This window comes from Somniosus microcephalus, chromosome 3 (genome assembly GCF_052327205.1).
Source record: "Somniosus microcephalus isolate GS21.2 chromosome 3, FLI_Smic_1.0, whole genome shotgun sequence".
NCBI lineage: Eukaryota > Metazoa > Chordata > Chondrichthyes > Squaliformes > Somniosidae > Somniosus > Somniosus microcephalus.
Genome location: NC_140989.1, coordinates 348,393,576 through 348,642,031, shown reverse-complemented (window position 1 = coordinate 348,642,031; position 248,456 = coordinate 348,393,576). Strand labels below are relative to the sequence as shown.

General features: G+C 44.3%; 4 protein-coding genes across 9 annotated transcripts; 3 read left to right on the top strand and 1 right to left on the bottom strand.

The window, feature by feature from the left end:
* Positions 1-1,172: 1,172 nt before the first annotated feature.
* Positions 1,173-49,549, top strand: ephx4 (epoxide hydrolase 4). The gene is made up of 7 exons (XM_085983347.1): positions 1,173-1,646; positions 7,420-7,505; positions 15,128-15,285; positions 21,578-21,706; positions 27,688-27,791; positions 29,040-29,188; positions 44,396-49,549. Exons 1-7 carry the CDS (start codon positions 1,404-1,406, stop codon positions 44,616-44,618), a joined length of 1,092 nt encoding a protein of 363 aa, XP_085839473.1. The 5' UTR covers positions 1,173-1,403; the 3' UTR covers positions 44,619-49,549.
* Positions 49,550-81,485: 31,936 nt separating this feature from the next.
* btbd8 (BTB domain containing 8) lies at positions 81,486-178,390 on the top strand. 3 transcript variants are annotated; one of them, XM_085983345.1, is made up of 19 exons: positions 81,486-81,864; positions 86,040-86,237; positions 97,293-97,496; positions 110,638-110,948; positions 113,103-113,220; positions 116,732-116,821; positions 119,536-119,616; positions 123,312-123,408; positions 126,822-126,910; positions 127,021-127,123; positions 134,809-134,991; positions 147,404-147,541; positions 148,209-148,338; positions 156,973-157,034; positions 157,347-158,091; positions 158,812-158,890; positions 163,934-164,073; positions 168,612-170,993; positions 174,281-178,390. In XM_085983345.1, the coding sequence occupies exons 2-19, from the start codon at positions 86,101-86,103 to the stop codon at positions 174,307-174,309; spliced, it is 5,118 nt and encodes a 1,705-aa protein (XP_085839471.1). In that variant the 5' UTR covers positions 81,486-81,864; positions 86,040-86,100; the 3' UTR covers positions 174,310-178,390. The 3 variants fall into 3 exon arrangements, with proteins under 3 accessions (XP_085839471.1, XP_085839470.1, XP_085839472.1); XM_085983344.1 differs by lacking the exon at positions 174,281-178,390 and adding an exon at positions 172,869-174,274 and having other exon boundaries at positions 81,488-81,864; XM_085983346.1 differs by lacking the exon at positions 174,281-178,390 and adding an exon at positions 172,869-174,274 and having other exon boundaries at positions 81,488-81,864; positions 168,612-171,080.
* Positions 178,391-181,177: 2,787 nt separating this feature from the next.
* c3h1orf146 (chromosome 3 C1orf146 homolog) lies at positions 181,178-192,465 on the top strand. The gene is made up of 5 exons (XM_085983342.1): positions 181,178-181,318; positions 187,524-187,617; positions 190,590-190,761; positions 191,845-191,923; positions 192,195-192,465. Exons 1-5 carry the CDS (start codon positions 181,277-181,279, stop codon positions 192,312-192,314), a joined length of 507 nt encoding a protein of 168 aa, XP_085839468.1. The 5' UTR covers positions 181,178-181,276; the 3' UTR covers positions 192,315-192,465.
* On the bottom strand, positions 191,919-242,189 carry glmna (glomulin, FKBP associated protein a). Of its 4 annotated transcripts, XM_085983341.1 has the most exons (20): positions 238,519-238,640; positions 232,935-233,003; positions 232,126-232,251; positions 229,339-229,458; positions 226,052-226,160; positions 219,782-220,028; positions 219,577-219,679; positions 218,245-218,435; positions 216,330-216,383; positions 213,923-213,953; positions 213,595-213,684; positions 213,401-213,442; positions 207,051-207,124; positions 204,064-204,148; positions 198,059-198,168; positions 197,037-197,100; positions 195,395-195,521; positions 194,931-195,013; positions 194,658-194,811; positions 191,919-192,299 (listed from the first exon to the last, which is right to left on the bottom strand). In XM_085983341.1, exons 2-19 carry the CDS (start codon positions 232,971-232,973, stop codon positions 194,686-194,688), a joined length of 1,821 nt encoding a protein of 606 aa, XP_085839467.1. In that variant the 5' UTR covers positions 232,974-233,003; positions 238,519-238,640; the 3' UTR covers positions 191,919-192,299; positions 194,658-194,685. The 4 variants fall into 4 exon arrangements, with proteins under 4 accessions (XP_085839467.1, XP_085839466.1, XP_085839465.1 ...); XM_085983340.1 differs by lacking the exons at positions 191,919-192,299; positions 238,519-238,640 and adding an exon at positions 242,095-242,189 and having other exon boundaries at positions 194,436-194,811; XM_085983339.1 differs by lacking the exons at positions 191,919-192,299; positions 238,519-238,640 and adding an exon at positions 238,647-238,735 and having other exon boundaries at positions 194,436-194,811.
* Between the last annotated feature and the right edge of the window lie 6,267 nt (positions 242,190-248,456).

Here is a 248,456-nt window from a genome sequence, read left to right as displayed (position 1 = left end):
CAACCATTTTCCTTTGTGCTAGGTATGACTCCTACCAGTGGAGAGTTTCCCCCTGATTCCCATTGACTTCAATTTTACTGGGGCTCTTTGATACCACACTCGGTCAAATGCTCAGTTAACATTTCAGGTTGGCGGCCTTTCCTCATCTATATGATTTAAGCATCTGAAGGGATATTTTCTGTAAATATTCCCTAATCCCCAAATGTAATTAATGAAAAATTGCAGAATATATCCAACCTCTCATCTCTCCTCCTCTGGTCCCCTCTCATCACTACTTATTCACATGATCTCCAATCCCTTCCTAAACCGGAATTAGCCCTGCGCTTTTTTTTTTGAAGGAACTAATGTGAGCTTGACTGCCTTTGTTGAAGCTTTGTTCCAAACATTAATTATGAACCTGGCTACTTTGGGCAAATGTGACCCTTAAACAAGATGCTTATAACACTGCATTGCTAGATTATTATAGCTTTGTAACAATGTAGCGCAGCTGTTAGCCTACATTGACTGTGGGATGATTTTTATACCGTGTGATGACTTGAAGGATATACTTGCATTGGAGGCAGTTCAGAGAAGGTTCACGAGGTTGACTCCTGGGATGAATGGGTTATCTTATGAGGAAAGGTTGAGCAGGTTGGGCCTATACTGATTGGAGTTTAGAAGAATGAGAGGGGATCTTATTGAAACATGTAAGATTCTGAAAGGGCTTGATAGGCTAGATGCAGGGAGGATGTTTCCCCTCGTGGGTGAATCTAGAACTAGGGGGCATAATTTCAGAATAAGGGGGCACCCTTTTAAATTGGAAATGAGGAATTTCTTCTGAGGGTGGTAAATCTTTGGCATTCTCTCCCCCGGAGAGCTGCGGAGGCTGGGTCATTGACTATGTTTAAGGTGGAGATAGACAGATTTTTGAATGGTAAGGGGGTGAAGGGTTATGGGGAGCGGGCAGCGAAGTGGAGTTGAGGTCCAGATCAGATCAGCAATGATCTTTATTGAATGGCGGAGCAGGCTCGAGGGGCCAAATGACCTACTGATGCTCCTACGTCTTATGTTCTTATGCTGACTTCTATTGCCATCCCTGCACCTGTGCTACTTAACCATGATGTTTCACCCGCGTTTGTGCCAGTGGCCAGATGTTGAACGTATTTTTTGGGGGGCTATTTCCGATTCCAGACATCGCTCCGACCAATGAAGACTGTAACTTTTTTTTAAAAAGCAGTACGTTTTACGTAGGCGTAATCTTTGACGTTGCGATCTCTCGTGGTTTCCATGACTTCAGTTTAAGGGATCTTCCTTGGCACAGGCTCACTGAGGCTGAATCTGCTGGAGTGAATGAGAGCGCCCTGATAACATCGCAGCGATAGCTGGCAGGTCGAGGGGGGAGTCTCTCGTTCCCAGCCGGGACTATGGTGAAACCGCTCTGCGACTTCCTGATGTTTACAACTCGACTGGTTGTGAAAATCAAGAACCTCCTATTCTGGGCTCTCACTTACAGCTTCTGCGGGCTCTGTGCCTGCCTGGTCTTGCTGAAACTTTTGTGGCACATCATCAGGAAGCCAGCAGACAGCTTTCAGTGGACTGTCCGCGAAAACCTGCCCGCCTGCTTAAACGACACGTCCTTGGGAACACACTGTTATGTCCGAATCAAGGTGAGGACTCGGGCGCCGCTGCCGCCGAATGCAGGCGGATTTGGGGGGGTTTGGTCGAGCGGCGGGCTGCTGTTTCCAAATTGTTCTTGTGTATTTATTTTCGTCATCTAACCACCGCCCCCCCCCTCCCCACCCCACTGTTTATTCTTGTATCTCGTCCACCAGCAGGAGGCCTGCATTTTGCTTTATTAGCACCGACTCGGAAGTGGAGACTGAACTATTATACAACGCCTGCACGCTGCAAACCTTCAAATCGTGCTTCAGCAAACATGTTGCTTATTTTTGAGTGCAGTGCTGCGAGATCGGTGGGCCGCCCCGGTCCCCCAACAGTGCGATGTGCACTGCAGTCCTTGCGACACATTAATATCTCTCCCAGTTGCAAGACAGCGATTGGGCAGGCTTGTTTATCATCAGCAGGGCTTGTCGACAAAGTGCTGAAATTGAGGACAGCTCCTCAATAAACTTGGACCTGGGCACCGCTAAAATCAAACAAGCGGGGTTTTTTTTCTTTCGAACGGACTCATTCACTGAATAATGGTTACAGGATAAATATTTTGACGTGTATCATTTTGATTCTCTTCCCCCCCCCCACCCAACTGTCTACAAATGTAAAATAATGATGGCTGTTCACCATTACCTCCGACCCGCAGTCATCGAACTTAAAACTACCGTTTTCAGAAAGTGGAGGCTTTGCCTGCCAAGCACGTTCTCCCACTGCAGGTCACCTCTAGCCGTGCCTTGGCTAACACGCTGCTGGAATAATAATTTCAAAAGTGCCTCAAAGCAAGAAAATCCCAGGTAGCACAACATTATAATAACACTCCCTTTTTTTGACCCAAACACCGAATTCTGAAACCTATTTAGTTTGCTTCCCTGATCTTTAAAGCAGTGTTCGTGGACCCCGCCTAGGAAAATAATCACTTTGAATTTTTTTAATATAAATATTTAGAGTTGCTTCCGCATATAAAATATGACGTTTATAATTAGCAAGGCAGCTCAATGACAATTTGAAATCTAATAATACTGTGGTAGATTTCCTGCACAACATGTATTTCAACGGGAGTTTAACAGGGTGCCGTGTACATCAAAATGTGTTTTTGAAGTTGGATTAATTATGGCCATACCTATTTAAAAAGGTGCAATAATTAGTGCTGCAATGATAACTCATACCTTGGCTGTAACAAAACAGTTGCAAAATATTTTTGTATTTAACTCTTGGGTTTCAGATTATTTGGGGCTTACAATGTCTGATGCTACATCTAACATTCGACATAGTACAAACCTATCGATAATGTAAAGGATGCAGCCACTTCTCTCTGCCATCTCATTTCTTAGTGTTTAAATGTAGAATTCGTAAAACAGGTTGAGAAAACTTCAGTAATTTAATATTGGGGATCTTTTAATACATTTTTGTTATGATGAACATTTCAGCATATTTTGTTTGAATTTGGACTGACAGCTGATTAAACTGCAACATGTTTTGTGCTGCTTAAAGAGACTGGAATGTTCATCTTTTGATGTCATACATGCACAAGATAGGAAAATTGGTGAATAGAGTGGTGTTGAAAAGTCTGTGATAGATTACTGTTATCCTGTCATAAGCTGCTACATTTCCTATATACTTTGCTCAGTGCATGCTTCTTAAGAAGTAGCTGCCAATTTTTTGATATCTAATAGATGACTCCATCTGCCATGCTGTGCTATTATCTTTGCCTTATGTTTCTTCTTCCTGAACTGTGCTAAGTCTCTGTTTCCGATTGCCTTCCCTCTCCCAATAGCGGCTTCAGGTGACCTATCCGCTCTGTCCACTTCAAACCCTCCCTCAGCTATTACGTGCATCAGTGCTGCTGCGCTGTGTCCTCTTTGCCCTACTGTTCCACCAACAAGAAATGCTGTGGAATTTGAGCTACCCTGCCAGTGAAGAGTAAACACCACTTTAGAGTGGCATAGAGGATGTTTGGATAATCCATTTTAAGACTTGAGAGGTAGCAGCATTAATGATGGAGGGGGATGTAATGATCCAGTGGGAGTTAGATTTGAAGCAGATATGGAACAATCAGGGATGAGTCTTAAGAAGAGACATGTCGAAGGAGAGTTGGAGACAAGACATCAAGCAGCTAAGAGAGGGGGCTTTTTTTGAAGTGAGTGGTCTGAGCGCAGGGAGAATTTCAGAGACACAAAGTGAGCAAGGAGTAGCTGGGGAGAAATTGCAGGGATAACAGGTGTAAATTTTAATTTAATTTTAACTGATTTAAATCAGTCCACCATTGGTGGCTGTGCTTTCAGCTACCTTGGCTTTAAGCTTGGGAATTCCCTCCCTAAACCTCTCCACCTCTCTACCTTTTTCTCCTCCTTTAAGATGTTCCTTGACATGAATCAACTGAGCAGCCTGCAGGTGGCGCTGTCCAGGGAGAGTATAAATACTCGGGCACAGGCCCAGCTTGCGCAGGACATTCTTAACAGGAACTAGTGAAGGACACAACTAGACCTCCATGTTGTAAAACAGTTGATTAAAGCTTTGTTTAATGCTTAGACCGAGTGCCTGGTAGTTTTCTTGCGTCATTCCTCAAAACCTATCTCTTTGACCAAGTTTTTGGTCACCTGTCCTAATATTTCCTTCTGTAGTTCAGTGTCAGAAATGTTTTATTGATAACGCTCTTGGGGGGGTGGGGGGAGGGTTTGCTATGTTAAATGCGCTGTATAAATGTAAGTTGTTGTGGTTGTAAATAATGGGTAGGAGGAAGAATGAGGATCTTTGAAACCTGCAGCAGGCACAGAGATACCAGAGACACGGACAATGATCTCTGAGAAAAAGAAAACAGAGCCAGAAATGAAAAGCAAGTGGAAGATGAAAGGGAATATCTGAAATGCATAGACATGAGAATCTGAGAAACTGAACAGAAGGCTGAGGCAGATAAAATAACTTGATGTTGAGGCCCACACCGTTTTCAAGTTAGCTGAGGATTTTTCACAGCTCTTAGTAAAATATAATTATATAGAAGATACTACCCATGCTCTGTAATCTTATTATAGCTTGCCTCCTTCCATACTGCACTGTAGGTGAAAGATGGAGAAAGAAAGTATGTGTGTGGGGGGAGTGTGGGTGTAAGAGATGTGAGGAGTAGAGATGTGGAGGAGGATACTACAATCTGGAGCCAGTAGGGTCACCTGTTCTTTTCCAGTTACCATGGTGCATAATAGTCATTTTAAGTGCAGATTTAACAATGCATGAATGCTTGCTGTCTTATCAAATCGGATCACTTTTGCAAATTTATTCACTGCTATTACTATAATCTATTTTAAACCTTTAATTGTAATAAATTACTTTGGTTTGGTAACTAAGAAGAATTACATATTCTAATCTTGACTCTTAAAATTGCAGTAACGGATGAGATTGTGTAAATTGATAGCTTTTTAATGGTGATTAATTTTAATTTGCAGATGTGTCCAAAAAAATATAAGTCTGACTTGCTAACAAGGTTTTGATGCCAATGAGCTGTCATATTTAATTAGCAACTAGTGTTGAAGGCTAAAATCCTAATAATGCCTTAATGTTATCAGAAGTAGTGTAACTTATCCTGGATTACTGTACGTTCCTGAAAATACATATTCATCTGGTTAACTTGAAGAAAAATCTATTTTGCATATAGCAGAACATGCGAAAACTCACGGATAAAAAGATGCTATTCAGCTCACTAGTCTGACAAATTCAAAAAGGGAGGGGGAATTAATTAATGCAATTTTTAAAAACCTGGGACATGAGGGGTGCCGTGATGGCACTCTGGCATAATGCATGAGAGTACGAACATGCAATGTAATACCTCTGTTCAAAAAAGGAGAAAGGGATAAACTAGGTAACTATAGGCTAATTGGCTTAATGCCAGTGGGTAAGCTTCTGGAGGCCATAATACAGAATAAAATTAATATAGGATAAAATGAACAGGTTTATTAAGAACAGCCAGCACAGGTTTGTAAAAGACAAGTCATATCTGACAAATTTAATTGAGCAAATAATGGAGTGTATTGGTAAAGGAAATGCAGTGGATGCTATCTATGAAGGTGTTTGATAAGGTACCATATAGGAGGCTTACTGATAAAATGGAGGCTCATGATATTAAAGGGAATGTAGCAGCACAGATAGGACAAAAGCAAAATACTGCGGATGCTGGAAATCTGAAATAAAAACAGAAAATGCTGGAAATACTCAACAGATCAGGCAGCATCTGTGGAGAGAGAAACTGAGTTAACGTTTCATGTTAATGGCCTTTCATCAGAACTGGAAAAAGTTAGAAATGTAACCGGTTTTAAGCAAGTGCAGGGGCAGGGAAAGAGTGGGGAGAGGGGTGGAAAGAACAAAAGGGAAGGTCTGTGATAGGGTGGAAGGCAGGAGAGATTAAATAACAAAAGGGATGATGGTGCAAGGCGAAAGGGAATGGTAATGGGACAAGTAAAGAAACAAAAGATGGGTGTAGAGGAGGTGTAAATGGGAATAGCAGAATCATTACCAACAGCTGCTGTCCAAAAAAAAGGGGCAGTGGTTATGATCTGAAATTGTTGCACTCAATCTTGAGTCCAGATGGCTGTAAAGTGCCTAATCGAAAGAGGAGTTGCTGCTCCTTGAGCTTACATTGAGATTCATGGAACAGTGTAGAAGGCTGAGGAGAGAGAGAGGTCAGAGTGGGAGTGGAGTGGAGAATTAAAATGACAGGCGACCGGAAGCTCAGGGTCATGCTTGCAGACTGAATGGAGGTGTTCTGCAAAGCGATCACCCAATCTGCATTTGGTCTCCCCGATGTAGAGGAGTATGAGCAGCAAATACAGTATACTAAATTGAAAGAAGTACAAGTAAATCGCTGTTTCACCTGGAAGGAGTGATTGGGGCCCTGGACAGTGGGAAGGGAGGAAGTAAAAGACCAGGTGCTGCATCTCCTGCGCTTGCATGGGATGGTGTGGAGCATAAACTCCGGCATAGACCAGTTGAGCCCAATGGCCTGTTTCTGTGCTGTAAATTCTATGTAACTGTATGTAAGTCTGGCGATGTGTGAGTCGGTGGGAGGAAAATGACTGAAATCTACTGGATTGTTAAAAAAAACAAACTAGTTAGCTAATGTTACAAAATGTTCACAAAATTAGGAAACACTTCTACACACACAGGGTTTCTGCTGGTTGGGGAATCTAAGACTAGGGGACAGTCTAAAAATTAGAACCAGGCCTTTCAGGAGTGAAGTTAGGTAACACTTCTACACACAAAGGTTGGTAGAAGTTTGGAACTCTGTTCTGCAAATGACAATTGATGCTAGATCTGCCTCCACAACCCTTTCAGGGAAGAGAACCAGCAATCTCTGCTTACATGTGATTCCAGTCCCACATTCTGAGGTTGATTCTTAATGATCAATAATGCCTACATCTCAAGAACAATTTGAAAAATACATGTCCCATAAACTCCACACCAAACCAATCCTGTTTTGTTTTGTTGAACTCTCGAGTTATTTGGTGATCAGTAATTTACCCAAAGCTTTGTCTCATTTTATCCCCACAAATGGGGGATAAAACATAAAGATTACTTATTGCTTCATATGACAGTTTCATTCGGTACTGGCAACATGATCTTTCAATGCAGATGGTGTATTTGGGTAACGATAGTCTTTAGTAGTGCTAGTGGAGGCAGCTCATATGTGTACAAAAACAATTTTTAAAATCTACCATCTGCTCTTTTAAAATGGGTTATATATTGTACTTAATTTTTTTTCTCTCTCTCCCTCTGAATTTCCAGGAGTCAGGATTAAGGTTCCACTATGTTGCTGCTGGAGAAAGGGGCAAACCCCTTATGCTGTTGCTGCATGGATTCCCAGAATTCTGGTAATGATTTTGTTTTTTACTTTCCTGAATCAGGAATTTGTAGCGTTTGAGATGTTGCTATTCTCTCTGTTCTACTCCTTTGTTATGTGTAACAAATTTGATTGTAGAAATAATTTTATACTGTAATGAACTGAAGCTGGTATGATTTTGAGCCAGATCCCACCAGTAGCCACCAAGGCATTGTCATTGAGACATTTACTGCTTTGAATAAGTTTCACAAACCATTAATTTCCATGTTTACAACTTTCCAATAACTGTGTTGTAACAGCTGCTGCATATGTGTTGTGTTTACCTGTAACATATACTGAATTATTGACACCTGTAGCTCCTAAGTATCTGTTACTTTATATATGTATAAATATAATAGTATATGCTTCACTAATTATTTAATATTTGCTCACTGTTACCATGATAGTTGTGATGTGGGTGAAAGGGACTAACCTGGTTGGAGCATTTGGCCTGGAGGTGCATGGCATCATGTAATATCTGCCATGTGTTGTTGAGAGAAAGCGATGGAGAAAATGAAGAGCTGCACTCACTCTTGCTACTCTTGAGAGCTCATTGAAGCTCTTCCTGCACTGGATCCGTGTCCTGGGGCTGGTGCTCCTGGAGCTGACACATCTCAGTCATGTCCCTCCATGCCTGGTGGACTTGGTGCTTTGGGATCCCCCTGGCATTGGCTGGAAAGATAACTTCCCTCCTCTCCCTAACCTCTTCCACCAGGACCTCAAGGGACCACGCCTGTGACTCATTTCTGAGCAATTTCTATTTCTAGCAGTCAAACTGCGAAATCTTGCAGAAGGGCACACAACATTGCTTTAAGAGGTGCATTCCTGCTTTAAATAGACCTCTGGTTGCACTCTGGAACTGGGTGGGTTTCCCAGGCGGGTCAGCGAATTGGGTAGGAAGCCCAATTGTGAGATTATAATGAGGCCCGGGAGTTCAGATACAGTGGGCTTGTTCTCTGGGGCACTCCACTATCCACCAGCCCAGCATTAAAATTGGGAACCCAAACTTGGATATAATGGTGTATGTACAAACCTTGTGTAAAGTGGTCATTCTGTATTTACAGTGAGACTGTTCTATCTACAGGAATTTGTAACACAATGACATTCTGTATTCACAGCTGAAGAACATTTGATAGTGTATAGTATTCTGTCCTCACTGAGAAGCCAGGTGCATATTTGCTGAGCTTCTGAACTAGATACACGACTTTCTCAGATTGGGTCATTTACTGCAATGCCTATGCACCATGCTGTCATGGAAGCAAACTTGATCCCAACCCACTCTATTGCTGATAATCATCATTAGCATTGAAGAATGACGCTGTCTTTGCTGATGACACCATCTTTTGCCCAGTAGCGAAAAGCAAGTGATGACCCAAATCAGGCAGATACGGACAAAATTGGATTGTGCATGGATATAGAGTGTCATCTACTACAATGGAAGAGCAGGCCTAACAGTTTATTCAGAAAGATGGGCTGTGCTGTTGCCCAGCAGCGTCTGGTTTATGGGTTGCAAACTCTCTTCAGTTGTGAATGTTGATGTCCTTGAACTGGATTTTCTGTCCATTGATTCTGATTGGGCAGAAATTCTAACCTTGGCTCAATGGTCAAATCTAATTGAGGCAAACGAAAGTTTCAGCTGGCTGAAAGAGTCTAAATCCTTAGGCCTGACATTTCTTATCACTGTTACCAAGTTCAGTATTTTAAAAAGCCTGTATCTGCCCAGCGATGGAGTATTGAAGCCCTGTTTGGCAGACTGCAGAGAAAACCTACCTCTTGCTCCTGAACTAAGTACAGTGCAAAGACATGCAGTCCAGTGGACAAGTGGAGGATGATTTTACTCATTATCAGAGTCAATTCTCTCCAACATTGAAAAGATATGGCCAAGCTGTCAGTTCGCTGCCTGGAGCAGCGCTGCAAGAATTGTTTGTGCTTAAGTTTGACGCCCATGTGAAACACAAGCGCTTGCTGCAAGTACACCTCAATGTTCTGTATCAGCCCAACTGTTCGGGCAGAAAGCCAGAGACAAAGCTTTGTGCATCTCTTTTCCTGCCTGTAGAGACATTTTCCAGATAGTGTAATTGCCTGGAACGTTGTCTCTTGTGCGCACAGTTGGCCATCAATTGCTGAGCTAGGGTTTCTGGAGCATGCATTAGTGTTTGGAAAATCTGTTGCTCATTGTGTACCTAAGTAGAATTTCTCCAAGTCTTTCCAGCAGCCACAGGAGGGTCCGTCTCATGAGGCAGCTGTCCTTATTACTCTGCCTGTCCCCTAATGTACTAAAACAGCCTTGGGTACAAGACTCTAACACTCAAACATTCTATATTTACAGTGAAAATGCCCTGCATATCAGACTAGATAGCAAGGACATTCTCAATATATTTACAATGGGAATGTCCTATATAGAAGACTGTAATGCAAGGGCATTCTATATTTATAGTCAAATGCCCTACATATGAGACTCTGTAACATACAGACATTCTATGTTCACAGTAAAAGATGAAGCTAATTCAAATTAAGAGCAACTTAAGTTTTCCAGAAATACATATTTGCTCTGTTCCAGTGTCCCTAACCCAGCGGTATCTTGCCGTTTGGCTACAGTCTTTGTTTGTAAAGTCATAGCATCTGAGTTTTCGGTATTCTCAAAAAAAAAATCAATTTTATTATTGTTACCTAAGCTAAAATTTGTATATAATTTGATTTTTAAACGTTCCTTTTCTAGATCTAATATTTTAATTTGCTAAACCAGCTGGAGTTTGTCCCGGTAACTAAATAGAATAGTTAACACAAAATTACAAATTTTCTAGTGTACCATTCCTAAACTTGCAAACATTACAATTTCAACTTAAATGTTTCACATTATTGATTACATTCTCTAAAATGGAATCCAGTATTTCACAATGTCTTGTGTAAGAACCATTTGTAAGTTTTGAAGTAGAATTACTCAATGAAAATTTTTGTATTTTGTGCAATGTAACCAAACTTTCTGATCCCAATTTAACTATCAAACACAGCAATATCATAGAGTTAAATATAAATTAAAACACTGAAACACACCGTTTGGCCCAACCAGTCCATGTTGGTATTTATCCTCCACATGAGCCATAATCCTAATCCCATGTGCCCACCTTGTCTTTTTTATCCTCTTTACTTCAACCACCTATCTAACCTATTATTAAATGTTACATAAGAACATAAGAAATAGGAGCAGGAATTGGCCACTTGGCCCCTCGAGCCTGCTCCACCATTCATTAAGATCATGGCTGATCTTGGGCTCAAAGCCACTTCCCTGCCTGCTCCCCATAACCCTTCACTCCCTTATCTTGCAAGAATCTGTCTATCTCCACCTTTAAATGTATTTAATAACCTAGCCTCCACGGCTCTCTGGGGCAGAGAATTCCACAGATTTACGACCCTCTGAGAGAAGAAATTCCTCCTCATCTCAGTTCTAAAAGGGCGACCCTTTATTCTGAAACTATGTTGACATGGTCTCTGTTTCAGTCACTAACTCTGACAGTGCATTCCACAGCCCCACAACCCTCTGTGGTACAAAACAATTTCTCCTGCTCTCTATCCTAAATCTCTTACATTTAATCTCATATCTATGTCCCCGTGTTCTAGACTCCTCAACCACTGGAAGCAGTCTGATTCTATATACTCTGGCCCATCCCGTCATAATTTTAAACACCTCTATTAAATCACGCCTTAATCTTCTCTCTCCTAATTTTTCAATGTTTTTCTTCATATTTTCTTTTCTTTTACCAGGCAGCATGCTAGTGAATCTGCGCTGTACTCTCTCTTGCCTCAACATCTTTCCTACAGTGTGGAGCCCAAAACTACACACTAGGCTGAATTTTTCTCACCTTGGCGGATCCAGTGCGGGCGTGTTGGTGTCTGGTCGCGGCTCCGCTGCTGGCTCCATCCCACTCTGCAAAATGACTTCCCGTTGACGGGGCTTGTTAAGCCCACCCAGCTGGTTTCCTGGGCCAATTAGAGGAAGCGGGTCTGGTGACCTCATTCATGACCCGTCATCAGCCGGTTTCCTTAAAGGGACCATGACCAACTTACTTTTGACATTTGTGCTGTCAGTGCACTACAGCATTGGAGTGCTGCAAACACTGACAATAACTGCACAGAGGCAGAGGGCTGCACCCAGGCTCTCCCATGACTCCCTCCATATGCTTAGAGAGGGAGTCAGAGCACGCAGGGAGGTCCTCTTCCCTTCCTATGGGCGGAAGAGACCTCCCCAGGAGAACAAGACAGCCTGGTTCCACATTACACAGGAGGTCACAAGCAGGGATGTCATCAGGAGGACCTGGGTGCAGTGCCGCAAACCTTTCAATGATCTCATTAGATCATGAACCATTAGTACAAAGCCACATTCACCTTCATCCTCCTGTGCCTCTCATCACATCCCCATCACTCTTCCTTCCCTACCCTATTCCTGCACATCCTTACTCACACTAACTTATCTTGTACCGCCACCCATCCCTCTTTATCTACATTATCACACCTCCATCTCACTAGCCACCCCTCACACTCACCCTCATACTAGTGCAAATATACCAACTAATATCACACAAGGGTAATCACTTGGGTGTTTTATCCAATGTTCATGTAAAGTTCCTGTTAATGTGCTGTCAAACATTGAAACCTTTATTTTCAACACTTTCCAGTCTTGGACAGATTTGTGTGCACCTTTTAGAGGTGGCTTAGTGAGTTGCAGTGAATGGTGAGACAAAACGGTTCCCCCCGCAATGGTGGCGAGTGTGAAAGGAATGGCTTGGGCACTGTAAGGATGCTTTATGGTGTTGGTGTGGGGTGGTGCCAACCTGGCGCATCATGTGGCAGCCAGGGTGTACAGCGTCAAGTGAAGTAAATCTGGCCATGGTGACACCATCCCTGGCCTCCCGGCCAGCAATGTGCTTGTGCTGATGCCCTGTGTCCTGTGCAGCATCAGGTGATTGCGGAGAAGGTTGGTGGTGGTGTTGTTGGTGCTGCTGGTGTGCCTAGAACTGTTGCTGTTGGGGCTGATCGAGGTCGGATTCTGAGGACCAAGGTGAGACAGTATAAAGGGCACCCATGTTGATGGAATAGATGGCAAGTGAAGTAGAGATGACTGAATCATTCTGTCAATGGTGAGAGAGTTCTTCCAATGAGATAAGAGTGGAAAGTGGAATGCCTGCAGAATCTGTGCTGGAAATGGACTGGTAAAGAGCTTGTGGCTGAGGAAAGTGTTGGTCTGTCAGGTGGGAGCTTTTACTGTACATTTGAAGCTGTCAAGTAATCAGCTGCAGCAGGCCATTCAACTCCCGCCTCAGGTTCACAGACGTGGTCCCTGAGCAGCGTGGACCCCGTGAGCGAGCAGTGAAAGTTAAAAGGAAAGGTTAAAAGCATTATTAAGGGTCTGTCAACAACCCAATAATAGGAGATCTCACATGCACCATTGGGAAAGGTACATTGCGGCGGCTTGACAGCGGAGTCCCGGCCCGCTGTCAAAAAAAAAATCTAATTTCCCTCCCGACTCGGCACCGATCCCGTCCGCTGACCCCCTCGGAAAATTCCGGCCATAGTCTTCCAACTGTGGCCTTACTCAGGTTTTATATAGATTCACCATTACATCTCACCTTTTATATTCTATGCCTCGCCATAAAACTCAAAATTTAATTCCCTTTTTTGACCTTTCTACTTGAGGTGCTGCTTTTAATGCCTTGTGAACCTCAACTCCCAAATGTCTCTGCTTTTCCGCATTACCTAGCCTTCCTCATTTCAGAGTATAATCATAGAATTCCATCTGTCACTTTTTTGCCTATTCCTCTATCTTTTCTGCTGAATCTTTACCAGCTTACATGGTGAGTATTCAAACAACTAAATGTGTGCAGTTAATATATTGGAAACTCGGACAACCCTACTTATCTTTCCACACATTGAAATAAAATCAAGATGATTTTACATCTGTTATAGAAAGGGCATTAAAGTCGTACATGCATAGATTCACCATGATGATGCCAGGGATCAAAAACCGTAGTTATGAAGAGCGAGTTGTGATACTGCTGGTGCAGAGAGGTTAAGAGGAGATTTAATAGAGGTTTTTTAAATTGTGATGTATTTTGATAAGGTGGATAGAGTGAAAAGGGAAGACTCTTTCCTCCGTTTAGGTGACAAGTGTTCATCAATTTGAAATTGTGAGGAGAGAGCTTAGGAGAAGTTTCTTAACACAGAGGGTTGTTCAAGCAGACATGATGGGCTGAGTAGCCACCATTGCTGTCAACTTCTACAGTTCTTCTATGATTCAGGCTGCCTCTTACAGACAGGCTCTTAGAGGCAGAGGTATGGGATCAGCTCAACTGTTCCCTCGGCCACAAGTGGAGCATGTAACAGCGGCATACATGCCAACCATTCGCAACTTCTCAGATAATGAAGCAGTCCATGCCCGCATGCAGCAAGACCTGGACGACATTCAGGCTTGGGTTGATAAGTGACAAGTAACACTCATGCCACACAAGTGCCAGGCAATGACTATCTCCAACAATCGAGAGTCTAACCACCATCCCTTGACATTCAATGACATTACCATCGCCGAATCCCCCCACCATCAACATCCTGGAGGTCACCATTGACCAGAAACTTAACTGGACCAGCCACATGTTGCCACAGTATTTAAGAGCAGGTCAGAGGCTGGGTAATCTGCAGCGAGTGTCTCACCTCCTGACCCCCCAAAGCCTTTCTACCATCTACAAAGCACAAGTCAGGAGTGTGATGGAATACTCTCCACTTACCTGGATGAGTGCAGCATTATTCAATGAATATTATTGGCCTCAAGTATGACATACAAAAAGAAGTAGTTCCAATGAGAGTGAAGTTAAACTGAACTTGCCATGAGTTAAATTGCAGCTATACCCAATATTCCATTTGTTGTATTATGAGGGAAAAACTGAAGCACAAAAAGTGTAATTTTTGCAGTGGGGATATATATGAGTTTGAAGCACTCAGATAGTGCAAAATATATTTTGTAGGGGAGCCTGGGAGCATATTCTCTCTCTCCTGCACCCCCACCACCCACCCTGGCAAATTCAAATTTTTGAGTCTTTTTTGTGCCTTATCAAGCATTATAACGAGTGCTGTAATTCAGCATTTGAAGCCAAAGGTCATTTATTCTGGAATGGTTTCATATATACATGTATTTATACATATGTGTAATTTTTTAATATTAAAATAAATATAGTTGTTACAAGCCACAGTCCTCTCTTGATTTTGGCACCATCAGAAGGGATTATTCAACGACTACAGCACAGCCGGCTTCTATGTACGCAGGTGCCGTAGCTGATGGAGATAACAACATAAAAACTGGAAGCGCACAGAGGAGAAGCAGAGCTGCTGGGCTTCAGCTGACTCGGTCGAATTCAGCTGATTTTGAGCCACAAGTTTGGACAGCACTATCAAGGGCCCCCGAATCACTGACTATTTGTTTAAAAAAACAGGCACACTAGGGAGACCAGGGGTAATGTAGAGATAGGGAAAAAAATAGGATTTGATGCCCTCATTGGGGGCTATAAGTCATTTGAGTGTCAATATTTCTTATTCCAAGTACACCTTGACCAATGTTCTCTGATGCAGGTACTCTTGGCGTTATCAGCTTCAAGAATTTAAGAGCGAATTCCGTGTCATTGCCGTTGATTTACGAGGATATGGAGAATCAGACGCACCCATTGGTCGAGAGAATTACCAGCTGGATTATTTGATCACCGATGTAAAGGACATTGTGGAATCCCTTGGTAGGTCAGTTGGAAGGATGCCTGGTTGGCTTTCAATGACGTATTTTATTCTGAGGCTGTACCACCAGAATGCTGCTTCCTTTATTCCTCTTTCTAATTTCCACAATGATTTTTTTCTCTCTCTGTTATTCTCCCAACAGAATGCAGATACTGCGCTGGTGTTGTAACCAATGGTTACCATTTTACATTGTAGCACTTTGGCTTTGTGCTGTAAGTCATGACTAACTTTGTAAGTGTGTTGGAAACTGAGGAGCAGTGGGCCGATCTGCAAATCTGAGAATTCTATGATGTTCAAATTGTTCTCGTTCTAAGACAGAATTAAATCACAGAGGCAGCAGCCATATTCTCATTTTCTGCTGTAAATAGATAAAACTGTATAATTTTGCAATTATGTTTATAATAACTGGCAAATTTCCACTGATATTTTAGGCAGATTTTTTTTCTCCCACACACATTTTTCTGTTTTCACGAATGACGGGCTAGTTTGCTACGGTTCACTAATTTTAGCTAACCCACATCAGCATGGTGGGTGAGCAGCATTTTACTTCTCATATTTTCAAGCAATCCTAATTCAGTGGCAGAAATGAAAGAAACCCACCAATCACAACACACCTATAAGAATACTGGTTCCACCACTTTGCCAGTACCTGGTAGGGAAATGCTCAACTCTTGCCAGAACAAGGAAGACAAAAAGTCTCCTTCGCAGACGGGGACATCAAGATCCTAACGAGCAGCGTTATGGAAAGATGTGCTAAACTTTTCAGTCTAAAGATTGGCCCACAAATTTACACTGGACCAAGAGAGCAAAGCAGCAAATTGCTAACCAGATCAACTTGGGATCACCCCTCGGAGGACCTGGGATGAGGTTGGCAAGAAGTTCAGTGACTTGTAAAATAGGAGCATGAGTAAGACAAGAATCGTTTTGCCTTTGAGAACATGAAGTATATTTAATACAGACAAATGTAAAATATCACACATAGGGAAGAAAAAATGTGCAATGCACGTATTGCATGAATGTCCCGCCCGCCCCCCCCCCCCAAAGACCCATCCCGACTTTCTCTCCCCGAAATATCTTCCTTTCTTTTCTCACTCAGCCTCTGCACTGAGCGACTCCTCATCCTCTTTATTTAAGGCCACAAAGTTTAATTGCAAGTAAAACTAGCCTGTGGTCAGCCCGAGTTTAATTGCTGTTTGGAGAGAGAAGTTTGCAGATTGGAAGGTGCTTGTAAATTTCTGGCTCCAGGTCAGAAAGAAACAGAATGAAATAGCTACTATAAAATAGTTAACATAAAAGGCAACCCAAAAATCTTCTACCGGCATGTAAACAGTAAGCGGGTAGTAAGAGGCGGGGTGGGGCCTATTAGGGACAAAGAAGGTGATATATGCTTAGAGGCGCAGGGCAAGGCTAGAATACTCAATGAGTACTTTGTATCGGTGTTTACTAAGGAGGTGGATGCTGACAAAATATGGCCATTGGAAAAGGTAGAAGCAATGGAAGGGGTGAAAATTGATGGACAGGATGTACTAGAAAGGCTGGGTATGCTTAGAGTGGATAAGTCACCTGGTCCAGATGGCTTGCATCCAGGCTGCTAAGGGAATTGGGGGAGGAGATAGTGGAAGGGCTTGCCATAATTTTCCAATCTTCCCTAGATGCAGGAGAGGTGCCTGAGGATTTGAAAATGGCAAATGTGACACCATTATTCAAGAAAGGGTGTAAGGACAATCCTAGTAACTACAGGCCAGTCAGTTTAACATCAGTGGTGGGTAAAGTTTTAGAAACAATAATCAAGGAAAAAATTAACGGGCACTTGGAGAGGTTTAAGCTAATTATGGAGAGCCAACACGGATTTGTAAAAGATAGATCGTGTTTGACTAATCTAATTGAATTTTTTGATGAAGTAACAGGGAGGATTGATTAAGGGAATGCAATGGATGTTGTCTACATGGATTTTCAGAAGGCGTTTGATAAAATACCACATAGAAGGCTGGTTAATAAAATTGAGGCTCATGGAATAGGTGGGTCAGTGGCAGCTTGGATAAGGAATTGGCTTAAGGATAGAAATCAGCGAGTTGTGGTAAATGGCTGTTTTTCAGACTGGAGGATGGTAGACAGTGGTGTTCCCCAAGGGTCAGTGCTGAGGTCACTGCTTTTTTTGATATATATAAATGACCTGGATATTGGAATACAGAGTAGAATTTCTAAATTTGCCGATGACACCAAACTTGGGGGGTGTGGCAAACCGTGATGATGATACCAATCGACTGCAACAGGACATAGAAAGGCTAGTAGAATGGGCAGACAAGTGGCAGATGGAATTTAACACAGAGAAGTGTGAGGTGATGCATTTTGGCAGAAGGAACAGGGAGAGGTTATATACACTTAATAGCACAGTTTTAAAGAGTGTGCAGGGACAGAGGGACCTGGGAGTTAATGTGCATAGGTCCCTGAAGGTGGCAGGACATATTGAGAGAGTGGTTAACAAAGCATATGGGATCTTGGGCTTCATAAATAGAGGTATTGAGTACAAAAGTAGAGAAGTTATGCTGAACCATTATAAAGCGCTGGTTAGGCCACAACTGGAGAATTGTGTCCAGTTCTGGTTACCACACTTTAGGAAGGATATGAAGGCCCTTGAGAGGGTGCAGAGGAGATTTACCAGAATGGTTCCGGGGATGGGGGATCTTAGCTACAAGGACAGGTTGGAGAAGCTGGATTTGTGTTCATTAGAGCAAAGGAGGTTGAGGGGTGATTTGATAGAGGTGTACAAGATTATGACGGGTTTGGATAGGCTTGATGGGGAAAGGCTGTTCCCACTAGTTGCTGGTACAAGGACTAGGGGACACAGATTTAAGGTTTTGGGCAAGAGATACAGGGGGGATGTGAGGGAAAACTTTTTTACGCAGCGAGTGGTGAGGACCTGGAACTCACTGCCGAGGGAAGTGGTGGAAGCGGAGACACTCAATGTTTTCAAGGGGAGACTGGATAGGCACTTAAGGGAAATAAAGTTGCAGGGCTACGGGGATAGAGCGGGGGAATGGGACTGACTGGATTGCTCTACAGAGAGCCGGCGTGGACTCGATGGGCCGAATGGCCTCCATCTGTGCCATTATGACTCTATGGGGGCAAAATTGGGTCACGCCCCCTTTGGGGCACTAACTTCACTTCTTTTAGTGCCCCAAAAAAGTTAGTGCCCCCGTGCCCAAAATTCACTGGCAGTGCACCAAGAGGGAGGCGGGGCACTACTGGAAGCGCCCCGCCTCCCTCTTGTGGCGCTGCGAGTGAATATCGCGGCGCTACGTGCAGCAGCGCCATGTGCTGCGGCAGTTCGCGCTGCGGTACTGCAGGCCTTCCTCCCCTTATTAAAGGGGAGGGGCCTAGCGCAGTGCGACCCGGGGCCCAGCTGGGCCACCAGGGATCGGAGTGCCAGCAAAAAGAGCCCGGCACTCGAGAAGTGCCGGGTTCACGGAAGGCAGCCAGCACCCTGTGTGTGGGGGGGGCTGCACAGGAGGCCAGGGACAGCAACAGGGGCAGGTGCTGGCAGGCGGCCAGCAACAAAAATGGCCGTCCGGCACCTCACCTTTACTTTGTGCCGCCCCAGCCGCAGGTTGGCCCCCTTCACCCTGTCGGACATAGCGTCCGGCAGTAAGTCAGGGGACGCTGCCGAAGATCGGGCCGGGGCACGAGCGGGGCGCTGCGCACGGTGATGATGTAATCGCTGGAGGTGCAGCGCTGCAGGGTGCTAACGGTTACCGCCACCACTAACCTCCCACTGAATTTCGCCCTCTTAGGGTGCTAATGGGAGGTGCAAATCAATCGAATTTTCCCCCCTATGCCTTTTTAAAAAAAAACTTAAATACTTTTGCCGCTTGAAGTATGATGTTTGAAATGTGACAGTTGTTCTCAAAACACTAAGTATAATATGTAGATAAATAAGTACCAGCTGTGCTGAGATTTTGAAATTGTGTGCTTCCTTCTTATCGCTAAGTCACAGGTGTGATGTGTGATTTAATAACTGAATTATATTTTCTATCCCACCGGATGCTGTAATGATAATGATGGTAGGATTGCTATTTTGGAAGGATGAGAGTAAATGGATTGACAAACCTTCTTCATCCCAACCTATCATGCGAGCTTGGGAAATGTCCAGTTTTTCTACAGAATTATTTATTTTCATCCAAAAATACATTTTAAATTTTTTAATGAAATTAAAGTGCTAACATTAACTTTGTATGTGTGCGATAGGCCACAGTATGTTCCAGGGAAAATAGGCTTTCTGCGCAGGTTTTGTTGTGCCTAGTCTGGGTGACCTTTCTCTAGCTCCCTCCGTGAGATAATAATTGGCTTAATTGTTGCTTTCAGTTCCCAAGCTTTAATCTATTACCACTGTATTACATTCCTGTTGAAAAATGCAGTGTGCCAGTAATGTTGACAAAATTACCCTTGGCACCAAAATTATGATTTTCTACTCACCATTAAGCAGCTGTTAATAATGTTGAATTTCAAAAAATCCCTAGTGTTTGTTTTCACAAATAATTTTGTGGCTGCAACATATGTCTCATACCTAAACATATTCAAAGAAGTTTTAAGAAATAAATACCATTATAAAGGTTCAATTTTATTCAGAGTCTTTCTTATGAATTTCACAATTAAATCTAATGGCACTGAGAGGGGATCTCATTGAAACTTATAAAATTCTAACGGGACTAGATGCAGGAAGGATGTTCCCGATGGCGGGGGAGTCCAGAACCAGGGGTCACAGTCTAAGGATAAGGGGTAAGCCATTTAGGACTGAGATGAGGAGGAATTTCTTCACCCAGAGAGTGGTGAACCTGTGGAATTCTCTACCACAGAAGGCAGTAGAGGCCAATTCATTAAATATATTCAAGAAGGAGTTGGATACATTTCTTAAGGCTAAAGGGATCAAGGGATATGGGGAGAAAGCAGGGACTGGGTACTGAGTTTGGATGATCAGCCATGATTGCATTGAATGGCGGAGCAGGCTCGAGGGGCCGAATGGCCTACTCCTGCTCCTATCTTCTATGTTTCTATGTTAAGGTGATTGCTGCTGCTTTTGAAAAATATGTATTTTGAAATCCTTATCCTTAAAGCACATTTCACAATAATTCAAAAAAAATCTTTGTGTTTTGATCTTCAATTTAAAAATAACGGCCCAGATTTTGCAGTAAAAATAACGGCGAGGCTATCGGCGGTCACAGTTATTATAGAGTAAATTGCACAGCAACTTCCGTCGACCGCACATGTGCAGTTAAATGCGGAGATCAGGAAGTTGCTGTCCGAGTTACCCAGCTCCTCCAGAGCTGAGAGACTTGGCATTGAAACACATGGATTGCATGAACTTGCTGTACTTACGTGATAGATACCCACTAAACTCGCCAGAAAAAGTTAGGGCTTGTCCATTCCAGTGTAAGTAAATTTTTAACAGCATGATAAGTCTTAATTACTGCCAAACTGCTGGCACTGAAAATTAACTTTTACAAGTATGGCGGCACATTCCTTCAGATTGTAATTATTGTTGGAGATTTTAAATATTTCATTTTTTAAAACTTTTTCTTTCTGTCTCTTTTATCTCTTAATCCCATCTTTTTTTCCCTCAATTGTGTTTTCTGTATATGATTTGGCATTGAATTAAATATTCGAACTTGCACTTCCGGGTTCAGACTACGTGTCTCAGGTGCTGTGCCGAAATGGATTTCTAATCATTGCAAATTCCAGTGCAAAATCCCATAGAAAATCTGTGGACAAATGTAAGTGTAATGAACGGCCAATGCCGTTCATTCGCCGCTGACTGCAAAATCCGAGCCATTGAACCCTGTATGATTGATATTGTATTCTTGTTGCTTCTCCCTGTCGAAAGCTACCTATTCATTGATATATTTTTCTAATTTTAAAGTTAGTCTCAAGATTATCTGCACTAGGATAAGATTAGAGTTCCCAAGAATCTAAAAAGGCAGTCAAGGTATTGGCTGCGGTGACCATGTTCGGATTTTACTTGGCCAGGTGTTTTCAGGGACCAAGACACGATGACACTTCTCCAGCTGAGCTTTCCACAACCACAAAGCCCAACTGGATAGAAAACAAAACTTTCAGACAAGTGCAATATGTGATTTGGGTTTTAGAAAGAGATGTAGAAATGATGGGATATTTTAGAACCAAACAATTATGCATTATACAGTTTTCTATTAAGTTGATTTAGATTTTTCTGATCAACATTGCTTACATTTATTTTCTCGTTTCTATTTATTGATGTGTTGGTTTTCACGTTTTTTGCAGGCTACAAGAAGTGTGTTCTGATTGGCCATGACTGGGGTGGACTGATCGCCTGGTGTTTTGCTATCTATTATCCTGAGATGATAAATAAGATTGTCATTTTGAACTGCCCACATCCTAAGGCTTTTTGTGGTAAGTTCCATTTCGAGCCACTTGATTCTATTTACTTAATGAGAAATGATTGATGTCCAGGAACCCCCCTGATGGGTTAGTGAATTTATTCTGTGAGCAGTTGAGCCTTGCAGTCCAGGAGGCTCCGAGGCTTGATCTCCTATCTATGCTAAGTTGGTTGATCTCTTGGGAGGTTGGTGGTTGGGGCACTACAATGGGTCTCAGCATTCGTCGGTTAGGGATAAGAAAATGGGTATCCAGCAATACCTGATGGAATTGAGGATAAGATCAGACTCAGTTGTGATGTCCCTTGCAATTAAATAGCCTGCTGACACAATTAAGGTTCACACCTGATTAGCAACCATTCAGGCAAAGCATTTGAGGTCCACAAATTCCAATGGAACGATAACCCAGCAAGGAATCAATGCCTTCAGGAGAGGAGTGAGGAGAAAAATTAATGAGAAGAAGAAAAAATAAATAATATATATATTATACGTATATAAAATTGATGCTTTGAGTGGTTTAACCAGCAGTGCTTAAATTTTGATGCCGCTCATAAAAAGGCCCAAAAAAATGTAAAATAATTTTTCTGTGGGCCCACGAGAAACATGAGTGCTCTTCCTAGACCCACAAAAAAAACCCTGGCCCACTGTCAGAGCGTTCATGTGCCCCCCAAACCAACCCCCCCCACCCCCACATCCCAGACTCGACCTGCTGGCCAGCTCTGTGTGAGAGCCCACTGATTTCCTGCCCTCCCCAACCAGCGAGCTACAGCGGGATGTCTGCTTGTTGCACGCAGCTCACCAGCGGCATTTAAATGAGGCCCAAAGCTGAATTTGGCTCAAGCCTCGGGCCCCAAGGGTCGGCACGCTGTTTGACACTAATGCACTGTTGCTCCACCGACTCTGCGCCCATTTTGGCTGCAGGTCCAAATTCTCGTCCAGAATCTTACAATTGGCATTGGTTTAATCAGAAGTGAAGGCTTCCTTCTTCTTTCTCTAGTGAGCTCTTCCTCAGGTTGGGGCATGATCGTTTGAAGCGTCTTCCTTCAGAGGTTTTGGAGCTTGGCTATTATCCAGTTGGATAGTTAGCTCTAATTATGTCCTGTTTGTTTATTATAAAGTTCTGCCATCCTAGACACTCTTATCCGCTTTTTCTTAAGAGCAGATGCATAGATTCTAATTATCACAGTTCATCACAGTTTCAACAATGGGAGTCAGTTCGACTGTGACATTCTCAAGTGATTCATCCCTCCTTTCTTGTCTTTTTCATGATTCCTTTTTAATTGAATTCAATGTTAATTAGTTTCTATTTTAAGATTGTTTCAAAAAAAGCTTTTGTTTCATTAGGGTTACCAGTTTGGTGGATTCATGCAATTCACAACTAGATTTGAGTAATTAACTTATATTTAATAATACAAAATACAACAACATTTATATGTGATAAAATAACATGATGCAGCATACAATTATACATCACAATAGTCAAATGAAAAATACTTGATTTTATAACACTAATGTAAAGTAAATCCAGATCACTATTTCAAGATAAACCTTTCAGTCGGACATGGGCGGATAGGGAATAAGGAAAATAGGGATGGTGGAGTGGAGGTCGAAGATCAGCCACAATCTTATCGAGGGACCATAAGGCCGACTCCTGCTCCTAATTCTTATATTATTATATTAATGGGTTCAAAATGGCAAAAGGCAAATTTAGTAATAATAGCAGGAGATACTTCTGCATGCAAAGAGTGTGTAACACTTAGAATGCGGTTCAATATCGGGCAATGCAGGCAAAAACCTTGTTGTTATTTAGGAAATATTTGGATGCTGTGAAGGGGGCTACAGGTTTTCCTGGATGGTCAGCTCAGATATCTGTAAGAGGGGAAGCAGGTGGGGGCCTCATTAATATTTAAATGTTGGGGTCCTATAACTGCTGATTGTGTAGATGGTGCCCAGTTACGGACCCGCCACTGAAATCTGGCGGCCAGCAGGAGCAAGACCAGAAGACGCTCAAGTAAGTTTTAAAAAAAATTAATAGTGGACTGGCAGGAGCAGGAGTGCCCCCTCCAGACACCACAACAAAAGCTCGGGCCCTGGGCAGCCCTCCCCCCTCCCCAGACGGCAATCCCCTCTGGGCCTACCCTCACCACTGACCTTGGTGCCGGGGACCGCTCCCTCAGGTCCCCAGTGGCTGCCTGCTACCATGCAAAAATTCCACTCCCGCCCACCGTCCACCTAACGATTCCCACCCGGCTTGGGCAGGGGTCTGTCCTGGAATATGCTATTGCGTTCAAGTGGCCCGAGCCTCACGCTGGTGTTGTCATGGGCGCTTCCCGCCCGCCCCGAGCCTCACGCACGCTGCGCTAGCGCACCAAGTTAAAATTGGGGCCAGTATTGTTGTCTGAAACAGTGTCTGGTTTAGGCTTGTGTGTCATCATTGCTGCTGACACATTGGGTTCACCGAGGTGTGTAGATGGTGCCAAGATTATGACGGGTTTGGATAGACTACAGGGGGAAAGGCTGTTCCCACTAGTTGATGGTACAAGGACTAGGGGACACAGATTTAAGGTATTGGGCAAGAGATACAGGGGGGATGTGAGGAAAAACTTTTTTACACAGCGAGTGGTGAGGACCTGGAACTCACTGCCGAAGGAAACGGAGACACTCAATGTTTTCAACGGGAGACTGGATAGGCACTTGAGGGAAATAAACTTGCAGGGCTACGGGGATAGAGCGGGGGAATGGGACTGACTCGATTGCTCTGCAGAGCCGGCACAGACTCGATGGGCTGAATGGCCTCCTTCTGTGCCTCTATGACTAACCTGGAGGCAGTGGTTTGGTATTTTCCCTTCAGCGTTCTATATACTGTACAGCTTGTACAGCCATGTCAACATCTGACGAGCTTTCACTTCAGCGTGCTGGAATTTCATCAGCGTGTTTTCACCAAGTCAGGGGCAGCACAGCAGAAGTGCGAAGGTTATTTTCTTCCTGTAATCAAAAATAAAGGTTGGTTTCCTGAAGAAAATTCACCATTTACCCCACAACTTCACTCCTCTGTGGGGCTCCACTAATCTAATGGCTGCAGCAGGTTCCCCACTTTAAAAGCTATTTATTTCAGCTGCCAACAGCTGGATGTTGCCCGAGTACAGTTTCCATCCTCCACGGCTCGCCTGAAAGGGAGAAACTGTGTCACAGAAAACGAGGGGCAGCGTGGCTCCAGGTTTCTGCATCAGGCAAAATGTAATTTGTCACATTTTCACAGCTACAGAAATAGAATAAAATCTTGCTTTTTGTTTCTTATCAGTAGAGGTTTACTTTCCTGAAACATTTTACTCCTGCTGCCAAAAAAAATGAAAGAGGTTATTTCAAATCTGTTTTTAACAGTCAAGGGCAAATACAATGATACCGTGGCAACATGCTTACGATATACCTATTACAGAAATATCTGAAAAATATTTTTATTGATGTCAAACCTGGTTTATCTGCTCATCTTTGAGATTAACCAGAGGAATAAATGAATTCAAGACCTACCATGAGCCAATCTTTGCACGGTAGAAATCTCTCAAAATGAAGCAACCCCACAGTGAGAAACATATTTGCTTTGCTGCTCTTTGTGCTGTATGGATGGGTATTAATCTGCACCTAATTAAATGTTTCTTTTAATGAAAATTCCCAGTTAAGAGATGCACATTACCAAGACACTAATGCAAGAGCTGCAGAGGTGGAAATGAGAATTAATAATTAGATAGACGTTAGGGGGTTTAATTTCCTTTCGTATACGCTCACAGTGATTTGCTGCCAGTGCTGTTTTAATGCCCCTGTTTATTTTAAATGGGTTGACGATTGTGTTAAAACAGTACAGATAGGAATGTAACACCAATCTATTAATCAGTGCACCGAGGAAATTAACACCCTAGTACAACATGGGTTTCTCCTGATTAGCTGAGTTAAAACTAAATGAACAGTGAATTAATTATTAATGCTTCTAAGTCAAAGTTGGATTATTGATTGGTTCAAAAATGAAGGGAAACCATAGCTAACAATGGTGACAGTTCTATCTGGGCACCCTCAATCAGTGGAGTCCTCCGGGGATCTCTCCTGGGACTTCTGCTGCTTGTAATAATTATTAATGACTCCAGTGAAGGTGTTGTAAGCAGAATGCCTAGTTTTGTTCTGACACAAGAGTTGCATGTGAAAGCAATTTTTTAAATCACGAAGAAAACTGAAGAGCTGGCTATGCAAGTTTGAGAACTTCATTATAAGCTAAGAAAACATCGAGCTAAATGCAACCTCGAGCAGTGATTCCTGATTCAACACAGAGCAGAGGTGACATGAATCAGTCATTCATGAAAGAAAGACTTAGGAAATAATACTGAGTGGCCTACAGGTGGCGTTGTCCAGCGAGAGTATAAATACTCGGGCACAGGCCCAGCTTGCGCAGGACATTCTTAACAGGGACTAGTGAAGGACACAACTAGACCTCCATGTTGTAAAACAGTTGATTAAAGCTTTGTTTAATGCTTAGACCAAGTGCCTAGTAGTTTTTTTTACGTCAAGAGGGATATACACATGGGGCAGGAGGTTAGACGTAGTGGTCTGACCAGGTCCCTCATACAGATTCAGATGACACACGAGACAGATTAACTGCATTTATTCAAGATATCAAATTATATTACTACCTGTCTAAAGTGAAAACAACTTTTGATAATTTTAAAAAAAAATAGGCTCCTTAAAGCATTTTAGCTATTGCTGAGCCACTCTGGCCGGATGCAAACCCTTATTTATTTTCACCATTAACACGGCTTAACCTGCAAAAGAACAGAAAGGTGGTTCCCTTCACAGTGAAACAGGCTCCTGTGTCTGGTTTCACTAAACGTAACATTTTTGTCCGTAATTGCTGTGCAGTTGGTGGGCAATTAGCCCAACTCTGCACCAGCAATGAGTATTTCCCCATCTGTGCGGATCATCTGTCGAGCGCATGTGGAAATCCCGAACTTGCGGTCAATTTCAAAGGCGGTATGACTGCATACTCTCAGAGTACAGTCATACCCGCCGCAAAACCTATCCCTATAAACCTTTAAAGGGGAACTGTATTTGTTCAAAGGGAGATGCCTCTACATATTGTCCATGACTCTTATTTGTTTCTTGTTCTTGTGCTTTTGTTTAAAAACTAACGTAGCCAAGAAGCAGACATTTTGTGGTCTCTGGACTTGACTATGCCAACGCACTCCTGGCTGGCCTCCCATATTCCACCCTACGTAAACTTGAGCTCATCCAAAACTCGGCTGCCCGTGTCCTAACTCGCACCAAGTCCCATTCGCCCATCACCCCTGTGCTCGCTGACCTACATTGGATCCCAGTTAAGCAACGCCTCGATTTCAAAATTCTCATCCTTGTTTTCAAATCCCTCCGTGGCCTCGCCCCTCCCTATCTCTGTAATCTCCTTCAGCCCCACAACCCCCCGAGATATCTGCACTCCTCCAATTCTGTCCTCTTGAGCATCCCTGATTATAATCGCTCAACCATTGGTGGCCGTGCCTTCTGTTGCCTAGGCCGTAAGCTCTGGAATTCCCTGCCTAAACCTCTCCACCTCGCTACCTCTCTTTCCTCCTTTAAGACGCTCCTTAAAACCTACTTCTTTGACCAAGCTTTTGGTCACCTGCCCTAACTTATCCTTATGTGTATTGGTGTCAAATTTGTTGTCTTAAAATACTCCTGTGAAGCGCCTTGAGATGTTTTACTACGTTAAAGGTGCTACATAAATACAAGTTGTTGTTGTTTAGTGATCAGTGTCACGGAGCTCATGCATTAGAACAGAGATATGGGCAGCACTCCCAATTCTTGATGCCATGAGAGCAGATTCACGTTATGCCACTGAAGATGAGATACTACGTAGAATGTACTTTGCGATAAAGAAAATGACACATTTTGTTAAAGCATTCCAAAGAAATTCACTGAAGTTGAATGCAAATTTTTAATCCATTGAAATATTTTTTTCAGATTACATGATGCGACATCCCTCCCAGCTGATAAAGTCAGGTTACTTATTCTTGTTCCAAGTGCCATGGCTTCCTGAATTCGCTCTTACAATAAGTGATTTCAAGGTGAGCAGTGATTCCAATATAACCTTTTTAAAATTATTATTTATTTATTCATGGGATGTGGGCGTCACCAGCAAGGCCAGCATTTATTGCCCATCCCTAATAGTCCTCGAGAAGGCGGTGGTGAACAGCCGCCTTGAGCCGCTGCAGTCCGTCATAGCAGTTTGCTTTTGATACGACAGAGTGTCTTGTGAGTGGCCATTTCAGAGGGCAGTTAAGAGTCAACCGCAGTGCATGTGGAGTCACATGTAGGCCAGACCGGGTAAGGGCAGCAGATTTCCTTCCCTGAAGGACATTAGTGAACCAGATGGGCTTTTACGACAGTCCGATAGTTTCATGGTCACCATTACTGACACTAGCTTTTTGTTCCAGATTTATTTAATGAACTGAATTTAAATTCCCCAACTGCCGTGGTGGGATTTGGTTGAAAGCGCCATTGAGATTTTTAGCATATATTAAATATAATTCCTTTATAATTTTACTTTTTAACCACAAAAATGTTTCCTCTATATAATTTTTTTTATCCAGCAGTAAATGGTGTGACTATGTTACCCTGGATGAGGACACAGCAGAAGCTGTTCACAGTCTTCATTCAGTGCAATTATAGCACTATTTTTAGCTGTCAATAGCAACATATTTATTAAGAATTATAGACGATAGTAAGTTTGTGACTGTCATTTAATCTTGGGGTTCAGACAACCTCCGTTAACTTATCCAGTTTGCTCTTGATGTCACCTGAACTCCCTGAGTACGTTACTTTCTCATTTGGCACTCTCAACTGTCCAAGTACGACCAGTCTAGCTGGGTGCCACGTTAACTAACTGCAGAAGATATATCCGCCATTATTTTGTGTTTGTCGTACAATGGTTTGTATATGTATTGTATGCGTTTCATTGAACCCCTATTGCCACACAGTGCACTGTAGCAGTATAGTACGTTGCTATTCCAACATGTTTTAAGTGCAAATTTGTACCTTCAATTTCCCACACAAGTATTTTCGATGGAAATAAAAATGGGGAGAGATTTAAAGTGGGCTGCTGACTCATGACCTGTTTTACACTAGTGCACAATGTCAAGATCTAGGACTGGGAGAAAGTAAAATACGGTACTGGCCAGGAATTAGACAGAAACAGCACTACTACCACAAAATAATTTATGTATTGCATCTCAGTGTAAGACGTGGGCAGTGCTTTCAGTCTATGAAATAACCACAAGTATGTCAACAACACTTAACCTCATTTTATGTTCTAGGTGTTGAAGTACTTATTCACAAGTCAGAGCACAGGCATTAGGACAGAAGGCTGCAGGATGACTGAGGATGAGATTGAAGCCTATCTGTACATCTTTTCCCAGCCTGGAGCCTTCTCTGGACCACTCAGCCACTTCAGAAATATATTCAGGTACACTGATCGATAGGGGTGAAAAAGGCAGAGCCTGTGCAAAAAATTAAATACAGACATGTCACGACTCAAAGTCCTTTAATGATGTGTCCCATTGCGCTTGTTTGGTTTCATATGTAGATTCAAGTACAATAGCAAAGCTGTGATGAGGATCCAGGCTTGGCACATACTTGCAGGGTTTGTCAGTCAACTCCCAACACTGAGGTCCAGGAAAAGTCTGGAAAGATGCACTCTCCTGTTTCACTCCCCTTTACATATTTATCACTAATTATTTTTAGTCCTAACCTTGCTAAAATTCAATATCAATAACTGTTACTTTTGGGAACAGAAAATAGGCTGCAACACAGACTTGAATCGGGTCAAATTTTTGTCTGATAATCGCTGCCGTGAAGCACCTTGTGACGATTTACTACTTTTAAAGGCGCTATATAAATACAAGTCATCGTCCCAGAGGTTAAAAAGACAGACAGAAAATCCCCACCCTTTTTGGCGAGATGAGGGCATAATGTAGGTGCTTCTCAAATTTCAGTGTCGGATTTTGGGGCGGTACTGATTCCTGCCGTCCCCATTTTGACTCCGGTTCAAGTGCGAGGGAGCCTCGGCCAACTCAGTGCTACTACCACCTCCCTCCACGTCGCTCTGCCACCTCCCTCCACGTCGCTCTGCCACCTCCCTCCACGTCGCTCTGCCACCTCCCTCCACGTCGCTCTGCCACCTCCCTCCACGTCGCTCTGCCACCTCCCTCCACGTCGCTCTGCCACCTCCCTCCACGTCGCTCTGCCACTTCCCTCCACGTCGCTCTGCCACCTCCCTCCACGTCGCTCTGCCACCTCCCTCCACGTCGCTCTGCCACCTCCCTCCACATCGCTCTGCCACCTCCCTCCAGCGGCTTCCTTCTCTGCAAGAAGGACCTGGGTTGCTAAAGTACTGAGCTCGCCTCTGTAATGTCCGCGTATCAATAACACACGGACTGCAGGAGAACAATAATAACAGGTGTTTACTGAACAGAGGGTATGCTGGAACTGAAAGTACAGAAGCTTGCTACGGCTTTATATACAGGTATCACTGCCGGTACTACAGTATAAAAGCAGTTCTCTCTTAAAGGTACATACACAACAATTCCTCCCCTTTTAGATAAACAGTACATTACATTCATTTAACAATTAAATAATAACTAATTACAATTACAATTTTCTCTGTACTATATACATCAACTGAAGTAATCATTTATAAGTTCAGTCTTTGAGGAGGCTTCCTGATCCTGACTGATAGCGCCTTTCTCGAGTATCCTGTTCTTGCGGCGGAGTCGATTCTAGCTCATTGTCATTGGTTGGTTCGTCAGCTTCCAATACCACTGATTCTGAGGTAGACGCAATCTGTACTTCGGGTTCATCACCAGGTGCGCATGCTCGTGGTATGTGTTTGATTTGTTCCTGTGACTCTAGAATCTGGTCAGCATGGCGTCTCACGATGCTCTCTCCAACGTCCACTGTGTACATTAGTGGTCCCTGCTGTGTGCATATCGTTCCTGGCTGCCATTTTTCTGTTCGGTAGTCGCGGGCCAAGACTGGTTGCCCTATCTTGAAGCTCCTGGTTGGCTTCTCGTTGATGTGCTGGAATTGCTTATCCTCAACATCTCGTCTTATGTTTCGTTTGAGCAAATCCAGGCGACATCATAGCCTTCGGTTGAAGAACATTATGACTGGAGCTTGGTTGGTGACTGCATGTGTCGACCTTGTGTTGTAGTGGTATGTCGTCGTTATACATCGCCTTTATTGCTTTTTAAAGGTCTGAACAAACCTTTCAGCCAATCCATTTGTGGCTGGATGATATGGGGCAGATGTGTAATGTTTTACCCCATTATTCCTCAAAAACCTCCGGAAATCCTCGGACACAAACTGTGGTCCATTGTCGGAGCAAATCTGTTCTGGCAAGCCATTCCTGGCGAAGATGGTCCGTAGGACTGCAATAGTTTTCTCCATGGTGGTGGAGGACATTTTGATGACCTCTGGCCATTTCGAATGTGCATCCACGGCGATTAAAAACATTGAGTCCATAAATGGACCAGCAAAATCAATGTGTACCCGTTGCCATGGAGATGAGGGCCACTCCCATGGGTGTAGCGGGGCCTGTGGTGGAGCATTTTGGACCTTCTGGCATCCTGTGCATCTCTTGGTCATATCCTCGATTTCTTTATCGATTCCCGGCCACCACACAAATGCCCTGGCTAGGCTCTTCATTTTTACCCCTCCCAGATGACCCTCATGAAGCTCATTGAGCACTCTATCTCTCAACTTGGGTGGAATTACCACTCGGGATCCACACATCAAGGTCCCCCGGCACACTGACAGCTGTTCTCTCCTTGGCGAGAATGCTGGCAACAGTGAGTCGCCATGTGCTGGCCATCCCTTCACCGTCCAATCATAGACCCGAGAGAGTGTCGGGTCATTTCGGGTTTCCTTCTCTATACTTGAGTTTGTAACAGGTAGACATTCGACTATGGTCGAATGGAATATCTCAACAGGGTCCACTGCAGGTGCTTCCTCCACCATAGGCAACGGTAGGCGCGACAGCCCATCAGCGTTTCCATGCTGTTTCGTACCCTTGTACTCTATGTCGTATTGATGTGCCCCTAGAAAAAGGGACCATCTTTGCAGCCGTTGCACCGTCATCACCGGAACGCCCTTCTTTGGGTTAAAAATGGAGACCAGAGGCTGATGATCAGTCAGTAGGGTGAATTTCTGCCCATGCAGATAGTGATTGAACTTCTTCACCCCCCACACCAGGCTGAGGGCCTCCCTGTCAATCTGGGCGTAGTTACGCTCGGCTGAGGTTAACGAGCGCGACGCAAAGGCTATTAGCCTCTCTGAACCGTCAAGGAATTTGTGTGACCGCACCGCTCCAATGCCGTAGGGAGACTCATCACATGCCAACCGAATCGGTAGTGTTGGATTGTAGTGGGCCAATACTTCTTTTGAAGTGATTAGGCATTTACATTTCTGAAAGGCACGCTTACACTCATCACTCCATTTCCATGTTACTCCAGTTTGCAGCAGGGCATTCAGTGGGTGCAGAATTGTAGATAAATTCAGCAAGAACTTATGGTAGTAGTTCACCAACCCGAGGAACGACCTCAGTTGCGACACATTTTCCGGTGCTGGAGCCTTGACTACTGCCTCAATCTTGTCTGGGGACTTATGTAACCCCTCCTCATCAATCATGTGGCCACAATACGAGATTTGTCTCCTGAAAAACTCGCATTTGTGGTGGTTGACTCATAGCCCATATTCTTGTAATCTAGTGAGCACCCACTCCAGGTTGGCAAGGTGTTCACTGTCATTTTCGCCCGTAACCAGGATGTCGTCCAAATAACACTGGGTCCCCGGGATCCCTTGCAGGACTTGTTCCATCGCCCTCTGCCAAATAGCCGGGGCTGATGCTACCCCAAATACCAGTCGGTTGTACTGGTAAAGACCTTTGTGAGTGTTTATCGTGAGGTATTTCCTAGATGATGCTTCCACCTCCATTTGTAGATACGCTTGGGCCAGAACAATCTTCGTAAAGCGTTTCCCTCCAGATAGTGAGGCGAAAATATCTTCTATCCGTGGAAGTGGATATTGTACTGTGTGCAGGACTGGGTTCACAGTTACCTTGAAGTCCCCACAGATGCGAACCTTCTTCGGCTCCCCAGGCGTGCTGCTCAATGATTTCTTCATTACAGGAACGATGGGTGTGGCCCACTCACTCCAGTCCACCTTGGACAGCACACCCGAACGCTCCAGACTCTCCAGCTCTGCTTCAACGACTGGGCGGATCGTGTACGGTACCGGTCTGGCCTTAAAAAATTTTGGGTTTGCGTTATCTTCGATTTTTATCGTTGCCGTTACTCCTTTTAGAGTCCCAAGTCCTTGTTGGAACACCTCTTTCGCGTCAGTTAGAATTTTTGACAGTCGTCCAGGTGTGACGTCGTCATCCTTTTTGTCAGCCACAGTTAGCGACTGAATGGAATGCCAATCCAATTGTATTTTTCGGATCCATTCACGTCCCAATAATGGTGGTCCTCCATCTTGTAGTATATATAGATACAGTTTCTGTGTTTCCTTGCCGTTGTATTTAACTGGCACCCTTATTTTTCCTCTGGGGTAGACTTTTTGCCCCGTGTATGTCTTTAATACAATGGACGTGTCCTTCAAGGGTATGTGGGAGAATAGCCGCTCATAGTCTCGTCGATTCATGACAGTTAGGGCTGATCCTGTGTCCAATTCCATCTTTACTGGGGACCCTGCTATCATGAGGGTGACCCAAATGGTTCGGTGATCCTCCTTTGCGATCACGTTGTGTAACTTTAGACAACTTAGTCTCCTGCTCCCGGAGTCATTATCACTCTCCTGATCTTCTGAACTACTGTCTGTCATTTTTTTTACTTTCTTGTACTTTTCCTTAGTAGTTCTTTTAGTGTTGGTTTTCTTTCCTGACCTGCAGACTCTTGCTATGTGTCCCATTTTCCCACATTGCCTGCATACTTTGTCCTTAAACCAGCAGTCCTTCTGATCATGGGTTGTTCTGCCGCAGCGATAGCACTTTTCTGCTCCATATGCCATTTCGTTAGCGCTATATTCTTGTGGTTTCTGTTGTATTTCCGCAGCTCCCCGTGCTGCTGCTTCGTAGGATACTGCCACGCTGAAAGCCTGTTCTAGCATCAGGTCCTTTTCCGAAAGTAGTCGTTTCTGGGTTCCTTCACTCTGGAGCCCGCAGACAAACTTATCCCTTAAGGTATCTGCCAGTCCTGCTCCGAACTGGCAGTGCTTCGATAACTTGCGTAGTTCCGTAAGATAGTCAGCATTGCTCTCATCTTTGTGCTGGTTTCTTTTATGGAACTTGAATCTTTCTGCTATCAGCAGCGGTGTAGGGTTTAGATGTTCCTGTAAGATATTGACAATCTCTTCAAAACTTTTCTCCATTGGTTTAGCTGGGGTAATTAAATTCCGCAATAGGCCATACGTTCTCGCGCCCATCAAATTTAATAATACCGACGCCTTCTTTCCATCGGCCACCTCATTTGCCTTGCAGTACACTTCAATTCTTTCCACATACGTGGTCCAGTCTTCTATTTCGTTGTCGAAAGCAGTGATATTGCCACTCTTCGGCATCTTGGGTGGTTTAAAATGGCGCCTCCCGCGCTTTTCCTCCTTCCCCAATGGAATAAAATGGCGCCTCCCGCGCTTTTCCTTCTTCCCCTTGCTGCCAACGCTGCTCCTAGCGTTCTAAAGGGTAATGGCGGCGCCCCGCGGCTTCGGCGCGTCTCTCTTTTCCTTCCCCTCGTTTTATTTTCTCTACGCTGCCCGGTTCTTGAGCACCGACCGCGCCCTGTGCGCTCCACCCTCTCTCTCTTTTCCTCCTGACGACGCTGCACGGCCCCTTTGCAGAGCCGCTCGATCGAGCTCGAGCCCGCCGCAGTCCGGAAGGGTCAGCACACTACCTGCTACCAGCACGATTTGCTGGAACACCTTGACTGGGGAGCCAAGCCCAGCTCTCCACAGCCTCCCCTGCGATTCTCTGAACTCCGATGGATCACTGGGCGGTTGCCCGCGGTCGACGCCCGTTGCTCTGACTTCGACCTCCAAGAAGCTTCTTTTCAGGGATGGATCCCCGTGAGGTGATGCAGTACTGCAGGTGAGTTCGAACCTGCTCGTCGCCAGTGTAGTGTCCGCGTATCAATAACACACGGACTGCAGGAGAACAATAATAACAGGTGTTTACTGAACAGAGGGTGTGCTGGAACTTAAAGTACAGAAGCCTGCTACGGGTTTATATACAGGTGTGGTCGCTGCCGGTACTACAGTATAAAAGCAGTTCTCTTTTAAAGGTACATACACAACAGCCTCTCAGTTCTCTCACTAGTTGCCTGAGAAATTGCTCGGGATCTTCCGCCCGAGGTTGACTCTCTTCCTTCAGGTTTTTGCAAAAAAGTACAGAAATGCCCCTGGTGAGAAATCACGGTGAAGTACAGAGTGTCAAAAGCTGGAGAAGAAACCACCTCTGCCACCGGGAAGCTACTGCCTCTTTAAGGCTTTAAAACCCTACAGCAATTCCCCCCCCCCCGATTCCCAGTGATTTATTCTCATTTTTACTTGAGAGTTGTGCTCCTAGCCCATCCTACAACATTTAAATGAGCGGATCCTGCTAACTCCAGGAGAACCCGCTGCGTACTTCAGTGGCCAGAAGTCCAGCACTGCAGCCGGATCAGCCCCGTGGATTTTCGGATCCAACAGCGTTTAAATCGCCGTGCCACTCAGTCCACTGACTTGTTTCATACATTCCTTATAAATTTCACTAAATAAGAAACAAATCATTTTTTAAAGATGCTATTTTTGGTTCCCTCCATTTGTCAGTCTCTCTCTTCTCCCCCTTTTAAGGCCCGATAGGCACTACTGTTTGTTTCCACATTGAAAGGGCAGAAACCTGCCGATATTGCTGCTCTGTAACTGGGTCCTTGAAGCTACGCGAGAGTACGATATGCTGACTCGCACTCCATCACATCACTGATATCAGGTGGACTTTTTGTCACCTGCTGTCTGCTAACAAGGGCACAGACCCAACCCGTGCTTGTCAGTTTTTTTAATGGCCAACATGTGACTATCCTCCTCAGAGGCAGGAGGGAGGTAAGCCAGAATCTTTTGGGGTCTAGTTGCCTCCAAGGTGACAATAGGAGGTCAGAACCAAGTGAATTATCTGAGCAGATTCAGTAATCTGATACCTGCCCGTGTCATATCCAGCAAACATGAACTCTAGTTACGTGGATTTCTCAGTTAGGAACATGAGTAGGCCATTCACCCCCTCGAACCTGTTCCACCATTTAATTCGATCATGTCTGATCTGTGCCTATTTGTTCCATATCCCTTGATACCTTTACCTAACAAAGATCTATCAATTACAGCCTTGAAATTTTCTATTGACCCAGCAAATACAGCCTTTTGGGGGGTGAGAGTTCCAGATTGTGCACCCTTTGGGTCGGCTCATAAACATGGTGATGGGTTTCCATGTATAAAGAAACCCACAGGACCTCCCAAAGTGCTTTACAGCTTATTGCTTATTGAGGTGTAGTCACTGTTGTAATGTAGGAAGCCCAGAGACAGTGGTGCTGGTGTTTACGGGGAGGTAGCGGGGGTGCATGTCTGCAGCTGGGAAACCCGGAAATGCTGGGAATGCGGAGGTCCTGCTGAATTTAACAGCAGGACCTCATTAGAATGGTTTTATTCCATTTCCTGCCTGACAGCCGGCCAGATTGAGAGGCTGGATGGCTGCCGGCGGGAAAGTCTGCGGTAGAAGGCCGCAGCTAGGGACCATTGGGGCCGGTCTGAGCGTCGGAGAAGATCGGGGCGTGGTGGGGGGGGCTTGGAGTGTGGCAGCAAGGAAGGAAGGCACGATCGTGGGGAGGGTGGCTTATCACGAAGGGGGTCTGAATATCACAGGAGGGTGGCTTATCACGAAGGGGGTCTGAATATCACAGGGGGGTGGTCTGACTATCATGGGGAGGGTGGCTTATCATGAAGGGGGTCTGAATATCACAGGAGGGTGGCTTATCACGAAGGGGGTCTGAATATCACAGGGGGGTGGTCTGACTATCATGGGGAGGGTGGCTTATCATGAAGGGGGTCTGAATATCGCGGGGGGGGTCTGAATATCGCGGGGAGGGAGGCTTATCACGGGGGTGTCTGAATATCACGGGGAAGGAGGCTTATCGCGGGGGGGGGTCTGAAGATCACTTGGGGGTGGTGGGGGTCTGAAGATCGTGGCAGAAGATTTGCTTGAAGAGTCGGGGGAAGCATTCCTGCTCCTCCTGACCCACAAGCAGTGCTGGTAAAGTACATACCTGCTGGATCTGGCAGCTCCCGTCTCCCTTCAGCTGCCGGGTTTTTCGAGGCCTGGGAAACCTGGTCCGCAGCTGCTAAATTCAAATGGCTCCCAAAATCTGCAGAGCAGAGCCTTAGTTAAATATTATAATCATGGACTCGCCTCTCCAGAGCGGGTTACTTGGACGCCCCCCCAAACCCGTAGCGGTTAAACTGGAAGTAGGCACTTTCGCTGCGGGTTGGGGTCGGTTTTCACACATTTACCAATTTTAACCCCCATCTCCCCCCCCCAGACCCTCTTCCTCCGGTCGTGGGGGGGTTAAAATTCCCCCTCTGTGTTTTTGGATTTGGACCATCTCCCTGTTCAATATGAATCAGGTGGTGTCCGTTCTCTCTTTAATGACCATTTCACAATAAATATTATATTTTCCCAATTGCTATAAATGTTTGGATTTGGTAATATTTTTGTCTTAACCGTTGTCACAAAAATTGAAATCTTTGTAAAATTTTCTGCTTTTGAAGTGTCTGTAATCTGAAAAATCAATACTCTGTTTTTTCCTCCAAGGGGGCTATTAATACATTTCCTTCATTCGTGTAGTGCCCTACACTTGTCCTTGTCTCATTTGTCACAGTGTTCAAATCTAGGTCACCACATCATTTAACCCTTTAACATGAATAATTTGAAAGAATCATTTGAAATACAACCTTAGAAATTGAACATCAATAAAGTCTTGGATGGAATCGGCAACAAATCTACAACATGATACGCCCTCTTATTTTGAAAGGATGCATTTAAAATTAGACATTTTTTAAATTGCCCTGAAAAATTCAAAACCTGAAGGAACGAGGCTCCACACTTATAATAGTTACTTTTTTGGTGCCAGAGAGGTTGATGCAGTCATTAATATTTATCATGTCACTAAAACGGTACTTAGGCTTGTAATAACTAGCCCTAAATACCTGTGGGGGTTGGAATATAAAAACAGGGAGGTATTGCTGCAGTTGTACAAGGTATTGGTGAGGCCGCACCTGGAATACTGCATACAGTTTTGGTGTCCATACTTAAGAAAAGACATACTTGCTCTCGAGTCAGTACAAAGAAGGTTCACTCGGTTAATCCTGGGGATGAGGGGGTGGTCATATGAGGAGAGGTTGAGTAGATTGGGACTCTACTCATTGGAGTTCAGAAGAATGAGAGGTGATCTTATTGAAACATATAAGATTGTGAAGGGGCTTGATCGGGTGGATGCGGTGAGGATGTTCCCAATGATGGGTGAAACTAGAACTAGGGGGCATAATCTTAAAATAAGGGGCTGCTCATTCAAAACTGAGATGAGGAGAAACTTCTTCACTCAGAGGGTGGTAGGTTTGTGGAATTTGCTGCCCCAGAAAGCTGTGGAAGCTACATCATTAAATAAATTTAAAACAGAAATAGATAGTTTCCTAGAAGTAAAGGGAATAAAGGGTTACGGGGAGCGGGCAGGAAATTGGACATGAGTCTGGGTTCGGAATGGTCATGGCCCTGTGGGTAGTGGAGCGGGCCCAGGGGCCGTGTAGCCTTGTTCTGCTCCTACTGTGTTCTAATTCTGTTAGATTTCAGGAGATGGTTTTATTCCTGTTCCTGGCTGGGGTGGAGATCGCCTTTACAGAAGGTAAGTACTGTAGAAAATATAGGGACAGAGTGATCTCCTGGAAGAATTTCGATCGCCTAGATGGGTCGGAGAGGAATTTCCCAGATTTTTTTCTCCCAAATTGGCCATTGGGTCTTTATCTGGTTTTTCGCCTCTCCCGGGAGATCACATGGGTTCGGGTGGATGCAGAGTGATAGAAGATTTGAGGTTAGGATCAGATCAGCCATGATCTTATTGAATGGTGGAGCAGGCTCGAGGGGCCGATTGGCCTACTCCTGCTCCTATTTCTTATGTTTTTATGTTCTTATGTTCTTAGTTCGTATCTGCCGCACAAAAACAGCAGCTTCACGCCGTTCAATGCATGTCATTGGTGAGACAGACAGCAAGATGCCATTTTCACGAAGCTAAAGGCGGAGCAGTGCAACTCGGAGAGCAACTTGTGTGTAATCGGATTTAACCACGCATCTGCTCCCCGCCTGAAGTTGCTGTAGCATTTATGCATAAATAACAGCGAGTGACATTAGCCTCACCATTATTTTGACTGCAAAATCTGGTCCGATTAATTTAAAATCTCAATTGGTCCAACTGGGAATTGTGCTGAATGGATGAAAAGGAGGGAAATGTGGCGAACGAGTTAACTTAAGCTGCTGCTGTGCGCCATCAGTTGCCAATGGCACAGGCCTGGTAGCTGGTTATTCACTCACCCTTTATTTGTAAACACTTTGTGGTGTGATAGGGGATGAAATACCTTAAAAGGGGAAAGGGGCCATTTATTTATTTGAAGCTTTAAAAAAAAATGTTCTCAGGATGTGTGCAATGCTGGCAAGGCAATGTTTATTAGCTGCCCCTAATTGGCTTGAGAAAGTGGTGGGCTGCCTTCTTCAACCATTGCAGTCCAGCATAGCAATTGTTGTTACAACTGAGTGGGTTTAAGTGTCAACCATGTTCTGTGAGACTTGAGTCATGTGTAGGCCAATCAAGGTAGGGGTGGCAGGTTCCCTTCCCTGTAGGAAATTAGTAAATCCCTTGGGTTTCTCCGGCAATCTACAGTTTTCATGATCATTTTTGAATTTTTGCCAGTCCGTAAATAATCAGATTTATTGAATTATCGGTGGGATTGGAACTCATGATCTTTGGATTGTTTATGCAGTGCGATAACCACTACACGACTGTGCTCTGTACTATGCCTCTCTTTACAACAATAACATAAGCTTCAACCAATCCCTTTGAGAACAGAGTAGTGTTGGTATACACAAGACCACCAAGCTACTTGCTTAAACATGAATAATTTTCACTCCAGCTGTAACTCTTAATAATGTCAATGTTTTAAAATACATTTATTCCTATTATGGTATGAATATGTTTGTGTTGCAGGGTGAGAGTGAAGGAGCTGCATATATTAGTGCAAGAAAGAATCTAAGTAATACACTGCATAATGATTGCCTTCATATTTTTTTTAAAAAGCTTGAGGAACTAACAAATTCTACATATTTTCAACAAGTTTCTGTTTATGGTTTTTAATAAACTATGCACCCGACATAAGTTATTCTACTTGAATAATGTAGGAGCTAGACTGTTAAGCTCTGGAACTAATAAATTATGAATAGCTGGCACATGCAAAGTAACAATTGCCTTGGCCAAGATGTAGTGATTATATCATTTGTTTAAGCTTTTGCATTTGTTTGGGCTGATGTCAATCTTCTGTCTTTGGTCTTTGATCAAAACCCCTCTGACAAATTCTAATTGCCTAATAATAAACATTTGTGGGTTTCAATTCTCCTCTGTTTCAAGGGCATGTGTTTAGTGGTAAGAAAATATTAATTCTGATGATAAGTGAAATGTAATATTGCCAGTTGAACATATTGAGAAAATAAGTGTGATTTAAGAAATTGCTGTACTGTAACAGCATATGGTAATTAAAAAAAATCAGATGGTATCAAGTTACCAAGGAAGCACTGCAGTCCGCTGGAGATAGAAATATAGAAGATAGGAGCAGGAGTAGGCCATTCGGCCCCTCGAGCCTGCTCCGCCATTCAATGAGATCATGGCTGATCATCCAAATTCAGTACCCTGTCCCTGCCTTCTCCCCATATCCCTTGATCCCTTTAGCCTTAAGAAATATATCTAACTCCTTCTTGAATATATTTAATGAATTGGCCTCAACTGCCTTCTGTGGTAGAGAATTCCACAGGTTTACCATTCTCTGGGTGAAGAAATTCCTCCTCATCTCTGTCCTAAATGGTTTACCCCTTATCTTTAGACTGTGACCCCTGGTTCTGGAATCCCCCGCCATCGGGAACATCCTTCCTGCATCTAGTCTGTCCAGTCCTGTTAGAATTTTATAAGTTTCAATGAGATCCCCTCTCATTTTTCTAAACTCCAGCGAGTATAAGCCCAATCGACCCAATCTTTCCTCATACGTCATTCCTGCCATCCGAGGTATCAGTCTGATGAATCTTTGCTGCACTCCCTCCATGGCAAGAACATCCTTCCTCAGATAAGGCGACCAAAACTGCACACAATACTCAAGGTGTGGTCTCAACTGCACACAATACTCAAGGTGTGGTCTGTGAGTGCATGTTTAGACTCCGCTTGAAATCGCACAGTATCATATTGGAAATGGACACTTTAGAAATTCCTCAGTACACTATTCTAATGAAGCCATTACCCAATTTAAGGTAAACAGGTTAATGCCCTAACATGGTTGTTAATGATATCACACAACACGATTCCAACCCACAAGACATTTAGGAGTGACACTTTGCTGAGACACAGCCAAATGGACAATGTTAGTAGAAGAAAGACTTGCATTTATATAGCGCCTTTTATGATCTCAGGACTTCCTAAAGCGCTTTACAGCCAATGAAGTACTTTTTGAAGAGTAGTCACTGCTGTAATGTAGGAAACGCGGCTGGCTATTTGCGCACAGCAAGGTCCCACAAACAGCAATGAGATAAATGACCAGATTATCTGTTTTAGTGATGTTGGTTGAAGGATAAATATTGGCCAGAACACTGTCTTCATACAAGTGTAGGCTTTGCACCAGTGAATTTTCATTTTTATTTAAATAGAATGACACTAGGGTGAAAGTTAGCTTACAGTAAAGACCAGAAATTTGATTTTATTGCATTCTATCACTCTGTGGTGATGAACTTTTTTCCAATTTGCATAAATGTATGTTTAGCAACCAGTGCATTCTCAGTTTCAGCATCAAGAACTTCAAGTTAGCTGGGTTGATGATGAGTAATGGACTCTGGTGTGATTGCCTTAGGGGGTTAGAGAAGATTTTCTGAGTTTTTCCCTAAATTGGCTGCAGGATTTTTTTTTCCTCTCCTAGGAGATTATGAAGTTAAAGGATGGGTAAATTATGTGTGTGATCGTACCATATCTGAATGGGGCATGCTTGATGGACCTTCTGGCCTTTTCCTGTTCTCTTTCTATGTTCACATGTCTGTTCATAAGTCAGATGCCGTATGGCCAAATGCAGAGTAAAGCTCCCTCAAATCTGCCCCAAATTAACCCAAACCGCAAAAGAACATAGGAATGTACAGAACTGGGGTAACCATTGCGGTCCATCTGGCCAGTGCCAGAACATAGTCCTATCCCAACTACAAAATTAAGCAAAAACATAAATTAAATTTAAAAAAAACTTTGTTCATCTTTGTTATCATGGAGAGATTATTAAGATGCAATTTCTTTTTCATTTGCAGCTTAGTAACCCAATTTTATTGAACTAGACATTGCACCTCAAAGTAATAGCATGCAATAAATTCACATTTCTGGTCTTTATTGTAAGCTAACTTTCACTCTGGTATTATTTCTATTTAAATGAAAATGGAAGATCATTAGTGCTGGCGTCAACATTTTAATTTCCCGCACCAGCTTCTCTAAGTGAGAGGGCCAGTGTATGATGAATTGTGGGCAGTTTTGGTGCTCTGGGACGATGCTCACTGAGAACAGGCTGAAACTGCCTAACTCTCTTCATGGAAGATCCTGGAGGCTGGCAGAGAAAAGGAGACTTTCATTTCATCCCATCTCTCGCAACTGGAAGGCTAGTGTGCTTAGCCCACTGTGTATTCAGGCCCCTTTCAAAAAGATGTGTGATACGAGAATCCCTAATGGTGCAGCGTGTCAATGAACCAATACGGCATGCTGCTGAACTTGGTTCTTTTTTTTATTCGTTCCTGGGATGTGGGCGTCGCTGGCACGGCCAGCATTTATTGCCCATCCCTAGTTGCCCTTGAGAAGGTGGTGGTGAGCCGCCTTCTTGAACCGCTGCAGTCCGTGTGGTGAAGGTACTCCCACAGTGCTAATAGGGAGGGAGTTCCAGGATTTTGACCCAGCGACGATGAAGGAACAGCGATATACTTCCAAGTCAGGATGGTGTGTGACTTGGAGGTGGTGTTCCCATGTGCCTGCTGCCCTTGTCCTTCTAGGTGGCAGAGGTCACGGGTTTGGGAAGTGCTGCCAAAGAAGCCTTGGCGAGTTGCTGCAGTGCATTTTGTAGATGGTACACAGGCAGCCACGGTGGAGGGAGTGAATGTTTAAGTTGGTGGATGGGGTGCCAATCATGTGGGCTGCTTTGTCTTGGATCGTGTTGAGCTTCTTGAGTGTTGTTGGAGCTGCACTCATCCAGGCAAGTGGAGAGTATTCTATCACACTCCTTACTTGTGCCTTGTAGATGGTGGAAAGGCTTTGGGGACACTCACCGCAGAATACCCAGCCTCTGACCTGCTCTTGTATTTATGTGGCTGGTCCAGTTAAGTTTCTGGTCAATGGTGATTCCCCAAGATATTGATGGTGGGGATTCAGCTTTCCGACATCTGCACACATGAACTTCCAGCAAGGGTTGCTGGCAAGCAATCAGGGCTTAGAACCATGACTGATTTCCCCCTCCCTAGCTCTGCCTGTGGAGCAGGAGGGCTTCCACTCCCTCCTCTCCCGTCCCCCCCTCCCCTCCCCCCTCCCCCCAGAGGCGAGTGTACCACCCACTGAGTCACTGGCTTGCATTGTTATTGTCTTCAGCACAATATCACATCTCCTTGGTGATTGAGATGATGAAGCTAATGGAGGTATGAGTAAACAAATTCCAAACAGATGCTGGGCCACCTTAGTTATGCAAGAACAACGTTCCACTTATCATGCTCAATGGCATGCTACAACAACATAACGTTTCACTTAGTGAGATTTTGATATATGTACCCTTAAAAGTGCTCTCATTTCAGACCCATAAAATATACATAGTATAAGGCCTTGAAATGCTGGGTACACAGCTGCCTTTAGTCAGTAGCTCTAGCACGTAAAACCTCTTAAGACGTGTTTATATTTAGCACATCTGTAGATCAGATCATGGAACAATGACATCCATGTACTGGCTCCCATTTTTACATGACTGAAACCAGCTCTCTCATCCTAATGGCAGAATCGTAGATCCACAGCTTTTACATTTACTGCTTCTGTATTTGAGAGTGCGATGTCTCTACACTGGCTAAGACCGCATCTCTAGTCCTGATGGCAGAATCACACACCCACACCGCTCCCCGCAATCTGAATTCGACAAGGAAAATAAACAGGAAAAAATGTAACAGAACAAAAAAGGAACCGGCCCATTCTTCATTCTTGACTTTTAGATAGGTTAAAAATAGAAGGCCAAATTCTTGTGCAGCTCGAGTTTAAACTTTGTAGCTGTTCGCTCTCAAACAATGACCACTTTTGTTTTACAGTAGCCTTCCCCTGAATCAGAATGAGGTGATGTCACCCACCCTGCTACTGTGGGGAGAAAAAGAAGAATTTCTGGAATTCGGAATGGCCGAGCTCACAAAGCCCTATGTCAGGAATCGATTCAGACTGAATATTGTGCCTGAGGCCAGCCACTGGCTACAACAGGACCAACCAGATGTAGTTAATAATTTGATCTGGGCATTTTTAAAGGAGGACGACCAGTAAAACATGTTGTCACTGATGATATGATTTAAGACGAGAAGATTTCCCAACGGTTCCAGTGTCAAAAGTAAATGTTTTTCTGTGTCGCTTAACTAGCCAATTCCCTTTACACGTGCTGTCTAAAATCTTTCAGTGGTGCTGATTGAAAGTCTGCTTGTAAGGTTCGTACTTTGTTGATGCACTATTTATTAGGCTACGTGTAATGCTGAGCACTAACCATTTAAAGCTGAGGTGTCCCTTTTTAAAATGTGCATATACGTTTATATATAGATATATAGATAGATATGTCTATATATAAACATGTATATATTAAGATTCTTAGGTTACAAATGACCACATTTCTGTGTACTTGGACTGACCGAGGGGTTGAAACAAAAAAAGAATTATCTGCCAAAGAAAGTCATTGACAAGACATACAAAACTTGAATTTTTTAAAGTTTTGTTGTTTTCAGTGTGGAGCTGGGGGGGAAAGGTGGGTGGGAGTGGGGGATAAGGGATGTGGCAGCTTTAAATCGAAAGAGATCCGACATCTTTTAAGACAGCATTTTAGCATATATATTCCTGAATCTTTGCACATGAAAACACCAGCCTTAAAACTTGTAAATAAGAAACAGTGATGTCACCATGTAAATGACTGATACATGCTCTTTACTGTTTTCATTTACTTGGTGGTGCCTTTCACTACTTTCTTACTAAGAAAACAAAACAAGAGTGCCATTTCTGAAAATATAAATGGGGATGTTTATATTTTATATTTATAAGTTGTATAGATTGATGCTTTTATTGACAAAGATCATGTACTGAAAATAATGCTGTAACTACAATCTGGTCTCCATATAGAGTGTATATATTCATCCGTAGAACATTGAAAATCGTTTACCTATCTGGCATCATCTTAGAACAACAACGTTGTGATTATGGTTATAGCTGATTTTCTAAGTAGGTACAAATCTGTGCAATGCTCCATCTGGTGGACCAGTTGAGAACAGACCAGCCTCACCTATCTGAGATGGGTGGATCTGAGTGAAAGATAGCCTTGAGATTTGAACCTCTGACATGGTCAGGAGATAAGCGGCAGGAATTTCCTTGGGGGCTCCGCTGATCAAGCGCCATAACCCCATTCCACTGAAGTTAATCCGGCCAATCTGGAGAAATCCGAGTGAATTCCCGACGAAGCATTTTAAGGCTCGAGCTACTGAGCCATCTGACTTGGAGAGGCCCAGAGTTTTTTTTTTGGCGGGGAGAGGAAGGTGGAGAACAACTCATATCTTGAAGGGTTTAAAAACCAGACTGCAGTTACCAGCAATTGAAATACAGTGAAGTTCATGGGTGGACACAGATTCCTGATCTCCTCAATCCCTAGTGAGACATCTACCCATTTAATTAATTGTTTTGTTTTGCTCTTCCAACATTTAGCTCACGGCTCATTAATTTATTTTTGTAAAAACCTGCGTCGCAGCAAATTAACTTTCAAACACTATACTGCTGAGGCCATCAGTTTGAACCCCAGCTTACTGACCTCTAAATGTGCAACCTCCCTCTGTACGAGTTTTTGCCAATTCTCAACTGAGCCATTAGGGAGGATACGTCAACAACTAAAGGATGGGTGGACGGTGGGGGAAAGCTATTGGTATTTCCTCTGCTTTGCTCAGCCTCAAGTAGTTGGCTTGCCCTATGAACCAAGTATGAAGCAGCATCACTTTAAGGAATTGCTCAGAAGTCTGTGACCCATTTGCTTGCCATCCCAGAGTGTTCAGCCAGTGTTCTGGAAAAAAAAAAGTCTTCTACAAAGCAAGGTCCTCTGAGGGCAGTATGTTTTTTGAGACGTGTATAATAGTTCAAAGATCAGAAAAATTAAATAAAATCAAAATGTAAGGGTAAATTCCCTGATACCATGCTCCCAGTGGGGAGCTGTGCCTGAAGGGAGCAGAAGTCGGAGATTGGGCTCCAACCCACATTCCCCTCACTGGGAGCACAGCACCAGTGAATTTACCCTATAATTATTTTGTATTTAGAATGCATTAACATCTTAGATACAAATTATTTTGGTGATATCGCCCAATGGAAGATCCGCTGATGGCCATTTGTGTTTTGCTGCTAGTTTCTAAGGGTGAAAATATTGATTGATTGTACTTTCCATAGATGATGAGTTGTTCTCACAAGATATATTTTCTGCTTTGATGAAATATTTTCATGGACGCCCTTACAGCACAAACTTGAATCACACCTGTATTAGCTGAGTTGGAGTCCTGTGTGCTTTTCAGTGAAAATCATGCTGAAAGCCCATAGGAATACTGCTGATATTCCACACCCTTTGATGTATTTATTTAATGCGTGGTTAATGTTTTAACTGCGAGGAAGAGATTAATTATCTCTCTCATTTAGGTTCTGAGACTAAAGCATCCAACAACCTGGTCAGTGATGCTCCTATGCCTCTTTAGTGAGTCTGTGGAAGTGTGTCCATAGTTAATAAAGCTGTGGCACTTATTAGGTGGTCCAATAAATCCTAAATGCATAACTCAAAAACAAAGTTTAAAAAAATTCAGCTACCTAAACAGAGCATTATAATTAAACTTGGTGAGGACGTACGTACCCAGTGCTGAAGTTATCTAGAGACAGTACTGTTCAGCACAGTGCAAAATTAGCAACAAAGTGAGGAATACAGCACTGGATAAACACTTAAAGAAGGAACATATTACTGGGTATGGGGAAAGAATGGGGAAATAGGATTAGAGTAGGCTTTGCCGCTTCTGCATATGCCAGCCCATCATTTTCCACCCATTTGTTTTCATGGCTGAAAAATGACAGGCGGAAGAGGGCAGAATCAGAAGACCCCGGCTGATAACTTCAGCGTGGAGTTGGCGCAAACACAAGGGGCTAAATGGCCTCCTTCCCTGCTGAAATGTCTGTTTCCATGACACTGTCAGCTTCTATAGCTAACCCAGTGAAGGGATTGGAATCTTTGACTGCACTGCCATTTCCACAGTCACTTCCACAGGACAATGATAGTTTTGAATCGCCATCCATTTATCACATAATCTGACTGCTGTTGCAACACTTGTGTGCATTATGGAAATTTATGTTAATTATTGAGGGAGATTAACAAAAAAGTAGTTCTATTCAATTTTTTTTAAACGATTTTGCCATTTAGCTAAAAATAAAATTCACAAAAAGAGCTGCAAAAATCTTGTATGTGCCAGTGTTTGTAAATGTAAATCAGATGTGAACACGGTGAGTGTGTATGTGCTATATATAGTTAATAAAAGAACACATATGGAGACTGATTCTTATCCCCATTTTTCACAGCACAGTTAATTCCTGTCAACATCTGGGCCACCTCCATCTTTAAAATGTGCAAATCGAGGTCCTATGACATTAAAAAGGACCATGCATTGGTGCGTTCAGCGGCCTAACCAATGGTCCTTGAAGGGACCACTGTGGGTCACTCCGGAAACGCCGCAGGTAAGTACCTGGTGATGATTTCTGTGGAGCCAGGAGGAGCGCCTCGCCTGCTCCTCCCCAACTAAATTCCGCCAGCTCAGCTCCACAGAGGAGCTGCCAGATTTCTCGCCTCCCCCATTGATGAGCTGCCTTTCAGCGATCGCTCCTTCAGCACAGGCAGCTCACTGATTCTGTTTTAATGATCAACTAAATCGATCCGGCCTCCCGCGGACGGTGCGATGGTCTGGTCCACCATCTGCCTAAAATCGTCCCCATTATGCCCCCTCAAGAGACACGAACAATCGATTATATACCGGTGGTTACAGCTATTTAAAAGGGGGAATAAAATGGTCATAAGTCAAAAGACAATTAAAAAAATTTAGTAAATGTCAAAGCTTTATCATTCTTGCGGGCAACATCTTCAAAACTGGTGAGGTAACCTGTTAAATAACAGACAAAGGTGGGACTGCTAAAACAACAACTGGTGTGACTGGTTACAAATCAACCAAGCCTTTCAGCCATTGTCTAGGTAACGGTCCAACAATAACTTAGTTCTATCAGCAAGAGGACGGCATGAGTTTGAGTACATTTTTGCAACAGCCACTTTGCTTAGTGGGGCAATTCCTCCTCCTCCTGACATTCCATACACTGCCGTCAAGCAAATTGGCAAAACTCACTCATTGAGAACTGGTGAGGTTAAAACAATCGCGATATTCCAATGCCTGATTCCTTGGCGATTGAGTTATTGGGCCATTCATTGCTGAGTCTCCCCAGACTTTAAGGTGTTTGGGTTTTTCTGCAGCGTTCACGATGGAATGGATGGCAGTTTATGAAGTCTGGTCGCTGGACTTGGTGCGTATGTTAGATTCAGTGTATAGTATCCCTCATGCAGAAAGCACAGGTTTTGGTTTGCATATGAAATTGAAAGGTGCAAAAGATGAGATTTATTGGCATGAGTCAAGAATACTGGAAGAACCTAATGCACATAGTCCAATGGCACAAAGATAGATGGGAACAAATATATTTTTGTACCACTGTTATTGTTCATTTAAAATGCAGTGTTGCTATTCTGGTTTCACCCTGATCCCTTAGTTGGATGTGTAGCATATTTTATGTATAATAAACACCCACTTAGCTTATATTTTAATGGAATATATTCAAGTAGTGTATGATCATTACCAAAGAAGCTAATTTATTTTTCAAAAAGGCCATAATTGCCCATTATTAGTCAGTTTGATTAAAGCAGATAATTCCTTAATGAGATTAGGTGACATTTGGTGATATTTACTATATTTCTTCAAAAACATGTGGATTCATATATTTTGTAGGTGTATGGTAAATGAGGCCTTCTAAGACAATGTGATTTAATTTGTCCAATTTATCAATGCAGCATAATTTGACCACAGGAAACTCAAAGTAATTTGTATTTATTTTCCATTGTAATGTAAAACATTGTGTCAGTTTAATAAAGTAATGAATGTTATGGAATCTGACCGAGTCTAATTATTGTCATTTCTTTTACTGCTACTGCCACAAAATTACCAGCTTATTTCCCCTCAAAGACCCCGTTCTGTGAGAGATTTGGGTTCTGACAATGTGACGCACTTACTGTCAAACCTGGCCTTTTCTCCCAGCATCTGCCTGCACATGTACACTATATTCTCATTTCCTGTCAGTTCCTGTTAACTGCACGCAGGTTCTTTTGGAATGGGTTGTTTTTCCACAACTTTTGTGATTGTTTTGAGGACCCTCACGCTAAGACCGGTATTGAAACCTTAAAAGAGACAGTGCGGTAGCTTCTCTGATCCCACTCAAGTTCAGCAATCACCGAATCTCGCTCTCGAACAGAGATTTATCCAGCTGTTATTTTTTTTCAGCAGTCAGTATCACCAACTGCTCTCACTTCCACACGTCTGCTACTCCATCAGTGTAAAAGTATTTCTTCTGATTCCACTTGAGACTTTGTAAATTTTGTTCTCATGCCCTATAGTTGTGTGATCACAGTTTAAGTTGAGCATGAATCCATGTCCATTATCCACGACTTTCAGTATTTTGAAGACCTAATCCTGAATTCATCTCTTTTTTTTCCGCCATAAAACCAAATTCAGTTCTGTCATTCTCTGCTCATAACTTGCAGCTTTAACCCTTATGGAGAGAAATCGCACTATGCGATATTAATGAATGCGTTCGTATGAAACTCCTTTGCTAATTTAATAAAGGTGCCAACACTTTATAGTTCAATTGCCTTGGCTAAAATAGCAGGCAAGGCAAGCCATATAAACGTGTTAATATGTTTGTTATCGCACACTACAATTTCACCCCATTAGAGCTATGGCTGCTGGAATGTATTCCCATTTTGGTCTACCCATTTTATAAAGTTTTTAACACACCTACCGCCTACTTCCACCTCCGTAACATTGCCCGTTTCCGCCCTTGCCTTAGCTCATCCGCTGCTGAAACCCTCATCCATGCCTTTGTTACCTCGAGACTTGATTATTCCAATGCACTCCTGGCTGGTCTCCCACATTCCACCCTACGTAAACTTGAGGTCATCCAAAACTTGGCTGCCCATGTCCTAACTTGCACCAAGTCCCGTTCTCCCATCCCCCCTGTGCTCGCTGGCCTACATTGGCTCCCGGTTAAGTAGTGCGTCGATCTCAAAATTCTCATCCTTGTTTTCAAATCCCTCCAAGGCCTCGTCCCTTCCTATCTCTGTAATCTCCTTCAGCACCACAACCTACGCCCCCCGCCCAAGATATCTGTGCTCCTCTAATTCTGCCCGCTTGAGCAGGGTGTGGCTGGCCAGCAAGATGGCCCCTCTAAGAACAGGACAGCGCCAGTCTGTCTGACTTCCATGGTAACTGACATCGCCTGAGCGTCGGTAGCGTTCTGAGGTAGTGCCTCGCTCCCTGACGTTTGCGCCTTAAGAGAGATGTGTAGCGCCTGAATTAGCGCTCAAATCACCTCATGGGGTGATGGAGGCGAATTTTGCAGTTGGAGGTGATAATTAGCGCCGGGCGCTAAACTTTGCGCCAGGCCGATAGCGCCCCAAAATGGGCGACACCTAATTTTCCCCCCTAAGACTCCTAATGCTTATGATTTTATTAATTTCAGATGATAATATGTGGCCTTCAATTCTTGCATGAGTTTACCAATTACTTTTTTGTCACCTTCTTGAACATTTTCTTACAGTGCATTTGTGTGGAAGTGCAATGATTATTCTATATACTTAATAATAATGTAGATATGTGCTGTAATCCATATTTTAAAAAATTTTTACAGGGAGACATCACAGTCAAACCTGAGCCAATTTAAAACCCTCATCCTCGTGTGTAAATCCTTTCATGGCCTCGCCGCTCCCTGTCTCTGGAGCCTTCTCCACCACTGCAGCCTCCACCCTCTCCTGAGCTCTCTGTTCCTCTGACTCTGTTCTCTTGTGCATCCTCCTCCCATCGCCCCACCATTGACGTTCCCTTGCAGTTTCTGCATCTTTGGATATTTCTGAGTCATCTGTTAATTCCCCAAAGTGCTTTTTGCAACAGTGCTGTGTGCTTTGAGATAAACAGCACCTGTATCTTTGACCATCTAGGTCTATTTTTTTTTAAATTCATTCAGGGGATGTGGGCATCGCCGGTAAGGCCAGCATTTATTGCCCATCCCTAATTGCCCTCGAGAAGGTGGTGGTGGGCTTCTTGAATACAACTGAGTGGCTTGTGAGGCCAGTTCAGAGGGCAGTTAAGAGTCAACCAGAATAATTGCAGAAAAAGATATCCTTACTCTTATACTCCAACCCCCTTGCAGTAAAGGCAAACATACAGCACAGAAGGAGGCCATTTGGCCCATTGTGCCTGTACTGGCTCTTTGAAAGAGCTATATTAGTGCCACTCCCCTGCTCTTTCCCCATAGCACTGCACATGTATAATTTTCAAGTATATATCCAATCCCCTTTTGAAAGTTACTATTGAATTCCACCACCCTTTCAGGCAGTGCATTCCATATCATAACAACTCACTGCATAAAATAATTCTCATCTCCCCCTCCACTTGCCCCCCCCCCCAGCCTCCCCCCGGTTCTTTTGCTTTATCTTAAATCTGTGTCCTCTGCTTATCGACCTTCCTGCCAGTGGAAACAGTTTCTCTCCATCTAGTCCATCAAAACCCTTCGTAATTTTGAACACAAAATTGCAGCATAAATAACTCGGAGAATTTTTGCCCAGAGAGGGAGAGAATTGGCTGATGAAACTCAGGATCGAACCAGGGACCTTTAGACCTTCAGTCTAGCACGCTCCCAAACTCAGCAATTTTGGCTTTCTAAGTTTATTGGTTAAAGTCTTTTAGAGACATAGAAACATAGAAGATAGGAGCAGGAGTAGGCCATTCGGCCCCTTGAGCCTGCTCCACCATTCAATGCGATCATGGCTGATCATCCAAATTCAGTACCCAGTCCCTGCCTTCTCCCCATATCCCTTGATCCCTTTAGCTTTAAGAAATATATCCAACTCCTTCTTGAATATATTTAATGGGCAGCACGGTGGCATAGTGGTTAGCACTGTTGCCTCACAGCGCCAGGGACCCGGGTTCGAATCCGGCCTCGGGCGACTGTCTGTGTGGAGTTTGCACATTCTCCCCGTGTTTGCGTGGGTTTACTCCGGGTGCTCCGGTTTCCTCCCACAGTCCAAAGATGTGCAGGTTAGGTTGATTGGCTATGATAAATTGACCCTTAGTGTTAGGGGGATTAAATACGTGGGGTTATGGGGATAGGGTGGGATATGTGTTGGTGTAGGGGTTACGGGGATCGGGTGGGATATGTGTCGGTGCAGGCTCGATGGGCCGAAATGGCCTCTATCTGCACTGTGGGGTTTCTGTGATTCTGTGAATTGGCCTCAACTGCCTTCTGTGGTAGAGAATTCCACAGGTTCACCACTCTCTGGGTGAAGAAATTCCTCCTCATCTCTGTCCTAAATGGCATACCCTTTATCCTTAGACTGTGACCCCTGCTTCTTGACTCCCCGACCATCGGGAACATCCTTCCTGCATCTAGTCTGTCCATTCCTGTCAGGATTTTATAAGTTTCAATGAGATCCCCTCTCATTCTTCTAAACTCCAGCGAGTACAAGCCCAATCGACCCAATCTCTCCTCATACATCATTCCTGCCATCCCAGCTATCAGCCTGGTGAATCTTCGCTGAACTCCTTCCATGGCAAGAACATCCTTCCTCAGATAAGGCGACCAAAACTGCACACAATACTCAATATGTGGTCTCACCAAGGCCCTGTACAACTGCAGCAAGACATCCTTGTTCCTGTACTCGAACCCTCTCGCTACGAAGGCCAAAATACCATTTGCCTTCTTAAACGCCTGCTGCATCTGCATGCTTACCTTCAGTGACTGGTGCACAAGGACACCCAGGTCTCGTTGCACTTCCCCCTTCTCCCAATCTATTGCCATTCAGATAATAATCTGCCTTCCTGTTTTTGCCACCAAAGTGGATAACCTCACATTTATCCACGTTATATTGCATCTGCTATGCTTCTGCCCAATCACCTAACCTGTCCAAATCATCCTGGAGTTTCTCGGCATCCTCCTCACAGCACACACGCCCACCCAGCTTTGTGTCGTCTGCAAATTTGGAGATATTACATCTAGTTCCCTTGTCTAGATCATTAATATATATTGTGAATAGCTGGGGTCCAAGGACTGAGCCCTGCGGTACCCCACTAGTCACTGCCTGCCACTCGGAAAAAGACCCGTTTATTCCAACTCTTTGCTTTCTGTCTGCCAACCAGTTTTCTATCCAAGTCAATACCTTGCCCCCAATCCCATGTGCCTTAACTTTACACACTAATCTCTTATGCGGGACCTTATCGAAAGCCTTCTGAAAGTCCAAATATACCACATCTACTGGTTCTCCCTTATTTATTTTACCAGTTACATCCTCAAAAAATTCCAGTAGATTAGTCAAGCACGATTTAGCCTTTGTAAATCCATGTTGACTTTGTCCGATCCTGTCACTGTTTTCCAAGTGCTCTGCTATTACATCTTTCATAATGGACTCTAGCATTTTCCCCACTACCGATGTCTGTAATTCCCCATTTTCTCCCTACCACCTTTTTTGAATAGTGGGGTAACATTAGCTACCCTCCAATCCATGGGTACTATTCCAGATTCCATCGAATGTTGGAAGATGATCAGCAATGCATCTACTATTTCTAGGGCCACTCAAATTTATCTCAAATTGCTCTGAGGCCAAGCTCAGAAATGCAAGAAAAATACCAGCTGATCTTTATTACCTATTTACTCAGATGGTAAAATAGAGAATATGGTAGATCGTGGTTTGCACAAAATAAGCAGCTGACCACACAATACATAAGCACTTTGGGCACATGAAGAGTTTATTTCTCTGTTCCTGATTTTATATTTAGTGTGCTTCCTAGAAGACCTTTGCCTTCAGGGTTTAAATTAAAAGGCAACTTTTGCGAAGCCTTATGCACCAGCAGGCCCTCGCACACCACCGGTTTTGCAATATGCACTTGGCTTGGCTGCATGCGAGACTCCAGCAGCAGCTGGAGGCCCTCAGTTTTATCTATTTTGGGCAGACTAATGTAGATTAAATGAGAAGCTGTGCAGGAATACACGTGGTGGCAACATGTGAACTGGTGCAAAATCAGAGACAAATAAAAAGCTTCAATGATTAATTAAACAATGGCCCGTAATTTCCGATCCCTAGGGGTGTGTACGAGCTGTGTACGCACCCGTAGGGACCTCGCAAGTGCCAGGTTCAGGCATACGCTGAAACCGGCATTTCCGATCTGTCAAGAATCCTCCGCATAAGAGATTGGCATGCAAAGTTAAAGCACACGGGATTGGGGGTAAGGTACTGACTTGGATAGAGAACTGGTTGGCAGACAGGAAGCAAAGAGTTGGAATAAACAGGTCTTTTTCCAAGTGGCAGGCAGTGACTGGTGGGGTACCACAGCTATTCACAATATATATAAATGATCTAGACGAGGGAACTAGATGTAATTCCTCCAAGTTTGCAGACGACACAAAGCTGGGTGGGCGTGTGTGCTGTGAGGAGGATGCAGAGAAACACCAGTATGATTTGGACAGGTTGGGTGATTGGGCAGATGCATGGCAAATGCAGTATAATGTGGATAAATGTGAGGTTATCCACTTCGGTGGCAAAAACAGGAAGACATTATTATCTGAACATCAATAGATTGGGAAAAGGGGAAGTGCAACGAGACCTGGGTGTCCTTGTGCACCAGTCGCTGAAGGTAAGCATGCAGGTGCAGCAGGCGGTTAAGAAGGCAAATGGTATGTTGGCCTTCATAGCGAGAGGATTCGAGTACAGGAGCAAAGATGTCTTGCTGCAGTTGTACAGGGCCTTGGTGGGACCACACCTTGAGCATTGTGTGCAGTTTTGGTCACCTTATCTGAGGAAGGATGTTCTTGCCATAGAGAGTGCAGTGAAGATTCACCAGACTGATACCTGGGATGGCAGGAATGACATATGAGGAGAGATTGGGTCGATTAGGCTTATATTTGCTAGAGTTTAGAAGAATGAGGGGGGATCTCATTGAAACTTATAAAATTCTAACAGGACTAGACAGACCAGATGCAGGAAGGATGTTCCCGATGGCGGGGGAGTCCAGAACCAGGGGTCACAGTCTAAGGATAAGGGGTAAGCCATTTAGGACTGAGATGAGGAGGAATTTCTTCACCCAGAGAGTGGTGAACCTGTGGAATTCTCTGCCACACAAGGCAGTTGAGGCCAATTCATTAAATATATTCAAGAAGGAGTTAGATATATTTCTTAAGGCTAAAGGGATCAAGGGTTATGGGGAGAAAGCAGGGACAGGGTACTGAATTTGGATGATCAGCCATGATCTCATTAAATGGTGGAACAGGCTCGAGGGGCCGAATGGCCTACTCCTCCTCCTATCTTCTATGTTTCTTGACAGATCGCATGCCTACCCTGGAGAAGGGCCTCTGCGGGTGGAGAGTGCCGCTTTCTGCAGAACCTCTGCCCGCTGAAATCCCTTAAAAACCTTGCACCTGGTGTTTTTTTCAGTGATCCCCATTCATACTTTTGACGGGTCTACCTGTCAAAAGTATGAAGGGGGATTCCCTTCTCCCATTGGCTCGCCTGGCCCATGTGATCCCAGGGATGCTTGCGAACCGCTTGCGCCCCTGGGATACCTGAACCTCTGTGCGCGCGTGCGCAGCAGGAGAGGCCTAGAATCAGAAATGGCCGGACCTCGGGAGCCCTCAGGCAAGGGCGTAGATTTTTTCCCGATCGGAGGCATCCGCACGCAGGAAGCCTCCTATCGGAAATTACGAGCCAATATATTTTAAATTGATCATAGAATCATAGAATGGTTACAGCACAGAAGGAGGCCATTGAGCCCGTCGAGCCCGTGCCGGCTCTCTGCAAGAGCACTTTACCCTGTAGCCCTGCAATTTATTTTTCTTCAGGTACTTATCCAATTCCCTTTTGAAAGCTATGATTGAATCTGCCTCCACCATCCTTTCAGGCAGTGCATTCCAGATCCTAACCACCCGCTGCGTTTTTCCTCATGTCGCCTTTGGTTCTTCTGCCAATCACCTTAAATCTGTGTCCTCTGGTTTTTGACTCTTCCGCCAATGGGAACAGTTTCTCTCTATCAACTCTGTCCAGACTCCTCAGGATTTTGAACGCCTCGATCAAATCTCCTCTCAACCTTCTCTGCTTCAAGGAGAACAACCCCAGCTTCTCTAGTCTATCCACGTAACAGAAGTCCCTCATCCCTGGAACCATTCTTGTAAATCTTTTTTGCACCCTCTCTAAGGCCTTCACATCCTTCCTAAAGTGCGGTGCCCAGAATTGGACACAATACTCCAGTTGAGGTCGGACCAGTGTTTTATAAAAGGTTCATCATAACTTCCTTGCTTTTGTACTCTATGCCTCTATTTATGAAGCCCAGTATCCCGTATTTTTTTTAACCGCTTTCTCAACCTGCCCTGCCACCTTCAACGATTTGTGCACATATACCCCCAGGTCTCTCTGTTCATGCACTCCCTGTAGAATTGTACCCTTTAGTTTATATTGCCTCTCCTCATTCTTCCTACCAAAATGTATCACTTCGCACTTTTCTGCGTTAAATTTCATCTGCCACGTGCCGCCCATTCCACCAGCCTGTCTATGTCCTCTTGAAGTCTATCACTATCCTCCTCACTGTTCACTATACTTCCAAGTTTTGTGTCATCTGCAAATTTTGAAATTGTGCCCTGTGCCCAAGTCAGTAATATATATCAAGAAAAGCAGTGGTCCTGGTACCAACCCCTGGGGAACACCACTGTATACCTCCCTCCAGTCCAAAAAACAACCATTCACCACTACTCTCTGTTTCCTGTCACTTAGCCAATTTCATATCCATAAAGATATTAGAACAAAATGGAACAGATATTGACATTAAATGGTTTATGATAAACAAAGCCACTCCTGACTATTGTAATAACCACCAAGTGAAGCAATAGTTGTTATATTGGCTGGTGATGCCACACACTGAAGATGATTGCCCTCTGGCATCAATTAGCAAGCAACAGAGCAAACTATTTGTGTCACCTGCAATGGCTTTTCAGGCAATCAAATCTACTCTGCCTTCAAGTGATGAACAAAAGATAGTGTTCCCCAAGACAGTATTGACATACACTGTAAATGGATGGTTCGAGTGAATTGCTCGACACTTTTGCTGTTTTTATTTCCACATCTGTCCTTAAACCTCGAGAGGAAACAGCTCCTTTATTCTTACTGTTATATGAGGCCAATTCCTCCCTGATAACTTAACAAAGCCCTGCTGTTATCGTGGTACATCATTGTGGGCAGTAATACAATGAAAACATTTCCACCTTCTAAAGGGAAAAGTGTTTCCTTTGGATTTTGGGGCAGGGAGGGGGGCAGGGGAGGAAATTTTCTCCACTTCTCTTCTGAAGGCACGGGTTCCTACTCAGATGCAGCTCTGTTCACACAGGTAATCCTGTACTAAACCATTGATCTGTAGTCGCTATTTCATAATCACTTTGCGCGAGTGCATTTACATATCCAAAATATAATCACTGGGAATGATGGAGTGCAGCATCGTTTTATTTACACATACTGACTGGAGGCTCCACTTTGCATTATAAATGGTACTGTTCACGGACATAGAAAGTACTCATCTAATGCCGGCTTACAGTATGAACTGTGGCTCCTAATTGGCACGAACAAACGAGGAGCATAACAAGTCCCATTGTTCTCCGCAAACTAATGGGACCCAGCCAAGGCTGAATTAGCTGCACACATCTGTTCTCCTAAAATGTCAGCTTGCCAGCGGCGCCACAGCAGCCAATTATAAAATAGGTTGTTATTTACATATAGGAATTTGGGCAAAGAGGGTCTGGGCGGGAGACGAGGATGTTAGTAACTGTCCTCGACAGTAACAGTCTCATCTAACTCCAGGCATTTTTGAAGTAATCAGAACAATTGCAGCATTGTTATAGTGTTATTTTGGCCCAGAAATGCTACTGCAGTTTCCGCATGTGAAATCAATCAGTTCCATGTGACTGGACAGAATTTCAGATTCGCAAATTAGTGTATCCATGAATGGTAATTTTCCCTTCGGGGAATTCACACTGTTTGTTGCTAATCAAGTTTATGGCTGTCTGGATAAGCTTGGACTGATAAACAGTATTTTCAGAAATTTGACAATGCGAGTTGGAAGCAGAAATTTATATTTATAATTATTTTGTTTTTCTCCACTTTCTTTAGATCCCTGGTGCCACGACAGCATTCCCCGACCAGAGGTGGAAGGCAAAATATTCCTTCAGTTCTGCCAATGGATCTCTGCAACCAGCTGGTAATAGGTGCACAAATGGCTGGTGGCCTAGATACAGTCACCATCTGATTTTCCCCTCTCTGTGGGGAAGCACTGTGCAGCTCCATCAGATGGGGGGGGGGGGAATTTTAACCCCCAAAAACGGGTGATTTGGGGTTCGGGTGGGAGTTTAAAGTGTTAAAAATCTGAATCCCGACCCCAACCTGCCTACTTCCGGTTTTAACGGCGGCAGGACGGGGGACGGGCGGCCAACCCGCTCCCGGGACTCAAGTCCCACTCCAGGGACTTAAGCCCAAAAATCTAGGCTGACACTCCAGTGCAGTATTGAGAGAGTGCTGCACTGTTGGAAGCGCCGTCTTTCGGATGAGACGTTAAACCGAGGCCCCGTCTGTTCTCTCAGGCGGACGTAAAAGATCCCATGGCACTATTTTGAAGAAAAGCAGGGGAGGTATCCCCGGTGTCCTGGCCAATATTTATCCCTCAATCAACATCACTAAAACAGATTATCTCGTCATTATCACATTGCTGGTTGTGGGAGCTTGCTGTGCGCAAATTGGCTGCCACATTTCCTACATTGCAACAGTGATTACACTTCAAAAAGTACTTCATTGGCTGTAAAGCACTTTGGGACGTCTGGTGCTCGTGAAAGGCGCTATAGAAATGTAAGTCTTTTACTTTCTTTTATCCAGGAGGTAAGTGCCTTTCCACTTAGCTGCTGGATTCAGTGCCCTGCCTCGCCAACCCCCCGCGATCAGACAACCCCCTCCCACCGAGGCCTCCAACCCTCCCACCACCACCCCCCCCCCCCCCCCCAGGGGCCTTCAATTCTCCTTCTGGCCTCGATCCCCTTCCTGGCTCAGCCCCAATGATCCTCCAGCTCCTGACGCTACCCCACCCCCCATCCCCCCAATCGATGCTTCTCCGGCTCCCAAGACCCGACCATCCACCCCACCCCGATGCTCCTCAGGTCCCCGAAGCTCCTCCAGCTCCCGACCACCACCCCCCCACCCGACCAATCCCTCCCTCCTCCAAGTGCCACAGGCCTACCCGCCCGCACTTAGCCAGCCTCTCCATCTGGCTGGCTGCAGGCGGGATACAGAGTTTTGAATAGTGAACCCATTCTCCCGGATTTCCCGACCGCTTTCTAGCCCTCCCGCTCCTAACCTGCCTTCAGATTAAATTCCGGCCAAGAACTGTGTTGGGAATTGCAGACTGAACCAGCAGTTTATTGCTCTGTGATATGGCAAGTACACGTTGGTAAAAATTGGTACATTGTGCCAACCTTAGAATTAATTTTTGTTGTTTTTTTTTACATTTGTCTGCATTTACATGCATTTGTCTTCACAAAAGAGCGGGACGATGCAGGCACTGTAGTTAAGGAGGAAGAGTGTGAAATATTAGATGGGATAAACATAATGAGAGAGGAAATATTAAGGGGTTTAGCATCTTTGAAAGTGGATAAATCGCCAGGCCCAGATGAAATGTATCCCAAGCTGTTAAGAGAAGCAAGGGAGGAGATAGTGGAGGCTCGGACCATCATTTTCCAATCCTCGTGGGCTACAGGCGTGGTACCAGATCACTGGAGGACTGCTAACTTTGTACCGTAGTTTAAAAAGAGAGAAAGGGATAAACTGAGTAGTTACGGGCCAGTCAGCCTAACCTCGGTGGTGGGCAAATTATTAGAAAAAATTGAGGGACAGTAATAATCATTATTTAGAAAGGCACAGATTAATCAAGGACAGTCAGCATGGATTTGTTAAGGGAATGTCATGTCTGACTAACTTGATTGAATATTTTGAGGAGGTAACGAGGAGGGTTGATGAGGGTAGCACATTTGGTGTAGTCTACATGGATTTTAGCAAGGCCTTTGACATTGTCCCACATGGCAGGTTGGTCAGAAGAGTAAAAGCCCATGGGATCCAAGAGAAAGTGGCAAGTTGGACCCAAAATTGGTTCAGTGGCAGGAAGCAAAGGGTAATGGTCGAAGGGTGTTTGTGTGACTGGAAGGCTGTTTCCAGTGGGGTTCTGCAGGGCTCAGTTTTAGGTCCCTTGCTTTTTGTGGTATATATCAATGATTTAGACTTGAATATAGGGGGAATGATTAAGAAGTTTGCAGATGATACAAAAGTGGCCGTGTGGTTGATACCGAAGAAGGAAGCTGCAGACTGCAGGAAGATATCAATAAATTGGTCAGGTGGGCAGAAAAGTGGCAAATGGAATTCAATCCAGAGAACTGTGAGGTAATGCATTTGGGGAGGGCTAACAAGGCAAGGGAATACACATTAAATGTGTAGTGTATGTACCTTTAAGAGAGAACTACTTTTACAGCTCCTGTATACTGTAAGTACCGGCAGTGACCACACCTGTACATAAGCCTTGAGCATGCCTCTGTACCCCCAGTCTTGAGACTACCCTACTCCAGTAAACACCTGTTGATTGTTAAGTTACAGCATCCGTGTAGTTATTTGAAAACATCATACTCTCAGAATCACGGATCTAACAGTGGTGACGAGTGTCGATTAGAATCTACCTGCAACTCTGCATTTCCCTTCAAGGATTCACTCCGGGAGGGCGGTGGAAGAAAGTCGAGGCCAGAAGCATGGGCGTCGACCACGAGCAACCGTCCAGTCGTCCGGCAGAGAGTGAACATCGCAGGGGAGGCTGTTGAGAGCCGGGCTTGGTTCCCCAGCCACGACGATCCAGCAACAGACTGACAACAGGTACAGCGCAGACCCTTCCCGGACAATGGCAGCTGGATCCGACCGACGGCAGAGAAAAAGCCGAGCAGCGTCGACGGGGTAAGAGAGAGGGTGAAGCGCACAGGGCGCAGCTGGGGGTTGAAAACCGAGCGGCATCGAGGAAAAACAAAACGGAGATAAAGAGGGTAAAGCAGCAGCCAGGTTCAGGACCGAGCAGCGGAAACGGGGAAGGCGCACAAAAAAAAAAAAACGTGCAGAGCACAGCCAGGGCTCAAGGGCTGAACAGTGTCCGTGGGGAGAAGAAGGGAGAGCGCAGGAGACGCCATTGAGCCGTGGAGAAGAAGGAAGAGCGTGGGAGACGCCATTTTTAGAAGCCGCAGCGGAGAAGAAGGGCGAGCGCGGGAAGAAAGGGAAGCGCAGGAGACACCATTTTGTGCCAGCAGAGAAGAAGGGAGAGCGCGGGAGATGCCATTGTTGACAGTTAAATCACACCCAGGGATGCCGAAGAGTGGCAGTACCTCTACGTTTGACAATGAAGTCGAAGATTGGGTGACATATGTGGAACGTATTGAGGTGTACTGCAGGGCGAATGAAGTGCCAGATGCTAGGAAAGCACTGGTTTTGTTAAATTCCATGGGTGCAAAAACCTATGGCTTACTGCGAAACCTAATAACCCCAGAGAAGCCCGTGAATAAGAATTTCGAAAGCATAGTAGAAATCCTACAGGACCACTTAAACCCCACACCGCTGCTGATAGCAGAAAGATTTAAGTTCCACAAAAGGAACCAGCATAAAGACGAAAGTAATGCTGAGTACTTAACGGAACTGCGCAAGCTATCGAAACACTGCCAGTTTGGAGTGGGACTAGCAGATACGTTAAGGGACAAGTTTGTGTGTGGGCTCCAAAGTGAAGGAACCCAGAAATGGCTTCTATCAGAAAAGGATCTTATGCTGGACAAGGCTTTCAGCATGGCAGTATCACACGAAGCAGCCGCAAGGGGCGCTGCAGAGATACAACGGAGACCACAAGAATATGGCACCAATGAAATGTCATATGGAACAGGGAAGTGTTATCGCTGCGGCAGAACAACACACGACCAGAAGGATTGTTGGTTCAAGGACCAAGTGTGCAGACAGTGTGGAAAAGCAGGACACATAGCAAGAGTCTGCAGGTCAGGGAAGAAAACCAACAGCAAGAAATCTCCACAGTAGAAGTACAAAAAGGTACATAAGGTGATGGACAGTAGTTCAGACGAACAGAAAAGTGATACAGACTCCGGAAGCAAGGAGCTGGGTTGTCTGAAACTACATAAGGTAACCAAAATGGAGGATCACCAGACTATCTGGGTCACACTCAAGATAGACGGAGTCCAAGTGAAAATGGAATTGGACACAGGATCAGCCCTAACAGTCATAAACCAAAGGGACTACAAGCGGCTATTTTCACACATACCCTTGAAAGCTACAGAGGTTGTCTTGAAGACGTACATGGGGCAAAAAGTCTACCCCAAAGGAAAGATAAGGGTGAAAGTGATATACAAAGGCCAGGAAATACCAAAAATGGACCTATATGTATTGCCAGATGGAGGACCACCACTACTAGGACGTGAATGGATCCGGAAGATACAATTAGATTGGCATTCCATACAGGCACTGAAGGTTGAGGCCAAAAAGGATGACGACGTCACACCTGGACGACTGTCAAAAATGCTAACTGACGCAAAAGAAGTATTCCAGGAGGGACTCGGAACACTAAAAGGCATAACAGCAACGATTAAAATAGAGGAAAATGCAAGCCCAAAGTTTCTTAAGGCCAGACCAGTGCCTTATGCGATCAGACCAGCTGTCGAAGCAGAGCTGGAAGGGTTGGAACGTTCAGGAGTACTGTCCAAAGTAGACTGGAGCGAGTGGGCTACACCCATCGTTCCTGTAATGAAGAGGTCATTGAGTAATACGCCTGGGGAACCAAAGAAAGTCCGCATCTGTGGGGATTTTAAGGTGACAGTGAACCCAGTCCTTCACACGGTACAATATCCGCTTCCACGAATTGAGGATATTTTCACCTCGCTATCTGGAGGTAAACGCTTCACCAAAATTGATCTAGCCCAGGCGTACTTGCAAATGGAGGTAGAAGAAGCCTCGAAAAAATACCTCACGATCAACATTCATAAAGGTCTCTACCAATACAACCGGCTGGTGTTCGGGGTAGCATCGGCACCGGCTATTTGGCAAAGGGCGATGGATCAAGTCCTGCAAGGGATTCCAGGGACACAGTGTTATTTGGACGACATCCTGGTCACGGGCGAAAATGACAGTGATCACCTCGCCAACCTGGAGAAGGTGCTCACTAGATTAAAGGAATATGGGCTACGAGCTAATCGCCACAAGTGCGAATTTTTCCAGAAGCAGATCTCGTATTGTGGCCATGTTATCGATGAAGAGGGGTTACATAAGTCCCCTGAAAAGATTGAGGCAGTAGTCAAGGCTCCAGCACCGGAAAATGTGTCACAACTGAGGTCGTTCCTTGGGCTGGTAAACTACTACCATAAGTTCTTGCCAAATTTGTCTACGGTATTACACCCACTGAACACCCTACTGCAAACAGGGGTACCATGGAAGTGGAATGACGAACGTAAACGAGCTTTCCAAAAGTGCAAAGAATTGATCGCATCAAAAGAGGTGTTGGCCCATTTCAACCCAGCACTACCAATTCGTTTGGCATGTGATGCATCACCCTACGGTATTGGAGCGGTGCTGTCGCACAAATTCCCAGACGGGTTGGAGAGGCCAGTAACGTTTGCGTCTCGGTCACTAACCTCAGCCGAGCGCAACTACGCCCAGATTGACAGGGAGGCCCTCAGCCTAGTATGGGGAGTAAAAAAATTCAACCACTATCTGCATGGGCAGAAGATCACCTTGCTGACTGACCACCAACCACTTGTCTCCATCTTTAATCCAAAGAAGGGCGTTCCGGTGATGACTGCACAACGGTTACAAAGATGGTCCCTTTTTCTAGGGGTGAACCAATATGAAATAGAATATAAAGGCACGAAACAGCATGGAAACGCTGATGGGCTATCACGCTTGCCACTGCCTACTGTGGAGGAAGCACCAGCAGTGGACCCTATCGAGATATTTTATTCGTCAATAATTGAACGATTGCCAGTAACTAACACGGATATAGAGAAGGAGACCCGCAATGATCCGACACTGTCTCGGGTATATGATTTGACGGTGAGGGGATGGCCAACACATGGCGACTCACTGTTGCCAACATTCTCATCCAGAAGAGAACAGCTGTCAGTATGCCAGGGGACAGTGATGTGTGGATCCCGAGTGGTGATTCCACCCAAGTTAAGGGAGAGAGTGCTAAATGAGCTTCATGAAGGTCATCTGGGAGGGGTGAAAATGAAAAGCCTTGCTAGGGCTTATGTGTGGTGGCCGGGGATCGATCAACAAATCGAGGACCTAACCAAGAGCTGCTCAGGATGCCAGAAGGTCCAAAATGCACCACCACATGCCCCTCTACACCCATGGGAGTGGCCCTCCTCTCCATGGCAATGGGTGCATATTGATTTTGCTGGTCCATTCATGAACTCAATGTTCTTAATAGCAGTGGATGCTCACTCGAAATGGCCTAAGGTGATAAAAATGTCCTCAACCACTACAGAGAAAACGATTGCAGTCCTACGGACCATATTTGCCAGGAACGGCTTGCCAGAGCAGATTTGCTCTGATAATGGACCACAGTTTGTGTCCGAAGAGTTTTGGAAATTTATGAGAAGGACTGGGGTAAGGCATTACACATCCGCCCCGTATCACCCAGCCACAAATGGATTGGCTGAGAGGTTCGTACAAACCTTTAAAAAGGCGATAAAGGCCATGTGCGACGATGAAATTCCACTACAGCATAAGGTGGACAATTTCCTGTTAGCCTACAGAAATGCGACACATGCAGTTACCAACCAGACCCCGGCCATGATGTTCTTTAACCGAAGGTTGAGATCGTGTCTGGATTTGCTCAGACCAAATGTGCGAAGAAATGTTGAGGATAAACAATTCCAGCACATCAATGAGAAGCCGACAAGGAGCTTCAATGTAGGACAACCCGTCTTGGCCCGTGACTACCGAACAGAGAAATGGCAACCCGGAACAATATGCACAAGGCAGGGGCCATTAATGTACACAGTGGATGTCGGGGAGAACATTGTGAGACGCCACGTCGATCAGATCTTAGCGCCACAGGAACGAGTCAACCCCATGTCTCGAGTACCTGGGGATGAACCTGACATACCGGTAGCATCTACCTCAGAACCAGTAGCAGTGGAAACTGATGAACTAACCGACGAAAAGGGGCCAGAATCGCCTCCGCACCAAGAACAAGAACCTCAGGAAAGGCGCTATCCAGAAAGGATCAGGAAGCCGCCCCAAAGACTGAATCTATAAATGGACTATGATGTAAGAAAAAGGAGACTTACCATCAAGTAACTTTAAAGTAAGCTTTAAGTAACTTATAAACACACTATATACACAAGAGAGGTCTTTACCATGCCTCTGGTAGAAGCCTCTTACAATACTGAACAGACCAGTATTTATACCAGTCCAACAGGAAGTGACATATGACAGGAAGTGAGGTATGTACACAGTTCATAGTTCACAGGAAGTGATGACATAACTTCCCGGAAGTTATCATTTTTATCACATTCTGCCCTCCTGCAGGATTAGGAGGCTGTGGTCTACCTTTTGGTCCACAGCCGCCGAACAAGGAAGAGTCGCACCCGTTTGGATTCCCGTCGTAGAGGGTCGCTGGTCCGCTTACATGCGGTTGGCCATTGGTCAGAGTCTGTGTGGCCTGGATTGCCCTGTGAAGGGTCGGGGAGATCATGGCTTCGAGTACGAGCCCCAATAGGTTCAAAGTCGGACTGCCTCTGTTCAGAGGGAGGTGCAGAGCTGGTCTGTGGCGGATCAGTACTTTCATGCGCGGTACTGGGAGGGTCGCAACCTTGAGCACGGGGTTCTACCGGCACCAAGCTAGTTGGTGTCCGATCAGGATCCTGGAGAGGGGTACCCGATAGGTCCCAAGAGTTTCCTGGTGAAATGCCATCACCCGATGTCCCACTAGGTCCTGGTGGGCAGGGAGCCAGATCCCGTAATGATACGGTAGATTCTCGGCCGTCGGAATATCGTATGTTTGCATAGGTGGGGTTGGCATCGGTTAGTTCGACCTCATCTACAAGAGGGTCATTTTTAGACGTCCGAACGTATCTTCGGAGTAATACAGGTCCAGGAGTAGTTAGCCATGACGGGAGTGATGTCCCATGAGATGAGCGACACTGGAATCCAAAGAACCGCTCATGAGGTGTAGTATTTGTGGCTGTAGAAAGCAGGGACCGTATAGAGTGCAATGCATCCGGAAGCACTGTTTCCCATTGCTGGTCTGGTAGGCCCCGAGATCTTAAAGCGAGACGTACGGAATTCCAGATGATACCGTTATACCTCTCTACCTGCCCATTTCCGATGGGATGGTATGGTGTTGTTTTGCTTGTAGCAATTCCCCGTTCTGAGAGGTAGTCCTTGAGTTCCCTTGACAAAGGATGGACCCCGATCTGAGTGAATATAAGCCGGCATGCCACAGAGAGAAAATACCTGCTCAAGGCAGCAGATTACTGTGGACGCCAGCATATTGGAGCAGGGGAAGGCAAACGGAAAACGTGAATATTCGTCGATCATGGTGAGCAAATATGTGTTCCGAGTTGAAGAGGGCACTGGGCCCTTAAAATCGATGCTAAGTCGTTGCATCGGTTGGGTTGCATGTATGAGTATACCATCTGAGGGGCGGAAGAACTGAGGTTTTAATTCCGCACAAAGCCAGCATTCTGAGCATATTTTCTTTATATCTCCAGTGGAAAAAGGGAGATTCCGTGATCGTACGAAATGTAGCATGCGCGTAACGCCAGGATGACACAAACCATTGTGGACATCCATGAGAGTGGAGGATGACATAGTGGAGCAGAATGCCCGTGTGAGGGTGTCCGGGGCCACATTCTCCTTGCCAGGCCGATAGAGAATGGTATAACCAAAAGAGGCCAGTTCCATCCTCCAAAGTTGTATTTTATTATTCTTAATTTTGGTTCGTTTTCGATTATCGAGCATGAAGGCGACTGATCGTTGGTCCGTGATCAATGTAAAGTGCTGGCGAGCTAGAAAATGGTTCCACTTCCGTACTGCCTCTATGATGGCTGTGGCTTCTTTCTCAACCGGAGGATAATGTAGCTCGGCACCTTGTAAGGTCCTGGACATAAATGCTACAGGACGACTTTCCTGATTCAGAGTAGCCGAGATCGCCACCTCCGAGGCATCACATTCAACCACGAAAGGGAGATTCTCATCAATGGAGTGAAGAGCTGCTTTCTCCAACTGTTTTTTGAGAAGGTTAAAGGCTGCAACAGCCGCTGTTCCCAGTGGAAATGATCTAGCATGCAGCAAGGGTTGGATTTTGTCCGAAAAATGAGGAATCCATTTAGCGTAGTATGCAAACAGACCGAGAGCCCGACGTAAAGAAGCCGGATTCTTAGGTGACGGGAGCTCTTGGAGCGGGCGAAGTCTTTCTGGGTCTGGCTTAATGATACCATTGCCTATGCAATAGCCAAGGATGTTGATGGTCGGTTGCGACTCAACAGATTTGGATTCATTCAGGGTCAAATTACGGCGATGGAGGGCATCCCGAAATTTTTGGAGGTTGGAGTCGTGTTCCTGTTGATCGTGACCTGCAATGGTAATGTTATCAAGATAGGGAAAAGTGTCCCTTAGGTTTTCCTGCTTAACCAGGCCATCCATTGCCCGTTGAAAGACAGCCACTCCATTAGTAACCCCGAATGGGAGGCGACGAAATTGGTACAGCCGTCCATTAGCCTCAAAGGCTGTGTACTGCTTATCTGAGACCTTCAAGGGTAACTGATGATAGGCACTTTTTAAATCGTAAGTTGAGAACACTTTGTATTCGGCCAGTTTATTAACCATATCATCAATGCGTGGCAATGGGTAGGCGTCCAAGTCGGTATATTGATTGATGGTTTGCGAATAATCGATGCATAGTCGCTGTTTGTGAGGTTTTAGAGGGTTCTTGACAATGACGACTTGAGCCCGCCAGGGCGACGAACATGGTTCAATGATATCCTCTGCTAGAAGTCGAGAGATTTCAGCCGCAATAAAAGATTGGTCTTCCTGATTAAAGCGCCGCGATTTCGTTATTATCGGTTGGCATTGAGGCGGAATACTGGCAAATAATGAGGGTTCATCAAGTGAAGCTGCTGATAATGCACAAAATGGTAATTTAGACGGTATATTAGAAATAGTAAGTCCGGGTTTGGATCCACCAAACTCAATGGTGAGTTTCTTATGCTGTTTTTGGAAGTCCAGCCCTAAGAGGAGATCACTACATAAGTCCTTGAGCACCGAAAGTCGGGTGGAGGGATACATACGACCATGAAGTGTCATATCAACAACACAAAAGCCGGAGATTCTGGTATTAAGTGATGACTGGGCCATCGCAATTGCCTGGTCCGATGGGAAGACATGTAGTTTCAATTTCGCAACAATCTGTTCCTTAATGAAACTATCAGTACTTCCTGAGTCAATTAAGGCATCTAAGGTATGCCCTTTAATTGAAATTTTTGTGGCTGCATGAGACAGGTTCTGTGGGCAAGCAGCTGTAATTGGTGTCGTTGCACAGAGAGTGGCTAAAACTCTCGGTGTGCTTCTTCGGGAGAGAGCTCGAGAGGAAGCTTGATAGGTCCTAGCTGGAGCATCTTGATAGGCCCTAATTGGGGTAGTTCGGTAGGCCTTAGCTGGATTGGCCCTCGTAGAGGCCCTTGATAGGCAAACTTTAGCAAAGTGTCCTTTTTTCCCGCAATAACTGCAGATTGCATTGCGAGCAGGGCAGGTTTTCCTAGGGTGAAAAGCATCTCCACAAAAGAAGCATTCCTTCCTAGATTGCCAAGAGGCTGCTAAAGTGGGGTTGTCCTCCTCTTCTTCATCAGAATTATCAGAATTAGATTCCCCCATGATAGGGTTCACCTGAGACCGCTTGAATTGTCTGGTTGCAGCGACAGCAGCAGATCGAGATCTGGGCAGCTGATAGAGGTCTGCATTTCTCTTTGCCAAATCCAGTGAACAAGCTAGGTCAAAAGCTTTTTGTAGCTCAAGTGTTTTACTTTCTAGTAGACGCTGGCGTATAAATGGAGAGGCAATCCCGCAGATGAAAGCATCACGAATCATTTCTTGGCGGTACAGCTCAGCTGAGGCTGCCTGAAAGTTACAATCGACGCTGAGCCTGCGAAGTTCTTGCAGGAATTCGTCAATTGATTCCCCTGGCCCTTGTCGGGCTGTGGCCAGTAGATGTCTAGCATAGACCTCATTTGGGGTCTTCGCATACAGTTTCTTAAGTGCCCGAATCACCTCTTCGTAATTATCCCATTCATCAACATATTCGAACACTTTTGGGGTCACATAATTGACAAGTATCTTCAATTTAGCAGGAGCATCCGCTTTACATTCATCCAGAAAATTCTCAAAAGTACGATACCAATGCTTCCATACCCTGCCAGCTGCTGGTGTATTCGGGTCCAAGTCCAGACGAATAGGTCTAAGGATTTTCTCCATGATGGGTGGTTCCCTGGATCCTTAACTTCCGAGTTTGTCTGAAGGTCTAGTATTTGTCAGTGTAAATATTAAGTTACTTAAATTGATGTAAGAAAAAGGAGACTTACCATCAAGTAACTTTAAAGTAAGCTTTAAGTAACTTATAAACACACTATATACACAAGAGAGGTCTTTACCATGCCTCTGGTAGAAGCCTCTTACAATACTGAACAGACCAGTATTTATACCAGTCCAACAGGAAGTGACATATGACAGGAAGTGAGGTATGTACACAGTTCATAGTTCATAGTTCACAGGAAGTGATGACATAACTTCCCGGAAGTTATCATTTTTATCGCAGACTATTTTTGTTTAATGTGCATGTTAAAGTGTTAATTGTTATTTGAATATTATGGGTACTGCTAATCTAAAAGGGGAGGAATTGTAGTGTATGTACCTTTAAGAGAGAACTACTTTTACAGCTCCTGTATACTGTAGTACCGGCAGTGACCACACCTGTATATAAGCCTTGAGCATGCCTCTGTACCCCCAGTCTTGAGACTACCCTACTCCAGTAAACACCTGTTGATTGTTAAGTTACAGCATCCGTGTAGTTATTTGAAAACATCATACTCTCAGAATCACGGATCTAACAAAATGGTAGGATATCGAGAAGTGTAGAGGAACAGAGGGATGTTGGAGTGCATGTCCACAGATCCCTGAAGGTAGCAGGACAGGTAGATAAGGTGGTTAAGAAGGCATACAGGATACTTTCCTTTATTAGCCAAGGCACAGAATATAAGAGCAGGGAGGTTATGCTTGAACTGTATAAAACACTAGTTAGGCCACAGCTAGAGTACTGCATACAGTTCTGGTCACCACATTACAGGAAGGATGTGATTGCACTAGGGAAGGTACAGAGGAGATTTATGAAGATGTTACCAAGACTGGAGAATTTTAGCTATGAGGAAAGATTGGATAGGCTGGGGTTGTTTTCTTTGGAACAGAGGAGGCTGAGGGGAGATTTAATTGAGGTGTATAAAATTGTGAGGGGCCTAGATAGAGTGGATAGGAAGGACCTATTTCCCTTAGCAGAGGGGTCAATAACCAGGGGGGATAGATTTAAAATAACTGGTGGAAGGACTAGAGAAGAGTTGAGAAGTGTTTTCACCCAGATGGTGGTGGAACTCACTGCTCGATAGGGTGGTAGAGGCAGAAACCCTCATCACATTTAAAAAGTACTTGGATATGCACTTAAAGTGCCGTAACCTACAGGGCTACAGACCAAGAGCTGAAAAGTGGGATTAAGTTGGATAGCTCTTTTTCGGCCGGCACAGACACGATGGGCCGAATGGCCTCCTTCTGTGGCGTAAATTTCTATGAATCTATGATTACTGCTCCTTTTGAATATCTATTGGATGTGTTAATGCATTTCAGATCCAGTACAGATGGCAAGTTAGAAATTAGAAGCAAAGTTATACTGCTGTGCCAAACCACATTCACCACAATGTACCGTGGAAATAATAGTAGATTTCTTTGACTGGAGTCTGTTCTTTTTAAGCAGGCATTATTAGAATGTAAATTGAGCAATAAAAGTTTTGGTTTCTGTTTTTTTGGCATTTCTTTCAGCCAGTACTGCAGGGTTAACAGTAAACGATGAAAAGCAGGCCAATTCAAACAATTTTAGCAGCTGCAAGTCTCCAGGACCTCAAAAAGGAAGTTCAGTGACACCAGCAAGGGGAGCAGCAGCTGGTCCCAGCTGCAAAAATATAAACGGGGAAAGAAAGAATACAAATAATCACCGTACTGGGAATTACTGCAAATGTATACAGATATCAATACTAAACCTGGGTACAAAGATAAAAAGAGACTTGCATTTATATAGTGCCTTTAACGACCACCAGACATCCCAAAGCGCTTTACAGCCAATTAAGTATTTTTTTTGAGGTGTAGTCACTGTTGTAATGTGGGAAACACACCAGCCAATTTGCGATCAGCAAGATCCCACAAACAGCAATGTGATAATGACCAGATAACCTATTTTTTTTTTGTTTATGTTGATTGAGGGATAAATATTGGCCAGGACACCGGGGATAACTCCCCTACTCTTCTTCGAAATAGTGCCATGGGATCTTTCAAGTCCACCTGAGAGAGCAGACGGGGCCTCGGTTTAACGTCTCATCCGAAAGACGGCAACTCTCTGGATTACTCCCGGTGCCACGTGCTAGTGAGTATTATAGAAATATGAGGATAGAGCAGATGAATGCGTGGCTAAAGAGTTGGTGAAGGAGGGAGGGCTTTAGTTTCCTGGATCACTGGGTCTGTTTCTGGGGAAGATGGGACCTGTACAAGTCGGACGGGTTGCACCTGAACGGGACCAACATCCTTGCGGGGAGGTTTGCTAGTGCTGTTGGGGGGGGTTTAAACTAACTTGGCAGGGGGATGGAATACAGAGTGGAGCTATAGTAGGGGGTGATGCACAGCCAAATATAGAGTAAAAAACAAGTCAGTCTGGAAGGCACAGCACAAGGGAGTATGGCAAGGCTGGATGGCATTTATTTTAATGCAAGGAGTCTTGCGAGTAAGGCAGATGAATTGAAGGTGTTGATGAACACATGGGAACATGATATTGTTGCTATCACAGAGACATGGTTGAGGGAGGGGCAAGACTGGCAGCTCAATATTCCGGGGTATAGAATCTTCAGGCGAGACAGAGGGGATTGTAAAAGAGGAGGGGGTGTTGCAATATTAATCAAGGAGTCAATTACTGCAGTAAGGAGGGATGATATCTTAGCAGGTTCCTCTAATGAGGCCATATGGGTAGAACTTAAAAACAAAAAGGGGGCAAGCACTTTGCTGGGAGTGTACTATAGGCCCCCAAACAGTCAGGGGGAGATAGAGGAACAGATATGTAGGCAAATCTCAGAGAAGTATTGAAATAATAGTAGGGGATTTCAACTTCCCCAATATTAACTGGGATAGTCAGAGTGTGAAAGGCTTAGAGGGTGCGGGATTCTTAAAGTGCATCCAGGAGAGCTTTTTGAGCCAGCATGTAGAAAGTCCTACAAGATAGGGGGCGGTACTGGACCTAATTCTAGGGAATGTAGCTGGGCAAGTGGTAGAAGTATCAGTAGGAGAGCATTTTGGTAACAGTGACCATAATTTGGTGAGATTTAAGGTAGTCATGGAAAAGGACAAAGATGGACTGGAAATAAAGGTTCTAAATTGGGGGAAGGACGATTTTAATATGATAAGGCAGGATCTGGCCAAAGTGGACTGGAATCAGCTACTTGTAGGAAAATCCACATCAGAGCAGTGGAAGTCATTCAGAAAGGAAATAGAGAGAGTACAGCGCCAACATGTTCCCATAAAGGTCAAGGGTGGGACCAACAAGCCCAGGGAACCCTGGATGTCAAGGGATATACAAGAATGGATTAGGAAAAAAGGGAGGATTTTGGTAGATACAAAGGACTAAAAACAGTGGCAGCCCTAGAGGAGTATAGAAAGTGCAGGGGGGTACTTAAAAAATAAATTAGGAGAGCGAAGAGGGGGCATGAAAAACACTGGAGGGCAAAATAAAGGAAAATCCCAAGGTGTTTTATAAGTATATTAAGGGCAAGAGGATAAACAGGGAAAGAGTAGGGCCCATTAGGGACCAAAGTGGCAATCTGTGTGTAGAGCCAGAAGATGTAGGTGAGGTTTTAAATGAATATTTTGCATCTGTGTTCACTATGGAGAAGGACGATGTAGGCATAGAAATCAGGCAGGGGGGTTGTGATATACTTGAACAAATTAGCATTGAGAGGGAGGCGGTAATAGCGGTTTTAGCAGGCTTAAAAGTGGATAAATCCCCAGGCCCAGACGAGATGTATCCCAGGCTGCTGTGTGAGACAAGGGAGGAGATTGCAGGGGCTCTGACACAAATTTTCAGAACCTCTCTGGCCACAGGGGAGGTACCAGAGGACTGGAGGACAGCTAACATAGTACCATTATTCAAGAAGGGTAGTAGGATAAACCAGGGAATTACAGGCCAGTGAGCCTAACATCAGTGGTAGGGAAATTATTGGAAAAAATTCTGAGGGACAGAATTAGTCTCCACTTGGAGAGGCAAGGATTAATCAGGAATAGTCAGCATGGCTTTGTCAGGGGGAGATCATGTCTAACCAATTTGATTGAATTTTTCGAGGGGGTGACTAGGTGTGCGGATGAGGGTAGTGCAGTTGATGTAGTCTACATGGACTTCAGTAAGGCTTTTGACAAAGTCCCGCATGGGAGACTGGTCAAGAAGGTAAGAACCCATAGGATCCAAAATTGGCTTAGTAGCAGGAGGCAGAGGGTGATGGTCGAAGGTTGTTTTTGTGACTGGAAGCCTGTGTCCAGTGGTGTACCGCAGGGATCGGTGCTGGGTCCTTTGCTGTTTGTAGTGTACATTAATGATTTAGATATGAATGTAGGAGGTATGATCAGTAAGTTCGCAGATGACACGAAAATTGGTGGAGTGGTAAATAACGAGGAAGGAAGCCTCAGGCTACAGGATGATATAGATGGGTTGGTCAGATGGGCAGAACAGTGGCAAATGGAATTTAACCCTGAAAAGTGTGAGGTGATGCATTTTGGGAGGACTAACAAGGCAAGGGAATACACAATGAATGGTAGGACCCTAGGAAGGACAGGGGACCTTGGTGTGCATGTACATAGATCCCTGAAGGCAGCAGGACAGGTAGATAAGGTGGTTAAGAAGGTATATGGGATGCTTGCCTTCATTAGCCGAGGCATAGAATATAAGAGCAGGGAGGTTATGATGGAGCTGTACAAAACGCTAGTTAGGCCACAGCTGGAATACTGTGTGCAGTTCTGGTCGCCACACTATAGGAAGGATGTGATTGCATTGGAAAGGGTGCAGAGGAGATTCACCAGGATGTTACCTGGGCTGGAGCGTTTCACCTATGAAGAGACTGGACAGGCTGGGGTTGTTTTCCTTAGAGCAGAGAAGTCTGAGGGGGGACCTGATTGAGGTGTACAAAATTATGAGGGGCCTAGATAGGGTAGATAGAAAGGAACTTTTCCCCTTAGTAGAGGGGTCAATAACCAGGGGGCATAGTTTCAAGGTAAGGGGCAGGATGTTCAGAGGGGATTTGAGGAAAAACTTTTTCACCCAGAGGGTGGTTGGAATCTGGAACTCACTGCCTGAAAGGGTGGTAGAGGCAGGAACCCTCACAACATTCAAGAAGCATTTAGATGAGCACTTAAAGTGCCAAGGCTACGGACCAAGTACTGGAAAATGGGATTAGAATAGATAGGGCTTGATGGCTGGCGCGGACACGATGGGCCTCTTTCTGTGCTGTATGACTATGACTGACATTGCAGCATTCCCTCAGTACTGCACTGCGGAGTGTCAGCCTAGATTTTTGTGCTCAAATCTCTGGAGTGGGGCTTGAACCCACAACCTACTGACGTGGAAGTGAGAGTGCTACCCACTGAACCACAGCAGATAATACACTACTAAAGAATAATGAGGAACCAGAGGCACTGAGCTTAAATCTGAAGCGTTGAAGCAAAGAACTGGCAAGAGGCAGGAGCGAGAAACGTCTGTAACATAGAATGAAACCTAGTTTAAAGCTATGTACAGGAAACTCTCGTTTAAATGGCACCTAAATCCGGAATTCTCTGATAACCGGCAAAATGCATACTCCGAAAACAGCACCTCAATAACCGGAAATGTTGCCGAGTCCGAGTCTCCCGCGGTGGCCGAGTTAGTCAGTGGGGGTAGTTCTTCAAACTGCCACTACTCGGCTTCTTGGCACTGTCGGAAGTCTCTTCCGATCCGAGCACCTCAATAACAGGGGTCTGACTCTCCCGCGCTGCCGGTAGTCTCTTCCGATCCGAGTTATGGATTACCCTCAATTGGCAGTACTGTACTTAATCAAGCATCTTCCACCATCCATTTAGCACAACATTCTGTGAGTACCCAATTATACTGCACATTTCTTGATTTTTTTATTTTTGTTTGTTAAAAATAGCCTCAGTAGATATACCTCTCCGTTATCCAGAATTTATCAACCGGCACCATCCGATCCGTCCTGTCGGTGCCGGACACCAGAGAGTTTCCTGTACCTCCTATACCAGAGGAAGTTTGAGGCCACACAAGTTGCTTTAATACAACCTTTAAAACATTTATTCCTAAGCCTGCCCTGGCCACCTCCTCTGACCAGTTTTAGAATGGCAAAAAGTAGCAAAATAAACAACAGTAACTGTTAAAAAAAAAGGTACCATTTCCTCGTGATTTAGTGAGCCAATGTAGTGCTACATCTTACAAAAGTAGATCTTCTGTTCAATTCCTGGTCTGTGCTCAGTTAGCTGATGTCAGCCAGGGCAGAAGTTGGGGGGCTCCTGACCTGTGTGAAGATGAAAAATCAGCTAGTGCTCCAACTCTTGTTAATTATCAAATGACAGCTAGAAGGTGTGCGCGCGTTGGGTGAGAACAAGATTGAGCTCAGTTGCAATGCCCTTCATGGCAAGTAGCTTGCTGACATTCAGGCTGAGGCATCCCCACCCCACCCCGATTAGAATGCAGGGCAAGACTTTTGCTTGCCCCTTGAACTCTGGCTGTATTTTTTCCACTCTGTTGGGTTATTTATGTTCGGGAGGTGGACTCTCGGCTTCAGCCAGGGAGTTGCACCAGTATTGCGTTGAAAAGTTGCTTCAACAAGCCTTGGCTGCCTTCCACAGCAGGATAAATTTGTGTTAATAGAAATATGTTTCTAGTTTGAAATTGACTGAAGGGGCCGATGCATGGTTTCTCTCTGAGAGCACTTGCACAAGTCTCTCTTCAGTTTCTGCCTCCCTCTCAATCTCTGAACACTGGACACCAGGCAGCCCCTATTGTTCAGCGTTCCACGAGTGCAAATTATATCTCTTTACCACAGGCCTGCCACATACAAATTACCCCCGTCCAACAGACCAGCCAGCAGAAAATCACAGGAACACAGTGAAGCACGTCCCCGATATACTTTCTGCCTCCGCCCCCAATTTGTTGAAAAATTGCCTGGGCAGGAGAAGGAAACAAAAAGCCTCGGCCTCACTGTCTAGGTTCATACAAGAAAAATGGCTTGGAGGGTGACTGGTGTCCATGGAACCATAGCCAAACACGAGTCAGCAACCAGGAGAAGAGGGAAAAAACTGGGAAACAAACTAAAAATTATTCAGTGAAACAAAAGCAAAATACCGCGGATGGTTGAAATCTGAAATAGAAAACAGGAAGTGCCGAAATCACTCAACGGTTCTGCTGAAAGGCCATCGACCTGAAACGTTAACTCTGTTTCTCTCTCCTCAGATGCTGCCTGACCTGCTGAGTATTTCCAGCATTTTCTGTTTTTATTTTATAAATGATTCAGTACTGGGATGGTGTGATTTTTTTTAAACTATGTCTTCATAATCCAAAAGCCTTGGTTAAAATTGTGTACCCTGTGCCCTCCTCAGCGTTTCCCCCAGCAGAAAATTTCTGGTAACACACAAAATGCCCTGGTTCCATTTATCATTCTTTGCTTTCTGCTGTTCTTGGTCAATTGGTGTTGTGGGTGAAGCCTCGTATTGTTAACATTGGAATTGTTCATAAAACGTTACAAGTAAAACTTTAATTATAGGGAATTAAGGGAATCAAAGGATATGGGGATAGGGCGTGAAACTGGAGTTGAGGTAGAAGATCAGCCATGATCTTATTGAATGGCGGACCAGGCTGGATGGACCGTATGGCCTACTCCTGCTCCTATTTCTTATACTCCTTTGTTCAAAAGCAAAATACTGCGGATGCTGGACACTTGAAATAAGAGAAAATGTGCAAAATACTCAACAGGTCAGGCAGCATCTGTGGAGAGAGAAAGATTTCAACACTGCTTCTCTCTCCACAGATGCTGCCTGACCTGCTGAGTGTTTCCTGCAATATTCACTTCTTATTTCAATTGCAAGTACACACTGTGACAGCCCACCTGCTGCTGTGTCCCACACAGGTACACACTGTGACAGCCCACCTGCTGTGTCTCACACAGGTACACACTGTGACAGCCCACCTGCTGTGTCCCACACAGGTACACACTGTGACAGCCCACCTGCTGTGTCCCACACAGGTACACACTGTGAACACTCACCTGCTATGTCCCACACAGGTACACACTGTGACAGCCCACCTGCTGTGTCCCACACAGGTACACACTGTGACAGCCCACCTGCTGCTGTGTCCCACACAGGTACACACACTGACAGCCCACCTGCTGTGACCCACACAGGTACACACTGTGACAGCCCACCTGCTGCTGTGTCCCACACAGGTACACACTGTGACAGTCCACCTGCTGTGTCCCACACAGGTACACAGTGACAGCCGACCTGCTGCTGTGTCCCACACAGGTACACACTGTGACAGCCCACCTGCTGTGCCCCACACAGGTACACACTGTGACAGCTCACCTGCTGTGTCCCACACAGGTACACACTGTGACAGCCCACCTGCTGCTGTGTCCCACACAGGTACACACTGTGAACACTCACCTGCTATGTCCCACACAGGTACACACTGTGACAGCCCACCTGCTGTGTCCCACACAGGTACACACTGTGACAGCCCACCTGCTGTGACCCACACAGGTACACACTGTGACAGCCCACCTGCTGCTGTGTCCCACACAGGTACACACTGTGAAAGCCCACCTGCTGCTGTGTCCCACACAGGTACACACTGTGACAGCCCACCTGCTGCTGTGTCCCACACAGGTACACACTGTGACAGCCCACCTGCTGTGTCTCACACAGGTACACACTGTGACAGCCCACCTGCTGTGTCCCACACAGGTACACACTGTGACAGCCCACCTGCTGTGTCCCACACAGGTACACACTGTGACAGCCCACCTGCTGTGACCCACACAGGTAGATAAGGTGGTTAAAAAGGCATATGGGATACTTGCCTTCATTAGCCGAGGCATAGAATATAAGAGCAGGGAGGTTATGATGGAGCTGTACAAAACGCTGGTGAGGCCACAGCTGGAGTACTGTGTGCAGTTCTGGTCGCCTCACTATAGGAAGGATGTGATTGCTTTGGAGAGGGTGCAGAGAAGATTCACCAGGATGTTACCTGGGATGGAGCGCCTCAGCTATGAAGAGAGGCTGGACAGGCTGGAGTTGTTTTCCTTGGAGCAGAGAAGGCTGAGGGGGGGACCTGATTGAGGTGTACAAAATAATGAGGGGCATAGATAGGGTAGATAAAGAGGAACTTTTCCCCTTAGTGGGGGGGTCAATAACAAGGGGGCATAGATTCAGGGTAAGGGGCAGGAGATTTAGAGGGGATTTGAGGAGGAACTTTTTCACCCAGAGGGTGGTTGGAATGTGGAACTCAATGCCTGAAAGGGTGGTGGAGGCAGGAACCCTCACAACATTCAAGAAGCATTTGGATGAGCACTTGAAATGCCATTGCATACAAGGCTATGGACCAAATGCTGGAAAATGGGATTAGACTGGACAGGGATGGATGGGCGGCGCAGACACGATGGGCCGAAGGGCCTCTTTCTGTGCTGTAAAACTCTATGACTCTATGACACTGTGACAGCCCACCTGCTGTGTCTCACACAGGTACACACTGTGACAGCCCACCTGCTGTGTCCCACACAGGTACACACTGTGACAGCCCACCTGCTGTGTCCCACACAGGTACACACTGTGAACACTCACCTGCTATGTCCCACACAGGTACACACTGTGACAGCCCACCTGCTGTGTCCCACACAGGTACACACTGTGACAGCCCACCTGCTGTGTCCCACACAGGTACACACTGTGACAGCCCACCTGCTGCTGTGTCCCACACAGGTACACACTGTGACAGCCCACCTGCTGTGACCCACACAGGTACACACTGTGACAGCCCACCTGCTGCTGTGTCCCACACAGGTACACACTGTGACAGCCCACCTGCTGTGCCCCACACAGGTACACACTGTGACAGCTCACCTGCTGTGTCCCACACAGGTACACACTGTGACAGCCCACCTGCTGCTGTGTCCCACACAGGTATACACTGTGAACGCTCACCTGCTGTGTCCCACACAGCTACACACTGTGACAGCCCACCTGCTGTGTCCCACACAGGTACACACTGTGACAGCCCACCTGCTGTGTCCCACACAGGTACACACTGTGACAGCCCACCTGCTGTGTCTCACACAGGTACACACTGTGACAGCCCACCTGCTGTGTCCCACACAGGTACACACTGTGACAGCCCACCTGCTGTGTCCCACACAGGTACACACTGTGACAGCCCACCTGCTGTGCCCCACACAGGTACACACTGTGACAGCTCACCTGCTGTGCCCCACACAGGTACACACTGTGACAGCCCACCTGCTGCTGTGTCCCACACAGGTATACACTGTGAACGCTCACCTGCTGTGTCCCACACAGGTACACACTGTGACAGCCCACCTGCTGTGTCCCACACAGGTACACACTGTGACAGCCCACCTGCTGTGCCCCACACAGGTACACACTGTGACAACCCACCTGCTGTGCCCCACACAGGTACACACTGTGACAGCTCACCTGCTGTGTCCCACACAGGTACACACTGTAACAGCCCACCTGCTGCTGTGTCCCACACAGGTATACACTGTGAACGCTCACCTGCTGTGTCCCACACAGGTACACACTGTGACAGCCCACCTGCTGCTGTGCCCCACACAGGTACACACTGTGACAGCCCACCTGCTGTGTCCCACACAGGTACACACTGTGACAGCCCACCTGCTGTGTCCCACACAGGTACACACTGTGACAGCCCACCTGCTGTGCCCCACACAGGTACACACTGTGACAACCCACCTGCTGTGCCCCACACAGGTACACACTGTGACAGCTCACCTGCTGTGTCCCACACAGGTACACACTGTAACAGCCCACCTGCTGCTGTGTCCCACACAGGTATACACTGTGAACGCTCACCTGCTGTGTCCCACACAGGTACACACTGTGACAGCCCACCTGCTGCTGTGCCCCACACAGGTACACACTGTGACAGCCCACCTGCTGTGTCCCACACAGCTACAGCCCCAGTTGCAACGTGAGGCAGGAGGACCCAAGTGATTGGCTAGTTGAAGATTGCCGTGCGGTGCGAACCAATGAAAATAGCGGCAGTGAGGCGGATGACGGTCCCGCGTTGTGACGTCACGCAGCCCGGGCGCCGTTCGGGGCGTTTGTTGCAAACGGAGTCTTAGCAACAGGAATAGAACCGGAGAGAAAGGATACAGTGCACCAATCAAAGGGAGCACTGCCGCCCCGTGTCAGGCTGTCTGCAGCCGCTGGGTGGCTCCTCCCCGATTACCCTCCCGGGAAGGGAGCCTTAAATCCACCTTCATGTTGCTTGAATCGGGTGCATTGCCACTATTAGAGATAGAGAGAGCTGATCTGCCTGAGCGTCTTAGACGCCCGCTTGCTTTCTGGCCTCTTCGAGAGCTTTCCGGTGCGGCCGACCTAAAGCCCCTGGTGTGAGTGAATGTGACCGTGGGGCGTTATATGTAGCCGGAGAACTTACATTTTTACTGACGCCCCAAGTGAATTCTACCTGAGGTAATGTGAATTCCAGAATGATGAGCTGCTTTCCACTTGCTCCCCTTTTCACTTCAGATACGTCTTATTTTCTGCCTCTCCCACCCCATAAAAATATCAGTCTCTTTATATAATGCACACTGTGTAATGTTCGGACAGATATTCTAAACAAGTGGGCCACCCCAATGCTATAGAACCTTAGGAGATGGTGATCAGATTATGACTATTTCCGGGGAGGGGTTATTAAGTCACTTTATGCTCGTCAGTGCATTGTCCTTTTTGCGTTAAGATGTATTTATATATTTAATGAGCATTGTTTTGTTGGCAATTTATTCATCGCGTTAAGATTCGTTGATTTATAATTTAGAGGTGGCTATCAGTTATAAAACTAAATGATTGTTTTACTGCCACTCGTGCAGCTGACCTGAGCACTGAATTTATGGGATGTTAAGTCCACCTGGAGCAGAAAAAAATACTTAGTGCAAGCAGAGTGCAGAAAAGTAAATTTTCTTCAGATTTGACTGTTCATCTGTGCTATTTACATCATTTGTGAGTTTAATTCCCCATAGTAGTAGACAGTCGTCAACTCAAAACAGATGGTTAATAAGTATGTTTTTTCTTTTCATATGTTCATTTATTGCCCCATCCCTAATTGCCCTTGAGAAGGTGGGGTGGTGAGTCACCTATCTTGAACTGCTGCAGTCCTTGGTGTTTTCCTAGTGGTTAGATACAACTGAGTGACTTGCTAGGCCATTTCAGAGGGCAGTTAAGAGTCAACCACATTGCTGTTGGTCTGGATTCACATATAGGCCAGACCGGGTAAGGATGGCAGATTTCCCTCCCTAAAGGACATTAGTGAACCGGATGGGTTTTTACAATAGTTTCATGGTCACCATTACAGATACTAGTTTTTTTATTCCAGATTTATTTAATTAACTAAATTTAAATTCCACAGTTGCCTTGGTGGGATTTGAACTCATGTCTCCCGATTATTAGTCCAGCCCTTTGATTACTCGTCCGGCAACATTACCACTGTGCTATTTTAAAGAATGAGAGCAGTTTGTACAGATTTACAGGAACCATCCAATATTGGGTCTGGATGATGATAAAAGCCATTTGAGCTTCATTCTTATGGTTGATGACTTCATTAAAATCTCCTAATTTAATTCCTTGCCACCTAATCTCATCCATCGTCCTATATGTATTTCATAGGATCATTGAGTTTTCTACTAATCACACTCCCACTTTTGTGGTTGTCCAATGCTGTACAGAGAAAGTTGCTGTGTCTGTAAATGTGCTGCTTCATAATAAGATAATATGTTAAAATCCCACAACAGTTCTTCTTCCGTCGGTAGCCTAAAACAGAATAAATACCACAGGATGAGTTGCACTCTGAAAAGGTGTCAGCTGTGGTTCAGTGGTAGCACTTTTGCCTCTGAGTCAGGTGACCATGAGTTCAGGTCCCACTCCAGAGACTTGAGCCCATAAACTAGTACTGAGGCAGCGCTGCAATGTCTGAGGCGCTGACCTCTTTGGATGAGACATTAAACCGAGGCCCTGTCTACTCTGTCAGGTAGACGTAAAAGATCCCATGGCACTATTCAAAGAAGAGCAGGGGAATTTTCACCAGATTCCTGGCTAATATTTTATCCCTCAAAATAAAACAGATTATAGAATCATAACGGCACAGTAGGAGATCATTCGGCCCATCGAGCCTGTGCCGTTTCTCTGCAAGAGCAATTCAGCTAGTCCCACTCCTCTGCCCTTTCCCCGTAGCCCTGCAATTTTTTTCCCCTTCAGCTACTTATCCAATTCCCTTTTGAAAGCCACGATTGAATTTGCCTCCACCACTCTCTCAGGCAGTGCATTCCAGATCATAACCGCTCGCTGTGTAATTTTTTTTTCCTCCTGTCGCCTTTGGTTCTTCTGCCAATCACTTTAAATCTGTGTCCTCTGCTTCTTGACCCTTCCACCAATGGGAACAGTTTCTCTCTATCTACTGTTTAGACCCCTCATGATTTTGAACACTTCTATCAAATCTCCTCTCAATCTTCTCTGCTCCAAGGAGAACAACCCCAGCTTCTCCAGTCTATCCACGAAACTGAAGTCCCTCATCCCTGGAATCATTCTCGTAAATCTTTTCTGCTCCCTCTCTCAGGCCTTTGCATCCTTCCTAAAGTGCGGTGCCCAGAATTGGACACGATACTCCAGTTGTGGCCAAACCATTGTTTTATAAAGGATCATCATAACTTCTTTGCTTTTGTATTCTATTCCTCTATTTATAATGCCCAGGATCCTGTTTTTTTTTAACCGCTTTCTCAACCTGCCCTGCCACCTTCAAAGATTTGTGCACATAAACCCCCAGGTCTCTCTGTTCATGCACCCCCTTTAGAATTGTACCCTTTAGTTTATATTGCCTCTCCTCGTTCTACCTACCAAAATGTATCACTTCGCACTTTTCTGTGTTAAATTTCATCTGCCACGTGTCCGCCCATTTCACCAGCCTGTCTTATGTCTACTTGAAGTCTATCCCTATCCTCCTCGCTGTTCACTATACTTCCAAGTTTTGTGTCATCTGCAAATTTTGAAATTGTGCCCTGTACACTGAAGTCCAAGTCAGTAATATATATCAAGAAAAGCAGTGGTCCTAGTACCGACCCCTGGGGAGCACCACTGTATACCTTCCTCCAGTCTGAAAAACAACCGTTCACCACGACTGTTTCCTGTCACTTAGCCAATTTTGTATCTATCCTGCCACTGTCCCTTTTATTCCATGAGCTTCGGCAAGCCTATTATGTGGCACTTTATCAAACGCCTTTTGGAAGTCCATGTACACCACATCCACCGCATTGCCCTCATCAACCCTCTCTTACCTCATCAAAAAATTCAATCAAGTTAATTAAATACGATTTGCCTTTAACAAATTCATGCTGGCTTCCCTTAATTAAACCACGCTTGTCCAAGCGACTGTTAATTTTGTCCCGGATTATCATTTCTAAATGTTTCCCCACCACCAAGGTTAAGCTGACTGGCCTGTAGTTGCTGGGTTATCCTTGCACCCTTTTTTATGTGGTCGTTTATCCCATTGCTGTTGGCGGGAGCTTGCTGTGCTCAAATTCGCTGCAGTGTTTCCCACATTACAACAGTGACTACACTTAACAAAAGATGTAAATGCAACAGTTAATTGAATTGAAATAACAGCACGGTGGCATAGTGGTTGGCACTGTTGCCTCACAGCGCCAGAGACCCGGGTTCGAATCTGGCCTCGGGCGACTGTCTGTGTGGAGTTTGCACATTCTCCCCGTGTTTGCGTGGGTTTTCTCCGGGTGCTCCGGTTTCCTCCCACAGTCCAAAGATGTGCGGGTTAGGTTGATTGGCTATGATAAATTGACCCTTAGTGTTAGGGGGATTAAATGCGTGGGGTTACAGGGATAGGGTGGGATATGTGTTGTGTAGGGGTTACGGGGATCGGGTGGGATATGTGTCGGTGCAGGCTCGATGGGCCGAAATGGCCTCTATCTGCACTGTGGGGTTTCTGTGATTTCTGTGAACTGCCACATGTAAACTCCTGTGATATTTCAGTAGATTAATGGTCAATCGTAAAAGTATATTGTGGAAGAATGCAAAGTTTAGAAAGTAATTGATGTTTGTAATTAAGTCAAATAGTATTGCTTTTTAATGTGGGTTATAAATAGCACAATCCTGAAATTGAAATACAGCCTTTTAATTTGCTATCCAACATCTGTGATACCTTAGAATCTATACTGATGAATTGCACATCTATTTTAAATCATTACCACTTATAACTGTACATAAATTGACCCTTAGTGTTAGGGGGATTAAATACGTGGGGTTACGGGAATCGGGTGAGATGTGTGTCGGTGCAGGCTCGATGGGCCGAAATGGCCTCTATCTGCACTGTGGGGTTTCTGTGATTCTGTGATTCTGTGATTAATGATTTGGATATAGAGCCAGAGGGATACTAACACAGGACACATTGGGGTAGACATTTAACTCACGGCCACCTGTTTCGAGCCTGGAAAATGAAAATCGGGGGGAACCTGGATTGGAGCTTGCAGGAAGATTGCATCACACTGACACATCCAGGTTTCTTGGCGTGACCGTGCTTGCACTGAGAGCATTGTGGTTTGTGCGACTTAATTGGTCAAGATTTTTTATTTGTATTTTTTTAATAGATGTTTCCTGTGAGATGAATAAGAAGAAATACCAACAAGATTAATATTACGAACCTTTGAAATGGCAACATGGAATGGAGGAATTGTACAGAGAGTACCGAATCTGGAAAACACCAAAGGCTACCAAGACAGAGTCAAAAATGAAAGACAAATATTGAAAGAAACACTGGCTTTGCAGTTAAATCAGGATCTTCTCAGGTATGAGAATTGCTTCCCATAAAGAATGTTTGCTGGAAGGAATATTTGATGTGATAAAAAAAATTCAAAATGTTCTTAGTTTTATACAGGGTCTAGTGTCCTAATGTGTGTGTTTCAGAAACATCCCAAAGTGTTTTATATATAACAATTTACCTTGAAGTCACTTCTTATGTAGGCAAACATATAAGCATGGCAAAATATTTCATGTACATCAGACTGGGCACATGTGAACAGTACAAGGAACCAAACCAGTTCACATTTTGTATTGTAGATCCCTTTCATGTTGGCATCAAATACTAGTGACCAAACTGATTTAATCATCGTCAGTTTACATTCTTGCTGAGTTCTTTCTTGACTTGCACTGTATTAGTAGATTTTTAAATGTTTTGGATGACTGAGAAATGTGAGATTTGTGCACATAAACCCCCAGGTCTCTCTGTTCATACACCCCCTTTAGGATTGCACCCTTTAGTTTATATTTCCTCTCTTCATTCTTTCTATCAAAATGTATCATTTCGCATTTTCCTGCGTTAAATTTCATCTGCCACGTGTCTGCCCATTCCACCAGCCTGTCTATGTTCTCTTGAAGTCTATCACTATCCTCCTCATTGTTCACTATACTTCCAAGTTTTGTGTCACACCTTGATTCCCTTAGTATCCAAAAATCTAATGATCTCAGTCCTGAATATACTCAATGACTGACCAAAGATTCACAACTATCTCGGTGAAGAAATTTTTCCTCATCTCAGTCCTAAATGATCGACTCATTATCCTGTGACCCCTAGTTCTAGACTCACCAGCCAGGGGAAACAGCCTCTCGGCAAAGACTGTTGTGACTGTCCGTCTAATATTTGTGGGCAGGAGGAAGTAATGATAATATGGAAGCAATTGGCTTCCCCTTAACTGGGGTGATATAACTGACGTTCTCCTTTCCAACCTCCCAAGATCCATCCCATAGACAGTTTTTATCTCGTTGAAAATTCAGCTGTTGGCATCCTGTGCTGCGCTCAGTCCTACTCATCTCTTACTCGTGCCCTTTGAGTTCTGACATCTCCCTGCCCCCACTGTGTTAATTTCATGTTCACTTTTCTCAGACTTCTACAGCGCGTCTGCTCTTCCTCTTTGTTTTCCTCTACCTCCCTCCCTCGGTGTCTGCACTTTTTCTTGCCCTGACCTCAAGTTTTTTTTATTTCTGCCACATTAATTACCAGAATTCTAGTCTACAGCCAGTCACAGGCTGCAAAATGGAATAAAGTCATGCATCATGGGGAAATGCAGGCTAGGTATGGAGGCGATTGTTGCTGCCATGCTGCTCCTAAAATGGTGCAGGCCATATTGCGATGCATGTAGAAAACTCGACAAAAACCGGGATACACATAAAATGTGGACTTTTGCTATTTTAAAAGAAGAAACTATTCCCCTGTTGGAGGGGGAACAAAAGAACTGTCGGCCTGAAATACAGACGGGCTGAGCCCCTAAATATATGCTAGTCATGGTGAGTAGTTTGATATGGCACAGATTCACTAACAGTCAGTCCGTCCACCCAGCATCTGTCATGTAGAAGAATGTCTTGGATCACTTTACAACGAAGTGAAGGCAACACTAGAGAGGAGATGGGGAAAATTAAAATGGATACTTAAAACTGGAATCATGGTTGGCTTTTGAAGAGAATTGGAAGAGAGGTGGTAAGATGAAGTGGCTTAGGGGAAGTTGCACCTACTTCACGGGAGTAATGACTGAAAGATCAGCCTCCAGTAAGCGAGTGGTGATCCAGAGCTCGAGGATGACATGAGCTAGGACTTTACACTCGAGCTGTTGTTTATGAAATAATCACTGAGAATTGGGGTACGGCATGGGGTATGGAAACATAGTGGTTATGTTACTGGACTAGTACTCTAGAGGCCTGGACTAATGATCCGGAGATATGAGTTCAAATCCCACCATGGCAGCTGGGGAATTTAAATTCAATTAATTAAATAAATCTGGAATAAAAAGCGAATATCATGAAACTACCAGATTGTTGTAAAAACCCATCTGGTTCACTAATGTCCTTTGTAGGGAAGGAAATCTGCCATCCTTACCCAGTCTGGCCTATATGTTGACTCCAGAGCCACAGCAATGTGCTTGACTCTTAACGACCCTCTGAAATGTCTTAGCCAGCCACTCAGTTGTATTCAAGAAGGCTGTAGTGTATGTACCTTTTAAGAGGAACTATGTTTTTGAAGCCCCTGTATACTGTAGTACCAGTAGTGACCACTCGGGTATATAAGCCTGTGTAGCGTCTTGTGTTGTTAGTTCACCTCCAGACTTTGTTCAGTAAACACTTGTTGAATCAACTCCTGCATTCCGTGTCTCCATTAACACACGGATCTAACAGTGGCGACGAGTTAGAAACGAACTTACCTGCAATTCGGCAGCACCTCAAGGGGATTGATTCCTCGGACGAAGGTCGAAGCCAGAAGCAAGGAAAAAAAAATAATAACTCGAAAACGAGGGCCAGGCTTGGTCTCCAGTCTGTGGTTTCCCCAGCTAAACGGGCTGGTGGCAGGTAGTGCACTGATCCTTCCTGGGCTGCGGCGGGCTAGAGCTCGATCGGGTGGCTCTGCAACGGGGCTGGGCAGCGAGTCGGGAAGCGGAATCAAAGAGAGACAGAGGGGGTGGAGCACTCAGGGCGCGGCCGGTGCTGCAAAGCAGGTCGGCGTTCGGACCGAGCAGAGGGAGGGGAAAGTCCCAGAGGGTCCGCTCCACGACGGGAGCGGTTCTCCAAGTAACGGAGAAACTATTGAAGCGATATATTAAAAAAAATAGAAATACCGCGAAAAGCTGCAGGTCGCAACAAGAACCGCGGAGAACAGCGTTGGCAGCGGCGGGAAAGCGCGGGAGGCGCCATCTTAACTCGGCGGGGAAGAAAGAAAAGCGCGGGAAGCGCCATTTTAGATTTTCAAGATGCCGAAGACTGGCAATATTACTGCTTTCGATAGTGATATAGAAGATTGGACCACATGTGGAAAGAGTGGAGGTATATTGCAAGGCGAATGAAGTAGCGGATGATAAAAAGGCATCGGTACTTCTAAATCTGATGGGCGCAAGGACATACGGGCTGTTACGAAACTTGATCACTCCAGTCAAACCGATGGACAAGAATTTTAATGAGATTGTTGATACCTTACAGGAGCACTTAAACCCAACACCGCTGCTGATAGCGGAACGATTCAAATTCTTCAGGAGGAATCCGCACAAGAATGAATGTAACGCTGATTACCTCACCGAATTACGAAAGCTGTCAAAGCACTGCCAATTCGGGGCAGGACTGGCAGATTCTCTACGAGACAAATTCGTCTGTGGTCTCCTAAGCGAAGGAACACAGAAAAGACTACTTTCTGAGAAAGATTTGACACTGGACAAGGCTTTCAGTGTGGCTGTATCATACGAAGCAGCAGCAAGAGGAGCTGCAGAGATACAGCAAAAGCCACAGGACTTCGGCACCCATGAAATGACACGGGATTTCGAGAGATGTTATCGCTGCGGCAGATCCACCCATGACCAGAAGGACTGCTGGTTCAAGGACAAAGCATGCAGGAAATGCGGAAAGATGGGACGCATTGCACGTGTATGCAGATCTGGAAAAAAAATCCGCTGACAGTATAAAGGTCAATAAGGAAAAGTACAGAAAGGTACAAATGATGACGGACAGTAGCTCCGAAGACCAGAAGAGCGATAGCGACTCCAGAAACAAGAGACTAAGCTGTCTCAAATTACATAATGTAATTGCCAAAGAAGATTACCAGACCATTTGGGTTACCCTCACGATAGCGGGGTCCCCAGTCAAAATGGAGCTAGATACAGGATCAGCTCTGACCGTCATGAGTCGACGGGATTACGAGCGGCTATTTCCGCATATACCTTTGAAAGACGCATCCATTGTCTTGAAGACATATACGGGGCAGAAAGTATACCCCAGAGGGAAAATAAGGGTGCCTGTTGTATACAACGGCAAGGAAATATAGAAGTTGTATTTATACGTTCTGCAAGATGGTGGTCCACCGTTGTTGGGACGTGAATGGATCAGAAAGATACGTTTAGACTGGCACTCCATTCAGGCACTGACGGTGACCTGTAAGAAAAAAAACGATGATGACGTCCTACCTGGACGATTAAAAGAAATCTTGGCTAACGCCAAAAAAGTGTTTCAACAGGAACTAGGAACCCTGAAAGGCGCCACCGCCTCAATAAAAGTGGAAGATGCGGCAATTCCCAAGTTTTTTAAGGCAAGGCCGGTGCCATACGCAATTCGTCCAGCCGTCGAGGCAGAGCTGGAGAATTTGGAAAAAGCAGGCGTGTTATCCAAGGTAGATTGGAGCGAGTGGGCAACACCCATCGTCCCGGTCATGAAGAAAACGTTGAATAATGATAAATCTGAAGAACAGAGAAAAGTTCACATCTGTGGGGACTTCAAGGTGACTGTAAACCCGGTTCTTCACACGGTACAGTATCCTCTTCCGAGGATAGAAGATATTTTCGCCTCACTATCCGGAGGGAAACGTTTCACCAAAATTGACTTAGCACAGGCATATCTACAGATGGAGGTTGAGTAGGCCTCTTAAAAAGTATCTCACGATAAACACACACAAAGGCCTGTACCAGTACAATCGACTGGTTTTCGGAGTGGCATCAGCTCCGGCTATCTGGCAAAGAGCTATGGAGCAAGTCCTGCAAGGGATTCCGGGGACTCAATGCTACCTAGACGACATCCTTGTAACAGGAGAAAACGACAACGAGCACCTTGCCAACTTGGAGCAGGTGCTCACGAGGCTGAGAGAACGGGGCCTACGAGCAAATCGCCCCAATGCGAATTTTTCCAGAAACAAATATCATATTGTGGCCATGTCATTAACGAAGAAGGGTTGCATAAGTCACCTGAAAAAATTGAAGCGGTCGTAAAGGCCCCAGCGCCTGAAAATGTCTCTCAATTAAGGTCGTTCCTGGGATTAGTAAATTACTATCATAAATTTTTACCAAACTTGTCGACGGTTCTGCACCCGCTTAACGCACTGCTACAAACGGGAGTAGTTTGGAAATGGAGCGAAGACTGTAAACGTGCCTTCCATAAATGCAAAGGCTTGATCATGTCCAGGGAAGTGTTAGCTCATTACAACCCATCACTGCCAATCAGACTGGCGTGCGATGCATCCCCTTATGGCGTGGGAGCGGTATTATCGCATAGATTCCCTGATGGCTCGGAGCGGCCGATAGCTTTTGCGCCACGCTCATTGAACTCAGCTGAGCGTAACTATGCCCAGATCGACAGGGAGGCACTCAGCCTGGTGTGGGGGGTGAAGAAATTCAACCATTACCTACACGGACAAAAGTTTACCTTGTTGACTGACCATCAACCCCTCGTCTCCATATTCAACCCAAAAAAGGGCGTTCCCATTATGACAGCGCAAAGGCTACAGAGGTGGTCCCTTTTCCTAGGGGCACACCAATATGACATCGAGTACAAAGGAACAAAACAGCATGGGAATGCTGACGGGTTATCGCGCCTACCGTTGCCAACGGTGGAAGAGGCGCCTACAGTGGACCCAGTGGAGATATTCCACTCGACCATAGAATTTGTCACCGGTAGACATTCCACTACCATTGAAAAGGAAACGCGAAATGACCCGAGACTCTCACGAGTCTACGATTTAACAGTGAAGGGATGGCCAGCACATGGCGAACCACTGTTGCCAGCATTCTCGCAAAGAAGAGAACAGCTGTCAGTGTGCCGAGGAACCTTGATGTGTGGATCCAGAGTGGTGATTCCACCCAAACTCCAGGATATAGTGCTAAAGGAGCTTCACGAGGGGCATCTGGGTGGAGTGAAAATGAAGAACTTAGCCAGAGCGTTTGTGTGGTGGCCAGGTATCGATGGAGACATCGAAGAAATGACCAAGAGCTGTCTAGGATGCCAGAAGGTCCAAAACGCCCCACCACAAGCCCCTCTACATCCATGGGAGTGGCCCTCATCTCCATGGCAAAGGGTACATATCGACTTTGCTGGTCCATTTATGGACTCAATGTTCTTAATCGCGGTGGATGCACACTCCAAGTGGCCGGAGGTAATAAAGATGTCCTCCACCACCACGGAAAAAACCATCACAGTATTAAGGACCATATTCGCCAGGAATGGGCTGCCTGAACAGATCTGTTCTGATAATGGATCGCAATTTGTATCCGAAGAATTCAGGAAGTTCTTAAAAAACAATGGGGTTAAGCACTACACGTCCGCCCCATACCATCCCGCCACCAATGGATTGGCTGAAAGGTTTGTCCAGACCTTCAAGAAGGCCATAAAGGCCATGGGTAATGAAGACCTAAATCTACAACATAAGGTAGATAACTTCTTGTTTGCGTACAGGAATGCAACACATGTGGTTACAAACCAAACCCCCGCCATGATGTTTTTTAATAGAAGACTAAGATGCCGGCTGGATTTGGTCAAGCCAAACGTCAGAAGGGACGTAGAGAACCGGCAATTTCAAAGCATGAATGAAAGGCCAACTAGAACCTTCCAGATAGATCAACCAGTTTTGGCCCGGGACTACCGTACCGAGAAATGGCAGCCTGGAACTATTTGCACACGACTAGGACCGCTGATTTATACTGTGGACATTGGAGAAAGCATAATAAGGTGCCATGCTGACCAGATCATAGAGTCATCCGAAAAAGGACAACCTACACCACAACTCTATACGCCTAGTGATGTAGCAGAGATACCCATAGTATCTACCTCCGATCCGGTGATACTGGAACCAGATAAACCCGACACTAGCATTGAAGCCGAATCGACCTTGCCAAAAGAACCTACTACACCACCGAGGCGTTATCCGGACCGAGTCAGGAAGCCTCCAGAGAGACTGAATTTGTAATTGATTAACTTCAGCAAATGTGTATATTATTGTTCTTGTAAAAATGTTATTTAATGATTACTTAAAATGTTATGTACTATTTATCTAAAAGGGGAGGAATTGTAGTGTATGTACCTTTTAAGAGGAACTATGTTTTTGAAGCCCCTGTATACTGTAGTACCAGTAGTGACCACTCGGGTATATAAGCCTGTGTAGCGTCTTGTGTTGTTAGTTCACCTCCAGACTTTGTTCAATAAACACTTGTTAAATCAACTCCTGCATTCCGTGTCTCCATTAACACACGGATCTAACAAAGGCGGCTCACCACCACCTTTTCAAAGGAAATTAGGGATGGGTAATAAATGCCGGCTTTGCCGGCCACGTCCACACCCCATGAAAGAATTTTTTTTTAAATTGCCATCCCAATGTCTCAGTTGAACTATACAGACGAGAAAGATACACGGAGCTGGATATACTCCTCGTTGATGGTTAAAGAGCAGAAAATCTAGCCAAATTTTATGCTGCATTAGTTAATTTCAGTTGGGGCTGCAGCAGAAGGCTGTAATTGGCTTAAGTGCCCTTTGTTTAAGGAAAGGGAAAATCAGTCAGAATTTCTGCTCCTGATCACTATCCCGTGACCCCTGTTGGAAGAGTTGTGTGTGTGTGTACCAGTCAGTGTGGATGAGGTCTGGCTCTGCTATCATGCCGGTTACAATTAACTAGCATGCTGACACTGTTGAGGCTCGCCCAGGATAACTGGCACCCATGGAACAACACCCCATCAAGGGATTGAGACCCAGGAGAGGAGAAAATTGAAGTGGGAGCAAATGTGTTCTGAAAATGTTAACTGAATGTCAAATAGTTAAAAAAAATTCCAAATAGAAATTTACTGGAATTACTGCCAATTACTTGTACACATTGTGTTAGATTTTATATGCAGAGAACTTTGTGTTAATAAGTAATGGAGACAGGATGAAAAATGTCTAAGGAAAAGGAAATCAATCCAGTGATCTCTAAGTGGCAATTATTTGGAGCAAGTGCACGTGGAACTTTGCTGATAGCAAAGGAAACTTCATGTAATGGTCAAAATGTAGGTAACGTGCCACCTGCAAAAGTAATTTCCTACACTGTTGTGGTTGAGTAAGATGTCTTGGTGTATAATGAATTAAATATTAATCTGTGAATTGTTCACTGAAGCTCTTCTGAGTGACTGATTTTTCTCATTAGAAAATTGGAATAACATTTTAAGTTGACCCCAGTCAAGTCTGACAAGTAGCTGGTTGTTAAATGAAACATCAGATGCCACAGAAGTTTGCCATCTCAGGGATTGAAGGAATTTTTCAAAAATTGAAAGATTGTAATTAAGTTTTGCATTTGTGTCTTGGACCTCGTTGGCTATGTGCACTCGTGTGTTCCCTAACCTGTTTAGGTCTGGTTGTCCATGAGCGAGAATTAAAATTAGGTGAGAGGGAGATCACAAGACTTGTGTTTCCTTGGTGTCCGAGGATAGTCTATTTTGGGGGTGACACTGAATACGGAATGTTGTGGTGAAAATAAATTCACATCTAAACCGTGTAAAAGTAAAAAGATGCAGTTTATTATCAGAGCTCTGGGAGAAGAGTCTCAGACCCCGCGGTCTGTGTGAGCACCTTCTCGTTCTCTCTTGGTTGGTACAGCTTTATATTCTATTTTCATCCAATCACATTGTATTACAATAATCACCTGATCACATTGTATTACAATAATCACGTGATCACATGGATTCTTTTCAGTATTAATAAAGGTTAGTTACATCTTACTATGCCTTTGGTCACAGGTCAAATTCCCATGACCCCTATATTCTGTTGTGTCTACAATTTTTAGCTAAAGCAGCATATTCCTTATCGCTTACACAAACGCACATATTCTGTCTGGTCCCACAACTGCGTCTTATCTTGGTTTTTTGAAGCTTCTCACATCGTTCTTTGTTTAGTTTCGCCTCTTTACGTAAGTCAATTTTTATTATCTTATTCACTTTCACATGACCCCACTCCTTTGTTCTGAGTTTAATTTTGCTGGCATCACTTAATTAGTGGTCACCTCGGCTGTCCGAATTCTGAGTGTTCAATTTAACCCCTTCAATACAATAGCTAATTAATCCTCCCCTGCAATGATTCTGGCAGCTAGGCCCTCGTGACCCTTCTTGGTCTGCAATACTGGGCTGCAGGTCATAGGTTACAGTATCAACAACTCGTTTGTAACTGAGCCCATTCTTTCTGTTCTATTTCTTATCTCTGCCACCTGGATTATGACGTCTGGTTCTACAGGCTGCCAGACCATAGTTGCTAGGCTGAGGTTTCTTTAATAATCTACGCAAGCCATTTTGTTTCTTTATGTTACTACTTTAAGTTTAGCTGATTTTATTAAATCTTTCTCACAGTTCAGCATTAGCTGTGTGTAGCTTGGTGGCTATGCCTTATCTTATTCTTGCAAGGCTCCATTGTATAAAGTCCTTGAGCTGGGCAGACATTTTATCGCCACCTGGCTTCTCCTCAGCTCTTAGTGATTTCGCACATAACCCCTTTCTCTTGCCCTGCATTTTGAACACTGAGAGGGTTTGCTTTTAACCTTTTCACGGAAGGTAGATTTTTTATTGAGGGGGAGTAAGAGAATGGAATAACAGGTGAGAACAATTTGTGTTGGTTTTCTATTTTAGACTTTTGTTTCCCCCCCGCCTCCTTCACTACCAGTTTTAACCTGGTCAAAAATAGGCTGCTTTAAGATGAGTGGCAGTAGGACATCAGTTTTCCCAGAGAAGTACGATAGCAAAATACTGCAGGTGCTGGAAATCCGAAATAACAACAGAAAATGCTGGAAAAACTCAGCAGGCCAGGCAACATCCGTGGAGAGAAATTAGAGTCGACGTTTCGGGTGAACCCTTTATCAAGACTAAAGAGGCACAGGGAATGAAATAGATTAAGAGGCCTGGCTGGGAGAGAACAGAAGAGAAGAGACATTAAGAGGTATTCAAAACCAGACGAGATGGTAATAGGACAGTGGAGACAAAAGACAGCTCAGATTAGGTGTGAAGTGTACTGGCAGAATGGGAGACAGCGGCCATGTGGGAGAGAGAAAAAAAGGAAAGGGGGGGGGGAGGGAAAAAACCAAAACAAAGGGGTGGATAAAAAATATAAGTAAAAATGTAATAGGGGCTGAGGTTATGATCTGAAATTGTTGAACTCGATATTGAGCGGAAGGCTGTAAAGTGCCTAATCGGAAGAGGAGGTGCTGTTCCTCGAGTTTACGTTGAGCTTCCGTGGAACAATACCAGAGGCCAAGGACGGTGAGGTCCGAGTGGGAATGGAGTGGTGAATTAAAATGACAGGCGACCGGAAGCTCGGGGTCACCCTTACCGACTGAATGGAGGTGTTCTGCAAAGCGGTCACCCAATCTGCGTTTGGTCTCCCCAATGTAGAGGAGACCGCATCGTGAGCAGCGAATACAGTATACTAGATTGCGAGAAGTACAAGTAAATCGCTGTTTCACCTGGAAGGGGTGTTTGGGGCCCTGGACAGTGGGAAGGGGGGAGGTATAGGGGCAGGTGTGATAAATGGCAGTTGGAAAGATTACCTGTAATCATCTGGCATTATTCTCTGACTATATAAGCTGTGTCTATATGCATCTCTCCACTTCACCTGACGAAGGAGCAGCGCTCCGAAAGCTTGTGATTTCAGATAAAACTGTTGGACTATAACCTGGTGTTGTGTGACTTCTTACATTTGTCCACCCCAGTCCGACACCGGCATCTCCACACCATCACATCATAGATGATGGTTTAAGACCAGGGTGGGGCAGGAGGGTGGGGGCTGGTTACCAGTAACTATCTGCTCTCTTTAAACCTTTTAGTAACGTATTTTAGTGTAAAAAACTTATGTTCCAAATCAATCTGCTTACACAGGGGTCAGTAGCTTCTTTGGGTATTACCACATTAATCTTTAATAATTTGTGATGCTCAATACTGTACTTCATTGCAAAAGGAATATTACAGCTGCCAGTACCACTTAGTTATTTAATCACGATGAGCCTAAAGAGCTCTGGGAGAAATATAGTCCAATCGGTAAAGGCTGTTGTAATAGAAAACCTTGATTGAATGAAGTGACCTGTTCTACCTCTTCTGTTTTTAAAGGCTTTTGAGAGAAGGAGATCAAGCAGATGTCACGTTCCATGTGGGTGCAGCTGTGTTCAGGGCTCACAAAGCGGTGCTGCTTGCAAGGGTCCCAGAATTTTTCTTGAGAATTTCTGGAAAACCGTTGAAACAAGATGCTGAGAACTATCCGCAAATCATCCATGTAGAGAATTTCAGGCCTTCGCAGTTTAAACACTTCTTGCAGTAAGTGTTTCGAACAGTTGTGTGCTGTGTTGGTATGTGTGGGAGATTTGTTTTAGTGCTAAATTTAATCTAATTGTCAATGCTATTTCAAAGGCTTTCCAAACTATGCTCAAAAATGACAGATTGCAAATTTCTCAGTACTGAACATTTCTCTCTTTTTTCCCCCCCACCCCCCCCATCACAAAGCTGATTCAGACCCTTCCCCTCTAGCCCCACCCAGTGACACTGAATGAGGAGAGATTGGATCGATTGGGCTTGTACTCACGAGTTCAGAAGAATGAGAGGGGATCTCATCGAAACTTATAAAATTCTAACAGGGCTAGACAGACTAGATGCAGGAAGGCTGTTCCCGATGGCGGGGGAGTCCAGAACCAGGGGTCACAGTCTAAGGATAAGGGGTAAGCCATTTAGGACAGAGATGAGGAGGAATTTCTTCACCCAGAGAGTGGTGAACCTGTGGAATTCTCTGCCAAAGAAGGCAGTAGAGGCCAAGTCATAAAATATATTCAAGAAGGAGTTGAATATATTTCTTAAGGCTAAAGGGATCAAGGGCTATGGGGAGAAAGCAGGGACAGGGTACTGAGTTTGGAGGATCAGCCATGATCTCATTAAATGGCGGAGCAGGCTCGAAGGGCCGAATGGCCTACTCCTGCTCCTATCTTCTATGTTTCTATGATTGTCGAAAGAAAGAACTTGCATTTATGCAGCACCTTTCGTGACCTCGGGACATCCCAAAGTGCTTTACAATGAATGAAGTACTTTTGAAATGTAGTTACTGTTGTAATGTCTGGCCTTGCATATGACCATTTGGGCAAGGTGCCTGTGGAATTACGTCAGAGCATGAGGCAAAGCAACGTTCTATCTAATCCAAAACCAATCCCACTGGTGCAAAATGTGGACAATTCTAACGAAGGGTCATCGACCTGAAACGTTAACTCGGTTTCTCTCTCTGCAGATGCTGCCTGACCTGCTGAGCATTTTCTGTGTTTATTTCAAATTTCCAGCATCCGCAGTATCTTCCTTTTGACAATTATGGATAATACTTTAATTATTAAGCTAAAAATGATGGTCTTAGCGCAATAATCATCAGTCTGTCTTGTGTACGGACACTTATTACTTGCAACATTCTAAATTTAATTTTCAGCTTTTATTTATAAACTTGGATTTCTTTGTGGGGTTGAAGTACATCCCAAGTAGATGGAGAATGCGACAATTTAAATGGTTTCTGCTGTCTCTTAATATTCAAGGTAATCCCATCCCTTTTAATCCACTCTACTGATTAACCCAAATGGCTGTTCAAAACTGCACTCACTCTGTGTAGTAGGTTGTGGGTGGTGGTGTTCCCATGCGCCTGCTGCCCTTGTCCTTCTAGGTGGAAGAGGCCGTGGGTTTGGGAGGTGCTGCTGAAGAAGCCTTGGCGAGTTGCTGCAGTGCATCTTGTAGATGGTACACACTGCAGCCACGGTATGCCGGTGGTGGAGGGAGTGAATGTTTAAGGTGGTGGATGGGGTGCCAATCAAGCTGGCTGCTTTGTCTTGGATGGTGTTGAGCTTCTTGAGTGTTGTTGGAGCTGCACTCATCCAGGCAAGTGGAGAGTATTTCATCACACTCCTGACTTGTGCCTTGTAGATGGTGGAAAAGCTTTGGGGAGTCAGGAGGTGAGACACTCGCTGCAGAATACCTAGCCTCTGACCTGCTTTTGTTGCCACAGTATTTATGTGGCTGGTCCAGTTAAGTTTCTGGTTAATGGTGACCCCCCAGGATGTTGATGGTGGGGGATTCGGCGATGGTAATGCCATTGAATGTCAAGGGCCGGTGGTTAGACTCTCGCTTGTTGGAGATAGTCATTGCCTGGCACTCCCGTGGTGCGATTATTACTGCCACTTATCAGCCCAAGGCTGAACGTCGTCCAGGTCTTGTTGCATGTGGGCATAGACTGCTTCATTATCTATGGAGTTGTGAATGGCACTGAACACTCTGCAATCATCAGTGAACATCCCCATTTCTGATCTTATGTTGGAAGGAAGGTCATTGATGAAGCAGCTGAAGATGGTTGGGCCTCGGACACTGCCCTGAGGAAGTCCTGCAGCGATGTCCTGGGGCTGTAACGATTGACCTTCAACCACCACAACCATCTTCCTTTGTGCTAGGTATGACACCAGCCAGTGGAGAGTTTTCCCCCTTATTCCCATTACGTCAATTTCACTGACTCCTTGATGCCGCACTCTGTCAAACGCCGCCTTGATGTCGAGGGCAGTCACTCGCCTCACCTCTGGAATTCAGCTCCTTTGTCCATGTTTGGACCAAGGCTGTAATGAGGTCGGCAGCCAAGTGTTCTTGGCAGAACCCAAACTGGGCATCGGTGAGCAGGTTATTGGTAGGTAAGAGCCGCTTGATAGCACTGTCGATGACACCTTCCATCACTTTGCTGATTGAGAGTAGACTAATTGGCTGGGTTGGATTTGTCATGCTTTTTGTGGACAGGACATACCTGGGCAGCTTTTCACATTGTCGGATAGATGCCAGTGTTGTAGCTGCACTGGAACAGCTTGGCTAGAGGCGCGGCTAGTTCTGGAGCACAAGTCTTCAGCACGATAGCTGGGATGTTGGGGCACATAGACTTTGCGACATCCAGTGCGCTCAGCCGTTTCTTGATATCACGTGGAGTGAATCGAATTGGCTGAAGACTGGCTTCTGTGATGGTGGGGACCTCGGGAGTAGGCTGATATGGGTCATCTACTCGGCACTTCTAGCTGAAGATGGTTGCAAATGCTTCAGCCTTGTTTTTTGTACTCACGTGCTGGGCTCCACCATCATTGAGGATGGGGATATTCATGGAGCCTCCTCCTCCAGTTAGTTGTTTAATGGTCCACCACCATTCACGACTGGATGTGGCAGGACTGCAGAGCTTTGATCTGATCCGTTGATTGTGGGATTGCTTAGCCCTGTCTATAGCATGCTGCTTCTGCTTTTTAGCATGCATGTCGTCCTGTGTTGCAGCTTCCCCAGGTTGGCACCTTTTATATATAGTGGGTTATAGTAGGATGTATTTTAACAGATCATGCAGCTAGAGCACCTCAAGATTATCCCGAGTAAAAGTAGTTCCCCTTTGTGATCAGTTTTCCAAATACTTCTGCTTTAACATGGTTGACTACATCCTGAGGAGCGGGTCTTTGGCTTAGTGCTTTGAATTTCTGCCTCAGTGGTATTGGTACCCTACTCCAGACAGCCCTGGCGAGTGGAGACCAGAGTATGGCCTCTAAATACTGGGTTGACCTCTAGCGGGGAACTCTTTGTAATTGTACTGTAAGAAGTGATCATGGTGAATTGCTGCTTTACATCCTGCAGATAGTACATACTGCAGCCACAGTGAGCCTGTGGTGGAGGTGGTGGCTATCCAATCCAAGGGCAGGGGGCATCTATCCAGCGAGCAGTAAATATTCCATCACGCTCCTAAGTCTTGTAGATGGTGGAGAGGCTACGAAGGGTCAGGAGGTGAGCCACCCATCAGAGTAGCCAACTTCTACCCTGCTATTGTAGCCAAGCTGTTGATGTAGTTGATCCAGTTTCTGGTCAGTAGCGTCAGCCATGGTGGTGCTATTGAAGGTCTGGTTGAAATGTTTGTTACTGGCCATTTGTCAGCCCAGGTCTGAATGTTATCCAGGTCCTGCTGTAGGAGTGATTTTAGGTGGTGTGCTAGATAGTCTCTCGGGTTTACGGTCACTGCTCACTTCCCCCCAAAAGCGGACCTTGCGTCCCCACGAACCAGAGCGCACCCTTTACCGCCCAAAATCTAGTTAAGTAATGGCACGTACCATTTATTGTGATGCGGACTAGGAAATTAGATACCTTGTCTAAATCTGTGGTCACCACACAACCAGCAGTCTTGTATCTTACGACCTCACTCGGCCTATGTTGCAGAGCAATCCTGAGACCAGCACCCTTGTGACCCATTTGGTTGCACTTGAAATATCTCATTTACCCGTCCTTGCCCTTCTGTGTTCTGTTCAGCTGATTTTTGAACGGATCCATCTCATTGCATGTGCATTGAATCGTGGGTGACTAAGCGGGTCATCCGCGGGGTTGTAACAGAGGGCATCCGCTCTGTACACCAGCTACTAAAATATTGCGCATGAGTTCATCTTTGTGGAAGGCAGACTGAAAGACACTCTATCAAAACAGGCACAGCTGCAAGCCAACCATTGGTTTGTTTTACATAAATCACTGAATAGAGCTCTGTTTTTATGGTGAGAACAATCCATTTCCCTTTGCTGCTCAGCAATGGAAAATAATACAGATGCAACTTTTTAACTCCGTAAATGTGGGTTTCCTTCTCTAGTGAAGCTGTTCAAAGCTAAACTGGTTCCGATTTTTTTTAAATTTATTTTTTTATAAAGTGCAGACAACTAATCTGCTGGTGCTTGATAAACTTGCCGTCCATTTTGTGTCGGTGGGGGGGGATTGGCGGAGACAGAGAGAAAGATTTCTCTGTCCCCTGCCCCAAGACCACGCTGTGGATCAAAAGTTGTTACCCTTTTTGATGTTTGAGCACGAGGCTCCTCGATGTCTGGGGATTAGAATGGAGCAATACCTGGATCTTCAGATGTCGCAAGGCAGCCATCTTCTCGCAATGACGTGACGTGCTCGAATGTCCAGAACAAGTTCTCCTCCCTTTTGAATAACCAATTAATACTTTAAATCGCCATAGTAACCAACATAGATTTAGGATGCTGGATTGCTCTGTGGGGGGATGGGGGGTGGCGGCGGGTGAAAGTGGTGAATTCAATATTGCAAAAATATAATTAACACAAAATTCAATTCGGGCAAATTCCAAATTGTATTCCCAGACGGCAGACTATTTCCTTCATCTGTAAGGCCTATCGATCAATTCTTCAATAATAGCTGTGGGGACTGGTGTAGACGGTGTGCTCTTGAAATGTGGAATTGTCCGAGCCTAATTTCTGAATCAGTGAAGAAAAGTTTTTCCTAGAGTGTCTCCTTTTTTTTTAAAAACAAGGAACAAAATAATTTTGTATTTACATCAAATTTAGTGCTTTTATATTTGTATTGTTAATAGTAGAAATCTGAGCCAAATTGGTTGACAACCAGAACCCAGAAACCTGAACCAGAAGCCCCAAGTATCGGCCTTGTCCAGCACAACCTAGGCGAGCAAACAACTACTTGCATTTATATAGCATCTTTAACGTAGTAAAACGTCCCAAGGTGCCTACTCACTGCAGACTATTTCCTTCTGGAGGCTCTATTAATCAGTTCTTCACTAAAAGCTGTGGGGCTTGACAGACAAACAGTAAAAGTAAAGAGGGCTGTGAGTGGAGAGTCTGGGATGTGACCTCCCATTCTGCTTCTGACTGGAGTAAGCAGTTTTAATTCTGCTTTCATTTTGCTGTTCCTTCAAATTGCATGCGGCATTTTAGTTGTTGATGATCGGATACTAATTTTTTTTTTTATTGGATTGAGTATGGGGAGGTGTTATCTGTTTAATCTGAAGACCAGGAATCATAGTTTTGCCATCGGGGGCAAGAAGGGTCGATGGGAAAGTGCCATCTTGTGGTTTTAGCAAATACCAGGCTACCAAGCACCTGATTCAAAGTCCCTTCACTATGGACACAATCTTCTGGTTTTGGGACACACATGTTGACCCAGTGTCAAGAATGCACTAGGAGAGTCCCCTTCAGTGGGCATGGGCATGACCGCTGTGCGGAGCGATTAGCTTACCGACCATGCAGTGAGAGACAGTCCATAGTATCCCCCGATCTGCTATAATGTGCTTCATCTCCAAGTTGCTGTCAGGAACAGGAATGAGGCATGCAATAATGCCCACACAATTCCTGCATACATTTTTCAGCACTGCTACAATAAGATTAGTTTACTGTTTTAATTGCTTTATCTTGAGGTTAAAAAGAGAACTAATTTCTCCTCATGGTGTCTTAGTGGGAACATTTCCCTCCATATACAATGTAAGAAAGCATCTGTGGAGCGAGAGAGAGAAACCGAGTTCACGTTTCAGGTCGATGACTCTTTGTCAGAACTGGAAAAAGTTAGAGATGTAACCGGTTTTAAGCAGATGCAGAGGCAGAGAAAGAAAGACTTGCATTTATATAGCGCCTTTCACGACCACTGGATGTCTCAAAGCACTTTACAGCTAATGAAGTACTTTTTGACGTGTAGTCAATGTGGGAAACGCGGCAGCCAATTTGCGCACAGCAAGCTCCCACAAACAGCAATGTGATAATGACCAGATAATCTGTGTGTGATGTTGATTGAGAGATAAATATTGGCCAGGACACCGGGGATAACTCCCCTGCTCTTCTTCGAAATAGTGCCATGGGATTTTTTACATCCACCTGAGGGAGCAGACGGGACCTCGGTTTAACGCCTCATCTGAAAAACGGCACCTCCGACAGTGCAGCGCCCTCAGCACTGCACTGGAGTGCAGAGAAAGGGAGGAGGGGAGGAAATCATAAAAGGGAAGGTCTGTGATAGGATGGAAGGCAGGAGAGATTAAAAGACAAAAAGGATGATAGTGCAAGGCAAAAGGAGATGGCAATGGGACAAGTAAAGAAACAAATGTTGAGTCTAGAAGAGGTGTAAATGGGAATGGCAGAATCCTCAACAGCTGTCATGTGAAAAAATAGGGGCCGAGGTTATGGTCTGAAATTGTTGAACTCGATGTTGAGTCCGGAAGTCTGTAAAGTGCCCAATCGAAAGATGAGGTGCTGTTCCTCGAGCTTACGTTGAGCTTCGTTGGAACAGTGTAAGAGGCCGAGGACAGAGGTCAGAGTGGGAGTGGAGCGGAGAATTAAAGTGACAGGCGACCGGAAGCTCGGGGTCACCCTTACAGATTGAACGGAGGCGTTCCGCAAAGTGGTCAGCCAATCTGCATTTGGTCTCCCCAATGTAGAGGAGACCGCATCGTGAGCAGCGAATACAGTATACTAAATTGCAAGAAGTACGAATAAATCGCTGTTTCACCTGGAAGAAGTGTTTGAGGCCCTGGACAGTGGGAAGGGAGGAGGTAACAGGGCAGGTGTTGCATCTCCTGCGCATGCACGGGAAGGTGCCATGGGAAGGGGAGGGTGTGTTGGGGGTGATTTAAGGAGTGGGACAGGGTGTCGCGGAGGGCGTGGCCCCTTTGGAATGCTGAGCGGGGAGGGGAAGATGTGTTTAGTGGTGGGATCACGCTGGAGGTGGCGGAAATGGTGGAGGATGATCCGTTGAATGTGGAGGCTAGTGGGGTGAAAGGTGAGGACAAGGGGAACACTATCGTGGTTCTGGGAGGGAGGGGAAGGGGTGAGAGCAGACATGCGGGAAATAGAACGGACATGGTCGAGGGCTCTGTCAACCACGGTAGAGGGGAATTCTCGGTTGAGGAAAAAGGAAGACATGTCAGAAGCACTGGTGTGGAAGTTGGCATCGTCAGAGCAGATGCGATGGAGACTGAGAAACTGGGAGAATGTAATAGAGGCCTTACAGGAAGAAAGGTGTGAGGAAGTGTAGTCTAGGTATCTGTGGGAGTCTGGGCTTATAGTGGATGTTTGTCGATGGCCTATCCCCGGAAATGGAGACAGAGAAGTCGAGGAAGGGATGTGATGGACCATGTGAAGGTGAGGGAAGGATAGAAATTGGAAGCAAAGTGAATGAAATTTTCTAGTTCAAGACGAGAGCAGGAAACTGCACCAATACAGTCATCAATGTATCGGACAAAGGTGAGGGAGGAGACCTGAGTAGGACTGGAACAAAGAATCCCACAAAGGCAGGCATAGCTAGGACCCATGTGGGTTCCCATAGCAACGCCTTTAATTTGGAGAAAGTGAGTGGAGTCAAAGAAGTTGTTCAATGTGAGAACAAGTTCAGGCAGGTGGAGGAGGGTGGTGGTGGTGGATGGGGACTGGTTGGGCTTCTCTGTTCAAGGAAGAAGCGGAGCGCCCTTGGGCTGTTCTGGTGAGGGTGGGGGTGGAGGTGTAGAGGGATTGGATGTCCCTAGTGCAAAGGAGACGATGGAGCCAGGAAACTGGAAACTGTTAAAGTGGCGGAGGGCGTTGGAAGAGTCGTGGATGTAGGTGGGAAGAGACTGGAGAAGGGGAGAAAAAATAGAGTCGAGATAGGAAGAAATCAATTCCGTGGGGCAAGAACAGGCTGAACCGGTGGGGTTGGGGAACTGAGTTTGGCAGCCGTGGAGGGAAGATCTCCAGCGGAGATGAGTTCAGTGACAGTTTTGGAAACTATGGTAGTGGGGTCGTGGTCCAGGGGGAGGTAGGAGGAGGTGTCAGAGAGTTGACGTTCAGCCTCTGCAAAGTAGAGGTCAGTTCAGCAAACAACAACAGCACCACCCTTGTCAGCAGGTTTAATGACAATGTTGGGGTTGGATCTGAGAGAATGGAGTGCTGCAAGTTCAGAGGGAGGTAGGTTGGAGTGAGTGAGGGGAGCAGAGAAATTGAGAGGGCCGATGTCAAGATCTAGAGAGGGTAAGAGGCCAGGGGTCCAGGGCTTTTGTATCCTAACTGAAGACCTGATTATTACTCGGGCAGTACTGCCATCATTAGACCGACACCAGAATAGTGCTCTGTATACCAGAAGCAGCAATAGAATGAGTTAACCCCCACAGATCTGATGATCATTGCTTGAGGTGAATACTTCACATCAGGTAATAAACAGTAACTGGCTCTGCACTCCACAAGAACTGTTCAAATTAGCATGCAATATGTGAGCACCTTTTGTAATGGCCAGGAAAAATTAAACCAGAAATGACAAGTGATGTGGGGTAAGAGCAGAGTAAAATTTCTCCCTGGCATCCTGCGTGTCCATCCAAACACTTCCAGTCGTCCCTTTTCACTCATTGCCAAACCCCCGGGGGGGAAAATGCCAACCCCCCGGGGGGGGGGGGGGAAATGGAGACAAGAACGAAGTTGAATTCATTCGGAAGCCGTGCTGTATCAACATCTGGAGCCACTGTGGAGAGGCACAGCCCAAAGACTTTAACTTCTGAATGTACAATGGCCCAACAAATATAAACATTTTGTTATATGCTCTCCTCAAAGGAAAAGGTAAAACCTTCCTAATTATCCTGCTAAGTTTAAGGAAAAAAATGCTGTGTGGTAAAAGAACTACTTATCTTCAAATTGGCAGAACCAGACTTGTACTGTTCTGAGTAACCTGCGCCTCCCCAAGCACCACTCCACACCTCCCCAAGCACCACTCCACACCTCCCCAAGCACCACTCCGCGCCCCCCCCCCCGCATGAAAGACCACTGAGGTGGATGAGGTGCCATATAATATAAGGGCCGCCTTTCACTCATTCTCTGAAGAACCAGAATTGCAGTGTTCTGCATCAACAACACTCCAAAATCACCATTATAAGACCAGTATTACTAATTTAGATCAATTTATGCAGGAAAGAACTCCCATCAATTAAGTTTCAGACCAGACTGTTAAAACTCATCTTTGTGAAAGCTTGTATTAACCGCAACAAAGAGTACTGTCCTTTCTAAATTGAACAACCGTACACTGAGTTAGTAATGAGCTGAAGGCTGAGGGCAATTAATAAAGTGAGACATAACCAGCCTCGATGAGACCAATTATGGCTCCAATTGCTGGTCATTGTAGTTGGATTGAACTACAGGATTGTTTCACAGAATGTTTAAAGTTAATAGTGGCGTTGCTAACGATTTCTGCTGTGTTGGACTAATTTTTAATTCATAGGGATGGATGAAAATTTGGTATCATTTCAGGTGCGCTTCCTGGTCAGTAACCTTAAAATTATCCTTCTGAGTACTGGGAGATAATGCACGTCAAATTTGTTAATTAAAAAAAAAGCCAAACTTTCAGAGCAAGAACCTCTGATTTACTGAGTAGAGTTTATAACTATTATATTTGACAAACTACGTAGGATGTGTAAAGCCAGGGAAGGTGCAACACAGTCAGTGCGGTCATTTTTTTTTTGAAGTATTAAACAGTTGTCTCAGTTGCAGCATGAGAGTTGCTTTTGATCCGATGCCCTGCAGGTACTGAGAATTTCAGAGACGGGGATTGTTGGAGTCCCCATTGGGAGGGAGGAATTCATTCTCTGTCCTGGGGCGGAGGGAGGAACTACCAGCTTCAGAGGGCAGCGGTGCTGATGGAGGGCTGCACCATCCACACACCTCCCTATATTTAAACACTCGGAAGCAGGTTCATAGAGTTTTCTGAATTCCAGTTTTAAACTATGGGTAATACAGGAAACTCGCTTTTAACCGGCACCTAAATCTCTCTCTCAACCGGCAAAATTCAGGAGTAGGTTCAGGTAAGTTTTACTATATATTAGTGGCTGTGTAACCGGGGTTCCTGCACCTGTGGCCGTGCAACAGGGACTTCTGGATCTGTGGCCGTGTAACCGGGACTCCTGCACAAGTGCCGTGTAACCGGGGCTCCTGCACCTGTGGCAGTGTGCGGGGCTCTCGTGCCTTGGTAAGTATACCTCTCTGTAATCTGGATTTTTTGATCAACCGGCACCACGCCGGTCCCGTCGGTGCCAGATTAAAAAAAAGTTTCTTGTATATGGAGCAGGACAGCTCCCTAACTGCGTCAAACTCTTTGCGTTCTGCAAGCAATTCTGGGGTTAAGTCCCCATTCATAGAAATCCATTAGCCCGTATCAATAAAGTTTTGCTCATTGTGCTTTTTCCCTCACTAAAAAGTCTAATTCCAATCCTCCTTAGATACAGGTGTGGTGCTAGAGGACTGGATAATTGAAATGTTACACCATTGTTCAAAAATGGTGTAAGGATAAACCCAGCAACTACAGGCCAGTCAGTTTAACCTCGATAGTAGGTCGTCTTTAATTGCTGATACAAGAGCCATTCGTTCAGAACTCCCATACGCTGTTCCACCTGAGTTCTAGGAAGAATGATTTTCTGTTTTGCTTTGGGGAAAGTACTTGCAGTGGATTATATTACTTGATGTATTAAATTGCAGATTTTGCACATGGAAAACCAACTTTTATTGTGATTGAACTCCCATCTTTCACATGTCCTGTGGGAAGTCCATAGGAGACAGCTGGTGTTCAGGGAACTTTGCAAGGTGCTGCCCATTGCCACTAACAACTATATAGTGCTAAATAAATCGGAAATGATGCATCCTGCAACTGAAGGTTGGCGACTGCCTTTCGGCAGGTTTATAAATCTGGAGGGAGTTCGGAGATGGGACGTAAATTAGTGGTTAGCGTGCCAGACAGGATCTCTTTAGGATGAGGTACTGAAAAAGCTATAGTGTATGAAATGAGTAACATTTAACTTGTAAACTGGCGTGGGGGGGGGGGGGGCAGGGCAGGGCAGGTACACTGCATGGATCTGGAAGAACTAATTCTAAATACAAGACCCTTTCAGAAACAGATGTTATTTGTGTTGCATGGCAGAGGTTTGCAGGATGTTGTTTTTTAGATCAAAAAATAGAAATGACCAAGTATGGGAAATGTGAGCACTGAACAGACTATTATTAAAGAAGTACTAAAGCTGTATAATTAGAGGATCTCATCTGTTTTTTTAAATCAAGTAGTTGTAAGGAATTTGATTTTAACTGCTTTTTAAAAAAAAATCTCGGTTGATTTAAAAAAAAAAATTTCTGATTTTTTGTAATGGTCTGCTGTGATTATTAGTGAATTGATCCTGACCCTGCATCTGAATGCAGTTCGCTTCTACAGTTAAATGATGGGGTTGCTGAAGAACTCTGGAATTAATGACTGAATTAATCTCTACTAATGTTAATTCAGTTCCCTTAAATTGTTGGGCTTTTTTAAAATTCATTGATGGGATGTGGGCGTCGCTAGCTAGGCCTGCATTTAGTGCCCATCCCTAATTGCCCTTGAGAAGATGGTGGTGAGCCGCCGCCTTGAACCGCTGCAGTCCATATGGTGTAGGTACACCCACAATGCTGTTAGGAAGGGAGTTCCAGGATTTTGGCCCAGCGACAGTGAAGGAACGGCGATACAGGTCCAAGTCAGGATGGTGTGTGGCTTGGAGGGGAACTTGTAGGTGATGTTCCCATGCGTCTGCTGCCCTTGTCCTTCTAAGTGGTAGAGGTCGCGGGTTTGGAAGGTGCTGTTGAAGGAGCTTTGGCGAGTTGCTGCAGTGCATCTTGTAGATGGTACACACTGCAGCCACAGTGCGCCGGTGGTGGAGGGAGTGAATGTTGAAGGTGGTGGATGGAGTGCCAATCAAGCGGCTGCTTTATCCTGAATGGTGTCGAGCTTCTTGTGTTGTTGGAGCTGCACTCATCCAGGCAAGTGGAGAGTATTCCATCACACTCCTGACTTGTGCCTTGTAGATGGTGGAAAGGCTTTGGGGAGTCAGGAGGTGAGACACTCGCCGCAGAATTCCCAGCCTCTGGCCTGCTCTTGTAGCCTCAGTATTTATATGGCTTGACAGCTCCAATAGTTTAGTCCCTTTAATGTCACCAGTGCTTAGTTTTTAAAATGCAGAGACGCGCCTGTGTAGACAGACACATGCGCGCCGATAAACATGCGTGCACACACGCACACACACACACACACACACACACACACGTGTTTCCATTCTAAGTATTTATGAAAGACAAAAACAGAATAGCTGTAAATGCTCACCAGGTCAGTTAGCATCTGTGGGGAAACCCGATTCGGCCAGTTGCCATTTCAGGTCTAAGATTGAGGACTTTTGTTTTAAGCTTTACAGCCTCTGCTGTATTTTGTTTTTTTTTATTTTTTAAAAGACTGTTTCAATGTAAAATTATGACATAAAAGCATGACTCAAAATCATGGCAACAGGAAGTGCATGCATACACAAGATTTTTAATAAATCGATAGATGCATTGAAAGGGTTATCCAGGCAGTTATCTTGTATGTGCTATACCCAGCTCTTTTCATCCTGGCCTGCTCAATGTGCCCTAATAAACTGAGCATATTAAGAACTGTGGAACGTGATTTATATCTCGCCTGTGCTGCTGACGATAATGGTTGGCAGTGTTAATTATCTGGGTATGATTTATATCGCAGAGGTCCTTGTGTATTCTTTGTATTCACAGGAAGGTTATTAGGTGCATGTTATTGTAGCATGCACAGACCTGCTAGACAGTGCTGTTTGTCAAATTGTTTCCTTTTTTTTCTTCTGCAATAGGCAGGTTTATACAGCCGATCGAAAAGTGAGCCATCTCGAAGACGAGCTGCTTCTGAACAAAGAGCACAATGGAGCAAGATTGATGGAAGGCAACAATCTCTCTCCCGATAGTGCTAATTTTCATAATGTGGAGATGTGCAATGGAAAAGGTGTTGCTGGAAACATGCCATCTAATCAGCCTCCTCCTGATAATGGGACCTCGGAAGTAAACGAGGAGATGTTGACCTCCAGCCTGTTGGAAGATGACATGCCTGAGGGAATGTTTGATATGCCTGAGGAAACTGAAGAAAAACATGAAACTGTATCCGGAGGTGGGTGACTACTAAAAGAGAAGTTCTTTTCCATTTGTCTCTTCTATTATGTCTCTTCCCCAACCTGCCAACTCGCTCCTCCTTTTGTGCACTCCTAAAATTCTGTGGGCCTTTAAAGTTTTGCTTTTCATCTTGTCATTACATTATTCAATTCAATTCAATTTTATTTGCCATATGTAACTAGTACAAGTACAAGTACAATGGAATGCTTACTCCCCGTAGGGACACGTCAGCTATTCTTACAGCGCCGTGTTCAGAAAGTCAATTCAATGGCATCCAGTGGCAGTGGGAGCACGATGTCCCTCAGCCGCTCCGTCCTCCTCGTCACCATGGCCTCCTCCTCACTGTTGCCGGCTCCACGTGTGGTGGCCTGCTTCTCCCGCTCACGATCCAACCTCTGGCCGCCATGCCCGGCTCCCCACCTCCCAGTCGGACTGCGAGCTTCCCACCAAGGAGCTGCCGGCCGACGTGCTGTAGCGGGTCGTCGTGGCTGCTGCTGCTGCTCGTTGCGCTGCGCTGCCTCCGCCCGACTCGCCGAACACTTCGCTCCGGTTGCGGGAGCGAGCGGCGAGAGCGGGCCGCCCGAAGCAGGGAGAGCGTGCTTAGCACTGGACCGTCTCGGCCGCCATCTTGACTTTTGTCTGATATTATGTCTGATATAGAAAAGTTAGTTTCTCATTTAAGAACCTACTTCAGACCTTTTTTTAAATTTGGCTATCAGTGGAGTTTTTTTTTAAATCTGCGGATTCCTCCTTTGCGCACTACTGCCAAGATTTCATCCTTGGACCCCCCCCCCCCCCCCGCGACCCCTCTTTCTCCTCTTCATCTACATGCTGTCCCTTGGTAACCTAGTCTATAAAAACAGTCAGCTTCTCTGTGCTTGCTGACTCATGCAAGCTTTTACCTCTGCAGCATTATTCTCAACCGCCCCCGTGTTACTGATTACCGGTTGTGGACGAGCCAGAATTGGCTCCAATTGAACATCAGGATGACTAAAGCTATCTTTTTTAAATTTTTATCTCCTCCATAACCTCTGTTCCCTAGCCACGGACTCCATCCCCCTCCTGGCTGCTAACTTGGGCACACACTCTGCATCCTGCTTGACCCAGAGCTGATCTTCCATCACGAAGACTGCTTACTTCCACCTTTACAATATCGCCTGCTCTGCCTCTACCACCTTTCTGCAGCTCCTCAAACCCTACTGATCCTTTTTGTGATGGTTGTGCCTGGACACTCTTTCTTCAACTTCGGCCTCCTGATCTCCTCCACCTGCCGCAAACCACAACCTGCCGAGACCTCAGCCTCACCTGCACTAAGTATCGCCCGCCCAGCGTCTCCTCCGTCACTGACCCCTGGTTCCTCAATGTACCAAATTTACAATGATCATAATCCTGCCATTGCTTCTCTGCAGCCTACTTCTACAGTCTCCTCCTTTATGCCTGACGATGGCTTTCTGTGCATCCCCTCCCCCTCTGCTCAACCACTGGTGGAAAAGTCTTCAACCATATCAGCTCTACACGCTGGAATACCCTCCCTAAAACTCTTCACTCTTCATCGCTACTTTTGTTTCAACCTTCTAAAAGCCTCCTGAAAACCTAGCTCTTTGACCAAGACTTCAATACCTTTCTTAACTGCACATGCACACACACACACACACACACACTCTGCCAGCATCTGTACCTTTTGTCCTTGGTAAAGTATCTTGGGTCCTGTTTGTTTCTATAGTGAAGATGCTGTATAAATCCAAGTTGTTCTAACTTGGGCATTTTTATTTGTAGGTATGTGCTGCATATGCTGAGAGACTATTTGACTAAATTTTATGCAGTGGTAATAGCAGTTTTCTGCATGGGTTGTACAGTTTACTGTGCGCTTTGCTGCATGGGTTGTACTGTTTACTGTGCGCTTTGCTGCATGGGTTGTACTGTTTACTGTGCGCTTTGCTGCATGGGTTGTATTGTTTACTGTGCGCTTTGCTGCATGGGTTGTACTGTTTACTGTGCGCTTTGCTGCATGGGTTGTACAGTTTACCGTGCGCTTTGCTGCATGGGTTGCGGTAAACAGTTTGTGAAACCAAGCTCTCAAAAAATGACGTTGTCTTTAATGCAAAAATGGAACCAACTTCTCTAACACATTTTCACATTGTCTCTTGAACAGACGATCCTACGCCAGAGCCAGCGTCTATGCTGGGTGCTGATCTGTTATCCCTATATAAGGAAGGATGTTGTCCTGACATAACTCTTCATGTTGAGAATAGAGTTTTTCAAGCACACAGGTATTGTATAATCATGCCAGAATATTCTTACAAATCGGCATGAAGTGAACTGAAGAACTAACCTAGAAACGTTGTATGCATTTCTTACCAATATATTAATGTGGCTGGAGGTAGTCAAACCTAAATGTCAAGATTTTTCCTTTAGCGTTCCAACTGTGTATGTGTACAATTACATCCGCAGAGTTGGTGAGAATGGAATTGGTTGATGCTGAAATATGAGTAATTATCATACGTAGATATTCATACCTCTGTCTCGCAAATTTTGTAAAATATCTACTTTCCAGTACTTTGGAAATGTTATTGTTTTCTGATCATTTTAGTTTCCATAGCAACGTCTTTTCTGCTCGAGCTAGACTGGAGGCTTCCTAGCTGCTCTTCCGATTAGGATTCGGACATTACTTTTCCAGTTAGTGTTCCAATACAGTGCTGCAGCCTTGTATCTACTGGGCTGTTCACTCAATCTTTTGATTTTATTAAAATAGTTCATGCGAAAGTAAGTCATTTGAATTGTGTATTTTCTGCTTATATAAATGAGTTCATTTATGTAACCTCAATTGCGTGAGGTTGATGCACTATTTTTAAGTAACAGTGCTGCAGGGTGGGCAAGGCTGGGAACTTAACATCCAGGGATATACAATATTTAGGAAGGATCGGCAAAAAGGTAGGGGAGGTGGGGTAGCATTGCTGGTAAAGGAGGGGATTAATGCAATGGAAAGGAAGGATATTAACTCGGATGAAACGGAATCTGTATGGGTAGAAATGAGAAATAGCAAGGGGAGGAAAACGTTAGTGGGTGTGATATATAGGCCTCCAAATAGTAATATGGAGGTGAGGGAAGGCATAAAAAGGGAAATTAGAGAAGCGTGCGATAAGAGCACAGCTGTCATCATGGGTGACTTTAATTTACATATTGATTGGACTACCCAAATTAGTAAAAATTCTGAGGAGGAGGAATTCCTGGAATGTTTTCGGGACGGTTATCTGGACCAATATGTCGAGGAGCCGACTCGAGATCAGGCCATTTTAGACTGGGTATTGTGCAATGAGAAGGGACTTATCAGCAATCTTCTTGTACGAGGCCCCTTGGGTCAGAGCGATCATAATATGATCGAGCTCTCAGTCGAGATGGAGAGTGAGGAAATTGAATCAGAGACTAAGGTCCAGAACTTAAATAAAGGGAATTACGAGGGTATGAGACGGGAATTGGGTAAGATTGATTGGGTGGTGTTTCTGGGGGGATTGACAGTGGATAGACAATGGCAAGCATTCAAAGATAGAATGGAAGAATTCCAGAACATGTTTATACCGGTTTGGCATAAAAATAAACCTAAAAAGGTGACTCAACCGTGGATAACGAGGGAAATTAGGGACAGCATAAAATCAAAAAAAAAGGGCATATCAACTGGCAAAAAAAAGCACCAGACCGGAAGATTGGGGGCAGTACAGGATACAGCAAAAGAGGACAAAGGGATTAATCAGGAAGGGGAAAATAGAATACGAAAGTAAACTTGCAGCAAACATAAAGACAGACTGCAAAAGCTTTTATCGGTATATCAGGAGGAAAAGACTGGTAAAATCCCAAGTCGGTCCCTTGCAGTCCGATTCGGGAGAATATATAATGGAGAATAAGGAAATGGCAGACCAATTAAACTCATACTTTGGTTCTGTATTCACAAAGGAGGACACAAATAACCTCCCAGGAATATCGGCAAACATAGGGACTAATGAGAGGGAGGAGCTGACGGAAATTAGTATCTCTAGGGATATGGTGTTGGGTAAGTTGAGGGGACTGAAGGCCGACAAATCCCCGGGGCCTGATAAACTACATCCTAGGGTACTTAAGGAGGTGGCCCTGGAGATAGCAGATGCTCTAAGGATCATCTTCCGGAACTCCATTGACTCGGGAACAGTACCCGTGGATTGGAGGGTAGCTAATGTTACCCCAATATTTAAAAAGGGGGGTAGAGAGAAAGCAGGGAATTATAGACCAGTAAGCCTTACATCGGTTGTGGGCAAAATGCTAGAGTCCATTATTAAGGATAAAATAGCGGAGCACTTGACAAATGGGGAATGGATCGGACAGAGTCAACATGGATTTACAAAGGGTAAATCGTGTTTGACTAATCTGCTGGAATTTTTTGAGGAAGTAACTGGTAAAATAGATGGGGGAGAGCCAGTGGATGTGGTGTACCTTGACTTCCAGAAAGCCTTCGATAAGGTTCCACACAAAAGATTATCATGCAAAATTAAGGCTCATGGGATTGGGGGCAAAGTATTAACGTGGATAGAGAACTGGCTGGCGGATAGAAAACAGAGAGTTGGAATAAACGGCTCGTTTTCGGAGTGGCAGGCAGTGACCAGCGGGGTGCCGCAAGGATCTGTCCTGGGACCCCAGCTGTTCACAATATATATAAATGATCTGGATCAGGGAATTGGATGCAATATTTCCAAATTCGTTGACGACACTAAACTAGGAGGAGGGGTGGGCTCTGATGAGGATGTCAGGAGGCTACAGTGCGATTTGGACAGGTTGGGGGAATGGGCGGATACGTGGCAGATGCACTATAATGTGGATAAATGCGAGGTTATCCACTTTGGGGGTAAAAACAGGAGGGTGGATTATTATCTAAATGGCAATAGATTGGGAGATGGGGAAGTGCAGAGGGACCTGGGTGTTCTTGTGCACCAGTCACTGAAGGAGAGCATGCAGGTGCAACAGGCGATTAAGAAGGCAAATGGTATGTTGGCCTTCATATCAAGGGGGTTCGAGTATAGGAATAGGGATACCTTACTACAGCTGTACAAGGTGCTGGTGAGACCGCATCTGGAGTATTGTGTACAGTTTTGGTCGCCCCATCTGCGGAAGGATGTTCTTGCCATGGAAAGAGTGCAGCGGCGATTCACCAGGCTGATACCTGGAATGGCGGGAATGACCTACGAGGAGAGATTGAATAGTTTGGGCTTGTACTCACTGGAGTTTAGAAGATTGAGAGGGGATCTCATCGAAACATATAAAATTATGGCAGGCCTGGACAGGCTGAATTCAGAGAGAATGTTTCCAATGGCAGGGGAGCACAGAACCAGGGGCCACAGTCTAAAAATAGCGGGCAAATCATTTAAAACAGAGATGAGGAAGAATTTCTTCACTCAAAGAGTGGTGAGCCTGTGGAATTCCCTGCCACAGAGGGCTGTGAAGGCTAATTCAATAAATATTTTCAAGAGAGAATTGGATATATTTCTGAAGGCTAAGGGGATTAAGGGTTACGGAGAAAAGGCGGGGACGGGGTACTGAACTGGTAAGATCAGCTATGATCTCAGACGAAGATCAGCCATGATCTCATTGAATGGCGGAGCAGGCTCGAAGGGCCGAATGGCCTACTCCTGTTCCTATCTCTATGTTTCTATGTTTGTGTAAAAGATTTATTAAGAACTTAAAAAAAAAATTAACCAACTTTAGTAATGTTACAAAGTTTGGATTGTTGTGAAGACTTTCATGTGTTCTGTCTTCCAGGGCCATCCTGTGTGCTCGCTCCAGTTATTTTGCAGCTATGCTAAGTGGGAATTGGGCAGAAAGCTTTCAGAAATCCATCACTCTTGCTGGGTAGGTATGATGACGAGGGGGAGGTGGGACGGCAGTGACTGCACTGAAGGACATTTTAAAGCTTAAACGTACACTATCTCTACTTGGGTCACATTGAAAATATTTAAACCGAACTTTGTCAAATTCATAAGGAAAATATTTGGCTTTTATTTTACTCGCATAAAAAGAAAATGGAAGGAAAGCGGGGCACTGTGTTCGAGTGATGTTCCACTTAGTCTTTGGGGTACAGAAGCCGCAACTACTAGCGACAATTCAAGGGGACTAATGAATGTTTGAAAATGGTTTTGATATTCTCAATGCATAATAAAGTAAAAAGTATTGCAGTTTCCAGTATAAAGATGAATAACATAAAAGTGTGCTGTCCAATATTAGCACACCAATGATTATCACATTCATATGAAATACCTTTTGTCTGCAATTCTAATGGAGGCATTAACCTGTTTTAAGATAATACTGTACAATATGATTTCACCTCTGTTTTTCCAATGTCTTCTCCACATTGGGGAGAGCCAAATGCAGATGGAATGACTGCTTTCCCGAACAACTCTTCCTTCTTAGAGGTGATCCTGACCTCTCTGGCTCATACTTCAACTTGTCCTTCCATTCCCACTCTGACCTCTGACTTTGGCCTTCTACAGTGCTCCAACCAAGCTGAGTGCAAACTTCAGGAATACTATCTCCCCTTCCGCCTGGGTGCTCCGCAGGCCTCTGGATGGACATTGACTTTAGAGCTTGGCTGCCTCTATTGTCCTTGCCTTTCCTCTTATCCACCTCAATCCCTTACGTTTTGGAACGCTGTTTATCCTTCCCTTTTGTCCGTCTAATGTATTTTCACTGCCTTGTTGAGATCATCTTTGTACGTAATGCAGCATTTTCACTTCTTTCCAGCTTTTTAAAACCTTCTCACAGGCTACTAAGCCGATTAACTGCTTCTTTGTGCTAGTAATTCGCATAAAGGCAGAAAAAAACTTGCAATTATACACCATCTTTCACAGCCTCAGGACATCCCAAAGCGCTTGACTGCAAATGAAGTACTTTTGAAGTGTAGTCACTGTTGTAATGTCAGGAAATTTGTTTTGTATCTGCTGTTTTGTCCTAGCCTCTTATTTTGCTCAGACCTATAAAGGGGCTTACCTACCTTAGTGTTCAGTTCTGATGAAGGGGTCTATACCCAAATGTTAACGTATCTTTTCTGTTTTCGGATGGTGCAGGACCTGCTGTGTATGTCCAGTATCTTCTGTTTTATGTTTGGTAGAGTTCACTTTCCCTTTTCCTTCCGTCCATTATTTATTGCCCCTCTCTTTTTCTGCCCACATAACATTTTAAATCTGTCGTTGTGTCACTACTGTTAACTCTGATCTGTAGTTTTGAAGAAACTGGATACTAAGGCAACAGGAAGTTCCTCCTATATGCGCCAAAAGATCTGTGCAAATGTAAAGCCCTTTAAATATCTGCTTGCATTGAGTGCTCAGTGTCTTGTGAATTATTTCATTCTCTTCTGTCGCGTTTCTAGCTGATGTTTACGGATTTAATGGAAGACACCCCAGAAGCGTGAAATGAACAGTGTACAACTATTATTTTGTTAATTGTAACTCAACTCGGCAGTTCAAGCAGCTAAACTGGCAAAGGGCCCAGCAGCCATCAGTGATCACGTGACCGAGGATATATAGCCTTGAAGTGTATTTTTATGTAAATATATTCATTAGGGCATCATTAGCAATGCATCTGCATTTTCCTTTGAGCAAAAATATATCATAGAAGCAGCTTACATTTATTTAAAAGATAGGTTCAGGAATGTGCTTGGATTCCTCAGTCATTTGCCCGTGCAATCTAAATTTCAGCTTCAAAGTGTTGGCTCTTGGGCAGACGCTGACAAGCTGTGCTGTTCAAGCTTTAATCATGGCTAGCAAACTGCATATTAAACGTGCATGCAGATTTAGTCACTGATAATTGATGCTGCTAATTATTTTTCATACATTCATTAATTGGTAGTAAGGGATAAATAAAGGAATATATTAAATATTTTCATAACATTTTATTCAATGGTGACTGATTTGTATTGTAGAATATCTTGATTTCCTCCCCCCCCCCCCCCCCCCCCAAAAAAAAAATTTAGGACATAAATTGGAGTTTTGTGGATATACAATATGTTAGCAAAGGTGGTGTGGCAGTGACACTCTGCCAGGGAATAACTTCCAATAAAGTGAGATCCTCGTCTTAACTCTTGTCATCAGGGCAACCATCCCATAGTGAACATGTAGCTATCCTATCACTGACCTTCCCTTTTGTTCTTTCAGCCCCTTTTCCCAGCCCCTAAACTTGTTTTCCATTTCCTGCTTTTTTTCCGGTTCTGATGAAAGGTCATCGACCTGAAACGTTGACTCTGTTTTTCTCTCCATGGATGCTGCCCTGGCCTGCTGAGTTTTTCCAGCGTTTTCTGCTGTTGTTTCGGATTTCCAGCATCCGCAGTATTTTGCTATCATGTAGCTAATAAAGCAAGGCCTCGAGCCATTCTTGTCTGCACATCTCAAAGGATCAATTAGGAGGTGCATTGGTAGAGCCCAGGGAGCAGATTGCCTCCCCGTCATTTTTTTTGGGAGGTGGGGAATGAGGAAATTTAAAATGTTTTTTTTTTTTAATGTGTATTATGGGTTTGTAAGTCATCTTCACTGTTCCAGTGTTTTCAATAAAGATGGATTGCATTTTAATTACAGTGTGAGCCATGTGGAGGTGGACATCATGATGAACTTTTTATATGGGGCCATTTTAGACTTGCCCAAAGACATTTTTCCATGGTAACTATTTTTCATATTTTCTTATTTAAATATGATCTGGGAAAAAAAAAAAGGTGTTAGTACATCTTATAGTTTTTAGTGATGTATAATTTATTTAGGAGACATGCAAAATATTTGAGGACCTTACTGTGAAACTTTCTTTCTTTTGTTAATCTCACAACAACTTGTGTTTATATAGCGCCTTTAACCTAGTAAAACGTCCCAAGGTGCTGCACAGGAATATTTTAAGACCAAAAATTTGATACTGATCCACATAAGGATAAATTAGGACAGGTGACCAAAAGCTTGGTCAAAGAGGTGGATTTTAAGGAGCGTCTTAAAGGAGGAAAGAGAGGTAGCGAGGCAGAGAGGTTTAGGGAGAGAATTCCAGAGCTTAGGGCCTAGGCAACAGAAGGCACGGCCACCAATGGTTGAGCGATTTATAATCCGGGATGCTCAAGAGGGCAGAATTAGAGGAGCGCAGATATCTAATACAAATATCTCTGTCTAGCTATTTCTCCTATTTTAAAACATTTTTTTTTCCAACATAAAATGTTGGGGTTGGGTTGGAGTAGAGGAAGGAACTTTTGCTGCTCAAAGTAGTGGATCAACATGTGGTGGAGGGAAAAAGAGCCCATAATGGAATCATCATGCAGTGATGCTGGATGGAGTGAGGCTTGATGGACCGGAACGGCCTTTTCTCACTCTGACTTACTTGTGTGCTTGGCCGACCTGTTTTGAATTGGTTGTTATGGAGGTGCTATCAGACTATTGACCTCCTGTTGTTGCTGACCGTCTGGTGCATAACATTCACTGAGTGTTGCTGTTCAGGAGATGAGCAACTAGTTGTCTTCAAAAAGATCCAAGATTCAGATTCTCTGGCCTTGAAGCACATATGCCAAGTAAATTGGTACAAGAAAACATCTTGCAGGCAGCCAGAAATTGGGCATGTTTATTGGCCAGGAATTTTAAACTGACAATTGATTAGTTATCGATGTGGTCTAAAAATAATTCAATTATTTCAAAACCTAGTTTGGCAAATGTTACTGTTTATAAATAAATTGGAGTAATTTTCAGCGTCTCTTCTACCTCGAGTCCATTCAGTGCAAGAAACTGATTCAGAACCGTGGATAATAATCTTCAGCGGTTTGGCTGTGCCACTGGAAACAAATGCAGGGATGATCAAGTCCGAATCACCTCTTGAAGTTAAAGGAGCAGAATGTTTAAATGAGAACCCCTTTGACATTCATTTGGGACTCATTTAGTTTTAGAGCTAGAAATCTGAAACTTGTGAACGGGAGGGCAAAACTGGTGATAGCGGATCAGCTGTCTGTTTGCCCCCTACCCAATTTCCTTTTCCACTGTGGGAGTGACTGATCAGGCTGAATCGGCCATTTTGTGCTACTGCCCCTCAAAACCAATTTGACTCCCTTGGAGTCCGTCCAGATTCCCTTTTCCAGTGGTAATGAAGACAGTACTGGAGGCAAGAAAACTGGCCTCTTGATTCCACGTGTCTTAGTGACTTTACAAAATAGTACATCTACAGGAAACTTTCAATTAACTGGCCCCTAAATAACCGGAACGCTCTATCTACCGGCAAAATTCAGGAGTCGGTTCAGGTAACTTTTTTTTTACTTTTTTTACTCCATTTGTTGCTGTGCAAGGGTGTAGCTGAAGCTGTTACTAAGCTACAGAGACGCTTGCAACTTGCGCCGATTGTTTTGAAGCTGTTGCAACAGGGTTTGTTGCTTTATACGGAGCTCTGAGCTCCGTATCTTTTACTATAGCGTTCGGTTATCCGGAATTGTTGATGAACCGGCACCACGTCGGTCCCGTCCGTGCCGGATATCAGAAAGTTTCCTGTACCAAGTAACTCCTCAATATCCAATCAGAAGTCCTGATCTGATTCTGAAACGAATTCCTTTCTGTGCTGTCACAAGGAGACCAAACTGCTTTTCGGTTCCCAAGTATGGTTATTACCATGTTGGATTCAAATGCAGATCTTTGGTGTACGCCAGTGTGTGTGTGCTTTAATGTATTGGAACCAGCAAATGTTTGATATCCAGTAATTGTCGGTTTCGAAGTTTGCTGTGGAGCTATTGGGATCAACAGTGGTCACTGGAAGCTGCAGAGCTTGTTCATGGATTTCACATCGAATTTCTCACTGTCACATCAGTTTTGTTGTTAAAGTGCTATTTGGCTGGTTCCCAGGAAGAGCATTACAGCGTGTACGTGTCGCTGATCACATTACATTGATGCAGCACCAGAGTATGACTAGAAGCTAATATCAGAGCACTGAAGAGGAAGAGAGAAAAAGGGCTTGGAGCCACAGCCTTGCATGCCGACTTCGAACCAATTCTACTACCGCTACCTGTTGCCTCCAAAATGAAATTTGTTTTTAATATTTCCAATTTGAGTTTGGTGAAATATGCCCATTGTTGTAGCCATCGCTTTAGTTTCCTAATTATTAGCTTTTTAAAAAAAAAAAAAATAACTCAATTGTGAGCCATTTGTATCCAGCAGATATAAGGGCCTCGAGTTCCCGCTTGGCTGCAGTGGGGTTTTTAATCAGCGAAACCAGCAGAGAAGATTGCGGAAATTTAAGCACACATTGCATTCATCACCAATCGAGTTTCCACAATCTGTTGCGCTAGTTTTTAAAAAAAATTGTTAGAAGCCAGCCCCCCCCCCCCCCAACACACACACAACTCGCCAGGCCCCCAGATCGAATGAATCGCCATCGGGAGTTTCCGCTAATTGCGCCCGTTTGCAGGCCTTTGAGGAGGCTCTAAAAATTAAACTGGTTCTTCTGGGCGCCAGGACACTTAACGGGAACGTTTTAAAAGCCTTTGAATATAATTTATTTAATTTACTAAAACTGACTACTGTACCCTAATATAATTAGCAAATGACAAAGTCCTGACTAAGGGTTTCGACCCAAAACGTTGACTCTATTTTCTCTCCACGGATGTTGCCTGGCCTGCTGAGTTTTTCCAGCATTTTCTGTTATTTTGGATTTCCAGCATCTGCAGTATTTTGCTATTATAATTAGCAAATGGTTCTGTATAGTTTAAAAAAAAAATAATAATAATTTTCAGTGATTTTAAAATTGGGTTACTCGCAGGTGGTCGACGAGATACTCTGATTAAAATGCTTATTTTTTGTGATTAAACCCATTTCCAGCTGTATTAATCAAACTGCACCTAGTTACCACTTTTAAATATATTGAGGGATTTTTTTTTTTTAATCCAATTTTTTTTTAAAAATTGCGCTCTAAAACTCTGCCCGATTGCTTGCGCTGGTTCATTGCAGATTTTGTTAAGTGATATATGCAAATGAGTTTGAGTGGAAACTTGAGGGGAGGAAAAAATACTTCTCAAAACTAGTGCAATTTTGGGGGTATTTGCACCCAGATTGCCAATTGTGCCCAAAGCAGAAATTCTACCCCCAGCTATTTAACCACTTCAAAACATACATCCGGTATGACCACTATTTTACTCGGCACAAGGGTATCCTTTGGAAATTAAGATGATTAATGAACAGACATTGTTATAGAGCCATTGGTTACATGTGGGCTGTATACGCCAGTGATTCTAGAGATTGCTATGTGAAGAGAGCGCTTGCGCAGTAATGAAGAATCCCAAACATGGAACATGAAAGGAAGATGATAAATTGAGTAAATCTTAGTGCTAACTCAATGCTTTCTTTTTCTTCAGTTCAGTGCTTTCATTAGCAGATATGTACAACTTGGATGGGCTGAAGGAAGTAGTTCTACATATTCTGAAGAAGGATTATTGCAAGTTTTTTCACAAGGTAACATTCTATTCTGTACAGTAGTGATTGTGCAGAGTTCCAAAAATGCAGTTTATGCTTGAATTGAAGTGTTCGTTAATTCACGTTTGTAAGTAGTTTTCTTATTTCATAGCTTTTCGGGCTTTCCATATTCATGCCGTTAGTTTGGTCAGAGGACATCTTGCCTTATGGAGTAAAAAAATATTGAAAGATTTGGTTTTGCAGAGCTTTGATAACCACGTTTCCTCTTTTGTGCAGCTGTTGTATTCAGGTATGGGTCCGTTGGTGCTCGCTTTTAATAATATGCTATGATTTTGAGATTAGAACTGTTGAGGCAATAGACTGTGACACACAACCTCATTTTTTAAGCTGAAGATTGATGTGTATCTGTGAGCTCAGCTTTGAGCGTTCTAGTTAGTTGTAGATGCTACGTACTGTCTAACTTGACTCCTGTTACGTTCACTCATTTAAAATCTTCACCATGATCAATTTATAAACCCCTCCCCCATACATTGTCGCAGTAAATCCTTCTCCTAAGTGTATACACAAATAAACCAGTCGTTGAAAGGTTTCCTTGGTCTAGGACAGAAGATCGTCTAGAGCCCAAATGCAGGGCCTTATTGTGCCCCTATGGCTAGTCAGCCAGACTGCATTTGAAAGCCCAGAAATGGGACTAAATATTCTACCTGGTCAAGCGTCAACCTCTATATTGATAGCAAAATGCTGCGGATGCTGGAAATCCGAAATAACAACAGAAAATGCTGGAAAAACTCAGCAGGCCAGGCAACATCCGTGGAGAGTGAAATAGAGTCAACGTTTCAGGTCGAAATCCTTTGTCAGGACTGAAAAAACACAGGAAATGAATTCATTTCCTGTGTTTTTTCAGTCCTGACGAAGGGTTTCGACCTGAAACGTTGACTCTATTTCTTTCTCCACGGATGTTGCCTGGCCTGCTGAGTTTTTCCAGCATTTTCTGTTGTTATTTCAAACTCTATATGATGTTTTGCACAGCCGTTGGGCTCCTCCGATTCAAAAACCACTGGGGTTCTCGAGATTTTTTCAGTTCACTTCTTTTTACTTCCCCCTTGTGTTCCTGCTGACATTAACTTGGCACCTTGGATTCCCACCAGTCCTTTAATTTGTGCAGTGCCCCTTTCACCTCCGAGTTGACTGCTGCCGCCCCCTGCCGTTATTGCTTGAAAACTGCAAAGCTTTCGGTCTCCTTAGAACTTGCATAATTGAAAATCCCCTGGGATCCATATTGCTTCCAGCATTAGCAGAACGCATTTAGCAACGCAGGAGTCGGCCATTCAGCTCCTCGAGCCTGCTCCGCCATTCGTGGCGCACTTGACCGTTGGCCTCTTTGGTTGGCACAGTTGTTTTAAATTCTGCTCCAACTATCCAGGCACGTGCCGTGCTTGATGCTGAGCTCGGTGCACGATCCAGTAATTGTATGCATCGACTGAGGGATTTTTTTTTTCTAAACCACAGCCTGTGACCAGATTTAGCCCAAGTGTGGACTCTGGTGGGTGGATTTCCTCTTGTCATTTGAAGCTTTGAAAGTAATTGATTTTTGTGGAGGGTGAGGGGGTGGGATCTGAATGCAGTTTTCTGATCACTGATGTTCCTGATCGTACGTTGGCTGCTGTAGACAAAGGATTAGATTTTGTAGCTACATTAAGCTTCTGTTTAAATTGTTACACTCGGTATTCCCACTGAAGGCTCTGCAAAGACAGACATCAGAAAACGCCATTCTAAATTCTTTACCAAGCACATCATACACTGATCAAATTACACTAACTGACGCTTTTGTACTCCAGTTGACCGGATGTTCCCCAGGGATCTGTTCTGGGGCCTCAACTTTTCACCAAATTTACGAATGACTTGGATGGAGGAATAGAGAGTTGTATTTACAAGTTTGCAGATTACACTAAGTTAGGAGGCGCAGGAAGTTGTGCAGATAGGAACATGAAGTTGCAAAGGGATAGGGACAGATTAAGTGAGTGGGCGAGACTGAGGCAAATGGAGTTCAGTGTGGGGAACTCCGAGTTAATCCACTTTGGATCCAAGAAAGGCAAGTTGGAATCTCTTAATGGGGAGAAACTAGGAACTGTGAAGGAGCAAAGAGATTTGGATCTCTGTGCCCACAAGTCACTAAAAGCTAATGGACAGGTCCAAAAGTAATCAAAATAGCAAATGGAATGCTGGCCTTTATCTCGAGGGGGGTGGGTTACAATGGGTGGGCGGTTATTCTTCAGTTGTATAGAGCCTTGGTCAGACCACCTGGAGTACTACATTCAGTTTTGGACACCGCACCTTAGGAAGGATATATTGACCTTGGAGGGAGGAGGGGGGCAGGTGGATGGGGTGGGCAGCACAGATTCAACAGAATGAAACCGGTGCTTGAAAGTTGAGGACAGGTTGCATAAACTTAGTTTGTATTCCCTTGAGTTTAGATGATTGAGGGGTGATCTGATGGGGGTGTTTGAAATGTTAAAAGGATTCAGTAGGGTAGATACAGAGAAAGTATTTCCTCTGCTGGGGGAATCAAGCACAAAGGGACATCATTAATAGCTAGGCTATTTAGGAGGGAAATCATGAAGCATTTCTCACAAAGGGGAGAAGAAATCTGGACTTCTCTTTTTACCCCCCCCCCCCCACCCAAAGACTGTGGATGCTGGGTCAGTTGGAGCTTTCAAGTCCGAGATAGATAGATTTTTGTTAGATAAGAGTTCCAAGGGATCTGGAGCAAAGGTGGGTAAATGGAGTTGAGGTTCAGATCAGCCATGATCTGATTGAATGGTGGAACAGGCTCGAGGGGCTGATGGTCCACTCCTGTCCCTATGTTTCTTTAGGAGAAGAAGGGGCTTGTTGGTGTTTGTGCACATTTTCAAATTTGATTTTAGATATATGTGTCCCATGTTGTAAAGGCAGATAGTCTGCAAGATCAATTGGCCAGATAGTGTCTAAAAAGTGAATGAAAGTAAAAATGCAAAATAGAAGCCAATTTATAGACTTTTTGCCTTTGGGATTTAATTTGTAGATTTTTCTTTACAGATTCTGCTTCTTCCCAATTGTTAGTCATGATTTGCTAGCAACGGCAGAGGATTGAAGTGAATAGGATATCCACTGTGTTTTCACAGAATGCGTCTCTGCTTGGTATTGCTGAGCAGAGGACAGAGCATCATGTGTTTGAGACCAGGGATTGTCCAAAAAAAATCAAATTCAACCTTAACTTAGTTTGCAGTGGAAATTGCAGCCACATGCTTGTGAATAGAACTGTTTGCTGTCTTTATCGTTTAGAATTTGCTGAACTGTAAATATTGCCAGTGCACTAATTATGGAGAGAGGCATATTTCATATCAAGTGTGTCCAATAAACGCAGTCTCAGTTTGCCTCCTTTCTCATTGCTTTTCTTTTGATTTAATTTATAGCCTGTTATTGGAATGCAGCAGTCTATTCTGGAATGCCTACAAATATCTCACTTGGTTGGAATTGATGGTCTGTACAGTTCCTGTATGAGGTAAGATGATTCATTATTTGGTGTGAGGCTGCAGGTGCATAGTGCAACTTTAAAAAAAAAAAGAAAGAAAAAAAATCTTGTTTATATAGATTTTGGGTTTTTTTTTGCAGATGGATTACCAAATATTTTGTGAAATGTTGGTCTGGGAAGAATTTTGCCTGTCTTCCAGCAGAGCTGCAGAAAGCCTGTTTGGTCTCTCTAGTCCAGACTTTAGTAAGTAACCTCCATCAGCAGCATTTTTTCATCTTCCATTTACAATAATATCGCGGTGTAACTTTAAAGGCTGCATATAATGTATTATGTAGCTATCCCCCCACTCACTGCATTTGGCTGGAGAACGGTACCCTGCTTTTATCGGGAGACTTTGTTGCAGTTCCTAAATAGACTTTGTTTGGTGTAAAATAAACTCTCTTTTAGCTGCAAGTGCTGCCATAGGTCCCGCCCCGCCCCATCTCCAACTCATTGGTTGACGCAGTGGTGTCAATACTCGGTTCAAAGGTCAAAAGACAGTTGGATACGGTAGTGTAGTGGGTTTGTTACTGGACTAGTAATCCAGAGGCCTGGTCTAATAATCCAGAATCCCACCATAGCAGTTTGAACATGTTAGTAAGTGTGACCATGAAGTTGTCGGATTGTCATTTTTAAAAAAATTTAAAAAAATCCAAGGGAGCAAACCTATTCTTGCCTGGTCTTTCCTATATGTGACTCCAATCCCACAGCCAACGTGGTTGACTCTTCACTGCCCTTTGAACTGGCCTAGCAAGCAACTCTGTCATATTTGAGTACAGGAACAAGGATGTCTTGCTGCAGTTGTACAGGGCCTTGGTGAGACCACATCTTGAGTATTGTGTGCAGTTTTGGTCGCCTTATCTGAGGAAGGATGTTCTTGCCATGGAAGGAGTGCAGCGAAGATTCACCAGACTGATACCTGGGATGGCAGGAATGACATATGAGGAGAGATTGGGTCGATTGGGCTTATACTTGCTGGAGTTTAGAAGAATGAGAGGGGATCTCATTGAAACTTATAAAATTCTGACAGGACTGGACACTAGATGCAGGAAGGATGTTCCCGATGGTCGGTGAGTCCAGAACCAGGGGTCACAGTCTAAGGATAAGGGGTAAGCCATTTAGGACAGAAATGAGGAGGAATTTCTTCACCCAAAGAGAGTGGTGAACCTGTGGAATTCTCTACCACAGAAGGTAGTTGAGGCCAATTCATTAAATATATTCAAGAAGGAGTTGGATATATTTCTTAAGGCTAAAAGGATCAAGGGATATGGGGAGGAAACAGGGACAGGGTACTGAATTTGGATGATCAGCCATGATCTCATTAAATGGTGGCGCAGGCTCGAGGGGCCGAATGGCCTACTCCTGCTCCTATCTTCTATGTTTCTATCTAACTGCTATGGGATGGGCAATAAATGTTGGCCTTGCAGCGACGCCCACAACACGAGAAATAAAAAATTTTAAATCTCCAGTGGCGTTGCGTACGTGGAGAACCTCTTGGCCCGGGAAGATCAACCCGTGGAAAATTTTGTGAATGATAAATATTTTAGTTATCAGTTGATTTTTATAAACAAAAATTCTCCTTGTGTACAATTCCTGTGTTAAAATGCTAAAAGCAAAACTAGAGGCCATCGATATAAGATAGTCGCCAAGAAATCGAATAGGGAGTGGTGAGAATGTGGAACTCGCTACCACAGGGAGTGGCTGAAGCGAATAGTATAGATGCATTTAAGGGGAGGCTAGACAAGCATATGAGGGAGAAGGGAATAGAGGGTTATGCTGACAGAGTTAGACGAGGAAAGACGGGAGGAGGCTCGAGTGGAGCACAAATGCTGGCGTGGATTGGTTGGGCCGAATGGCCTGTTTCTGTGCCGTATATCCTATGTAATCCTAAATCCATCTGTGTGCAAAGCACAGAAGGTTTTTGTGCTCATACAATTTGAAATTGGTTAATATTTCTAATTAACTTTTCTTTTCTGTCTAAAGTGTGAAAAGTTGGATTTTAGCAAAGGAGAACTTCATTTTAAAAAAATAAAATAAAAACAAAAAATGTTGGAAACACTGAGCTGGTTAGGCAGTCTCAGTGGAGAGAGAAACAGAGTTAACGTTTTGGGTCAGTGACCTCTCATCGGTACTCTGTTTCTCTCTCCACTGATGCTACTCAGTCTTTCCCAGCATTTTCTGTTTTTGATTTCAGATTTGCAGCATCTGCAGTATTTTGCTTTCATTTTTCTTGAAACCTGTTTTTTTCATTCAGAAATAGTTCTTTAAAATACTTTCAACGTATGCTAACCAAAACCATGAATCGAGTATTTAAATGTGTTTTATCATCGGCAAAACCTTATTTCAGTAATTTTTTTGTTGACCAAGTCTTCATAGAAACATAGAAGATAGGAGCAGGAGGAGGCCATTCGGCCCTTCGAGCCTGCTCCGCCATTCAATGAGATCATGACTGATCATCCAAATTCAGTACCCTGTCCCTGCCTTCTCCCCATATCCCTTGATCCCTTTTAGCCTCAAGAAATATATCCAACTCTTTCTTGAATATATTTAATGAACTGGCCTCCACCGCCCACTGTGGCAGAGAATTCCACAGGTTCACCACTCTCTGGGTGAAGAAATTCCTCCTCATTTCAGTCCTAAATGACTTACCCCTTATCCTTAGACTGTGACCCCTGGTTCTGGACTCACCGACCATCGGGAACATCCTTCCTGCATCTAGTCTGTCCAGGCCTGACAGAATTTTATAGGTTTCGATGAGATCCCCTCTCAATCTTCTAAACTCCAGTGAGTATAAGCCCAATCGACACAATCTCTCCTCATCCGTCATACGCCACTCGGATGCAAAACCTTGCATACGTACACTCTCGGCAACTGAAAAGATTGCTCCTAATATAATTTGAGCTAATTATCAAGTGAGAGGGAATTAGTCCAGTCCAATGCTAATTCTCCTGCCTGAGGCTATAATATATCTGCTCACGATTGCAGTAGAATACGACACTTAACCACCGTTGATTAGAACTACTCAGCAAACAATTGACAGTGAAGGAGACATTTCAAATGACACTGATCCTCGCCTTAAGCAAAATTACACCCCTTGGTAGCCCTTTATAACAATTTTACTCCTCTTAAAGAACTTCTTATCAATGGGAGGTAAAGGAACAAAGTGCCAAAGGAGCAAGTCCAACCCACATGATTGGGGAAATGTCGATTGACTGCATGGGTTCAAATTCTCCTAGAAATGTTATTCTTTTGTGAGGGGGGTGAGGCAGATGGACAGCATGCAATCTTGCACTAGTTTTACAGTGTACATCCCAGTGTAGTGCTCATGCCATCCTAGCAAAAGTGCAAGCACGGTGGCATAGTGGTTAGCACTGTTGCCTCACAGCGCCAGGGACCCGGGTTCAAATCTGGCCTCGGGTGACTGTCTGTGTGGAGTTTGCACATTCTCCCCGTGTTTGCGTGGGTTTCCTCCGGGTGCTCCGGTTTCCTCCCACAGTCCAAAGATGTGCGGGTTAGGTTGATTGGCCATGGTAAAAATTGGCCCTTAGTGTTAGGGGGGATTAAATATGTGGGATTACGGGGTTACGGGGATAGGGCTTGGGTGGGATGGCTGTCGGTGTAGGGACCAGGTGCTAGGGTTTGGATGATCAGCCATGATCTCGTTGAATGGCGGAGCAGGCTCAAAGGGCCGAATGGCCTACTCCTGCTCCTATCTTCTATGTTTCTATGATTGCAGTGCTTGCGAAGCTCTGGAGTGGAGGCATTCGCTGTTTACATGAAGCACTGCTCACTGACTGCCGATTCCGGCCAGGTCAGGTTTCCATTGATTTTAGCAGAGCCAATGGGACAAGTCCTTTTTAACTCTGATGAAATTGAAAAGCAAGATCAGAAATTTGCCACAGCTTTAAGAGTAGTTTGCAAAGTGATGCCAAAAGGAGAGTACCTCCTGAGGTGATTTTTCTTTTGAACCAGTACGAACCTGCAGTGGCATGCCAGCAATGTAGGCGGGAGGGGGCGGGGGAAAGAAACTTCATTATAGAATAGAATCAGAGAAATTTGCGACACAGAAGGAAGCCATTCGGCTCATCATGTCTGTGCCAGCCGAAAAAGAGCTATCCCACCTAAACCCACTTTCCAGCTCTTGGTCTGTAGCCCTGTAGGCCACGGCACTTCCAAGTGCACATCCAAGTCCTTTTAAAATACGACGAGGGTTTCTGCCTCTACCAGTCTTTCAGGCAGTGACTTCCAGACCCCAATTGCACAAGTGTCAACAGCTCCCTCCAGTCCGCTCCTGCAGTGGCCATTTTTCACGCGGGAGCCTCACCACACGAGAGCCAAACCTGTTCCTGTCCTTATCCAACATCCACAAATGTACTTCCTAGCAGGGGATTTCATTTGCACTCGTTTCTCCCCCACCCCGGGGTGGGGGGAAAGCCTGGGATTCAACGTCCAATTCTTCTTGCTTTATCTCCACCTCAGCTGATGGCCAGTAACTCTGCATAGTCCTGCAACAGAACCTGGGAGCGTCCAGGATTGTGTGTCTTCATACTAAACCACGTGGCGCATTTGCCCAATGAACTGTCGGGACACCGGTGTGGTTATTTTGTATTGACTGCCATTATAATTTGTATTGACTGCCAATTATATTTTTGTACTTTTTATGGCCATCGAGTGTGACAATATTATGGCACTACATAAAACATGGCTGTTTTGAATAACATTTTCTCAACCTGTTTCCTTTTTGTATGGAATAGCTGATTGGCTGTGCTCAATGCAAAGTATTTTCCAAGCAATCAATTAACTACTTGGTGCAGCTGAACTTTTGAACTGTTGACATAAAAAAATTAACGCATCAGGAAACTATATATTTAATGGTTTTAGTGATTCGTGTGGGGGTGGTGGGTGGAAGAGGCAATATGCTGTTTTTGTTTTTAGAGAGTCCATTAAATCTACATTTGAAAATACTGTCATTGTAAGTACAATCTCGAGCAGAGTTTGAGCCCGTGATCCTGTGTACAATAAGCTTGTGTCATTTCCACCCACTAGGCTCTCTCTGCTATTGAGAGTGAGATTATTTTGTTGAGCTTTGTTCCGTGTTGTGCTTACTAAAGTTATTCATGGTTGAAATGCAATTTGCTGTGTGGCTGGGATATAAAAAGCTTTTACTTTAGCACACACTGAACTAGCATGCTGTGTATGCTTTTAATACCCTGACTGACTTCCATTTGCCATATCTCCAAACCATGGATAAGGTAGACTTGCTAACAAACACAGTGTAATGGAATCCTTTTAACATTGGAATGGCTCTGAGCATGCGCCACAGGAGGACATCTTAGTTGTTACTATGAGCATTAGTCAGTCTGATGAGAAGCCCCCACCCCCCCCCCCCCAATTTATTTTTGGATCTTGTAAATGGCATCCTATTAAACCGGGGGGGAGGGGGTTGCGGTAACTTGTATAATGTGGCACCCCGCTGTACAGCAAACTGAATTTTATTAGGTACCAACCAAATACAAATTGCTGTGTATTCAATCTACTGTGAATTTAGTTTACCACCAAATGGGATAGCTTGAAACGATTGTGAAAGACCCAGGGCTGGCCAGTGATCACTGCTCTGTGGTCTCCCTGATACGGACCACAGAATTGGTTCAGCGTAGGCTTGTGTCCCAATCAGAAAGCTGGTATGTGAGGCTACAGATGGGATGGGGAGAAAAATAATTATACTAGTAGATTAGACTGGCAAAATGCAGTCAATGGACTCCCAACCATGTTTGGAGGAGGAGACATGGTGGCTCCTGGGAGGTTATCTGCGTGGTTCCTAGAAATGATAGTGCTGGGAACACTGATGGAAACATTTTGCTGAGCTGTTTATTCAGTGGGAGGATGTAGTCACGGTCCATTCAAATCCCAATAAGGTGCTTTGTGCTGCTTGTGGAATTGGAGGGGCGAGGAGAGCAGTCACTGGAGCCAGGTTTATCGGCAAGTGTGTGATTGTTCATTTTATGTATTTGATTTTTCCTTTTTCAAGAATTAAAAAAAAAATGTTGTGTTTGAGAGTCCGTCACGGGGGTTGCATTGAGCAGTATTTATTTTGCGAGAATGTTGGTGGGTAGCATTTTTTTTGGATGAAATATAATTGGGGAGAAAAGGTTTTGTTTGTTGAATCGGGCAATAATAAAAATAAAACCTTCTTAAAACATTTAACGAGTGAGAAAGAAGAAAATTGCCTGCTGATCGTGATGTAGACAGGCTCAGCAGTCACAATATAGATGACAATGGGCTTTATGTACAAGAACTCTTCTCAGGATAGATACAAGTAACTGATTGCTCGCAGACTGTCGGCAAAACACACTTTCAAGGTTTAAAGCTGGTCATCTGTAAACTTGGATGTAATAAGCGAAAGGATTTACTGACTGAGGATTGATAACAATGAAATCAAAGTAAAGGTCAATGGATTTGTTTGCACTGAATGTGCTTGACTCCATTTTATCTCTTTTTTAAAAAAAAAATCCACATCTGTGAAACACGGTTTGACCATTAAACCTCCTACTCATACGAAATCCAATTACAGCTACCATAGCATAACTGTTGTTGGAGGAATTTTGTGAAGATTTATTTCCTGATCTTGTCTAAGCTTATCTTGTTACAGTATTCAGACTGTCTGTAGATTGAGCAACCACTGGCTGTTTGGTCTCTTGGCTGTTTCCTTTTGGGGGAGGGCTGCAGTGGAGGGAGCGAAGGATGGGGCTTCCATGTCGGTCTTTGACGCCCGAGTGAGTTTTAATCAGTTGTACAGAGCAGGTTTTCAGCTCCCTTTCATAGATAATCTTGGGGGGAGGAAAGAAACTCCGTTGCTATTATTGAATGTCATGCAGTTCATAGAATCTTACAGCGCAGGAGGCGGCCATTCGGCCCGTCGTGCCTGTGCCGCATCTTTGAAAGAGCTGTCCAATTTAGTCCCACACACAACAGCTTTCTCCGCATAACCCTGTAAATTACTCCTCTTCAAACACATGTCCAATTGCTTTTTGAAAGTTCCTATGGAATCTGATTCCACCAACCTTTCGGGTGGTGCGTTCCAGATAGTAACAACCCTCTGGGGGGGAAAAAAAATTCACCTCATTTCCCCTCTAGTTTTTTGCCAATTATTTTAAATCTATGACCTTTGTTTACCAACCCATTTGCCAGAGGAAACAGTTTCTCCCTACTTGCTCTATCAAAACCCCTCATAATTTTGCATACCTCTATTAGGTTTTCCCTTAACTTTCTCTGCTCTAAGGAGAACAATCCCAGCTTCTCCAATCTCTCCACATAACTAAACTCCCTCATCCCTGGTTTAATCCTGGTAAACCTCCTCTGTACCCGTTCCATGGCCTTGATATCCTTCCTAAAGTGTGGGGCCCAGAATTGTACACTGTACTCCAGCTGAGGCCTAACCAGTGATTTGTAAAGGTTTAGCATGACTTTTTTTGTTTTTGTATTCAATGCCCCTATTTACAAAGCCAAGTATCCCATACACTTTCTTAACTACCTTATCAACTTGCCCTGCCACCGTCAAGGATTTGTGAATATCCACCCCCAGGTCCCTCTCCTCTTGCACCCCCCCCCTCAAGATAGTACCATTTACATTATATTGCCTCTCTAATCTCTAAATAACATGATTACGTTAAGGATTTTTTTGGACACTGTTTTGAAAGGTTAATACCTATTCATGCGGGCAGTTCAATTATATTTTCAAAAAATGCTGAATTTGAACGCCAAGGATCCATTAAAGACAAAATAAGCAGAAAGATTATGTTAAAGTGCATAGTATGTTTTTCTTTTAAACTTTTGGCCACATTGATCAGCAGTACACACAGGTGATTGGTGCATGTACTTGAACACTTCAGAATGTGGACAATGTGGTCTCGGTGCTGATGGAAAGTGACCGTCTACTGTGGAGCCTTCCTGAAGTGAAATGGACAGAGCCAGCAGTTGCCTTGACAAAAGAACTACAGGATGAATGCATCAAGTTCATTGTGCCACACTTCCTTGAGACGATCAAAAGTGAAGGCCTCCTCCTTCTGTTAAAGGTAAGATCCATTTTTCTTATCCGTTATGCGTCACCAAAATATTTTATGTGAAGGATCTGATCATCCGTAAGACTCGCGTTTTGAAATGAGAGCTTGTTCTTTACTCATTTATAGCTGCATGCTAAGGTCAAGCAGAGATATGTGATTGGCAAAAGAAAAGCACTTGTATTTACATAGCGACTTTCATGACCTCAGGACAGCCCAAAACGCTTTAAAGTCAATGCAGTATTTTTTTGAAGTGTAAAGAAAGACTTGCATTTATATAGCGCCTTTCACGACCACCGGACGTCTTAAAGTGCTTTACAGCCAATGAAGTACTTTTGAAGTGTAGTCACTGTTGTAATGTGGGAAACGCGGCAGCCAATTTGCGCACAGCAAGCTCCCACAAACAGCAATGTGATAATGACCAGATAATCTGCTTTTGTTATGTTAGTTGAGGGAGAAATATTGTCTAGGACACCGGGGATAACTCCCCTGCTCTTCTTTGAAATAGTGCTGTGGGATCTTTTACGTCCACCTGAGAGAGCAGACAGGGCCTCAGTTTAATGTTTCATCCTGACCGCACTCCCTCAGCACTACACTGGAGTGTCGGCCTAGATTTATGTGTGCAAGTCTCTGGAGTGGGACTATGAACCCACAACCTTCTGACTCGGTGGCACACTTGCCTCTGTAGCCACTGTTCTAATGTAGGGGGAATGTGGTAGCCAATTTGTACACGACAAGATTCAGCAATGAGATGAATGATCAGATCATCTGTTTTAGTCATTTTTGTTAAGGGATAAATAGTGGCATTTAGGAGAACTGCCCTGCTGTTCCTCTAATAGTGTCATGGGACATCCACCCGAGAGGACCGACAAGGCCTCTGTTTAAAATCTCATCCAAAAGATGACACCTCCACCTTCGAATCATACATGTTTACTGCACAGAAGGAGGCCATTCGGCCCATGTCTGTGCTGGCCAAAAAAGACCTATCCGGCTTAATCCTACTTTACAGCTCTTGGTCCGTAGCCTTGTAGGTTACGGCACTTCAAGTGCATATCCCAATACTTTTTAAGTGTGATGAGGGGTTTCTGCCTCTACTACCCTTTCAGGCAGTGAGTTCCAGAGCCCCCTCCACCCTTTGGGTGAAAACATTTCTCCTCAACTCCCCTCTTATCCTTCTACCAATTTAAAAAAAAAAAAAAAAAAAAAAAAAAAAATGTATTCATTCATGGGATGTGGGCGTCTCTGGCAAGGCCTGCATTTATTGCCCTTGGTGGTGAGCCGCCGCCTTGACCCGCTGCAGTCTGTGTGGTGAGGGTACTCCCACAGTGCTGTTAGGGAGGGAGTACCAGGATTTTGACCCAGCGATGATGAAGGATTGGCGTTATACTTCCAAGTCAGGATGGTGAGTGACTTGGATGGGGAACTTGGAGGTGGTGGTGTTCCCATGTGCCTGCTGCCCTTACCCTTCTAGGTGGTTTGGGAGGTGCTGTCGAAGAAGCCTTGGTGTGTTGCTGCAGTGCATCTTGTAGATGGTACACGCTGCAGCCACGGTGTGACGGTGGTGGAGGGAGTGAATGTTTAAGGTGGTGGATGGGGTGCCAATCAAGCGGGCTGCTTTGTCTTGGATGGTGTTGAGGTTTTTGAGGTGTTGTTGGAGCTGCACTCATCCAGGCAAGTGGAGAGTATTTCATCACACTCCTGACTTGTGTCTTGTAGATGGTGGAAAGGCTTTGGGGAGTCAGGAGGTGAGAATTCGCTGCAGAATACCCAGCCTCTGACCTGCTCTTATTGCCACAGTATTTATGTGACTGGTCCAGTTAAGTTTCTGGTCAATGGTGACCCCCCAGGAGGATGATGGTGGGGGATTCGGCGATGGTGATGCCGTTGAATGTCAAGGGGCGGTGGTTAGACTCTCTTGTTGGCTGGCATTTGTGTGTTGCGAATTTTACTTGCCACTTATCAGCCCAAGCTCGAATGTTGTCCAGGTCTTGCTGCATGTGGGCATGGACTGCTTCATTATCTGAGGAGTTGCGAATGGAACTGAACACTGTACAATCATCAGCGAACATCCCCACTTCTGACCTCTGGATGAATTACTTTAAATCTATGCCCCCTGGTTATTGACCCCTCTGCTAAGGAAACCGGTCCTTCCTATCCACTCTATCTAGGCCCCTCATAATTTTATACACCTGAATTAAATCCCCCCTCAGCCTCCTCCGTTCCAAAGAAAACAACCCCAGTCTATCAATCTTGCCTCATAGCTAAAATTCTCCAGTCTTGGCAACATCCTCATAAATCTCTTCTGAACCCTCTCTAGTGCAATCACATCTTTCCTGTAATGTGGTGACCAGAACTGCACGCAGTACTCTAGCTGTGGCCTAACGAGTGTTTTATACAGTTTAAGCATAACCTCCCTGCTCTTATATTTTATGTCTCGGATAAGAAAGGAAGTATCCTGTATGCCTTAATTGCCTTATCTACCTGTCCTGCTACCTTCAGGGATCTGTGGACATGCACTCCAAGGTCCTTCTGTTCCTCTACACTTCAGTATCCTACCATTTATTGTGTATTCCCTTGCCTTGTTAGCCCTCCCCAAATGCATTACCTCACACTTCTCCAGATTGAATTTCATTTACCACTTTTCTGCCCACCTGACCAGTCCATTGATATCTTCCTGCAATCTATAGCTTTCTACCTCACTGTCAACCACACGGCCAGTTTTTGTATCATTTGCAAACTTCTTAATCACGCCCCCTACATTGAAGTCTAAATGATTGATGTGTACCACAAAAAGCAAGGGACCTAGTACTGAGCCCTGCGGAAACCCACTGGAAACAGCCTTCCAGTCACGAAAACACCCGTTGACCTTTGCTTCCTGCCACTGAGCCAATTTTGGGTCCAACTTGCCACTTTCCCTTGGATCCCATGGGCGTTTACTCTTCTGACCAGTCTACCAAGTGGGACCTTATCAAAAGCCTTGCTAAAATCCATGTAGACTACATCAAATGCGCTACCCTCATCGACCCTCCTTGTTACCTCCTCAAAAAAATTCACACAAGTTAGTCAGACACCACCTTCCCTTAACAAATCCATGCTGACTGTCCTTGATTAATCTGTGCCTTTCTAAATGACGATTAATACTGTCCCTCAGGATTTTTTCCAATAATTTGACCACCACCGAGGTTAGGCTGACTGGCCTGTAATTACTCAGTCTATCCCTGTCTCCCTTTTTAAACAATGGTACAACGTTAGCAGTCCTCTGGCACCACGCCTGTAGCCAGAGAGGATTGGAAAATGATGGTCAGAGACTCCGCTATTTCCTCCCTTGCTTCTCTTAAACAGTCTGGAATACATTTCACCTGGGCCTGGCAATGTGTCTACTTTCAAAGATGCGAAATCCCTTGATATCTCCCTCTTCAAAATATATTTATCTCATTTAATATTTCATACTCCTCCTTAACTACAATGTCTGCATCGTCCCTCTCTTTTGTGAAGATAGGCGCAAAGTATTCATTAAGAACCATACCCACGTCTTCCGCTTCCACACGCAGGTTACCTTTTTTTTGGCCTCCAAAAATGCCTTCCTCTTAGTTATCCTCTTGCTCTTTATGTATTTATAAAACATCTTTAGGTTTTCCTTGATTTTACTTGCCAGTATTTTTTCATGCCGTCTCTTGGCTTTCCTAATTTCCTTTTTAATTTCCCCCCTACATTTTCTATACTCTAGGGCTTCTGCAATATTGAGCTCTCAGTATCTGACAAAAGCCTCCCTTTTTTGCCGTATCCTACCCTGTATCCTCCTTGACATCCAGGGGGCTCTAGATTTGGGAGTCCCACCCTTTTTCCCTTTTTCTTTGTGGGAACATATTTGCACTGAACCCTCACTATCTCCTCCTTGAATGCCTCTCACTGCTCTGACACTGATTTACCTTCAAGTAGCTGTTTCCTGTCCACTTTTGCTAAATCAAATCTCCGGTTAGTAAAATTGGCCTTTCCCCAATTGAGAACTTTTAGTCCTGGTCCATCTTTGTCCTTTTCCATTACTGTGCTAAATCTAACTGAATTATGATCACTACCACCAAAATGCTCTCCCACTGATACCCCTTCCACCTGCCCAGCTTCATTCCCTAAAACTAAGCCCAGAACTGTCCCCTCTCTTTTTGGGCTTGCTACGTAATGGCTTAAAAAAAAAGTTCTCCTCAATGCATTTTAAGAATTCTGTGCCCTCTATACCTTTTACACTGATTCTAACCCAGTTAATATTAGGGTAGTTGAAATCCCCTACTATTACTGCCCTATTGTTTTTGCACTTAGAAATTTGCCAACATACTTGCTCTTCTATCTCCCTCTGACCATTTGGGGGTCTATAGTACACTCCCAGCAGTGTGATTGCCATTTTTTTGTTCTTCAGTTCAACCCATTTGATGATCCTTCTAACACATCATCCCTCCTCACAGCTGTAATTGTACTTCAACTAATATTGCGAACCTCCCATCTCTTTTATCCCCCCTCCCTATCTCGTCTGAAAACCCTGTAACCAGGAATGTTGAGCTACCATTCCTGCCTTTAAGCCATGTTTCAGTAATAGCTGTGATGTCATCCTTCCACGTGTCCTCTGCCTGATTCACTAGACTCTGCATTGAAGTATATACCATTAAGCACTGCCAATCTCCTTTCTTGTCTATTTTCTAGCCTTTGTTTCCTCTGCCTTCCAAACTTGCTTAGTAATTTTCTGCCTTCCATTTCCAGCTTTGCTTCTCTTCCTTCTGAATCTACTCTCGGGTTCCCATCCCCCTGCTAAGCTAGTTTAAACCTCCTCACCCCCCCCCCCCCCCCAGCGAGGATATTAGTCGCAGCCCTGTTGAGGGGCAACCCATCCGGCTTGTAGAAGTCCCACCTCCCCCAGAACCGGTCCCAATGCTTCAGGAATCTACAGCCCTCCCTACACCATCTCTCCAGCCATGCATTCATCTGCTCTATCCTCCTATTTCTGTACTCACTAACGCGTGGCCAGTGCGGCACTCCCTCAGTGCTGCACTAAAGTGCTAGCCTAGATTATGTGCTCAAGTCTCTGGAAGGTTTCTTGAACCTATAACCTGCTGACTCGGAGGCAAGATTGCTACCCCTAAGCTAAGGTTAACACCAAGAATCGATCTGTATTGTGCCCCAATCCTTTGTGTAACAGAGTGGCAGGATGGAAGTCTTAGCCACTCAACACCAAGGGCTGGATTTTGCCAGCCTTGGGAAGGCGGGTTTGAAGGCGGGACTGCCGGGAAAATGGCAGAAGTTGGGGGTGGGTGCCCAACCCGCCTCTGTGCCATCTTGCCAAGAGGTAGGTAGCCGTCCCGCGCCGGGTCCTGTCTCCTTGGAGGCGGGAAGGGATTACAGCCACTTAACTGCCTGTTAACAGGTAGTTAATGGGCAGAAAATAGGATTATCACCATTTTGCCCACACAAGTACATGCTTCCCGAAGGCTCCGAAACCTGCCAGGGTCACTGAGGCGAGTAGTGGGTCTGCGGGGGTCGGAGGGATCCAAATGTGTGCTGTGGAGGTGAGTGATGGGTGCAAGTGTGGAGAGGTGAGTATCTGAGGTAAGTGCAAAGTGTTAGAAAAAGTGTTTCTTCCTGCAGGCTTCAATCGGTGGGTATGCGGAGCATCTCGCACCTCCACGGTCGAGATGACAGATGGCCATTGCATTCTCCAATGCAGCAACCATCTAATTTCTACAAAAGAAAGAGGTTTGATGAGGTCTTGTATTCAAGAACTCATCAAACTACAGAGAATGTCAGTGTTTGACAGCTTCACAGAGCTGTCAAACGATGACAATTCATCTGTCAAACATTTTTGACAGATGAAACGTCATACGTTGACGTTCTCTGTAACCGGCTTTCCCTTAATTGGCCTGCTAAGCCCGCTGGGCAGGCTTAACAAAGTCAATCAAGGGGAAATAGCGTGGGTTGGCCAGAAGTTGATGGAGGCGGGTCTGAAACTCGACAAGTGGGAGTCCCGCCTCCAAAAGATCCCCATTGGCAAAATCCAGCTCTACCCAATCTCGGCTCTGCCATGCATGGGGAGGTACTAAATGTAGTTAGGTAATTCATTGGAGATAAGGAGGGAAAATCAGAGACCCCAACAACTCCGCCCACACAGTTTTGAACCAGCTGCACAAAGATGTATCAGAAGCCTGGGAACAGTTCACTTGGTGGGGTGCTTTTCAGCGATAGTATGTGGAGAAAGGGAAGGAAAGAAAACAGCTGTAGATAAAAAAGGATAATGAAAGGGGTGTCTTTTGCTTTGATATTTCATGCTGGATCTGTCCAGTCGTTCCAATAGGGCTGAGTTGCAAAACTTGTTTTGTTTTGCTGGAGACGGAGATAGAGTCCCCAGAGGGAAAGGGCCAGAATTGTCTTTATAACCCTAAGAAATTACTGTGAAATCATTTATTGATTCTTCTGGAGATTGTTGCCTGTTTCTCTGCCAGATGTGGTGAGCTTGTTATCACTGAAGTGAAGGAAATTTGGCAGGAATCTTCCATAAAATGCAACTATTGTGAAGCTAGACTTCAGGGTCAATAAACAGTTGGCCTCTCAAACCTTCTATTCAGGACCTATGGAACTACAGGTGGTTGCCATTATGTTGTTGAAACTGGGGTGTGGATAAAATCAAGATCAACTGGAGACTTGACTCTTATCGAGATCAGAGGAGCATGAATTCACTGCTGCTTGCAGGACTTTAACTTGGCATAACTGTCATGTACATGGGAGCCATTTGTGCTTTTAAGATGTGCGGAATGGGAATTCCTAGGGGTGGTGAGGGAGGGGGGGGAATATTCAAATTTCCAGGTTCATGGGGGAGGAGGTTAAAAATTTGACGATTACCCATGAGTTTGTAACTGAGTAGTGCTTAAACTGAATTACTCCATGTGGTCACTATCTTGAAAGGTTTGCACCTTGATTTGCTCTGTTAACTTCAAGGGATGGCAAGCTACAAGCCCAGTAGTAGGGGAAACCTGCATGGTTTAGCAGAAGGGTAGAACGATATATGATCTGTTCCCATGATCTTGAGTGGTGGTGGAATTCCATTTAGCCCAACAAATCACAATGGCTAGCCACCGAATCCATTCCTCTCCCTGGCAGCTATCTGAGGCTGAACCAGACTGCTTGCAACCTTGGTGTCGTATTTGACCCCGAGATGAGCTTCTGACCACATATCCGCGCCATCACTAAGACCGCCTATTTCCATCTCCGTAACATTGCCCGACTCTGCTCCTGGCTCAGCTCATCTGCTGCTGAAACCCTCATCCATGCCTTTGTTACCTCTAGACTTGACTATTCCAACTGGCTGGCCTCTCGTCTCTCACCCTCCATAAACTTAAGGTCATCCCAAACTCTGCTGCCCATATCCTAACTTGCACCTAGTCCTGTTCACCCATCACCCCGATGCTCGCTGAGCTACATTGGCTCCTGGTTAAACAGCACCTCGATTTTAAAATTCTCATCCTTGTTTTCAAATCCTGCTATGGCCTCCCCTCCCTATCTCTGTAACCTCCTACAGCCCTACAACCCTCCGAGATATCTGCACTCCTACAGTTCTGGCCTCTTGAGCATCCCTGATTATAATTGTTCCACCATTGGTGGCAATGCCTTCAGCTGCTTAGGCCCTAAGCTCTGGAATTCCCTCCCTAAACCTCTCCGCCTCTCTACCTCTCTTTCCTCCTAAGATGCTCCTTAAAACTTACCTCTTCGACCCTCTGCCTTAATACCTCCTTATGTGGCTCGGTGGCAAATTTTGTTTTATAACGCTATTGTGAAGCGCCTTGGGACGTTTTACTAAAAGGTGCTATCTAAATACAAGTTGTTGTTATGACATTTGGGCGGGTTTAAACTAAGTTGGCAGGGGGATGGGCACCAGGATGTAGCATTTGAAAGGAGAAACAAAGGATTGGGAGAGATTGATGGCGCTAAAGTAAGAAATAGTAAGGTATTAGGCCGGGTCAGACTAAGAGAGAACACAGGATGGTCTAAGATAGGTTTACAGTGTATGTATGTGAACACACGAAGCGTGGTAAACAAGGTTGGTGAGCTGCAGGCGCAAATAGCCACATGGAAATATGATGTGGCAATAACCTGGCTCAAAAAAGGACAGGATTGGGTATTAAATATTCCTGGATATAAGGTGTTCAGGAAAGATAGGGAAGGAAAGATAGGTGGTGTGGCAGTATTGGTTCAGGAGAATGTTAGTGCTGGAGAGAGAGGATGTCCTGGAGGGGTAGAGGACAGAATCTATATGGCTAGAGTTAAGAAATAGTACAGGTGCCATTACACTACTAGGTGTATTCTATAGGCCACCAACTAGTGGGAAAATTATGGAGGAGCAAATTTACAGAGATGCAAGAACTATAGAGTAGTGATAATGGGGGACTTCAACTATCCTAATATAGACTGCGATAGTAATAGTGTAAAGGGCAGAGAGGGGGAAGAATTTCTGAAGTGTGTTCAGGAGAACTTTCTTCAGTATGTTTCTGGCCCAATGAAAAAGGAGGCATTGCTGGATCTGGTTCTGGGAAATGAGGTAGGGCAAGTGTCAGTAGGTGAACATTTAGGGAACAGTGATCATAGTATCATAAGGTTTAGATTAGCTATGGAAAAGGGCAGGGAGCAATCTAGAGTAAAAATACTTGATTGGAGGAAGGCCAATTTCAGTGGGATGAGAACGGAGCTGGCCCGGGTAAATTGGAATCAAAGATCGGCAGGCAAAACTGTAATGGAACAATGGGCTGCCTTTTAAAGAGGAAATAATTTGGGTACAGTCAAGGTACATTCCCACTAGGGGGAAAGGCAGGGCAACTAAAGTCAGAGCTCCCTGGATGACGAAAGAGATAGAGAGTAAGATGAAGCAGAAAAAGAGCGCGTATGACAGATGTCAGGTCGAGAATACATCTGAGAATCAGGCTAAATATAGAAAATTCAGAGAAGTGAAAAAAGAAAATAAGAGGGGCAAAGAGAGGGTATGAGAATAGAATGGCAGCTAACATAAAAGGTAATCCAAAAGACTTCTATAGGCTTATAAATAGTAAACATGTAGCAGGAGGAGGGGTGGGACCAAAAAGGAGACCTACGCATGGAGGCAGAGGGTATGGCTGAGGTGCTAAATAAGTACTTTGCATCTGTCTTCACCAAGAAAGAAGATGCTGCCACAGACATTGTGAAGGAGGAGGTAGAGGAGATACTGGATGGGATAAACATTGATAGAGGAGGTACTAGAAATGTTGGCTGTACTTAAAGTAGATAAGTCACCAGGACCAGATGGGATGCATCCTAGGACACAGGGAAGTGAAGGAAGAAATTGTGGAGGTACTGGCCATAATTTTCCAATCCTCCTTAGAAATGGGGGTGGTGCCAGAGGACTGGAGAATTGCAAGTGTTACATCAATGTTCAAAAAAGGGTGTAAAGATAAACCCAGCAACTACAGACCAGTCAGTTTAACCTCGGTAGTGGGGAAGCTTTTAGAAACTATAATCAGGGACAAAATTAACAGTCACTTGGACTACTGTGGATTAAGTAAGGAAAGCCAGCAATGATTTGTTAAAGGCAAATTGTGTTTAACCAACTTGATCGAGTTTTTTGATGAGGTAACAGAGCGGGTTGATTAGGGCAATGCAGTTGACGTGGTGTACATGGACTTCCAAAAGGCGTTTGATAAAGTGCCACATAATAGGCTTGCCAGCAAAGTTGAAGCCCATGGAATAAAAGGGACAGTGGCAGCATGGACACACAATTGGCTAAGTGACAGGAAACGGAGAGTAGTAGTGATTGGTTGTTTTTTGGACTGGAGGAAGGTATACAGTGGTGTTCCCCAAGGGTCAGTTCTAGGACCACTGCTTTTCTTGATATATATTAATGACTTGGACTTGGCTGTACAGGGCACAATTTCAAAATTTGCAGATGACACAAAACCTGGAAGTATAGTGATAGACTTCAAGAAGACATAGACAGGCTGGTGGAATGGGCGGACACTTGTCAGATGAAATTTAACACAGGAAAGTGCGAAGTGATACATTTTGGTAGAAAGAATGAGGAGAGGAAATATAAACTAAAGGGTACAATTCTAAAGTGGGTGCATGAACAGAGAGACCTGGGGGTATATGTTCACAAATCATTGAAGGTGTCAGGGAAGGTTGAGAAAGCAGTTAAAAGAAGCTTACAGGATCCTGGGCTTCATGAATAGAGGTATAGAGTACAAAACCGTGACCATTATGATGAACCTGTATAAAACACTGGTTCGGCCTCAACTGGAGTATTGTGTCCACTTTAGGAAGGATGTGAAGGCCTTTAAGAGAGGGTGCAGAAAAGTTTACGATGAGGGACTTCAGTTATGTTGATAGACTGGAGAAGCTGGGGTTGTTCTCCTTAGAGCAGGGAAGATTGAGAGGAGATTTGATAGAAGTGCTCAAAATCATGAGGGGTCTAGACAGAGTAGATAGAGAGAAACTGTTCCCATTGGCAGAAGGGTCGAGAACCAGAGGACACCGATTTAAGGTGATTGGCAGAAGAACCAAAGGCGACATGAGGAAAAAAATGTTTACTCAGCGAGTGGTTAGGATCTAGAATGCACTGCCTGAAAGGGTGATGGAGGCAGATCCAATCACAGAATTGGAGAAGTACCTGAAGGAAAAAAATTTGCAGGGCTACGGGGAAAGGGCGGGGGAGTGGGACTAGCTGAAGTGCTCTTGCAGAGAGCCGGCACGGGCTCGACGGGCCAAATGGCCGCCTTCCGTGTTGTAACCATTCTATGATTCAATGATAAAACAGTGGAATCTTTGCCTCATTTCTGGTCTGCTCCACACAGATCTGAGATGGGCAAAGCTTGTGCTGTATTTCCTTGAAAGCCAGCATTCAATTGCCATTGTGATGGAGATTTCTTTTACTGCCTGCAGACCAGACCAGGGCAGGTTTTGGTAATATAGCCTGTCTTTGCACTTGCTTCCCCTGCCCCCCAAGTCACTTTTCATGTTGGCTGTTATGTTGAACACAGTAGTGATACATATAACAACAGTTTGTTAAAACACAGGAAAAGTGCTTTGATTCATTTACAGCTCTGGTTCCAATTTCAAAAATGTGATCTGCACAAGACGAAATACCTCGCTGGCAGCCAGATCTGATCTCCTTCACTGTGGCATAGTGTGAAATGTTTGCATGTACATGTTTTGGCAGCTAACAGATGGACACCGGACTCCTGCAGACAAACTGCTCGACTTGGGACAGCGACTATTTTTTTTCGCATTTCAAATTGGTGTAAATGTATGAAAATAACAAGCACGCTCAAAGTTGAAAGTGCAAGCAGTTGGGGGGAGGAAAGAATGAGAAAATGAAGCAAAAACACCTTTTAAATCTTCAAAAAGGAGATTGAAAAGGAGAAAGCTATGTTGGTCAAATCATGCTATCGAAACGTTCAATGGCAGAGTATCTGAAGTCCAACATTCTGTAGCACAGCATGGAAGGATGTGCTTTTGCTGCCGAGATTCTTCATGCATGGAGTTGTGTCCCATGGCACGTGGGGGAAGTAATGAGCAAAAACCAAGCACTTCCCCAGAAGAAGTGTAAATCGCACAAATGTGTGTCCGGCTGTTCTCACACGCTCTTGCTGTCAGAGAGCGTCGTGAGCAGAGGTTTGGGGGGCAGGTCATCATCCCTGCCGATTGACAGCACATGGTGCAGGAGTTCGCAGGAAGGGAGGGGAAAAGAAAGATATTGGAAGCATTTTCTGACTTGTGCGCATTCAAGGTTTTCTTTTTGCTTCCACCAGAAGAAACCGGATGCCATTTACATGGCTGATGGATGCTGCTTAAAAAATACATCCTGTCCTGGCTCAAAAGCTTTTTATATATTTAAACTTTATTTGTATTTAAATTAAATGACTTTGGGGAAATAGTTTTTCTAATTTGGAGCTAAATTTAATGCATTCTTTCTGCTTGCATGTGTAAATAGAATATTGTGAAAGTTCTGGACCTAGTTTTAATCTATGGTGTAGAAACACTGGATGATAGATATTTGTACCAGGTGAGAATGTACAGTCGCTGATCTATTTTAAGAGACCTCTGCTTCCTTGGCATAATCCATCTTACCTGTCACATACTCCAGGCTGCAATGCAGCTGCCTTGGGGAACAGGTTACCTTGGCTTCATCAACCCTTTGGGGATGAGTAAAGTGGAAATGGAGCAAATGAGAACATAGGCTCACTATTTCACACATTCTGCATACTTGGAGCGTAGAATTTGATCTCATTTGCTACTTAACCCATGCTTGCGAAGCAAATGAAGCATTTTCATGTGTACAGGAAGGAAGGAGCTAAAGGAGGTCCTACTCCTTTTGGGGTTTTTTTGTTGTTGCAAATTCCGGCTGTAAAATAACTCCTGGATTTTCCAGGCGCAGAGAATGAGCAGGAGACCGTATCTGGTGGAGAGAATTTTTGCCGCGATTGAACAAAATATTACAGTAACAGACGGCTGCTTGCAATTTATAGCCGTGGATCTGCTGAAGAGCCAGGTGGCTTCTAAAGAGGTGGTAAGGATTTATTTAATCATTTAAACATCTCGGAGGGAGTGTGCACCAGGGAAAGGGAGGGAGAGAGAGTTGTGAATAGTTTGTTATCTCTGGAGCAACATAACGATCGGTTAATAAACGAGCAATGCGTTTCCCAGAATTTATTTGCTTCCTGTATACCATATTAATCTGCCCGGAGCCTGTTCTGGTATCTGCCTGGCACAATTCTAAGACACCCTTCCACTTAGTAAAAAAATGCGTCTCCCCGTCAGCCCTTTTAAAGAGCGAGAGGGTTAATTAGCTAGTGTAGGGGCTGCTGTGTAGCCGCTTTTCTGTTGGTGATGAATATGCGACTCAAATGGATCACTTCCCACGTCTCCAGAGGATTTGACCTTGGTGAGTTAACTGCTGCAGCGATCAGAGTCTGTGATAATTCTGCACTGCTGCAAGAGTGGCGGTGCCTCCCCTCCCCACTCACTCAGCCTGTGTGCTTTCACTTTATTTATTTATTTATTTATTGTTTAAAGCCTACACACCAGACGCTTGTCCAGGCAGAGCGAGTGACATCATTGATTAAGCGGAGGGGAGTAAGCAGATTCGGAGTGGAATAATGATATGGTTACCACAGCAACGTGGCTCGCCAGCTCCCTGATTCGTTGCCTTTCCCCCCCCCCCCCCCCCCGCACAGGGTTTTGCGAGTGAGATCCTGGCCCTCGCTGACAAGCTTCGGACATTTCTGGTTCAGTCTTTCTATGCTGTTCGTCACACCGAGGGCTGGAAGCTGATAAAACCTCACCACCAGGAGCAAATACAAGCAGGTTTGTGATCCTGGAAAATGGGGAGTGGGAGGGGGGGGGAGGGTGGTGCTCCTATTGGAGTTTTGTCACCTACAACATTGCATTTGCCAATAATCTGTGCGGTCGTCTTTGTTCTCTCAAGTAAGTGTAATTGTAGGCAGGCTTTCTGCTTTAAAAAAAAATGCTACAACCTTCAACCCAACAGAATTCACAGCCGAAGTACAGCGAATGTACCATCAGTTGACCAATTCGCTAGGATGTAGTTAACATTCTGCTTAATAATCATTTTCATTCTTGACCATGAAATTCAAACAACGATTTACTGTAGCACAGTGTCTCTGGCGTTCTCTAGATCTTCATCTGTCCCTGCTCTTTTTTAATCGTGTTTTTTTTTGTTCTATTCAATTTGACTTGGCAGATAATTCGGAGCAGGTTTGGTTCATTTTGCTCTTTTTTATCAGAAAGGTTAGGAAAACCTTGACGAGGCGGCGCTGGCGTCTTCCATTGTGCGTATGCTGTGATGGTGTCCGCACTTGATTGTGCCCTCTTAAGATTCTTGATTTTATTCTGACGGTTGCTGTTATTAAGTCAGTTAAAGTGCCCCTAAGGATCCGGGTGGTTATTTAACAGTTATTAGACAATGTGTCTTGCCACGATGGATGTAGGATGAGGTTTTAATTGCTTGGTACGGTGAATGTGGGTCTTTGTTGCAAAGTCTGTTAAAACAATCGCGAATTAAACTTGTGGGTGTGAGGCGATGGAGCAGTCTCGCCTGAAGCTCCAATATTTAGAGACTAGCAGATAAAAACATTATTATACAAGAGAGTAAAATTTATATGTTAGATTGAAGTCTTTTTGTATTAAAAGTTGGGGTTAGCAAAACCTATTTATAGCTAGTTATGCTACAAGATTTGTATTGATGCAAAGTGATTATGGCTTCCCATCGATGCAATCTCTACTACAACAACAACTTATTTTTATAGAGTGCCTTTAAAGTAGTAAAACGTCCCAAGGCACTTCACAGGAATGTTGTAAGAGGACAAATTTGACACCGAGCCACATAAGGAGAAATTAGGGCAGGTGACCAAAAGCTTGGTCAAAGAGGTAGGTTTTAAGGAGCGTCTTAAAGGAGGAAAGAGAGGTGGAGAGGTTTAGGCAGGGAATTCCAGAGCATAGGGCTGAGGCAACACAAGGCACGGCCACCAATGGTTGAGTGATTATAACCAGGGATGCTCAAGAGGGCAGAATTAGAGGAGCGCAGATATCGGGGGGGGGGGGGGGGGGGAGGGTGCTGAAGGAGATTAGAGATAGGGGAGGGGTGAGGCCATGGAGGGATTTGAAATCAAGGCGTTGCTTAACCAGGAGCCACTGTAGGTCAGCGAGCACTGGTGTGATGGGTGAACGGGACTTGGTGCGAGTTAGGACACATGCAGCCGAGTTTTGGATCTCCTCAAGTTTACATAGGGTAAAATGTGGGAGGGCCAGCCAGGAGTGCATTGGAATAGTCAAGTCTAGAGGTAACAAAGGCATGGATGAGGGTTTCAGCAGCGGATGAGCTGAAGCAACGGCGGAGTCGGGCGATGTTAGAGGTGGAAATAGGCGGTCTTAGTTCTGCTGCAGATATGTGGTTGGAAGCTTATTTCAGGGTCAAATATGACACCATGGTTGCGAACAGTGTGGTTCAGCCTCAGACTGATGTTGGGGAGAGGGATGGAGTCAGTGGCTAATGAACAGAGTTTGTGGCGGGGACCGAAAACAATGGCTTCAGTCTTCCCAATATTTAATTGGAGAAAATTTCTGCTCATCCAGAACTGGATGTCGGCCAAGTAGTCTGACAATTTAGAGACTGAAAGGGTCGGGCAAAGTGGTGGTGAGGTAGAGCTGGGTGTCGTCGGCGTACATGTGGAAACTGACGCTGTTTTTGGATGATGTCGCCAAGGGGCAACATGTAGATGAGAAATAGGAGGGGCCAAGGATAGATCCTTGGGGGACACCAGAGGTGACGATGCGGGAGCGGGAAGAGAATCCGTTGCAGATGATTCTCTGGCTACGATTAGATAGATAAGAATGGAACCAGGCGAGTGCAGTCCCACCCAGCTGGACGACGGTGGTGAGGCATTGGAGAAGGATGGAGTGGTGAACCGTGTCAAAGGTTGCAGACAAGTCAAGAAGGACTATTTCTCAACAGATACCAGACCAGCAACAGATAATGTTTTCAGTCACCTTGCTCCTATGAATCAATCGCAGTACTCCAAACTAATTCCATTGTTCAAGAGCAGATGAATATTGGTGACCAACGAGAAAGTGGCACAAGTATTCGGAATGGCTACGTGATAACTATTGGCCAATAAGCTGGCTGATAAAGAATAGGTGGCACTTTTGAATTTAATACTGATAAATAGGTGTCTGTGCATAAGTAACCTGTCCTGCTTTGTGTTTATTAAAAAAAAACCACTATTCAATTTATAGGTTTTGAGATCCCTCCGTTGTTTACTTCCTGTAACACTGGGTGCCATTCCTCCTGCAGATAACAATGTCACATGACCTGCTTCCAGGCCTCCACCGATGCTACTCTTTGGGCAAGAGCTGCACAACAGCGGCCCAGTCTGACTCTCCCTCTCCCTCTTTTCCTCCATTTGCTGGCTCCCCACAGTTGAAATCAGGAAATTGGTGGCGCGGAGGAGGAGAAAGAAGAGAGAGTTGGGTATGCGGAAACTCTGTCCCTTTACTCCAACATGCTGAACCACCACCCAAAACTCAACCCATCAGTTCTGGTTTTAAAGCATATTAACTTATAATTCCTGGGAGGAACACATTGTGGAATAATTACTGGGCCTATCTTTAGAAGGAATCCAAAATATCACCATGAAATAAAATTTGACGCTGACCATCTAAGAATGTAAGCATAATACTTGAGGACAATTTACCACTAGAAAATATGTAATTGGCCACTTTTCTGTCAGTATTATGTCTTTAGTGAATAAAGTGGAACAAATGTGCAGCTACTTTTTTGAAGCTAAGAGGATAAGTTTCTAAAAATTCAAAAATAGGATTTCAGCTCATTTAATAAATCTTCTGAATGTTTGATTAATGTATATAACTTCATTTTATGAGAGAGTTCCATTGTCGTAATGCACTTGTCAAGAAACTGAAGGCACTAATGGCCAGGGCGTGCTACAAGGCAGTAAAGCCATCGAGTTCAAATGACATCAAACACCACGAAAGAGAAGCTCGAGTGGTTTTCAGTTATTTGATCCCTAAAAGACATATTACGGGTTTGAACACAATCCCAGGGGTGGTTTAATTTTTAAAACAATATTTTATATTTATATTCCATCTTATCAAGTCAATCCTTCAAAACATTTCACACAATATATTACTTTTGGACTGCAGTAACTATTGTATTTTCTTGCTTTTTTTCCCAATCTTAGCATCCATATCACTTTTTTTTTCTTTTTTTAATTGCGGTCAGGTTTTGTATCTTATAACCGGGAAAGTGGGATGTTTTATAGTGGCCATACCAGAATTATAAGTGATCAACTGACAGAAAGAGAGGGTTTGAGGAAGGAATAATGCAGAGGTACAATAGTCCTATGTGTGTTATAACACAACTGCTACCTGCTTATAATGAATACTGTGATAATTTTCCATTGTTTAGCCCAGGGAGATTTATGAAACAGTAGAGAAGCTGGGATTGTGTTGCCCTTAAAGCAGCGAGGGTTATGGCGCCGTTTAATAGTGGTATTCAAAATTATGAAGAGTTTTGATAGCGTAGATAGGGAGAAACTGTTTCTATTGGCAGGAGGGTCGATAACCAGAGGACACAGATTTACGATAATTGGCAAAAGAACCGGGGGAGAGATGAGGAGAATTTTTTTTCCCCACAGCTAGTTATGATCTGGAATGCACTACCTGAAAGGGTGGCGGAGGCAGATTCAGTAGCAATGTTCAAAGGGGAATTGGACATATACTTGAAAAGGAAAAAGTTGCAGAATCATGGGGAAAGAGCAGAGGCGTGGATAGCACTTTCAAAGAGTGGACTGAATAGCCTCCTTCTGTGCTATAAAACTCTATGAAACACTGGCCCTTACATTGAGGAAGGTTTTGACAGGCTGGAAACTATTCAGAGGTGACCCAACTGTACCTGGCATCTACAGGTTCATTTAGTCTGATTTTCAATAGTCGTAATAATTTAGAGCAAAATTAATCTGATCTTTGTAGTCATATTAATTGAGAGCAAAATGGAAAAAGTATCAAAATAATCTAATAAACAATCACCGACATGGATTTAGATGTGGAAAATTTTGCCTGACTCTCTCTTTTGAGGTGACATCCCAAATTGACTGTGGGGGTTGGTGGGGGGCATATAAGGTAGTGTAGCTTGACTTCCAAAAGGCTTCTGATAAATGTACCACGAGACACACTTTTTTTATACGTCAAATTAAATTGCGAGAGTAGGTCAAGGGGCCACAGGTTCAAAGTAGTAAAAGGCATATTTAGAATTGATGCAGGAAATTCCTCACATGAAGAGTGATTAACACATGGAAAGGGCTCCTGGAAAGAGTATTGGAGGCAACAGCCCTGTAATCACTCAAGAACCAATTCGTTGCTACATTGTGACATTAGGCTCTTTCTGGCTGGATGAACTAAGATACTACAAATGGCCTTCCTCATCTGTAATGATCCTGTGATAAGCTATGGTCTGTAGTTGATTAGTAACTGGCTAAAGGGAAGAAAGCAAAGGAAGAAAGATGGCTAAGTTGCACTGCAGAAAGTATTGACTGGAGTGTCCAAGGGTCCCTACTGTTACTACTACTGTTCCTAGAATACATAAGTGACCTGCAATCACGGTCCCAATACAAAATAGTTTACATTTGTAGATAACACCAAGCTGTGAACGCTGAGGAAGCAGCTAAGATTTTACAAAAAGCTCACCAGGGTTTGCACCTGAGCTGATCAGTGGCAAAGGCCAATTCTGACAACCGCAAGGTACTGTGCTTTGGAAGAAAAACAGATGATGTATGTACTCGATGAGTGGGATGCAACTTGACGAGGGGGAATGTTAAAAGACCTAGGGGGTCTTTGACTCCTTACTCATCATACCTTAACCGTGTGAGGTGGCAATAAACAAAGCAAGACAGATGCTAGGTTATATTGCCAAATCAGTTGAATTCAACGCCTTGGAGGTCATACTAAAACTGTGAGAAGTCACACAACACCCGGTTATAGTCCAACAGCTTTATTTGACATCACAAGCTTTCGGAGCGCTGCTCCTTCGTCCGGTGAAGTGAAGAGATGCATATAGGCACAGCATATATAGTCAGACTATATATGCTGTGCCCATATGCATCTCTTCACTTCACCTGATGAAGGAGCAGCGCTCCAAAAGCTTGTGATTTCAAATAAAGCTGTTGGACTATAACCTGGTGTTGTAACTTCTCACATTTGTCCACCCCGGTCCAACACCGGCGTCTCCACATCATGAATACTAAAACTGTGCAGTGCTCTGGTCAGGTTGCAACTCGAGTGCTTTTTTGCTGCCACCTAAAGGCCGATCTCTGGTGTTAAGAGTTTTAGGGAATTCTGATAGGATAACGACAGTAAACAGGCAAACCGAAACAATACTTTCAGATATATCAGAGTAGCGAGACACTGGTACAGACAGGGCTGTGAGATTAAAGTACTACTTTACACAAAGGGCAGTCAACATGTGGAATAGGTTGCCCAGGAAGAGTGGTTGAAACCAGGAGATTGGTTTAAGGGGCAGATGGCAGAGTTGGTATTCCGGAGAAAATTCGATGAAATGGGCTGAAGGGCCTTCATCCAAACTGATCTTGTGACGAGGAGCAGTGGCTTATAACCTCCCATGAGTGGAAATCAGCGACTCCAGTCACAAAGCAGTAATCTATCTGCATGTTGACTGTGAACATCTCTCAGTTGCACTTTTTAAAGGCATGAGGAAGCAGCCTGTCCCTGAATCGCAGCCTCTTTTGTGACATATGCAGACTATTTCAGGCTATGCTGAAAACCTGGTGAAGCAGAGAATTTGCATGCTGTGTCTGGAAGCTTTTCAGATCAATGTTGGGAATCTAGCAATATCAGGTTCACTGGACAATCATCTGCTTCCTGATGTGAGATACTGTTCTGGCAACCAAGATTTCATTATTAAAAGGGACTCGCTCAGTGCACAAATCCAAGACTCAAACAAATGGTGGGAAAGCAGTTGAAAACAATTATTTCTTACAGTAATAGCTATGTCTGTATTTGTTTCTTTGAAGGATTGCAGGAAAATTATAATGTATGGTATGAATATTGTTGTTAGGCTATGTTTATAAATAAAACAAAATACTGTTAACTGCTTAGTTTTACAGTAGACAACTAACAAAGCCAGTGGACAGAGAAATGCGGGGGCTGTCCTACAATATATGCACCATGATTAGTTTTCCAATCATGGCGTTCAATCCCAATTATATTAAAGGCAGATGACAGCACATTTCCGATCAGTGTTCCAACATGTACTGCAGGAATCCTGTATCCCCATGAAAACTAAACCTAACACCCATAGAAGGGGTTCAGATGGCACAAACCCACTAATTGTCTATCTCATTAAATTGGGTAAATTCTTCATATGGATTCATACTATTTTATCATTTCCCCTTGGGTTCTGCATTAGTTTCTGACTGCTAATAGGTTAATCTACCTACATTATTTAGTGATCTTAGCATCCCAGTTGCTCTGTTGGTCTTTAATGGCTCCATCAACTAGAGTTCTTTGATATCAGATGGGCATCCCAAAAAAGAAAGAAAGACTTGCATTTATTTAGCACCTCTCATGACCACCGGATGTCTCAAAGCACTTTACAGCCAATGAAGTACTTTTGAAGTGGAGTCACTGTTGTAATGTGGGAAATCCCATCCTAATTGTTGCACAAATAACAACTGAAGACTTCACTGGTTCTCTGTAGCATTGCCTGGTCTGATTTACATAATTGTGGTGGGGGAGGAGTTGTCAGGCTGATTGTGTTGATGATTAATGTATTTGTTCAATTAAATAACCTCATTGATAAGTAGAGGGCTACGTGATTTGAATGAACAGTCGGCATTGGGTGGCCCAAGAGCACCACAACTGCAGCTTTGTAGATTGAAGCGTTAAACTCTTGTTAAATTAGACCAATTTCCTATTCCTACAAATGAATAAATAATCGAGCCGTCTTTTGTGTCCACTAGTCCTATCACCATCTCGTCTCGTTTTGAATACCTCTTAATGTCTCTTCACTTCTCTTTTGTTCTCTCCCAGCCTGGCCTTTTAATCTATTTCATTTCCTGTGCTTTTCCAGTCTTGACAAAGGGTTTCGACCTGAAACGTTGACTCTGTTTTCTCTCCACGGATGTTGCCTGGCCTGCTGAGTTTTTCCAGCAGTTTCTGTTATTTTAAATGAATAAATACATTGCCTTGATCCCCACACTCCGTCTAACAGCCTGGAGATCTGTTGTGGCTCCATTCTGAGTGGGACAAAAAGCATCATAGGAATTGCTAGATTGGAAAAAAAGACCCAAGGAACATCTAGGAGGAGTAAGCAGAACAAAAGTGTGGATAAAATATATATATGTATGTATGTAATGATCTGAAATTGTTGAATTCTATGTTGAGTCCAGAAGGAACATCTTGTTCGCCTTCCACCGTCCTGGTAGTCACATGATACAATGATAATGGAGTTGTTGGCTAATCATAGCAATCAATTGCTATCAATCAGTCTACCACAGACCCAGCCAGACATGATGTGAGGAAAACTCCCAGTGGTGGAGAGCTTTGGGGACCAGAGGTCCAAAGTCACCAGTTCCTCCCAAGCAAACTGCACTTACCACCTGTCCTGTCTCAAAATACTCGTATACTGTATCCCAAAATGTTATCTTTGCACTGAGTCTTAATTCTGTTGCCAAATTTGATGGATGGATTGCTATACTCTCTTCTCCCCATCAGTGACTTGGCAATCCAGCCCAGACTGAGACACGCCTGAGGGCATGTGTTAGTGTGCGTAGATTGCCAGAAGTTTGTTGCTCCCTCCACGTCTTTAGGAGGAGATTTCCAGCTGAGTGAACAGTCTAAAGCACGTTCATTTCCCCCTCCCTCCTGGTGGTGCAGACATCATCACACTTGTAAATATTGACAGACTTCCTGTAAATCCAGAGTGAATTTCTTTTCTCTTGAGCAAAAGCAAGCAATTGAAAGAGAGCCCTTTGTGTAATGATTTAACCTTTTACTGCTGCTTTTCAGCCATCTGACAAAGTATTTAAATCCACTTTAGAAGCCTTAAAGTCTGAGTATTCTGTTACCAGTGCCAATTGTTATGCACAGGAGGATAAGATACTGGACCTTTTATTTAAATTCTAGAAAGCTGTAGATTCATACTATTAGACTTGCTTTTGTTCTGATTCTACAAAGTCATTTTATATATAATTTAATAATTTGTATATAGATAGAAACAGCAGTAGATCATTCAGCCCATTGAATCTTCTGCTATGATGTTAGCCAAGCCAAGTTTTGCATAGAAGTGAGTTTTGTTCAGCGACGTCAAGGATGTTGGTGCTGGGAGTAGAACATTTTCATATTTTGGCTTTTGAGTATATGGCTAACTAAAGTGTATCATCGTTTCAGCTGCTCTGGACAAAGGTGATGATCGAAAACTTGGCAAAAGACCAACCTTGACTAGTTCGCAGGTAAGATGATGTCTACGTAATGATGTAATTCATTATCAACAAAGCCTCTGTTATTTTCTTGTATATATTTGGATATGCAATCTCTGAACTGGACCTGACATTAATATACCATCTTATATTTCCAAATTACAAGTATATGCAAGATTAATTTAGAACTGTAGCTGTGATTCCAAAATTGTAAATTCTTAACTTACATAATTAAGTGAATATAATTTTTTCACTACTTTTGAAAAATTAATTTTGTAGTATCACTTTGCAAATACATTCTTGTTCGCGGGGCTGGCTATGCTTTAACTCTGCATCTCCTCGCAGCAAAAAAAACGTCCTCTGAATAATTCTCCTACATCTGATGTGGCGGAGCAAGTCAGCAGAAAGGGGAAGCGGCCGTCAACCAATACAACCCTATCTAAAGGTCCCCTGCCTGCTGTTTCAAAAATGAAGTCTGAAGGATTGGGAGCATCGGTGCATACGGCAAATGGACGACTGTCAGCTAGTGCTTCGAGGAAAGAGGAAGCAAAAGGAAAGGACATTAAAAAAGCAAATGACAAAGCTCCAAAAGGTGGGAAAGCCAATGAAAAAAGCACCTCCACAAAGACCAACACTCCTGCAAAATCTAGACTGGAGGCCAAGACAAAAGGCGAGAGCGTGGTCAGTAAAGCGAAAGGGCGCTCTGACAGTTTGTCTGGTTCTACAGCGGGCAGCAAAGGGGCCAGTGGGCAGGATGGAAAATCAAACGCAGGCGCCCGACCCAAAGTATCTCTCAGTTCTTCCGGTCTGCAAGCCAAGTCAGGAAAACCGGTGAAGAAAACCGTTCAATCTCAGGCAGAATTATCGCCGGCAGAGAAAAATGGGAACAAGTGTAACTCTGACCAGCTGGAGTTTTCAAGCAAGGGCGCTAGTGTGGGCACAAGTGGACGTAGCAGTGGATTACAAGAGGGGGATGCCGTGAGTGAAAGAAACAATCGTGGCAAGAAAATGGCATCTGTCAATAGTCCTGTTGAAAGTGCTGCACAGGAGACTGCAAAGAGCTCCGTTAGCCAGAAGGTTTACACTGCAGGTTTGTTGTTTGTACAGTTAATCGTCATTACTTCCAGCCTCCTATTTCTCTCTTTTTTCCACGATGTGTACTGCCAGGCTTTAGCAAGATGGTGAGAATGTCCCGAGCTGTGAACTGCACCATAGCTGCCACAATGCTGTCTGCATCCAGTGAAAAGTACTTATGCAAGGCATGCTTGGTCCACTGCTTTGCTTTATTTTGATTGTTTCCTCCTCCCACACCGTCTTTCACTTTTAATAGTATGCTCGGTCCATTATCCAGAGCGCTAAATCTCAAATTAAGCCGATTTAAGTGAGTGATGAGGTTTTAACTTCAGTTCCTCAGTAAGGAGTCCAAGGCCACCACCTTTTTTAAAAAAAAAAAAAAAAAAAAAATTAAATCCATTTTCAAGGGCTGAAATAAAAGAGCTATTTAAAGTAATTGCAGCTTTGCAATTTTAAACCTCTGCAACCCCTCGCGATGCAGGTCATCGCCCAACTAGGTTAGCCAGTGAGATTCTCTCTCACTCCCCTCCCCTCCTGTGCGCACATACATGCACACGCTTACTTTCTCCATCTGCCTTCACAAAGATGCATGCTAGTTAACCTGAAGATCAGCACCAGTGTTCTCCATTTCAGTGGCCTGCTCTTCTAGTTTGATGTCTGTTGTTGAAGAGGTGAAAATAAGTTTGGTAACTTGCACGCTTAAATATAACTCTCTTTTTCATTTACTACTTTGCAGTTAGTAGGCCAGCAAGCGTCATGAAAGCAACAAAGACGCCTTCTGCATCAGTGAAAACCAATAGACCTGTTTCTAATAGGTGAGCAATGGCTTTTCATGTGTGGATGTAAATCACTACATAGCATTTCTTTCCTTCCCCTCTCTCTCTCCCTCACTGCATTGACGGGAGTTTTGAAATACGTTCAAAAGTTGCTGCTGTGAGGAATGTTGCATTAGTTAATAGTATTGCAATTTTAGGAATCAAAACACTTGGAGTCATAGACTGTTACATCACAGAAGCAGGCCATCAAATCTGCATTGGTCTACCATACCTGAACGCCATGGTAAAGTCGAAATACACGTATCTCAAATGATTACAGCACACCAGAACTTTAGATGTATAGATTAAAAATGAAAATTATTCAGTGCACGACCTGATCGCTGTAAATTATAAAATACCTTTTATTAAGCCACATTCAGATATGTAAACTGAATCTGATTTGTTGTAGTTATGGCGCCCTCTGCTGGATTGCTGTAATTCATTTGATTAGGATTTAGATAACTTGTGAACAGCGGCTCGGGTTTTTTGCGGCAGAAGGAGCAGTGAGGTTATCGGCGCTCGCCGTTGCTAAAGTGTAAATCGGACGGCAACTTCTGGTGACCGCACGTGCTCCGTTAAATGCGGAAATCAGGAATTTGCTGTCCAAGTTGCCCTGCTCCTCCAGAAGCTTCGCTGTAAAAGTATCTCGCCGAGAGACTCTGCATTGAGACACACGAAAGGTCTGAAGTTGCAGTACTTATGTGATAGTTACCCGCTAAACTTGCCAGAAAAAGTTAGGGCTTGTCCATTCCAGTGTAAGTACATTTTTAACAGCGTGGTAAGTCTTAATTACTGCCAAACAACCTCTGGCACTGAAAATTAACTTTTACAAGTGTGGAGTCTCATTCCTTTAGATTTTAATTATTGTTGGAGATTAAAACAAAATTAAATGGATGTTCCTGATGGCGGGGGAGTCCAGAACCAGGGGTCACAGTCTCAGGATAAGGAGTAAGCTATTTAGGACTGAGATGAGGAATTTCTTCACCCAGAGAGTGGTGAACCTGTGGAATTCTCTACCACAGAAGGCAGTTGAGGCCAATTCATTAAATATATTCAAGAAGGAGTTGGATATATTTCTTAAGGCTAAGGGGATCAAGGGGTATGGGGAGAAAGCCGGGACAGGGTACTGAATTTGGATGATCAGCCATGATCTCATTGAATGGCGGAGCAGGCTCGAGGGGCCGAATGGCCTACTCCTGCTCCTGTCTTCTATGTTTCTATGTTAAATCTAATTTTTTAAAAACTTTTTCTTTGTTTCTCATCTCTCTATCTCTTAATCCCATCTTTATTTTCCTCCTTGTTTTGCTTTCTGTACATGATTTGGCACCGAATTAACTATTCTAACTTGCCCTTCCTGGTTCAGACACTGCGTGCCTCAGTAAGAATTCTTCAATCTGATTGGTTAAGAAGATGCACAGTTGCTTGCCCTGTTCACACAGGTCGAAGATCCCCCGTAGAGGGCGCTGTGCCAAAATGGCTTTCCAATTCATTCACCGCTGACCGCAAAATCTGGATCAATCTCTCATGAATGACCAATTTCATTTTGATAATGGTAGAAATGCTTGCTTTAAAAAATAAAAAAAAAATCTGATTAAATCTCATAAATGACATCTGAGCGAAACTAATTTGGCTAAACTGAATAGGTGGGGACTCCATACTCAACACCGCTGATGTTCTTCGTTTATAGCAGTCCTTTATCAAAATACGCAGTAGTAAATGGTTTTAAATTTGAAATTCTATGGCAGGGAATTTTTACTCGGCAGCAACAATGAATTCCCAACACTTCTCCCACCCTTACAGCACTGAACTGAACATGTGTCTCAGGAATTTGATTATTTTGCAAGGTGACAACTTGCATTAATATAAATGCCTTTAATGTAGAAAAAATTCCCACGGTACTACAGAGATATAGACAAAAATGGACACCGAATCAAAGAAAGAGATGTTAGGACGGGTGACCAAAAGCTTGGTCAAAGAGGTGGGTTTTAAGCAGGGTCTTGAACGAGGAGTGGGAGGTGGTAGAGGCAGAATGATTTAGGGAGGGAATTCCAGAGTCTTGTGCCTAGATGATGGAAGGCATGGACCCCAATTGTGGGGTGAAGGGATTAGGGATATATCAGAGGAACAGAAATGGGGAAGGTGTAGGGCCGGGAGAGATTAGCGAAATAGGTAGGGTTGAGGCCGTGAAAGGATTCAATCACAAATTTGAGAATTTTAAATTGGAGATGCAGAGGGACTTGGGGGTATGTCAGTGAGGACAGGGGTGATGCGTGAGCAGGACTTGGTGCAGTATAGGATACAGGCAGCAGAGTTTTGAATGAGCTAAAGTTTGGGGGATGGGAGACTGAGCAGGAGAACATGAATCTGGAGTTGACAGAGACGTGCATGAGTGTGTCAGCGACAGATGGGCAGTGTTATGGAGGTGGAATTAGGTGATGTTTGTTTGTGTTGGAGAGGATATGGGGTTGAATAAGAGCCAGCCAACATTGCAAACAGTCTGCTTCAGCCTGAGACGATAGCTGGGAAAGGGGTCGGAATCGGTATCAAGGGCACGGAGTTTGTTGCGGAGCCGTAAACTATGGGTTTGGTCTTCCTGTTGTTTAATTGGAGGAAATGGAGGCTCCTTCAGGACTGGATGTTGAATGAGCAGTCTGACAACACATGGGAGGGAGAGTGAGAGAGAAATGTTGCAGAGGGTGTCATCAGCGTACATGGGGAAGTTGGCCTCCAATTCTGTGGATGGTGTTGCCAAGGGATAGGTTGTAGTCAGGAACAGATCCTGTAGAGTAATTGGTATGGGGGCAGGAGGAGAAGCTGTTGCTGGAGATGCTCTGACTACAATTGGGTAGGCAAGAGTAGAACCGAGTGAGCGCAGTCCCATTGCGCTGGACAACAGAGGAGATACGTTGGAGGAAGATGCTGTGGCTGACCTCGTCAAAGGCTGCAGAGAGATAGAGGAGGATGTGGGGGGATAGTGCACCATGGCCACAGTCACAGAGGATGTCATTTGTGACTTTGATTAGAGCTGATTCAGTGCTGTGCGGGGAGAGAACCTGATTGGAGGGATTCAAACATGAAGCTTCATGAACTATAATAATTTGAAGTGTGCCACACACGGGAGATTACATTCAGGACATAAAACACAGTTGGCTAAATTATTTTGTTCAAATATTAGCTGCCACCATTTTAAGAGAAAAAGTCTGCAGGGTTCAGGGAGTGACGAGCAGCATATTATAAATAGTATTGTGGAGTAGCATATTGAAGCTGCAATGCACTGTTCTTTTAGAATAGTGAATGTAGACATGGACACCTGATTTTCCCTCTTTCCTCTCTTTTTCTCCCCGCCCCCCCCCCCCCACCAACAAGGTAAGTTCCTAATCTTAAATGTGGTGCCGGGGAAAGAGCCAAGTGGAGGCTAGGCAGAGCCCCCGGGGGGGCAGGTGGGAGGAAACAATGATGAGTGAGGGGTGGAAAACAGTCTTGGTGTTGCCGCATTCATCTCTTTCCGTGTACCTACCTCTGTGAAGGGGGCCTCTGTTCTCGCAGCAGTTTTCTAGTCTCTGGTTCCTTTTCTACTTCTATTTTCCTGCCTCTGCTATTTAAAATTCTGCCTTCCTGCCACTCCCTGTAGTACCATTGATGACGAGCCCCAGATGTACTTGGCATCACTCTGGATGCCAGAATAGGCACCTCCACTTGTGCAGTAAAGGGTAGTACTTGTACAAGGGAGCGTGCAGAGTTTGGCACAGCAGGCAAGAGCGATGTATAAGATTTCATGGCTGTCTCTGTCGGTGGTGTTGGATGAATCTGTCGTGATTCTCCAAGATGCTCTGCATTACCTGAGTAACTGCCATTTAGAAGTGTTTCCTTTGGCAAATTCATGGTACCTGTTTGGGATTCCAGAAACAATATTGCATTCATTTGGGAGCACTATCCCAGAGAGAGAGAGAGAGAGAGAGAGAGAGAGAGAGGAGACTCTCATAAATGACAGTAGGGTTAGTAGGTCTGCCAGGTACTAATACAAGTAGATGCCGTAGACTAACTTCCTCCTGAAAGGAGTTTTGAATTCTTGTTCATATATAACAAAAATAGGTGCAGCTTCCCCACTGGCTCAAAGGAACTGCACCACATGATGTAGCCTTGACTTAAAATGGACCAAGGGTGGTAGATTCAGTGTGCGGCCAGTGTTGAGTTAGCTGATTTCAACACGTGTTATGGTGATGCCGCACTTGTCCTTTGTTTCCCTGGGTGAGGGAAACAATCAGCCACTGTTTTTTGTTCTGCTCTCTATCCAATTGCCCCTGTGGAAAATGGATGGATGGATGTCCGGTGAAAACTGGATCAGCCTCCGCTGTGATGCTCTGTGCTTGCTCATTATGGCCATTAGTGAGTGTAAGGTAGTAAAAGGCTTCTGCTGCCATGGAATTGTATGCCAGCAGTTGCCTTTTGCAGGTACAAAAAGGAGAGAAAATAGGCACAGAAACAACTATTAGTTGATTTTGAGAGCACGATTCTTAACCATGCTGCAGTGGCTCTAATTTAAAAGAAATCTATAAACGATGAAATTGAAATGTAAATTCTAATATGAATTGTCAGGTTTAACTCACGAGCAAACCTTTGAACTCTTCAGAATTTATTTTTGCAAGATTGCGACAAACTTTTATAATTCACACATTACTGTCATTGATTTGATTGGGTTGCGTATTCCCAGTCCGTATTGTTGGTTTGGCCTCGGGAAAAACATGGTTGTTGACAAAGTATTTACAGCACGGAAACGGGCCATTCAGCCCAACAGGTCCGTGCCAGTTTATATAACCTTTAACTGTTCTTTAAATCTGTTTAGGGCCCAAAGGTAGTCTTAATGATGAATCAAATTGATTTGCAATGGCAAATGCAACATTAGTTGAAGCTTTGCCAAGGTGGGAGGTTATATGCATTTGATTGTGATCGATTGCTGCTTTTATAGCTAATGCTGTTTCACAGACGTAAAACTGAATATGGAATTACTGACTTTTGGTGTGTGTGTGTGTGTCTCTCTGGTAGTGTGCCAAACAAACAGAAGGCACAAAGTCGAGATGAAGGGCTGCCGCAGGCTGATGTGAAGAAAACCTGGAATAGCAGCAGTAACTCATCAGTTCATCCAAGAACAAAGAGTGCATCTGGGGCAGCAGTCAAAGCTAAAGGTACGACTAAAAGCCCATTGTTTTTTTCACTTTTGCATATGATGGACATTATAAAATAAGCAAGCTGCAAGTAGCAATTTCAAAATCTACTTCACAAAATGTTGTTATTTATTGGGGCCTTTTGTGATGACAATGTGATTATTGGCAATATAATCTATTGACTAGTGCCTTCTAATAATGCCTAAGCACAATCTATTCAGCAAAGCCACTTAAAATGTTGATGTGGAGATAGTTTAGCTGAATGTTTGCCAAAATCTCTATCTGTGCTCATGAGGGTTTGTTTACAGGTGCTCATTGATTATACAAGCCCAGTTTGCTGCTTCACTAAACTTAATAGCAGCATGTTGACCTGGTTAAGAACATAAGAATTAGGAGCAGGAGTAGGCCATACTGCCCCTCGAGCCTGCTCCGCCATTCAATAAGATCATGGCTGATCTTGTACCTCAACTCCACTTTCCCGCACTATCCCCATATCCCTTGAAGTCCAAAAATCTATCGATCTCGGTTACACTCAGTGACTTAGCCTCCACAGCCCGCTGGGGTAGAGAACTCCAAAGATTCACAACACACTGAAGAAATTTCTCCTCATCTCAGTCCTAAATGACTGACCCCTTATCACAGAACTCACAGAAACCCCACAGTGCAGATAGAGGCCATTTCGGCCCATCGAGCCTGCACCGACACATATCCCACCCGATCCCCGTAACCCCACGTATTTAATCCCCCTAACACTAAGGGTCAATTTATGATAGCCAATCAACCTAACCCGCACATCTTTGGACTGTGGGAGGAAACCGGAGCACCCGGAGGAAACCCACGCAAACACGGGGAGAATGTGTAAACTCCACACAGACAGTCGCCCGAGGCCGGATTCGAACCCGAGTCTCTGGCGCTGTGAGGTAACAGTGCTAACCACTATGCCACCGTGCTTATCCCAAGACTATGACCCCTAGTTCATTGAACCTTCATTGCATTCCTCTAAGGCAAGTATATCCTTTGGGTAAGGAGACCAAAACTCTGCACAGTACTCCAGGTGTGGCCTCACGAAAGCCCTATACAATTGTAGCAAGACTTCCTTGCTCTTATATTCCAACCCCTTTGCAATAAAGGCTAACCTGCCATTTGCCTTCCTAATTGCCTGCTGTACCTGCATGTTAACTTTCTGTGATTCGTATACAAATCGTGACAACCAAATCCCGACTTGTCCCTGACTCCATATGTTCTGACCTTGGTCATGAGTCTACTATGTGGTACCTTATCGAAGGCCTTTTGAAAATCCAAATAAATTATGTCTACTGCATTACCCTTATCTACCCTTTGTTACTTCTTCAAAAGATTTCAGTAAGGTTGGTCAAGCATGCCCTTCCCTTTTGAAATCCATGCTATTATATTGCAGCACGGTGGCATAGTGGTTAGCACTGTTGCCTCACAGCGCCAGGGACCCGGGTTCGAATCCGGCCTCGGGTGACTGTCTGTGTGGAGTTTGCACATTCTCCCCGTATTTGCGTGGGTTTCCTCCGGGTGCTCCGGTTTCCTCCCGCAGTCCAAAGATGTGCGGGTTAGGTTGATTGGCTGAGATAAATTGACCTAGTGTTAGGGGGATTAAATACGTGGGGTTACGGGGATAGGGTGGGATATGTGTTGGTGTAGGGGTTACGGGGATCGGGTGGGCTATATGTCGGTGCAGGCTCGATGGGCCGAAATGGCCTCTATCTGCACTGTGGGGTTTCTGTGATTCTGTGATATTGCATACCAACATTTACTAGTCTCTGGTACTAAACATTGACTTTATTTGCATATGGTAGCAAACTAATTCATTAGTGTTTTCTCGATTCAAAAAAAGCTCCACATTGATTTTTTAGCTGTGATGAATTCTGCTTGCGCAGTGCTTTCAAACCACATCACCTTTCTCTGATGGAGACCTTTCAATAGATCAATCATGCTGTTTAAGCACAGCCTTTTCCTTAGATGTTTAATCTCATTGGGTGGGGATATGCAAGCCAACATTTGTATAAAAGTACTGTGCAGAGTAATAAATTGCTATGTTACTGATTTAAACACCGTGATGAATCCATTTTTCCGTGTGAACAATTTAGGTTCATCGTTGGGTGTGAAGCTGTACAGACCAGAAGATTCTGGCTCCATTCTCGGGCTCTGCTGAGTCAGCTAATCTCAGTCAGGGTAGCGACAATTGGCCTTTGCATTCAGTGTGAGGGAAGGGAAAATCCAGACGTGGTCGCTGATTTTGATTGCCTGTGACCTATAAAGCTGGAGAGTGCGTGCGTGGGTTGTATGAACGTTGAGTGAAAACAGGAGGAGGTTTGGTTATGATGCTCCCTTTGAGAAGAGTCCGTCAAGGCTCAAATCAAGATTCCTCCCTTGGATGAGGTAACACAGAGCTGCCCGTAGCAATGGATCAGTGGCCCAGCTGGACCCCGTGCCGTGAAAGGGATTTATTTTTTAAAGTCAATAATGCAATTAGAAACAACAAACTGAGGAATTGCAAGCTAAATAGTTTACAATATGTTAGAAATCAGAAGGCTTCTGACCTCTTTGACTTGAATGATTTTATGATTTATACAGCTGATTTTGTTTCAATTAAATTTCTATCCAAAGATTAAGTGCCTTTTATCAAACCAGAAAGAAGGAATTTGGAATAAACACTTCGAATTGGAAGAGTCGGTAGTAATTTTAACTTTCTCACATTTATGAAATATTTCACTGATTCTGTAAAACTTAAAAAAAATAAAAGTAGCAGCATATAAAACATATAAAAAGAAACGAGGGGTCTGGACAGAGTAGATAGAGAAACTGTTCGCATTGGCAGAAGGGTCAAGAACCAGAGGACACAGATTTAAGGTGATGGGCAGAAGAACCAAAGGCGACATGAAAAACGTTTTTTACACAGCGAGTGGTTAGGATCTGGAATGCACTGCCCGAAAGGGTGGTGGAGGCAGATTCAATCATGGTTTTGAAAAGGGAGTTGGAGAAGCACCTGAAGGAAAAAATTTGCAGGGCTACGGGAAAAGGGCGGGGGAATGGGACTAGCTGAAGTGCTCTTGCAGAGAGCCGGCACGGGCTCGACGGGCCAAAATGGCCTCCTTCCATGCTGTAACCATTCTATGATAAGTATCAGAAAGGGTAAATAAGGGTACTGTAGTAGACATAATTTTATTTGGATTTTCAAAAGCCCTTTGATAAGGTACCACATAGTCAACTCATGACTACGGTTAGAACATGCGGAGTCGGGGACAAGTCGCAGAATGGATAGCAAGCTGGCTACAAAACAGAAAACCGAGTAGGGGATAAAGGTGGTAACTCCGACTAGCAAAAGGTGGGACGTGTTGTTCCACAAGGGTCGGTGCTGGGATCACTGTTCACCATTTACATCAACGATTTGGATTGTGGAATCGGAAGTACAATTTCAAAATTTGCAGACGACACCAAATTGGTGGTGTAGTTAATACAGAGGAGGACTGCGATAAAATACAGGAAGACACTAAAACTTGCAGAATGGTCATGTAATTGGCAAATGAACTTCAATATAGATAAGTATGAGATGGTACATTTTGGTAGGAAGAATAAAGAGGCCACTTACTCCATGGAAAGTAAGTGTCCTAATGGGGTAGTGGAGCAGAAGGATATCTAGGGGTACAGATACACACATCCAGGTTAATAAGGCCATTTAAAAAAACAAGCAAACAAAACACTGGTGGTCATTTCTAGAGGGATAGAATTGAAAAGCAGAGAGGATTTGTTAAACTTGTATCGAACCTTTGTTAGACCACACTTGAGTACTGTAAATAGTTCTGGTCTCCATCTTATAAAAAAGGATATAGAGGCACTGGGAAAGGTATCATCCTAGTACAAAAAAGATTTACTATCAGGAAAGATTGAACAGGCTGGGGCTCTTTTGACTGAGGGGTCTTTAAGATTACGATGACCGGATTTAATAGGGTAGACGTAGAGGAGATGATTCCACTTGCAGGGGAGACTAGAACTAGGGGCCATAAATATAAGATTGCCACTAATAATAGGCTATTCAGAAGAAGAATCTTTACCCAGAGAGTGGTTAGAATGTGGAACTTGTTACCACAAGGAGTAGTTGAGGCGAATAGCTTGGATGCATTTAAGGGGAAGCTAGATAAACATATGCGGGAGAAAGGAATAGAAGGATATTTCGATGGGGTGAGATGAAGAAGTTTGGGAGGAGGCTCGTGTGGAGCATTATCACCGGCTTGGGCCGAATGGCCTGTTTCTGTGATGGTAAATACTATGTAATAAAAATTACATAAAAGCCTTCACAGGGTCAAAGTTAATGAATTAAAATTAAAATTGCTAGTGACATTTCAAATCTGAAAGTTTGTTGCAGTTTCCAATTGCACTTAATGCCACTTTATAGCGCACATTAAAGAGAAATATTTTTGTTTAATCTTTATGATGTCCTTTGTAGGTGTAGTAATTCAAATATATTTAAGTCTTTCAGAATTGTACAGTATGAAATACTTATTTGTAATTTTAACCTTTTGTCATTTTAGATCCAAAAGGAGGGACCGTGGGTTTAGAAAAAACAGGTCTTGCTTCAGAACGGAGTGATGCATCAAAGCAGGCTACCAAAGTTCCAGACTGTGAAAAAACAATTGCTGCTAATGAAATGCTTAAAAAAGCTACTAACTCTAAACCAGTGAAAACAGCTGCTTCCACTGCAGGGAAGACAAACTTAAAGAGAATGGCGCAAACTGGCACCACAAGTCCAAGGACACCTATTCATTCAAATAAGGTGGCACTGAAAGAGAAAAGTGCATCTCTGCCCAATGTGAGAAAACCATCAACTAAATTGGTTACAGTCACAAACAAAACTGGTTCTGGCTTGAAAAGATCTGTCTCTAGTTGTCACGACAAGGCAACTCCAAATTCACTACGGCGTGATGTGAAAAGTGCAGCACAGATAAAAAATGAATCTGGTTGTGTTGAAAATGATCAAATGGGAGCAAATAATCTGTCAGAACATACCCAGAATCCAGAAGTACCATCAACTGCTCCACCAAGAGATAGTAAGTTGGTGGAAGGCGAGCAGATTTTAACGTGTGTACTTTCACAACAGATTTTGAACTCGAGTGATTTATCTAACATTGCTGAAAAGGCAAATGATTATACATTAGAACAAATTCACACGACTTCAGTTGCGAACAATGTGGCTGATTCTGAAGGCCATACAACACTGAAGCCGTCTGAGGACATTGGGCAATCGTATGTAAAGTCAAATCTGTGTATAGCTCAGGATCTGAGTTCAGCAATTGCAAATAAGGAATCCCCAAATGATGGTGTTGATCTTGCTTCTGAAACAAAGCTCCGACTTCTTAATGAATCTGAGAAAACAAAAGAAGGCCATCTTCAAAAGGGAAGTACTTGTGCTACAGAAATTAAATCTGGTCAGCTTTTTACAGATGGTATCAATGAAACCCCATCTCTCGTAAACCAAGATATATTTGAACCAAACGATGCAACACTGCCTGCTCGTTCATTTGACCAAACCAGTGGTGCTGCAAAATGTAGCTTAAACCAAGGTGAAGAACAAGTTCCGTCAGACTTACCTAAAGAAATAGACGCACCAGGGATCCCTGCAAGTCATGAGGATTCGGAAACTCCGCTAGTGGAATCTTGGAACTTGGGTACAGAAGTCTATCCCGTTTCGGATGCATCTTTCCCAAAACAAAGTCCAGACACAGACACTGGAAGTGCAACAACATCATCTGATGATATCAAACCTAATTCAGAGGACTATGATGCAGGAGGCTCCCAGGATGATGATGGATCAAATGAGAGGGGCATTTCCAAATGCAGTACAGTTGTGTGTCATGACTTTCTCGGGAGAAGTAGCAGTGACACAAGCACACCAGAAGAACTTAAGGAGTGTGACGGTGGATTAAGAGTAGAAGTAAAAGTGAAAGATATAGAGTCTCATGATCAGACAAGAAGTGCTAGTACAAGAGAATCAGTAAGTAATCACTGTTTCAAAAGCACTCATCAAGGAAGTAAAATAATCGAAAGAGGAGGTGAAGAAGACATTGTGCCTGTTGGTGATAAATTAGATGTTGCCTCAGACCTCTTGTCGTCTTCGTGTGAAGTGACTGAAGAAGATAAGTCAGAAATTGAGAATGCCGAGGAAATCTTCCCTCCCCCTGTTCCTGTTCCTCCTCCACCTCCCCCTCCCGAGCAGGGCATTTACCACTTTCAGGGTATTGACAACCTGGCTTTTGAAGACGTTACTGAAAACGAAACGGAGGTCACAAACTTTTCATCGGCTGCAAATTTCAAGCGTTCTGTTCTGCTGTCTGTGGATGAATGTGAGGAGTTAGGTTCTGATGAGGGAGGTGCTGAAACTCCTCCCTGCTCTATGGATTCTCTTACTCCCTCTGATGTATTTGATGGTGTTTCCCATGAGGGTGGTCACCAGCATCATGGTAGAACTTACTATTCGCGATATTCACTGGAAATTGATGATGATTTTTTGGAATATGACCAGGAGAAGGGCAAAAAGCAATCTAAAATTCCCAGTCCTTCACTATCTGCAGATGGAACTAGCGTGGTAGCTAATGATGCACTGCCGCAGGTTGGCTCAACAGAAATGGGGCAGGCAGAAGAAGTCAGTATTGCACCTGTTGCTCACCATCTTTTTGCTGAATCACTCGGTGAAGGAGAAAATAAGCTTGTAGAAGAAAACTGGATAGCAGCAAGCATGTTGGAGGACCAGTATGAGGATAGCATGGTGCCTGAAAAAAATATCATCCAGCCCGCCGGCGGTGGTGACGGCGGTGGTGGTAGACCTCAGGAAAGACCCTGTCATTTGCAGCTCTGCCAAAAGGGGCATTCTTCCAGTGTACACAGCGACAGCTTTGCAACGGACGACCTTGATACAAGTGAGCATTTAGCTAACGTGGGAAAAGGGCAAGTGCAAGGGTACTACTCTGCATCCAGTGAGCAAACTAATAATACTTTGCCAACAGGTAACGTATATTGTAATTAACCTTTGATACCAACAGAAAGCACTTGGTCTGAAGACGGCACTCGAGCTTCTGTGCCAAATTGCACAAATGTAGGGGAATAAAAGTAAGACCACATCAGTTTAGTTTGTCGAACTATGGGAATTTTAAGTTGAAATAACAATGTCAAGGAGGGGGGGGGGTTTTCAAGGTACAAAAAGTGGGAATATATCTTGTATTGTTAAATGTGAACATTGTACATTTTTTCCCAGTGATTGTTAGCATGAATACTAGGAGAGATTAGTTATTTCACATCTAATTACAATGACTTGTTGAAAGAGAAAGAAAAATCTGCACTCCAGAATCTTCTGGCCATTTTCTATATATGACATTAAAGATCATTTAGCCAAAACCATGTATTTGAGATATATATATAATATATTATATGTAATATTATTTAATGCATTAAACCAGATGCTGGTAAGTGGACCTTCATGGAGGTCTATTGCACGTTGAATCCATGGAGATAGGCATGCAAGATCAAACCAACACAGCCCTTCAAGCAGTTGGAATGCCAAAGTATTTAGATTTAGAGGGCTAGTTGCAAAGACTGATTTTCAAGCAAGTGTTTTTGTCACATTTGTTGAACAAATTAAAGTGGTGTGGTCTCCAGACACGTGGGAAAATGTTACTGTGCCCATTGATGAGCGGATCTAAACTACATTTGCACTGAAATGTTAATAGTAGCACCTGTATACCGTTCTGTAAATCAAAATTAATTTGATTTGAGGCAACTGTCCAGCATAATGTATTGTGGATACTGTACTTGTTTTGTCCAGGATGTAATTAAAATTATTTGTGCTTGTATCCCTAATATGTTAAATTATGCCAAATGTATTTAAATGATTGTCTAATTGATGGCTCTCTGGTTTACTTAGCAATGATAATTAAGGTTCTTACTGGGGTTTTTTGCTTGATGAATGGTTGATCTTTTAACTGGTTTACTAACCTAATAAACTGCATCGGATTTTCCTGACCTTTTTTTATTTTTCTAATTTGTTATATTAGAAAGTGTAACTCTATACAGAGCATCAAATCAGACTAAACCAATACACAGAACATTAACATGCGGTCTGCAGCGCCTCAATTAAAATAATGAAAATTTAGGCTTAACTGAACGTTAAATCAGCAAATTACATTTCGATCAATTAGTAGTAGCTGAATCATGAGGGCCATATTATCCATGAGCCAGTAGACTGTCCGCAAGGATTATTTGTAGTAAGGTTACAACATTATCCATAAACTACACAATGTCCTATTACTTTCCCTTTTACTGGAATCAAAGGCTCTCAAATTATCAAATTAGGGCAGCTGAATGGGGTTGTTAAAAATTCTGTTTTAGAAGAGGCATTATCCATCAATTTTAAACCAGCGAGTACCTTTTATTAAAATAAGAGAAGACATTTCAGAAGAATGCATTGAGCATTCGCACCATATTCTCCAACAATATTTCGGTGCCAAAAGTGTTTCTGGATTAACTAATCGGATTACATTAATACTTTTACTTTCATCAGTCCCAGTTTTTTGCTACGTATACTTGTGTTAATTTCATGCTTGTTAGCCTATATTAATTTCTATCCTGACACTGCTCTTAAGTCTGTCTAAGAAACCGCTTTGCAATTCATAATAGTTTTCATTGCAATCAGTCTTTTAAAGTTAATCAAATACGCCAAGGTAGTCTGCAGCAGCCCCAATTGAAGTACCTACTTGTATCCGAATTTTTACAATGTTTAGTATTATGAATTGTTTCAGGAGACTTAGCTGATTGCGACAGTTCACAAAGCTACGCATATGATCGTCGCCCTTCAAAAACCCTTTCTCCCATATACGAGATGGAAATAACAGAAGATACGGAACCGAGCTCCGAGGTAGAAGTGAGCCGTGTGCATCAGGAAGAAAATGAACACTTTGCAGAAAGAGACTGGATACTTCTTAAGCAGCTACTTGGAGATCAGGACCCAAACTATGGGGTTGTTAACTGTCTGCCTGAAGATGTCAACCTAGCACAGTATCTTATCAACCAAACACTTTTCCTTTCTAGAGATGCTACGAAGACGCCAAGTAAAATTGCAGTTGAAAAAGAGGCACTGTGTAAATGGACTGAACTGCTGTCTCCTTTGGAGGACTCCACAACTAGCATTACAGTGGCTAGTTTCTCCCCCGAAGAATCAGTGTCTCCGCAGGGGGAATGGACAATTGTAGAGCTGGAAACTCATCACTAGCATAACTTCTAAATGGTGTACATAGGGGTGTAAATATGAACTGGATTCTTTTGTCACAAGGCCGCGCCTTTTTCTGTAGCTTAACCAGGTCTTATTGAGTCACTGGATGCAGCAGTATATAATAAACTTATATACTTAACTTTGTGTTACAAAATTGCCATTTGGGGGTCCTTTTGTAAAGGGTTTTTGTATAATGGGATAGCCATTAGGTATATGTGTCAACATTTGCTTTAGATCTTGAAATGTGGGACTCTGGTTTCCCTTCTAGAAAAATCTTGTCAATTATTGGTTTATATGCCTAAAACTAGAAGGTAAACAAACTTATTTACATTTTCATAATGTAAAATGTTAGTGAACTAAAATCATTTAATTACTACTTTCAAGAACTACTCGCCTTAATAGATTTTGTTTTAACATCTAAAATTAGGCAGTGATGGAAGTAAATTACAAATCCCAAGATGTTAGCATTTTCTTACAACTGTTTTTATAAAAGATCTTGTTTTGGAATCCAAGGCAACCATGGTGATTTTTACTGTTTTATTTTAACCTTGAGATTTTTAAATACAGATATTGATGTCTATGGGACCAGGGTCTAAACTCATTTATTTAACTCTTTTTTGATAAAATAAGCTACAGGATACTTGGCAGCTTGCTGCTGGCTGTAAAATGGGAATTTTTTAGTGCAATGTGGGAATTTTCTTTTCCTTATACCTGCTGTGATAGTAATTTTCATCTATTGAGCCGAATCAACATAAAATAGACTCTCTTAATTTTTCCGGGATGCGCTTCATGTATTAACTTCATGGAAAAATCTCAATGGTTTTGACTTGTGGAAAAACTTTATTGGAGAGACCTTTCTTTAAACGGTACTGATTTATTTTACAGTCTGTAAATTCAGAGTTGGTCATAATTTTACATTACTGTATCCTTTTTTTGACACAGTACCAAAATTAATCGAGAAACCCATTTGAAGAAACTGGAAGGAAATTTTAGAAGATTGCCCTTTCAACTGGGGCTTAACTTTAAATCAAATTTAGACAGGCGCTATTAAAATCAGAATCCACTCTAGTTTGATTTAGAAACCTACCGGCCTCGTGGAAAGGAAAATTGGGGACGTACATATGAAATCCTGTGGTTCAGTCACAAAGGTAGGTTGCTGTTTAGACTTAAGTGTGTGTGAGTGAGTGAGTAATGGGAGGAAAGCAGCAACATGTAATTAATCAATTAAAAAAATCTATTAACAGCATTAAAAGTGGTCTTGATCCTTTTTACTAAATATCACATTTTAACAATGGGGGAAAAAAAATATGCTGAGTGCTCTTGCTCATACTATGCTGTAAAAGAAACAGTGTCCTGCACTAGGAACTAATAGTTATGCTGAAGGTATGTATTTTAACCTGATGGGGGTGCCTGTGGTTCAAAAGCTGTTTAACCAATCATAATGAAATGCATAGCCTTCATAATTTGACTGCAGACATTTTTGTATTCGATCTCATTTCTATATACAGGGATTTCCCCCCCCCACGTTTGCCACACGCAAATTTCACGTATACACGGTTTTCACTCTGCGACAATTTTTGTCAACCGCGGCAGTGAAACTCGCGTATCTGCGGTTTTAAATTTGGAAACAAGGTAAAAAACATGATTTTTATGCTATTTATATGCTTTTTATATTTTTTGTGTTTATTAGTGAATTTGCCAACCACGGTTTTACTAACCACTGGGGTTTTCAGGGACATATCCCCTGGGGTTGGGGAGGGATTCCTGTATTGAAAATATGGGGGAAGTTCCATCTTTAAAATTATTCTAATTGTAGATGATCTCGGCCATTTCAAATCGGTATTGAAAATTTTGTATTTCATTTATTTTTTTTAAAAAATGTTCACCCCTATTCCCTTTTGTCTTGCCGCACTGCACATAATTCCCAGGGTGGGCGAGGTGCAGATATAGAACCTTTTTTTATTCATGGGATGTGGGTGTCGCTGGCAAGGCCAGCATTTATTGCCCCATCCTAATTGCCCTTGAACAACTGAGTGGCTTTCTGGGCCATTTCAGAGGGCAGTTAAGAGTCAAGCACATTGCTGTGGGTCTGGAGTCACATATAGGCCGGACCAGGTAAGGACGGCAGATTTTCTTCCCTAAAGGATATTGGTGAACCAGATGGGTTTTTACGACAATTTGATAGTTTCATGGTTCCATTACTGATACTAGCTTTATATTCCAGATTTATTTAATTAACTGAATTTCAATTTGCCAGCTGCCATAATGGGATTTGAATTCATGTTTGCAGATCATTAGTCCAGCCCTCTGGATTACTGGTCCAGTAACATAACCACTACGCTACCGTACCCGTTTCAAGGCTTCTGTCGACATTTAATCAGTTAAGAAATGTGTGAGAAATGTTTCATAGAAACATAGAAGATAGGAGTAGGAGTAGGCCCTTCGAGCCTGCTCCGCCATTCAATGAGATCATGGCTGATCATCCAAATTGAGTACCCTGTCCCTGCCTTCTCCCCATATCCCTTGATCCCTTTAGCCTTAAGAAATATATCCAACTCTTTCTTGAATATATTTAATGAACTGGCCTCCACCGCACTCTGTGGCAGAGAATTCCACAGGTTCACCACTCTCTGGGTGAACAAATTCCTCATTTCAGTCCTAAATGGCTTACCCCTTATTCTTAGACTATGACCCCCCTGGTTCTGGACTCCTTGGCCATCAAAAACATCCTTCCTGCATCTAGTCTGTCCAGGCCTGACAGAATTTTATAGGTTTCAATGAGATCCCCTCTCAATCTTCTAAACTCCAGTGAGTATAAGCCCAATCGACACAATCTCTCCTCATACATCATTCCTGCCATCCCAGGTATCAGCCTGGTGAATCTTCGCTGCACTCCTTCCATGGCAAGAACGTCCTTCCTCAGATAAGGCGACCAAAACTGCACACAATACTCAAGGTGTGGTCTCACCAAGGCCCTGTATAACTGCAGCAAGACATCCTTGCTCCTGTACTCGAACCCTCTTGCTACGAAGGCCAACATACCATTTGCCTTCTTAACCGCCTGCTGCACCTGCATGCTTACCTTCAGCGACTGCTGCACAAGAACACCCAGGTCTCTTTGCACTTCCCCTTCTCCCAATCTATTGCCATTCAAATAATCTGCCTTCCTGTTTTTGCCACCAAAGTGGATAATCTCACATTTATCCACATTATAGTGCATTTCCCCAACTATTTACCCTCCTAATGGGAAAATAGTGCTCAGTGTCTCTTACGAACGGCATTCACCTCCCACCTCCATCGGAGGGGTGGAAAATCATAGCTGAGAACCTGCATTGTACCATCTGCGGTATTCACGCTCCTGTAAATCGTCTTGGGACGTTTTACTAAGTTAAAGGCTCTATATAAATGCACGTTGTTTTTGTTGCATCACGTTGGAGCAACACCAGATCCTGGTTACTGTGGAATATGCCTGGTAATATCATGCAAAGTGTTTTTGCTGCAGGGAACTGTTCAGAAGAAATACAAATTCTGAAGTAGGAAGTTAATGGTGCATTTTCTTGAGTTGTGAATTGTAGTGTTACCAAAGATATGAAATTTGATTTTTCCCCAGTACAGTAATAGGCTAGTAATAAAGAACAATATTGCCATAATCTTGAGTAGGGGGTTCTACAGAACTATCAACTTTAGATGGTTTCCCTCAGGGGAAAAAAAGTTCTTCTGTAAAGGAACTGGAGGTCTCTGCTACAAAAGGAGGTACTTCACTGTACTCCAAGAACAGATGTTTAATTAAAAAAAGCTGGTGATGTTTCAGGGGGTTCAGAGCCTATCTCCTATACGGTTTATAAATACAAACCCTGGATCATGTGTGTATCATACATGTTAGTTTCACATTATTCCACCTAGTAAATGAAATCCTCTGGATCCTTGAATAAATTTATCAAATACGTTCTTAGGAAAAAATTCTGTAATGGTTACAACTGGAAATGTAGGTGTCTATTCACTCCATTTTTTATGCAATCTCTAAAGGTTTTGTAACTTTGTATTTGTAATGTTCATAGATGCTCATTCCAAACCTTGTCACTTTTTTTTTAATTTTCATGTATTTTTGTGATGTGTTCATTTTGCACAGAACAATTCTATAAATACACTAAATGATTTTCCATAATGCTGTACACGAGCCATCAAGGCCAAGTGTCGTCTTCTAGTGATGGTTAAATGGACTAAGACATGCAGATGCAGTTGATATCCTGCCCTTACTTTTATATTTCTATTACAAATTCCTATTTTCACATTTATAATAGAAATTACCTATGTAAACTTGTCACGCTGTAATTGCATCCTCCTGCCAGTGGTGGCATTGCCATACCTAGCCCTGTGGGAGGCTGCAATTACAGCATAACCAGTTTACGTAGCCAGTTTCCATTATAAATGGACATGGAATTTTTATAATGAAAAACATTTCAGGCTGTAGGTGTACAATTTATGCAAAATAGCAACCTCTGTTGGTCCCTTAACAATGTCCCTGTATCTACTAGCATAGTAGTTGAGGTTCAATAAACACTTTGGGAATGTGTTCTTCCCCTGTGGCTTTGAGAATGATCCCTAAAGGGAAAAGTACATGCGCCTGGACAGAATAAGGATAGGATCAGACTGCACTCTATTGCAGAGTTGACTAGCCCGTCGACATCTGCTGTCTAGGTAAACGCGTGAAGAATGGCCGCATAGGTGGAATACTGTATAGCAGCATGAGTCCGTGTCCTTGGAAGTGGAAATGAAATTGAGGGAAGGGGCAATTTATAATTTAAATAATCAACACTAGAAAAGCAGGTAAAGTTCAGACTATAGCTGCAGTATGGATTTGATTCAAGTTTATTTAAATTTACTGCTTTTAAATTGCATTGAATGTGTGTGATGTTTTGTTTTAAAACTTAAAATGATGTTGATAACCAATATTTTCTCATCCTATGGTGTCAATTACTAATAGATTTGTACTAATGTAGATTTGTTTTAAAAAGGGAAGTAAACAATTTTCAATAAATTCATTTTTAGTTATGTAGTCTTTCATGATTTTAATCTACTGATGAAAGGAAGATAACTACAAAGGGAAATAACTTTTTAAAGTTTTGTAATAATCAGAAAATGTTTTTGTACTTGGTGAGATGTGCACTGACTGAAACATTTATTATAGGTTGGTAACTAAGGCAATAACATACAAGATGTAATTAGTAGGTATTTCTTCTATAAAACAAAATTTCACTTCATTGCTGAATCATATTTGACACATAAGAAACAAGGCAATGGATTTTATTGTGGATTTGCTTCCTCTAACTTTGCTCACTGCTTGAAGTGTTATCTAATTATAACACCAGCGTGAAACAGAAGCTTCTCCAGTGATTTCCCCTGTTGCAAGGTTGACATTTATGACTGACCTCATACAAGGTGTGTAGAGGATAATTTAATTCAAAGAATGTGGGACACTTCTATACCTAAAAGGTGAGTAATTATCTAGTTCTAGAATAAATTTGATGCAGAGAATTCCTCCTTTATCACCTTTTGGTCAGTGGTTTAAATTTGCTCATCTGCACAAAACTGCCCCTATCACGGAGTGTGTTTATCAAATTCAATTTGGCCACTACTTTATTCAGAACACATGGATAGTACTAAAAAAAACACAGTAAACACTACTGTATAAAATGACTGTGTACAGGACTGTAGCTTCCACATATTTACTTTAGCACCACTTCCTACTGCCTTGGATGCTGCTCTTGCTACCGCCCACTCCGTACAACACCAATGCTTATTGATTGCACATCGTGCGGTAGCCTGCTGTGTGAACACTGCATGAAGAGGAAATCCCATTTGTGGAATTAAAATCCAGGAAAGCGAGCAGGTAATTTCTAGACCCTTCCCTTCATCCATTGAGCTATGGTGGTTACAATGGACAGTTAGGAGCACAAAAACCTACAGGAATGAAGAGTAAGGAGCTAAAAGCTCAGATGGTGACTGAAGGCAACAGACTTCAGATCATTGTAGGCCAGGCACTCAGCAAATCAATAGTTGAGCTGCCATACTCTGCCAAGCCACTAACTATGGACCGCTGAACAATCAGTGGAGAGCCTCATACCAACTACTACCAGGTCAACCTTGGACTAGATAGAGAACCCCTACTTTCAGCCGGGACCCACTTTCTTGATCAACAAGCCAGCCCTTGATTGGCCATTTGCTCTAGCCCCAGACTCCTCTCCAAAGCCTCTGCAATGCTGCATTTCGTTTATCTTGCATTTTATATACGTGATCCAAGGCTGCTATCATCATGCCCACTCCTGTGCGCATACGAACTTTGCACTAGAGCTCCTCAACTGTTGCCTTCTAACCCATTCTGCTTTCTCTTCATTTCCTGTTATCCCACAACCTCTGCCACCCATACTCCTACTCTACCCCTCCCCATCTTCTGCAACATAACCCTCTTGGTTCTTCACCCTATTATAAAATACTGGGAGTGTTTTGCTTTTTGTTTTGTTTCCCTGTTGGTGCACCATTATTCCATTGTGAAAAAAATGGGGCATTTCAAAGTTAGAACTGAAATAGAAAAGTAAGCAGCTCTGTTACCTTTTGCATTATATTAAGGCTGGGACATGGAAATTAATATGCTTATAAAGTGCGAGTAACTTGACCTATATTGCAATGATCATTAACATCAATAGTCTTTAATTAAACGATGTTAAGAGTGAAAAGTGTATGAGGTGTAACTTATGTAGTGTGTACGTTGAGTGTTGCACTTTTAATTGCTTTCTGTTCAAACACTGATTCAGAAAAGGGAGTACAAGTTACTTACTATTAACTAATAACACTGATGCAGAAAAGGGAGGGTAAGTTACTTGCTATTAAATAACGACGCAGAAAAGGGAGGTTGCTATTAAATAACACACTGACGCAGAAAAGGGAGGGCAAGTTACTTGCTATTAAATGACACACGGATGCAGAAAAGGGAGGGCAAGTTACTTGTTATTAAATAACACACTGACGCAGTAAAGGGAGGTTACTATTAAATAACACTGATGCAGAAAAGGGAGGGCAAGTTACTTGCTATTAAATAATAACTGATGCAGAAAAGAGAGGGCAAGTTACTTGCTATTAAATAATAACTGATGCAGAAAAGAGAGGGCAAGTTACTTGCTATTAAATAATAACTGATGCAGAAAAGGGAGGGCAAGTTACTTGCTATTAAATGACGCACTAATGCCGAAAAGGGAGGTTACTATTAAATAACACACTGATGCAGAAAAGGGAGGGCAAGTTACTTGCTATTAAATAATAACTGATGCAGAAAAGGGAGGGCAAGTTACTTGCTATTAAATGACGCACTAATGCCGAAAAGGGAGGTTACTATTAAATAACACACTGATGCAGAAAAGGGAGGGCAAGTTACTTGCTATTAAATAATAACTGATGCAGAAAAGGGAGGAACAAGTTACTTGCTATTAAATGACGCACTAATGCAGAAAAGGGAGGGCAAGTTACTTGCTATTAAATAACACACTGACGCAGTAAAGGGAGGTTACTATTAAATAACACACTGCTGCAGAAAAGGGAGGGTAAATTACTTGCTATTAAATAATAACTGACGCAGAAAAGAGAGGGCAAGTTACTTGCTATTAAATAATAACTGATGCAGAAAAGAGAGGGCAAGTTACTTGCTATTAAATGACGCACTGATGCAGAAAAGGGAGGGCAAGTTACTTGCTAAATAATAACTGATGCAGAAAAGAGAGAGCAAGTTACTTGCTATTAAATGACGCACTGATGCAGAAAAGGGAGGGCAAGTTTCCTTACCCCTTGCAGCCTATGTCTGGCGCGATGACGTCAACGGACCGCGGGTGGAAGAATGAAAAGGGCGCGCGCGTTCCGTGACGTCACAGAAGGAGCGTGGCGGGTGTCATGGCGACGGGCGGGCCGGTGATCGTTAGCAGCGTCCTGCAGGTGGGCGGCGCCGGCGGAGAGCGGGCCTGGCAGCTGCTGGGCATCAGCAGGCGCTCCGAGCTATCATCGTTCACGTTGCTGTAGGCCAGTTTCCGCTGTTTTACAGGGAGCTGTAGTATTGCTGCAAAAAAGATCTAACCGGCTCCTGGCATTGGTCTTGTCTGATGGAGCTGGGCTGCCTTGCCGCTGGGTGAGGGTTTTCAGCTGTGGTGCTGCAGACTGGCCAGCAATGGGAGCTAATCACCTCTCTTAACTGACTGCATTGCTATGCAAGTGGGGGCTATTGTCGTCCACAGCTCTAATAACAAGACTGGGCCATTAAACACACTTTTTGAGTCTGCATATCAAAGAAAAACTGATCTACTGAGTAAATCTGTTTCTGGATGTAAACCTCAATGTAAAATTTAAAGGAGGTTTTCTGCTGTTAGGTTAATTCTTTACAGAGTGTTACAGTTAAGGTTTTTTTCAAGCAACACCCTTTGTTGTGTGAATAGCTTGATAATTTCCATATGTCGACTGAGGCCCTCCTGTGCCGCGTCCTTATGCGCTGCCATATTTGCATTGGCAGAGAACTGGTCGAACAATTTCAATCATGTTAAATTGGTTACTGTGCCATATATAGGATGCCCACTCCATCCCCTGTTAATTCAGCTAAAGAAAAACAATTACAATATTAGACCACTTTATACAGGCTAATCTGTTTTAGATTCATTTACAAACAAAATGATAACACAGAAACAAAATCACGGTGAAAATACCAAATAGTACAGTACTTGTGAGAAAATTGGAATTAGTCTACAAGGCAAAGCTACCTTTTTCAGTTTCCTGTAAGGTAACGTATGTTTTGGATGAACAAACTGACCCATCTTATTCCTTTCCACTCGGTCCACAGTATTGAAATGTAGCTTTCAGCATAAGATGGAACTAAGTAAATTTAATACAGGTCTTCACAACAATGGATTTTTGCTGGACTCAATCATGTAGTTTCTGTTGTGTATGTACCTTTAAGAGAAGAACTGATTCTATACTGCAGTACCGGCAGTGACCACCCCTGTATATAAAGCCATAGCAGGCTTCTGTACTTCAGTCTTAAGATACCTGTTATTATTGTTCTCCTGCAGTCCGTGTATTATTGATACTCGGACACTACATTGGCGACGAACAGGTTCAAACTCACCTGCAGTACTGCATCACCTCATGGGGATCTTTCCCTGAGAAGAAGCTTCTTGGAAGTCGCAGTCAGAGCAACGGGCGTTGACCGCGGGCAACCGCCCAAGGATCCATCGGAGTTCGGAGAGTTGCAGGAGAGGCTGTGGAGAGCTGGGCTTGGCTCCCCAGTCAAGGTGTTCCAGCAAATCGTGCTGGTAGCAGGTAGTGCGCTGACCCTTCCGGACTGCGGCGGGCTCGCGCTCGATCGAGTGGCTCTGCAAAGGGGCCATGCAGCGTCGTCGGGAGGAAAAGAGAGAGAAAGAGGGTGGAGCGCACAGGACGCGGTCGGTGCTCAAGAACCGGGCAGTGTAGCGAAAATAAAACAAGGGGAAGGAAAAGTGAGACGCGCCGAAGCCGCGGGTCGCCGCCATTACCCTGCAGAACGCTAGGAGCAGCGTGGCAGCAAGGGGAAGAAGGAAAAGCGTGGGAGGCGCCATTTTATTCCATTGGGGAAGAAGGAAAAGCGCGGGAGGCGCCATTTTAATCCATTGGGGAAGAAGAAAAAGCACGGGAGGCGCCATTTTAAATCACCCAAGATGCCAAAAAGTGGCAGTATCACTGCTTTCGACAACGAGGTAGAAGACTGGACCACGTATGTGGAAAGAATTGAGGTGTACTGCAAGGCAAATGAGGTGGCCGATGGAAAGAAGGCGTCGGTCTTATTAAATTTGATGGGCGCGAGAACGTACGGCCTATTGCGGAATTTAATTACCCCAGCTAAACCAATGGAGAAAAGTTTTGAAGAGATTGTTAATATCTTACAGGAACACCTAAACCCTACACCGCTGCTGATAGCAGAAAGATTCAAGTTCCATAAAAGAAACCAGCACAAAGACGAGAGCAATGCTGACTATCTTACGGAACTACGCAAGTTATCAAAGCACTGCCAGTTCGGAGCAGGACTGGCAGACACCTTCCGGGATCAGTTTGTCTGCGGGTTCCAGAGTGAAGGAACCCAGAAACGACTACTTTCGGAAAAGGACCTGACGCTAGAACAGGCTTTCAGCGTGGCAGTATCCTACGAAGCAGCAGCACGGGGAGCTGCGGAAATACAACAGAAACCACAAGAATACAGCGCTAATGAAATGGTGTATGGAACAGAAAAGTGCTATCGCTGTGGCAGAACAACCCATGATCAGAAGGACTGCTGGTTTAAGGACAAAGTATGCAGGCAATGTGGGAAAATTGGACACATAGCAAGAGTCTGCAGGTCGGGAAAGAAAACCAACACTACAAGAACTACTAAGGAAAAGTACAAGAAAGTAAAGAAATTGACAGACAGTAGTTCGGAAGATCAGGAGAGTGATAATGACTCCGGGAGCAGGAGACTAAGTTGTCTAAAGTTACACAACGTGATCGCAAAGGAGGATCACCGAACCATTTGGGTCACCCTCATGATAGCAGGGTCCCCAGTAAAGATGGAATTGGACACAGGATCAGCCCTAACTGTCATGAATCGACGAGGCTATGAGCGGCTATTCTCACACATACCCTTGAAGGACACGTCCATTGTATTGAAGACATACACGGGGCAAAAAGTCTACCCCAGAGGAAAAATAAGGGTGCCAGTTAAGTACAACGGCAAGGAAACACAGAAACTGTATCTATATATACTACAAGATGGAGGACCACCATTATTGGGACGTGAATGGATCCAAAAAATACAATTGGATTGGCATTCCATGCAGGCGCTAACTGTGACTGACAAAAAGGATGATGACGTCACACCTGGACGACTGTCAAAAATTCTAACTGGCGCAAAAGAGGTGTTTCAACAAGGACTTGGGACTCTAAAAGGAGTAACGGCAACGATAAAAATCGAAGGTGACGCAAACCCAAAATTTTTTAACGCCAGACCGGTACCTTATGCAATCCGCCCAGCCGTTGAAGCAGAGCTGGAGAGTTTGGAGCGTTTGGGTGTGCTGTCCAAGGTGGACTGGAGCGAGTGGGCCACACCCATCATTCCTGTAATGAAGAAATCATTGAGCAGCACACCTGGGGAGCCGAAGAAGGTTCGCATCTGTGGGGACTTCAAGGTAACTGTGAACCCAGTCCTGCACACAGTACAATATCCACTTCCACGGATAGAAGATATTTTCACCTCACTATCTGGAGGGAAACGCTTTACAAAGATTGATCTGGCCCAAGCGTATCTACAAATGGAGGTGGAAGAAGCATCTAGGAAATACCTCACGATAAACACTCACAAAGGCCTTTACCAGTACAATCGACTGGTATTCGGGGTAGCATCAGCCCCGGCTATTTGGCAGAGGGCGATGGAACAAGTCCTGCAAGGGATCTCAGAGACCCAGTGTTATTTGGACGACATCCTGGTTACGGGCGAAAATGACAGTGAACACCTTGCCAACCTGGAGCAGGTGCTCACTAGATTACAGGAATATGGGCTACGAGCCAACCTCCCCAAATGCGAGTTCTTCAGGAGACAAATCTCGTATTGTGGCCACATGATTGATGAGGAAGGGTTGCATAAGTTGCCGGACAAGATTGAGGCTATAGTCAAGGCTCCAGCACCGGAAAATGTGACGCAACTGAGGTCGTTCCTCGGGTTGGTGAACTACTACCATAAGTTCTTGCCGAATTTATCTACAATTCTGCACCCACTGAATGCCCTGCTGCAAACTGGAGTAACATGGAAATGGAGTGATGAGTGTAAGCGTGTCTTTCAGAAATGTAAATGCCTAATCACTTCAAAAGAAGTATTGGCCCACTACAATCCAACACTACCGATTCGGTTAGCATGTGATGCGTCTCCCTACGGCATCGGAGCGGTGCCGTCACACAAATTCCTTGACGGTTCAGAGGCCAATAGCCTTTGCGTCATGCTCGTTAACCTCAGCCGAGCGTAACTACACCCAGATTGACAGGGAGGCCCTCAGCCTGGTGTGGGGGGTGAAGAAGTTCAATCACTATCTGCACGGGCAGAAATTCACCCTACTGACTGATCATCAGCCCCTGGTCTCCATTTTTAACCCAAAGAAGGGCGTTCCGGTGATGACAGCGCAACGGCTGCAAAGATGGTCACTTTTTCTAGGGGCACATCAGTACGACATAGAGTACAAGGGTACGAAACAGCATGGAAACGCTGATGGGCTGTCGCGCCTACCGTTGCCTACGGTAGAGGAAGCACCTGCAGTGGACCCTGTTGAGATATTCCATGTGACCATAGTCGAATGTCTACCTGTTACAAACTCAAGTATAGAGAAGGAAACCCGAAATGACCCGACCCACTCTCGGGTCTATGATTGGACGGTGAAGGGATGGCCAGCACATGGCGACTCACTGTTGCCAGCATTCTCGCCAAGGAGAGAACAGCTGTCAGTGTGCCGGGGGACCTTGATGTGTGGATCCCGAGTGCTAATTCCACCCAAGTTGAGAGATAGAGTGCTCATTGAGCACTCTATGAGGGTCATCTGGGAGGGGTGAAAATGAAGAGCCTAGCCAGGGTGTTTGTGTGGTGGCCGGGAATCGATAAAGAAATCGAGGATATGACCAAGAGATGCACAGGATGCCAGAAGGTCCAAAACGCTCCACCACAGGCCCCGCTACATCCACGGGAGTGGCCCTCATCTCCATGGCAACGGGTACACATTGATTTTGCTGGTCCATTTATGGACTCAATGTTCCTAATTGCCGTGGACGCCCATTCGAAATGGCCAGAGGTCATCAAAATGTCCTCCACCACCACGGAGAAAACTATTGCAGTCCTATGGACCATCTTCGCCAGGAATGGCTTGCCAGAACAGATTTGCTCCGACAATGGGCCACAGTTTGTGTCCAAGGATTTCCGGAGGTTTCTGAGGAATAATGGGGTGAAACATTACACATCTGCCCCATATCATCCAGCCACAAATGGATTGGCTGAGAGGTTTGTTCAGACCTTTAAAAAGGCAATAAAGGCGATGTATAACGACGACATACCACTACAACACAAGGTGGATAATTTCTTGTTTGCTTACCGGAATGCGACATATGCAGTCACCAACCAAGCTCCAGCCATAATGTTCTTCAACCGAAGGCTAAGATGTCGCCTGGATTTGCTCAAACCAAACATAAGATGAGATGTTGAGGATAAGCAATTCCAGCACATCAATGAGAAGCCAACCAGGAGCTTCAAGATAGGGCAACCAGTCTTGGCCCGCGACTACCGAACAGAAAAATGGCAGCCAGGAACGATAGGCACACAGCAGGGACCACTAATGTACACAGTGGACGTTGGAGAGAGCATTGTGAGACGCTATGCTGACCAGATTCTAGAGTCACAGGAAGAAGCCAAACCCATATCACGAGCATGCGCACCTGGTAATAAACCCGAAGTACAGATTGCATCTACCTCAGAAGCAGTAGTATTGGAAGCTGACGAACCAACCAATGACAATGAGCCAGAATCGACTCCGCCGCAAGAACAGGATACTCGAGAAAGGCGCTATCCAGTCAGGATTAGGAAGCCTCCTCAAAGACTGAACTTATAAATGATTATTTCAGTTGATGTATATAGTACAGAGAAAATTGTAATTGTAATTAGTTATTATTTAGTTGTTAAATGAATGTTATGTACTGTTTATCTAAAAGGGGAGGAATTGTTGTGTATGTACCTTTAAGAGAACTGATTCTATTCTGCAGTACCGGCAGTGACCACCCCTGTATATAAAACCATAGCAGGCTTCTGTACTTCAGTCTTAAAATACCCTCTGTTCAGTAAATACCTGTTATTATTGTTCTCCTGCAGTCCGTGTATTATTGATACTCGGACACTACAGTTTCCTGCACATTTTTAGTTAATTGCATAATGCTAACCAAATTATTTATAGATTCTGAAATTATTTCGCACTCATAACAGCAAACTTAAAAATATTGTTAATGTTTAAATTTGGAATATTCATTCATATTTAGTTATTCCATGAGCAACTAGGTGGATTATTTTGTTTTTCATTCTCACTGGTAAATGCAGTATTTTGCTTTTCACTTTTTATTCCAGCATCATGAAGCTATTTCGTCATTGTCCAGTCAGCACCAGCGAATTAGGTTCTCTAACTCTGTGGTAACTGGATCAATCATTTTCCCACTTTCTGGTACAATTCATTAAACTATTAGTTTATTGTACAATAGTTCTGGTTCTACAACAAATATGTTAGCAACTTCTGTTAGAAAATACAATATCCACATTCCATTGTGGTGTAGTGTTTGTTACATGGTGTAATAGTCTCACAACTAGAACTATTTTTTCCCTATTGCTGTGATTTTGCCATATTCATCCACTTTACAACAATGTGCAGCTTCCTGCAATTAACTGAAATGGCAGGCGTGTCTTTAATTCCCCTTGTATGGATTATGGTACAGCTCATTCTCTTTCCTGCAGTCCATACTATTAGCTGTAAATTTTAATACCTAATGCATGTGAATAAAAATGGCATTTTTTGATTTCCTGATCAAATCTATCAATTATTGGCAGTATCTAATATTCAAAATAATGTACAATGCAAAATAAAATATCCGTAAATAAAAGATTATTGGAGCTGAGCAGGAATACTTTAATAAACTTGCAGAATAGGCGTGTATTTGGCAAATTAATTTCAATATAGCTAAGTGTGAGGTGGTAGGAAGAATAAGGAGGCCACATACTGCTTAGTTAATAAGAGTCTGAATGGAATAGTGGAGGAAAGGGATATAGAGATACAGATATCCATTCGGGAATTCAGGAAAAACTTCTTTACCCAAAGAGTGGGAAAAATGTGGAACTTCCTACATGGAGTAGTTGAGGCAAATAGCATAGATGCATTTAAGGGGAAGCTAGAGAAGCACATGAGGGAGAAAGGAGTAGAAGGATATGGTGTTAGGGTTAGATGAAGGAGGGTGGGAGGAGGCTCGTGTGGAACATAAACTCCAGCATAGACCAGTTGGGCTGAATGACCTGTTTCTGTGCTGTACACAATGTAACTCGATGTACTGACTTTTATCACATAGTGGCTAGTGCGGAGCATTCTGCAACCTGTATGTGTGATGCATGAAATCTAAACTGTAGTTCACCTTGGAGTGTTCCAACGCCAAGGACATATGCATTGGAGCTTTCTTCGGGTTCATGTATGACCTACTACTGTGTGCAGATATACATAGGGCTACATGCATGCAATTGATCAACAGCCTGGATTTAGGGAATCCTGCTCTTTGGAAGAATCCTAGGACATTTTTCTGCTGTTGTCTTTTACCCAGAATGAATGTGATGTATTGCTTTCTCTTGCACCAAAGTATCAGTCACCTGCTGAGTGCGCCTGTGCATTGCAGACTGATCAGTATTGTTAATGTTCCCACTGCCAACCTGGAACGAGTCCAAGACAAAAAGTTTCAGGGCTACAATGACCTTCACAGTCACTGGCGGACCATGCCTCTGGAGGCGATCTTGAAGCAGGTGGCAAAAATCTGACACCACCTTCCTGCTGAAGTTCAGTCAAATCCAAATAATTGCACTGTGGCTGATAGGTACAATCGGCAGGGTACTGGTGGGTGGGAGCTCACCAGCAACATAGCTTTGCTTCCCTAGAACCCTTGCACTCCTTCTCATCCTCTGTTCTTCCTCCAAATAGCACGTATACATGGGGATTTTCAAAGGGACCCCTATTCTGTGAAGGAGTGCAATGGGAGAAGCAAAAAGTAACCCCAAAGAAGCCATGTAATGTTCCTTGATCCACAAAGTTCACCAGAAATGCAGACCGTCACTCATGACTTGCCAAAATGTAATTTAAATATCACTTGCTAGTTGCTGGCTGCTACTTTAACCAACAAGGATCAGGCCAACAACTGAGTGCAAATTTTCTGGCATCAATAAGAACTAACGTGCTATGGCCAAACAATAGCATAATTACATAATCGCTGCGGCTTCATTTTATAATGATGATGCTCCCTCCGCCTGCCTGCCAGAAATGCACAAGAGTTATGGGTGTCCGTGCCCCTTTTCTGCCCTCAGGATCTGGCACACACGGAACGTTATGGACCCAAATCTTGGCCTCGATATATTTTATTCTAAGAAACTGTCCAGTCAGAAGAGCAGGAGGGATGAGCTGTAACTTTCTCCCGTTAAATACTGGGAAGATGAAAGTCATCGGTCCCCACCATAATCTCCGTGCCTTCGCCACTGAATCCATCCCTCTCCCTTACCCAGACTGTTCACAAACAAGTCCTGTTTGACCCTGACCTGAGCCTCTGACTCCATAACCTCTCCAGCACAGACTGTCTAGTTTCATCTCCGTAACATTGTCTGCTTCTGTCCCTGCCTCAGCCCACCTTCCAGCCTCCACTGCTGTCTTTCTTATCAACAGATCTGATTACTCCAATACTGTCCTGGCTGGCCTCTCATAGTTCACCTTCCATAAACTTCAGTTTATCCTAAACTACTGTCCATATCCTACCCTGCACCAATTCCCATTCACCCATCACACCCGCCCTCACTGACCTGCATTGGCTCCTGGTCCCTGGTCGTTTCTGCCTCGAGCACTAACCCTGGAAGGGAATTCCACAGCCTCACAGCATCTGTTGCAAGATAAAACATTCCTGTCTTTGTGGAACTCAAGATTACAACCAATGCTCCGTATGTTTTTGAGAAACAACTGAAAAGAGCAGCCTTACTAGTCACTCCCTTCTCTATCCACTTCTACAACTTGCAAAGCCATCTTGGACATTCTTTCATGCGATAAGTACTATTTAAGTTCAATTGTGAGGGAAGATCATGTTTATTGCTGATGAAATCAAAAATGGTCAGCCACCCTTCTGATTTTCAGGGTTGTAACTATGGCACATGGTGTATAACCAAATACAAAATAAATATTTAGAATCATTCTACATTGATATTACTCCGCTGATGTTACTTCTGTTTAACAAGAAAAATAGAAATTCAAGTAAATAGTCCATAAGCATTGTTCAATTCTTCTTCTTCACAATGATTTACTAGGTTCTTGCAAAACATTTCCCATGATTTACTAAGATTTTTTTTCTATTTTTGGAAACACTGGGGTTTTGTGTTATTAAGTAACTATATTTGTAATTTTCTCAGGTGTTGCCTTTATTATAGTGGAGATTCAAGATTTCTGCGACAATTCTGCAGAAACAAAGCTGATCGAGCGGATTGAGCAGTTTGTCCGTATTCATCGAAACAGTTTCCTGCTTTTGGCTGCTGCCCTCTATGGTCCCAAAGAATGGGAAATACTATTTAAAATTCAGCAAAGGTACTTCATGTGGAATTGAGCAGCCATATTTAAAAATTGTACTAGTTACATATGAACTAAAAGTTAGTTATTCAAAATCTAGTGAATTTTTCTGAAGACCAAGTAAGATGTTCCAGCAAAAAAAGCTCACTCTGAACAGTTATTGCTGTTATTAAGGATTCATATTTTCAGCATTAATTTAAATCCAAAAGCTTTGTAGACAGCAGTATATTGCTCTGAAGCTAGTTGATATTCAGAAAACCTTACAGAACAAGAGCAGTGCAATAAATTGCAAAAATTAAAAGGAGTTTCAGACAACTGAAAGTGAAAACTGTTGGTCCACAGGATGTTATTTTTTCCCCCTTCCTTTTTATTATTCAAGTCTCCATGTACCACACTGTTCCCCCCCCCCCCCTCCCCGTCCTTTCCAGTGAACTCAGCACATCTGACATTAGGAATTTGGCATGTACCTGAAATAGAAGGCACATCTTAATACTCCATGCCACCATGTGGTAGATTTTTGCCTGTAGCCCAAGTGTTGAGCATCAACTGGGAGGAGCGCAGAGGAGACAATCTGGCAGTGGGGGTGGAGATTACTTTTGAAGTGCAGTCACTATTACTGTATGTAGGAAAACAAGATAACCAATTTGCGCATAAGTTCCTGCAAACAGTAAATGAAAGACCGACCAGATAATCGGTTTCTGGTGGTACTGGTTACGGGTAGAAGGTTGACCAGGGTCTGCTCTTCCAATAGTATGTGATCTTTTATATTCACTTGAGCAGGCAGATAGGGCCTGTTTAACATCTCAACCAAAAGATGCACTTCCAATAATGCAGATATTCCACATTACTGCACTGAAGTGTCAGCCTAGATGCGGTCAAGTCTGTAAAGAGACTGAGCATGCTACCAACCGAGCCAAGCTGACACTGTTATAGTACTATACTGCTCAAGAGAAAAAGGCTAGTTGATAAGAACAACTTGTTCAAGACATTAATACAAAAACTAAACTGTTGCTGCAAGTAACTAACTTTGTATTCCATCTCCTTTGTTTCACTTGGGGCAATCATAATTAGCTATGGTATTTCAATTTTTTTTTCTTGCAGATTTCTAGGTAATAATCTGAGAATCATACCCGTACACAATGCTGGTGATATGGTCAAGAGTATGCTCACTATAGCCAAGGTAAGTATACCTCGTAACATCCAAGATTTCACAAAACTTTTGAGTATTGCATGTTGATGATCTTACACATGAACAAATATAAGGCAGCTATGGTATAGTACTTTTACTCAGGAATGTAGTTATTAGCACATTGATTTAGTAACATTAAGAATGGAGTTTTTAATTTCTATAAATATCTGCTAAGTATTTACTGATGAGAACATCTACAGTAATGTTGGTCATATTATGTTACATAAATGGTCAATGATTCAAATACTTATTCCTTACGAAGGTTACATGTAAACCACACGTGGACAGTGTTCGTGATCGCATCGCCATGATCCGAGCTCAGATTATAGAACGTAGTCCTGTCTGGGAGATGCTTCACAAGCGGCGGCTAAATGATGCATAAAGTGAACAACTATGAAGAAGGTGTTATTGGCGCATAATGCTTTGTGCTGTATAAAACTATTTCTAGTGAAATAACTTTTGTTCATTTCCTAAATGTGTTTGTGACTAACATGCTGATTTGTTAAAGGTGGAAATAAAATGTATTTGTTGTAGCAATTTTTTTAATACTAAATCTTTTAAACACTGCTTCTTTTAGTGGTTCATAATACTCTCGCACCAGCTGAAACATATCCATTTAAAAACTTAGTATACAGGTGATAATTTTCTCATTTATTTACAATGTAGAATCTAACAACTGGTCAACCATATTTGTAACCTAGTGTAACTTTTAATAGATGGTGATCCATTTGTCATTTATCTTCATCCTGTACTATCCAAGGTACAATATGTGGACAAATTTGTCATTGACCTGCATACAGGAGTATCCCAGGTACAATATTTAAAAGTTGAAAATATGTGTGGTAGTACTGAAAAACCAACATGCTGTACTATAGCAGTGGAGGAATGCAAGGTGAATTTCCCCAGACTCATGGAGTGTGAACACCAGCACAAACTAGTTGGGACAAATGGCCTGTTTCTGCGCTGTATAATCTATGTATTAATTTCCAGAAACAAGCTGGTGTTATGCGTCCCTTGATGGGCAAGGTGGCACTGGCAGGAATCACAGAGCGAGCCATCTCCATCACCAGGAGAGGAAAGTAAACGACATTCAGAAATTCAAATGAATAACATAATGTGGTTATGTTCTCCAGCATACTACTATACCAAAGCACTGACCACTGTATGCTAAGTGCATGTAATTGAAACAGAAAATGCTGGATAGGTCAATAGTTATCTAAAAGACACAGATAGATAAGTTAAAGTTTGGAGAAGCATAATCCTTTATCTGATGCTATTCGACCTATTGTGCCTGTTCTATTTTTTGACCTCAGACTGCCAGCTTTCACTGCCTTTCGCTTTATCTCTACTCTGGTAGGAGACATGTCTTTTTCTGGTCATTATTTCCTCGCCAACAAGTTACCAATTTTCGGTCCGAGGAAAGAGCTCACATCCCTCACCTCTTAGCGACCAATGCTGCACGCAGCTCAAGGATGCACCTACTAACGTGACAAGCGGGAAGAAGATGAGACCAGTTCACCCCAGAAATTTTTCCCATAAGTGAAATTTTAGTTGAAATATTAGGGAGGAGGAACTTTCCCATAAGAAAACAAGAAATCCTGGGGCACTCTTCCACATCTTCACGTAGTTAGATTAAAAGGCAACGTTGTTATATGGTTGACAGCTAACAATCTGCAATGTGGCACCTGGGCAGAGGTAAAGAGATTTTTTTTTGGGTGAAGACAGCACTCCCATCTTTAAAAAAAATATTTATTCCTCCTATTTCCAACTGGATCTCCAGGTGAAAACTTAAAAGGGGAGGGGGAGCGGGGGTGGAATCGCCTCCCAGCCTTTCCTCAGTGTTGCTTTAGAAGGTGTAAAGTAACTTTTTCTTCTCCGATGCAAGTTGTTTGGCTTCTACTCAGAACTTCTCCACACCGTGGCAATGATCAGGAATTCAGCATCGTAGAATATTACTGGCACAAACCCATAGCCCACCGCTACACAACCAGCACACTACAGAACCACTAGCTTACCTGGTATATGAAGAACTAGGTAGTTAGTAGTATGGTTCTTATGAACTGTAGACCTGATGTTACTCAGTGTATTCTGTACACAATATGAATTACCAAAACTTTATGTATTGGGTCTACAACCTGTTGGTCTTTATTAACTGGTGAATTAAAATGCAATGTCAGGAACATGTAATAACAGTGATGTTCTCAGTTTTATGATATTCAGTTACCTAAATAATTGCTGAGTTCTATTTCAGTTATAGAATATATATTTTCTTAGTGTAGTTTAAAGTAAACTCAACAGGATAATAGGAAAGATATTTTTCTCTCCTGTCTCTACCACTTTGGTAGGGTAGCACCACATTGCATACCTACCAAAAAGGATTTTTTAAAAGTTCAGTGTGGCTCTTTTGTTCACGATCATCGTCATGTTACCACGGACTCTTAACTACCTGCAAGTGTGCGCTGCTATAATTAGAAACTTAAGCGATAACACAGTGAAGCTGAAGTTCTTTTTAAACCTTAAGTAAATCTGTATTCAGATGATACAACATCACCTCTTCTGGGTGGTCTCACTACAGAAGTTCAACTGGTGTCTTATGATGAAAATATTTGAAAGAATCCTGCAGAAAAACTGATTTGAACAAGTAGAATTAAACAATAGTGTACAAAGTGAATCCCTCCAGTAAATACAGTACAGTTTGGACTAAAAGGTCAGAAGTTATATTTACATAATTCTCACACTGTTCCCTCGTAAAACTACGAAGCTCCGTTGGCCACATTTTTATCCTCTGCTCTGGATTTCATTTTTGGCTCAATCAGCTCTTCTATTCGTGCCTGTACACTTTCCATTACGTCAAATGTGTAGATAGCTGACTGCAGAACCTGAAATGATGGCAGTTAACAGGGATGAAATAACGCAACATTATGGTTTAATAGGAGTATGAAATCCCTATTTCAAAACAGTGATGCGTGTACAAATATTCAACAAGCAAAATGCCTACCTCCAACTGCATAGCAGTAGTCATTTTTGGCAGCCTTTTACCACCAACCGTCAAGGAACACTGTGTTTCATGATCAGGGGCATCTGTAATCATTAAAGTAAAATCAAATAAATTGCCTTTCACTTCCCTGCACAGTTGTTTGTTTCCACAAAATCCTCCTTTGTTAGAAAAGGTGGAATGAGCCAAACTATACTTTGTTACAATTTGTAATTGGTCAAAAAGGATGGAATTCCACTCAATGCTTAACACAGGACCAGAGTTTTCTGTAGAACCAGCAAATCGGCTGATCTTGCCAAGTTGGGAGTGCGCTTCTCTGTGCTATTTGTGGGAATATCAAATGGGATAGTTGAGAGGTGTATGATCTCTAATTCAAGCTAATAAGTGGCAGATATGAGGCACATTTGTTATGGCAGTAGAGTTAATGTCAGTGGTGTGTAGAGACTGAAATAGTTTGAAGAACAAACCTTTGATTCTCCGGTTCTCTCTTTTGGTTCTGATCTCTGCTTCATAATGAGACTTAGACATATTCAAACCAGTGCGCAGTGGCTTCAGGAAGCTTTCAATCCAGAAAAGATCAGTCCATAATCCAGTCTGTAAAAGATTAAAAATGAATAACTTTTTTTTGGCAGAATCAAGAATTTCATCCAGTTATGGAGACAGAGTTATAAATTCACTCTTTATAAAATGTTGATTCCTTTCATTTTTAAATACTACAGCCTAGAAATTCTGGTTAGCAACTGCATTGCTGCAAGTTCAGCGAGGCAGGACTGCCACCCGTCAATCTATCCCGGCAATGACAATGTCCCAAATCCTAGGGTCATTTGCATAAAAGGTGTGGGCAACCATGTCATTTATGGCACCTCCTCGGCATTCACCCCGCAGAGGCACTGGAATTTTGGAGTGGCACCTTGCTACGTTGATTTACTGCTTTCCTAATAGCATTTTCCACTGGGAAATGGCTCTGTGGGCCCCGCTTACGGCACTTGTACAGCATCATACAGGCATACGTTATGCAGAATTTTTGTTAGGTAAGGGTATCAAGAGATATGGAGCTAAGGCGAGTAAATGGAGTTGAGGTACAGATCAGCCATGATCTAATTGAATGGCACAGCCAGCTTGAGGGGCTGAATGGCCTCCTCCTGTTCCTACTTTCCACTGGCTGTATGCTGGGAGAACTGGTGGGATTTTTGACGGAGACGATCATCTCACCAGCCCCGCCCCCAACTACAATGCCATGACTGAGGGGGGGGGGGGGGGGGGTCAGGTGGGCAGAAGTGCCCACCCTTCCACTCAGGATTTGGAAGATGGCCTGAAAGCATTGGATACACAAGAAAATGGGCTCAACCCCAAATTCTTCCCCCCTTCCAACCCCCCCTCCGCCCGCTTAGATTGGGTCTCCCGTGACTATGTTTACAGCGAGTCAGATGATACACAGTTTTATGTGCATCATATTAATTACCTTGTATTGTACCATGTATTGCACAATGTATTATTTTGCTGCAGTTCAGCTTGTCCCTTAAAAGCTACAAAATCTAATTGTTGTTTGGTCAGGGAACATTGTAGACTGGAAAGTACGGGCTAGATATTAACTCCCCCACAACAGGCTGGGGGGGAGGGTATTTAAAAAAATCCACAAAAAAAAATCGGGGAACGTGTCCCCTATGCGCCTGCTGCCAGTTTTCTCGTTTTGGAGAGGCAGGACACTTCATTATCATATTTAAACCAGGCTCCCACAGTGCAGTTGGGAGCCTGATTTAAATTTAACAGCTGCCAGCCAGGGAAACCCAGCAGCTAAATGGTGACAGGAGCATTCGGCTCCAGAAGGCAAGTGCTTTTTTAGAGCACTCCTTGTGGGCTAGGAGGAGCAGGAGTGCTTCCCCCAGGCCCTTCAACCAAACTGTCGAACTCCCTTCTGCCGACTGTGCCCTCTCCTTGCTGCCTCAATCGGTGACTGCCCCCCCCCCTCCCCCCCACAGCTCCAATCCCAAGCCCTGATCTTTTCTCCCAATTGCCATGCAGGTCAGAAGCACTCTGCATTAAAATTAAGTAAAATCATGTACAAAAATTGCATAAATACACAACCTTTTCCTTTACCAAAATACTTACTTGATTCTCCCATTCATTATCCCTGATCACAAGGTACCTTAGAAGATTCAGTGATGCCATAATCCTAATACAAAAAGGGACAAAAACTGAAATGCTTTGCTCGTCATTTCCACAGTTTTAAAATCTTTACTTCAGTTGGCAATCAAGGTGTTGCTTCTTTATTATCTTAAAAGAACTAAAGAGATTACATTCTTATACTACCTACTTGAAAATCAAAGAGATGAGCTCTTCCGATGGCTCAACATGTTTTCAGTAAGTAGGTAAGTCATAAAAATCAGTACAGTTCCTGGTCTGATCCCTGGTATGGGACAAGTTAACTGGTCATAGTCAGAGCTATGATAGGGGCACAACAATGGGTTTCAGTATCCCTGGATTACAAATGGGAAAAATCAGCCAGGATCCCTGCTCCTGCTCGTTTTGTGACTCCTGTTGGAAGTACACATTATGAGGATAGGATTAAGCTTTGCTTGGATAGCTCCCCCAAGACGATAAAGAATAGCCCATTGACACCATCAAGGCTCAATCTTGGAGAATGGTCACTTGGGTGAGGTACAGGAGGGATTCTGGTGCCTGTGGAACCGCACACCACCAAACAGTTAAAAACAGGGTGGGGTGGGAGAAGAAGAAGAAAGAATAATAAAAGGAAATTGAGAAGTAAATAAAAAGACATTTCTTACATACGTACCAGCCCAGCGCTCAGCTTACTCTCCTTTTCTGAGGTGCCGCTGCACCATTGCCAGGTGGAGGCCAAGATGGGTAACCAAACTGCTTCCAAGTCGTGCCTGATGCAGCTGTCAACCAGGTGTTATAACAGCAGTCCTCAGTGACTCTTCCTTCTTGGAATCAAGCACCTAGTGTACACGCCAAGTCTGTTTCCTGTGACCAAGTCCAGAATGAGGACTCAGTATAGGAAATCGCAGGTTGAGCCTGTGTTTTGGCATTTGGCAAAGCACACTGATCCACTAACCAACTGCTACTGGGCTATTTGTTTACTTTACTAAATCAAATGTATTACAACTTACCGGTCTGTGTTTTGAAGCAAGTCTGTTTCTGCTCCCTCAGAAAGTGAAAGAGCTGAATGAAGAAGAGGGATCAAGTGTGGGCTGGAGAACCACACATTTTTATTGCCAGGCTAAAAGCAAAAAAAGTTTAAATTTACAAAGAAGCAGACTTTTAAAATTGGGGGGGGGGGGCGGAAACCAGGCAAATATTTATAAATCTACAGTAAGCACTGGGTTACACTTTAGCGTAACTATTAGTTGGTTAGAAAAATATGACATACCATCTGGAGCATTAAACTTAAAAGGTTAAATGGTTGGTTATACAGGAGGCTGTCATTAAGCCAAAGCAATGCAAGACTAACTTCTTCAGGTGGTCCTGCAATCAACAGCAAATCCCAGAACTGACTGATTTAGCTGCATTTACACTGTGAAACAGAGAAACTGCTTTGCAGCAATACAAAGTGTGCAGTATGAAGGTTGTATGTAAATGCACACTCCATAATGATAGAAGACTTTCATTGTCTCCATAAAAACCACAGTAAAGTTAAGAATTGTACTTAAAACTCAAAGGCCTAGAAATTCAGTAAGGCCCCGCCAGGTCTTTAGCGCCTGAAATTTAGCGCTCGCCCGGATTCCCGTAGCGCCCGCCTGAAATTCAGTTGCGGCGCCCCAAGACGGAGGCGGGCGCTATTGCAGGGTTTGGCCGCCTCGCTTGGGGCGATGAAAGTCAATTGCAGGCGTCCAGCTGCCGCTGCGGCACCCGATGCGGTGCGGCAGGCTGGGGTACTGCAGGCCTCCTCCTTCTCTTAAGGAGGAGCTGCCTGCAGCCGTGAGATCGCCGCTGGATTCCCCCGGCAAATGAGCCCGGCACCACGGAGAAGTGCCGGGCTCGCGGGAGTCAGACACCAATGCCGCGGGGGGGTGGTGCAGGAGTCCGGGGAGGGAGGTGCGGCCAGGCGGCCGCCGGGAAAGCGGCCGACCGCCCGTCCACCTTTATGCGCCGGCCTCTCGGAGCTGCAAGGCACCGCTTTTCAAACGCTGTTTGCGGCCGCCACGGGTGAGGCGGCCGCAACTGAATTTGGCGGTCGGCACGGAATCGCATTGGAGCCGGGGCGCTGCGCACACCGATGACGTCATCGGTGCCGGCGCAGCGCTACCGGCTAACGCCGATGTTAGGGACCAACTGAATTTCGGGCGCTAAAAAACTTCCGGCGCAAACCACTCTTTAGCCAATAAGTGGGCGCAAACGCGACTGAATTTCTAGGCCAAAATCCCAGGAGAGTTCAAAAGCAGCAGGAGCAGAGCGAGAGCGCCAAAACCCGGGAGAGTTCAAAAGCAGCGGGAGCAGAGCGAGAGCGCCAAAACCCGGGAGAGTTCAAAAGCAGCAGGAGCAGAGCGAGAGCGCCAAAACCCGGGAGAGCTCAAAAGCAACGAGAGCGCCAAACCCGGGAGAGTTCAAAAGCAGCGGGAGCAGAGCGAGAGTGCCAAAACCCCAGAGAGTTCAAAAGCAGCGGGAGACGCTGAGATACAAAGAAGTAAAAAGTAATCGAAGGGTGACGTCACTAGAAAGCAGGTAAGTGATTGGTTGATGAGTATTTCTCGCTTTTTTTCCCCAAACTTGAGCGTCTAAATTTAAGTGCCTTGGTGTGGATTAAAACTAATTAATTAATTGAGATGGGAGACAAGGCAATGTGTTGTTGTTGTTGCATGTGGGAGCTCGTGGACATCAATGGGGTCCAGGGCGACCATATCTGCAGCAAATGTTGGCTGCTCGAGGAACTTCAGCTCAGAGTTGATGAGCTGGAGTCCGAGCTTCAGACACTGTGACACATTAGGGAGGGGGAGCGTTACCTGGACACTATGTTCCAGGAGGCAGTCACACCCACTAGAATAATTACTTACAATTTGGCCCATGGTCAGGGACAGGAGGGTGTGACTACAAGCGATGCAGGTATTGGGATCCATGAGGTAGTGGTGGAGGAGCCTCAGCACTTGGCCTTGTCCAACAGGTACGAAATTCTTGCTCCGTGTGTGGACGAGGCCAGGGACTGCAGGGAGAATGAGCAAACTGACCACAGCACCATGGTACAGGGAGCCATTCAAGTGCGGGGAGCAAAAAGAAACGTTGTAGTGATTGGGGACAGTATAGTGAGAGGGATAGATACTGTTCTCTGCAGCCGAGAGCGTGAGTCCCGAAGGCTGTGTTGCCTGCCAGATTTAAGGACATCTCCTCTGGGCTGGAGAGGAACTTGGAGTGGGAGGGGGAGGATCCAGTTGTCATGGTCCATGTAGGCACCAATGACATAGGTAGGACAAAGAAAGAGGTTCTGCTAAGAGAGTATGAGCAGCTAGGGGCTAAATTAAAAAGCAGAACCACAAAGGTAATAATCTCTGGATTACTACCTGAGCCACGAGCGAATTTGCATAGGGTAAATAAGATCAGAGCGTTGAATGCGTGGCTCAAAGACTGGTGTGGGAGAAATGGGTTTCGATTTGTGGGGCACTGGCACCAGTACTGGGATAAGAGGGAGCTGTTCCGTTTGGACGGGCTTCACTTGAACCATGCTGGGGCTAGCGTCCTGGCAAATCAAATAACTAGGACTGTAGAGAGGGGCTTTAAACTAAATAGTGGGGGGAGGATCCAGGTGAGCGGAAAAATAAAAAGGAATTGAGAAAGCAATAGAGCAGGCTAGAGATGGGGGAAATAATAACCAGAGTGTGACAGGGAGGGACAGAAGAGTGTAACAGAAAAAAAGGCCAAAACAAGGAAAAATGGTAAAAAGACAAAGTTAAAAGTTCTATTATCTGAATGCACGCAGCATTTGTAACAAGATAAATGAGTTGACGGCACAAATAGATACAAATGGGTATGATCTGATCACCATTACAGAGACGTGGCTGCAAGGTGACCAGGGCTGGGAACTGAATATTCCAGGGTATATGATAATTCGGAAGGATAGAAAGAAAGGAAAGGGAGGTGGGGTGGCTTTGTTGGTAAAAGATGGGATCAGTGCAGTGGTGAGAAGTGATATTGGCTCAGAAGATCAAGATGTAGAATCGGTTTGGGTGGAGATAAAAAATAATAAGGGGAAAAAGTCTCTGGTGGGCGTAGTCTACAGGCCCCCGAACAGTAGCAATGCTGTTGGACAGAGTATAAATCAACAAATAATGGAGGCCTGTAAAAAAGATACGGTAATAATCATGGGTGATTTTAATCTCCATATTGATTGGACAAATCAAATTGGCCATGGTAGCTTAGAGGAGGAGTTCATAAAGTGCATCCGGGATGTTTTCCTAGAACAGTATGTAATGGAACCAACCAGGGAGCAGGCTATCTTGGATCTGGTACTATGTAATGAGACAGAATTAATAAATGATCTCATAGTAAAGGATCCTCTAGGAAAGAGTGATCATTGCATGGTTGAATTTCAAATTCAGTTGGAGGGTGAGAAAGTTGTATCCCAAACCTGTGTCCTGATCTTAAACAAAGGCAATTATAATGGCATAAGGGCAGAACTGGCTAAAGTGGACTGGAAAAACAAATTAAAGGGTAAGAAAGTTGAAATGCAGTGGCAGACATTTAAGGAGATATTTCATAACTCTCAACAAAAATATATTCCAGTGAGAAAGTAAGATTTTAAGAGAAGGGAGCACCATCCGTGGCTAACTAAGGAAGTAAAGGATGGTATCAAATTGAAAATGAAGGCATACAATGTTGCCAAGATTGGTGGGAGACCAGAGGATTGGGAAGTTTTTAAAAACCAGCAAATGATGACTAAAAAAATAAAGAGAGAGAAGATGAATTATGAGAGTAAGCTGGCAAGAAACATTAAAACAAATAGTAAGAGCTTCTACAAGTGTATAAAAAGGAAGCGGGTAGCTAAAGTAAACATTGGTCCCTTAGAGGATGAGACTGGGGAATTAATAATGGGAAAAGGGGAAATGGCAGAGACTCTGAACAAATATTTTGCATCTGTCTTCACTGTAGAAGACACTAACAACATCCTAATAATGGATAATCAAGGGGTCACAGGGAGTGGCGAACAAGACAATCACTATCACTAAGGAAATAGTACTCGGTAAAATAATGGGACTAAAGGACGACAAGTCCCCTGGACCAGATGGCCTGCATCCCAGGGTCTTAAAAGAAGTGGCTGCAGAGATAGTGGATGCATTGGTTGCAATATACCAAAATTCCCTGGACTCTGGAAAGGTCCTAGCGGATTGGAAAACCGCCAATGTAACACCCCTATTTAAGAAAGGAGGGAGACAGAAAGCAGGAAACTATAGACCAGTTAGCCTAATATCTGTCGTTGGGAAAATGTTGGAGTCCTTCATTAAGGAAGCAGTAGCAGGACATTTAGAAAAACATACTGCAGTCAAACAGAGCCAGCATGGTTTTAGGAAAGGGAAATCATGTTTAACAAATTTGCTGGAGTTCTTTGAGGATGTAACAAGCAGGGTGGACAAGTGTGAGCCAGTGGATGTGGTGTATTTGGATTTCCAGAAGGCATTCGATAAGGTGCCACATAAAAGGTTACTGCATAAGATAAGAGCTCACAGAGTTGGGGGTAATATATTAGCATGGATAGCAAATTGGCTAATTAACAGAAAGCAGAGAGTCAGGATAAATGGGTCATTTTCTGGTTGGCAAACAGTAACTAGTGGGGTGCCACAAGGATCGGTGCTGGGGCCCCAACTATTTACAATCTACATTAATGACTTGGATGAAGGGATTGAGTGTAATGTAGCCAAGTTTGCAGATGATACAAAAATGGGTGGGAAAGTAAGTTGTGCAGAGGACTCAAAGAACCTGCAAAGGGATATAGACAGGCTAGGTGAGTGGGCAAACATTTGGCAGATGGAGTATAATGTAGGAAAGTGCAAGGTTATCCACTTTGGCAGGAAAAATAAAAAAGCAAACTATTATTTAAATGAAGATATTTTACAAAATGCTACAGTTCAGCAGGACCTGGGGGTCCTTGTGCATGAAACACAAAAAGTTAGCATGCAGGTACAGCAAGTAATCAAAAAGGCAAATGGAATGTTGGCCTTTATTTCAAGGGGGTTGGAGTATAAAAGCAGGGAAGTCCTGCTACAACTGTACAGGGTATTGGCGAGACCATACCTTGAGTACTACGTACAGTTTTGGTCTCCTTATTTAAGGAAGGATATACTTGCATTGGAGGCAGTTCAGAGACGATTCACTAGGTTAATTCCAGAGATGAGAGGTTTGACTTATGAGGAAAGGTTGAGCAGGCTGGGCCTATACTCATTGGAATTTAGAAGAATGAGAGGTGATCTTATCGAAACATATGATACTGAGGGGGCTCGACAGGGTAGATGCAGAGAGGATGTTTCCCCTCATGGGGAAATCTAGAACTCGGGGGCACAGTCTCAGAATAAAGGGTCGCCCTTTTAGAATTGAGATGAGGAGGAATTTCTTCTCTCAGAGGGTCGTAAATCTGTGGAATTCTCTGCCACAGAGAGCTGTGGAGGCTGGGTCATTAAATACATTTAAAGTGGAGATAGACAAATTTTTACAAGATAAGGGAGGGAAGGGTTATGGGGAGCAGGCTGGGAAGTGGCTTTGAGCCCTAGATCATCCATGATCTTATTGAATGGCGGAGCAGGCTCGAGGGGCCAAGTGGCCTATTCCTGCTCCTAGTTCTTATGTTCATTTCAAATTTGACTAAATGTGAGAATTTTTTGAAAGTGATGTGTTTTAGACAAATCACACAATTAGATTCACTGTTTTATTTCACTTTTATTTATGTGCATTGCATTATGTACCTTGCATTGGAACATGTACCCGAGTTCTCTGAAGAATAATTCCTTTGCCTGTGTTTCATAAATTAGGAGTGGCAAATGATTCAGAATAACTGATCTAAAAGATAACATGGCTATTGCTAGTGACATCTATCGAAGCGTTATAGCACTTTCCAATCATTTACAACACATACACAAGTACATGCCTATACATACACAGAAAAACTTATTAATTCTATGCTTAATAACATACTTGCCTTCAATGCTAGATCAATCTGATTTTTAATATTTTGTATAATGTAACCTTGTACCCCAGCATGATTGCTTGTCTTTAACAGGCACCTAAAAAAAATGTAAAAGCTGTGTCATAGCTCCATGAAGCTAACTTCTCTCGTTTATTTCTTCCACTACTTTGCACACATTATGGAATAACTTTAAAAATGACCCACAGTTGTGATTCTGTTAACAAAGTTAACATAAACGGATGCAACACGTTAGAATAACCTCAGAGTTCAAAAGGTTCCTTACCATAGCAATGAGCCTTACACAGAATTAGTGTAAATCCTTTAGTCTGCAGTTATAGTTCAACGGCGGGCGGAGGGCTGCGATCTGGAAAAATCTGCGCTTGGACCGGAGGGCTCCCGGGAGGCGCAGAGTGCTGGGCTTCTCCAATCTGCCGGTGTGCAGAGCCCACGTGCCTCAGAGGTGCAGGCGGTTCGCAACATCCCTGGGATCACGTGGGCCATGGGGAGCCAATCAGAGAAGGGAATCTCCCTTCATACACTTGACAGGAAGACTTGTCAAATATATGAAGATAGATCACCCCCAAAACAGAAAAACATCAAATAATTTTTTTTTTAAATCACATTTTTAAAATGACTATAAATTACATAAATTAACTATTTTAAACAAAAATTTAAATTTTTGAAAAAAAATTAAAGTTTTTAAATGGGGCTAAAAATAAACTTACCTTTCTTTAAAGTATTTTTAAATGATAAATCAGTGGAATTTTTTTAAAACTTTTTTCAACTCTTATCCTGGTAAAAGCAGGCCTTGCGCAGAGGCCCTGCTCCAGCGCAGCCGGAGGATCTGTCAAGAGCTTTCTTGATCTTGACAGATCGGAAATGCCGGTTTCTAGCGCATGCGCAGTGCATGCCTGAAACCAGCATTTCCGATGTCCCTATGGGTGAGTACAGTACACAGCGCGTACACACTTGTAGGGATCGGAATATCCGGTCCATTACCTTTGAGATTGTTGATTGTGTACAAGCATGAAACACAGCAGGCAAGAGTCAAGTTACACAATGGGCTGTACCTACTATGAATTACACGCCGCTCACCATGAAGTTCTTTTTAATGTTAAGACAGAGTGGGGAGCAAGCAGAATCCATTTTCTTGTAACACTAAAGATTCTACATTTGAGCTTATAAAGCATTCAGGGGGATCCAGTAGCCTAAACTCAGCCTCCCATCACAGTGGAGACACCAAAGGAAGGCTGTCCTCTAGGAGCCTGCTTTGCACTGCTTGGCTTTAGTGTGATCCAGTGTCAGATTAGCATTTGACACTGGAATTATGGTCATCTTCACATCAATCCATGCCTGAAACTGCTTTGCATCAATGTGAAAGCTGCAGCCTTAGTATAATTAATGGTCACTTTGATCAAAAACTCATGAATTGAGTATTCCTCTCTGTGCAACTTTCAAGTGTGATCGATTTGTAATGGAAAAAGCCACTTTATTCTCTTGTTTAAATTCCATTTGTTAGCACAATGTTTTAGCACTGTTTAAAAATTGAGCTGTTCCAGTACAATTTTGTATAAAAATAATTTGGGATTACAAAAGAAAATCTTATAGAAACAGTACTTAAAAAAGGAAAAAGCCCACTGAATGTTACTGAATAACTTAAGTGATTTTAAAATACATCTAGAATGCTATTTGACAAAAATATTTACATTAAAATATTGCTACGGATCAAGAGCAACAGAAAAGGAGAAGTACTCTAATGACAGTACTTCCAATAAAACAATCAATATTCAAGTCAAGTCTCTAAGGGATCACTACAGGAAACTTTGGTTTATCTGGAAGTTGTATGTCCGGAAACCTCGATCTAACGGCAGAAATCAGCAGCCATTTTGTTAGGTTTTTTTTTCTTTTTTTTTCTTCTCCTAGCATTTTTTTTAAACAGTCAGTCTCTGGAAAGCCTCTCTGAAGCTGTTGCTAAGCTACAGAGACGCTTCCAAGGTACGGGCCGACTGTTTACAAGCTGTTGCTAAGCAACAGTGTTTGTTGTCAGATATGGCGATGAAAACCTCCGTATCCTTCAACATTAGCGCTGGTCTGTCCGGAAGTTTTCACAGATCGGCATCACGCCGGTCCCGTCGGTGCCGGATATCGCGAAGTTTCCTGTATTAGGTCAATATGTCTACAGGGCAAGCAACAGTCTAAAACCCTCTGACCCCTTCCAACACGTGCTTATCAACTAGATTACATAATTAAATCAAAAGAGAGGCTATAATTACAAAGCAGTAACAGTACAGCAAGCTTTATTTAAATAACTCAAAAAAGACCATAATTGTATACAATGCAAACAATAAACAGATCTGTAGTTTATTGCAAAGTAGAACACAATTTTAGGGTTCAAATGACTGTATGGCTCACTAACAGAAATGTATAGCTTGGCTCAGGCTGAACACCAAGATTATAACTTGGAGTCCTTTTGCTTTCTGTGACTCGCACAACTTACATTGTGAACTGACCCTTCATTATTTTAGTACGGTACTGTAGAATACGAAAAGGTGATGGGTTCAAGCCCCACCAGAACTTCAGCACATAATCCAGGATAACACTTCATAGAGGATGCTATATAAATTCAACTTTGTAATTTCTTTCTTAGCAAAATAGCTTTTTACCACTTAAAAAGTGTGCTGCAAAATACAGTTAAAGGTTATGCAGTGTTATTTATCTAATGAAGCTTAAAAGCTCTCATACTCTCGTCTTCTCTGCAACAGATATTGATAATATCCTGAATATTTTTATATTTAATGAATGTTAAAAGGTATTCTTAAGTTGAATTTACTGTTTTTATTCCAAATTGACATGTCTGCCTGGCTTATAAGCAATTTTCAGCATGGCCTAATCTATAGTACATCAAATGTGTTCCACTTAATACTTTAATATCTATTCAGAAAAGCTAGCAGGAGTCACAATCTTTAAAATAAAATCAATGCCTTTTAGACATTACTCACCTAAATAATTTGTGTTTTCCTTCTGGATCAAACTTGTCTATGTACTGCTGGAATACCTTTAGGCTCCATTTCCGCTAAAACATTGAAAAGACAGTTAGAATTATACAGCACAGGAGGCCATTCGGCCCATCTTGCCTGTGCCGGCTCTTTGAAAGTGCTATCCAATTAGTCCCACTCCCCTGCTCTTTCACCATAGCCGTGTACATTTTTTCCCTTCAGATATTTCTCTGATTCTCTTTTGAATGTTACTATTGAATCTGTTTCCACCACCCTTTCAGGCAGTTCATTCCAGATCACAACAACTCGTGTGTGACATTTTTTTCCCCTCATGTCGCCTTTGGTTCTTTTGCCAATTACCTTAAATCTATGTCCTCTGGTTACCGACCCTTCTGCCACCGGAGACAGTGTGGTAAACCACTGTCATACCTGTCTGTGTCTGTATGTGTATTCCACTAGGTACAGGTCTGGACATGCCTCGGCTGACTCCTCCCACTATTCCAGGTATATAAGTGACTACCTCCCAGTCCCTTAGTATTCTGGACGGGTCAACCACTCGAGACAAGACCTTCATTCTTTAGTTAATAAAAGCCTGATTGTTACTCGCTCAACCTCAGTCTTTTGAGTAATTGATGGCGCATCAGACAGTTTCTCCTTATTTACTCTATCAAAACCTTCATGATTTTCAACACCTCTATCAAATCTCCTCTTAACCTTCTCTGCTCTAAGGAGAACAACCCCAACTTCTCCAGTCTCTCCACATAACTGAAGTCCCTGATCCCTGGCACCATTCTAGTAAATCTGTTCTGCACCCTTTCTAAGGTCTCGACATCCTTCCAAGGTGCCAAGAATTGGACACAATATTCCAGCTGAGGCCTAACCAGTGTTTTATAAGGGTTTAGCATATCTTCCTTGCTTTTGTACTCCATGCCTCTATTAATAAAGCCAAGGATCCCATAGGCTATCTTAACAGCCATCTCAATTTGTCCTGCCACCACCAAAAATTTGTGTACGTACACCCTCAGGGCCCTCTGTTCCTACACCCCCTTTAAAATTGTATCATTTAGTTTATATCGCCTCTCCTCATGCATCCTTCCTCATTGGGCCGGAAACGTACTGATCAAGAAAGTTCTCCTGAACACACTTCAGAAATTCTTCCCCCTCTCTGCCCTTTACACTATTACTATCCCAAATTATATTAGGATAGTTGAAGTCCCCCATTATCGCTACTCTATAGTTCTTGCACCTCTCTGTAATTTCCCTGCAAATTTGCTCCTCTATATCCTTCCCACTAGTTGGTGGTCTATAGAATACACCTAGTAGTGTAATGGCACCTCCATTGTTTCTCAACTCTGACCAATAGATTATGTTCTTGATCCCTCCAGGACATCCTCTCTCTCCAGCACTAATATTCTCCTCAACCAATACTGCCACCCCACCCCCTTTCTTTCCTTCCCTATCTATCCTGAACACCTTATATCCAGGAATATTTAGTACCCAATCCTGCCACAACATCGTATTCCATGTGGCTATTTGCGCCTGCAGCTCACCAACCTTATTTACCACGCTTCGTGCATTTACACACATGCACTGTAAACCTATCTTAGACCTTCGTGTATTCTCTTAGTCTGACCCCACCTAATACTGTACTATTTCTTACTCTAGTGCTATCGGTCGCTCCCAATCCTCTGCTTTGATGGCCTCCCATTGTTCAATTACTGTTTTGCCTACCAATTTTTGATTCCAAAACACCAGGGGGGGAGAAATTGGGTGAGTAGCGCCACCTGTTAGCGCCTAAAGAGGCAGTCAGTGGCTGTAGCGCCACTGGCTGCGTCTGCGGCGATATTCAGTAGGGGCGCTAATGGTGGCGTTAGGCATTTGTGCTGCGCCGCCACCGATGACGTTATCAGTGTGCGCAGCGCCCCATTCGTGATATTTGGTAGCGAACGCCACAGTTGCGCCGCTCGCTACCCGCGCCCGGTTCACGGGGCCTTACTGTGCCGGCAGCGGCTCAAGTTAAGGTGGAGGTGCGGGGCAGCTGCTTTTTTGGCAGCCGCCTGCCAGCACCTCCGTCCCCGGCCTCCTAACCAACCCCCCCCCCCCCCCCCCGGCGGCATTGCCGGCTGTTTCCCGAGAGCCCGGCACTTCTCCTTGGTGCTGGGCTCATTTGCCGGCACTCGCGAGCGGGGATCGCGCTGTTGCAGGCACCTCCCCCTTGTAATGAAATCTGTTTGTCTTGATCCTGTATTCGTTTTGCACTTATGTATATTACCCTCCCCCACTGTGTATAGTTTCACTTCCTCTTTCCCGACTAACCTGGGAGGTTCCAGGTCTTGGCTCTTGGCTCCGCCCTTGACTTCTCTTACATAAAGATCCCAGGATCTGTATGACTCATTCCTGTGAACCAGTCGGCGTGTTGAGATGTTAGCTCTGATCTTAGTGATTAAAAGCCAACTTGTTTAAGTCTATAACTTCTAGTTTTGTGGTTACTGAAGGCCCATCACCCCTTAACAGTGGGAGGAAGGCCTGCAGTACCGCAGCGTGCCGTGCCGCAGCATGTGGCGCTGCGGCACGTTGCGCTGCGATAATCAGTTTCAGCGCCCTAAGAGGGACGCGGAGCGCCTCGAGCCTCGCCCCGTGTCCCTCAAGGGGCACTGAAACTGAATTTCTGGCGATCGGTATCACTCCGATCGCTGCGCTAAATCCCGCGCTCCGCCGACTTTTGCGCCACTTTGGCGCCCCAACCCAATTTCTAGGCCCTGGTCCCTTAACTCACTGAAATTAACCCTCCTCCAGTTAAGTATTTTTAAGCTTAATTGTCCCTTGTTCTTTTCTATAACTATTCTAAACATGATATTAAGTACGGGTACGGTAACATAGTGGTTATGTTACTGAACTAGTAATTCAGAGGCCTGGACTAATGATCCGGAAACACAAGTTCAAATCCCACCACGGCAGCTGGGGTATTTAAATTCAGTTAATTAAATAAATCTGAAATAAAAAGCTATATGTAAAAACTCATCAGGTTCACTAATGTCCTTTAGGGAAGGAAATCTGCTGTCCTTACCTGGTCTGGCACATATATGTGACTCCAGACCCACAGCAATGTGGTTGATTCTTAACTGCCCTCTAAAAAGGCCTAGCAAGCCACTCCGTTGTACCAAACCGCTACAAAGAAGTATACAAAGAATAAAACCGGATGGACCACCCGGCATCGTCCTAGGAACCGGAAATGACAAAGTCGACCTTGCAAAGTCCTCCTCACCAACATCTGGGGACTTGTGCCAAAATTGAGAGAGCTGTCCCACAGAGTAGTCAAGCACAGCCTGACATAGTCATACTCACAGAATCATACCTTTCAGCCAACGTCCCAGACTCCTCCAGCACCATCCCTGTGTATGTCCTGTCCCACGGCAGGACAAACCCACCAGAGGTGGCGGCACAGTGGTATACAGTCGGGAAGGAGTGGCCTTGAGAGTCCACAACATTGATTCCATACCCCATGAAGTCTCATGGCATCAAGTCAAACATGGGCAAGGAAACCTCCTGCTGATTACCACCTACCACCCTCCCTCAGCTGATGAATCAGTACTCCATGTTGAACACCACTTGAAAGAAGCACGGAGCGTAGCAAGGGCACAGAAAGTACTCTGGGTGGGTGACTTCAATGTCCATCACCAAGAGTGGCTCACTAGCACCACTACTGACCGAGTTGGCCGAGTCCTGAAGGATATAGCTGCCAGACTGGGTCTGCAACAGGTGGTGAGAGAACCAACACGAGGGAAAAACCTATTTTACCTCATTCTCACCAATCTACCTGTCCCAAATGCATTTGTCCATGATAGTATTGGTAGGAGTGACCACCGTGCAGTGCTTCACATTGAGGACACTCTCCATCGTGTTGTGTGGCACTACCACCGTGCTAAATGGGATAGATTCAGAACAGATCTAGCAGCTCAAAACTGGGCATCCATGAGGCACTGTGAGCCATCAGCAGCAGCAGAATTGTATTCCACCACAATTTGTAACCTCATGGCCCAGCATATCCCTCACTCTACCATTACCATCAAGCCAGGGGACCAACCCTGGTTCAATGAGGAGTGTAAAAGAGCATGCCAGGAGCAGCAACAGGCGTACCTAAAAATGAGGTGCCAACCTGGTGAAGCTACAACACAGGACACATACATGCTAAACAGCAGAAACCACATGCTATAGACAGAGCTAAGTGATCCCACAACCAACGGATCAGATCAAAACACTGCAGTTTTGCCACATCCAGTCGTGAATGATGGTGGACAGTTAAACAACTAACGGGAGGAGGAGGCTCCTTGAACATCCCCATCCTCAATGATGGAGGAGCCCAGCACGTGAGTGCAAAATACAAGGCTGAAGCATTCGCAACCATCTTCAGCCAGAAGTGCCAAGTGGATGATCCATCTCAGCCTCCTCCTGAGGTCCCCACCATCACAGAAGCCAGTCTTCAGCCAATTCGATTCACTCCACATGATATCAAAAAATGGCTGAGTGCAGTGGATACAGCAAAGGCTGTGGGCCCAGACAACATCCCAACTGTCGTGCTGAAGACTTGTGCTCCAGAACTAGCCGTGCCTCTGGCCAAGTTGTTCCAGTACAGCTACAACACTGGCATCTACCTGATAATGTGGAAAACTGCCCACAAAAAACAGGACAAATCCAATCCGGCCAGTTGCATCCCCATCAGTCTATGCTCAATCATCAGCAAAGTGATGGAAGGTGTCGTCGACAGTGCTAACAAGCAGCACTTACTCACCAACAACCTACTCATCGATGCTCAGCTTGGGTTCCACCAGGGGCACTCGGCTCCAGACCTCATTACAGCCTTGGTCCAAACAAGAACAAAAGAGCTGAATTCCAGAGGTGAAGTGAGAGTGACTGCCCTTGACATCAAAGCAGCATTTGACCAAGTGTGACACCAAGGAGCCCTAGTAAAATTGAAGCCAACGGGAATCAGGGGAAAAACTCTCCATTGGCTGGAGTCATAATTAACACAAAGAAAGATGATTGTGGTTGTTGGAGGTCAATCATCTCAGCAGCAGGACATCACTGCTGGAGTTCCTCGGGGCAGTGTCCTAAGCCCAACCATCTTCAGCTGCTTCATCAATGACCTTCCCTCCATCATAGGGTCAGAAGTGGGGATGTTTGCTGATGAAAGCACAGTGTTCAGTTCCATTCGCAACTCCTCAGATAATGAAGCAGTCTGTGCCTGCATGCAGCAAGACCTGGACAACATTCAGGCTTGGGCTGATAAGTGGCAAGTAGCATTCGCGCCACACAAGTGCCAGGCAATGACTATCTCCAACAAGCGAGAGTCTAACCACCTCCCCTTGAAAATGCCGAATCCCCATCAACATCCTGGGGGGTAACCATTGACCAGAAACTTAACTGAACCAGCCACATAAATACTGTGGTAACAAGAAGAGGTCAGAAACTGGGTATTCTGTGACGAGTGTCTCACCTCCTGACTCCCCAAAACCATCTCCAAGGCAAAAGTCAGGAGTGTGGTGGAATACTCTCCACGTGCCTGGATGAGTGGAGCTCCAACAACACTCGGGAAGCTCGACACCATTCAGGACAAAGCAGCCCGCTTGATTGGCACCCCATCCACCACCTTAAACCTTCACTCTCTCCAGCACTGGTGTACCATGACCCATCTATGTATCATGTGTACCATCTACAAGATGCATTGCAGCAACTCACCAAGGCTTCTTCAACAGCACCTCCCAAACCCACGACCTCTACAACCTAGAAGGACAAGGGCAGCAGGCGCATGGGAACACCATCACCTCAAAGTTCCCCTCCAAGTCACACACCATCCTGACTTGGAAATACATCACGGTTCCTTCATAGTCGCTGGGTCAAAATCCTGGATCTCCCTCCCTAACAGCGCTGTGGGAGTACCATCACCTCAGTGGTTCAAGGTGGCGGCTCACCACCACCTTCTCAAGGGCAATTAGGGATGGGCAATAAATGCTGGCCTTGCCAGCGACGCCAACATCCCGTGAACTAATTTTAAAAAATGATCACTGTTCCCCAAATGCTACCCCACTAAAACATGCTCCACTTCATTCCTCAGAACTGGATCCAGCACTGCTTCCTTCCTCATTGGGCTAGAAACACACTGATCAAGAAAGTTCTCATACACATTTCTAAAATTCTTTCCCCTCTTTGCACTGTTACCATCCCAGTCTATATTAGGACAATTGCAGTCCCTCATTATCACTACTCTATAGTTCTTGCATCCAATATAGAAATCTAATAAAGCATTCCATATTCTTTAGATAGAAGTCATTTCATATAATTGCATTAATACGTACCAAATGTTCAAATGGACAGAGAGTCATCACCTTCACTAAATCCTAGAGGCAGAAATTTGAGAAAGAACCCATTAAAATGGTAGCCAGAAATGCACATTATAAGCTATGTTAGAATTGCTATTTTTTTTTAATGTTGCTGTAAATTAAAGCATGAGCCACATACACATTTGCTTTATGTTCGAGTTCTGGATTACCTGTGGAACGCTAAGAATGTTTTTGATTTCCAAATACTTGTGGGGAAGATTATTATCTTCAATTGTTAATAAACAATGTTCATACAATTCCTGAAAAATAAAATAGATTCAAATAGTTATGTATGGATGTTCATTCATCAAAAAATATTTAAAGTGAATTAAATTAAAATAAAAAATATTATCTGTCACACTAGAAGATATTTATACTTCTGACTGTTAAGACAAATGTATTTCATAGGTGCAATGTGGAAGTTAACTGTAACAAGCTTTGAAGATTCAGCAGAAGTTTCAAACAGGCACTTTAAGTACAGTAAACAAATGTACCTACCAGTCCTTTAGACAAAATGGACTCTTCTGTCCTGCCATTAGAATAAACAAAGTTATTTTATGCAGTTGGAAAGAAACAAAAAGTTTTAGAATTATAAACTGGAAGCTTCATTCATCATAAAATTTATATAAAAATGTTCACAATCTTTTAAAACCTGTAAACTATTAGTATCCAAGTTACTATTCTTGAAATATTCATGAAAATAAAAGTTGTTGGCAAGGCGACTCAACTTTAATGTTAACTCAAAAATCTTATTCTGTCCTTTCTTCATTACAAATAACTTGTTTATCTATCTATATATATATAAATCGGTACTTCTGTCTGTCATCGCGTGTGCGTCTGGTGGGCTATGCGCTCGAAAGTTACGGGACGTACCTACGCGCGCGTTACCTCCAAAGAAAGCTTACGCTTCCGAGACGGTTTTAAGCGTATTTACGTTTCGGCCGGGCTAAAATCACACCCGCGGTATCCCAAAAACCTTCAACATTCCGCTCATTAGCATCTCATTATCCGCTCATTAGCGACAGAGTGACCTCGAGCTCGACCAATCGTACGCCGGGTTGCTGGCATGTGCCGCCGGGCCAATCGGTGCGTGTGTGGCCGGGCTTTATCGTTCTGAACCAAGGTGAGTCGCCGCCATCTTGATTCCAAACTTTTCCTTTCTTTTTCCCGCTTTGTGTGTCTTAAAAAAAACGTTGCTTTTAAAACACATATTGTTTTAAAAAAAAATGATTTAGAAAGTAATTAACTTATCTAATCTCATTAATTTTCCTACCTTTCCCCATTTTTCCAGGTAGGCCTAGAAGCCTCGGCGTCTCCTCCGCACCCACGCCCGAGCTAGGCACCTCCCGGCCCCACTCGAAGGCTGGAGGGCCGAGCCTCAGCCCAGCGCCGCTAGGGTGCTCGCGCAGCAGGAGCTGAGACGCGGCGTCTCTCTCTGGCTCGGCCGGGGGGGGGGGGGGCGGGGCTTGCTGAGCGTCAAGCGTTACCCTGGCAACCGGGGCCGCCGGCCGTCTCGCACAGCCGCAATCGGCGGTCTTCACCTCGGGGGGGGGGGGGGGGGGGGGTGCCGCGACCCTCGGGGGGGGGGGGGGAGCCGCGCGCGCAGCAGGAGCAGCTGAGACGCAGCGTCTCTCTCTGGCTCGGCCGGGGGGCGGGGCTTGGTCAGCGTCACGGCTACCCTGGCAACCGGGCCCTCCGGCCGTCTCGCACAGCCGCAATGTTGAAGCCAGCTCGGGAGGCCGGTGCTCGGAAGATCGCGCCTCCGGAGTTCGGTGCTTGGTTGGGGGGGGGGGGGGGGGGGGGGGCGGGGGGCGAGCCTCGGTCGGGGGTGGGGGTGGGTGGTGGGCGAGCCTCGGGGGTGGGGGTGCGAGTCTCGGGGGGGGGGGCAACCTCTGGAGTTCGGGGGGTGGGGATCAGGGGGCTCGGGAGTTTGGGGGGACGGGGATCAGGGGGCTCGTGGACTCTCCCCCTTCCCCTCCCCCCTCCTCCCCCCCCCTCCCTCCCCCCGCCCCTTCTTCCCCCCTCCTCTCTCCTCCTCCCCCCCTCCCTTCTTCCCCCCTCCTCTCTCCTCCTCCCCCCCTCCCTCCCCTCCCCCCTCCCCCACCCCCCTCCCTCCCCTCCTCCCTCCCTCCCCCCCTCCCCCTCCCCCTCTTCCCCCCAGTCGCTCTCTCTCTTCCCCCCCAGTCGCTCTCTCTCTTCCCCCCAGTCGCTCTCTCTCTCTTCCCCCCAGTCGCTCTCTCTCTCTTCCCCCCAGTCGCTCTCTCTCTTTTCCCCCCAGTCGCTCTCTCTCTTTCCCTCAGTCGCTCTCTCTCTCTCTTCCAACAACAACATGCCCTCGAAAAAGCCTCGGCACCGCCGGGCACTTCAGCTAGTTTGTTTATAAAGCATCAACAGGTCTTTCAATGTAAAGCACAGCAATATTAGAAAATATATTTCCCAGTTCGGTAATGAGTCAGCTGATTTCAGGCTAAGAAATTCCATTGCCGATCACTATCCAGCAACTTCTGATGGACATCAGGGGCAGACAGAATTGAGTTCACCCGTGATTTCTTCTCCCCCCACCCCATGCTCCAAGATCCTGTTAACACTCACAGTCTAGGCTTATGAGAATGGCCAACAGTCTCACAGCAGAATCAATGGGCAGGATTTTAACTTGGAGGTGGGGAGGGAGCCAGGGGTGGGGGGGGCGGGCAGGCTGGATTGTGGTTGGGAAACCTGGAAGAACGGGTTTCCTTCAGGCCCTGCCGAAGTTAATGGAGATTGGAGGACTCGTGGGGAGTTCGGAAGGGTCGGGGGACATCTCCTTTCATTTGGGTGATTACATTAAAACCCGTGTAAAAATCAAGCTTTCAAATTACATAATTAATCAGTGCAATCATTCTCCAGATGTATTAACTTAACTTACCTGCTTATTAGTGCAGCTATATATTCCACATTAAACTGAAGGAAGTACCCAGGGCTGTAAAGCAGATTTTTCAATCAAAAAATTACATTACAAACAAGTAACATATAGGTACATTAAAACTGATTTTTTTAAATGTAATACCATTCACAGGTGATTCTGTGCAGTTTATGATACCTGGAAATTATTAAATATAAATTGTTCCATCTCTGTATTACTTTAGGTTTGTTTTAAAAATTTGAAGTAAAAATCGCAAACAAACTATATTATCTGTTTATACTCTGTACCAGTGTGATTGCAATATTGTTATGAGCCTCTAACCTTGTTGATTGGTCCATGTAACTATGTGACACCACAGACCAATTAGGTCACCACAAAAAAAATAGATGGATCCCTTTTTCTAAAAAAAATTGTACTTATTTTCTGCTTTCTGCTACACTGCCATGGCTTTTGTGGGCATGGCCAGCAACCCAGCTATTGGTCCTCAGCTGACAAACATGCCTTCCGATACAGAAGGACCCCAAGTAGCGTTGCCATGGCTTGCAGTGTAGCAGCCAACCTCCCCAGTATCACTTTCCAGCCAAATGCGCCATTTCCCACTCTCTGCCCGTACGTACTATGAGCATTGCCACAGGACATCAATTAGTGATACACAACATTCTCTTATAACTTGTACCTCTCTGGAATCCCCCCCCCCCCCCCCGCATCCCCCAAACTAATTATCTTTTGTCCCCTCCTGAAGCTGCTGACTTCTTGCTGGGCAACAGTTATCCTGTGGTACCTCCCCAAAGTGGAACATTATTCACTTGCAAGTCTTGATAATGAATATTAGCAGATCCAGAGTCAATTTTAATACAGGAAACTCTCGATTTACCGGCACCTAAATAACCGGAAATCTCTGTTAACCGGCAAAATTCAGGAGTAGGTTCAGGTAAGTTTTACTTCATATTAGTAGCCGTTCCTGGATCTGTGGCTGTGTAACCGGGGCTCCTACATTTGTTGCTAAGCAACAGGGACGCTTGGTCTGTGGCCGGAGTTCCTGCGCCTGTTGCTAAGCAACAGGGAAGCCTGGATTTGTTGCTGAGTACGGAGCTCTCGTACTTTTTAACTATACCTCTCTGTAATCCGGACTTTTTGATAAACCGGCACCACGCCGGTCCCGGATAAAAAAAGGGTTTCCTGTAGCCCTATTATTGCCCCGGGTGAGATCAACTAACTCAGCACAGACCAGCGAGAAAACCTGGATGGTTCTGGTACTCAGTGGATAAATCTGCTGAGTCACTGAGAAGGTTACTTTAGCAATAGCGATTGCACAACTGTTAATGAAAAGCAGTGAAACCCTGAGACTTATTAGCAACCAAATGTTACCTTAGTGCTGTATAACTTCTGTGTCTTAAACTACCACTTATTTTGCCACGTTAGAGTATAGTGAATACAGTAACCACTGGCATTTATCTGATTCTGTTTTTGGAAGTTATTCTACCCACTTACCCACCTTGCATCAGTGAAATTTCATTTTGGTACTAGAAAGAACACAAAAATAATCTGGCCACTTAAAAAAAGTCTTTCAAGATAGAACGGTGAAGACCTTGCATTGTAAAACACCATTAATGCAACAAAATATCCTATAGGGCCTCAAATAGATTAAGAACAGACCAAGCAGAAGAATTAAGAAAGTTGACCAAATGAATGGTTGTAAAAAAAAAGGTTTTGGGAAGTGATGAGAGAAGTTCCAAGGTGAAGATATTTAGCTGGGGTGGGGGTTGGTTTGAGTTTCAGAGAGTAACTTAAGATTGCCACCAAGTTAGTGATACACAACATTCTCAAGTGGGGAGCATCTAGCCAACAATAGTTCCAAAGATTCTGAAGTTACAACATGTTCCATTAAATCCCCACAATATAGTACATCTTTACACACCTGTATACAGCTGGAAATTGATGAATACCGATATGCTGAACAAATAAAAGATATGCCAGGCATGCCAGTGAATTTGTAGGGTACTTTGTATCTTCTTCCAGAGGGTCAATCTCTTGCAGTTTCTTTCTGGACTGTAGCAACTGATGAACCATCAAGACAGGAAGTGACTCACCAATTGCTAACAGGAAAACCTAGAGGAGGGTGGCATTTATTTAAGTATATATAAACTTCTCTCTCAAATTGATAAAGACATGCATGAATTAGATGTATTAAAATATTTGGTCTAGGACCCTTGTTTCGAAAACAAATTCCTCTATGCACTGTGCAGTTAAAAATGATTATGCTACATTATATATTAATTTTGACAGGTTCTTGTAAATATGTGCTTCAGCATATAAATACAAATGACTAAACTATTTACTTGAGTTTAAAAAAAACTTTTACTGAAACTTGTACTGTGTAGATTTACTTATGCTCATCTGGTCTTTCTCTCTCTTATTTTAGCTCTAATTAAAATAATTATACCATATTCTAACTTTGTCTCATACTTTTTTCATTTTTTCTAAACCTTTACACCTATCTGTTTCCGGAGTTCTGCACTCTGGAGATGGAAGTCACGTAGTCAATAAATGATCCACTATTGGCTGTAAACCAATTCCAAAGCTGTTTTTTTTTGTTTGCAAATCAAGGCTTATGACATTATAGACCTGATCATGTCATTGATGAAAGCAGGTCAATGTTCACACATCTTTCTGATTGGCATCCATGCTTGATTATAGGCAGTCCAGGGAAGCGGGTATCATTAAAATGAGTTATCCCGTCAGCTGAATCTTGGGAGTTAAAGGAGTATGTTTCTACCTTCGTCCTTTCTAGAGCCGTTAGGTTTCCACGACATCCTTCCTCTCCTGCAAACCTCCCCAGGATTGGGGACTTTCCATGTGGGGAATAGTAGCCATATCAAAACATTACACTTCTCAAAAAAAAAAATGATGCAGAAATTTTGCTGCAATCCAGGCAAGGTGCACATGAAACCAACGGATTGTGAAATGCAAGAACTTCATACTGCAATCTACTTTCACAACTGTGATTAGAGAAATTAGGTCATTTTTATTTATGCAATTAGATGTAATATTTAACCCATAATAACGATGCAAAATTTAAAAAATGAAGTTGGGCAAATACCAATTTAAAAAAAACTGATGCAAACTAAACGTCGTATGTTGTTTAATTTAGAGTTAATTTATTTGGAATGTAGAATCTGCACAAATCAAAGCAACAGTCCGAGAGTGAACCACCCTAGTAGATAAAATGGTGTGGGCAGATCAAACTTACCAGTATTTCAGCAGCAAAAGTTCTCAATGAATTGTCCTCAATCTCTTCAGTTAATGGGTGTAATTGTGCTGTCAGCAATGGGTATTCCAAACTTTTCATACAGCTACATCAATTGTAAAAAGTGCCAATTAGTCTATTTATTTACCTGACAAAAACTCTTAGTTAAAAAATGTGTCAATCAACTAATTGAAAATTAAGTACCTACAATTTCAGTAGTTCCTCCTTCAGCTCATTAAAGTAAGGGTTTCTCTTGGATTCTGTCGCTTGACTCACTTCATCCACAAATGGTTTAACAAAAGAGATAACAGCCATACAACACTTGCAAAGCTCATGTACATCCTGTGTTCGTTGCTCATTGGTAAAAGGTACAGGTAGTTTGGAGAGTTGGTTATGAATGGTTGCAAGAGACAGTCCCACGGAATATGCCTTTTTATGTTTCATTTTTAACAGCACTAGGAAAATAAGTTTTATCAGGTTAAATCCAAGAAATAGTTTAAATAAAACCTCTTGCTACAAGAAATGCTGGTAGTTAAAGATACAATTTATCACAAGAAAAGCAAAAATAAGATCCAAACTACTGTAAAATCCCATAATTGCAGAATACTAAAACATACGGCCCAGAAATTCGGGTCTCCACGGGAGAGTACGCACGGGGTACTCACCTGTAGGCCCAAAGGAAGTGCCGGTCTCGTGCATGCACTGCGCATGCACAGGAAACCGGAACTTCCGTTCCCTTAAAGGAAAGGGTTCAGAGGTCGAACGCGTACGCAGGAGAGGCAGCGCGTGTGCATGGAACTCACGTTTTTTTTCCAGGTTTCTCCGGGAGGGTAAGTCTCCAGGAGTTACACATGTAAAAAGCAGGCGCAAGGCCTGCTTTTGACAAGGTAAGTGGTGGATTAATTAAAATTAAAACATTTTTTCCACAGGTTTATTATTTTTAAATACTTTAAAGAAAGATAAGTTTATTTTTAGCCCCGTTAGAAAATGTAATTAATTTTTTCAACAATTTAAATTATTGTTTAAAATAGTTATTTTATGTAATTTATAGTTATTTTAAAAATGTGATAAAAAAAAAATTATTTGAAGTTTTAGTGATGTTTTGGGGCTTATAGTAGTTATAGTTTTGACAGCTCTTCCTGTCAATTTTATAAATGGGCATTTCCCTGCTACCATTGGCTCGCCATGGCCCACGTGATCCCAGGGGACGCATCGAACTAACTGCGCCCCTGGGATACGCAAGCACTGTGTGCAGGCAGTTGGAGGAGGCCCAGGATCGCAATCCCACGCGAGCCCACAGCACAACGGCCGGCGCGCTAGGTAAGTGCAGGTCGGGGGCTTGCACCCGTGGGAAGCCCCCGACCCGAATTTCTGGGCCATTAAAAACCAAAACAAATCTAGTCAAGCCAAACTCTGCCTAAGCAATTTGTTTAATAAAAGCAAGTTGGTCTTCTAAGAAATAAATTCAGTTGACTTGATATTTTCCTAATATTACAAGTAGCGCTAGTTTGGAATCAGGTCTTGAATAGCTATTATCACATTGCATGTTTTGTGTAGAATCACAGCAGTACTTTCAAAAGAAAAATACAGATTTCTAAAGCTCCTGAAGATGAATTCTGCTTCTGTAAAGCATTCTGGTAACAATTTGTTTCTTTAAAAGCAGCATAATTAAAGTATACAACTCTTGTAATATCTGGTAGTGTGATAGATATTTGAATCTACACAAGTCTTAACCTACTGTGGTAAACCACTTTTATCGTTCACTATCGTTACACTATGGTTATCACTGTTTATATCGTTACACTATGGTTATCACTGTTTACACTGTTGTATCACTACACAAGGTCACCTCTTGTCACGCTGTTATACCTGGGCTGACCACAGCTGACTCAGCCCATGACTCCGCCTGCTTGCCCAGGTATAAAGGTGGTCAACTGGCTGGTATTCCTCCTTGTTGGACCCGATCACCCACGAGGGTGGGCTCTGTTATTTAGCCAATAAAAACCTATAGTTACTATCTTAACTCGTCGCTTTTCATTGGATGAATTGATAGGTATATCAATTTTATTGGCTAAATTTTGAAATGAGTGGATCGGAGCAGCCAAACGACCAGCCAAACGGCCAGCTACAACAGCCACAGCAGCCGGCCTGGCTGCGAGCCCTCCGACCGCCGTACCTGGATCTAAACCCACAGGCAGCGAACTCAGCCCTCGACTTCAAACACTGGCTGAGCTGTTTCGAATCCTACCTGGGAGAATCCGGCGTGCCTCCGGGATCCAAACTAAGAATTCTGACCACCCAAGTGAGCCCTAAAGTATTTGCACTCATCCAGGACCTTACTACATACGAGGACGCCCTCAACCTGCTGAAAGAGCAGTACCGGAGCCCGGTAAACTCTATGTATGCCAGACATCTCCTAAGATCCCGCTCGCAACAGCCAGGAGAGTCTGTAGATGAATTTTTACGGGCGCTACAAACACTCGGCAGGGACTGTGACTTTAAAGCTGTAACGGCTGCAGAAAATACTGAAGGGAATATCCGCGATGCCTTCGTGAAAGGCCTTCGGTCCGACTACTCACGGCAAAGACTGCTCGAATCAAAGGACCTCGACCTGAATACAACTGCAGCCCTCGCTCGCTCTCTGGAAGTGGCCCATCGGGACCTCGAGGCGTATTCCAGGTACTGTGCTGCGCGACCCTGGGACTCCGGCCCGACCCCGGCCGCAATACCCCTCGCACCGCCGCCTCTGGGACCTACCTCAGCGTCGGCGTCCCAGAAACGATCGGGACCGCCACCCCCGGTACCGGCTGCAACATCGGAGCCCCGCGATCGGGCCGCCGGCTGCTCCTTCTGTGGCCAGGCGAAACACCCGAGGACGTGCTGCCCTGCAAGAAACGCGACTTGCTCCGATTGCCACAAGAAAGGCCACTTCGCTAAGGCCTGCAGGGGGAGAGCCACAGACGCCAGCAGTGCCTCATGCGAGTTGTGGGGGCGGCCATCTTTCATCAAGGCCACAGATGCCAGTATCCCCTCGTGTGAGTCGTGGGGCGGCCATCTTTGATCAAGGCCACCGACGCCAGCAGTGCCTCATGTGAGTTGTGGGGGCGGCCATCTCCTCCGCCATTTTATTCAACCTCGTGGGCGCCGCCATTTTGTCCACCACACTCGACCGCCACCTTGTCTCCAGGCCCGACCACCGCCTCACCCGCAGACTACAGCAGCTCGCTCAGCCATACACTAGCCTCCGTCACACTGGACCAAGCTCGCCCGCATCACCTGTCCAAGTCCATGATGGACATCGAAGTAAACGGCCACGCCACGACCTGCCTGTTCGACAGCGGAAGCACGGAGAGTTTCATCCATCCAGACACGGTGAGCCACTACTCCCTCACTGTCCGGCCAACGCGCAACCGGATCTCGATGGCGTCGAGGTCCCATTCTACAGACATCAGCGGCTACTGTGTTGTGACCCTGTCGGTTAGGGGCACGGAGTATAAAAATTTTAAACTCCTCGTCCTGCCCCAGCTCTGCGCTGCCGTCCTACTAGGGCTGGACTTCCAATCCCACCTTCAAAGTGTCACTTTGGCATACGGTGGACCCCTCCCCCCACTCACAGTCGACAACCAGCAGCCTTTAAACCGCCCACTGCATACCACCTGCGGCCTATCCACCCTCAAGGTCCCGCCCCCCTCCCTGTTCGCTAACCTCACCCGCGACTGTAAACCCGTCGCCACCAAGAGCAGGCGGTACAGCGCCGGGGACAGAGCTTTTATTAGCTCTGAGGTGCAGCGTCTCCTGAAGGAGGGCATCATCGAGAGGAGCAACAGCCCCTGGCGTGCCCAGGTCGTAGTCGTTAAGACCGGCAATAAAAACCGCCTGGTCATCGACTACAGCCAAACCATAAAACGGTACACCCAGCTGGACGCATATCCCCTTCCCCGCATATCTGATATGGTCAATCAGATTGCACAGTACCGGGTATTCTCCACCATCGACCTTAAGTCGGCCTATCACCAACTCCCTATCCGCCCTGAGGACCGCCAGTATACCGCCTTCGAGGCGAATGGCCGCCTCTACCACTTCCTTAGGGTTCCCTTCGGCGTCACCAACGGGGTTTCGGTCTTCCAAAGGGAGATGGACCGGATGGTTGACCAGAACGGGCTGCAGGCCACGTTCCCTTATCTAGATAACGTCACCATCTGCGGCCGCGACCGGCAGGACCACGATGTTAATCTGGAGAAATTCCTCCGTACGGCCGAACGGCTGAACCTCACTTACAATAAGGAGAAATGTGTGTTTAACACCTCGCGTCTCGCCATCCTCGGCTGCGTAGTAGAGAACGGGGTCATCGGCCCCGACCCCGAAAGAATGCGCCCCCTCATGGAGCTACCCCTCCCCCACTGTCCAAAGGCGCTGAAGAGGACCCTGGGGCTATTCGCCTACTATGCCCAATGGGTGCCGAATTATGCGGACAAAGCCAGACCCCTCATGAAGTCCACCTCCTTCCCCCTGATGGCAGAAGCGTGCGCAGCCTTCTCCCTCATAAAGGGAGACATTGCTAAGGCCACGATGCACGCGGTGGATGAGTCTATCCCTTTCCAAGTGGAGAGTGATGCATCCGACTTCGCCCTAGCAGCAACCCTTAACCAGGCGGGGAGACCTGTGGCCTTCTTCTCAAGGACCCTCCAGGGCCCTGAGATCCGACACTCTTCGGTCGAGAAGGAGGCCCAGGCGATCGTGGAGGCAGTACGACGCTGGAGGCATTACCTGGCAGGCAAACGATTTACCCTCCTCATCGACCAGCGTTCGGTCGCTTTTATGTTTAATAACAAGCTGAGGGGCAAAATCAAGAACGACAAGATCTTGAGGTGGAGAATCGAGCTCTCCACCTATGATTATGGTATCTTGTACCGGCCTGGTAAACTGAACGAACCCCCAGATGCTCTATCACGAAGTACATGCGCCAACGCGCAAATTGATAGACTGCAGACCCTCCACAACGACCTCTGCCACCCCGGGGTCACCAGACTTTACCACTTCATTAAGGCCCGCAACCTGCCCTACTCCATCGAGGAGGTCAGGACCATGACCAGGAACTGCCAAACCTGCGCCGAATGCAAACCGCATTTCTTTAGGCCGGACAGAGCAAGCCTGATCAAGGCCACCCGCCCCTTCGAGCGCTTGAGCATCGATTTTAAGGGGCCCCTCCCGTCCTCTGACCGTAATGTGTACTTCCTCAACATCATTGATGAGTACTCCCGTTTCCCCTTTGCCTTCCCCTGCCCAGACATGACCAGTACCACGGTCATCAAATGCCTGAACGACCTCTTTGCCTTGTTCGGGTTCCCAAACTATATACATAGCGACCGGGGCTCATCCTTCATGAGCAAGGAACTTCGCCAGTTCCTACTAGTGAGAGGCATTGCTGCAAGCAGGACCACCAGCTACAACCCCCGAGGGAACGGCCAGGTGGAAAGAGAGAACGCGACTGTCTGGAAGGCCGTTCTCTTAGCCTTGAAGTCTAAGGGCCTGCCAACCTCTCACTGGCAGGAAGTCCTCCCGGCAGCGCTGCATTCCATCCGGTCACTGCTTTGCACGGCCATTAACGCCACCCCCCATGAACGAATGTTTGTTTTCCCCAGGAAGTCGACTACGGGAACCTCGCTACCAACATGGCTGACTTCTCCGGGGCCCGTGGTGCTGCGAAAGCACGTGAGGGCCCATAAAATGGACCCCCTGGTCGAGAGGGTGGACCTCCTGCACGCCAACCCCCAGTACGCCTATGTGGCATACCCAGACGGGCGGGAGGACACAGTCTCCTTACGAGACCTTGCACCCTCGGGCACCCCTGAGACACCACCGTTACCCCCCACCACCCCCCCAAATCCACCCCAGGTAGACGGCATGCCGGAACCCCACGAGCCTTCGCCGACCACGCAGACACCAGCATTAACATCGGATACTGCATCACTGCCGCCGCTGCTGCGCTGATCAGAGAGACTTACGAGGCCTCCGGACAGACTGACATACCCGAACTGGTAGTACACTTCACCCCGCCGGACTCAAATCTAAACAAGGGGTAAATGTGGTAAACCACTTTTATCGTTCACTATCGTTACACTATGGTTATCACTGTTTATATCGTTACACTATGGTTATCACTGTTTACACTGTTGTATCACTACACAAGGTCACCTCTTGTCACGCTGTTATAACTGGGCTGACCACAGCTGACTCCGCCCATGACTCCGCCTGCTTGCCCAGGTATAAAGGTGGTCGACTGGCTGGTATTCCTCCTTGTTGGACCCGATCACCCACGAGGGTGGGCTCTGTTATTTAGCCAATAAAAACCTATAGTTACTATCTTAACTCGTCGCTTTTCATTGGATGAATTGATAGGTATATCACCTACATTGAGCTAAACCAAGTAATAGCCTTCTATAAAGTAAACTCATATTGATTTTCAACTTCAACTTACCTGTCTGAAGCGGCTGCAGGAGCAATAAGATAGTTTTAGATATGTTATTTCCAAAAGCCTCCTCAATCTGTTCAAGTAGACCCACTAGAAGTTCCTTTGGGTTGCTTATCTACATGGAATAAACACAACATTGTGAAGCAAATTTATATAATTTTGTGACAAGCTAATTCAACTTCAAGTGTAAGATTAAAAAGTTTGTGGCTTTTATTTTTTTTTTTAATATTTCTCTGTAATATATTTGTTATGTGTGTCACATGCTCCTTGTTTAAGCATCATCATTCATTCAATCAATCATGCATCTAGATAGCATCTCAATAGAATTTTCATATTGTAAAGCTACCTGTCACAGAGTCAACTGTACATTACAGCTAGACAGAGCTTCATAAGCTCCAGATCCCCATCACCTCACCTACAGCATCACTCATGCACTCAGAGGGAAATTCACTTTGTCCTGACTTCCTGTGGGAAAGCCGCAGGAGATCCACTAGTGTATTTATAAATCCAAGGAAAAGGTAAAGTTTATTAAAGAAAGAACTTGCATTTATATAGCGCCTTTCATGACCTCAGATATTCCAAAGCGCTTCACAGCCAATGGAGTGCTTTTTAAAGTGTAGTCACTGTTGTGATGTAGGAAACACGGCCACCAATTTGTACACAGCAAGCTCCCATAAACAGCAATGTGATAATGACAGATAATTTGTTTTAGTGATGTTAGGTGAGGGATAAATATTGGCCAGGACACCGGGGAGAATGCCTCCGCTCTTCTTCACAATAGTGCCATGGCATCTTTTTACATCCACCTGAAAGGGCTTCAGTTTAAACTGAAAGACAGCACCTCTGACAGTGCAGCACTCCCTCAGTACTGCACTGAAGACCGCGATTTTGCCAGCAGAGGTGGGATCGTGGTGAGAGAGGTGGCTGGCAGGTCCCGGTCCCGCTCCCGGCTCCAGCCTGCTCTCTCCAAGTGATTTTACATAGATTGGGCTCGTTAAGCCCGTCCTGCGCGTTTCCAGGCCAATTAAACGGAAGCGGGTCTGATGATGTAATTTGATAACGCGTCATCAGCCGGTTTCCTTAAAGGGACCATGCCCACATTCATTTTGACAGTTGTGCTGTCAGTGTTCTGCAGCACTAACATGCTGCAAACACTGCACAAAGGTGGATGGCTGCACCGAGGCTCTCGCATGACTCCCTACATATGCTTATGGAGGGAGTCACAGCATGCAGGGAGGTTCTCTTCCCTTCCCATGGGCGGAAGAGACCTTCCCAGGACACCAACGCAGCCTGGTTGTACATTGCACAGGAGGGCAAAAGCAGGGATGTCGTCAGGAGGACCAGGATGCAGTGGCACAAGACTTTCAATGATCTGAGCAGATTACTGCCAAGCCACACTCAACCTCAAATTGCTGTGCCACTCATCACATCCACATCACTCTGCCTTCCCTACCGTACTCCTGCACATCTTTACTCACACCAACTTACCTTGAACCTCCACCCATCCCTCTCTATCTACATTATCACTTCCCCATCTCACTAGCCACCCCTCACACTCACCCTCACCCTACTGCAAGCATACCAACTAACAACACACAAGGGTAGGCACTTGATGGCGTTGAGCATTTGAGGTGGGGGCACTTGGGTGTTTTAGCCAATGTTCATGTGAAGGTTCTGTTAATGTCTTGTCAAACATTGAAATCTATATTTTCAACACTTTACCTTATTGGATAGATCTGTGCTCACCTTTAGAAGTGTCTTAATGAGTTCCAGTGAATGTTGAGACATAACTCCTACCCCCCCCCCGCCGCAATTGTGATGAGTGTGAAAGGAATGGCTTGGACATTGTAGGGATGCTTTATGGTGCTGGTGTGGGGTGATGTCAACCTGGCTCATCATATGGTAGCCAGGGCGTACAGCGTCAAGTGAAGTAAATGTGGTCATGATGACGCCATCGCTGGCCTCCCGGGCAGCAATGTTGTCGGGTGCTGATGCCCTGTGTCCTGTACAGTATCAGGTGATTGCGGAGAAGATTGCTATTGTTGTTGGTGATGTTGGTGTGCCTGGTGATGTTGGTGTTGGGGCTGATCGTGGAGGGATTTAGAGGACCAAGGTGAGATTTTCTGAAGGGTACCGATGTTGCTGGAATAGATGGCAGCAGAAGCTGAGATGACAGAAGTGATCTGTCAATGGTGAGAGAGCTTGCTCCAAGGAGGTGACAGTGGACAGAGAGTTTACTCAAAACACTTCCAAACTGCATAAAGCTCAAAAGCGTCTTCCAAGTCCTGAAGGCTCAAGCTTCTGACATTGGAAAGTGAACAGCTGTCAAATGGTAGCTCTCATACCACTTTTGCAAACGTCACCTATTCACAGCAATGGGGAGAGATAAAGAACCCGATATACTTACCTGACGTGATCTCCGAACGATGTGAACCCCATAAAAAATGTGGTAAAATAGAAGCAGGCTGGCAAAATAGTAGTTGACAAACATTTAACTATCTTAAATGCCTCCCTCGCCGCTTGGTGTTGGGTCTGTTCTGAAATTGCAGACCCGACACTTTGGGAACTTACATGGAGGTGGGTTCGGAGCAGGTTCCTAACCCGCTGTCAATCATTTTGATTTTGACAGCGGACCCGCCTCCAAACCCGCACTACGAGTGCCGGCAAAATCGCAGGCAAAGTGTCAACCTAGGGTTATGTGCTCAAGTTTCTAGAGTGGGGCTTAAACCCACAAGTTTCTGACTCAGGGCAAGAGTGCTACCACTGAGCCACAGCTTTAACATGTCAGTTTGGCTCAGCTGGTAGCATTAGAGTCAGAAGGTTGATGCCTTAAGTCCCACTCCAAGACTTGTAACCCTAATCTAAGTTGACGTTTCGGCACAGTTCTGATGGACTGCTGCATTGTCAGATGTTCGTTTTTGTCGATGGGACGTTAAATCAATGTTCCTTCTACCTATTCAGATGAATATAAAAGATCTCATGGTACTATTTGTAGAACAGTAGAGTTCTCCCAGTGTCCCAGCTAACATTTTTCTCTTGATCAGCAACACCAAAAATAGATTAACTGGTTATTCACTCATTTATTGTTAACTCTGAGGCCTGTTATGTGCAAATTGGCTATCACTTTTGCCTACATAACAACTGATCGCACTTCAAAAGTAATTCATTTGTTGTGAAGGGCTTTCAGACATCTTGACGTGATAAGATTTTTTTCTTTCTTCTTAAATTGTGTAACAAATGCAAGAAGCTTTGCACTCTGATTAATAGTTATTGCTCTGTGTATACTCACTTACCTGTACTACATGGTCTAGTATTTTCAAGCAGTTTTCCCTGTGCTCAGTTTCTTGTTCATCTCTCAAAGCGCAACTGACAATAGGACCAACCAGATTCCAGCCCATGCAGATAACAAAGTCCTGTAAGGTATTAAATGAGGGTGAGGGAAAGAAACAGAAAATAAAGTGGTAAATTAAATAGGTCCAATACATATAGATGTTGCATTGATTTCTTCACAAAACGATAGCTTAAAAAAGGTACAGTTTGTCCTGCCGAGGAGCAGCTGCTATGGGTTATTGGATCTTTTCCAAAAAACTGGTTTGAAGTGTTTAAACAAGGAGTTGTATGCTTCATTCTCAACTCCAAGTCACAAGGTTGTGAGTTCAAGTTACATTCGAGGTCTTCAGCATATAATCTAGGCTGTAACTTCAGTGCAGTTGTGAGGAAGTGATAAGGAAACTTTGGTTTATCCGGAGGTTGTATGTCCGGAATACTCGATCTAATGGCAAAAATCAAGAGCTGTTTTCTATAAGTATTTTTAGATCTCGTTCTTTTTTTTTTCCCCAGTCAGGCACTGCAAGGTCTGTAGCTATAGCAACAGCTTCAGCTAGAGATGCTTGCAGCTGCAGCTTTAGAAGCTGTTGCTAAGCAACAGTGTTTGTTCTCAGATACGGAGATGAAAACCTCCGTATGCTTCAACATTAACTTTGTATGTCCGGCAGTTTTGATAGATCGGCAAGACGCCGGTCCAGTCAGTGCCAGATATCACAAAGTTTCCTGTACATTGTCGGAGGTGTTGTTTTGTAGATGACAAGTTAAACCGAGCCCGTATCAACCATCATTAAAATACAAAATTAACTACACATTCATCTCATTTATAGGGAGGGCTTCACTGTGCTTAAATTGGCTGCTGTATTTGCCTACATAAAAACAGTGACAGCGCTTCAAACATAATTTATTGGTTGCAAAGTACTTTAGGACATCTTAAGAACATAATAAGATGCTATATAATTGCAAGTTCTTTTTTCCTTCCCGCGTAAAGACTTTAAAAAAAGAGACTGTTTATTCTTGGCCTTCACTCTTCTGAAAACTTTAAGCAGGGTCACTGTTTTAATCTTTTCAATCAAATTCCATTTTTATTACAAATTTTTATTACATTTATGGATCATATTTCATGGTTTTCCATCTATTTATCCATGAAAAATGCAAACTATTGCCCTCATTTATAATTGTTTTTAAAAGACAAAAAGGTTACTATGGTGCTATAATAAATGCATGATGGGATTAACTGCTTAAGAGACCATTGTTGCCTTACCATGGTCAGTTTTTTAAAAAAAGGACATAAAATCATTTAAAACAAAACTTGTTCTTCACATCAGATAACTAAAATGCTAGTGACATTAATTATGGTACTAGCTCCTTTAAATTTCATGATATTCAATTGGAAACTTGCAGTTTAAACTTCGTCACTGTAGAATTATATAAAAGATGAATATTGAATTATAGAAAAGATCACAGAAAAGTAATCAATATATTAGCTATTACTGAATGGGGCCAAATGTACACTGATCTCAGATAAATTGTTGGATACGGATTCTAAAATTTATTAATTTACTGAAAGATTCCAACATTCATACACCAAAGATTTATTGAACCAGAAGATGGTTTATAATGGGAGATAGAAAATGCGTTCCTAATTAAAAATTTTGCAGTTCTGAATGTTAAAGTCAAGTAACAGATCTTCCTCAGCTTGGTGTTTTTAAGTTATTTGCACTTCATGAAAAATAGTTGATTTAGAAGTACAGGTAGACTATCCTTTATCCGAACTTCCGAAAACCTCTAAAAACCGAAAGTTTTTTTGTTCAGCGTAAGTCGTGCGCACGACATGACCAGAGTGGCGCACGACTTACGCTGAGCAGGGCAGAGGGTCACAGAGTTCCCTCCTGGGTAGGAGATTGCAGGCCGAGCCAGGCAGTGTGAAGGAGGTACTGGGAGAGTGAACCCAACAATACAGCGGCCCGTCCGATATTCTTTTCTCCCCCCGACCCGACCCGAACCGAACCACGGCCCGTCCGATATTCTTTTCTCCCGACCCGACCCGAACCGCGGCCCGTCCGATATTCTTTTCTCCCCCCCGGACCCCGACCACCCCCCCCAAGACCCCCCCCGACCTGAACCGCGGCCCGTCCGATATTCTTTTCTCCCGACCCGACCCGCGGCCCGTCCGATATTCTTCTCTCCTCCCCCCCCGGACCCCCCCCAGACCCCGACCACCTCCCCCAGACCCCGACCACCTCCCCCCCCCCCCCCCCCAGACCCCGACCACCTCCCCCCCCAGACCCCGACCACCTCCCCCCCCCCCAGACCCCGACCACCTCCCCCCCCCCGCCCCACCCCCCCCCACCAAGACCCCCCCCGACCTGTCCGATATTCTTTTCTCCGCCCCCACCCGACCCCCGACCTGATTTGCGGGCCAGCTTAGTAGGAGTCAGCCGATATCCGGCTTTCCAGAGAAGCAGGAAGGGGAATGAGACACGGAACAGTCGCAAGAGGTAGCCTGAACTTTTACAATTTATATTAAATACAAATTTCCCAGTCTTATAATAATAGCTTCTGAAATCCGAAAAATTCCGAAAACCGAAACTCAGCTGGTCCCAAGGCTTTCAGATAAGGGATAGTGTACCTGTACAAAGTTTCAAAGTAAGATGCTTCTTATTGCTAACCCAGTTACTTTTCGACAGAAAGCAAGATAATTAATAGTATATCTATACAAAACAGAGTAGACCTGTTAAAAGTTACAGTCGCACCTTGTTTTGTCCATCTTGTAGAATTTCCAAAAGCTTAGCTGCATGCCCTTCTTCCAGGCACTGGCGGGCAGCTGACTGAAATATGCTGTGATCTTCATCTTTAAACTCTGTTTCGGGTAGACCTCGCTAAAATGAGTAAACAACCTTTTTAATCCGCGTAATGTGAGAAACAATTTCAGACAATTTTAACTGATGCTACCTAAAGTAAAACATCTGCATATAGCATTACGGTACAATGGTCTACCACAGTGTAACTATAAATGTCATGATTTATTACTGGTCTACAATTCATCCCCAGAAACTAGTTTTGAAGTAAGCCTTACGCTGCAACGATAATCTCAAACTAAGAGGATTTTCTCCTTACAGTTTTGTGCTGGAGCCAGTGACTAAAATTAATCAACTTCTATTGTATTAAAAAAAAATAATCAGGCATCCTGTAGGTTATTTTCAAATGTTAAATATATTTAATTACTTTTACAAAATGTTAACATTTCATGACAAGCTGAAATACTAACAGAAGCAAATGTGCAGTAAATCATGCTTTAGTAGTCATCTGTCCAATTGGCTAAGTCTCTGATAAGATGGAATGTCGGCATTAATTATTGTAAAAATAAAGCTCTTAAAGGGTCTGGAGCCTAACTAACTGAGAGTCACTTCTCAAATTTGGCAATATTGAGGGTTAATAAAAAGAAAATAGTGATCAATACTCGCAGAATTGCTCTATTGTCATCTCCAAGGCGTAATTGTGCATTTTTGCTGTATATGAATAGCAACATGATGAAAGGATAATAAAAGCTACTAGTACTTACACATCGCTCAATTACCCCTTGCAGTTCTTCTAAAGCCATTTTGATGCTGCTTTCTACCCGCACTTAGAACTGGAATATACAAGAAAAACACACGAGCGTCAAATTTGAAGAAGGAAAGTGCATAGTAGTCCCTCTACAATTATATTACTATCCCTAATCATTTTTGTAAATATTTTTAAGAGTCACTCCCCCAACAGCTCAGTTGATGAATTAATTGCCCACTGACCAGGAATATCCCAGATTTGAAATATGCTAAGTTAGTTCATTTCAACTGGGGTAGTGGTATGAAGCTGAACTAACTGAGATTCACTTCTCAGTGAAGGCAGAGAGTGAGGCAGAGGGGGTGTGTGAAAATTCAGGGTTCCCACTCTGCGTTTACATCAGTTTTTAATTTCAAACCCCAGCTACAGGTACATGGATAGCACCCTTCTGTCACCTCAGCTAATATCAGCCAGCTTACACAGACCAGAATTTTTAACCTAGGCCATTCTTCAGTTGTATGGCTCAGTGCCATAACATACACAACATATTCACCCACTGAGCCATCAGGGAGATAGTTTGGCCGGAGTTTTCCAGGGTGGTAGCGGGTGCGGTCGGTGGCGGGTCGGGTGGGAAAGTTGTTACTTTTGACAGCGGGTCAGGAAGCTGCTGTCATCCCACCGCCACAGGCCTTTCCCCCAGGCAGAGCTGTCATCGTGGAGCCGACCCGACCGGTAGCAGCGGGCGACCTAACTGAAATCATTATCAGGTAGTTTACGGGCACTTTAGAGCCATTTTCCACTTACTTTTAAAATTTCCCTGCATGGCTACGGGATTCACGCAGCTCGGGAACCACGTCTGTCAACCGGAGGTGGCAGTTCCATGGCCATTGCTCCAGCTGATTACTTGACAGCATCAAATGTGCCAATGTCCCAAACTCCTCCATCACCATCCCTGGGTATGTCCTGTCCCACCGGCAGGACAGACCCACCAGGGGTGGCAGCACAGTGGTATACAGTCGGGAAGGAGTGGCCCTGGGAGTCCTCAACATTGACTACAGACCCCATGAAATCTCACGGCTTCAGGTCAAGCATGGGCAAGGAAACCTCCTGCTGATTACCACATACCGCCCTCCCTCAGCTGATGAATCAGTACTCCTCCATGTTGAACACCACTTGGAAGAAGCACTGAGAGTAGCAAGGGCACAGAATGTACTCTGGTTGGGGGACTTCAATTTCCATCACCAAGAGTGGCTCGGTAGCACCACTGCTGACCGAGCTGGCCAAGTCCTGAAGGACATAGCTGCCAGTCTGGGCCTGCGACAGATGGTAAGAGAACCAACACGAGGGAAAAACCTACTTGATCTCATCCTCACCAATCTACCTGTCGCAGATGCATCTGTCCATGACAGTATTGGTAGCAGTGACCACCGCACAGTCATTGTGGAAACGAAGTCCCATCTTCACACTGAGGACACCCTCCATCGTGTTGTGTGGCACTACCACCATGCTAAATGGGATAGATTCAGGACAGATCTAGCAGCTCAAAACTGGGCATCCATGAGGCGTTGTGAGCCGTCAGCAGCAGCAGAATTGTATTCCACCACAATCTGGAACCTCATGGCCCAGCATATCCCTCACTCTACCATTACCATCAAGCCAGGGGACCAACCCTGGTCCAATAAGGTGTGTAGAAGAGCATGCCAGGAGCAGCACCAGGCATACCTAAAAATGAGGTGCCAACCCGGGGAAGCTGCAACACAGGACTACATGCATGCTACAAAGCAGAAGCAGCATGCTATCGACAGAGCTAAGCAATCTCACAATCAACGGATCAGATCAAAGCTCTGCAGTCCTGCCACATGCAATCGTGAATGGTGGTGGACCATTAAACAACTAATGGGAGGAGGAGGCTCCATGAATATCCTCATCCTCAATGATGGTGGAGCCCAGCACGTGAGTGCAAAAGACACGGCTGAAGCGTTTGCAACCATCTTCAGCCAGAAGTGCCGAGTGGATGGTCCATATCGGCCTACTCCTGAGGTCCCCACCATCACAGAAGCCAGTCTTTAGCCAATTCGAGTCACTCCACGTGATATCAAGAAACGGCTGAGCGCACTGGATACAGCAAAGGCTACGGGTCCCGACAACATCCCGGCTATCGTGCTGAAGACTTGTGCTCCAGAACTAGACGCGCCTCTAGCCAAGCTAGAGTACAGCTACAACACTGGCAATGTGGAAAACTGCCCAGATATGTCCTGTCCACAAAAAGCAGGACAAATCCAATCCAGCCAATTACCGCCCCATCAGTCTACTCTCAATCATCAGCAAAGTGATGGAAGGTGTCATCGACAGTGCTATCAAGCGGCACTTACTCACCAATAACCTGCTCAGTGATGCCCAGTTTGGGATCTGCCAAGACCACTTGGCTCCCAACCTCATTACAGCCTTGGTCCAAACATGGACAAAGGAGCTGAATTCCAGAAGTGAGGTGAGAGTGACTGACCTCGACATCAAGGCAGCATTTGACCGAGTGTGGCATTAAGGAGCCCTAGTAAAACTGAAGTCAATGGGAATCGGGGGGGGGGGGGGGGGGGGGGGAAAGCTCTCCACTGGCTGGAGTCATACCTAGCACAAAGGAAGATGGTTGTGGTGGTTGAAGGTCAGTCATCACAGCCCCAGGACATCGTTGCAGGAGTTACTCAGGGCAGTGTCCTAGGCTCAACCATCTTCAGCTGCTTCATCAATGACCTTCCTTCCAACATAAGGTCAGAAATGGGGATGTTTTCTGATGACTGCAGTGTTCAGTGCCATTCACAACTCCTCAGATAATGAAGCAGTCCATGCCCGCATGCAACAAGACCTGGACGACATTCAGGCTTGGGCTGATAAGTGGCAAGTAACATTCGTGCCACAGAAGTGCCGGGCAATGACTATCTCCAACAAGCGAGAGTCTAACCACCACCCCATGACATTCAACGGCATTACCATCGTCGAATCCCCCACCATCAACATCCTGGGGGGTCACCATTGATCAGAAACTTAACTGGACCAGCCACATAAATACTGTGGCATCAAGAGCAGGTCAGAGGCTGGGTATTCTGCGGCGAGTGTCTCACCTCCTGACTCCCCAAAGCCTTTCCACCATCTACAAGGCACAAGTCAGGAGTGTGATGAAATACTCTCCACTTGCCTGGATGAGTGCAGCTGCAACAACACTCAAGAAGCTCGACACCATCCAGGACAAAGCAGCCCGCTTGATTGACACCCCATCCACCACCTTAAACATTCACTCCCTCCACCACCGGCGTACCGTGGCTGCAGTGTGTACCATCTACAAGATGCACTGCAGCAACTCGCCAAGGCTTCTTCGGCAGCATCTCCCAAACCCATGGCCTCTTTCACCTAGAAAGACAAGGGCAGCAGGCGCGTGGGAACACCACCACCTCCAAGTTCCCCTCCAAGTCACACACCATCCTGACTCAGAAGTATATCGTTTATACTGTCTCACCTTGGTCCTCAGAATCAGACCACGATCAGCCCCAACACCAGGCATACCAGCAGCACCAACAACATCATCAACCTTCTCCACAATCACCTGATGCTGCACAGGACAGAGGGCATCAGCACCTGAGCACCTTGCTGCCCAGGAGGCCAGGGATAGCCTCATCATCGCCAGATTTAGTTAGCTTTACGCTGTACACCCATATGGCCGCCACATGATGCACCAGTTTGGCACGACCCCACACCAACACCATAAAGCATCCCTACAATGACCAAGCTATTTCCTTTCACACTCATCACCATTGCTGAGGGTACCGTTATGTCTCACCTTTCACTGCAACTCACTAAGCCAATTCCAAAGGTGCACACAAATCTGCCCAAGTCCAGAAAGTGTTGAAAATAAAAAAAATTATGTTTGACACATTAACAGAAACTTTACATAAACATTGGATAAAACACCCAAGTGGCTACCCTTCTGTGTTGTTAGTTGGTATGCTTACACTAGGATGAGGGTGAGTGTGAGGGGTGGCTAGTGAGATGGGGATGTGATAATAGAGAGAGATAGGAATGGGTGGAGGTGCATTGGAGAACCTGGGTGCAGCCCTCTGCCTCTGTACAGTCATTGTCAGTGTTTGCAGCACTTCAATGCTGTAGTGCACTGACAGCACTATGTTAGATTAAACATCAAATGTAATGTGGCCATAGTCCCATTAAAGATCCTGGCTGAAAACGCGTCATGAGTGACGTCACCAGATCCGCTCCATCTAATTGGGCTGGGTAACGCACTGACGGGCTTAATAGGCCCCATTAAGGTAAGTTCATTTCCAACAGCAGGATGGAGCCAGCAGTGGGATCACGATCCCCCACAGACACCTGCCGCACCGGACCCACTGAGGTAGGCAAAATTCTGGCCTATGACTCAGATAACAAGTTTAGCTTTCATTTTGGCTAAACTGCACATTCCCTAAAACTCCCATATGATGATTGAAAATAGTAGGAGTTATTGGGACAGTTTGCAATAGGTGCAGGCCTACAATACAAATCAGAGTTTATCTAGGAAGTAGCTGAGCCATAGAAACTAGCAAGGTCCCACGTTCAATTCCTAGTCTGTAGCAAGGTGGCGGCGATCTGGCAACTCTGCACAGATTAGGAATCAAACATAGGACTTTCCTTTACCATTTTCTTTGTTCTTGTTGAGCCCCATGGTCCCTTCATACTTAGCAAAAAGTAAGATTTGTTGGGATCAGGCAGATCTGGATTAGTTCCCAGCCTGTCTCCAAATCATACCCCCTCTGCCTTTGGTAAAGCTGCTCCAAGACACACCGTGCACCTTCCTGTCAATGCCATGGAGCAGCCCAGCAATTGGATCTCCAATAGTTGGCTGTCAAAAAAAAATATGCAATGGGGGAATGCTTATGAAATAAAAGTTCACTTACCAATGGGCAAGACCAGCCAACTCATGTGCTGATTGATTTTTCTCATAATGCAGTGGCACATACTGTAAATACCGAGTTTCCTGCACCACTATGCATTCAACTGCAATTTCTAGGTACAGCACAGCTTTAGGCATGCAACCAAATGAGCGATTAAGCTCTTGAAATGCCAGAATTACAGAGAAAACATGATTGGGGCCGAGGTTCGGCGCGAGGCCACATCTGTATCATGTTTGAAAGTCTACCAGTCATTTGGAAACCACAAAAAGAGAGAGGAAAAAAATAAATCTGCTTTTGAATTGCTTGGTCCCGGACAACTGAAAAGCTTCACACTGAAGACCTGCTAACTGTTGACACTGCATGGTTTAAATTATGTGGAAATATTTATTTACCTTCTCAATATTGAGAAGAGGGGGGGGGGGGCGCGGGGATCACTTTGCTATTGGTCATGGAGTGAGATTTAGGATGAGGCAGATTGCATGCGGATTAAAATCAACGGAGTTGCATTTAATTTTCCAAAGCATCAAAATAAGTTGCGATTTTAAACCACTTGATAAGATTTAGGATTGTAATATGAGAATGCAGACAACACCAGTAAACAACCCACCCCCAATCCATCAATTGACTGCAATAACTGAAGATTCAATGGGAAATGTTTGCATTCAATACCGTCATCAATCAGCCCACTACCCCCTCTCCCGACATTGTTCCACCGGGCCCACTGCGCACGTGCAGGCCGCTGACGGTTGGGGTTCAAACCGGAGCGTTCTATCCTCTCCCCGCGCAGGTTCCCTTACCTTCCCATCGCAGCTGCGCAATAGCTCCGACCGCGCGCGTGTACGCGCGTTTTGACGCAATCTTACGCTGTAAGGGCGGGACTTTCCCCCGGTCACGAGGTACTCCAGGGCACGCCCACAGGGCAACTTTTAAAACTCACACAAGTTGTAAGTTACGATAGCAAAATACTGCAGATGTTGGAAATCCGAAATAACAACAGAAAATGCTGGAAAAACTCAGCAAGTCAGGCTGGAGAGAGTGGGACCCCTGCCGTGTAGGCATGAGGGCTTGTGACTTTGTACAAAGAGCTGAGAATTGAGCTCTGTAATGTCATTCACTGTAAAATGTTCAAATTTTTAAAAAAAGTTTAAAGTTACTTAAGATGTTGATTTACAGTTGCTACATTTACAAAGGCTGCAGAGGAGGGTGTGTGTTTTTTTTGTACTGGAGAAGTAGTTTTTAAAAAATAAATCATCCTTATTGCACTATTGTTAAACCAGGGTTGTCAATATGTTAGGATTGAGGTTTGTGAATTAAAATGAAGTTGTAAACGTATTTAAAGATTTGCAATTGTGTTTATTTCTTTTGTGTAAAATATCACGTTTAAAATCAAAACCTATAAGACTTAGATGGGTTTGTTGTCAAAAGATCTGTAAGTTGTTAGGTGCACTATTTATGATCAAGTCAGAGTATCATAGATTGAGGGCTTCCCCAATGGGTCAGAGGGTAAATACACTGCCTAACTTGATACTGCACCTCTATTCCAGGATATAGAAATAGGGTGTGCCATAGACCAAAATTCCAGTATTCTGGCTGTGAATCCCAATATTCTATTTCCCTTTTCAATGACTTCTTCACTTGTCTCAACATTGAAAGTGATGAGTCAACTATAGCTCTCAAGTAACAACAGAAAAACGCTGGAAAAACTCAGCAGGCCAGGCAACATCTGTGGAGAGAGAAACAGAGTTAACGTTTCAGGTCAAAACCCTGAAGGGATGTTGTCTGGCCTGCTGAGTTTTTCCAGCGTTTTCTGTTGTTATTTCGGATTTCCAGCATCCGCAGTATTTTGCTATCGTATAACTCTCAAGTCCCTTTCAAAGTTTCCCTCTGCAAATTCTAATTCCTTCATTGTTTGCCCTCAAAACTAGCATTCAAAAATAATTAATTTTGATGTGTAGCACTTTGGGATATCCTGAGTCATGATAGAATCAAAGAATGATATAGCACAGAAGGAAGTCAGTCGTTCTTTGAAAGAGCTGTCCAATTAATCCCACTCCCCTGCTCTTTCCTCATAGCCCTGTAAATTAATCCAATTCTCTTTTGAATGTTACCATTGAATCTGCTTCCTCCACCCTTTCAGGCAGTGCATTCTACATGACAACAACTCTTGTTTAAAAAAAATGTTTTCTCATGTCGCCTCTGATTCTTTTGCCAATCACCTTAAATCTATGTTCTCTGGTTACTGATGCTTCTGTCACTGGAAACAGTTTCTCCTTATTTACTCTATCAAAACCATTCATAATTTTGAACACCCCTACCAAATCCCCTCTGAACATTCTCTGCACTAAGGAGAACAACCCCAGCTTCTCCAGTCGCTCCACACAAGTCCCTCATCCCTGGTACCATTCTAGTAAATATCTTTTGCACCCTCTCCAAGGTCTTGACATCATTCCTAAATTTGCCCAGAATTGAACACAATACTCCAGCTTATGAGCTCAACTCCTTGAGTGGGGCTTGAACGGTATCAGTTGTGGCTCAGTGGGAGCACACTTGCATCTGAGTTAGAAGGTTGTGGGTACAAGTCCCACTCCGGAGACTTGAGCACAAAATCATTTCCGTGTAGTACTGAGGGAGCACTGCACCATCGGAGGTGCCCCCCCCCAGATGAGACACCAAATGGAGGCCCCCGTCCACCCTCCCAGGCAGGTGCAAAAGATCCCATGGCACCATTTTAAAGAAGAACAGGAAGTCCTCCCGGTGGCCTGGCCAGTACCCATCCCTCAACCAACATCACCAAAACAGACAATCTGGTCACCGTCAAACTGCTAATAGGATATTTATATTTATATAAATTCTTTTTATTTCTTACCTCTATTGCTCTAATATGCAATAGTTTGCATTAGCCAGTATCAGCTGCAAATATAATAACCATTAAATTTCTGTACTGTCTTATGCTATCATATTTCTAGTGATGTTTAATGACAGCCTTTTAACATTTATCTCCCCTTATTGTTTGTAACATAAAAATTGAAAAAATACACAATAGTTTAGCACACAGGAGAAGCAATTAACATTAGGAGTAAAGAAACAATTGCTCTGCCAAAATCAATATGTATTACATAATAACGCGCTCTAGAAGATGACAGATGTTTGCTATTAACTGCATCAACATAGACTACCATTTCTAGTTAATGGAGAAGCTAAATCAATTGATAATGCATTAATAAGTTTATTGAATACCATGGTATGTCCTAGAATACATTCAGAATATGTGAACTCCTTGCAAGCTTTACTATATCCTGATATTTCTCTGCCATACGTGGTCTTGAACTGTCATAGGAAGCTAGCCATAGGCTACAAAGCTGTATACTATCCAGCCCCTGGTTATGATTAGCTTCTTTGGAAATATCTAGCAGCTGTTAGAGCCTGTTATTATGTAATACACATTAAGCTGGGTAATGTGATTGCCTCTTTGTTGCTATTATTAAGTGATTTTCCTATATGCTTAACATATCTACTTCTCAATTTTTAGTAATACAAATAAAACTAGTGTAAAATATCAGTTATTATTAAAGGCTTATTTTCAGTTTGACAGTATGGCATAATCCTTTTGTCCCTAAGCAGATTATTGCTAATTAGAACAGAAAGCTGGTGCACAGACTTTAGATGAATTTTGTAACACATACAGTATTCAAAACAAACATTTATTTTTGCCCTTACAGTAACTGAAACCTAAACATTGTTGGTTGGCATGACCTTAGATTGTTGTTAAATATCTGTGATACATGTAACATATCTCATGTACTTCTTTTGACACAAGCTACTATGCTTTTCTTCAATGATTTGAATGCTTTCCTGAAACCAACAAATGCGATCGTGCCCAGACAAACAGTCATATCTAATAGTTATGTGCTGGCAATAAACAAATAACATTTCAGGAATAACAACAGAAAATGCTGGAAAAACTCAGCAGGCCAGGCAACATCCGTGGAGAGAAAATAGAGTCGATGTTTCGGGTCTAACCCTTTTTCAAAACTGGAAAGGAAATGAAATAGATCGAAAGGCAGGGCTGGGAGGGAACAAAAGAAGTGAAGAGACATTAAGAGGTATTCAAAACCAGACGAGATGGTGATAGGACTAGTGGAGACAAAAGACGGCTTCAGATTAGGTGTGAAATGCTCTGGCAGAATGAGAGACAGCTGCCATGTGGGAGAGAAAAAAAATAATTCAGGATATTGTTTTACTCACCTCATGACATGGATTTGGTGATTGGACCACTTATCATATCTGAGTTAGTACTGACTCTGTCTGGCAGTATGTGACATCCTCCTGATAGAACAGCTCCTGGAGATGCTTATCTCTCATCCGATCCTTGATTTGATACCTCCTATGCAGATTCTTATCACTGCTGCAGCTTCTTCATTGGACAGCTCCTGGAGATTTGTCTTGTGTAAGGGTAAAGGTTTAAAACATTTTTTTCCCTGTTTTCCCAATTGGGTCTCCCTATACCACGCAGCATCCGTGGTGACAGTGTATGTGTCTGAAACCGGATGGTAGGAGATGTCCAAAAGAAGATAACGCTGACTCTTCTCTGGTTCTCACTTCCTGTGGGGAAGCAACTTGCCTCCATTCAATATTTCCCCATAGTGATAAAACTGAGAAACAGGGTGTCCGTGGTGTGGGGGATTGTGGCCACAAGACCACATCCTCTCAGATGACACATGTTGGTCTTCCAATGGCTATGCCACCATGTTGCAATCAGTGGGGGATCTCCTGGAGTTTCTGATGGGGAGGCTCCTGAAGAGCCTTATCATTCTTTTTCTCTCCTAATTGTAATTCTTGCTTTTCCTCCTCAGTCCTTGATTGGGGAGTTCATGCAAAGACAAATCTCTCCTTTTTCATAGGCTGAGTAATCTCTTCCTGTCTAGATCACTGTCACACACACACCACATAATGGCTAGCATTGGCAGGAACATGGAAGCTCTGCTGGCTCGGAATAGTGAATCGAACGAGCAAATTATGGACACAACAACTCAATGCCAGAGAAAAGTTGAGAGTAGCTACTCTTGACATCAAGGCAGCTTCCGACCGAGTGTGGTACCAGGGAACCCTAGCAAAACTGAGGTCAATGGCAGCCAAAGAGAGCTGGAGTAGTGACTGACTGATAGGAAGGTGGTCATGCTTGTCGGAGGACATACCGCTGCAAGAGTTACTCAGCAAAGTGTGCTTGGCCCAACAATCTTCAACTGCTTCAGCAATAATTTTCCCTCTATCATAAGGTTAGAATTAGGATTGCTTGTCGATTAATCCACAGTGTTAAGAACATAAGAAATAGGAGCAGGAGTAGGCCATTTGGCCCCTCGAGCCTGCTCCGCCATTCAATAAGATCATGGTTGATCTTGTACCTCCTCCACTTTCTTGCACTATCCCCATATCCCTTGATTCCCTTAATATTTAAAAATCTATCGATCTCTGCCTTGAATATACTCAATGACTGAGCCTCCACAGCCCTCTCGGGTAGAGAATTCCAAAGATTCACAACCCTCTGAGTGAAGAAATGTCTCCTCATCTCAGTCCTAAATGGCCGACCCCTTATTTTGAGACTGTGACCCCTGGTTCTAGACTCCCCAGCCAGGGGAAACATCCTCCCTGCATCTACCCTGTCAAGCTCTGTAAGAATGTTGTATGTTTCAATGAGATCACCTCTCATTTTTCTAAACTCTAGAGAGAATATAGGGATAGTCTACTCAATCTGTCCTCATAGGACAATCCCCCCATCCCAGGAACCAGTCTGGTGAACCTTTGTTGCACTCCCTCTATGGTAAGTATATCCTTCCTTATACACAATACTCCAGGTATGGTCTCAGCAGGGCCCTATATAATTGCAGTAAGATGTCTTTACTCTTATACTCAAATTCTTTTGTAATAAAGGCCGACATACCATTTGCTTTCCTAATTGCTTGCTGTACCTTTCAGTGATTCGTGTACAAGGACACCCAGGTCCCTCTGAACACCAACATTTCCCAATCTCTCACCATTTAAAAAATACTCTGCTTTTCTATTTTTCCTACCAAAGTGTTCAACTCCATTCACAAGTACTCCCATAATGAAATATCCAGTGCCACCCTACAGCAGGACTTGAATAACATCCAGGTTTTGGCTAAGAAATGGCAGGTACCAATTATATCAATGAGTGCCAGGAAGATAACCCTCCAACAAGTAAAAGCTCAACCAGTTTCCCCAACCTTCAGTGGCACCACTATCATCGAGTTCCTCACCATAACATCCTGGGGGTCACCGCTGAACAGAAGCTTAACTTGATCAGCCATACCAATGCCATGGCTACAAAGGGAGGGCAGAGACTGGGTACTCTGATGTGTAGCTCACCTCCCGACCTCTCAAAGCCTCTCCACAAGGCTCAACTCAAGCGTGTGATGGAATACTCAACATTCGCCTGGATGGGTGCAGCTATAACAATACTGAAGCTCAACATCATCCAGGATCGAGCAGTTCACTTGATCGACTCCCCTGCCACTGGACTCAACATTCACCCCCTCCATCACCAGCAGCCCATGGTGGCAATATGTAATATCTACAAGATGCACTACAGCAACTCACTAAGGTTACTTTGACAACATCTCTCTCCTCAATAACCCCTACCACCAAGAAAGAGAGAAGCAGCAATCACCTCCAAGTACTGTCCCTCCATCATACACCATCCTATCCATCATTTGGACATATATCACCACCATTCTTTCATAATCACCGTCAATATATTGGAATTCCTTACCTAACACCATTGTGGGAGCTCTATCGTCACAAGTACTGCAACAATTCAAGAATGCCCATCAACAACTTCAGGGTAACTAGGGATGGGCAATAAATGCCGCCTTGACAACACTGTCCACATCCCAAGAACCGATATTTTAAAAAATATCAAAAGGAAGAAAAATAAACAATGGGGCAGGGCAAATCATTTGTCTAAAAATGCTTTTCTGCATTACAAAAAGCATATTATTTCCAATTTAATTTTTGAGCAAAGTGACAGTCGTGACACTAATTTGAAATATAGTGGGTAGTTGTCACTTTGATCGTGGGTGGAAGACTGGTTGTTGCGGATTGACTGCGCATTAGACACTTCTTCCGATTTTCATTTTCACAATGGAAAGGAAAATTAGGCGGGATGTACATGGTCGGCCGATCCGCAACAGCCAGTTTTTTGCCTGAGCCCAAAGTGAAAATGACCCTCATTGTCTTTTCCCTAATAAGCTACCTTTTTAAGTTGCCAGATTCTCATAAGCAATGCTTAGAAAAGCATGGAAACCTTATTTTAATCAAAGCTGTTTGCTGTGCAATGTCTCCTCATGTTGTACAAAATAGGGCCAGGTGCCCTCCAGTATCTTGCCCAAATAGCTGTTCTAACTTTTGACTACATCATTAAATTATTTGATCATGAGGGCATGAACCTGAGCCAGTGTTGTCTCAACCAGTAGCCACACATACACATCTACAGCAGGGATTGCTGGATAGAAATTGGGAGCAGGAACTCTGGTCAATTTCCCCATCTCTAACTTGGGGTGCTAAAGTTAATTGTAGTGTACTGACGACTGCTTCAATAACAACAACTTGCATTTCTATAGCCTCACCTGATGTGCGGGTTAGGTTGATTGGCTATGATAAAAATTGGCCCTTAGTGTTAGGGGGGATTAAATACGCGGGGTTATGGGGATAGGGCTTGGATGGGATGGCTGTCGGTGTAGGGACCGGGTGCTAGGGTTTGGATGATCAGCCATGATCTCGTTGAATGGCGGAGCAGGCTCGAAGGGCTGAATGGCCTACTCCTGCTCCTAGTTTCTATGTTTCTATATCAGGTAACAGCACAAAACAGGAATGAAACCTAGAATCTTCTTGGTTACTCACTGGATAAATTCATTGAACCGTTGTTGGATTTTTTGTTCCCTGTTGGATTCTTCTATTCACATCCTGTTGCTTTTCCTTCAAGTTTAGAGCCATGTTTGACTCACCCATTGTCCTTGAAACACTTTTTCAAATGCTCGAGGGAGTGAGAAGAATAGAGTCATATCGGCATAGAAGGAGGCCAGTCGGCCCATCGAATCTGTGCCAGCTCTCTGTAGGGCAATCCAGTCAGTCCCATTCCCCTGCTCTATCCCCGTAGCCCTGCAAGTATATTTCCCTCAAGTGCCTATCCAGCCTCCCCTTGAAAACATTGAGTGTCTCCGCTTCCACCACTTCCGTCGGCAGCGAGTTCCAGGTCCTCACCACTTGCTGCGTAAAAAAGTTTTTCATCACATCCCCCGTATCTCTTGTCCAAAACCTTAAATCTGTGTTCCCTAGTCCTTGTACCATTAACTAGTGGGAACAGCCTTTCCCCGTCTAGCCTATCCAAAACCGTCATAATCTTGTACACCTCTGTCAAATCACCCCTCAACCTCCTTTCCTCTAATGAAAACAAATCCAGCTTCTCCAACCTGTCCTTGTAGCCAAGATCCCCCATCCCCGGAACCATTCTGGTAAATCTCCTCTGCACCCTCTCAAGGGCCTTCATATCCTTCCTAAGGTGTGGTGACCAGAACTGGACGCAATACGCTAATTGTGGCCGAACCAGCGCTTTATAAAGATTCAGCATTACTTCTCTACTTTTGTACTCAATACCTCTATTTATGAAGCCCAAAATCCCATATGCTTTGCTAACCACTCTCTCAATATGTCCTGCCACCGTCAGGGACCTATGCACATTAACTCCCAGGACCCTCTGTCCCTGTACACTCTTTAAGACTGTGCCATTAAGTGTATATTGCCTCTCCCTGTTCCTTCTGCCAAAATGCATCACCTCACACTTCTCTGTATTAAATTCCATTTGCCACTTGTCTGCCCATTCTGCTAGCCTTTCTATGTCCTGTTGCAGTCGATTGGTATCATCCTCACTGTTCGCCACACCTCCAAGTTTGATGTCATCTGCAAATTTAGAAATTCTACTCTGTGTTCCAATATCCAGGATATATGTCAAAAAAAGCAGTGGCCCCAGCACTGACCCTTGGGGAACACCACTGTCTACCATTCTCCAGTCTGAAAAACAGCCATTTACCACAGCTTGAATGAGGGAGGTTGGAAAAAGGGTACCAGTTTGAACTGGATTGAAGGGGGAGAAGGGTGGCAAGCTGAATTGGGAGGGTTGGAAGAGGAGTGTCTCCATGAAAGGGTGGGCAAATAAATAGGGTATAGTGTCTCTAAGATTGGGTTAACAGAGGTAAAGTTCCTCTGTGAACTGGGGTGGGGGAGTTTGGATGTGGGAGAGTGATGGTTGAGGTAAGTTCTGGAGAAGTGATAGTCTGAGGTTAGTCTGTTTAAAAATCCAAATGTCACTTTGTTTTTCCTTTTAGGAGATTAAGAATCTACCAATTGTGAAGTATAAAAGTGCTTGAAATTAACCCAAATGCACCATTTTAATGTAAAAATTCAAGAATGTTGGCAGTGCGTGCCCACCAGACCCACTCTAGAAATGCACCAATAAATTTACGCCATCAACATTTGCATTTCCCTTTTAAGCTTTCACTTACTTACACTTTTTCCCTCTGATACAAGTAAAGCAATGTTAGGTATACCTACATTTAGGTTAAAGAAAAGCCTATGTAGCTATTCCATTTCGCATATCATCCGTTTATATTAAGCAAGGCTGCTCTGGAGCTTTCAGCTTTTTTAGGGGCTGTTGTTGTAGGTTGGCACAGGAGGTAAAAACAGAAAAGGATGCTGAAAAATCCCATGGTAAACATTAAGCTGCCTTTTCTCTTTCAGAAGGTTGTGGGTTCAAGTCCCACTCCAGGGACTTGAACACACAAAGCTAGGCTGACACCACAGTGCAGTGCTGAGGGAGTGCTGCACTGTCAGAGGTGCCGTCTTTCGGATGAGACGTTAAACCGAGGCCCCGTCTGCTCTCTCAGATGGACATAAAAGATCCCATGACACTATTTTGAAGAAGAGCAGGGGAGTTATCCCTGGTGCCCTGGCCAATATTTATCCCTTAACCAACATAACAAAAACAGATTATCTTGTCATTATCACAATGCTGTTTGTGGGAGCTTGCTGTGTGCAAATTGGCTGCCGCGTTTCCCACATTACAACAGTGACTCCACTTCAAGAGTACTTCATTGGCTATATAGAAAAGTAGGCCATTCGGCCCCTCGAGCCTGCTCCGCCATTCAATGAGTTCATGGCTGATCATTCAAATTCAGTACCCTGTCCCTGCCTTCTCTCCATATTCCTTGATCCCTTTAGCCTTAAGAAATATATCTAACTCCTTCTTGAATATATTTAATGAATTGGCCTCAACTGCCTTCTGTGGTAGAGAATTCTGTAGTGTATGTACCTTTAGGAGAGAACTACTTTTACAGCTCCTGTATACTGTAGTACCGGCAGTGACCACACCTGTATATAAGCCTTGAGCAGGCATCTGTACTGTTAGTCTTTAGACTACCCTCCTCCAGTAAACACCTGTTGATTGTTAATCTGCAGCCTCCGTCTAGTTATTGAAGAACACCATACTTTAAGATTTACGGATTCAACAAATTCCACAGGCCCACCACTCTCTGGAT

Excerpts from the sequence above, each read along its gene's own strand:
- ephx4 (XM_085983347.1), top strand. The coding sequence starts at position 1,404 with ATGGTGAAACCGCTCTGCGACTTCCTGATGTTTACAACTCGACTGGTT. Across the intron at positions 27,792-29,039 it reads TTACAATAAGTGATTTCAAG|GTGTTGAAGTACTTATTCAC; the intron begins GTGAGCAGTGAT and ends TTTATGTTCTAG. Across the intron at positions 29,189-44,395 it reads CACTTCAGAAATATATTCAG|TAGCCTTCCCCTGAATCAGA; the intron begins GTACACTGATCG and ends TTTGTTTTACAG.
- btbd8 (XM_085983346.1), top strand. The coding sequence starts at position 86,101 with ATGGCAACATGGAATGGAGGAATTGTACAGAGAGTACCGAATCTGGAA. Across the intron at positions 113,221-116,731 it reads AGAGTTTTTCAAGCACACAG|GGCCATCCTGTGTGCTCGCT; the intron begins GTATTGTATAAT and ends TCTGTCTTCCAG. Across the intron at positions 158,891-163,933 it reads AATAGACCTGTTTCTAATAG|TGTGCCAAACAAACAGAAGG; the intron begins GTGAGCAATGGC and ends TCTCTCTGGTAG.
- c3h1orf146 (XM_085983342.1), top strand. The coding sequence starts at position 181,277 with ATGGCGACGGGCGGGCCGGTGATCGTTAGCAGCGTCCTGCAG. Across the intron at positions 190,762-191,844 it reads CTATTTAAAATTCAGCAAAG|ATTTCTAGGTAATAATCTGA; the intron begins GTACTTCATGTG and ends TTTTTCTTGCAG. Across the intron at positions 191,924-192,194 it reads GTATGCTCACTATAGCCAAG|GTTACATGTAAACCACACGT; the intron begins GTAAGTATACCT and ends TTCCTTACGAAG.
- glmna (XM_085983340.1), bottom strand. The coding sequence starts at position 232,973 with ATGGCTTTAGAAGAACTGCAAGGGGTAATTGAGCGATGT. Across the intron at positions 213,443-213,594 it reads ACATTCTTAGCGTTCCACAG|GATTTAGTGAAGGTGATGAC; the intron begins GTAATCCAGAAC and ends TTCTGCCTCTAG. Across the intron at positions 195,014-195,394 it reads AGAGAACCGGAGAATCAAAG|ATGCCCCTGATCATGAAACA; the intron begins GTTTGTTCTTCA and ends TAATGATTACAG.